This window comes from Argiope bruennichi, chromosome 1, assembly GCF_947563725.1.
Source record: "Argiope bruennichi chromosome 1, qqArgBrue1.1, whole genome shotgun sequence".
Taxonomy (NCBI): Eukaryota; Metazoa; Arthropoda; class Arachnida; order Araneae; family Araneidae; genus Argiope; species Argiope bruennichi.
The window spans coordinates 64,499,417-64,787,774 of record NC_079151.1 but is presented as its reverse complement, the minus strand read 5'-3'; the positions used below and the strand labels follow the sequence as shown (position 1 = coordinate 64,787,774).

At 28.3% G+C, this 288,358-nt stretch overlaps 5 protein-coding genes and 1 long non-coding RNA gene across 8 annotated transcripts; 2 read left to right on the top strand and 4 right to left on the bottom strand.

Moving 5' to 3' along the window:
• Nucleotides 1–50,358: 50,358 nt before the first annotated feature.
• Nucleotides 50,359–58,866, bottom strand: LOC129977509 (uncharacterized). The gene is made up of 3 exons (XR_008785217.1): nucleotides 58,733–58,866; nucleotides 54,672–54,899; nucleotides 50,359–52,129 (listed from the first exon to the last, which is right to left on the bottom strand). It is a non-coding gene; the product is annotated as an uncharacterized LOC129977509 (long non-coding RNA).
• Nucleotides 58,867–95,851: 36,985 nt separating this feature from the next.
• On the bottom strand, nucleotides 95,852–101,356 carry LOC129970804 (translocon-associated protein subunit gamma-like). Its single transcript, XM_056084490.1, has 5 exons — nucleotides 101,133–101,356; nucleotides 99,463–99,589; nucleotides 98,360–98,452; nucleotides 97,040–97,171; nucleotides 95,852–95,962 (listed from the first exon to the last, which is right to left on the bottom strand). Exons 1-5 carry the CDS (start codon nucleotides 101,257–101,259, stop codon nucleotides 95,896–95,898), a joined length of 546 nt encoding a protein of 181 aa, XP_055940465.1. The 5' UTR covers nucleotides 101,260–101,356; the 3' UTR covers nucleotides 95,852–95,895.
• Nucleotides 101,357–101,579: 223 nt separating this feature from the next.
• LOC129970778 (transmembrane protein 198-like) lies at nucleotides 101,580–113,241 on the top strand. Of its 2 annotated transcripts, XM_056084488.1 has the most exons (8): nucleotides 101,586–101,667; nucleotides 103,151–103,197; nucleotides 105,087–105,174; nucleotides 107,680–107,871; nucleotides 107,955–108,284; nucleotides 109,118–109,354; nucleotides 110,813–110,946; nucleotides 112,111–113,241. In XM_056084488.1, exons 4-8 carry the CDS (start codon nucleotides 107,700–107,702, stop codon nucleotides 112,246–112,248), a joined length of 1,011 nt encoding a protein of 336 aa, XP_055940463.1. In that variant the 5' UTR covers nucleotides 101,586–101,667; nucleotides 103,151–103,197; nucleotides 105,087–105,174; nucleotides 107,680–107,699; the 3' UTR covers nucleotides 112,249–113,241. The 2 variants fall into 2 exon arrangements, with proteins under 2 accessions (XP_055940464.1, XP_055940463.1); XM_056084489.1 differs by lacking the exon at nucleotides 103,151–103,197 and having other exon boundaries at nucleotides 101,580–101,667.
• A 10,183-nt stretch (nucleotides 113,242–123,424) lies between these two features.
• LOC129980868 (proteasome subunit beta type-1-like) lies at nucleotides 123,425–130,851 on the bottom strand. The gene is made up of 6 exons (XM_056091315.1): nucleotides 130,661–130,851; nucleotides 128,000–128,107; nucleotides 125,049–125,130; nucleotides 124,443–124,572; nucleotides 124,137–124,243; nucleotides 123,425–123,689 (listed from the first exon to the last, which is right to left on the bottom strand). The coding sequence occupies exons 1-6, from the start codon at nucleotides 130,750–130,752 to the stop codon at nucleotides 123,504–123,506; spliced, it is 705 nt and encodes a 234-aa protein (XP_055947290.1). The 5' UTR covers nucleotides 130,753–130,851; the 3' UTR covers nucleotides 123,425–123,503.
• A 230-nt stretch (nucleotides 130,852–131,081) lies between these two features.
• On the top strand, nucleotides 131,082–137,324 carry LOC129971046 (mitochondrial transcription rescue factor 1-like). The gene is made up of 4 exons (XM_056084514.1): nucleotides 131,082–131,356; nucleotides 133,183–133,328; nucleotides 136,114–136,186; nucleotides 137,022–137,324. Exons 1-4 carry the CDS (start codon nucleotides 131,120–131,122, stop codon nucleotides 137,226–137,228), a joined length of 663 nt encoding a protein of 220 aa, XP_055940489.1. The 5' UTR covers nucleotides 131,082–131,119; the 3' UTR covers nucleotides 137,229–137,324.
• A 1,163-nt stretch (nucleotides 137,325–138,487) lies between these two features.
• LOC129966050 (ankyrin repeat domain-containing protein 6-like) lies at nucleotides 138,488–266,280 on the bottom strand. Of its 2 annotated transcripts, none has more exons than XM_056080407.1 (12): nucleotides 265,926–266,280; nucleotides 199,447–199,576; nucleotides 169,409–169,579; nucleotides 160,013–160,111; nucleotides 153,546–153,647; nucleotides 152,020–152,118; nucleotides 150,119–150,217; nucleotides 148,123–148,224; nucleotides 144,479–144,577; nucleotides 142,591–142,794; nucleotides 140,907–141,092; nucleotides 138,488–139,686 (listed from the first exon to the last, which is right to left on the bottom strand). In XM_056080407.1, exons 3-12 carry the CDS (start codon nucleotides 169,508–169,510, stop codon nucleotides 138,532–138,534), a joined length of 2,247 nt encoding a protein of 748 aa, XP_055936382.1. In that variant the 5' UTR covers nucleotides 169,511–169,579; nucleotides 199,447–199,576; nucleotides 265,926–266,280; the 3' UTR covers nucleotides 138,488–138,531. The 2 variants fall into 2 exon arrangements, with proteins under 2 accessions (XP_055936382.1, XP_055936391.1); XM_056080416.1 differs by having other exon boundaries at nucleotides 148,123–148,221; nucleotides 265,926–266,279.
• Nucleotides 266,281–288,358: the final 22,078 nt, after the last annotated feature.

Here is a 288,358-nt window from a genome sequence, read left to right as displayed (position 1 = left end):
CAGATAATGATTTGAAACTACGAACCACGCAGACTGGGCTCCATTTCGAATATCTCACAAGTCAATTCTATTCAGAAGGTATCACAAATCACAAATTGACAACTCCGCCGTCCCCCCAAAGCACAAGGAAAAAAACTGTATGACGGGACCACCGTGACAGCAACTGTAGTTGAGTTCCAATGGCCATCATCGCCCGCGGTATTACTCTTCCCGAGGGAAATACTACTCGTCATCGATGAGAGGTAGACAACCCTTACCTTTTTCTGTACCCAACAAGAAGGCGAGAACAAACCACCATATCAGAAGGTTTTCATCTCATTTTTAGGTACCCCACCTCTGAGTGGGAGTGTCCAAAAGGATGTAAGCAATACCCCGACCAATCCAGAGGCCATGCTGGAGAATATCGGGTCGTCAGAGAGCGATCATTAACTAGCTTCACTACCATTAGTGCGATTTAAGGGGAACTGATAATCAACTTACATATACAACTTTCAACTACAAAATGGTATCATCCTGAAGAGTTTTGAAATTCATAATTGATTCCTGATTGCACGAATATATCCAATTTCAAGCGAAGAAAATTGTATTATATGATCAACAGAAAATTATAATATTATTAATATATTGGTGTTACAAATTTTGGGAGGATAACTAAATAATTAATACAGAAATAACAATAATAATATGAATAAAACAATAACGACAACTGTTTATTATGAAAAGTCTTAAAACGACTAATTTCGATATTTCTGATATTCGAAACAACAGCTCATTATTTATGAAAGAAAAGGTATAGACAATATAGTTTTTGTTGTAAATAGTATAATTTATATTAAATTTTCACTTAAAATGTCAAAAACTGTCACAGAACTTCTTCTAAGTGGCTAATTAAAAATAATTAGTCTATATTCTTCAAATATAATTCCACTAAAATTGGAGGGAAATGTTTCCTATCCTACAAGTTTTCACAGAAAAAAAATTAACCAAGAAGTTTTTGCTCTTCCATTTGACATCATTATCTCAGAATATATTATTCTAAAGCCATTATGGCCAGAGAGAGTAAGTGTTTTTCCATTCGGAAAAGCTAATAAAAGGACCCGGAAAAGGTAATTAGCTGTGTGAAAAACATCAAAATATAAATATATCTGCAACTCAAGCATGAAAATTAGGTCTGTAATCTCATAATATTCACCATGAATAAACTTAATTGTAATGCTGAAAAAATAAATACAATGAATAATTGTTTTTTGTGAAAGCTTAGTGGAAGAATTTTAGATTTAGATTTTTTCTACTTGATTCCCTTTCTTAAGCAAAAACAATTTTTTAACTAATTAGTATAAAAAATGTTTTAGTCTATTATTAAAAAATAGATATGCGCTAGTTATTTGATTGGTACATATTGGATAATTATGAAAAATATCCAAATATTTATCATAAATATTCAATAATTTTTAATGTTTAAAATTCGGATAAAAATGGAAATAATATTTGTAAAAGTATATATACTTAATAAAATAGCAGGATTATATTACCAGGATATAGACCAAGACCAGAATATTACCAGAATAAATCACCAAGTATACAAAATTATATTAATTTACATAAATAAAATTTTGGCCATGTAGTGTTTGCTAACATTGGAGATAAAACTCACAGACACTGATCTCAAATTTCAGAGATTTATAATTTTAATTAATATTTTTATTTTTTGACAATTTTAAAGACAAGATACTTCTAAAAATATATGAAATATGTAACAGACTAACTCTAACTTGAATATCTTTCTATATATTTCAAATAAATAGAACACTACATTACTACAAATCTTAAATATTTAACAGCCGTAAATTAATTTATCTAAATGAAATAGACAGACAGAATAACTTTTCTCCGAGATGTATTATCTATTTCCTTTTCATATTATGTTAAAGCTTAGTAAATAATTTAGAACAAGGGGTTCTAATCAGTTAGAGTACAATTATCAATGTTTAGTTTGCAAATAAATTGCATTGAATGAAAATATTTTATCACAAGGTTCTGTAATTCTGAATTTAAATACCAAAAGTCCTATAGCTGAAGAGCTTATATTCCAGACTTAATTTATTCGAGGAAATTAAGATACAAAATGGATATCATTCATCCAAATTTATACTGTGGAATTTAGCTTATTCTAATCTAAGAGGGCTGTAATAAAAATTTGACTGTCGAAAATTCAAATTAAAAAAAGTTTTCTAAAAATGAGCACAGTAATACAAAAGGACATTTTTTAAACTAAAAAGTTCTCAAAAGATTTATTCTTAATTTGTAGCGGATTTAATAGATTATATTTGTAATATATTTCGTTACTAATAAATAGTACATAATTTTAATAAATATAATGATAACAATCTAAATAAAAAAATTATTAAATTCAAAAACAATTTAAATAAATTAGTAATTTAAATAACTTTTTGAATAAATTATTTCTATAGTAAACCAGTAAAAATAGCAATGAATCTTGCGGTTAATATATTCAAGGTTTCTTAAAGAAATAAGAATTTTTTTATTATTTTTTCACATTTAACTGATTGAATAACGTTCAAAAGTAAAGATTTCAATTGAATCAAAAGAATAGTTGGTGAGAGACAAAGTATTTAATTAACGGAAATTATTGAATAATAATTTCTTGAAAATTTTAAATTTTGACCTCGAGTTTTCCAAAATAGATTATACACAATATTTAATCATTTTGTCAGTAAAAAATTTTAATGAATAGAGCAATATTCAAATTAACATTGATTTTGAATTAAAAATAGGGAAAATGAATTCTTTAGAAGCTAATTATAAAAATTTAAATTATCTTTATTTTTATTACAACTGTAAATTTACTGACGTCTTAAAAGTAATATACGAGTCATTTCTAAAAAAAGGGCACATTTGAGACAATTATCGGTATTTAAGACTGCACTGATTATTATACCAAAACTTCTGATAACTTCTAATTTTATGATTCAATTTGTCGTTTTCTACTCGTTTAAAAATATGTACATATCGTATAATAATATAATGTCATTGAAATTATTAGCCCTAAAATATCATTTCTGGGCTGGGCTAGAATCAAAAGATTCAAATTAATCCCAGAAGAGTCTCTCGCATAAATTTTATGGATGTCAAGTTGGATTAGCTAAAGTCCTTTGGTTTAAAGTCATTATAATTGTTCTAGATTATCATTGATACAATTATCCAAAAATAACTTTTATTCACCTTCAACTCTTACTTCTATTATAGTCAGAAAAAACTTTTCAGTATAGGAAAAAGTACTTTCGATCATTAAAAAAATATAACCACCCTTTATAAGTGTAGAGAATACATGTAGAAAAGCAATGCATTGGCAACACGATTCATTTGTATATGCCATCTTTTGGATGGTATTTCGAATCGTGATAAAAATTGATTAGTTGCGATAAGTATTATTTTCAAAATATTAGTTACTGGCAATAGATAGGTATCTACTAAATGTTACTATTTAAACAGTTGATCACCCCGACGACAAGTTTCAAGGAGATTACATCTGTCTAAATTAGATAATATCTATAATGTGAATGGACCACATGGAACCTTTTAATTTAATGACTGATTCCTGGTTTCCATTTGACTACGACTCATCATTGAAAGTTCAGTTCCTAATAACCTCGAGCACTTTCGAAACGGGAAGTTAATCGAATACATCGAATCGAAATAGACCTGTAATTAATCTTTTAACTCAGGCAAGATATAGCGTGGAGTACGGATTAAGAGATAAAATTCTCTGCTGCATTTAAGTATTTAGATTCGAATATCAAATGATCAAATAAAAATATTTGATCGACCAAATGCTTGGAAAGACCCGGCATTTCAGCCTTAGGTGAATGTTGGATTCATGTGAATATCTTTAGTTTCCCACTAATTATATTTAAAAATGAAGCAATCTGTATACTATATTCTGAACTGTACTTTCTCTATTCTTTTGCCTCTGTAAAAGTCAACTGCTTTTGACGAGTATAAAAGTAGAATTTATTCGGTAGAAGTAATAAGCAGGAGTAATGACAATTTGCAGTTTGAATTACAATTTAAGCAAATCTCAAACATATTCATAAATTTCAAAATGTTTAAAATATTTTGAGGCCAAGTCGGAATTAAAGGAATAAGTAAAAGATTATTAATAATTATTATCAAAAAAATCCGCATATAATATGAATTGTTTTTCTTAAATATATCGCTGTGTTGTATTATGTTTCTTTTCGGTCATATGCAAAAAAAAGTATGTTTAAGTAAATAAATAAATGTGATTATTGAAATAAAAAATAAAAGTCATTTCATTACAACATAATATCATATTACATATACTCTGCGTTTGACGAGTATACTCGTCATTGCTAAATTTTTGCGACACAATACAGATAAGGATTTTCTAAAGAAGTCGAAACAGATAAATGGTTAAATAGCAATTATTTCATGCTTATTTTGAACATTTAAACCAAAAATCCATTACCAATGTCATAAATCATCATTCTCTCTATTCCACGAATCCAGAATTCAACATTTCTGGATTCTACTGACACTGACTCGTAACAACAGTTTTTGCATTTAAATCACATTGCCTTCAAAATTTGCTTTTCAACAAAACTTTGTTGTTGTTTCTTATGGCACTTGCCATCGACAAACCCGCTGTTACGAAGACAGCGATTTTAAGCAGTTGGGGGAGCGTCTTTTGTTTTTCAGTAGAGCCAACTAGGGCCAAGAGTACGACTTTGCTACTCACGCATCACTCACTCGCTTGCACAACCCCTTTTTACAGGAGGGCATAATCACACATCTCACAGATAGAACAACCATGCCCAAACCGGGACTCGAACCCAGGAAGTCCAGATCACGGGGAAGACGCGTTACCCCTATGCCAGGACGCCGGCAACAAAACTTTTAATTGCTTTAATAAAAATACTTTTTCATAGTATTTACAATTTTATAAGACACATGAAATTTGCTAAATAATTTATTTCGAAGTTCAGGACATAAAAATTTTAAAAATTTACTATTATTAAATAATATCATAATACTTAAGATTTATAAAAAGATTTTAAATCTGGTTATTTAATTTCTTATTAAATTACTCTATCATTTAAATTATTGATTATTGATTAGTTTTTAGTTTGGAGTCCTTGTATGGCTGTTCAATCAATATGTTAATAATAAACATTAAAAATTTGTTCAATTTTATAAGTATAGATAATTTAATTTTTAAAGAAATAGCCTAATCATAATAAGTTAATAATTTCACAAAAATTAGGGACTAAATTAGAGATGATAAATATTTACCATGCAAAATAAAAAGACTATGAAATGTCAAATTACAATATAAAATAACCCTGCGTTTTATGACCTTTATTGAATCTGATAAAATGTCTAACGAAATTTTTGAATAATTGCGATTTTTTCCTTTTCAAATCCTTTATTCGGCTTATTAGAATACTTTTTTTCTTTGTTATGAAAAAAAGAAAGTAAGTACATGTAAAAACATGAGTTTACATTCAGTTTATTTTAGTGTGAATAACGCAATTGCATCTACCGCTAATCAATTTTAACAGTTTTACACCTTGATCTAAACTTTATTTCTTTAATTCTTAAACAATCTGTTTATAAGTTCTCGCCAAAAATTTCTCTATCAGAATTGAGGAACAATACTCATATATACAAATGCAGTGTGTATTTTATACATGTATCGAAATATTGAAAGATTTATCATTTATATTCCCTAAATACATAATTTGAAATTAATACCACCTGGCTTGATGATTTTAAAATTCCATACTTTGCGAAAACTGTTCCTTAACAAAAAAATGTAGCAATCTAAATTCCCTGCTTTCGCTATATTTTAATGACTAAAAGACAGGTTGTTCTAATGATCTCATCTTCATTTTTATCTTGAAATACTTTCCTTCCTTAATACCTTCGTGTGCTTCAACTGTACTTTCTTTCCGATTTCGCCACATTTTAAGCATTCCAATTTCCATTTTTTATATCTGGTTCCCAATCTAATCGTACCATTTCCTGCTCCATTACTTCGCTTTGATTTTATTGAGTCATGGCAGCTTTCATTAATTTCTTACAGCTCCTTTTCCGTTTTATTATTCATTCAAAATGATAACTCTTTACGAAGTATTTATTAATTTTAATGATATGTGTACATGCTTAGAGTCTTCATTAACAACAGCAGAGTTTTGTTTTTATGTAACAAATATACTAGTTTATGTTTTGTATTAGAATTTATTCAAAATGAATTAAACTTAAAAGGCCAGAGTTGATTTTGTGGGCTTTTCTGATGTAAGAGTCATAAGGTTGATTATGCTACACCAAACAATGAGTAAAGTCATATCAATGTAAGAAAAACATTGTATAAGCCTAAAATTGTGGAATTTATGAGCTTGGTAAAATGAATAATTTTCATGAGATTTCTTATCCATACTTTTTTCAATACTTTAAGACAGTGCTTAAGATTCTATTGCGCATTCTATTGCACAATCATGTCAAATTCAGTCTGGATTTGACAAATGCATGTGTATTTAAACTCCATTGCAATGAAGGAGATACTTCTTTTTACTTTCTTGTACGCACAATTTACAACGTAAAGACATTATAACTTTCAAAACATTTTACCCCAAGATTTTGTCAAATCTGCACGTTTTAGACTTTTACCAGACGAAAACAAACCTTTTGGGGAAATATATCTAAATATCTGTTACCTTTCCATAAGCATGTGGCCATACTAACTCAACAACACATTGAGCTAGTTAGGTGAAATGGTAATATGGTTTTAGCATTTGAATTATGAATTTTATCAAATTGTGTATTATATACGTTTAAAGAGTTTTCTCTCTGCTCATCTGTCTCTTCATATGTACCTACTCGAGAGTGATACTCAAAAACTCAACAAACTATATTATGGATTTCAGCATATGATTTTTACAATGTTAATGTATGTGTGAGACTAATTTCTGAATTAATCTATAAAATGATTGGTTGTTTTCCGCTTCATATATCATTGCGACAATACCCGAGGAGCTTTTCTTCTTCATTTTGACCATTTGCATTTTTTTCTTTACTTTTAATTTTGCTTTTATAAATTCACATACATATTTTTTTTATTTTCCATTCTTAATGGTCTTGCTTGTTTGCTAAGTTTCATTCTTTGAAGTGCGAATATTCCTTTATCGACAATTAACATAATATACTTTTGATTTATCAAAAGCGAAAGATGTTTTGATTGAAGATTTTCAATGCGAATGAAAATCTTCAATCAAGCCATAAAAAAACTATGTCAAAGAGTGTTATTAGCTCTGATTGTGGCTTGAAATATGGTATTAGAAGAATTTCGAATCATTGCCAGATTCCACTTATAAACCTGTCGTTATTTTTATTTCAAGTGCATTTTAAGTCCGTTGTTGCGTTTAGATGTTCAATTTGTACATCTCATCTTCTTGTTGGCGAGATATGAAAGTTCGAAATGTATTGCTTAATTACAACGAAACAATTTCAGCTTCTTATAAAATGATGGTATTAAATCACCACTCCGTTCTCTCTATTAATTATATAAAATCTCTCAATCACATCATCCAGTGAATAACGAAAATTATTTTCTGAATTGTTTCAAACATTTGAAGTTTCACATTAAACCAATACTAATACAAAAAAGGATTCAATATTCATCAATTTTATATATATTATTTAATATACAATATTGCAAATATTCTTTAATATCTTACAATAACTTACAATACATTTGTGCTACTGTGGATGTAAATAAGACATAATAAATAGCTCCTTCACTAATTGGATTGTTAAATTAACTAAAATAACATTCCCTACACTTCTAAAAATTTATGAATTCTCTGCTAACTCCAATAAATTCCAGATTTAAAAACATTCCAAATAACAGTATTTATTATTATTATATTTCACACTGTATTAATTTAAATTTAATGTGTTTACAAATTATACACTTCATACATATTCAAACTTGTTCAAACATGAAAGCATTTATACGTAAAATAAAATTTTGATGACACTCATGCCATAAAATATCTTACCTAAATGGATTTAAAAATTAAATGAGGCTTTCTTGCAAAGGAGCATTAGATCTAACTGACAATGGAGAAGAGAGAAATCAAGTCATTGTTTTAAAGACTAGGAAACACTGCTCTCATATATCTCAGTATCATTTATTATTTAGCAAGAACTCCCAGGCTTGAGAATTTTTTTTAACATTTTTATAAGAATATGCATTATCGTTTCATCCAAGGAGAATATATACCATTATTTCTTCCAATATCATGATACTCAGAAATTATTTGTTTATTCTGGATTTTTTAAACGCAAACTTGTTTTTCCCCTCAGTCAAATTTTAAGACAAAATGTCTTAAGCTTAGCTTCTCTTAGAAAGACTTATTTATGCAAAATCAATATTTGCATAAAATTTTATTTTTACCTTTGTTCTTGAAATTTTAGAGATAGTTTTAAAACTAATTAGACTTAATAATTTTTATGTGTGTTATTCTTAATATAAATCTTCTCACTTTAAATGTGCTATTGCTAGTTAAAAAGTAATATTTACATTTAATCATATAATCAATTAGAATTACAATTAACGACTATTTTGTCTTAATTATAGCACGTTTCGTGACATAACACAAAAAGAATTGTTTTAAATTAATTTGGAGAAAAATAATATTCTTTGAAATTTTAAATTAAAATCTTCTGAAATTGATCTGGAGTACAAAAAAAAGTTGATGGATTGCTAAAAGTTTGCAGCATAATAAATTATTACAAATTTGTTAAACTGAATTCCTGTACAATTAGTTTCCCGATCAAAAAAAATAGTTTTACATATATCTTGGGCGGATGTTGCATGGATGCCGGCTTTTGGAGAATGAATTTGGCCACAAAAATGAAGGAATATTCGAGAATTTTGGTCATAATTCCATTAGAATTTGAATTCCGGAGTTTGTTTCGGAATCCGATATCTTGTCATGGAAGCTATAAAAAGTTGAGAATAGTTATTTATTGGTTCAGTTGAGCTCAAGCAAGTAGTTGAGCGAAGTTTCTCCATCAAGCTTTCTCTAAATGCTGTGTGCTGTTTTGAGTAGGTTTCAACCTTGTTTCGTTTTTCGCATAGAATAAAGAATTGTTATCCTTTACTGAGATCGTGGCATTTTTCACCATACGCTCACCGGATGGATTTTCTGCAACAATATATTTTTACTCTTATTAAATAGCCTTAAAAAAATTTTACCCTTATGTATATTTTTTAACCCTTTACCCTTATAAAATGTTTTGGGGATTTTATTGTAACTATACCTTCTGTGCTGTTGCGGTTTTTTTTTATCTCCGAGGAAAGGGGGGGGGGATTCTGAATATATAAATTGTAATAGTTTGGGACATTTTGATGTAGGGAAGTCAGTGTATATCATACTCTTCTATTAATGTGCTTCATATCGTAAACTGTTTCTCTAGTATTTCCCACCAATGACATCTCAATGCAAAATCGAATGTGTGCAGAAGCTCTAAGAATAATTCGAAATTTTATTCTAAGGCGACGGTGATTTGATGGTAAGATCTCGATGCAGAACCAAAGGACTCCAGAACGGTAGACTTTCGCATTCATTCCATTGAAGATTAAATATTCTCTCTCTGGTATAATCTGGAAGTTTGGAGAAAGAATCACAGATTCAGGTATCTATCTTTCTTGACAAATGGAAACTTTTCAGATTTACAAGGTCAACCCAAATCGCGCTCCTAAACGAAACATCAATATAATTGATCTAATATAATAATACTTTCTGGCAGTGTCAAAAACAAAGAAATTATTATAACTATGTTATTGATGCTGGATAAAAAGGCACCCTAAATAATTAACACTGTAATTAAAAAGTAAATTCTAAATTCCCTAATGAAAATTAACAAGAGCAATAAAACACATTCTATTCATGTTGTCTTTTGTAGTAATTAATCTTTTTTTTTCCTTATTCAGTTCCAGAATTCTTTCAGGTCTGAAAATACCTTACTGATTAGTCTTTTACACTGATTCTTTTGTCCAAATAAATTCGTAGACAAAACTTGAATTGCAGAGACACGAGAACCCTATTCGATGGCAGAGGAGATTCCTAATGAGTAGCCGCATCGCACCTCCGCAGTCATCGAACCCCAGGTTACGATCGACGTTTTAAACAATGGTCTGAATTACAGTCCATTAAATGCAGTCCATCACCTGCAAGGATTTGCAATTACGCTGAGAGACGAATCGAAGGGAAATCGTTACGCCACTAGAATACCCTGTGATTTATGCCGCCGTTCTTTCAAATCTACCCATGGAAGTTGTTATATAAGAATAGAATTCTTTTCCGAGACAAAAAAATGTTAGTGCAGGTGATGGATTCAAAATGTTAATGTTATAGATGAAGTAGCTAATAATAAGAAGAAAATCAATTTAATTCAACCAATTCATTTTATAAATAGTCAAAATAATTGATAGTAAGAAATTTTCAGTAGTCCGAATTCCCAAAATACAGTACACTCCCGATTATCCGCGAAATTGGGTGGCGCGGCCACCGCGGATAACAAAAATCGCGGATAATCCGAAAAAAACTAAAAACGGGTATAGCAAGAGAAAACAGTCATTCCAACTTTGAAAAATCGTTTTATGTACAATAAAACGTAAAATAAACAGCAGGAAATGTTTAACTAAAGCTTAATATTTTACTATATCACTCAAAACTAACCTAAAATGCATTTTGTTAATGAAAACAGAAAAGTGCTTTGTATTTACGAGAGGCGTCAAGGATACAAGAAAAATTAATACATATGTACTGTTTTAATACTGTAATGTAATATGTAATTACAAAAGCATAACTGTAAAACTGCACCTTTTTGAAAAAATCAGTCAAAAAAAAAAAAAAAAACTTTATGCGCCAGGCGCGGATAATCGGGAGTCTACTGTATTTCAACAGAGTAAAATACTTTATCCAAATGCGTGATTTTATATATATTATGAATGTTTGAAATTTTTTCTAAATAATATTTATATATTTTCTCTGGGGCAACCTATTTTGTATATTGTCCAATTTTTTAACGAATTACTCTTATTTCTTCGTCACTTTGATTTGACGAAATAAACTGGTAATTCCGAAATGGATGTTTCCACCTATTGTCATTTTTAAACTACTCTGACTCAATAATCTCTTCTAGAGAAAACTAACGAAGAAACATAATACTTCTGAAAATAATAATTAAATTACAATTTAACCGAGAGCATTCAGACTTAAATTTCATTCATTAGAAAAATCAGAAAAAGTTAATAAGATTGAAAAAAAGATTTAAACATTAATTTCATCAATGTAATTTAATTTGACTTAAGCAATCGTATTAACCTTTAAAGAAATATTTTACATTATAAACGAATGGGTAAATACTCAAAATGAAGTCACTAAATTCACTTCTGAAAAAATTGGAGTCTCTTAGTGAGAAATCTAATTAGCGAATGATTTTCCTTAAGACGCGCGTTCGTTGTCATAAAACAATAAAATATAATGCTTAAAAATCAACATTATGTTATAAAATAATAAAATTCTAAACTTTAGCAATAAAATATAATCTAGGTTAATATTGATTTCAGAGGAGAGGAACTGTTTTATAAAGATTAAACAAGAATATTTTGCAAAATATTACGAACTGGATTGCGAAATAAAAAATTAGACTCAATAAATGTACTTCTTAAAAAGTTACTAACTCAAATAATGGAAAATATAATTATTTACGTTGTTTACATTTTATTCCTTCGGGAAGTATATTCCTATCTCTAAATGTCATGAAATTAATGATTGGAGCCTATTAAAGTGGATGCCAGAAAAAAAATTCCCGACTTTCTTGACACTTTTTTATGCCTAGTTTACCCATTGTCATCTATTGATCTTGTAAATTATTCAATTAATTAAGTTTTGAACTTTAATGACGTACTCGCATTTCAATTCACTCATATTGCCATTCGTCTCTTAATGGCTAATATAGGTGATAAGTGGTTTCCCAAACATTGTCGCATCTCTCTCTAATAAATGATTGGTCACCTATTACCCTACGCATAAAATTAAAGGGTCTAGGACAAGGCTGTGAACATTACAAGTGTTTAGATTTTTTTTTATTTCAAACTCCCCCTTTTGCTTTTTAGTATAAAAAATCGGTTATAATAATCAGTTGCTACTAATAAAGAAAACTAGTTCTTATGTATCAGTTGCATGGCATTAACGAACAGTAGCTACGAAATATCGATATTTATTGTGAATCTAACATGCGATCACCGGAAATTTTTTGGCGACTCATCACTGGTATGAGGTTAGCATACAATTACCCGAAAATCGAAGATGTATTTTGAAGGTTCTTTTTTTTTTTTCAACCATTGAAACCAAAATTTGACATAGAACTACAATTGAATTTAATAGATCATATTCCAAATTTCATGAGTTTGGGTCAATCCTTTTTTTAATTACTACTTTTACAAGCAATGCAAAAAGTAGACCTACAGACAGACGACTCTTTGACAAAATTAACTAAAACTTGGTAAGAATCTACATCTTAGGTGCTAAATTTCTGAACCAAATTCATTTATCTAAGTTGTTACGTCTTTGAATTTTGCATATACGCATGTAAAATTCAAAGAAAAAAAAAAGAAAGACGTAAGAGCGACAGGCGATCAACCCTCAGACGGATTTGATTTTAAATTTGATAACATTCTATATTTTAAATACTTAATATATATACTAAATTTTAGTAGTCTTTATGTTTTCTAGTTATCATGATCACTTGCAGCAGGACAGACAGGCTTTTTGTAAATGGATTTGGTTCAAAATTTTATAGAAATCTGCACAATGGAATGTTCATACACGAAATTTTATCCGTCTTTCTGAAAGCAATTCTGAGTTATTGGATTTTGAAATTCGTCAAATTTTGAGTTCCAATTTTTTGACAATCACAATACTTTCTCTTTGCATTCTTCACATAGGAGAAAATAAAAAAATGATTATATATCTTAATATTTATATTAGGGGAAAGAAACCTTCTATACTTATAAAATGTGATTTACTTAATAAATTAAGGGTATCTCAAGAGATTCAGCATATTTGGTTCCATATGAATCAACAAAACTTATATTACATAGCTCATATTTCACTTTTTTCATGAAATTATTTTTAGTGATCTCTTAATGGAAAATATTAAAGAAAAAACTTTTTTTATCACAAATAACAATATCAAAATATCGATGAAAAGATCAAATATCACACGTGCATTGAAAGTTGCCAAATCAATGGGCACTTTAATAAAATATTCAGGTCTCCCTCTTTAATATAAAGCAGAATATTAAAAATTTTCCACGGATTATACTTTGCTTTTCATGTGAAGCTATTAAAGCTGTAATATAACCATTCAATTCTCTGCAATTCTGAATAAAAGTTATATTCCCTTCTTCGTCTACTACTTTCAAGATGAGATGAGGCATAGAACAAAGTATTTAATATCGTGATCGAACTATTTTCTGACTCAAAGGAACTATTAATGTGAGAATAATTTTTAAAAAGTTAATTCTTAAAAACTATCAATGTCTCTAAAATTTTTGTGTTTTACATTTCACGCTTTTCAAAATTGAAGTTGAATTCGTGATGCCTTTTTTCAAATTTGTGCAAAGTAAAAAACAAACAACTCTTAATATTTTAAAGACGTATATTAGATTTTGTTTTAATTTATTTAAAATTGTCCATTTTAAGCTACTAGCTGATTCGCTAGAAATATTTGTTGTGTTTTGTTTCAGTTAAATATGAATAACTTGATGCTCATATTTTTCTCAACAAAACATTTTTTAAGAATCGAATTGAGACGTTTTTTAACGGACCATTGGAAATGTTCATCAAAACTTTAATAAAAAGGAATGGGCCGAGGTAATCTATTTCCAAATTCTATACAATCTTTCGTGATAATTTAATTTCACTTTCTGCTTCTCAGTTAGCAAAATATATCTGCTTTAGTTTTCAGAAATGAAAGAGAAACATGCATTCAAATATTTGATAAAAACAAAATCGCTTGAATTTCATGACAGTAATGAAATTTTAAAATTATACTTTTTTTTAAAAAAAAAATGACAAATTCAAAAGGAAAATTGCCGGACAACTGAATTTGTATCATTGAACGAAGGATTTTTTTTTTTAAATTTAAAGATTTGTTTTTACACAGTAATGTTTTTAAATGTAATCTCTAGCAAGCACCAAAATCTCGCCTAATTTTTATAAATTAAAATTCTAATTAAACCATTTAAAAATTCGCTCCTAAGTGCACATTTTTATCTTTTAATATATGTTTGTACCAAATTCAGTAGTTTTAATTGAAACCGTCTATCTTGCAGATTGTAACGCGCTCACATACATGTTCTCTTTTATTATTTGTAGACATTTGTATTGAAGATAATTCATTTATTAATAAATTAATAAAATATTATTTGACAATAAATATAAGCAGCGACTTTTTTTGTCAAAAGAGTTTTGTTCCAATATTGGTTTAGATCAGGCAATCTTACTTGATTGCACATCTTTTCAATAATCACTTAACATTGCTCACAAAGCAACGTCACTGCGCATGTCAGTTAATATCCAATTAGGTATCAATTTCTGTGACATCACATCCGTCTTATCATTGAAAATTCACCAAGGCACGAATTAAATGAATTAGCTCTATTCAGTTAAATATTAATTATAGTATTCATTGTTACAAGATTAAAAATGAGCAATTGCTATATCACAAAATAATTTCAACCGTCTTACTTAGCAAATTTGAAGAGATCTTTGATCACTGCATAGATACTTTATCTTTCCTATTCTTTTTTTATTACTCTCTATATGATGAATAGATATAATGGCAATGAGGAGAGAAACAAATCACTAAATTTACGATCGATAAAGAATAATAATATAAATCTCTTTTTCAAAGCAACCCAGGAACAAACCTTTATTTTTTTTAAATCCTCCACTCAATATTTTTTTAATCTCATTTACTTATTTTCTTCTTGTTCTTCGACTTATTTCCTTTAAGGTTAGTTCTTAATTCTTTATGTAGTAGAAAACTTGATTGAAAAATAGAATCCTTGTGGTAGATAACTTTTTATACCATATATTAATCCTACATATATTTTTGTCTTAGTGACAACCAATTTAATTGATTTGACAGCAAACCTTAGTCTGCGGGAGTGATTTGCTCGAAACTTTCTCGCCAAAAAGATGTTATCCCGAGAATACATTGCATAACATTGGTGTAAAATAGTTAGGAAATATTAAGCTTTGACGTAAATTTAGCATTTTTACTAAATCTTTTTTACTGAATCCATTTTTACTGAATCGTGTCATCCTTGGCGAATTTTTAGGGGGAGATTCATCCTTGCATGCAATTGATTATACCGAAAACTGAATTTGTGTTTTAAGTGTATTTTTCCCACACGATTAAAATAAAAATTTGACCCAAAACTACACTTTTAGTTACAAAATCCCATACCAAATTTTTAAGTGTTTAAATAATTCGTTTTTACGTGTTTCTAAAAGTACAGACTCTCAGACAAAAACCCCTTGTTTAGATTTGTCTCTAAATTCGATGGGTGTATAGACTATAGATGTTAATTCTTCGTACCGAATTTTATGCATCTAGCTCTGTTCGTTTTGTAGTAATGATGATAAATTATATTTGAACACCTGGAAAACACACTTCCGTTGAACGGAATTTCCTCAAAATCAGAGATAAATCTACAAATTTGGCATAAATATTGCATACTTAATTTCACCCATCTAGCTCAGAGCATTTTCGAGTTATCTTTGTTGCAGACAGACAGATGGGTATTTCCCAAAAATGCATTTCTCAAACTCAGGGAGATGTAAAACGTGGAGATTCGTCACAATCTCGAGTCCGAATTGTTTGACAATTACTATATTTCATAGAACTTTTGACAATTACTAATAATTACTATATTTACTTCTTTTTCTTTTCTATTCTGTACTACGTATATGAGAAAGTAAGAAAAGAGAATTCCTTGCTTATATATAACAACCTTTATAAAACAAGACAGTCATGAGTTTATCTTGAAGTGATGGTTCTTATCTCTTCATGTAGTTGCAAGCGTGATAGAAAATCAGCAGATAACCATGGACATAGCATACAGAGAAAGTTCTATGCTCTTAATGCCATAGAGGCCTCGGCGAAAATTTAAAATTTTTTGCCCACCATTATTTTAACATAATGAGTCAAGCAGACATTTAGCTTTACTTATATGTTATTCATTGTTCCTGATTTAATAGAGTCATTGATGAAAAACTGTTTGTCATTGTGGGATTTCTCAGCAAATATGAATACTAAAGTCAATGACTCAAATTTCAAAAATTTAATTCATAATAATTTTGCAATATTCTGAATAAATTTTAAGCAAATTCTCTTTGTCAGACCTCGGCTCTTCAAAAGTGTTATTGACAAGAATTCCAAAAAATTAAGAATTTAATAGAAGAAGATGAGTCAAGTGCAAAAATAATTTAAAATCTTCAATTTTTGATGATAAATCTGTATTTTCATTTAGTGATACCTGCGATTTTTTTCCAATCCAATGTTATTTTCTTTTCAATTATTGGAATTCCTTAAAAAAATTCCTTAACAAACTCCCACTGTTTAGGAAATATTCTCAGATAATAATTTTTTAGAAAATCTTGTTATTCTGTTGGATTCTATTAGACAAAAGAAATAATAGGAAAAAGTAAACACATTTTTCTTGATTTCATTTGATGTAAATAAATATCTCTTAAAAGTTTTGCTTCAACTAAAAAAATTTTAAATGGAAAAATTTAGACATGAATATCAGTTATAATTTATCACATATGCTCAGGATATTTTATTTCAAATGAATTTTAAAAAAATTTACACTATAGTAATTTATTTAAATAAATAAAATAAAGTTAAAAATTCATATAGAAAAAGAGATAAAATTAATTGAGATTAGACAATAAAACCATTTTTTTTTTCAATCTAGATTAAATATAACTTCTTAAGCATGTAAAAAAAAGGATTAGAAAAAATTTAATTTACTATGAAAAACCTTACCAACTATATACAGATTTTATGCCATCTAAAATATATTTCGTAATAATTCCAATGATGTACATTTATTTGTTATCCATGTCAATGCATACTCCAGCTTTTCATGTTTTGTTAGATAATAATGGTAGTCAAAGTATCCAAAAATAAGTAACAAATTGAAAAAGAATTTTGTTAAAAATATGTTTGTGATTACGAAATATTTTGAACCAGAAAAAAATATTGACAGTTTTCTATGGTTCATTGCTATAAAAATTACAAATAAAATAAATGTTTTAAATTAAATTAAATCAGTTGATTTCAAATATTAATCAGTTATTGGTTTTATACCTTATTTTTATAACTTAGAAATATACTGGAAAATACATCAAACAGAAATAAATTAAACAATTCGCCTTATGCACAAGAAAACAAAATCAGGCAATGATTTTTGTCTACATTAACTAATGCCATTAAAAATGCATAGTCATGCATGTTTTACCCTTCAAAAAAATTTTCAAAATGTTACTATATATCTTTCATGTACTGAAGTTTTAAAGCTTTCGATGATGGAAGTAAAACTATGAAAAATAAAGTTCAAAATAAAAGCATCAATCGAAACTCTTCAAAGATAATATATCTTTAAAACATCAAAAGATAACGTAAAACCATTTCAATCTAAGTTTGTAATATTGCTTACACTGCCTCAGGCTTGAATAATTTTACCCATAAATGATTGTGAAATACTCAATAGACTTATTTTACTCGAATAAAAGGTCTATGTTGAATTTTTGAAGTTAGAAGTGTTGGATTTTGGTATGTCTTGTGTTCAGTCCTTTACTGTCCAAATTGAATTTAAGACGTTAAATCTGACTTGGAAATGAACCGTAAGATTTACTGAGAAAAAAGAAAACCCCTTTCTTTAAAATTCTGAAATATCTGAAAACAAAAATCTTTGAAATAGAATATATAAGTAAGAAATGAATAAAATATAAAGTGAAGTTTGCTCTTGGCGGTTCTTTTATTTGCTCTTATAAATCTTGGTTCCCCCAAAAAATATTGTCTAAAGAAAACGTTTGAGGAAATCAGCTTTTGTTTTGAATTTGGCTTAGAAGTTCTGACGAATCCTTTACAGTTCAAAACTAAATTTTGAATTTTAAAATAGTAGCTTTCAAGAATGCATGATCAAAATCAGTCTACACATAAGAAAAATATTAACAAATATTTCAACTAAATGTAGCTTGTGGAAATTTTGCATTTGAATCTCAAAAATTCATATTGCTGTTGTTATTCATTCGCATCCATACTTTTGTTGATAAAATTAAATATTTGTTCAAAATAAAAAGTGCGTGCGTGTGTGTGTGTGATAAGAAAATTTATGATAAGGAAATTATGATTATTAACAACTTAATGAATTAATATAATTTTTTCTGAAAGATTTATACATTTTAAATTAGTAGAATGCAAATCTAATTATAACATGGTTTGTAGCGGCTAAAAGTTTCCATTAATATCTTGCTATCTTTGAAAAAAAAGACAAAATTTTTGGCAGTTTTAATAAAATATAACATTTATAAATTTATCTTCTTTTTTTTTTCTTTTTTTTTCCTTTTTTTTCATATGTAGACTTTTTATGATAAAAGAGTGCAATTTAACATTTCTGGATCAAAGGTTATGCCTAAATTCAAAATACCGATTTAAAGTGTAAAGGTGAGAAGTTACGTTCATAACTCGTTTTATTTTCCATCAATCAAGACCCTCGGGGGGCACCTCGAAATGAGGATGAGATGCTTCCTGCATGTGGATTGGATCTCGCCACCCTGGAGGGTACACTAATAGGTCGGGGATCTGACTCCTCCCATCGAGGACGGGACGTACTTCCTTCGGGGAAGGTTGTACCGTGGCCAGTGACGGCCCTTAGGACTCAACCACAGTTCCAGCCAATGTTGCTGTTGCGGGGGTCCGGTCATTCAGTTTTATGGTTTAAATCCGTGTGCCTTCGTGGCGGGTCGGAGAGTTAGATGGTTGACTTTCCATCAATCAATGCAACATTGAAAGAAGTCCGGTTCACGGATATACCTGAGGATTACACTTTTTTTTTACAAAATGTTAAGCAATAAGAAGTGAACCATAATAAACATTTATTCCTTACTGAAAAAAAAAAATTGAAAGGAAAATGATGGAAGTGCTTTTGTTTGGTCTTATTACTTCTTCTGAAACAGAACTGAGAAGATGCTAGACAAAATTAATAAAACCTTTTTTCAAGATTTTATATGAAATTTCTACGCATGTCATAGAAGTTTTATTTAACTTCAAATAGTTTATGATTTTACATAACTTTTAATAGTATATGAATAACAACCGGAATTTTATTCAAGTGCTTTACAATTATCATTTTACAATGATTTTTTATTTCTCTATTAATCATAATTTTTTTTAAAAAATTAAATAATTTCTGATTATTTAAAAATATGCTTAATTGATCATAAATTTCCTGCACTGCTTCCATATGTTAATAGTAACTAGAGATCTTATCAGAATGAAGACCCTGCATTGCAGATTTTATCTAAGGAACTTTTCTGAGATCAATCAGGCCCATTGGAAGTTTCATGAGAAAACAATTGCACCCTTTGGATTGTTTTTATGGCACAACGAAGGAAATCGAAAATTGGGAGAGCAAAGACCTATTGGATGAAGATAGATCACGCAATAAACCTGTCAAATCATTGGTCAGAATATTGAGGGTTCCGGTAATACGAAAGCAGCCAGAATCTAAACATACTATTCTATTTAATATATCACAATATATGGCATATTTACAGTGAGAAACAGCAAATTATATTCTAACTATAAACTAAATTAATTACTCACTTTCCTTCTACGAGTTTAATGCATTGCAATAAATTATGATTAAAAAAATTCTGGTTTAAGTAATAATTGTTTTACTTAATCTAGATTAATCTCCCTTTTGAATAACTCGAAAGATACTTTGGACAAACTTGGTTGCTTTGAGCGGTGGTCAGAAAAGCAGCATAGCATCCTTCTGTAGATTTTTGAACTCTACCAGTAGATGACGGATTTGACCTGGATTGAGAATTATACTAAGCCTATGACTCAAGTTTAATAAAACTGCTATAGAATATGATTAATGAAAAAATTTTGGTTTAAGCTTCTCTCATTTAGATTATTCTCCCGTTTTGAATAACTCGAAGGTTACTTTAAAAAGACTTAGTTGCTTTGAGCAAATAATGAGGATAGCACCGGAGTTAGCATTTCTTTTTGTAAATTTTTGAACTCCACCAGCAGATGATAGATTTGACCTGGATTGACAATTACATTAATTCTGTGGATAACAGTACCGTGATAGAATCGAATTTTAAATCACATCAATATCATACGTTGGTACCAGTTTGCAGCAATCCAGAACAAGGAGTGAAAAAGATTCGGAAATGAAAGAATGAATCTGCCGATTTGGGATTTTTAATCAATGAGAGTGACGGTTGGTCAGCTCAAAAATTAGAAGTACTTAAAAAAATATGTCAAATATATATATATATATATATATATATATATATATATATATATATATATATATATATATATATATATATATTTTAAAAGACATCTCAGCTTTTTTTTTTGAGAAAGAATTTATGTGACAGAATGCAATCAATATGATTCCTTTATGATTTATATATCTTTATTGAGTTTCAAGAGGCTATATACGCATGGATGATAGATATTGATCAGAGTATTTACAGATGAAGTAGGCTGAAATGGATCAAATTATCCTTACATCAAAAAATTGGATATCTTACAGAAAAATTCCTTTTTTTATAACAAACACGACATAATTCCACTTAATTCAACGATTGTATTACCAGATTCCAAGTTGGAATAAGATGGAAATCAAATTCTAAAGTGAAAACAAACAGGAAATGTTAAACTTACTAGGAGTGACCACATTGTTATATAAATATCTTATAATTTTATTAATAGAAAATTGTATGAATTTTTAAATAATGATTCAGATAAAAATATCAAAATCGTCTTCCTCGGTACACACAAACTTCCCTTCCATCTCTTCCCAGTTAGTTTGACAATGTTCATTCCAAAAATGAATATAAATTAAGATGAGCAACAAATGAACTGCAAAGTTCATCCTTTCTTATATAGGATAGATACTTAATAGTTGTTCCCTCCATATAAAAATGTTCTCTGGGAAACGTTTTAGAAATTGTCCATGTACATTTTTCGATGATTAGTCTCAAAAAAAGGAAATAAATATTCAATAAACCAGATGTTTCTCTATCGAAACAACAAAACGTGAAACCAAAACTCATAAACAGTCAATGAGAGAGATAGGAAAAAAGAAAACAAGAGGACAAAAATGAACTTGGATGTAAATGGAAAAAAAAAAAAAAAAAAAAAAAAAAAAAAGATAAACACACCAAGCCAGTTCTGCTCTGACTGCAGCTCCAGACTTCGAATCTCGAAAAGAGAAAGGATTGATTTTGGTCTCCAAATCAATCTGTTGTGTGCGTATCGAATTTTCATGAGCTCTCGAACAACGAGATACGACCTACATTACTTTTGCTTGTCAACTTTCATTTATTATATTATATTATATTATATTATATTATATATATATATAATCATCGAACTCTCAAAGTGTAAAAGTAAACGAATAAGATAAATGTGAAAATGCGTTCTTTAAAAATAATCTAAGGAATGCTGCAATTCTGCAGCCCTAATAGATGAGTCGTTACTCTCTTCAACATACATGACTTTGAGTTAATGGAATCAGCTGAAACTTATTTGATGCATCACCAAGAACTTTCAAATAATTGCATCAGCCTCAAGTTATTGATAAGCCTACAAACTGCTAGCAAATCTTGTTGGGATTCAATAAAAAGTATATGAATCATAAAAGAATGATGCAAGTTTTATTCATCATACATATGAATCCTATTGGAAAAAAATGCGACAAAGGCAATAAGATAATACCAAAGGCATTTGTGTGACGATCTACGAAATATACTCGATGAATATAACTCAGAGACGTAACTACCAAATTCTAGGAACCCACAATTGCTATGGAAGAGGATGATGAGAGGTATCATAATAAAATAAGCAATAAACACTATTATTATTGCTATCTAATGGCCTGTTTTGTTGCTAAATAACAAGATTGTTCAACCCTATTCAGTGGTGGATTTATGCATCTTGCGACCACAAGCTGTGCCCATTATGAGAACCTTCAGTTAATAAAAAAATCAATTTAGTTTTATATTTCAATCTATTCTTAATTTAAACATCATTTAACCTAAATCATTAATTGTTGATTTAGATATATTTTGGGGTAATTTTTTTTATTTCATTCACTTCGTAAAAATGAATGTTTTTATTTATTTACTATGACTCATGCCTGGCAACCATTTCATACAAAATATCCTTCAAGACAAAGTTCGGTGTTTATAAATGCTGTAATACTCAAGTAAACGCACAAAAACTTACTGAAATCTAATCAATTATACTTCAAAAAGTGCTATATAATTCATAACATTTTTATAATTAAATTTATATCTTTTGCAAAGTACAATTTTTTTGGCAATTAGAAAAATGAAGTTTTGATCGACCTGCGTGCGCTCCCTTCTCAGATTAGCAACCAATAAATCAGAAATCAGCCAAAGATCCTGTTACCATAGCTAGTGTCGAATGGCTCATTTTTAAAATTAAATTTAATAAATTTCTAAATTTTATGATAAAAGGAAATGTTTCCTTATCTAGTAATGTTATCCGTTGAGTACAGATTTATCCGAAGTTGGCTTCTATAAAAGTTATAAATAATATTCCTCCTAAAAGGGAAATTCGGATGGAATACAAAAATAATATAATATTGTAAATTTATGAAAGATAATAATAAAATTTTATTTTATATATCAATTAATAAAAATGTCTATTGAAAGTAGTGACAAAAATGTAAATAAATATTGAATTTTTTTCCAAATTGTTTTCTTTAAATTCATTACACACAATTTTGAATAAAGTCATTAATATTTCAAAAAACGAAATATTTTTAAATAGTGTTTTGATTGAGTAATTTTTAAAGAGCACTACTCAAGACACTTGCATTGATTGCACATATTATCTCACTGAACCAAAAATACGACTTAAATGCCTGTGATTTTGTTTCTGTAAGCATAGATTCAAATTCTAAAATTAGTTACAGTTGACAGGTTTCTAGAAATTATCCGTAACGTAAAAATATTCTATAAAATGTGCATTTCAATAATCACATCTAAACATTCTTACATGCATGATATTTTTTAGAAACATTTCGATACGTTCGAAATACTGAAGAACTTGATTCTTTTAAATAAGACCTTTCCTTATTGAATCCTGCTATTACTGCAGAGAACGTCCCTTTATATAAACAAATCAAATATATCCAACTGAAAAAATACTGTTTGCTTTGCAGATTGAATTTTAGATCTCTCGTTTTATATTCGCATTGCAGCCGTCTTTCAAAACATCTTGTTCCTCTCTCTTCAGTTAGAATAAATCTTAGTGCAATATTACATTCCGTTTTTCAAACCTATTACTATCGGGAGGACAAATCATTCACTTTCCTATGCACATTCACTCCTATTTATATTTGAACTCTGGAAAAATGTTACGTAATTTTAGGATATGTCCTTTAAGATAAAATATTTCAAAGGGATATTTTGCATAAAATATTGCACTTATTTGACGTTAAATGATTTATTACAAATTTCATTTTAAAAACTTAACATAATATATTCAATCCTATCAATGCATTAGATTAAAAAGCAAGGTTTTACTAAAAAAACTCCTTCCCCCCAAAAAAAATAAATCTTCAAGATTGGCCGTAAGTCCATAATACCAAATTTCATCTATTTAGCTAAAGGCGTTTTTGAATTACCTACACATAGATAGATGGAGGGTAGGCATGATACCACAAATCTGTTTTTTATACTCAATTAGATCTGAAATGAGGAGATACGTCAAAATCTCCAGTTCAAAAATTTTGATGGTTACATTATTTCTTCTATACTTCATATACGTGAAAATAATCTACCAACCATTCAGATTTTAGTTCATTAAAGCTCCCAACAGCCTTAGGGAATTTTTTCCATCTAAATTCAGGCATGTAATGAGTTACCACGGCAATGTAATGAGATTTAATTTACATACGGATTTCTAGGAATTTTTTTTTTATTATTATTTTTTTTTTGGTTCTTTTAAACATTTTAAATTGGAGTTGCAAAAAAAATCTTGAAAAGTTTTGTGGAATGCAAATTTTGTTTATTCAATTCCATCAATCACATCTGACAAAAAAAAAATTCCTTAATTCTTTTTTTACATTTTCACTACTACAAGGAGAACAATGCAAATAAATATCAGAATAAACATGCCAGTTCTTTTACATTCTTATGTTTTCAGGCTATATTTCGTAACATGATTTTTTTTCAAACATCTCAAATTATTAAATTTTGAGAAGCTTATTCGCGTAACCGAGAATGGCACATTATCTAATGAGGAGATGCGTTATTCTGTATGAAATATTTTATGAACAGAGCTTTGATTTCCTAACCAATTAACTAGATCGAAAATAACACAGCAATTGCTATTAAATACAGACTGTACTTTTATGTGAGTGAAATGCAAACTATATGTGCAAGTAAATTTAAAAATGCAGATGGGAGGGGGGACTACTATTATTGTATCACTGCAATTTCCAAGAAAAATCCAAAGAAGCACAGTTAACGAAGGACACAACTTCACTCAATATACCAGTTCCTGAAAGATGGATTTCTAATAACAACACGACCATCCTCGATGTTATTCAGAAATTCTGAAAACATGATACATCAGAAATTTTACTATATTCCACTGTGACAAGTGTCCATGAATGGATAAATCTAGCATGAAAGAACTGACACTATTACTGAAACTTTAATATTTCCTTTGATATACCCATTCTCGAATATAACTGCCTTGAAGACCAGATCTAGTGCTATATGAGGACATAATCAAAAGTCAGCTTCTTCTCATCCCCGTTTCAAATATGGACCTACTAAAGTAGGTTAACCATTATGTGTCTGTGAAATGCAGAATAACATTTTTACGAGTGAATGCAGGCATTCAACAGCTTGATACCTACAAAATCTTGATTATTCGTGCCTCACTTTTTAATATTATTTCAGCAAATGGTAACTTAGTTAATCATAAGTATTTAAATCATTTTTTATGAATATTTATACAAATAGATTTAACGAAGCAAATTAATTGTCATTAGTTAGTGCTTAACAGCAATATTTCATTTTATGATTACCTATTTACTTAAGGTCAGAAATACAATTTAAAAGCTGTAAAACATTTTTTTTATGAAAAGGGATGGCGAATGGGAAAAAAGACCTGCAGGTATTTTTAACGTATACACTTATAATGCATTCTATTTTAATTTTAAGAGCAAGGATTTGGACGCTTAGGTTAGGCAAAAAATTTTAAAATTCTAATCCTTTTTTCCAACAGTTCAGCCATGTTCAAAGATTTACTTCTTTTTTGCAACCTTCATGACAGAATTCTGCAAGCAATTGGGATTTCCCACCTGATCATCTTCAAGGTCATTGCCGTTGCTCTCAGTGATTGACGTGAAGGCGTGTTCCATGTTTACTTTGGGAAACTTGTGCATTCGTCAAACCGCCTCCTCTCATCGTGCCACCTTCGCAATGAAAACTAAGTAATGTTGGATTTCTTCCCGAGTTTTATTTAATTGAAATAGATGGTCTGGGTTCTAATTTAACATATAGATAGATTTACTTAAGATGAAATTTATTTTAGAATTTTCTAGTGTTAGAAATCAAACTTCACTTTAATTATAAACTATATATTTTTCATATAATTCAAAAACAGTCATTGATTTCTCACAATTTCATTCAAATGTAGTAAAACTTAGAGTTCAACCTCGTATATTATACGTTAAATACGCCATGCCAGTTTAATATAGAAATCTCCTGTACATCTTGTACGGAGATAAAAGCATGCGCTGTCTCAACATAGTGCAAGACGATGGAGTGTTAGATGTTAAACGACATGCTCAGTTGCGTTTGTCATGTGACTGCGTAGTCTTTGACATGACACCGTAACAAGAAATATGAAAGTTTGTGGAGATATTTAACTGAAAGCATCTAAATTTTTGGCATGAATAATGCTGACAATTTTTTTCACTGCACTCCTTTAGAATCTCAGCTTATTAGAATATAAAGTAAAATAATAAAATTTTTAAAATATCAACTAAAATATTTTTTAAAGATTCTAATTCTAGTTTAATTTTTAGAGAGATTCTAACCTCTTCTTCAAAATATCACAGCATGATAAAATTTTAATTTAGAAGTTTTAAGAACGAAATTTATTTCCTTTAAAACTAATTATTCTTTTTTTATTTCATTTTTTTTTAAATTTACTTTTAATTGTATATCAAGGATAACTTTCACAAAAAAAAATGACTTTAATACCGTCTGCATCCCGTATGCGTGTAAATGCTATTATTAAAGTAATAAAAAGTATTGTAAAATAAACTTAAAATAATTTTAAAATTTATTAAAATTAAAGAAAATTATGTATAAATAAATTTAAAATGATTGAAACTTTTATTTTGAACTTGCCACCTTTAGCGACCAGTTGACTCGCTGGGATTTATGGTCTCTAAAATCCTCAATTAAATAGTTTATGTAACTTGGTCTTAATGGCTACATCAAGAAAGATTTTTACGTTTCAAATTTTTATGTCATATAACTCATACTGTTATAGAAACCCGATGTCAAAAAATATGATAATATTTTCTAGTTTTGTATTGTAGTAAGCTTCAGATATTTGTTTAATTAACTCAAGTTTTTAAAAATCTCTCCGAAATGCATATTCTCATCCTTCAAATTATAAATGTGCCAAGTTTGGTATTTAGACCAAATAATCTGGCCAACATATACAAATTCATCATTATTATTATAAGTAGAGATGTGTGTGTGAAATATACAATAAATACTTTTATACAATAAAATGTTTCAAAATTATTTAAAGTAAAAAAAAAAAACTTAAAACATTAATTTTGTCAAAAAAATTTTAAATTTTGCGATGCATTTTATGTTAATAAGTGCTTACATGCCAAGAAATAACTGAGAGTGAGACGTAGTAGCTCTATGTTTAATGGTTTGCCTTGTAGAGAGCATTTTGAATGATTTTGTCATCATGCGTGCTGATTCACGTGTGCCATATTTTGCAATCAACAAGTATTATCATGTTAGCAATTTAATCAGAAGTTTATCCGAGTTATTAATTATATAAATTATCTGTAAAATTACAGAGATTAAATCTCTAAATTTATCCTTTCCCTCATGATCGGCTTGAAATGAATATCCGAGCCCATGATCAAGACGCCTTCAAGAACATGAGCTATAATACAATTTCTCAAGAATCTTATTCCTGATGTATGGTTATCATTACCAGTATTTTACATGAATTGACATTTATCTCCATATTGTGAATAATGAAATACATGGACATTTGTTTACTTTCAAGCAATAACTACAAATTAGCAATAATTCATTATTGCTAACTTGCAGTAATAAATTAACAATAATTTATTATTGTTAATTTTTAATAAGTAATTATAATTTTTCTATAAAGTAATCATTTGTATAAATAATTTATATTAGGCAATTCATATTGACAACAGAATTAATATTTCAAATTCTATATTTAAAAAAAAAGCAAAATTTTAAGTGATCTGTCATCCACGACAGAAGGCCATTAGTCTGAAGAATACTTCAAACGTAAAAGACTTCATTACTTTTAAAATGATAAATCTCAAAACTTTTTGGCAAATACAAAATTTATCCTAGACCTAAAGTTAATTGATATGGACAACATCATTGAAATAAAAAAAATAATAATAATAAAATATCCCAGTAGCCACACCATCAAATCACGTCACAGAAGAGTCATTTTACCATAATCGAATAAATAAAGAGGAAATCCCTCCGATATCGTTAGACACCCCCCAAGCTGCACTCAGCGCCACTGCTTCTATCCATTATATGTATCCTCTCTACCCCAAAATGAACTATTCATGATTCCAGTAAAAAGAAAAGAAGGTCCGATAACCTCCAACGGCTTCGACATACATTAATGAGATGGAACTGGCAGAAAGGTCGAAATGGCATTCCCTTCACATATAATGTGTAGTGGAATCACTGGAAGCAGAGAAAAAAATTCTCACTTCCCTACCAAGTTATTTTGGGTGTTCAATGTTTAAGTGCCTTCATAATGGTGTGGTAGATAACGCCTGATGGATGCCTAGGCGGTGTGTTCGATGCAGAATGTATTATGCAGATGTCCAGACCATCTGCTTATGTGTGTTTCGTTGGGTTTGCAAATGCATATTCCTATCATTTTTTTTTCTTTTTGTTTTCATCGAAGGGGGAAAAAATAGACATTCTAATCAGAATAAGTTGCGGTTCCGATGCTATTTGAGTCGCTTATCAAAATACGATTATCTGTACCATCTCTGATGGATTGTTTTTGGTAACATATTTTACTTAATATCGTTATTAACATTGACGGCATTCATTTAGTTCTGGATATCTCATAATTCATTAAGTTAAAACAATTCATTAGTGTTATGAAATGCGAGTCATTTAGCTATTAAAAATTTTATATTAATACTATATCTTATCATAAATGTCCAGACAATATTTATAGACTCGAGGGAATAAAGAGAAAATGACGTTTTAAGGACGAAACCACAACCAGGATTTTAAGAAACAACTTTGATTATTATAAATTTAATACCAATAATTACATTTTTTAGTTATACTATTACATAGTAATGAAAATAATTAAATTTAAAAATAATTTATTATATAAATGCCCTGTTTATACGGCTTATTTCTGTGGTAATGGGGGCTGATTGGCTGTAGTTTTTAAAAAATGAGATAAATAATATCTTTATTGCATTTTTTGAATACAAATTCTGCATTTCTTGTGTTATGCAAGTTACACTCATGCACGTAGGCGTTTAGTTAGTTAAAAAATAATTAATCGTCTTCTGACGAACTTATAGTGACTTTGACAGGCATTTAAGAACACTGTTAGAGTATGTTCTCTATTCTTCACCTTATTAAGACAGAATGTCTTGAATAATTTTATCGAATATTCATTTTATCCAATTAGAACGAAGTAAATCAATTTCATCAAAACGCAGAATTCTACATAAATAATAGGGAAGTATAGTTCAAGGTCATTACAAAATTTATACCAAAAGCAACTATTAAGTTCTTTATCTTATAGAAGAGGGATAATAGGCAATATTAGTTGGAAGAACCGAATTATAGTAAGTAATTGTGATCACAATATAATGGTTAATTCTATTCCAAATATAATCTATTATTTATTAGAAATTTATGATTTGCAATGAAGTAAATTAATTTTTTGTATAAAAATTAATTTTTAATAAAGTTTTTGCTTTCTCGTATGCGGAATGCAGCGAATGTATTGTTATCGTCAAAAAATTCGAACTTGACATTTTGACTACTCTATGAATTCGAAAAACACATTTTTTTAATATTATTTCTGTTCATCTTCCAGTCTGTGTAACAAGATAATGCAAAAACACCGAGCTAGACGGATGAAATTAAGTACATAGTCTTTAAGCTAAATTTTTAGATATGTATCAAGTTTCCATTCACAAATAGTATGTTTGTCCGATTGTCTGAATATAAGTAATCGGAAGAACTGCAAAACAAAGTGAGCTATTATAGACAAAATTTTGTACACAAATTTAACATCTAATAGATAGTTATTTATGAAATTTGGCACCAAATTTGTTTTGAGGTTGACTTTCTGTCGATCTGTACTTTCAAAAGCAAATATAATTAAAGAATGTTAAATATATGAAATTATTTAAATTAATATTTGAGCTAAATCTATCAAATTTTGCACATGATTTTATGACTAGAATTGTAGTCCGGCATCAAATTTTGGTTTTAATCAGTTGGAAATAATGCGTCTGAAACACAAATTCGACTTTCAGGTAAATGCCAAGAATAACTCGACAGGTTTTGTGAAAAATGCTAAAATAAGCCCAAAGATAATCAGTAACTGTTGTTCACCAATTCTAAACAAGGCATTCGCCGCCTTTACCCAGGGTAATTTTACTCTGGAAAAGGGGAATAGCGCCTGCATAAGAGAGTATGAGAAAGTTTGGGGGAGACTATTCCTGCGTTTTTAGTGCATTCTCTCAGAATTTCGCTGTTATTTATATCTAATGGCTCATGCAAATTTCTTTAAACCTAACTGGCCTGGAAAACAAACAGTGGAATTTGTAAAAATGCATTATGATATTTTCATATAAAAATAATTCTCATTATTAGAAATTGGTAAAGTTATTATAAAATTTTAGAAATTCATCGTTTAAAGGTAGATAGAACATGTACGAAAAAATTATAGGCAGGCTAATTTTTTTTTTTTTTTCATTTTTTTTTTCTGGTTTGTTGGTATATTTTCACGACAAATTTGATAAAAATTTGGATCTAAATCGTTCATATGTGTGATGAGAGAATTTATTAATAAATTGCTTCACTAAATATAAACATTGACATCTAAATGCTTGAGCCCCAGATTATTCAACTAGGAACAAAAAACGAAGCAATATATTTTAGACGGCAAAATATTCTACTTTAAAATCCTGCAGCCGAGTTTTTAGCAGTTTGTCAAAGTGATCATTCAATATGGAACTTAAGAGAGAACACAAAACTCCTCTTTTCAAGCGAATATACAACTTAGAAGTGCGAGAGCAAATTTTTTTTTTTTTTTTTTTTTTTTTTTTACCCCTCTCAAAAGTTTGCACCTCTTAAGACCACGATCAATAAGAATCGCAAATCTTTTCCAAAGACTGAGTTACAGGCTCTACAAATCAAGCCCCGGCCTGGTCCAATCATATATGTCCTACAACCCCTAAGGCGCTGCAAAGTTGAGTGCAATCTGCGGACATGACACACATCTTTCTTCCCTTCCCCTTCTTTGGGGTCGAGAAGAGGGGATTTTATCGTCTGGTGACATGTTTATTTTGCTTTACTGATGAAAGCAGGCTGGGATTGTTGATGGATGTAGTTATTTCACATCTGCGTTCTCTAAATTCGGATTCAGTCTTATATAGGACAAATTTTTAGATTTAAGAATGAAAATACGAAAGTGGTAAATGAAAATGCATCACTTCATTTTTTAAAAGAATGTTTAATAATGAATTTCGACTAATAGTATTTTCAAAAGGGAGATCATTTTAATCGATTTGAAACAAACACATGATTGCATTTAACTATTATATAAAATATAAAGATCAAATAAGATGCATTCTCATCTATTCGAAATGCATTCATACAGGATTCCCGTAGTGCTTTATACATATTCTCGAAATGCATTTATACAGTATGTTTCACTTTCTTGCTTTCATGAAGTTTGGATAGACAAATATCGTATCTAATGCTAAGGAACACTGCATTGCGATACAACTACATTAAAATTTGGGAAGTGAATAGTATTTTTGATGCTGTCTAATTGAACTATTCAGTTTTAGGCCTTTTACCGATAGAATTCTCCTGGCGCATTAATTTCATTGGAGCTTTTTAAGACCTACGTATAAATTTATGAATAGAGCCCTTTAAATTCGCAACTCCGTAGCCAGAAAAGTAACGTATCTTTAGTGAAGTGACTATACCGAATTTATTGAGACATTGGCGGCAAAATAAAGGGCTTTCGACAAAAAAGCTCAGTAAGAAAAATGCCACACAAATGTTATTTTACACAGTTATATCATAAAAGCCAAGGACGAGTTTTATGGAGTTATCTGCAAAATTGGCGGAAAAATTTGTGATTAAACTTATGAACTTCTTACAATTTAAAAAAGGAGTTTGTCATAAAATTGAAATATCCAATATATAGATACCTATGAAATTTGGAAAGAAATCGCTCAAAAGGTTGACTTTGTCGATCTAAACTTTCACAAGTACGTACAAACGATAACTCAAAAATGTTGAACATATAAAATTACTGACATTAATATACGAGTTAAATATAACAAATTGGGTTTGCGATTTTTGAACTACAATTGTAGTTTCGAGTCAAGTTTTGGTTTGACTGTTAGAAAAAGACTCATCCAAAAGAAATCCGATCTTGAAATACTATTAATCACATGCCAGTCATTAATCACCAAAATATTCTTCAAGGGTGACAAGAGATTCGGTAAAAATGCTAAACTCACTCGAATGTTACAGAAGGCATTCTTTGCCTCATTCAAGGTCCACAATTTTTTTGCGAGGATGTAGGCTAGCATCTCTATTCGAGTATGCGAGAAAGTTTTAGGGAAATTACTTACCCTGATTTCGTAAGGAGAAGTTACTTTAACTACCAAATTCTGAGTAAGTGGTATGTCAATCGCACATAAACTCTAGATGGAGAAATGCAAATTTCAATACTTGATAATCTTTATATTCTAAAAATCTTTTACAACTCTATTTGAGGTTTATCTTTATTTCTAAATTGTTTTTATTTCCGACAGAATATAAAGCCCTTGTAAATTAGAAAAATTCTCTAAATGATTTTAGAGATTATATGTTGAACAAATCAATGAATAAATGTGCACTTCTGAAAAAATTGCTATCTATTTCTATACAGATCCCAACTCCTGTAAGTCACATTTAGTAAAATGTCTAAAGAATTGCTTAAAACATTAAATTGTATTCAAAGAAAATAAAGCATTTCATAAGCGTTAAAAAAGCATAAAATGTATTAAACAAGAAATGCGTTAGCCTATTCGAAAGTTTTGAATACTATTATTTTAGAGACATCGAAGTTCGCTTCTAGAAAAAGCTATAGGTTAATTTTTGAATACATCAAGGCATCCATTAAAGTGGTATAGCATATAAAATAGCGACATTCAGTTTCAATAATCCGTCAGTTTTTATCGCCTTCGAATATTTAAAGAAAAAAAATGGGAGTATCTCAAAAACAAACTACAAAATTTAATAAAGCAGAAGGCATACAAAAATTTAGATTCAGAAAATTATAGATTTCATCCGTATGTTCATAAACAAAATCATGAAATATTTTTTAAACACTTTAGCAGTTTTCAAATTAGAAATGCGTGTATTTTCTAATAGTTTAAAAATTAGTTGTGGACCTTCATTAGAGTGGACAACATGTGTAAAGAGGCTCTATCATACAAACATTTTACTGGCAGGATGCACACTGTTGACGACTTTTAAAAACAAGCTTTCTATTAAATAATTCGATTTAGTTTCTATTTTTTTTCCACAGCTTTATTGTAATATAGAATTGGTGCAAAAAAAAATTAAACTCAAAATGTATTAATGAAATAGGAAATTTAATGTTTTACCGCATGGAATTCAAACACCTGCACCAGTTATTACGTTTTCTAAGAATTCTTGCATTACTGATTTTTCTCCGATTTATGAACTGTCACGCAAAGTACTTGAATTATAAGTAAACAGTTAATAAGTATCCATTAAGTGTATAAATTATATTACTTAATATGCTTACTACATCATGTAAATATGAATTTTAGATGAACTTTATTAAAGACTTTAAAAATATAATTTTCATAAGTCAAAATTTCAGTTTATATTCGGCAAACTTTCAAATTTGCGACTTACCGCAAGAGGAAAAAGTATAAGGAAAGTTTAAAGAGAAAAATAAAAAACATCGAGCAATATTTTAAAAATTCAAGATTCAATATTCATAAAGATTTTATTTCAGTTCTTATCTTTCTTTATTCAACTATGATAAAAATTAAGCTACTAAATAAGTTCCTTCAAATTATTTCATTCGTAACCCGCAACACTTAAACTACTTAAAAAAATTGTTAGAGTCATATCCCAACACCTTCGGAAATTAAGGTATCAAACTAGACATTCAAAGGAAAACTATACAACCCTTCAATCGAGTTCTTGAATTTGTGGAGCAATTTGTACAAATAAAACCGACTGATTCACTAACAGCTGAAAAAGCGATCTAGTTGTCATGTCTAGCTGATTTCTCTCAATCTTCTGACTTGCTATTCACATCAATTCTTTGCTTCAAATCAATACTTAAAATTGTAAACTAGCGTTTCTGCGCATTGGTTCTAAAGAGTAAATATGGGAATGGGCGAGTTCAATTCTATTCACAGATCAACTGTAACTGCATCCGATGGACGCAATTGACAGATTTAATTACTGCGTCGAAATTATTCGAAATGATGCATATATTCTTACCAAAGGGGATGGTAACAATTAAATTCACAGTTGCTTTAGATCTGAAAATCAATATAGAATGGAGATTCCGATAGCAAATTCAGAAGGTTTTGCTTTCGAAACTGACGAGCCTGTTATGGAATAACCTGTAAGTAAACTAATGCGAATGAATTTTGATTCGTTGATAGAAATTAACCCTTTCTAAGGCCGTGGGAAGTATGCTTCCCACCAAATTTATCAATCTTTGTATGAAATTATGTAGGTTGGCATAAGTTCTGACAAATTTTTTTAGTAAAACAGAAATTAAGATGTTTCAGTTCTTTATCTCACACAAAATGATGCGTCTTGATTTGTTACTTTATTATTAACCAAATTAATTCATTAATCAAATTAAATTTATCTAATAAGCTAAATGAATCCCTTTTCTTATTCTAATTTCAAGTCTGAAAATATTTTAATATAACTAGAAAAAAATGGCCCTTTAAAGGGTTAAAGTGCCAGTGTAACCAAGAAAAAAAGAATTTCTCAAGATCATTTATAAATAAAATATTTATTAAATCAAAAATTTAGTTGTGCATACAATACATAATTCATGTACATTAATGAATGGATAATTTACAATTTGAATGTTTTAATATGTAGTATAGGTGCACAGTATTCTGTTGCTTATAAATACAATACAACATGCAATATAAACAAAACTAGAGCCAAAATACGACACAAAGGGAAAAAATAGGCTCTTAACACAAGTATAAATTTTGCAGCCGTAGCGTAATAGAATATCGCAAAGTTAAGAATAACATCTTGGCAGTATAATAAAGAAATAGTAAAACAAATAAAAATTAGCTAGAAGCAAACTTAAGTTTTTATTTTCCTCCTACATGCGTTATCAGCAAATAATGCTACAATTCAAATTTCAATTTTATAAACACATTTATAAGCAAGACAGGTTTTTTTTTTTTTTTTTTGAAATTAAACGTATGCTTTGATGTTATTACTTTAATACAGAGAAGCTCGTATTGCTTTTGCAGTTTTTATTTTCAACACAGGAAGCACTGATAAGTCTTTCCAAAAATATCGAAAAAATTTTATACATCAAATTTAATACGAAATTAAATTTAACGTGGATTGATCCGCTTTAAGCAATACTGTTAGCGAGCAATTTTGAATAATTTAAATTTCATGAAATTCAGTAACATGGTGAAATCTAAACTTAGTTGAAAATGAACAGTTTTGAAAGACATGTCTTCGTAAATTACTATTTCAGTTGCATGGTGAATGCTTTTAAAGTTTTAGCTTCCATAATCATTGATTTGTTGACATTTAATCACAGAAACAAGTTAAAACGTTAAATAATTTTAATAAAAAATACGGGAAAATTCTTTTTTACAGGTAGTTGAATGCAAAATCAGTATGCATAATAATGCTATCAACAGCATAGAAGTTACATGATGAATTATTGAAAGATTTGTTCTTTCATAATAACTGAAGATAACAGTGTAGTGAGGATACGTAGCGCCCCCCCCCAGGCATGGAATTGTTTCGACTCTCATAATCTTTTAAAAGTGCCATAAAAACTCCAAGATTGTAGCTCAAGGCATCTATATCCCTTTGTCCTCCAGGATATTATACCACCAATTGGTAAACAAATAGATTAAAGTCAAACATTTAATTTTTTTATAAAACAGCATATGATCTCCAAATTTTCACAAAATCCCAATAATATCAAAAGAATTTTCTCTCGACATTTTTCATTTCATAAATGCATGAAAGATACTATAGTAGCTCAAATTTCAGTTTGATATTATACAGTGCTGGCCAATACCACAAGACTGGGTGATAGTTTCGCTGAAATAACTTTATATTCAATAGTTAAGATAAAAATTGAAGAGCAACTGGCAAAAATAAGCAAAAAAAAAATCCATCCGACTCTCAACCATCCATCAACCACAAAAATTCCATCAACTATCGAAATTAGAAAAGCAACTCTGAGAATAAGGAATTCAGACAACGCACAAATGCTTAGCAAAAGCGCAAATGGCGAGTTGGGTAAAGAAAAACTAAGCAACAAGCGTTCTAATTTGTAAAGCAAAGATTTTGGATGGTGCTAAGCAGCGATAAAATACATCAAGTTATCACTCTGTTAATGATTTGTACAACATGACATTCATTCAACGCCAAATAAATGCGATAACACTTGAAATTTCTTATAACAAGCAATCACAGGAGTATATTAATATTTAAATCAACGTTTTCTAAACTGAGGAAAACCTTTGCATCTCAAATCTTTTTCCAGAAAATTAGCGCCGAGATAACAAAAAATCTTGCTTTTCATATTATTGCTGATGCCATTCTTTACATCCAAGCATAAACTTATCCATTTCGCTTTTCCTTGCTTCACTTAGTTTTACTCCTTTCTACAAGATAATTTGCGATTCAGACAGAAGGCAAAATTCTCTTTAGTAAAATTTTAAACAAAGCTAAAAGTTCTGAAATGGGCAAAATCCTTGTTTTGTAAAATTAAAGCATCTGCAGCAGCAAGTACAAATATGAAAATAAAGCAGCAGCAAAAGTCTTAAGTAATATCCGTTTTGTGTGTTGTTTTAATGCCCCAGATTGATATATTCCACAGAACAGAATGGAACACATTTAAGATTAGGAAACGATAAGGAACATAACATTTCCTCGAGTACCTGCAACTCTTGCAAGAATACGGTCACAAATTGGATTCATCAGTCAAATATAAATGTCTAACAGTGGAAGGTATTAGAGACCTAGTTTAGAATGCAATAATTTCATTTACTTTTGCATGAATTATACTGCATGAAAAATCAAATTTGATAAAGTTAAAGTTGGAAACATTACATTTGTCCCAAATGATAGTATGCAGTGAAATGAAGACCAAATGAAGTGAAATGCCAAATTAAACATTTGTTTCTTTAAACACTGATCTTTATATTTTACTACACAAAATTTTACAGTAACTTTCAAATATTCACATAGAAATACGTTCATTTAATTCATAACAGAAGGGCTATGGTCACAATAGGTTTGAATGATCATTTACTACACTTTCTTCAACAAAAACTGAGCAACATTATAATGTAACTCGCATTTTACTCAAACATGCACTAATCAATGCTTCGTTCTACAATTTCATTCATTGAATCTAAAATTTCATAAATTAAATCCGATGGTACTTCCTAGAATCTAAAGCATAATACGAGATACGCAGAAGAAAATTATAACATCTGTAAATGGAATTAAGATTCCACTTTTATATTTAAGAAACGTTAATGTTAGAAGATTAAGCTTTTAAAATCTGCAATAACCTAAGGTTTTTAAAGTTAATTTTAGATAACCGAAAAGATACGAAAGAAATATTCATTTTAAAGCATGCAAGTGTATACTAAATGCAAGTAAAGCTTAGACCCTCATACGACCTACTCTATAACCGTTGGAATTAAAATGGAGTGGCATGAACATTTAAACACTCACCTCCCAAGAAGCAGATGGTTTTAGTTTTAAAATAGCCACATGATACTTAATCTTAAGTTCTTTTAGTTTTATTCGTAGATTTTAAAAATTTCAATCGCAGGGCATTATTCTAAATTAAGATTTGGATTTCAATAATGATTTTATTTCAAAACTACCATCTTGAAATTCGTTCATTTAGTTGCCGTTTTAATAATTCGATGAGCTGATCATGTTTGAATTGCGATTTTTTAATGGTGTTAAATAATCCTATTGTGGATAATGAATGGAAAGCGCCTTGTTCTTTCTCCCTTATTTCAATTAATGTTAAAATCCAATAAATTTAGGTTAATTCTGATCAAAAAAATTTAGATTCGTCGTTGAAATGAATTCGATTTTTCCATCCTTATTTAGAAAGTAAATAAAACTTTGCGCTATAAAAAAAAAATTACTACAAAAGATTAGCCTTCCACATCTTAGCTTTTAAAGAATCCTGAATTGTTCTCACTTTACAACAGGGGCTTCTTAAAATAACCAGATTACAACTTGCAAACTTTGCAATGTTAAAAGGTAAATTTACAGATTCGATTTTTATCCTTTCTCGTACAATAGAGTGTTTGGTATGCGCATCGAATTACCGATTTTTTAATTTTAAGCCTAAAATTGCAGGAAAATACTAGTTTAAAAATCAAAAGGTCACTTAGAAATGCTGGAATATCAAAGGAAAATTTTAATCATTTATAAAAATTAAAAGCTACTATTGATGCATTAAAAAAGACGCGTCTTCTAATTAAGTAAATTCGTACGCCAGAGGGATTTAAACCTAAAATAAATTCAGTTTTAAGGTTATGAGCTCATTTATAATATATGAAATTGTTACAACACGGGGGGGGGGGGATGAAGACAATTGTTATGAGTTTTATTTACCTTTAGTTTGACATTTTGGAAATGAATTTAAAGGTTGTTAAGGTTCACTCGTTTGCTTTCAAAGAATAAAAGCTTGGCTTTATAAATTCTCTGAAAAAGGTGCAAATATTATCTAACAATGTAAAATCTGACAATAATGTTTAAACCTATTTTCGCTCCATCAATCTTAATTTTGTATTGTGCCTTCACGTAAATTTAAATGTAAATAGGTAAGATTCTGTTTGTAGAAGATAAAAAAATATCGCGAAATCGACTTGGGAATATAAAAGCATTTGTAGCTAAAAACTTTAGCTTAAGGTTAATGTTAAAGACTTCTCACTCATTTTTCAGATTTCATTCATTAAAATTTGGGTGAAAAAAAAAGGAAATTTTATTAAAATAAAATAAGCGTCATCTTGAATCGATTTGCAATTGCATTTAATTACACAACTACCAGTTTTGAAATTACAACTTGCTCGTTATACATTAATTTCAAATTTATGTCTTGACATGGGAGTTTTATTACGACAGTAATTCCGTTAACGAATATTTTAAAGTTCGTATATTACGACGAAATACTGTTGCACTATTACAATTTGCTGGAAATATTCGCTTTAAAATAAGCATCAAAGCTCCATTTCAGCTTTCTTCAATAATTAGCGCGATTCCTTGAACTGAAATTCAAGTAATTCAATCGAATTAATATGTTAACTGCCCCACGAAAACAATTTACCGAGAAAAGTTAAGAGCTTGCGATAGATTTAACTGCACTATATTAAATTTATCACTATCCATTCTTTTGGTTTTGACCTCCAAATTCTTTACTGTGCAGCTTAAAGCCTTTTGATCATGGTGATCAGACATGATCAAAAATGGCTCGCAGCTTGCAACTCCTAAACATCAGATGACCGATTAGCTCGCCGGCCAAACTAATCAGTCGTCTTCTGTTCAAAAACATGGACCGATAAGAGATGCTGCTAACCTACTTCAGAAAGGAAATACTGCGAGATGCCTGATCAAGATGCATACGTTTGCAGACTTGTTGCTATCGACGTAGGAAACTAAAAGGAATTGCAATATGCGTTAAAAAGAGGCAATGAGAAAGCTACCAGAATACTGAAAATTAGTTTTAAATTATCTTCATGCTTAATGCTAATAATTTAAATAAATAAATTATGTCTATTGAAACATCCCTATCGTTAAAAACCGCCTAATATGCCTAACTTCTATTGAAGCCAAAATCCACTTTTCGACTGAAAAATGAGAGATGAGAAGTACCTATACCTATTGTAAACCAGCCCAAGCGAAATATTAAGATTTCATTAAGCAAAATTAACCAAGACAAGATACTTATGCTTGAGTATTCCTAGAAGCAGAAATAAAGATTTTATTCTTTCGAATTTTCTCCGTCGATTCAAATATTCACCTATCAGGTAGTTATAAAAGAATTTTATTTCGCTGCATCCTGTTCAATATTCGAGAAAGGAGGGGGGGGGGATAGTCACGGGTATATGCGAGACTAAAATAGACGGAAGAAAAGTTCGCTTCCTTCTTTTCCCACATTAATAAACGATGCTACTAAATCCTAGGGGGAAACCATTTTATCTATAACCTCAACATAATTGCACGTAATATTTCCAGATGAATCTATTGAGATTAACGCTTTAAAATATGCAAGTATACTCTTTAGTTTATTTTTGCCTACGACAAATGTATCTTATAACAAGAGCTCTCAATATGGGAGTACTTTACTCGGTTGTTAATGAAGAATTCACAAGATTCTAGATTTATATACATATGTATGCTTTACAAGTTATTAAACCTACAATGCTGCTCCTAACTGCAATCTTCCCGAAATCCTTCGCCCTACCCTTACCAGCCGGCTGGTGCCCCTCCCATTCCTAAATCAGATTCCTCTTTACCTAATCTACAGTTAGCGTACTTTCAAACCTTCAGCTACCTAAGATAATGGGGGGGGGGGATTAACAGTATTCCTTTGTTAAATTATTTTGAATTCACTTTACTGAAAATCAATTTTCACCGAAGTTAGATCAAGAATACTGCACAAAAAACTCAATTTCATTATATTGCGCAAGTTTCCTGAATTTCAAGAGTAAATTTCATACTTTCTGACAGATGAATTCTTAATATGTTCTCTATTATTATGAAAAGGAACCACACTTCAAACTTTTAAAGCTGATATATGCATATGAACCACTGATCTTGCGAAATTCTCCATTAACAACCAGTAAGCCAGCTACAAATATCTTTAGGATCTTAGTGGGAAGTCGTCTTAGTTTTCCGATAGAGGAGACTTTTGGTACAAATTATATTTAAAGAGCTAGGGACATTATATATCTTAATCTAATCATTCCTTAAAAATTATATCAAGATTTATTCATTAACAGACAGTTTAGAAATTTGTTTAAATTTTATTCATAAAATATGAGAATTTGATAATTTAAACTGTTAAGATAATTCATTTCTAGATTTCGCGATTCCTAATTGGTAAATAATCGCGTGATATTCTTTGAAATAATTACACCTACCAAAAAGAAATGTCCTTTATTTTAAAAAATACATTAATGTTTTTACGCTAAAACTAGAACTTTCACATTTGAATTCCAAGCTTAAGTTTTGTTCTTCCAAAATTTTTATCTAAGAATTTGAAAAATATTTAATGTGGTATGATGGGAAAACTAAACACTTTAAAAAATTTATTCACTTCGAGTTTTCCTTAAAAATGAAAAAATATTGCAAGCTCTAACGAGTGTTAGAAGAAACGGAATAGGATGTAAATATTTACAAATACTGACAAAAAAGGGATTATATGATGGCAATTGACAAATTTTTTTGTTTTCGTTGTTTCAAAATGCCTTCTCTTAAAGTCTTAGATTTGCACGCTTAAAGAACAGAATGCTATGTATTCTACAATAACTGACCAAAGCATTTTTGAATAAGGAATAAAAGCAATGTTTTGAAAATTAAAGGGCAAGAAATAATGGAAAATTACAAGATGGGAAACTCAATATAATATCTTCAAATTCTTTTTAAGTTGACCCATCTAAACTGAATAGTAGTGCAAAAAATTGGCCGATGGATGAACGTACTTGACTTTATTAAAGAATTATACCTTTTAACTGAATTTATCTATGCTTAATCAATTGCACGATTCCAACTAGAAACTAAAAATCAATTTTGGTATCTTCATAATCCAGCTTTCTTGTCTCATGATCGTAACTGCTTTTAAAGGACTTAATTCTACAAAATAATTCAATTCTCGATATGAATTAGAGTAATTTATTGCAAATTTCTACAAAGACTAACATTTTTTTATGGGTATAATAGGAATACTTCAGAAAAAAATTGAATACTATTAAGCCACTGATAGTTATGAAACTGGTAATATTGTTCAAAAATTTATAAAGTCTAGAGCCTAAGCAAAATTGCACTTAAGAAAGCTTTTGTTTATCCTACATAAATTAGTTTGTATATTTCAGCTGTTTCCTATACGAGATAATGATAAATCCGAATAAGATTTTGAACAAGTTTAATTACTGAACTAATGTAGCCGTTTTACAGGTAACCAATGTCGTTTTTAGCCACAGATGTAAAGGAAACTGAACCAGCATCAATTTTCGATGATATACGAAGAAGTTTTATAGACGTTACCGAACTATCAGGCGGTCGATTTCCTTCAGAATCGGCACTTACTTGATAGGAACATAACTTATATGGAACATTTAAATTAAGTTTTGCAATGCATCTATTTCTATCATATTGCAATTAAGAATTAATAACCTGCCTTTGAGATGTTTGATTTTTATAAATATTAAATGCAAATTTGATTCATTTATAGAAATTTAGCATTTTAAGATTTTTTACTCAGTGAATTAAAATCTACAATTAACGCAATAGATGTAAATACGATTTATATATTTCACCCAATAATCCTGTCTAATTTTTATCTATTTTATAGTTGAAAACATTAAAATTAAATGAAAATTTATCAAAGCAACATCTCAGAAGTAATGTGCATTTCTTAATGAAAAAGGGGGGACAACTTTCTAATTACGGAAGTTAGAGTTTTAGTGCACCAGTGTGTTCCTGGCCAGTATTGTCTCGGCACGCATGTAGAGCTTAGTATTAAATTACCTCAAAGCAAAATGAATTTAAAACTTTAAAATTCTTTTCTGTCGGAATAGCTCCTATTATGATGGTGATCAAGCATCACAATAGAAACATTCCGTCCAGAAATTTAGAAGACTACCGCTTGGCTTGCCGGCACAGTCTCTCGTTAGCCTTCTAATTGATAACCTAATGCGATGGATCCTTATCTGTTTAAGAAGTTATTCCGCGATTGCATTATTCAAGTTCTATTTTATACTTTAAAATTAAGATTTCCTAAGTAACAAATTGAGTTAAATTTAGGGCAATAAAAAATAAAAGAACTGCCAAGATTTTGCTAGTTAAATTCCTAATAAATCATTTCCCGATTTTTATTATTCGTGTATCGATAAAGTCGATTCTCAAATCTTTGCATGCTTAGAAATTTTCTAGAATTCATTAACTATCGCTTTATTTTAAATTTCTCCTTAATTTGCACTGAAAGTCTGAGAAATTGCTTTGAAATTCTTTTAGATCTGCTTAAAGGCCAAAGAACTGAAATAACTTTCAATCAATTGAAATATTAGTTAGCTATGCAGAAAACTACATGGCAACTAATTCGAGACAAAATTGTTAAAATTCCCCAGTGGTAACTCTGAATACGAACAGCTAATATTTAGTTCCATCAATTTCACTTGTAAAACAAAAGATTTAAAGTTGCCAGAAAGAGTAAAAAAAGCACTTCTAGATAAAGAAAACAGAACATCGAATGCACATTTTTTTTTCTGATGTAAACACTGGTCATTCGAAATATACTTTAAAAAATTATTTTCACGTATGTATATACATTGGTATAATACTTTGATGCTGGCTCATTATTTGGAATCTATCAGTCGATTTTGTATTGAAGTATAAGGAATAAAGACGAAATAATTTAAGCCTATTGTGAATTTTCTGCATAACAGTTAAAATTTCACACAATACGTTGCAGAAATTTAAATTATGTCACCGCTGCTGATACGACTTTCGAATTTAATGTTTGAAATTGGAGAAGTAAAACAGCATTTTATTTAATTTGGAATCTAGTTTTATTAACCTACAAATCATTTAAGGCGCGATGACTATTGTTATAGTAAAACTATCCCTTGCATTTAAACCTAAATTTCATTTGTGATGAACAAATTTGATAACTCCACAAAAGACTGAACTGAATTTATTCCCCTAAAAATGTAGAGAATGCATCATAACAATCAAAGTATATTTCTATGGATATGAAATAAATTTAACTTATCGCGGGATCTGGAAAGGGAAATCGAAGAGCCATTTAATATGCCATCTGACGCGCAATTTTTCGAGGGTCGAAACTTTACGTTAAACAATGGTTAGTTAGAATGCTGGAACTAGATATCCTTAAATGAAATTTTTGCTCTGAACTTGCGCAATGTCCGAAATTCTTGCACCAGCAAATGAACATTATTAGCAAAAATTGCTTTTGTCTGCTGCAGGTGAAAAATATGCAGGACTAGATAATAAAAATAGTCATTTTCAAAAAACAAATAAGTTTCAAGACGCTCAAACTAATAAAAGGTATTCACTTGTAAAATATTAGACTGTTATCGTATCTCGTTTAACTATTATCTATAAATTAGTTATTTAAAGCAACGCTCTGTCCTGTAATTATTCATCTTCAATGGCGCAGGGAATTACAATTGGAACTTTCGACATTTGCCGTTTTTTAACTGAACTAAATGGCTGACAAAATTTAAAGGTGGAAAATATGCAATTCCTCTATTCATGCTTCCCACTATGAAAATTTGGGACTAAGCTCTAGTTACTGAAGTAATGTATTTGTCAACCAGAAACAAGACTAGAAAGTTGAGGAAATTATGATCCATTAACATAAATTTATTAGGATCACAGATATTACCCATTAAGAATTACAGAAGCAAGCAGTTTAGGGAAATATTTCCAATAAATAGAAACGTTTAACAATATTAGCTCAAAGTATGGACTCAAACAATTTGATCATGCAGTTAACGAAATTTATTTAAACAAACAAAATGAAACACCTTGAACTAATACCTTGAACTAATACAATAGTTCCTGGATTCACTGTTGGCCAAAGTAGCTAATTAGATAAATCTTTTCTTGCTGAATACTGGTCCTTCGCCACTTAGTAACATATTTAAATAGCTTGCTGCCATGCAGTCTGTTTAATTGGATATAGTGCTTGTATTCTGTATATGAACTTGTGTATTAAAGAAATGTGTCCCAATTTCAGATTCATAGGCACAAATGTATTGATCTATAAGAATAAATTCCTAATATCCAAAAAACATCGTCTTTTCCCTTAACCGAAATTTTAACAATAGTAAGTTTTATACTTGGATACTTTTAGGGAAGAATAGTTTCAAAATATTTGCATTTCAGTGAATGTATAAATAAACTACCAATGGAAAGTGAAGCATTCAATCCAATTTGTTCTTGGTTTATCAAAGAAGCATTCTAAACGTGTGAGAAGTGTCTACAAGATATATCAAAAAGTTATTTCGTAGCAAGAATATTTCCAATTTTTATTACATATTGGAAAAGTAAAAGTAGTCCATTCTTGTGTTGGAGTTTTAATTATGATCAGAAGAAAATTTGTGAAATATCTGCAAAACTCAAATGTTTGTGGAGAGGACAAATTTCACAACAATGCTAGACAACTACTGAAAGCTTTCTACAGCGACATCAATCTGAAAATTTTTAAATATTCTAAAAGACAAGAATTTCTGTGTAAGTATCCCAAATAAAGTATTCAGAATATAGATTACTAGTAAACATCACCCAGTCTTAGCCAACAGCTCAAAATTCATTTACTTTTTCCATTCAACTTTGGAAAAATTGACTTGTCAAACTAAAGTTTATGGCATCATTTTAAATTTAATACAAGTTAAAGTAAAATGATCTTACAAATTCTTACAGAATTCCTTACATTCGATGTCAAATTTTTATAACTTCATTTGGAAAAATTATGCTGCGTTTACATTAAGATTATTCAGAGTAAAGACCGACAATAGTAAATTCAGCGGTTGCATTTTCAACAATTTCTTATTAATAGTAAATTCACAGATCAAATTGTATAATATATAAATTTGGTTCATTTCAACTAGAGAGCGTTTTTATACTCTAAAAATTAATCAGCTATACTCTAAGACAAACATAATTCAAAGAAAGTAAACACAGTACAATAAACATACAGTAAAAATTAAATACAGTAAACATTTTGTAATACGACCTTGGCTAGGTCGCATAAAATGTATGACCTTTCATATCTTATAAATGTACTTCATAGAACTTGTTTACCAACCATTTTTTTTATTTCAAGATGTTTAAGAAAAGAATTTTTTGTATTAAAATATTTTAACTTCCGAAAAATGATTACGCTACTACGTTAGACCAGCAAGTTAAATGTGCCAAGCCAGAAATTGACAAGAATCATGCTTATTTGTTATTTTAACCAAATACTGACTATTGCTGCTTTTTTTTTTTTTTTTTTTTTTTTGCGAGAGTAGACACCGAATTCTTGCAGAGAAAAGAAACCAAGGAACTCAAGATTTGCAAAACAAATATAGAATACTTGAAAACATCGATCAGGAAGACTTCGCCTTATAAACCTGTTAGGAAACTTAAAATGCCATTCCTCTCATCCTTGGAAGTTTGATCTTTTCTAATTAAGAATAGCATATCACATCCCAATAAAGTATAGAACCATGCAATAAAATTCACATTTTATGTGTTTATGGAAAGAAATTGACAGTCTCAAATATAAATCCACTCAATTTTATTGCACCAAACTTCCACACCAACCAACGGGAGGACGTTTGGTCCCTACGGATTTAATGTGCACCAGACCCTCTAACACGATTCATGGGGCAAGCGGGTGTTGGACCCGAGGCGGTCCGGTTCCAAAGCCGTGACCTTACCATGAGGCCACCGTGGCCAAATGCAATCAACATTTGGTTCAATCAAGATTCTGAATAAATCCTTTTGAACTTTATTCCAAAAGGGACGACATTTTTAGTTAAAATTGCAAACACTTGTTCGATCATATCCCAAACTCGGGAAAAGATCAAATATGTTACCAATATCAAGTAATCCTAGAATTTTCTTGGAACTACAGTACCATCAACTTTACCTAATTAGGCAAGATTTTCAAGGAAGTTTGGCAAATGAGAATCATCCCTTTAAATAGTTCGAATTCGAAGCAAAACAGCCATTACTCAATTATGCGTGATCAACAGCATCATACAAATTCAACATCGAAAGTACATTTTTTAATGTGCTGGAAGTATACGATTAGAAGCAACATTTTTAATTTAACCAGATTCAACTTTTAATTTCAAAACTTAAAAACCTAGTGTCGAAAACTTCATATTATACACGAAGAGTTGTCGGTGAAAGGCCACATAGCCGGTACACAGAAACTATTTTATCCTATTCTTTACAAAGCATACAAAATGAATTTCTCATGTATTCCTAGAATCATCTGCTTATTGACTGATGACTCGATCGTTCTAGAAAAGGAACCAATATCCTCACAGGAAACTGCAGCCATTCTTTTACACATTAAAATTTTTTTTAACCAAGTCCGAGTACAGAAATGTATTATTCTGAATACAGAAAATTACCAAGCCATCTTTTTTATGGTCCTTCTTATGCACTTCTCCCCTTAAATTCTTCGAACACAGGCGGCAAGCTAGACCTAATTGAAAATAGGTCTAGCTTGCCGCCTAGCAACGTTAAGCAACGTTTAGCTAAAGTTCCATCAACATATCCAATATATTTCAGAAATGTTTGGAGGTAAATTCGCAAATTCGAGGGAGGGATTCTAATAGGCTGATACTCGAATCTTTCCAAATTTCTCATCTTCAAACAAATCCTCAGACAAATTAGATGCTGCCCAAATTAAGAGATTTGCTGGTCCGAGAGATTGTTCAACTATCCTTGAAAAGTCGGGAAAAGTTATGGATTACTTTGCGCTTTAACCGAAACTCATTCCATTTTGAAATTCAAGTTGATAAATTAAAAATATTTAGTATCCTTGATATGATTTTAATCTTATATCTTACAAATAGTATGATTGTTTAGAAATAATTCCTCTCCAATATTGAATAAAATATGCACATTCTAAAAGAAAACCCAGTTTATATAAAACGATTTTATCATATAATTGGACAAATTCAAGCTCAAAAGTGCCATGCGCACAGATTTTTTAGTTTAAGTGAAAATAAAGAAATTATCTGAAGCTAATGACCGACTTCTCAACGAGATTCTCATACACAGCAGAAGCCCACAACATCAGGACTATCTGTTTATATATTGTTTACAAAGCATTTCAAATATGAAATAAAATCAATTTTCACATTTATCGATTTACACTTAAGTAATTTTCTGGTATAAAAGCCACTCTATAAACTCAATATTTTTAATAAAATGCGAGAATGCACGTGTGTGGATTACTGGACTCATTAACTTCAATAAACGGAGGTTAGTGTAATATCAATGAACAACCAAACAGATTGATCATATTAATGTACATTTTCGCAAATGGGCTCAACCAAAAAAACTGAAGGAATTTTCAATTCTAAATAGTCTAGATTCTATGATAAGAAAAGAATTATCAATACCAATATTGGAAGCTCTCGAATGTGAAAGAAATTTGAAATATGAAGTTCTGGGAAGCACACTTGCTCACAGTAATATCCAACAGGCAATGCTGTCTAAAGACATTTTAGAATTATTTTCATTAGTTTTACTAGAAATAAATCTTTGCCTTAGACGTAAGAATATTTTAAAGACTTTCCCAATATTTCGACACTTCACCTGCATTTAGTCCAAAATAGGAAGCTAAATGTTAAATATCTGTAGTTAGTGACCATTGTTATTTTATGTATCTTTCATGGGATGATTAAATTGCAAATTTGAACAAAATAAGGGTGAATTATTATACTGATGTGGATTAACACGATGCTTCACGCATATTAATACATTACTGAATAATAAAAATTGAGAAACTAGGCACACCCCTACCATGTTAATGTTATGTATGCGAGAGGTTCAAACGCATTTTCAGTTAATTAGGGGCTAACTTTATCAAAAATCGTCGTTCGCAGATACATCGCATGATACAATGGCCAATATCTACTAGGACGTTAAACGAAATTTAATATTTGTTATATTTTGAATGGTAATATCTAATCCGAATCTATGGAGTTGGATTTTCACAGCGAGACTTAAAGACATACGATTAGAGAATTTTAGCTCTACTTAAATATTTTGAAATGTTACCAAGACGTTAAATAACCGATTAAAAGAGAATGGTTACTTAAAAATTTGATTCAATATAGTTTTATATTAATGAAATATACATAAATTCCTAGATTTTTCCGGTGAATATATCAATGCAGCATATCAAATTCAAGTTTTGCACCTCCATCACGATTTTAATGTTCCCGGGGAAGATTGGATATTGAAAGAATAAAATAAGCTTCCATTTATCTGAATCATCCATTCCCATTTCTTCCAACTTTGGAGACATTTCCTACCCTCCCGCCAGCCGGCTGGACTCCCTACCAATAACCATCTTGGTTACCGTCTAGCTTTCCCATCGCTTTCATACATGCTCATGTAGATCATTTCATTTTTCATGCAATCGCTTACCATTCATTCACACACATCTTTCATTTTCACAAAGAAGCTTAGTTTCATACTTTCATATCCAACTCCAAAGCTTACTCCTTGATTAATCGCATTTCGTTCAACTGAATTAAATTAAGCACTTGATTAAAATTGAAATATTTAAGGATTACCGGTCAATGAATTTATGAAGAAAAACTAATTCTCTAGAAACATTAACTTGAATGTTGAACCTAATCATTTAGCAGATAAATATCCAATGCGACGAACCTCTCGAGACATTAGCTCGAAGCGTTGCTACTTATTTACTTGGGGACTGTAAGGCTACTTGCATTAACATTTGTGAAACATTTGCAGAACCTTATACAGAAAATTCACTTTCTTGCAATACATCCATCCTCAAGTTTTCTGCTTTTGCCAACCGACTTCCGAATGTACGAGAGAATCGCAAAATGGACGTCAGTTATTGCATCTATTAAGCATCTCTGTATTTAAGTTATAAAATATAAATTCATTTTCAAATTCCTGTCCTCTTATACTTTATTATAAGGATCGAAAGATTCAAAGTTTTGAACCAATGCATTGAATAAATCACTTTCCTTTATCCACATTCATTTTCCTTTATATTCACATCTGTTTATCCAGAATCTTATGACTATAGAATAACCACAACTTTATAGACTAACCCAATATAAACTAAACCCAGAAGGGGATACAGCGCCCTCGGGTGGAAAACCTTGAACCTCGAGGGGTGTAAATAAAGTTTTAACAGCCTATGGCATTAAAGAAATTCTCATAAATTTAGTCACAAATAATGCTTTCTTGAAAGATATCCGAATTTTAAAACACCTAACCACTTTCAATTGTGTTAAGACAATTCTGTAATCTTGCTTCACCATTTAAATTTGATTCAGTACGAGTGACACCATTCATAGTTTTCAAACGAGAAAATCGGATGTAAACGAGTTCCGTCTCTGAAATTAAAGCACGAATTCAAAACCTTCAAACAAGACCAAAATTTGCAAATGGGTTCTAAATTGAGAAATGCAAGTTCCAAAATGAAGAAATCACCCACCAATGGCTTGACCAATTGAACGAAATGGATTGTCTTTCAGTTCGAGTTAGGTATTGTATGTAAATGTACAAAATACAACAATGTTAAGACACAGACGGACAGATTCCAACTTAAAGGCGACTTCTTGATTGCTCCTCACGATTCTAAAACCCCAATAGAGCAAGAAATTCAAAACATTTTACTCAACCATTCTCTAGTTAATAAGAATGAACTAAGCACAGATGAGCCACAAAGATACTCAGGCAGAATCTTCAGCAAAGTAAAACACATCTGTAGGATTCTCTTACAAGTTCAATTCCAAGAAGCAACTATAAAAATGTTCAAATTTAGTCTTCGGCTGTTACAAAAATAGTGCAATGTCTCAACGGAAAGAAACATTCAAACTATACCGAAACTCTCCCTTAGTTTACATCATGGAATAAACAAGATATCTTTTCAATCGGTCACGGCCCATTCCCACATAATTCAATTGACTACTCAAACATTCAGGCCACTGACAGAAGTGGGCCATTCACTAGTTGTCCACTCACCATATCTTAAACTCATCCAGGACCTCTGACTTGTCTTGTGAAAAAGCATTATGCAAGGGAGAAATTTCCCTAAGAAAGCGAAGAACTGCTTTTTCCAAATAGAGAATGACTAGTCTCATTGATTTTATCAATCAAGTCTTTCTCCAAGTAAATTATATTAATTCCATGAACTCATTCTTTCTCACCATAAACTGTTTTGTAGAGCTGCAATATAATGTAATGAAGCTTTCATTTTTTTTAATAAATCTTTCCTCGTATATCGATTCAACTGGCAGGAAACCCTAGAAGCTCCAAGTTTGTGTGTATACTATAGTGAAAAGGAAGCGACTAAATACGAGAATATGCTGTGTGCTCTGGATGAACTGTCATATCCCACTAAGGAGCACGTAAGCTGAACGATTATTTTAAGGTATTATAGAAATCGAATCAAGCTTCTGAACAGCTGTCAACTATTATAGTTCAAACGCGTCTAACAAGTCACTTCAAAACCGGTGGAAGGAAATATTGCTCCAATTCGAGCTTCAAATATTCCAAGAGGTAGATTTTTAATGGTTATGCGCTATGATTAAATGGTTGGTAAACATCTTACAAGTTAGTGATTAAATTATATTTCATTAAATTCAGAATTGATATTGTAGTCCTCTTTCAATATTATATTTGATCAAATTCGTTGCAAAATTATACGAATCAAATTTCTTGCGAATATAGAAGCAAACCTGAAACTAGTGCTTGAAGCTCTTGATACAGTGGATGACTTTAATCTCCTGCCGCATATCAGACAGTTTAAGGACATTTAGGAATAGGATGTAGATTTTAACTCCAAATTGAGAGCAATGCATGGGACATTATCTGAAGAAGCTTCAATCCATGTATCCCTAAAAATAAATGTACCAGAAAATTAATGCTATCCAGATTCCTTTAATTCCATTAAATACGACTTGAGCACATGAAATGAAACTGCGTTAAGCACTTTTTCAAAAAAAATAAAACTTAGATTCAGAAAAATTAAATTCAACGAATGCCATTTCATAGACACCAGAAATTCAGTTATGAATTTTATTCATATCAAAGCACCGATAGATTATTCTGGTGAAAGTTCTTTCCGTAGGATACTTTAACTTCAAAGTGCAATAATTTTACTCAAGATTTAAAACTAAAGCTCCAACTCTAGTTCCTAACCTATTTTTATTCTTTAAAAGTATCAGTTAAAATATGATGTCATGAAACATCTTTTAAAATTGGAAGAATGTTATTTGTGTAATCAAAAAGGGGAAATGCTGATTTAATTAAACTTGCAAAACAGTACTAAACAATCAATTAAAACAGGTTTTATATTTAAGATGTTTTCACGTAGCAACTGCAAGGGGAAACTGTTCTATAAAATGTATTTATGAACAAAATTCAAGTTTCAAATCTTGAATCACTTTCCATTTCTTAATATAAAATTATTCGGAGGTCGTAAAAGTAATGTACAAAAGCGAAGATTAATTTCATATGTTATTTGTTTCAATCATCTAAAATCAAAGCAAAACAACTAATTTATCTTAAAACTAGCGAGTTTATATACAGAACTAAAGCAGAATTTCTTTTCGTGACGTGATTATCGAATTATCAGAATTTATAAACTTTCACTTATAATATAGCCGTTTCATTAAGTATTGGGTTGATAACCAAATCATTGCGGATTTTGTCAAGAGATGGTTTTAGCACATTGTTTTGCCAACGTATTCAAAGCGCCCAATTTATATTGTTTTATTGTTTGGATTTTAACCTTCAATTTAGCAAAAAAAATTTTATCTGAATTGTTTAGGTTCGTTTTATCCCAATTTAAAGATAAAAGTACAAGACGCGCATTTCAGACGCGTTTTATTGTATTTCCGAAAAAGCAAGAACCCATCGCAAGCACATAAGTTATGAGCCGTATATGGGAATGAAGACTTGAAAGAAATGCAGTGCCAAAACTGGTTTGCCAAATTTCGTTCCGGTGCTTTTTTCACTGAAAAATGAGCAACGATTTGGCCGAACAATTGAAGCTTATGCGGCCCATATCAAGCCTATTGTTGATTCATATTATCATAGCACAACACGCGAAATTGCAGAAAAGCTCGATGGATAGCGCACATGCATTAATATTAAAACATCTTGACTGAGTCAAGAAACTATGGATTCCTCGTAAGCTTAAGAAAATTTGATGCAACGCAATAGCATCTGTTATTCGCTTCTGAAACGACTAATTAATGGTGACGAAAGCTGGATAGTTTATAACGTAAATCAGAAAAGATCATAGATCGAAGATGCAACAGCCAGGATGATGTCAAAAGCTGAGATTCAAAAAAGATTATGCTGTCAGTTTGGTTTGATTTCAAAGGAATTTTGCCCTTTGAACTTTTACAAAGACCACCAAGCAATTAATTCAAACGTTACATCCAACACCTGAAACTGAGCGATGCAGTTCGAGAAAAGCGGGTAGAATTTGGTAAATCTTAAAGGTGTTTTCCAGTATTATAATGCAAAGTTCTACACAAAAATTATTGGAATTATGTTGGGATGTGTTGTCACATCTACCACATTGCTCTGATCTTGGGCCTTCAGATTAACATTTATTTCGTTCCGTGCAGAACTCCTTAAATGGTAAAATTTTTATCGACGCTCATGATGTAAAATCACATTTAATTTGGTTATTTCTTTGCAAAAATTGGAAATTGTGAACATGGAATTACGACACTACCTGAAAGGTGGCAAAAGGTCATCAACAAAGATGGACAATGCCTAACTGAATAAAGTTATATTTTTAAGCAAAAATTTTTGAATTTTTCTTCTCACTTAAAACCTACAATCACTTAGTTGCCAAATCAATAGCATAAGTGTTAAAAGTGGTTGAATTTTCATCATCTCGGTAAATGCTTAAATACTGCAAATTATTAAATACATCAGACAATACATTTTTGGTTTAATGGTAGGTCATACGCAACCTATCCAGTTTGTCTTCGAATGGAAATTTTATATATCGTAATTTAATGAATGATAAATCACCATTAGAAAACAAATTTAATAAAACGAAGCAAATGTGATACTTTATTTTGCAAGATTTTTGAAATAAATTGATATGGTTTCAGTTACATTCATAAATTCCTTTTAAACGTAATTCATTTCATTTGAGAAAAATAGCCGTTTGTGATGATATCCGCCATCGATAATTTAAATATTTGAGATTTTCAAACATGAAAAGTAACTTAGCATGTGCATCTTAATTCGATGGCCGAGTAAGATGGCTAGTTCTTGTAAATAAGAGAGGAAGATCGAGATCAGCTTCGGGACAAACGTTTGATCAGAAACGATTTCGCAGATCGTGTTTAAAATTGAATTAAAATCTAAACTTATGTAGAAATCTAAACGTAAACGAAAAATATTACTTACCACTAAACATTTGGGCAATGGAAATGTGTGATGATTAATGAACTTTCAGGCTATCCCATCTTAATTTGTAGCCAAGTTGGTACATATCCTATCGGTCTTGTAGTAGTCATTTTAATGCCGTCATTACCTTCGATAAATCGGCATTTTCTTGAGATATCGAGTGTCAATATTGGATTCAGCTGTGACTACATTGAATATTCAAGTTCCAGAATCAAGAAATATGAACACCTGGAAGAAAAATGACCTCTTTAATTTTATAAAAACACTGAAAGCAGTTCAAATTATCATTCAGTTTAAGAGTATAAAAAATTTCCCAATATGTGAAGTATTCATTACACATTTGGTGTCGGACCGAAACATTCAGGTAAAGGGATAGATTCACATACTTAAAATAACAGTTCATGTCTGCTAAATAATTTATACACGATTTGTGGCAGCATAATAATGAGAAAAAATGTAACTATTCTCATTAAAATCTACCATTCCAATTATGACTAAAATTGGATCGTCCGTCTGGTGTGATTTAACAAGAAACCATTGGGTAGAAAACAAGGATTTCATTGAGATTAAAGATGCTGATTGAATAATCAGGTTCTGTAGTATTTTCAAAGCACTACGAAGAAATTTAGGAAACATCTCGAATTTAATATCGAGTATTTAATTCAGTTAAGCTTATAGTAGAAGATGCGCGAGTTTATGTAAACAATTGAAATTCGAGAACTCTCGATAGTCATTAGTGAAGTATCATGTTCATTACGTTATAATAAAATTGCTTTTACGTATAATTAACGCATTCAATGCGAAGTTGAAAGAGAACCACTGGAAATACTAATTTGTAATTTCAATTCATAAAAAAACAGCAAATATTTTCAATTCTTAGGTACAGTTTTCCAAATAAAAATTCAAATGTTTGCATTTTGAAAAAATGAGTTTTAAAATTGGGTAAGAAAATTCAAACACGCGGACCCAAAACTGCCATCGGAAGGGTATTGCGCAAATTCCAAAATTCATTTTTACGTAATTATAAATACTAGGATATAACTTAACGTAATGAACACCGATTCCTTCAAGTAAAAGTCAGTTCTTATTTGCATAATCAAGTTCATCCATGCAACAAGTTTAATTCAGAGTTCACAATTCTGTTATAAAAATTGAATTTTGCATTAAGTAACCATTCGGCTTAAGACCATAAATTGACCCATTTGAAGTCACAGAACTTAGGTAAATTCAAATACAATATTAATTTTATTTACACCACGACCAAACAAAGTCGCATTTCTGACCCATCAAGGCACAGATTTATATTTTTTCTTTCATCACCAAAATTACCTTTTCATTTAGCCAAAATTAAAACAATGCATTGCAGAAATGTTAATAACGCTCGGTCGATTTTTCGAAGATTACTGCAGAAATTTCTATTCGATTGTCAAACTTTACCTGGTGCACCAATCCTTTACCAACTTTTTACCATACCATCCGATTCATATGCTGCCATAACCAGATCACTGATGAATATACTTTCCCTACACATGAAATTAATGTATTTAACTTACTGGTCTTTATTTTCATTCTAATATCCAGCTTAATTATGCTATTGATTACTTTTCAATAATTGCGAACATGAGCCGAGATAATGCAAGATGCAGACAAACACGTTCTACCACGAATCTCGCCTAATATTCGAACAATTTATATGAAATAATTAAATAATTATATAAATAATTGAAGAGGGAAAGGTCATCTAATTAAATGGTTGGTATAATTAAATAGGTTTAAACATAGGCGAGTCACACAGCAGTCAAATTCTAAAAAAGAGTGAAAGTAAATTTAAATATTTCAAACATCAAATATAGGAGATCTGACAGCGTTTCAAACTTCAAATTAATTTATTAACTATTCCTACATTCATCATTTAAACTTTATTAAGAGAATAAGTATTAAGAGAATATTAATATATAGAATAAGTATTAAGAGAATATTAATATATAGAATAAGTATTAAGAGAATATTAATATATAGAATAAGTATTAAGAGAATATTAATATATAGAATAAGTATTAAGAGAATATTAATATATAGAATAGTATTAAGAGAATATTAATATATAGAATAGTATTAAGAGAATATTAACTTCAAAATGTTTAGAAACAAAGCAAAATTTAGATATTTGATGACTAATTTTTTAAATGGTTTCCGATTTAACGAATTTTAAGACAAAAATTGAACAAAATTCTTATTGCAGCTACTATGAATTTTTGCAATTTCTTTCAAAATGGAGAGGATTGCACAAACCAAGTTTAAATAAAATTTGTCTTCGGACCAGCTTCCATGATTAAATAAATGCGTAGGTTCGAAGAAGAAAGCTTTCTTTGAAAAATCAAGCAATTCTAGCAAAAAGTATTTTACTGAATTTAAACATCGCTTCTAATAGGATAATTATATTTAAAGGTAAATTATTTTATAGTATAATACAATTCATATTAACAATATGCCAACTCGAATTCCGATAGCAATAGTTAAAACAAAATTAAAATACCGGTAAACAACTTTGAAGCAATCAATGTCAAGCATATTTTTAAAAGATTGTTGCATTATATGAAAATTCAAATTTACAGAATTTCAAATCCATGGGATAAGCAGATTCCGTTTCTCAGAATTAATTATAAAAACGTGCAAGTTAAATAGCTTCCAAAACAAAATTATAGGCAAGATCCTAAACAGTTTTTCCATTTCGTCTTTAGTGCTATAAAACATTGCTTATATCCCAATTTGAAAACATTGCTTATATCCCAATTTGAAAACATTGCTTATATCCCAATTTGAAAACATTGCTTATATCCCAATTTGAAAACATTGCTTATATCCCAATTTGAAAACATTGCTTATATCCCAATTTGAAAACATTGCTTATATCCCAATTTGAAAACATTGCTTATATCCCAATTTGAAAACATTGCTTATATCCCAATTTGAAAACATTGCTTATATCCCAATTTGAAAACATTGCTTATATCCCAATTTGAAAACATTGCTTATATCCCAATTTGAAAACATTGCTTATATCCCAATTTGAAAACATTGCTTATATCCCAATTTGAAAACATTGCTTATATCCCAATTTGAAAACATTGCTTATATCCCAATTTGAAAACATTGCTTATATCCCAATTTGAAAACATTGCTTATATCCCAATTTGAAAACATTGCTTATATCCCAATTTGAAAACATTGCTTATATCCCAATTTGAAAACATTGCTTATATCCCAATTTGAAAACATTGCTTATATCCCAATTTGAAAACATTGCTTATATCCCAATTTGAAAACATTGCTTATATCCCAATTTGAAAACATTGCTTATATCCCAATTTGAAAACATTGCTTATATCCCAATTTGAAAACATTGCTTATATCCCAATTTGAAAACATTGCTTATATCCCAATTTGAAAACATTGCTTATATCCCAATTTGAAAACATTGCTTATATCCCAATTTGAAAACATTGCTTATATCCCAATTTGAAAACATTGCTTATATCCCAATTTGAAAACATTGCTTATATCCCAATTTGAAAACATTGCTTATATCCCAATTTGAACTAGACATTTTTGGAAAATATTTGATGCTATAAAAAAAAAAAAAAAAAAAAAAAACTTTCGTAAGCTTTTTAAAATTGCTTTTCTTGTGTATCAAAAGTAGAAATTTTAACACTTTTACGTTCCAAAAATAAATAAAATTTAAGCTAAATTAGTCTCATTAAGTTCTATAAACAAGACCTCTCTGTTAAGCGTCATATGATGGCAATCTATATACTTCTCAAATAATAGCAGAAGATATTGTCTATTGTTTTGTTGCTTTAAAAATATTAAAATTTATTAGAAAGCAATATGCCAGGAACATTCAAATATTAAATACATTATATTTTGAATTAATATGTAATATTTCACGCAAACGCATTCAAGTTCAGAAAAAAGCCTTTCAGAAAAACAGTAAAATATTAATTCATAATGCATGACCAAAGCTATATTAATGATAAATCATAAAAGAATTTACAACTTACCTTATCAAATTCTAATTCACTACGCAAGTAGAAATAACTCAAATGAAGGGTTGTCTTTTGAAATTTCATTGTAACAAGCTATTAATTGCATACATTCCAGTTATTAAAACCCCATTTCGTTAAACGCCTTCTTGCTAGTTAACACCAAAAGATAACATCTACTTTTTACATCAAATTTATAAAATTGCCAGCGGTCAAAAGAATTATGCAAAAAAAAAATTAACACAACTTACATCATTTGCATATGAAATATATCTTCTTCATAATGCACGGATAAAAACTACGTTTTTCCAAAACAATACTAGTTGCCATTCAGTGTTGCTAGATGTTATTAATCAATTTCTTTTTAAATAATATTTTTTAAACATTTTTGTAATTTAAAGCTTTGCATAAATAAAAAATTATATTTTATTTCATCTTACTCGAAATCTATAAAACGATTTTCAGGTTTACTTGTTGAGCTCCAAATGTAGGGAACTTCAAGGCCAGTTGTCAGTGACGTGCTCATGGCAAAGTGATTCTGTACGTTGTCTAACAGACCAACACAACTCCGAATCCGAAATGCCCATTACATTATATTATATCACCTACATCCCCGTTTTTTAGATACAAAAAGCTTCCTTGCAGTTTGGATAAATGGAGATGAGTCTAATTTTTTAAAGAAAAAAATGCTAAGAGCTGCGACAAAATATAAATTAAATTTATGAGGCAAATATAACGCAAAACAAGTTACAAACAAATAAATGACAAAAAAGTAAAAAAGAAATTTGAAAATATTTGAATAACAAAATATTATTATATATAATAACCACACTTGGCTAATCCGCCCCGCCTAATTAATGGCATTCGAATTAAATTTGAATGACCGGACCGCCATGACAACATGGCGAGTACTAAAGTTTAATCCTAAAGGCCATTGCTTACCACGGTATAACCCTTCTGGAGGGAAGCACGTCCGATAATCTATAGGAGGTAGCCGACCCCCACCATTTCTGTATCCACCAGGGTGACGAGAGGCAACTACCATACATGAAGCTTATCCTCATTTCTAAGATACCACTCAGTGGGATATATCATATATAATAAACAAAACGGGACAATTTTGAATTGAAAGTTGGAGCCGACCGCGATGGCCTTGTGGTAAGATCTTGGATTCGGAACAGGAGAATTTCAGGTTCGAAACCCGATTCCATCGAAGAACCGTCGTGTAAGCGGGTTTAGTGCACATTAAATCCGTTGGGGTCAAACGTCCTGCAGTTGGTGTAGTGTGGAAGCCTGGAGAAGGCATGCCAGCTTAGGTATCGTCCTCGTCATCTGAGCGCGGCTTAAAATTACGAGGTCCGTACCAAATATAGCCCTAATGTTGCTTTAAAACGGAACGTTAATACAACTAAACTAAACTTGAATTGATAGTCGATTCAAAAGGATCCATACTAAATGACATTCCTCTACAATAATATTGATCTCATCACGCATGAAGCGCTTTGGTAATCAAAATAAGATCTTGTTCTAAATAATTTTTTTCTGGTTATGCTTTTAATCATTGTCATTTATTTTCTACGGTAGGAATTTGAAAATATCAGGAGACTGTTAGTGAACATCTTGTAGTATAATACATTAAATCAACTTTATTTATTTATTTACACAGGAGCAGTTATTTATATGCTTGAAGATTAAGCGAAACAGATATGAAAGAAAAATACTATTTCCTGGAGGGAGATAATTTCTTTTCTAACCCATCCTAAAAAAAAAACCTTTTAAAACTCTGGGCACTATTTCATTTATACTTTTGCCGGTTTCTCCATTATTCCACTTCCCTTGACTTATGTTTAAAATTACTGTCCTATAAAAGATTTCAAACAGAATAATGATTTAGGAAAAAGAAAAGAGATTGCTAGTTGGTCTGCAATCCAAAAACGCATGACAAAGTTTAATTTGTGTCGTTTAATGATAGTTTAACGTGGTTTATTCACGACTTTCGATTTCGAAGACTCTGAATTTTAGAGATAAAAAAAGTGGCATTATATATTTCACATGATATGAATTTAGCTTATACGATCATGTTTAAGATTATAAAAACAATCTGCTATAGTCCGACTCTAGTTGCAGAAGACTCATCTAAAGAGACAGGCATGCTATATGGATATTATTAATTTGTCCTCTGATTTCTGTTAATGTTTTTGGTAAAAAGAATTTCGCGATATGTAAAATAATCTGATATATAATCAGCATTTCATAGATTTTTCTGATTATATATCTGACCATAAAATTTGCTTTTTAAATCACCGTTAAACACTTGGGGAGATCTAAAGAATCCAGACAGTGTTTAGAGTCAAACTTTCTAGTTATGAAAAGGAAAATTACAATATTTTTTGCATTGAAACTGAACATTATTTAGAGTCAAAATTTCTAGTCATGAAAAGGAAAATGGTGATTTTTTTTTCATTGAAACTGTGATTAAAATCCATAGAAAATTTGAACCTTTAGGTCTTTATTTGCGCAAATCCTAAAATTTGCTGTTTATTCTTTATTTGATGTGGAAAGGAGGCTGTGTTGTAAATTTTTTCCAACTTTTCTGAAATACGCATGATATACGTTTTTCTCTCATGTTTACTTATTCCTCACTATCAGGGTGTCTTCAAAATTTTGGATGGACGGAAATTAAGGCTCGAAATAGCTTAGACTGTTGATGACTTAGGTTTGATTCATCTAATATGAAATAGTAAATGATCAAATTAAAAGAGTGATTTGAGATATGAGGCCCTAGATGAAAGAATGAAAAAATCCTTTTCTTTTGATGTAAGAAACTTAAGATCTCTAAATTATCAAATCTAAAAACTTAAGCTGTTCATATTACTCATTTGCCCCCAGATAATGGACAAGATTAATTAGAGAATCTCTAAGAGAACTAAAGCAGCTTTAAGCTTTAAACTAGCTTATATAAAGATTATCAATTTTTAAATAAAGAAATTAAAGTATTAATTCGAAACCCTGAATAAGAATTTGAAACACAATTTGTATTCATAAAAATATCTTTATGTCCAATGAAAAAAAAAATTATTTCCTCTAATACTAAAAATAATGATAAAAGCATTTGCATCTAAATATAGCTAAAAAATAATATGGAGGCAGAATTCTCGCCTTTATTATAAAGAATAAAATCTTTATACTTTCAATCTAATTCATTTTTAACACAATTTTTTTTCAGAAAAAACTACATATTCATTCTTAAAATTAAATTTTCTGCAGTCTGTCCACAAAAACTGCTTACTGTTTTCATACGCCTATCAAATAACAACTTGGTCTCTTTTCTAAAACGTTTTTAAATCTTTTTCCATTATACGATCTGGAAAGGTTTTTAAATTTTAACATAAAATTGTTCACAAAAAAATAACAGTCCCACTTTATACTTTTAACTATTAAAAAAAAACTTCACAAGAAAAGAGCGCGTGCAAGAATCCATTTAAAAAAATCTGCAAAAACGATAAAAATGGTTTTTAAGAAAAAGACAATTTCTAAACTTCACTTCTTTCGCCCTTGCATCCTGGGTGCGAATAAAAACCACCATTCGATGCAAACGTAAATTAACTAAATTAAACTGAAGTTCCAGCGGAAGAAAAAGAAAAATGGCAGGGAACTATTTTCCTCCTCGGAGGAAGACTAATATACGCGAGAGAATGAAAGCACTCAGACGTAGAGAAGAAAGAAGATAAGCATAAAAACAAACGGACTTATGCAAGCCGAAGTTCCTCAGAAAGGAGGAGGAGGATTGAAATGGAAATGCTGAGGATTAACGATCCAGAATCCTCCAATTTAAAATCCAAAGCACTGTCCTTACACTCTGTTCTTTCTTTCACTCTTTTTAAGTTATTTCTTCGATTAAAAGTAATTTTATCTGTGTTCTTTCTACCTTGGTATTATCCTAAGTGGCGTGTGTTCATTCGTAATGCGTGCTTGTTCGCTTAGTGGTAGTAGCTATCGAAAGAATTAGAAGTGATTGTTTTTAGTATTTAGAAGAGAAATGGAACAAGTCTTGTCCCATTTTTATTGAAGGGAATTAACATTTTATTAAGCTAGTTGAACATTTTGAAACAAATGTTTTCAATAGAAGATAAAGTGATGGCACATACCCAAATAGGCATAACATGTTCCAAAGCACTGCAACAATATCTTCATAAAATTGGACATCATTCTGAATATCGATCCACTTCGTCACAATATCGTACAATAGCTTTTTACTCAAAGTTTAAACTTCATTTTTAACAAATAAAAATAGCCAGTTTATCAAAATGAATATGAATTAATTGTATATTCAGATATTGTGAATTATGCCACGCATAACCATCGATAACAGAAGGAAGAAAAGTTCCAATAGACGCATCATGCTTTAAAAAAAGAATCGAAAGAAAAGATTCATTTAAAAAAAAGAAACAATTAATGATCCATTAACCGAAAGATAATGAAGACTTGAATAAAATAAAAAGTTGAATTTCAAAGTTTCAAAGTTGAAAAGTTGAATTGGACAATGACATGATCGTCCAGATTCTTAATATTTAAGCTGTTAGATGATTAATACGATGCGTATTTTTAAATCATCTTTTTATTTGATACAACTAAAAAATATGAATTCCATCGAAACAGTTTAATGCAAATTAAAAAGAATATATTTAACGAAATAAAAGCGGAAATGAGAATCTTAGTTCGAAGACAAAAGAACGCGATTAAATGCTTTAATAGATGGATTTACGGATGGTTTTTTTACTTATCCTAAAATTCCAAACATTATCTTTTCAATGATATCAAATTTTTTGCCCTAGCATTTTTCTTTCAATTTTCAATAAATTTTAAAAATATATTAAGTGTATTTTACAACAATATATTTCCTTGTTGAAATGAGCATCAAAACGTTATTATTGTTGCTACTAATATTTCATTTTGGATTTCTTTACATCGCTATGACCAAAATGAAAATTCGATGGAGAAATGTTGAAAGCGTTTCAGTATAATGCATGCTGTAATAAATTGTATTAATATTTTGTTGTGTTTAAAACTAAAGTTTAAGTTCAGAAATAAGAAATAGCGAAAAAAGTGACTTCATTTTAAAATACAGCTGCATTTTCCAATGATAAATATATAATTGGATGTATAAAGATATAGACAGAAAATCAATGAAATGCAAAGCACAATAAACAGAAAAATATAAGGTTTTCTGTGCATATATATATATGTATTTAACAAATATTAATCCCGACGAACCAGCTAGTCGCCAAAGGCGGCTAGTTAATAATATAAGTAAATGAATAGAAATTTTTAAAAAAACTTTTGTGTGATGGAAATGACGTGGATAAATTGCATTAATTAAAGTTGTTAATTGCATATTTTTGCTACTTTTTGAAGTTGAATGAATTTATGTCGTCATAAGTACACATCAGAATAACCAAGGAAAAAAAAGATATTCTTCCACTATAATTTTAGCGTTACATTTGAAATTGAATCTTTCAAAAAAAAAGCTTTGAGATCCGTTATTTTTATGTTTCGAATATTCTGATAATTGTTTTTCAGCGAATGAAATTTTAAAAATTAACACAGCATTTGATACCAAGTCATTGAAAATATAAAAATAAATAAATAAATACTGGTTGAAATATTTACTTTAAAAAAATTAATTGAACTCAAAACAACTATTAAAAAAATCGAAGGTATTACTTTGAACTTAAATGGAAACAATGATACTATTAATATACTGCATTAACTATGAACTCGGTATTAAGCTTGATTAAATGAAAGTATTCTGAATTTTTATAAAATTCGTATCTGTATAAGAGTTAAATGAGATTATATAATTGTAGGTTAGTTGTTTAGTTAATTATTTTAGACCTAATGCTGTAAATACATAGTTAAAAATATCCCTAGCTTTAGAAGTTACGAAAATGTCTTAAATAATTTATGTGCACTTAATATACACGCCATGAAAAAAATCTTATCTTATCCGGAAACATAAGTTACTTTATGCTTGAGAAGGGAGAATCTTATTCGTAAGATACAAAATTACTTGTTGCTTAAGGGTAAATTAATTTTTATTTATTTAAAAAATTAGCTAAGATAACAGCAACCTCTGTCAACAGGAGAAAAAATACTCTGTAATCTATATACTTATAATAAAGCTCAATGTGTGTGTGTGTGTGTGTGTGTGTGTGTGTGTGTGTGTGTGTGTGTGTGTGTGTGTGTGTGTGTGTGTGTGTGTGTGTGTGTGTGTGTGTGTTGGCGCTCTACAGGCCAGGTCATTTGACATACAGCTATCAAATTTGATACATGTATACCTTAGAGGTCGGGAATGTGCACCTGGGGTCCCTTTTTTTGAAATTTTAATTAATAATTAAAAACTAACTTTCCCGCCAAAAAAATCTTCCATTTTCCCCACCGCCAAATTTTCCGCCAAAATAATCTTCCATTTTCCCCACAGTTTTTTTTTCTCCCAACAGTAATGAGGCTAGGGTTAATATTTTTCGGCGGATTATTTCAAATGATTCTGTTTATTTTCTTAATGTTTTATGCATTTAAAATTAAACATTGTTAATTAATCCATGTTTCAGATTCATTCTGAAGTACTTTTGAATTAAAATAACACAGAATAAAGGAAATTAAAAATGTCTAATCTGCATAACGTTACCCCAACTGGCGTAGAAAAATTCACGTATTTGCGTTACCGGAGCTGGCGAAGAAAATTCACGCATGCGCATTGTTCTGGTTGTTGTCATGACAACCAACCACTATCAACGGATGATTTAAATTATTTTTAGGTTAGTTGCATGCTTTTGTAAGTAAATTGTATTTATGTTAGTTATATATTTTTTTGTATATGCTTATAGTTTTAAGTACATCGTTTTTTAAGTAGTTTTTTTAAACCTGTTTTAGACCGATTATTTTAAACGATTCATTTTATTTTCTTAGTGTTTGATGCATTTAAAATTAAACATTGTTAATCAATCGATCTGTTCATGATGTATCTGAGAAATTTTGTTGACAAATTCTTGAGATATTACATAAATTAAGAAAGACATTCTTTAGTGCCCATAAAGTTTAAACGCTCAGTGACTCTATTATCAGTAATCATATTATTAAAAAAAATGCTTTGTTTCAGTAAAAAATATTATTATATTTATTGCAGATTAATCATTTACACTTTAATTTAAAGCATAAATTCTACGAGGGGTAACAGAAAATTAGAGAAATACATATCACGTTATGACTGAAGGCCTTTATAATATTATGAGTGAATTATATGACTATCAAAATTTGAAGTTTTAAAATATTTTGCTGAAGAATCTATTAAAGTTGGATAAAATATTTAAAGTTACATAAAATATTTAATTATTAAAATTTTAAGGAACATTAAGATTGGCGAACCGGCTGGTTGCCAAAGGCGGCTAGTGGTTTAATGAAGCAAGGGAATAAGTTTGATTAAAATTTCAACAAATAGCAATACTGTTATAAATCATACATAATTTTTTAAAAAATGATGAAAATTTAGGGAAAGGGATTGCACAGCTAAATATATCATTGAAAATGTCTGTGTTTATATTTTAACTTGGTGTTAAAAATTTTGAATTTTAAAGTGATATATTTGATTATGAGGTAATATCTTCGGAAGTTATCACTAAATCTTTGAAATTTCGCTTCGTTTCGATTAACTGAAACTAATTCAAGTATCGGAAAATTGCTACAGATGCACATTCCCATCCTCTAAAGAATATTTCTCTCATAATTTGGTAACTTTAATTCTGATAATTTGGATTGTAATGTGACAACTCACAGACAGACAAAAGATACATTTCTGCTTTTATTATTAACAGATGCAGCTGTATAATGGACATTAAATATAGACGGGTCTTTCATTCAAAAACATTATAACAATATAATACAACAAAATTTCATAAATTTTAAATCGTTTCGGAAGACTTTCATGAAATTTTGCTATTCTTGTTTGGGAACTATTCGATTTATTAAGAGTTAAAGCCATTACAAAAATTTTGATGAGAAATTTTATGAGATATTATTGAGAAAATTGGGATACATTGAATACATAAAATCAGTATGAATTCTATTGGTCAGCTTCATTGATAAGCTTGCTGAGGGTCCTTGGAGCTGATACTTTTTTGGATGCCCCCTGTGAAATAAGGACATATAACGTATATTTTCGATTTATCATTACTTTTCCAAATATAGTTTCAAATGCTTTTACGTGACTTAACTATATTTTTGTTAATAATTACCTTTATAACTGCTATATTACTTAGCTTCTATAAATAGTTTAATTAATCTAATTGAATAATTTAAATATATTGACTAGCTACTGAGCCATGTTAGTTCAAAAATACTTTATGGCACTTGATAATTTTGTAATCTGGGATAATTTGTGCATTTAATTAGAAACACAGAAAACGGCATCACATCACTGCATTTATTTTCATTTTTTTGTACTAGTATCCCTTTCAGAAATAACATTCCATTGTAGGCAGAACTTGGTGGTGGTGAAAGGCAGCAATGATCTGATATACCCAAGCTCAAAACCAGAAACTACCGAATAACGCTAAATTCTCTTCAACTGATGTGGTGCGAAAGTTTAAAGAGTGAGATGCCAACTTAGATCATCCGACAGTTTCAAAATGAATAGATCCGTCTCAAATGATCCTGCATATGCTTCGAAAAAGAGTGTAAATAAAATTAAATTAAAATAATGAGCTATGATCACCAACGAGAGCGACAGCTGAGTGATCTTCCTCTTTTTCAATTACCATGCCACATTTGCTAAAATCAAGTTTGATTTTTGACGTAAATGCAATGTACATTAACCAGTTAACTGTTTCGACTTCTTTGGAAAATACGTATCTAAATTGTCATAAACATGTATATTATATAAATATAATGAATAATTAAACAATTATTATATAGATATAATAACTGTCATTGAATAAACTCGTCATAAGGCAAAATGCTGTACTTTTTCCATAACGAGCATACCCGTCACAAATTGCTAACTGGTTAAGTCCACAAACGCGGCGAATCTTTGATAAAATTAAGTTCCAAATCCGGAACATTCCGGTCCCAAAGTTGAAAATTTATCCGTTAAGTTATAAACACAGCACAAAGTAATATTCATTTAGAGTTATGTGGCGCGCGCGATTATGTTTATCACATAAATACGATGTCAAGAAAATTTAAACCTTTTATCCAAGTACATGTCAAGAAACCAAATTTTTACCTTCACAGAAAATAAAAGCCATCAAAGTGTTAAATTTCAAATTAAATTATTCGTGTTTTCCCCTTTCAAGAGGATAAAATATTGAATCCGCTATGTCTCCATATCGGAAACTTTAGAAGAGTCTCCAGAATCGAATATAAATACAGCAGTAAAAAGATGAATTGCGACAGACGCCAGAAATAAAGCAGCCAATCGCTTAAAGAGCTCTAAAAGGTTTTAAATCCCATAATAAAGTCTGCCAATTTATTCCCTCGAAAGGCTAATGAGATGCTGGAAGCGAGAAATCAAATCGACGGGCATAAGAGTTTTCGAAATTTTGAAAGGAGTTAAAACTGTGAAATTCTAGCATTTATGGCCTTAAAATAACCATTTTATATTCATAGTTCCATGGAACCGAAATCAATCGACACTTCGTTTTTACTTAATGTTTCTCACGTTGGAACTTTGAAATTTAAAGAGGTATTCAAATTCCTTCACTTTCAGTGATTGCAAATAAAATGTGCCATCGTTTCCCTTCATATTCACTTAATAATGTTTGAGCTCAAGATTTAGTTATAAATAACGATTTTATTTTACATTCAAAAGTGTCATTTTAAGAACTTATAACAGTTTGTTCAAAGGAAATAGATTTTAAGCCCGTTTAAGAGAAAGCCTTATCGTTAAAGAATTTGACCATAAGATTTAAGGAAATTCCAAGTTCTAGATCTCTTCGCATCTGATAATATCTGATGATTCTTTTGGTCAGTCTATGAATACGATACTTCAAAAATGCAATGATCTAACCGAAATTCCGCTAATGGTCTAAACAATAACATTACAGATTTTAATCAAATTTTGAAAAAATTCCTGGTGGAAATCTGTTAATCCGTCAATCCATCAGATTTCTTATAATTCTATATCGAAAGAACTAGATGAGATGAATTCATATCCCTAGATTTGTAAATTTGTATCAGGTTTTGAACCCAATGTGTCTAATGATTGAATAGCTGTCAACTTGTTAGCTCGTTTGTAATGAACATGCTAACTCAACAACAACAAACTGGGTGTATGAAATTTAGAATATGATTTTATTAGTAAAATTATATATTCGTGGCGAATTTCGCACTAAAACAGTTGAATAGTTGCCATTCTATAAATACGTGTGTACATAAACATAATAGCTTAAAAATAAAATCAATAATATAAATATAAACTGATGTGCAATGTGTGGTATTTACATAAACATTGTAGATCTATTAGACTTAAGTTCTTTATTATTATAGTTGCTGTGGTTGTTTACTGAATATCTTAGATATGATACTGCAAACTATTTTATTCACATTTGAGTCTCAGTCATTGATTCGCTTTTTTGGAAAGATTGAAAAAATAAAATTCTAAAATAATCTTCATGAGATAATTGAAACGGGTTCATATCGTCTAAATGTAAATTTCAAAAACTCTACAAATATTATAATGAAGGAACAAGTTTTTAGAATAACTGAAGAGGATGCAGCAAACCTGCTACTCCAACAGAAGAACCACTAGCTCGTAAAACATTAAAAAAAAATTTAATGCTTTTGAATACGCATGGTTTTAACTTCGAATGAGAAAGTATGAGTGGGTCTTAGTGAGTCTAATATATATGTGGAATATAAGTGGTATATATGAGTGGAATATAAAGGGATCTAAAACTATAATTCTTCAGCCTTCCTCTCTATATATTAAGAACATAGCAGTTATTTTTTAGAAACATAAGTTATTGTGTTTCACAGCCAAGAAAGCAGTAAAAGGTCTCTGAATAAATATTTTTAAATTTAAATATCTTAAATAGGATATTTTTTTATTATTTTTAAAAAAATTTTAATCTTCAATTTACGTATAAGTATCAATCATTGCATCTCAAATTTTATATTTTTAAATTGACTCTTTATAACAAAACTGTATACGTTTATCTGATCATTTTTAACATCAATATTTTAGTATGATAATCTTTATAAACTGGCGTACTATCTGCAAACATGATGAAATAAAAATCATTCAAAATGCTTTATAGGGCAAATCATTAAGCCTAAAGTTACCAACTTTGATCAACATATTTGGTTTACCAAATATGTAGTTAATTCTTGGATAATAGATTACTTACTAAGAAACAGTCTTTCAAGCTTTCTAATAAATTTTATTTTAATACGTTTTAAAGAATTTCTTTCTGTAGCTACGCAATGTTTTATCCACAACTTAAGTATCTTCTTTCAGTATTCTGTATCCCAAATCTGAAGCTGTAAATTTTTACATATTTTTTGACATGAATATGGAAGAAATTCATTCTTATATGCTCAATTTGTGCCTAGAGAACTTATCTTCAAACTCCATGTTCTGCAACTAAGAACCTTAAACATACTCAGTAAGTTTCTCAAAGGAAAAGTGAAGACCGCCGACAAAAGAGCATTTGCTGGAAACGCCCTTGGCCAATTCTTTTCAAAACAAACTACAAAAAACCGAAATATCTTTGATCCACCGTCACAATTTGAAAACAAGAGTCGCGATTTTTCAAAGGAAAAAAAATGGCAATGTTGAAATAATAATAATAAAGAAATGGTTTGGAAGGTAGATAAGCACACAAGTTGGGTTTCCTGGCACACCTGCTCATAGCAGTTCGGTATTTTTTTGTAGTGGAAAAAGGTTGATCGATTTTTGGGAAAGCAACCGGTACTTCATCCATCAACAGAATGAGAAAAGTTTTAGAAAGAAAGTAGATATTATTGGAGTATATATTAATCATATTGTTTAAGGAGCAATATTCAGCATTTAAAATTAATGAGCCGTATGCAAACAAAATGAGTGCTTTTCTTCTAGTTCTTAAAAATCAGGTAATTGTGAACAAGGTAATTAATTATAAATTAAATCACAGAAAATTTTTACTTTCAAGATTTCTTAAGTGCGTTTATAAATTTCTTTGAGGCTCGAACAATTATTTCGAACTTTGGTAATAAAAATGAACAAATAATTTTGAACCATGGTAGAGCATATGAAGCAGAGTTTTCATCTAATTCCCCACCGCAATATTATTAATTTAAAACATTTAATAATAAGTAAGCTTAGGATATATTATAATTTTTCACCGTTTAAATTAATTTCTCGGCATCAAAAAGTTACACTTATCAGGCTTTTGGAAAAGAATATTTTGAAAACATTCAACAATCCAGTAAATTTAATTGCAAATAACCCCACATTAAATGACATTCAAGGAAAATGATTTAGTTCAATAAATGATATCTTTTCAACTTTTACAATTTGAAAATTTTATCAAAAATCTATTAACACAGACGGTTCAAAAGAAGTTACTCAAAAGATTTTTACCACTTGCTACTTAAAAAAAAACACAATATCATGGTGAATATTTCATGCATATTCTCCTGGACCTGGCATGCCCAGCGGAAAGCATAAGTCACTCATAAGTTAAAGAAGTCATGTATGAACAAATGGCGAATCTCATACTCAGAACTTTCATGCCACATCATCACATGGTGTAAATTTGTACGATCAGGACCATAAACAGAAATTCTCCAGTGTCTAAGAAAAGACCCTACAGCCTGACTAGTGGCAAAAAATTATCTGGATTCTTTAAATCTTCTGACTCGTTCGTCTCTTTTTTGGTTGCAAAAAGACTTCACCTCTGCATTTTATACAAAACAATTTCAGTGCTGTAGAAGAGAAATGGAGAAGAATATGCAAATGAAATGTTAATCAACTGTAAAAAAAAATACTAATAAAAATAATTTAATGCAGCTATTTAGCAGACTGAGTTTAAATTAAAACTATTTCTTCATTATATCTGCATATTAAAAATTATGCCGAAATTGTGCTGGGAGACTTTAATCGAGGTGACAACTTGTCATTTAAAAATTCAAGTAAAACAACTTCATAACACTTACGTAATTTTAATAAATCTATGTCATTTTTTGTTAAGTGATTACAGTATTTTTTCATAAAGTAAAGGTAAAAATGACCATATTTTTTATTTAAATTAAAACTACTAATGGAATGGAAAGTTAAAATAATGGAATAAATTTTGCACACTAAAATGGCATAGATCAAAGTAATAATTCAGTCCCATTCCAAAATTTGTATTCCCCTTTTTCCAGTAATTCCGGGAAATAGAAAGAAACTTTTTAATAAATAACAGGTGGACAACTCGTCTTAATTCTCAGCCATTTTGAGTTTTTTCTTCTGAGCTTAACGTTTTCTTTAGCAATCATTTCACACGCACAAAATTCGATATAGATCTATATTTTTGGTTTAAAAACCGCATACTGAATTAAATCCTTCTATCTTATTCCTTTTTCAGCTATCGTGTTCACAAAATAATCGACAGTCTGATATAATTCTAAAAAAAATCAGAAAAAAAAATTTGGATTACAAAAAAAACTTTATTATTAATCCATTAATTATTAAATATTTAATTAGATTTTGAAAAGTTCTTAGTTGCAATGGGAGCTATAAATAACAGCATCGTTAACCGAGCATGCGAAGAAAAAAAAATTATTCAAACATGTGAACTCAAAGTTATTTCTTGAAATTTAAATATTAAGACAGTTACAGCGCCATCTATGTGTACTTGTTGAAATCATAATTTCTTCCAAAAATTTAGGTTTCTTTATTTCTAAATACTCCTTCTTAAAAGGTGAAAAATATTCCTATCTTTTCTTTTACTCAATTAAAAAAATCTAAAAAGGGTATATCCTTTCACGTCCTCTAACAATAACAAAACTTAGAATAAATTAAACGAAACACTGAACAATTCTACATGAATTTTGCATCAGTTTTAAAGTTTATATTTATGAAATTAAACTTGCAGGAATTTTCTTATGTGTGTGTATGAGGGAAAAAATAATATTAAAAATAATTTTAATGAGTTGTAACAACAAATAAATAAATATTATTGAAAGTCTGCATATTAGAAACACAATTTTAAAAAACCATATTTTAATCCCATTCGTTACTTTAATTTCTCAGCATTTACAGGATCACCCCGAAAAGAGGTTGGATCTGGTACAAAATTATTAAGTCTGAGCTTTTAATAATAAAAATAGTTTTTAAAGTACAACGCTATATTAATAGTTCTTGCAATGTATTTTACATGTTTTAATTGTAAGAAAATCATGCATTATCAATCATGATGATAAAAAAAAAAAACTTGCAGTTTCATCAATTAAGTAAAGCTGATATTATTTTTCCACTGAAATGTTCAATTTGTCTTTTGTGACTAGACTTGTCACACAAACAATAAATTTCTTTGTATCCGAACAAGGTTATTTTTGCAATTTATCTTTTAGTGGGAAAAAATCCTAAGAGAAGGAAATATCAGTTAAAAGAAAACAATAAATAAAACATGATTTCTTTGCTCTGTTCTTGATAACCAATAATTCTTTTTTGATGTCTAAATATAAATATTGTATTTCACCATATATTTTAGACAATTCGTTCACAGATATTTAATAATAAATTTTAATTCGATGTTCCGCTTTTGCATTGATTGAAATTCTCTAAAGGATGTCCCGAAATTAACACAAAAATTGAATTTGCCACCATTCGTGCGTTAAAGTGTTGGTAACCTATTTAAAAAAAAAAAACATTTGACAGCTGATAATGTAGGATTAGTAAAACTGGAACGTCACACGATAGAACGTGTTTTCATTTTTGAGCAATATTTCAAAAATAATGAAATGCTGGCGACCACAGTTCAAAAAATATAAGAATTGGCCCCCTAGATCGTGTGATTACTGGATTTCTTTTTATGGGGTTATTTGAAGTCAAAGATCAATGCCAACAAACCCTCAATCACTTGTGCATTGAATGAGGAAATTCAACGCTGCATCAACGGAATTCAGCCACATTTGGTTATGGAAAATTTCGATAAAAGAGTGCGTATGGGCCAGCAACGCCGTGAATGCCATTTGCCCTATATGTGTACTATATTATTCAATAAAAATATAACAATTTGAAGGGGAAAAAACTGTTTTTTTATTTATATATTTAATCCAAATCTTGCTTTAACACATTGTAGCATTAACACATCGTGTAGCGCTCCATTTTTATTAACCCTAAACTATCAGCTGTCGAATGGTTTTTTTAGTAGGGTTGCCAGCACTTTACTGCAAGAATGGTGGCAAATTCAAATCTTGCGTTAATTTTGGAACACCCGTTAAATATCTGTATCTCCCTATGAAAGCCCCTTTTCATTCTATAGAATTCCAAGATAAACGAAAGTGAAATCTTCGAATTTTTGCATTGTTTATTTATTATGCTTATAAAAAAATGTGTGTGCGTGGTGCCTAGGCAAATCTATCGCATTTAAAGCAACCATGAAATTTGAAACTTTGATTGTCTAAATTGTGACTTGATGCAACGCAAAACCTGAAATTTAAAATTTAATACAGAAATGTTTTTCTTTAATATTTTGCGTTGTTTGGGATGATTTTTCGCGTGCATTTGTCTCTAGTACAGTGTCTAATGATTGTAAAATAAATCAAAGAACATTCTAAAATTTTAATCAATTATCTCTTTAAAGAAATATTTTTTGCTTTTCCGATGTGTTAAGTTGAATTTTGAAAAAAATTGAAAATTCGTAACTTTTTAAACTAAAATTCTTCTGATGAAATTAAAAGTCTGAATCTGATGAGAGAAACTTTACGTCTTCACTAATTTGTAAATGAGTTCTATTAGGAAATCAAGTATCATTAAGTCTATTTTCATTTAATTTAAATTCTAATGGCATCGTTCGCAGGAAACTTTCTAATTTCATTGTTTCGTTCTTCTTTTTTTAGAGCGTTCATCATTTTCAGTTTTTTTCCAATTTTTATTGTCTGTAATTAGCCAAACTATTAGTAATTAGCCATTGTTTGGACAATTAGACATAAATGAACTGCATATGTCAAAAAGCTCATCAAAAATCAAATGAAATAGACAAAAAAAACAATAGAATCATTATCACGAAAAAATAAATGTATGAAATAAGCATTATTCCTTCTATTTCATTTTTATAGTTTCAACTAATGTTATTATGGTTTTGATTTCGCCGACATTCGTCATGTAACGAGTTAAGCCGTGACGCCCGAGATCTCTCGGAGGTCACGGTTAAGCCAGACGATTTCTACTAGTTCCTAATTTTTAAAATCTAAATTCTCCTTTAATTGAATTAATTAAAGGGTTACCTTAATATATGCAAAATATGCATACGCAATTGAATTTTACAGGAGAAAAAAAAAGGATATATCCTCACACCAAAGCTTAAAATGATGTATAACTAAGAGTTAGATGATAGATGCAGTTATGTTTCTAGAATAATCGTACCTTCAAACAAGTTAATTTCATTGAAACCATTTATGAAAAAAAAAAAAAACCTTTTTATCCTGAGAGCCTTGATGTAAGGTCTCGATTTCAGGACCTAAGAATTACCGAATCGAGATGAATGTAAGTTAAATCACACTGATATGGAGTGGGAAAATACAGAATGGAATGCTGACTCAAATGTCGTCCACGGTATCAAAACATGGCATTTTAAATTCAACTCCAGTGACGATTTAACACGTGTACTTCACATCACCCACAACTTGGCATATAGCCAAATCCAAAATACACTTAAAATCACTGTCTTTTATTAAGATTTTGTACACCATTATTGCATGCTGATGTTACTATTTGCTCCCGAAATTTGATTTAAACTTTAATCTCAAATTATTCAAAAAGTGTTCCCAGTAATCATTTTCAGCTCACAATTTATAGCGAGAAAAAATTTTATTTGATGCATGTAATTAATAAAAAAAATTTTATTTTATATATGACTAAAGTACAGTACACTCCCGATTATCCGCGGAATTGGGTGGCGCGGCCGCCGAGGATAACAAAAATCGCGGATAATCCGAAAAAAGCTAAAAATGGGTATAGCAAAAAAGAAAACAGTCATTCCAACTTTGAAAAATTGTTTTATGTACAATAAAACGTAAAATAAACAGCAGAAAATGTTATATCACTCAATATCACTCAAAACTAACCTAAAATGCATTTTGCTAATGAAAACAGAAAAGTGCTTTGTATTTACGAGGAGCGTCAAGGATACACAGTAAAATTAATACATATGTACTGTTTTAATACTGTTATGTATTATGTAATTACAAAAGCATAACTGTAAAACTGCACCTTTTTGAAAAAATCAGTCAAAAAAAAAAAACTTTGTGCGGCAGGCGCGGATAATCCGCACCGCGGATAACCCGCTCGCGGATAATCGGGAGTCTACTGTATAAGTTAAATTTTACATTAATTGAATGTAGAAGAAGCCAGTCTTAAAAATATTTTAACAAATTAAAAAACATTTTTATAATATAATCGATTAAAAAATATATGACATTTTTTTTAAAATATTTTATTATTGGCGTCAATATTCAACTATCTGGAAATAAAAGTTGACAAAAATTACACCACTGTTACATGTATATAAAAAGAAATATTCTGGTTTTAGTTAGAATACAGAAGCTCTACGATAACACAATCTTTCAATATCAGGTTTTCCACTTCTTTAACTTTAAATAAAAATACATGGTGCAATCTCCCGATTCATAAAATTTTTCCTAATATCACAAAATATATACAATAGAAAACATCTAGATCGGAATATCTTTCAAAAAAAGAGCCCTTTAGAAAACAACCGATCATTTAAGGAACTCTCGTATTCCTTAAACTACCTTCCAATCTTTGTCCGAATTCTCTTCAAACCTTATCTCGACTACTTCGGAACAAAAAAAGAGAGAAAAAAGTTACGGAATACTCGTATCAAACCATTCTACAGAATTCGAATGAATTCAAGGGTAACATTCTACTAGACAAGTCTACAACATGTTGCCAAAGTTCTAAACTGTTACTTCCACTCGAATAACTTCAACAAGAAGGGAGTTTTTAACAGAGTACTGTGATTGTCATTTCAAAAATCTATCTTAAGTGTTTCTTGTGTAGGCCTCGCACAAATGATGCGAAACGCTGGAAGACACTTCACTATCCTCGAATCCATTCCCCCCCCCCTTCCGCCCCGAGGGATTTCAGGAACAGCACTCTTGAGTTATATCTCTGCTGGTTTTACGATCCCCTGAGAACAACCCGGAGACCACACTACTTGATATCTTTTCCAGTCATGTATTCTTCCCGGTAATGTTCCAAATATAGGAGGGCGACACTAAAAACAAAATGGCTACTGCGAAGAGATGAAATCAGGCTCGTACCGCACGAGCATAAAAATGTGATTTAAATGCATAAATGCCATAAATTAATTTGATGTTCGGGAGTATATTTATTTAATTTTTTTTTTCGGTATTGACAATTTTTGTGGCTTATTTTTGAATGCTGAACTCAGAAAGAGTATAAAATTAGATTCGGTGATAAGTATCGGTGGGATTGCTTTCCTTTGTCAATCATCAAATATTATTAGAGCTAGTACTGCAAGCCATTCAAATAAGGGGCTCTCATTCTAGAACAAAACTTTTGTAAAAATTTTAAAGACATATGATAAGTGTAAGTGTGTTTGTTTTTGAAGTCTTGTAAATTTTCAAGGACTTCAAAAGTGTTAAAAGATTATAAAGTTAAAAACTCGAAATTCTACTCCGAAGTAACATGGCAGATTATTGTTTTAATTTTAATCCGTCCAGTTTTATTTTATCAGCAGTTATATTCTGTGAGAAATAATTTTTACTGTATATAATTTACAGAAAGAATGCTAACCTGTAATTATTATGTGAATAAAACTGAAAAAGCTATTATATTTCGAAGTTAATGTCCGAAGAAACCTTTTTTTTTTTTTTTTTCTTAAAATAGTTGTTACTGATAGTTTCAATTTTATTACCATATTTAAAAAATCATTGCAACAAATTGTGCTTGAAAAAGTTTGAAAAATTTATTGAACATAAAATTATAAGGAAATAATATGGATATCTCTGAAAAATCCTTTTTTTTTTTTTAAGTGGTATGAAAATGGTTCATGTGATAATTTAAACTGGCCATTTTCGTGTGAATTATCACACATACTCAGTCCCTACTGAAAAAATGCTCTAATTTATGATAAATTTCTAATTTACAAAAATTTAATAACATTTTTGAATACCCATTTCTTAGTGAGCATCTAGAAACAAAAATTAACTATGTGACAAATTTAATAAGTTCAACAGAATATTATATTCCGATTTGCACTAGAAGTCTATTATGGGAGTGAAAGTCTGTCCATCTCGACATTGGCATTGGCACTCAAACTGCCGAGCCTTTCTTTCAATTCTCTTAATAAATATAGAATTATTATTTCAATGTTATTTTTGTATACTTGCTAGCCACATCATGTTCAACATCATGCGCGCTTTTCTATCTCTAATTTTCATCTTTAACCCAACAGGATATTACGAAATTTGCTCAGTTTGATATGTACAACCACCTTCCTACGTTTAATCCATATTTGCTTTTTCACCTCGTATGTGATCAAGACACATTGGAACTAGAACAGAAAGCAAATACAGAAAATTCTGACTACTAGGATCGAAATAAAATCATTCCAAAACCTACATAAAGACTTAAAATCTAAGATATTAAATAACTCAAGTTCAATGAAGTCAAGAGAAATGATACTGTTTTATTTCCCATGTTAATCTAACTTACCTAAATAATGTAAAGTTGGCAAAAGTAGATGGAACGTATACGAGCTTAGCTATAAACTGAACTATGATTCTTGATTTTCTTCATAGGATTGGAATGAGATCTCGTATCAGACCTTCTCTAGCCCACGAAAGATCCATTTATCAAGAAAGAGCTTTCGTTTAAAGTTTAGACTTTAGGTCATAAAAAGGCAACATCGAGTTATATATCTTTGATAAAGGTTCTATAACAGGTTATTGATATATAGAAGAGGCATTGGCAATCAATGCACGGCTATTTAAGGTTGCTATTGACCGAGACAATAACATTCGCTTTCTTCAGATATTCCTGATATTAAAATACTTGACCTTATATAATATCATTTGAATTCATTGGCCAATTACCAATGAAATATGGTCCAACTGACGATGGATAGAATACTCTAAGCTACCAAGCTACAGCTTTAAAACAAGTGAAATCTTCATCTCGTATTTTTAAATGTACAAAAAAAATTATATTTTAAATTCAATATTTTCGGTTAATTTAAATTACATGATAATTTCGTACCGGCCATTGTTTGTTAGTAAAAAAATAATTCACTTCATCTAGATTAATTAATTAAATTTATTAATTCATCGTGCATTTGCATTTATATTTTTTTTTTTTTTGCATCTAATGTGAAATATGAGTGCAAATAATGGCATTATGATGATTATTTAATACAGATTACTTCAATGATACCATTTAACATCACCGGACTTGAAATGATTAGAAAATGATTTCGAACAAATTATAATTAATTATTTTTTGTTTTAAAATTATTAAATCTCAAAATTACTTATCATTCGTTGCACAATTTCATTCGAACATTTCATATCGCTCCTAAACCAGATATATCTCAAGCCAATTTTTTAACTGATTTTGATACCGACTTTTTATATCATCAACAATGTCTTGTCAACAATGTCAACAAACAATCTTTTTTCGAGAAGATTTATAAATAAGATTTCTCAAAGTATTTTGTGCAATGATGAAAGATGGGGATCTTTTTAAAATTATTTCCATTTAAATAGAAATCGAGTAATAATGCTAATTTGCAAGGCATTATTTTATCTTGCTTTCCCTCGGAGGATACCTCAAAAGTGCGAAGCTTCTAGCATAGTGGTTAGCTCTCACCGCCTTAATGAGTACATAAATGATGTGCGGTGGTTAACTCCTACCGATGACGGATCATGCTTCGTACGGGGGAGGTTGTATTGTAGCCGATGATGATCCTTTAGGACCATAACTCCCGCCAATGCTGTCGTGGTGATCCGGTCATTCAGATTTGTCCAAATACTTTCGAGCTGAACAGGGTGAAGTAGTCCATAATTGTTATCTGTCTTTGCTAAATATGCTTTTCTCTATATCTAATGTTTAAAAGCAATTATAACAAGCATATCAGATGTACGAATAAAAAATAAAAGTAAAAGCCAATGGCTGCTTTTCATATCGTTTTCAAGATGCTTTTGAGGAAATTTAAGTTTAACGTAATTCAATTTTATTACATCATTCTATAACACAGAGATTTTGCAAATTCTTAATCGCTCTCAATTTTTACTGTGAAGTTATAGTTTTATTTCTATAGTTATTTTCTAAATATGTTAAGAAATAAGCTTGATAAGATTCACGATGTAACTTATTTCTTAGATCTTTAATAATAAAAATATAAATTTATAATTAAAGCTTTAGTAAAGGTATAAATTTATAATATAGGTTAGTTCCAAGATTTAAAATGTACACGAATCAATTTTTTTTCTCTGAAGAGGATTTTATTATAAATCCTAAGCTGTATATAGTATTTATTGTAATAAATATCATTTTCTTGAAATACTTTTTTGACAACAAAATTTTGAATTCCCACATGAAATTTTTATCATTCTGCGTATTACTTTTTTTTTCGGGCAAGAATTTTTAAATCATACAGAATTTAACTAAATAATTGATTTCATTTAGTCGAATATCAAAGTAAAAATCTAGATAGCAAACGTATTGTACGAAATTTTTTTTCTTTAAAAAGTCTTGTATTAATCTTTAACACGACCTAACTATCCATAAATACTTAACTACAACCTGCTGTTCTAATGAAAGATTGATCAGCAGGTAGTACATAAAAATGGATTATATCTCCAGTTTTATAGATTTCGGATAAACCTGTTCTTTTTCAGATAAAGCTTGACACCTCGCCTGTACACCGACAAAAAGCGAGGATGGTACGGATCTTCGAACACACCCTATCTATTCTGTACTCAGCTACACATGTAATGGATATTTGTTTTGTGACAAAAGAGTTATTGATCGGATGTAAGACAGGGTGTGCATAGGAGCAATGTACTTTCGACATCGGAAAAGCGAAAGCAGATGTTGTGCTTTTTTTTTCACTTTTATTTTAAACAAACTTTATTCACTTTATCAATATGTCATCTTTATCGTATGTTTTAGAAAAGATTTCATTCGATTACTAATACCTATTTTATTTCTTATTATCTAGAGTAATACATTGTTAATCTACTCTTATTTAGATATTACAGTTGCTTTAAGTTATGAAAGATAGAATTCTTACTAAGAGGAAAATAGAAATTGGCGAAATTTTTTGATAAGTCATTTCAATCAGAAACTTGGAAATGATTCAATAGGTGTAATGTACGTTCATTTTGGCAACAAATACATATACAATATCTATGTGTAAATGTGCAAATGTACCAAAAGTCTCTGAAAGATTTTAAAATGAAATATAAAATCAATTAAATGCTCTTGAAAAATATGATTTATGTAAATGTAAATTATAATTAATTTTAAAAATTAAATTGATAATATGATTTGAATCCTTATTTTGACAGCAGACAATCTTATCCCACAAAGGCATCAATAATAAGCGTAAAATAATCATAGCTGTCCTACTTGTATGGTTTATTTCCATATGAGTATTTCTGGATATCCAGGTTAGTTGGTTGTTGGGCTTTTCTGGCGCAAGAGCCAATTCTGGCCATACTGCGACAAGTTTATAGCAGAATAACTAGAAGTGTGGTGAAAATATATGAAGTGATATAGTATAAAAGATCATTAAAATAATTTGCTATAGCTCATATGAAATAAAAAAAAAGTTTTAAAAATATTCATGTTAAAAACTAATTGAAGAGCCTTTTAGATAAGATTGAGAGCACATAATTTAAAATATTCTGTGACATGGGGAACATGCATATGAACACTGAAATAAAACCTGCCCATAAAATGCTAAAATATTGCATATAAAATCTTATAATATTAAAAAGTAATTCCCAGAATTTCCAGTTTAAACGAAAATAACATGAATTAGGCATTCGATTCAGTTTCTACACAATCAATGCTAGTGAATACGTGGATTGTTTTGAAATAACATTTAAAAGTGATTCGTGCCAAAATTCGTGCCAACTTTGAAATATGATGTGAATTGATTGTACAAGAAAAATGTTTAGTAATTATGTGTGACGAAATATTTTTTTAAAATTTGTTTACTGTTTTAAAGAATATTCTTCAAATAACTAGACAATATTTTTTTATTTGCATAAAAAAAATTTACACTACAAGGTTAGTGCAAACACATTATTAACTAATTAAAAACTTGAAATATTAGCATGGAAAAATTATTAACCAATCCAGTTAATAATTTTTCCATGCTAATATTTCATTTTTAAAAGTATCAAAAAATTTTGATATAGTTGCGGTATTCATAAATACATTCGCATACATATGCAATATATAATAATTAAATATTTGGAAAAGCAATATATAATCCCGTAATTAATATTCCCTATTTTAATCATAGATATTGGAGCCAAATATACATACCATTATTCAAATAAAGCATAATCAAGCGCAAAAAAACTGATTTAAAGTTTTCTTCTTTTTTATCTCCTACTTTAATTCAAAGTAATAAAACATATTGCTGCAAACCAAATCATACACCTAGATAGTTGAGATAAATTTTCGGATTTTCAAAGGCGAAAAAACAAAAATAATCACAGCAATTGCCATTTCTTAGAGGGAAAAAACAAGCGCAAACGATAAATTCATTAATAAAAATGCGTTAAAAGTGAACAAAATTTAATATAAGATTTAAGGAATTGAATTAATGCTCACATTAAATTTTGTAATGTTAATTAAAATCTATGTTCGTTTAGTATCCAAAGTAAACGCAAACGAATTTTAAACAAATGTAATGTTTTTATTCTGTTATGAAACTAAACAACAATGCATTAACAATTTCAATAGCATAAATAAAACAACTGCTTTTATTTTTATTTTTAAAACAGTAAGAAAAGTCTGATAAAAACTTAGAAAGCATTCCAAATATATTTAAAATCTAATACTTTCTGTAAAAATTATCTGAGAATAAATGTTAACCTAAAAGAAAGGAAGAAAAGCACAAGGAATGCTGGAACTTTACTATTTAGAGTTGTTCTATGCAATTATTTTTCAAAGATTTTGCCACCAACAGACATTTTTTAATTCCTTAATTATTTATTCTAAAAATTTTCGTGTGGAATGCAACATTAAATTATTTGGGCTTCACAGTAAAATATTTAACTTTGGGAACTATTTCATTATTATTTACTTCCTAGCTCTCATAATACATAATTTATAAAAATAATTTCCTGTAGTATTAAAAGAAGAATTTTAACTTTAAAAAATAATAATTTTAATTTCAGCTTTAAAGTTCAAGTCAGATAAATTTTTAAAACATTATATTCAACTTATTGTTTGGCTTTTGTGGTAGAATATCATATTTGCAATTACTATGCAATAGATAAAAATAGAAAATATTGTTATAGAAATTCCGTCTGGTGGATGTACGGAGAAAATCTCAATAAGCTTAATAACGAATTACAACGCTTTATTCAATACAAAAACACTCGAAATATAGGTAACAAAATGCAGACGAAGAGTACACAAAGCAGCATTCGCGGAAAGGCAACAACATACAAGCTTTTTAAACAATCAATGTTAAAAATCAGCAACTAAGTAATAAAATTATTATTAAATTTTATCAATTAATTATTATTATTAAATTATTAATAATTAATCATTTATTAATAAGATTAAGTTAAGTTCGAAGTGGGCTGAGAGAGCTCGCTGGAGATCAACGTTAAAAAAAAGCAGTCACTACCAAATGACTCGCTTGAGCTATGCTTCTCGGTATTTATAGCTCCAGTGACTGAGCATCTACTAAGACTGGCCGAAATTCTAACCTTAACAGAGATATTGACAATATTCTCGAATATTCGGGATCCTTCATTTTAGTTGCCAAGATCGGGGAAAAGGGTATTGGCCTGGCATTCATTCAGTATTCGTTAAAGTTGTCTGCAAAGTTCTTTTCTTTGCCATGAAACAAGCTGCTCAGGGAAACAAAATTACACATTCGTAACAATACATACCTGCAATTTTATTGATTTAAGTTGCTGAGTTGGCTATCCAAAGAAGCCTGTATGGATATGCAACGGAATAAAGACGGTGTGGAATTGAGACATCGGCTTTTTGCTTAGGAAAAATACTAATATCTTGAGAAGAAAAATTTTAACAAAAAAATTGCAAGTATTAAAAATATCTATAAAAGGAACTGTCTCACGATACAATGATATATATGTGAACACGATAATCCAAAAATGCGAAGAACTATATAAACAAAATTTAGAACATGAATTTATCATCAGAATTGTAGATTTGGATCAACTTTTAACTGAAATCTGCCAATGAGGAATGGGAAAGACCGTTTATTAGTCAGTACATTCATAAGTATGTGACCACATGTACTGCCTTGTAACTAAAATTGTGTCAAATTTCTAACTGATCGATAGAAAGAAGTTTTAAAATGGATATTCAGTTGTGGATGTTTTTGTCGTTATTGTAGCTGTGATTTTTCATATTGCGAAACACAAAACGATTCATATTACATTACTACAAGCAAAAATCGGGAGGAAGTACTCTCACATAAAATTTTCGAGGTTTAATACCATCTCCCTACACTATTCCTGCTATAAGCTCAGAAAATGCAAAAGAGGATAGAAGTAGGACAGAAAAGAAGGCGTTGATTGTCTAAATATTGAAAAATTCGAAAGGGGCATAGTCCTGTCAGTTTCCGGTGAATAAACGAATCAGAAATTTCTGTTGGCAAAAAGATGTCATTTTTCTACAGATATTAGATTTACACAGAACATGTCATAAAAGCAAAATGATACTTCCTGCAACACAAAAATCGATTGTTCGAAATAAGAACAATAAATTTTTTCGAAGCACTCGATCTGTCTTTCGGCAGGAATTACGTTCTACCGAGGGGTATTGTACGATACCATGGCATGATTAATAGAAATCTCGAACCAGTGGCTGGACAACGTAAGCTATGATTTTCTCCGAAATGAAACGCTGCAATTTTCTAAAGTGGACTCGTACCCTATACAGAGTATAATACATTTTCCTGATACTAAGTGCAATAGTATATAATTCTTTTTTCTTCCCCCTTCATTGATATTTCTTTTCCAAATGTCATATTTTCGTACAGCAACATTTTTTATTTTATTTAGGGAAATACTGATGTTATTCTAGGCTAATATTTTCATTCGATATTATTTATAGAATTACTAATAATGCCCAACATTTTTTTCATAAGACCGGATGAGAAAAAAGTATGGAAAATAAATTCAAAATAGAAAATATTGCTCTTCTCTATAAAACATGGATAGCAAAAAAGTTACAGGAATTTTAAAATTCAACTCGGACTTCAAAACCAGAGCGTTTAGTCCGGAATATTGGTGCGGGCCGCGGTGGCCTGGTAGTAAGGCCTCGACTGTAAAGTCCGGGTCGCTTCAGGCTCGAAACCCGCTTCCACCGAAGAACCGTCGTGTAGGTGGGACTGGTGCTTGTTAAATCCTTCGGGGCCAAATGTCCTTCCACTGGTGTGGTGTGGAAGTTTGGAGAGGGAGCGCCACTCAGGCGTCGTCCTCGTCATCTGACATCAGTTCAAAATTAAGAGATCCGTCCCAAATTGGCCCTAATGATGCTTTAAAACGGGATGTTAATCTAACAAACCAAACCAGAATATTGGTTGGGAGGAGAGGGGTGAAAGTCAACGAAAGGAAAATATTATATTAAATAATAAAATTTGAATAGACGAAATGGTTAATTATTAACAAAAATTAAAGGTGCTCATCTTAATTATTGAAAATTTAACTTTTAATCATTAATTAATATTTTAGCTTTTTCACTTTTTAAGAAAAGGATAAAAAAAGAGAAATTAATTTGGATTTTTTTGCAGTTATTTTGTTCTTATTTTTTATTCAGAAGAATTCATTCATAATTGAATGACCTAATTCTACATATGACATATTTTAGGAAGCAGAATTTTTCAAATTTAATTATCACGATTATTTTTCTTATTATTACATATTAATCGCGTTTGACAAACATGAGTTCACCAATAATTTCGGTTGCGTTTAAATGAAATTAAACGCTGAATTATTGAAAAAAGATGTATTTTCTCTCAGGAAAGTACACTTAATTTTGAAATTGAAATTGACATTAAAGCCCTTCATCTTAATACCTATATATCAATTCTATTTATTGTATTAATTGAAGCTTTTTTTATTATTATCACAGCCAATTGACACAGAACTAAACCATATAAACAGGGATTATTGTGATTGGCTGTCATGTTCATTACTATCCAGCTTGCACATAAGAGGACAACGTCAATCGAACCTTCTTAAAGGATTTAAGTCCCATAGCATAATACTCATTAAAAACATAACTATCTTGATCATCTGTCTTTTAATTGCACATTGTCATTCGTGATACTATAACTTCACTTTCATATTCCATTTGTAAACTAGCCAGATAATAAATAGATGTTTCTTTTCTCTGCTTATAATTTCAAACATATTTAAAATAAACATTAGAAAAACCTAAAATAAAACTAAGCCATTTAAAACAGCAGAAATGATAACGTGGTCTAACTATAAATAAAAACATCGAGATAATAAAATAAATCCATTGTATTCAAGAACATAGCATATTGTAAAAAAAAAATATCCTTAAGAATCTCGTGATTTCCAAAAGTTTCCCGCACTGTTACTAAATTTCAAACACATATAACACGTTTAGCTCGATCCGTAAGCGAGATGTGTCACTTCTCTGTCTTTTCATGAAGTATTAATTCCATGTAGCACTTAGTTCCTCTCCTCGCTCACAGACAGATTAAATTACCGCCGGGATGTGAAGTATCATCCCTTTCGACCACTCCATCACAGAACAGTTGACAACGAACCCAGAAGAGGTCTCGATACTGAATACGTTGTTTGTGATAGGCAGAAAACCAACGTGATGGGGAATGTTGAAAAATGTCATTAAAGAATTTTGCGAGGTGTTAAGATTATTATTTTTCCTACAGCTAAAATAACAGTTTGCTTTGGATTGCTGTCTTAAACGCCTACTCTCGCACTTCAAAGCCCTTTGTCAGGCGCTTGGTGGGATATTTTGATTCCATCGATGTTCTTATGGGTGTTTTTGGAGGAATTCAAGATTGTTTGTTTTCAGCAACTAATAAATTTTTATGACTGACACTTGAAATAAAACAGAAAGTGGTACGGAATAAAAATATGTTATTTGATCAAAAGAATGTGCTTTGTAAAATAAACCCATCATTCAGGAAAAAAAATGAATCAATATCTACTTTCTTCAAAGAAATTCCTAGTGTAAAAGAAAAATAAGATGTAACAAAGCCCATTTAATTCAACAAATATTTCTTAGCGCAGAAAATGGAATTTTAAAAACTAAATTAATAAAACTAAAAACGAATTTTAAAACTAATGAATTTAAAACTGCGTCTACAAAAAATCAATGATGGAGATCTTCACACACTGCGTATTCAGTATCGAGACCACTTCTCTATATAAAGCTAAATATTGCAAAATTTGTATTTAGTTCTATATAGCGAAAAAAAATTAGTATTAGCGTTATATATAGAAAAAAAAAGCATTGATATTAGCCTTATATAGAAAAGAAATCTAGAATATTTTTAAATATTTTTCATTTGAATGACTGGATCCAAAACTTAATAGAAATCTTAAATTTTTGTTTCAAAACCATCAGAGTCGATGAAGGGTAAATTACTCCAACTGTACCCACAATATAACGGGTTTGCCCTCCTCTCTTTAAGAGTCATCAGAAGCATAGCGGGAATAGATGATATCCAAACTATAAAGGGAAAACGAAGGGTATTTCTTCATCCCTTTGTCTTATTTAATATTAAAGGGGTGGAAAATAATCGTTTATCTCTGCTGCCATAAGCATACCGACCAGGAAGACAAGGGAGGAGAGATGTAGATGTTCTTAGCGCTACTCTTAAAAGTGCAATAGGCACAAAACATTAGTGCATTTATCCCAAATTTTAAAATAAAATATGACGAACCAATAAAATTATGCTCCAAGTGTCATTTGTCCTTACTAAGCCATTAGTGGCAATTGGCAATGGGGGGACAAATTCATATTTTGCCTTGTGTGTCATTTACTTTTGCTATGCCATAGGTCACATTGCTCCATGTCATCCAATTAGAGAAGACCATCTTTACTTAAATTTTATTTATAATACTTGTTATTCAGAGTAAATAACACAAACAAACTATTGATAATGAATTGAGAATTTTGGTCTCATGGATGAAATTTGATACACACACACACATATATAACGCTTACGTGGACGCAAAATCAGGCCGAATTTGTTAATCGCCGTTTGACAACACTTCGACCTCGCTCGGGAATATCAACACGCGGTTTGATAAGATTTCAAGCGAACGCTATTCTTGCATCGGTTTGAAAAATTTTTAAACAAAAAATAAACGTCAAAAATCGGACAAAATTTTTTACGATGAGTTTAAGTCGTGCCGTATCGATTTTAAAACGAAATCGTCGAAAAATAGAAGACAAGTCGAATGAAAATGCTCAAGAAGATCCAACCGAAATGAACGAGATAGGGTTAAACGTTTACGTGTACGGAGCGAAGTTTCCGAACTACAAAAACAAAATTGTGGGACTATATCAGGACTCTGTTCTTTTTGCCAGGCATGTTACTGGGGGAAAAAAGTAAATTCAAGTGGCAAATACACAAAATTTTGTCATAATAAAAAAAAAAATTGTTTTGGAACATCTGTTGAATCCACCGGAAATATTGAAAGACTTGCTGATCAGTGATTCAATCGAAGAAAGAAACTATCGGAAGCATATAAGAGAATATAATTCTGCTTTAGCTTTTGCTTTTTTTTTTATTTATTATTATTATTTGTTTCTTTGGTAGATGTATACAGTTATTTAAATTAAAGGTTATTTGTGTTTACAAAGAGCTTTGATTCCTCTATTCATCATTGCAAATCCCGTACTTTCTTTTCTAATTTTTTGATGTCATTATTCGATTTTTTTTCTCTAATTTAAAATTATAACTATCAAAATAAATTTATACAATGATTTTTAATAAATTTTTTTCCTAAAAAGTTCACATTTCTCTTTGCTAATCTGCAGCAAATAGTGCAAATATTCTAGGACGAGTTTTAGATCTTGGCTGATTTGGTAATGAGCCAAATAAGGTAACCAACAATCATGAACATTTTTGAAATAATTTAAATTCTAATAGCATTGTTTAAAGGACGAATTCTCATTTCATTGTTCTCTTTGAGTTTTTTTTAGCTCATTTTTATTTTCAATTACTGGTTTCGAAAGTAATGTTTCTCTATAAAATTTGTATACCGTTAAAATGTTTTTAAAAATCAAGACAAATTTAAGAGTTAACATCGATTCATATTTAGAAATTAAACAATCTTCTTCACCATTTTGTGGTATTTAATAAAGTCTTTTATGGAATAAATAATCAAAAATCGGGATTGAATAACCTATATTATTTCATTTTATAAATGCTAGGAATTTTTTTCCCTCCCGTTTTGCGAAAAAAAAATCATGTCTGGAATTCAAAATGGATGCACTACACTTAAGCTTATATAAGTACCCATCTTATGTAAGAAAAAGCTTTTAACGATAAGAAAATCTTCCCCATTTTAACTAAAGTTGAAAATAAAATTGAATTTAATCTTGGAAAACAGGATTATATATTTAAATTGCTCCACTTTCTTCTATAAATGCCTCTCACTAGCAATATTTATGTGATTTTATTTTTTATTAAAAAAGGTCTTTAAATTTTGATATTTGAGATATGAATAGTTACATTTGCTTGCACTTAACCTTATTTTTATTGAACAATTATTTTAAGGAATACAACAAATATATTTAAAAGGAAATCTCAGATAAAAATAAACATCTCTTTCTTTAAATCAACTACTTTGAGAAAAATAGAAATTGCCCAAATAGTAAGAAAGGGAATAAACATTTTACCATAAAACTTTTCAAAATTCAAAAAAAAAAAAAAAAGCATTGATTTCAAAATATTTATTTTACTTTCATAATGAAATCAAATATATAAATCTTAAGGGAATATTTGAAATGTAGTATATTGTTGTTTCTTATGGCATCTTACGAAGACAGCGATTTAAGCCGTTGGGGGAGCGTCTCTTGTTTTTATAGTAGCGCCAACTAGGGCTAAGAATACGACTTTGCTACTCACGCATTACTCATTCGTTTACACAACCCATTTTTACAGGAGGACACATTCACATATCTCACAGATAGAACAACGGAAGAACAACCATGCCCAAACCGGGACTCGAACCCAGGTCGCCTACATCACGAGGAAGACGCGCTATTCCTATGCCAGGACGCCGGCAATGTAATGTATTGTTTGATATAACAATTGTTGCTAATAATAATAAAGATAAACGTATGCATTAAGAATGTGTAATAAATAACCATTTGTATTAAAAGTATGTGTCTGTATGTTGCCTTACAGAGGCGGATTTTAACGATATGCTACAGGCGCTAAATTATTTTGAATCCATTGATTACATGAAAATAGCATGCATAAATCTGTTTGAGTTTTTAACTTTATCTTCATACTTATTTCATAATATTTTTTATTTAATTTGAAAGCAATCCTGTACAAATATTTACCGCATGAGTAGCGCATATTTACCTTCATGGAAAATTAATAGAAAGCATTAACCATCGTTTCACAAACAGCAATATTTTTAGAACTTATTTTATAAATATGGTTTTCCCAACATTTACAAAATCTTTTAAATAAACATCAAAATACCAAATTTTTTTTAAATAAGTTCTTATCAATTACATAAAATAACTTATCTACTTGATGTCTGTGGCAAAGAGCTGGTTCATCGCGTATATTGGTTGTATTTAATTCCAGTCAAATCGTTTAGATATAACTTCATGCCCATGTTACCATCAAGTTGTCAGACATTAAAACAGTGTTATTCTAATTGTCTTGCAAATGCTCTGTTATTATTCTGTAATATCCAAGTTATTTATCTTCTAAATTGAGCATGTAACTTTAATTTTTTGTTCATCTGAAAGTTTAAATTTTCGTAAATGTTTTTTAAATGACCAATTTTTTAAAAAATGCTCCTTTTTGTTCAATTCTCAATATTTGCTGACCATTTTTTTAAAGAATACTCCTAATGAACTTAATAGAAATAGACATCCGATTTGGAACATCTGTATAAATTTCAAAGGAAAAAAAATGTTAAATTTTGGAAAATATTTGATTTTTTCACTTTCGCTATTTTTTAAAATTTTTTCTTATCAATATTTTTAAAACTCATGCCTAATTTTATTATGTTGATATTTCTGACTTCACAAGTAGTTTTATTCAAATAGTTTGAATAAAATGCGTTTGACTTTTAGCATTTTATAGTAGACATGATTTCAGAAAAAGGAAACTGAGAAAAACGGGTTTAAAGATTCAACGGGTTCAAAGATTCTAAATCAGCTTATATTAAATCAATTATTTTTCTCAACAATACCAATACCAAACTATTTTAAACATGAAAGTAACGATTTTATAAGATTTTATTGGTCCCATAATTAATTATTGCCCAAGAATAATTTAGCTATAATTAGAAAAAATAATTGAAAGGCATTTTACATATAAAAAACTATATCGTGAAAAACAGTTGTTAATTTGGTCTAGTAGAAATTTAAATTTTTTCACACACATACATTTATTAATTTCAGTGTCACAATGAATTTGACAAACAAATTACAGTAAAATAGCGTTTTTTTAAATAACTAATAATTTAAATTTCAAAATTTTAATAACTTAATAATAATTAAAATTTTGAAGTTTTAATTATTATCCTTTTTAAAATAATCATTAAAATTTCAAAATTTATTTGGAAAATTCAAAAATTTATATGAAAATCTCAAAAAAAAATTTTAATTTTGAAATAAATAACTGTACATAATCAAATTTTTCAAATAAAGCTGTTTTCTATGAGAAATCTGATTTATACGCTCTACACTTCATATCATTCATAATAAAACAATGCGATTTTTTAACTCATGACAATTCCAAAACGTGTAGTAATTTTTTTTTAAAAAAAAGAAAAAACTGATTTTCCTTTTAAAAAGTGTTCAAATTTAATGGGCAAATACTGATACAGTAAGACTAGTGAAATTATCGAATAAACTAACATTGAGTAAACAGTTTTCAAGAATGTCCTTTACTTCAAAGTAAAAAATGTGGGGGCTTCTGAATTAAAATATAAAATAAAACAATGAAACAGAGCATGGCTCTTAATATCTAGTCTATCAAGATGATTTCTCATAAAATATTTGTCCAATCAATCTGAAATTTCCAGCAAATTTAGACCCATGTCCTGATATAATTTTAAATGCAAAATTCAAAAATCATCATTTTCATCGATTTTAGAATACCAAGTCCTCTTAAGGAAATAAAAACTAATTATTAAAATTATTAAGGAATAAAAATCATTATTAAAATTAAGGTTGTGTTGCTTTATTAAAAAATGCTATTGTTCATTCAGCAACATAATATGATGTGTACCATAATACAGTACTGACAAGAACTCTCAATAAGCCTTGTTCAGAGCATATTTTAGCGAGGTGTGAAACCAATTTATGACCAACAATGAATATGAAGATATATGTGTAATAATTAGGTACTGAAAATGTATACTAAAGAAATTTCAACAATACTGTTCAAATATTTCTGGATGACTTATAATTAGGAAGTTGAGCATTTAACTATCTCTATAGTGAATGTAAAAGCTAGTACAAAAATTCCAAAAATTGATGAAAACGTTAAGATTCTTTTATATTTTAATGATTTTCAAGCCATGTGCAAAAAATCCATTAGCTTTTTTTTTTTTCGAATTCACAACTTTTCTGTGATAGAGTGACTTTATTTAATGCCATCTTAATTTTTAGAACTAATAGAATAACAAAGGTGATAAGCTATTATATGTGTAACCACCTAAAATTAGTTCTTTTGCCATTTTTAGTACAAAATAATTAGTGAAAACAAATGTATTTTCATCTGGATGTTCTTAAAAGGGAATAAAATCCAACTGTTATGTTAGAGAAATAAAATAGAGCGTTTGTCCTTTTGATACACTAAAACTTATAAAACAGCATAAAAACTATTAAAAATAATTAAAATCCGAAGTGCATTTTAAGAAAATAAAATCATCAAGTACCCTATAAAGATTCTGCCAAAAATGCCATCCTGCAAAAGTTCCCTATATACAAGTTTCCCATAAGTAATAATACATTGTCTAGTGTTTATATATTTGTGCATGCAATTTTCTTATAACTTATCAGCAAAATGTAAAGCTAACTATAATATAAAAAAACAAGACAATTTCTACTAATTTTCACACATTATTTTTAATTATATTGGAATATCTGATATCCCCTTTCAAAATCAAGTCTATGGTGTCACAAACAAAATATGACCAAAGCAGCTGATATGCATAACTTCAATTTCAATAAATTCTTACAATCATTCCAAACAGTATTTTATCAATTTATTCCACTCATTTGTTTCCCAGTTTAAATAATAATGCATTAACTGAAAGAAAATTTCAATAACAAAAGTTAAGTTGGTCTATTTAGTTCATTAATACCTAACAATTTCAATTTATAAAATAATAAAACAAATTTTTCAAATTGTATCTTAAATATTTTATGGTATATAAAAGAAATCTGTAAATAAAATATGAAATATGCATCAACAGCAATCCACCAATATACATTTTTAAAGACTTCTTAATCACTCTGGGTGTCAAATTCCTTTAATCCATGGTATAACTACTATACGTATCGACTTTAATCCACGATGGCTTTTAGACAATTGCCTAATATATTACTAACAGAAATTAAGTTTCTTTTTATTTTAAAAAAAAGAGTCATTTTCAATTAGTAATACAATAATTGCTAGTAATTAATAATAAAACATTTCACCATATTGGGAAAACAATTCCAATAGGCATGATGTTTTTTTTTGTCAAAGAAATTTTTTTTAAGTAATATGTGAATTGCATCATTGTTCTTATGCATTAGAAGCTATATAGAAACACTTCAAATTTACACAGTTTTATTTTACATCATTTTAATTTTTTTTATAATCTAGATGTAGTACATTTTAATATTTTTCAACTTGAGATATTTTTTTTATGTGACTGATAATCTAGAAAGAAAATATTCACAAAAAATAATTGAAAAAAGTATCAAAAAATATAGAGATGAGCCACATTCATCTACTGGTAGATGTCCTTCTTTGATTTCTTCAAACCACTGTAAAACATTTTGCTAATTATATATTGCCTAATTCTACAAGAGTAAATGTAATCATAGTGTGTGCAAAACGAATAATTCAAAAGCTTTTAAAAAATGATAGATTTTTTTAGTGTCCCTATAATAGTGTTGCTTTATGTATGCTCTATTGTTTCAGGAAATATTGAATAGTAAAATATTTATTTCAATTTGTATAATTAACTCATTGTAAATGGAAATATACAATTTATATATGTCCTAAATCCATCTTACAATATTTTATCAAAATAATCAATAAATGAAAAGATATTTACTTTTATCATTTAGGTATAAAATTCTCATAGGAAAAAAAGTCCTCAATGTGAAATGAAGTTAACAAAAGTTAATTTTCCAGCAGTACATCAATGATTTACAGAAGTAAAAAGTAGATTTATTTTATGCTGCAATCAGCAATTCCTGTGGGTTAATGTATTTACCTTTTTCTGTATTATTATTGCATATAAATAAAGATTTGCTTCATTTGGGAAAAGTGTGTCTAAACAATTTAAACTATACAGTTAGTGGAGGATTCGTCTACTCACAATGCTATATTGTATAAAAAACAGTATGCCTTTTTAAATAGATTATGGTCTCAGGCTAAAATAACTGAATGGATAGATTATAAAAATTGTGAAGTGATTAAAAATATTTTTAATTCTAAAAATTGTTTATGATAAAAATCTTATAGAATATTTTTTTAACACTGAGGATAAAAAATTATTCTACGAAAGGATTTTTATAGTTCTTTCTTGATCAAATATAATTTTTATTTCATTTTGATATTAAATATTTTTTCATGATCCAATTATAGAAAAATAAAAAAAAAGGAAGGAATATAAATTCAGTTTAAAACATTTATTTATAATTTCATTCAAAGATTTCAAAAACCAAATTTTAAAAAAAAAATTGGAAAAATGTAAATTGAATGAAAACTTCTTAATTCTAATCCTGCAATTTAATATTTGCTTAAGTCAGTCTAAACTAAGAATATTTTCAATTGATGATCTTTTTTTAACTTTTGACAGATAGGTAGTTTGGGGTAGACAAAAAAATCTTTAAGGAAAATAACTAATTTTAAAATTCTCTTCTTTTTTCATGCTATCGCAATCAGTCTATTGTCTCATATAACATTAGCAGGATCTCTTTCTTACTCCTTAAGTCAGATAATGAAGTAAATATTACTTGCTAAATTCAATATTATATATATATATATAATCAGTTCCCTTTGAAAAAGTCTTAGAGCTAAGCAAAAAATATTTTCATGAAAGTATTCATAAAGATTATTTGCTTAATTATCCAAGGTAAATTTTAAGGAAACATTTTGAAAGAAAAAAATATTTATTTTGAATGAAATTTAAAATCAATTTGACCCAAATAAAGAGCATATGCAATTTAGAAAAATGAAGAATAACAAAGAGAAAAATGTAATGTTTTTATTAGAAATGTATTTTGTGGAAGGTCTTTAACTTGAGCTTGTTGAAAAGAGTGCCAATAGTCCTCCTGCTGCACCAACTGACGCTACATAATTACTTTAAAATGTTAAGAAATATATAAAATCTAATAAATAATAAACCATTAGACAAAATTTTATAAAAAAATATAATAATAAATATTATAATTACATACTTAGAATAAAAAAATAGTTTGCATTTAAAACACATCTTGCTTATAATCCACCTTTTAAAAACCTGTCATGATTATTCTCCTTTACTATTTCTAATTTTTTATTAGTATTTCATTTTAAAATCCAATATACAGAAACACCAATAATAAAAAAGTTTTTTTTTTTTTTAACATCTACATGAACAAGGATAGAGACAGTATATTTAAGAATTTGCTGAATATGATCAAATAGATACAAAGAAATCTCAAAATGTATAAGCATATTATTTAATACACCTAGGAAAAAGATTTTGAGCTGGAGATTAATATCCTAGCTAATATTATGCAAAAGTATTATTGACTCTTTGAAAATGCATTCAAATATCAAAAATATTTTAAAATTTTATGCTTTTAATACCTTACTATTTGATAAAACCTGCTGAAAGTAAAATTCTTTCTTTGATTCTACTCATTCCTCAATATTTAAAGTAGTCCTAATATAAAAAATTAGAACATAAAAAAATCAACTTTACATGGAGTAGACATTAAAAATTGAACTATATATGGGATTATTTCTAAATTGTCATTTTTAAAACATAAACTTCCAATTCAAAGAAAATATTTGTTCCACAAAATATGGAAGTTTAAAATAGAAAGAAAAAATATTAAGATTCACAAGCCATTCTAAGATGACTTTTACACTTAATATAAACTGAAAAACATGTAAGGTTATTTTAAATACACACAAATTTTTAAATTGAACTGTATACTGTTTAAATTGAAACTAAAATAAAAAATTAAAAAAAAACTGCAGCTGCATTGCACTTTAATTTAAAAGTTTTCTATAGATTATAAGAGTTTGCTTGTAACTATTTAAATCTATTTTGAAAATATATTACAAATCTAATTCTAATGTAATCTATATTCCAAAATGATTGATCAAATTTTTAATAACCATAACGCATAATGAAAAAATTTGCTGAAATTATAACAAAAAAGGATACATGCTGGGTCCAAATGAACGGAGACAATAAAATGACAAGATGATTATCAACATCAAGTATAGAGCATTGTTATAAAATATGGAGAATGTAGTGGCTTCATAATCTGCAACTTCATTCTTTTTCCACAAAATACTACAATCAAATGAAAATTCATAAGAGTAAATTATGAGAATTAAGAGTTACAGGCAAGGTTCAACATGCAGAGAAAAATATTTCATCATTAAAATGTTATTCTAATATATATAACTACATGTACAACGCATGTAAAATTAATTTTTGTATTTATTAAAATTAAAATATTTCTTAAGCATCTAAAAGTTTGCTATTTTCTCAAGAAAGGAAAGAAAAAAAAACTTTTTAAAAACAAATATCAAAATTGATCACATTTATTCAAGTATTTCTTAAACTTAAAATACTCATGTACTTATAGAAAAAATGGAATAGCTTATAGAAAAAATGGAATATATCAAGGAAGTTAAAAAAAAATGTTAAGAAAATCAGCAGTAAATAATTACTAATAATAGAAGCTAAAATTTAAAACTGCATAAAAAATTAATATAACTTTTTCAAAAGAAAATTATAAATATAATTAAATTTAAATAGGAAAAAATTATCAAATAAATCCATATTTAATATAATTTTAAACTCAGAGAATAAATTCTAAAAAGAATAAGATTTCAAGCAATTTTTTCTCTCTTAAAATCTTAAAGAGTTTTGTAAAAAAAAAAAAAAAAAAAAAGTTTTTGTTTGAATGAATGCAAATAAACAAATTACTGCTTTAAAAAAAAAAAAATCTGAATCAAATTTTAAAATATATGAGTAACATCTGAAATTGTATCCAGTAAAAGAAATCGTTACATTAAATATAACAGAACTTTAATCATTCTTTGTTTTCTTTTTCCTCCCTTAGTGAATTTTAAAAATAAAAAATAATGAATGGTAAAAACAAAATATTCATAATATTATTAATTTCTATAAACTGAATTTTCAGGTAGAATTTTAATTAAGGTGGGAAAATAAATTCATAATTGGTTTGAGAAAAATGTGAATTTAAAAAATCCTCTTAGATCTTTAACAGAACTAAACTAACTTTTCACAGTAAAAAGTAATTCTTAATGAGTATAAAAATCATTAATGCAAAGTCATAAGAATATTTTAGTGAACTGTTTGCAATTTTTAACTTAAAAAAGGCAAATTCAATTCATTAAAAAAGATAAAGATAGTTGTTCATAATAATAAAAAAAATTATTGATCTGAAATAAGACAAATGATATCTAAATACTTTCCATGTCTTAGAAACTGCCATAGCACTGAACTTACCGTTCATCTTTTTCCTTCTTAGACATCTTTTTGTCATCAGCTAGAGTTTTCATTACATCTCGAGAGACAGCTTCTTCCCGTTTAACAGCAATTCTATATAATAGAAAATTTTCGTACTATATTCTTTAAAAATAGAAAAATATTTTTACTACAACTTTAAAATAGATAGAAAAAGAGCAATGTTTGTTTATGTAGAGGAATGAATTTTTGAAAAAATTCAGGATTAGAACAATTTTAAATAGATTAAATAAATGAAAATTTTAGTAAAAAAATTATATTTTAACTAATTAGGTTATATCATGTGCAATGTTCACATAAATAATATGTACATGGAAATTATAAATATATGTTAAGATTATGTTTTTTTTGTTTTTTTTTACTGATTTAGATATGGTTTTAAAAATTTAAAGCTATATCGCATTTATATAACATGGGAATGAATTGATATTAAATTACTTTTGCAACATTAAGTCCTTTTTTGTTTATAGAAATTCATGAATAATTTTTATAAACAACCCTTTAATTTTTTTTTTTTTTTTTTTGTAATATATATTTAACCTCCCAACAATAAGTTTAAAGCTTAAATTTCTTTTAAATTCACAGAAAATTATGGCTTAAATTTATCTTCAGATATTTGATATTTTTCTTTTAAGTAATACTAAATTTGAAAGAAGAAAAAGTGTATATTTATTCTTTTAATTATTGAAAAATTTGTAAAAAGCCATTTTAAAATATGGCTTTTTACTATGGCTAATAATATCAAAAAATAAATAATACTATTGAATTCTTACCATTACCTTTGAGTAAATTTAAGCCAAAAGAATTTTCAAAATGAAACTTCTATAATATCAAAATCTGGCTAAAGGATAATATCTACAAGTTGAAATTTGTTTAGGAAGTTTGGAAACATATAGACTCCTTGTACAAAGAAAAAAAAAATGTTAGAATGTGTTCAATTTAGATATGGAAATGAGATGTAAACTGCGCCATAATACTAATGTGCTAACAACTGTGCAGGATACTAATGTGTTAAAAATCCTGATGTATATAGATTTTTATAATAAGTAACAAGCCTCACAGATCTTTATTATAACAATACTTACTTGTGTTTTAAGACAAACTTCACATTTTTGTACGCAAATGCAACGAGCCATGTGCTTATAAGTGTCATTACAGCAAACAAAATACCAGACTGGTAAGGGTCCATCTGATGAATTCTCCAGAATAACCCTGTAAAATATTTTTAATTAAACTTTTCACCACTATACATTTCTAACATACAAAATTATTATTTCCTGCATTATCAAATTATATATAACAAAAATTTGTTACAACACATAAAACCAAGATTTGACTATTTTAGATTCTTATACTCAAGTAATTTTATGTTTTTTCATTGTAGAAAAATACAGAATTTTTTTTTAAATTTCTCTTTCTTTTCAAATTTCTAAATTAGTTAAAATATTAATGTCAAATAACTAATTAATTAGTTTAAGAAATATTTATAATTGATCCAGGAACAATTTATTAGCTACAATATTTTTATTATTTCATGGAAAAAATGCTGGCAGAGTTCCAATAAGTTTTATTTAAATAAAATCAAAACAAATATTCACTTGTGATAGCATCTAATTGCCTAAAGAAAGGTTTGTATTTAATAATATTATACAGCAAAACTAAGTATTTATATAATAACTACATGCTATTAGTAAAATATAGTCAAATTTTTGTTATGAAAGAGCCTATAAAAGTGCAGTCCTTTGAAATTTATGTCATGAGCTTTGAAAACTTAGATTACTAAAATGTAGTTAATGTGTAAATATCAAAAGTTATAAAAGGCAACAAATTAAAAGAAAGAGAAGGGAATAACTATAAAAAGTAAATTTATATTCAAACAAATCCCCTACTTTAAATTTATTTCAGTCATTACACTTCATTCAAGTCACAGATACATGAAAAATATTACTGTGATACTTGCACACTATTTTAAAGCACATTGTCTTATGTTATACAGTGTATTACTTTTTTATTCTTGCAAAATATACAATAAACTTCAAATTTAAATTATACTAATATTTTTTAGAACTATACACAACTTTCAAAATTTTTATAATGAAGAATCTTTTAACCAATCACTGAATATATACTAAAATAGATTTTCATGCTATGGATTTTTCATATAAAAACTTTAAAACTTAAATAATGACCCTTCATATAAATCATTCCAAATTATCCATACATTACTCAGGAGACATTTAATCATGAATGAAAAGATAGAAATGTAAAGAAAATCAAATATTTGATTTGATTTATATCTATTAACTAAAAAGTCATCTTGCAAAGAAAGTGAATTTAAGCTTTGATATTTCAAAATAAAATTTAGTTTTAAAAAAAAAGGCAAAAAGCATGAATGAGAAGAGTAAGTCTATAATCAGGAATTCGAAATATCAAAAAATAACATCCCTCTAACTCGACTTCAATAATAGTTAAACTTTTACAGGATACATAGAGGAGTTACAGCGTGAAAAGTATCACACAGCAATTTAAAAGTAAGCATTTTTAAAAAATCACATCTGCATCATTCAAAATGTTTGCATCGCGCCTTATAACAAAATTCAATTTATTACAAAACTTTTAACATATAAATAATATTCAAAACAAATTTTATTAAAAATATATCCATGCGAAAAAAAAACTCAGATGAATATTTTGGATTTTAAATCGTCAGTTAATAAAATTGCATGTGCTTATCAATGCTAGGTTATGAACTTACAAAGTGGGATAGCTGAAACGATGAATGCATTTCCATAAAATAAAGCAGATGATTTAGTTGAAACATTTCTACTGAAATCTTGTAACAATAATTCTTCTTCTTTCGTTAATTTCTTTCCGGCAGGCATTTTGTAAGTATTAGAAACTTCACACAATCGGTTACAAAAATGTGACACGGATAAGTATATGATGCGGCAAGCGAACACGAAAGCAAACGACGAGTTTTAAGATATTGCCACATTTCATTTTCTAAATTTGTTCTTTTAATTGCTTTTGGTTTCATATTCTTATAAAAAAAACGATGTGTAGGAATTCGTGGAAAATTAAAAGTTTTGTTTCCATTATAAATTTAATTATTTTAAACATTGATTCTTTCATATCATTTCAATATTTTTCTATGCTATTAAATAACTAATAAGAAACCTATGTATTTCGTTAAATAGAATGGAAGCATTGATCTTCACAGATGTTTTCCCCAAATTGAGGAGGATGACTAGATTTGTTTTTAATAATCTTATATGCTGACCTGAATAATGGTACTTTTTAAATTATTTATTTTCTTTTGCATTCAATAAATTTTTAATTACAATTTGCATGCAACTTTTTTTTTCCTCACGGTGTTTTAGTGATATAGAATGGATATCTATTTAGCCTGTAAATTTGAATTCTTTGTTTAGAAAATGTAGAAAAATTAAAGCATTTGACAGTGAAATTAAGATTCATTGCTTCAAAAATATAATTTTGAAGCAATGCATCTTACAATCTCCGAAACATTTATTTTGTATACTGGATACTATAAATACTAATTATAAAATATATGAATAGGAAGCGTGTAACATTTTTCAAGTTATAGTTGTTGATTTCGATTACCGTACGTTTTTGAATGGAAATATTTATAATTAAAGTCGTTTACAAAAAAAATTGAATTAATAAAAGTAAATTTGATCTATGAATGAATATATGCTGCCTTGTGTGAAAACGTTTTATATTGCATTGTTTTCTCCAGCAACATCTCATTAATCCAAAAACTAGTATTGCTAATCAGTTATATTTTTCTACCAATATGTAGGTTGTTTAGAAATTCGAAGGCGTTTACAATTCATGCTTCCGTATCGATTTTTTTTAAATGCTTATTCATTCTAAATTAAAAAATATATATATCGCTTTTTTTTTTCTTCTTCTTCTTCTTTTCCTATTTTAATATTCTTAACTTGTATTGCAAATAGTGCTTTTTGCAAACTTTACTTTTAATTCATTCACCATTTTAGTTATTAAAATGGAGTTTTACTAGTTGCTGTGCAGATAACATTAGATGGGTAACAAAAAGTATATACACATGCTATTCCATTGTAATCTAATGTACTAAAATAATGATCTAAAGTATTACTAATTACTTTTTGATCAAAACAACAATATATGAAATCTCATTAATACAATATTTCATATGTGATTGTTTTGGAGCAAAAAATAATTCTTTATTTTTGTATATTTTAATTGCTTAGCAGGGACTTCAATTTTTATAACTTCTGTCTTATTGCTGATTAGATATTCTTATGAAGTATTAGCAGTTACTGATCTTATGATTATTTTTTTTTAATTCTTATTTCGGTTAGATGTTTACATCAGCAAAAATTATATTAATATGGTATGTTTTTCAATATAATAATGTTATTTTATTTATAAAATAATATTATATTGAATGATCTTAATAAAACAGAAAATTATTACTAATTAGAATCATTATTACCACTTTCTCCCCTTTTTAAGAAATATTTCATTTCCAAGCAAGTCATAATAATTAATTTTTAAAATTGCAATAAATTATTTTTTTAAATATGTATTTAGATAATCTATTTCTTATGTTAATAAAATCTTGGTCAGAGTAATTTTGGAAGCTGAAATGGAATATCTAGCATAATTAGGGAGATGAAAACTACAGATAACCATGATTTTTACTTTATTATTATTACTATTATTATTATTATTTTGGATTTTTTTTTATTATGAACTTTTGTGTAGATTGATAGAAGATCTTCATGTTGACACTTGAATTGTGATGAATACAGGTATAATTTTCTTCACATATATAATATTCCTTAGTGTAGTGATTAATTTTAATGGTTTAAATTTTGAATTAAAAATTATTGTAAGATATTTTATCAAAAATATACTACCTGAATAATCTTAGATTAATTTTTTATTGCATATTACTATTGTATCTGCAATTTTATCAAAATATACTATCTGAATGATCTTGGATTAATTTTTTATTGCATATTACTATTGTATCTGCAATATAAGCAATTGCAGAAGAAAAAAATTGCAACCAATAAACAGGCTGTCACGTATATTGCATATCTAATCCGTTGATTTATAAGGATAGAGATTTACCAGTCATTCGAAAAATATATATAATTTTAAAAATTTTACCTATTATGACTTGCTTGTAAATGAAATATTTCTTAAAAGAGGGAGGATGATAATTTTGATCTAAAATAATTGACAAACCCAATAAGTTATCTGATTTTAAAATCTTATCTGAATAATCAAAAAGTTAAATTACTACTTCCTTATTTATTCATAATTTGCAGAATATTTAAAATGTGACATATATAGTGTAAACTGATCTCTTAAAAGGAGCAGGAATGGATTGTTACATAGAATTTTATTCAAAATATATGGGTAATATTAAACAAATGAGTTGGATTAAAATATTTTTTGGGATTAGTTATCATAAAAACCAAATATAAAACATATATCTTTATTCAATAAAAATGAGATAGGTCTACAAAATTTCATATATGCCTTATATTTCAATGTTTCGGTATTAAAATTTCACTGAAAACATTTTTAAACGTGTTTTCTACCTGTGAACTAATTGATGAAAATTATGCTTAAATTTCTCTCATTTAAATAGCTTTAAACATTATCAAAAGTCTTGAAATCTCTCGTCCTCTCTCTCTCTCTCTATATATATATATATATATAAATGTAATGATAAGTAATTCTAAGTTCAATTTAATTAATTTCCAAGATTTTATCTTAATTTAACCCATAGTAACTTCATTCTAAAATATTCTCTTATTTCGTGATCCAATTCCACTTTCAGTTTAATTAATCCCTTTGTAAAAATAATGCACCATCAGTACTACGTATCAAATGAAAGTGATACTTTTGTCCTTGTCTAAGGTCACTAAAGCGGTGCGTGGCCGGAAATCCTATGTTATATAAGGCAAGTCATCATCTGTTCGTCCCTTTTTTCCCTTTTCTTACTTTTGTATGTGCTGCGCTCCGATTTCTTGTATGTAATCATGCCTGCCACTCGGAATAGAATAAAACGAAATTAAAAATACCAAGTCTCTTCACTGTTTCGAACCAACATTCTAATTCAATCAAAATGTTACATATATATATTAAAAAAAAAAAATTGCTACAAGAAATGGCTTCTTTATAAGAGAAAAATGTAACTTCCTACCTCATTTTATTGATTGTTTATTTTATAAAACTTATACAAAATAAAAATAGGGCCTGTGGAAATCAAAAATGCATTTTAGAATTTTGTAAAATCCTTGATAATTTATTTTTATTGTAACTTTTTATTTAATATGTTTAAAAAATGTTTAAAAAAAGTAAACACACACACACACACACATATATATATATATATATATATATATTAATAAAATTTTGTTGAAAATTTCTTAATTTAGTCTCATCTATAATTCATATTAAAGTCAGAAATTATGCTCCTTGACAAAATCTGGTTCTTTTCTATAAAACTTAACCAACTTGGGTATTAAAAGGGGGGGGGATACCTAATGATCTAAAGTTCTTTTATACTTTTGTGAAATTTTTTTTAAGAATATGTAATGATTTAAAAAATATTAATGTTTTAGTAATCTAACTTCAAATATATTTTTATTCTTAAAAGTAAAAAGAAATATTCCTCTTCCAGGCATAGAATTGATGATGGGAACAATAAGGTGCTGCAAAGTGAAGAATGGGGATATCATTTCGGGAAATTTTCACCATTCTTAAAAATTGTAAGTATCTTTGTCTATATGAATTATAAAACTGAATTTTCTTTCCGGTGTTTATTAGTAGAAGAATTTAATGTAATATTTTTTCCTTCAAATGCTAATAAATATAATCAAAATAAAAGAAAGAATTTGAAATTTTATGGCAAATTGATTGTTTATTTAAAAAGAAAATTGAGAATTAAAAACTTTTTTAAAAGTTTACAAGATGGTATCACAACCAGGATATCAGGGAAATTCCTAAAAATCGGGAGAAATTATATACGAGGATATTTCGCACCAAGTATGTGCGTGATCAGCAATTTCATGCTATCATTTTTCTATATCTGAAGCCATATATCATCAAAATGATCATAGCAACAATAACCAGGGGCAGCTTTTTTTTAGGAGTGTTGTAACTTTTTAAAATTGCATTGCAATAAGAAAAATGTTAAGCTGGTGATTGTTGCTAACAGCAATCCTAATGAAACTTTTCGAAAGATTGGTTCAAATAAATATTGATTTGACTTGCTCTCAATTCAGAAACTTGCATGATGTCATATTATAGTTAAAGATTATAATGTTACATTGTCATTGGCAACAGAAAAATAATTTCGATCAATTAAGATAGTCAGTGCAAAAATACGAATGAAAATTGCAAGAAGAATTGTTTATGACAGCAGTGAAGTAAATAATATAACAAGTTATTTTGAAGTGACAAAACTATGGATTTCAAATGTGAAGAATTCATAAGTCAAATATGAAGAACATAAAGAGAAGGAATTAAGTGAAAATTTGGGAAGAAAAAAAAGGGAGCAGAGTGTCAGCTCAAAGAATAAAAAGGAGAAAAAATGTAATTATTGGAGCAGCTCAAAAAAAAAAAAGTTTAAAAATTCAAGAAAAAATTTCAAATTTTGCAAAAAAAGAGTGAGAAAGAGAGAGAGAAAAGCTTTTGAAAGTGTTTAATTCTCTTAAATCAGAACTGTATATTTCAAATCAAATATATTTTATTAGTACTCTATTAATTGATCATTCAATTTCAAAATTAATATTTGTAATCTTTTGCATTTTAATTGTAATAGGCCAGCATTTGTTATTTTTTAATGATTTGTTATCTTTAAATTACTATCTTGCATGTAGCATTATGCGTAATAATAAAATGAATGAAAATGTTCTTTTTTATATTCTTTTTTTCATAAAATTTTGCTGTTAACTTATCAATGGCATGCAGTAAATATTAAAGTTTTGCTAATGGCATGTGAAATAATATGCAAGTTCCAAATGTAGTATTTTTCCCCCTTATTAATCAGATACATTATGTTAATAACACGAATTAGTCATGCCATAACCCATAACCATTATAAGTACTAGATTTCAAAATTAATGAACTTATCCTCAGTAGAGCTAATATTTTGTTGAACTAGTATAAAAATATTTATTTCAATTTTATATGGTTTCAATTTTTTGAATTCCAAATTAATGCTTTTTACCTTTTTGTGTATGAAGTGTTAAGAAAGTATTATAATGGATAATTGAAATCAAGATTTTGAAGAATTTCAATGTTCCAGACCTACCTGAGTTCAAGAAATACATTTTTGGCATGTTGGTTTGTCTGTCTGTCAACACAATAATTAAAAAAAAAATGCTTTGACCTAGATGGACGAAATCCGCTATACGTTTATACCAAATTTCTATTTCTGTAAGATTTTGGGTGATATTCATTCAAATGAAGTCTGGCTTTTCAACTGTCTGAATATAAGTTAACACAATAATTACAAAATTAAGAAAACTAGATTGATGAATTTTGGTACACAGATTTAACATCTAAAATCTTGGTGCTTTTCAGATTTGAAACCAAATCTTTGAAAATAGTGTCCTTTTACTTGCACTTAAGCATGATAAAAATGAAATGACTTGAATATATGAAATTCAGTATGTGACTTTGTGGCTACAATTCTAGTAATGTGTCAAATTTTGATTTCAGTTGGTAGCAGGAAACCAGTTCAAAAACATAAATGTGTTTTATGGGTTCTATTAACTGCATGCTGGGGGTTAATCACCAAGAATCACACTGTAGATTCTGAAAAACTGCTAAGTTCACACGAAAAATCTAAACTATTGCTCACCAATGCCATACAAAGCATTCATTTCCTTACTCGGAATGCACAATTTTATATGGGAGAATGAGAATGACTTCTTTATTAGAAAAGTCTTGAGAGATTACTCTTGCTGGTTTATTGTTTTAATATTGTTATACATATAGACGTTCTGATTAAAATGTTGTTTAAAAGTTTATAAATCTGCTTCAGTTCAATTTTCATCATAAAAATTGAAATTAATTATATTTATAAATTACTTAATTTCATACACAGATACATTAGCAATTGTAGACAACTATTCAAGAAAATAAAATTGTTATATAGAGATTCATGCATTTATAGTGACTGTTATACTTTTATAAAATAAATTAATTTAAAAGTGAATTCAGTATTATGAAAGCTGAGAAATTTATTGATATCTCTGTCTTGCTAGATTTCTGATATTCCTCAAGAATGTCTATGTGGGATGAATATCACTCCCATCCTGATGATGACTACTTTTATGAAAATAGTTCTGCACCTACAGAGGTTGATAGATGCCTATATTATGATTATAACTTTGATCTAAGTACTGCTGTCATATGTGGCATGTACTTGGCTTTTGGAGTTGTATATACACTTTATGGTGAGTGTGATTTTCAAAAGCATTAGCATTCAATCTTATGATTTTTTATAACTGTTTAAAGTGTGAATTATCTTTTTCCCCAGGCTACCGTTGTTTTAAGGCTGTGATGTTCCTCACAGGCTTCACATTTGGTACAATCATTGTGTATTTAATCTGCCAACAAGAAGATCTGTTGCCTGCAGCTGGTAATGCTGGTGTTGCTTTGGGTGCAGGTGTTCTGTTTGGTCTAATAACAATGCTTGTACAATATGTGGGCCTCTTTGTGACTGGTTTTCATACTGGGTTATTCCTTGGAGTTGCTGCAATACTCATTTCTTATGTGTGGTATATACCAAGTACCATCTGGATAGTTGTAGCAATTCTCATGGGATGTGGGCTTGCAGGTGCTGTTCTGACTTTGTTCTGGCAAAAAGGTAAGATTTTATTTTCGAAGAAAAACTGCATAATCTTAACTCTTAAAAAAGAAAAAGGCAAACAAAGCCTTTGCTCTAACAGCAAATCTTTGTTATCTTTGCATTTATGAAAAAGATAGGCAAAAAAATATATTTTGCATTACAAAAGTTATATTTATTCTTATTTAAAATGTATTGGTTACTATTAAATTATCTATTATGTAACATAATTTTAAATAAGTTAAAACAAGGAACGAAATGCGATTGTCCTTTTTTAAAAAACAATTTTAAACAATAGTATTTATGTATTGTTAATTTCTATTTTGACCATAAAACAAATTCTGACAAATATAATTAGCCTCTTATTAAAATAATTATTTGAAGAAAAAATACCATTAACAAAACATTAAAATGTTTATTTTTGTCTAAAAGTTACACTTTTCATAACCTATTAAATTAAAGTGCCATTTCTCATTATAATTATAGCTTGTTAGATTATATATGTATTTTACATTTAAAGTGTTTTTATTTTTCATTTCATATACATTTAACATATATCTTGTAATAAATATAAGTATGTGTGTCTATGTGTGTGTTGAATTTTTTAATAATTTCTTGTGTATTTTTCCCCCTGAGAAATAATCTAAATTTTGTTGCTTTAATGTTGTCTTTTGACAAAGCTGTTGCTGATAAAAGCTCTTAAAAATTTGAAATTTATGCAAATTCTAAGTTTACATTAGTAGTATTCAGAATATTTTCATATGAAATTGTTTCTGATTTACTAAATTGCATTATTGCCCTCATACATATAAGCAATGTATATATGTTTTAAAATAACTCTTTATTTCTTTCAGGTTTGACAATAATAGGAACTAGTATTTATGGAGGTGCCATTATTGCTGTGTGTGCAGATTATTTTATAGAGAAATATATAATGATACATTGGGTTTGGGACAGAATAAAACTATCTGCTACATCTTTACCAGTCTGTTGGTTTTCTTGGCTAATTCTGGGAGTTTGGCCTTTCATGATCCTTGTAGGCTCTCTCACCCAATGGAGAATTACTGGACTGGGTATTCATCATCAACAACGTAAGTTACTGTAGTTCTATAAAATTAATTTCTGAAGGATTCAATATAGATGTGATGCGTTAGCTAACACTTAAAGAAAATAGAAAACAATTTTGTACAATCTTTTAGTACTGTTACTCTTTAAATGTTGAAATAAGGAAGTGCATGAAAATTTTACTGATAATGTAATGATTTCTAAAAGTGATATGATGAATTTTCTTTCAGTTTATTTATCAGATATATAAATTTTAATTGTCTTATTTATTTCTGAATAAAATTCAAAAATTTAATAAAATAAAGCTTAAAGTGTACGTATTTTATTAATTGGAAATTCAAAAACTTATATAAATACTTTTTCCTCACTGTGATATACAATTGAAAATGTCCCTTCATGTAAGAGATACAAAATGTGTTTTCTAGATTTTTTTTTTTTTTTTAATAATTTTGTGTTACTTTTTTATAATATTTAAAAATATGGTACTTGAACTGCTATCTTTTTTTTAGCACATTTAAAGTATGCTAAATTGACAATCATTTAAAGTTAGAATATTGTATAATTAATTACCTTGTGGTGAATTGCATATAAGCCAGTAACAGCGCTTCTACCTGGACAGCTGTTTTGGTAAAATAGGATCGTTACTGGATTGCTAACCAAAAGGTCCCAGGTTCTATCCTCCGAGCATCTCTCACCTCTTCATTGGTGACCTCGGACGCTGAACCTTCAACCTTCATACAGCTGTTGTGGCATCATCTAGCCGCAATCAAAGTCGCCAGACTTACTTGGCGCAGCAAAGTCGTCAGACTCACGTGACGCAGCAACCCAAAAGTCGTCAGACACACTTGGCGCATCAGCACCCACACACGCTCGCCATAACGCTTGGCGCCTTCAAACTGGGTATGGCCCATTAAGACAACAGCTACTAATATCTTAATATATCACTATTCAACGCCATATCGTTCGTCTCCCCTTCGACTCACTGGAGGGAGAGTACTGTGGTGAATTGCATATAAGCCAGTAACAGCACTTCTACCTGGACAGCTGTTTTGGTAAAATCGGATCGTTACTGGACTGCTAACCAAAAGGTCCCAGATTCTATCCTCGTGCGTCTCATACCTACTCAACCTTCACTTTAAAATTGGCTCCAATACTTAAAAATAATGATGCATTAAATTTTAATATTAACACTGCTATAAAACCATGATTTCCACAAGGTTCATAGTTTTCAAGATTACATTGTTTTAATATTTGCTTATAAAAGGCAACTTTACATTGAATGTTTTTAGCTACTTTTAAACAATAATAAATAAGCTTTTTTTTTTTTTTCCTGTTATCAAATATGATAAAAATACTTAATTCTAAATAATTATTAAATTCTAATCTCATTTAGCAAGTGTAGTTATTTACAAGGGTAATTCTAAATAATTTAAAAAAATTCTTCTATGACAAAAAATTGCTTACAAAATAATTTTACTTGTTAGTGATTGCTCCAAGGCGAAGAACAAGGCAGCTTAATCTGCAAAGAATAAGGCAAGAATCTCGAGCCGAACAACGCCAAAAGAAATATCGATATTTATATCAAGTCCGCACAGCACACGGAGATGTCATATCTCAAGTATGTAAAAAAATAGTAGCTAATCTTGTAAATAATTACATATTAGCATAGACTTTCGACCTAACTTTTTTTTCTTAGTTTGAAAGAAATTAAAATTTTATTTCGATGATGCATTGTGAAGCTGCATGTATTTAGTTTTATAAATAAATTCAAAATTTGAAAGACATTCATACACAAAATATACATTATTAAAAGCAATTTGTCTTGACAGTTTACAAAAAGCATGAACCTTCAAACTAGAAATGGGCTTTAATGATGTATTTACAAAGGTAGTTTATAAAAATAAAAGTTTTTTTGTTTGTTTGTTTTTTCATTTGGAGATTTTTATCAATTATTGTAACTCTGGCAGTCTGAGAACTTATGTTCTGTTCCATGGTCATTGCGTTGCTTGTTCCATAATGACCTCCTTAGACAACTTGATCATTTTGCAGTCTGAAGAGAAAGTTATAAATGAAGTTTAATTGAAAGTCTTTAAGAATTAGTTTTGGTGAGTGACAAACTTTCAGTTGTACTATCTACAAATGTAAGAAATTTTTTTAAAAAAATTTGCTATTTTTTCTTTTATTAGATTAAATGTTGGGGTCTAATTAATGAGAAAGATTGTTATTATAGCACATAAAATTGTAAATTAAACTGGTTTGTAAGCTTTTTCTTAAATCATCTGCCTTTGGAGTTAGTAATCTGTACAAATAATTTGACTATTTTATTTTTTCTTATATTTCTATATTTTAAAAATAGGATCAAGATCTTTTAATTGTTACATTATGTATACTTATGTATATAATTTCTTGTTGCTAATATTAAAGAAAGATTTAATTTCTGTAAACTGTATGATTTTAAACTTTTTGTAGATGTTTAATATTTCTTATGTCTATTACAAAATGCCATAAAATGTTTTCAAATAATCATCATTATGCAAATGATATTTGCATTCCTTTCATGGAAATTTTTTAATTTGCTTATGATTTGAAAGAAAACAAAAGAAAGAAAAATTGTCCCTATAATTTTTTTAATTAATATTTCTGTATCTAAATGATTCTAGAAATCATTCTTCAAATTTATTTAGTGTGTGATATATAACTTTTAATGCATTAAAATTATTTTTAATTGTCTATATAAGATTTGTTTTATTCAATGTAATATTAATCATTGCTGTTTTTTCAGAGCTATGTTCAAGGCATGCAGAAGAAAGTATGCCCGCCTCCCGATGATAGCTTCACTACTCTTCATTCAGACTTGACTCATCTAACGGTTTTGAATCCTTCAGAAAGTATGGCAACATCTATAAGTCAACTACCTTAAACAGAACATTTTTCCTGTGTATTTGTCAACTGCCAATACTTAAAAAGCTCTAAGCACAGGGCACTCACATTGCATTTTCTATATCATAGTTGCCTCAAGCCATTTCCTTCTTTTGTTGTGATATTTCCTCCTCCTCCTCTCCTTCGATTTGTGAAACCAGTATCTCTTATGTTGAAAATGGTATAGTCATAACTGTGAGAACGTTAATGAAGTCCAAATGAGTTTGAAATATGATTGTGTAGAAGAGGCTAACCTGTTGCTCTATAAATAAGCAGTGTCACTTGTCCGGTGAGATATTGGTGCCTTGTTGTCAAATGAAATGCTTGTGTAGCATCATTTGGCTGTTATTCATGGTCCTTGTGAATGAAACTATAGATGTTGATCTTTTATGTTATTATCAGTCATACAAAATACTGCCATTTTATGTATTTTATAGTAAATGAATTTTATTGTCAAAAACATTCTTCTGTTTTTCAGTTTATCATAAGCTTTATCCTATTCTTATATTCCAGTCATCACTTCGGCGAGACTATCAATCATTGTAGAATGTTTTAAAGGCAGCTGTTTTTATTACTGTGTACGTGTTCAGTGGAAGATCAAGTTTTTATAATTTTACAATATAGCACACATTCCATCTATGATGAAATGTTTCCAATCCAAGTTTTTTAAAGCACAAAATAGTGCAAGAATTTGTTTGTTGAATTGTTAATTTTTCTGCACGTAATGCTAAACAGTATTTATATTTTATTTATTGATTGATTTTGTATATTTAGTAATGGGTGCAGTGGCAATATTATTTTATACAGCTCAAGTTTCCAATTTTCATTGTACATCCATTTCCAATTGTATATTATGGAAAAAATCTGCAAAGGTATTATTTAGTCAGTTATAGAGTTTGATTTCCTGTAGAACTTTTTATAATGCTGCTCAAGATTGTAAAAATTATAGTTTTCCTTTATGTTCAATGCCAAATAAAGCTCTATATGACTTGTATATGGTTTGTTTGTTTTTTAATTTGACTTTTGTAAATGCATTAAATATCATTTATTAATAATAGTATTCATTTACATTAATATATGAATTGATTTTTGATTAATGAAATTTGTTTTTAAAATAAATTTTATATAGAGATAGAATGTTAAAAGTGGGATGAGTAACAATATTTTTCAAAATTTTGCCATAGAAACATGATGAAATAGACTATTAATGAAGCTTATAAATGTGAAAATATTGAAAATATAATTTAATTATTTTTTCAGTTTTAAATTCTTAAATTTAAGAGCTTGTAATTTTTCTCGAAGTCTGTTTTTTTTATAAACTATATTTTGCAAAAAATTTAACATTTGAATTTTTTAAATACCCTAAAACTTTAAATAGAAACACTGATGATAATAACTTGCAAGTCAAAGATGCATATTAAAAATCAGTCAAAAATATGGAAGTGAGAATTCAGTATGTTGAAATAGAAATAATTTCTTGAATTATCGAAATTAATAGCAATTTTCCAGATTCCATATATATTTTTAAATTGTCTGTCAATATGCATTATATTCTATAAATAAGTTTAATGTATTTCACTTTTTCACTCATTTTTTTAGAATTATATATATATACTAAAAAAATTCTTTTATGCCTTAAACAAGCATACCCATAATTTTTTTTTAATTATAATTTCTAAAAATGATTATTTTTTTTATCCCCATTAATGTCTGTGATAAATACCATTCAACAATAGTGTATTTTGTAATCAGTAAAAAAATTATTTCTGTTTGTTCATAAAAATTAGTGATAACAATTATTTTAGCATAGCAGAAATAATTTTCTCTTTCAATTTTCTGCTGTGGGCCATGATGGCCTGGTTATAAGGTCTTGGCCTTGGGATTGAAGAGCTGCAGAGTCAAAACCTAATTCCACTAAAGATCTATTCTATATGTGGGGCTGATGCACATTAAATCTGATGTTGCCGAACATTGTACCATTGGTTTGGTACAGAAATTAGTAGAGAAAGTGTAAAATTTTGAGGTCAATCTCAAAATAGTGTTGTTTTCAAAGAAGATATTAATATAACCAAGCCAATACTCTGCATCGGTTCTTTTTCATTTTATGGTAAGCATTTGTAGAAGACAAATTATTAACATCAATTTACAATATTAGTTTTATTTTTTAAAGTTTGGCTTTACTGCCCTTATTGCTAATCTGTTTATTTTACTAGTTTAATTTATACTACCAATAAATAAAAAAGCTGTGCATTCTTATTTCATAATTAAGTAGCTTTATGTCATACCTTGACTAGTCTTTCTTATTAAAGTAATTTGGCATTTTAATTTTCTGAAATTATTTTAATAAAACAAAATTAAAACATTTAATAATGAAATTCTTATTTTATCTAATATATTCAGGATATTTTTGAGGTTATTTTCACATTATAAATTGTTTAGCGTGTGGACAATTGGCAACAAATATGCTTATTCTGGGGAAAAAAATGTACAAGTATATAAGCAAATACATATAGGTGTATACTATAATAATATAACATTTCATATGTTGATTGATTTGATTAACACATGGAATGTCAGCTATTATTACTGATTGCTTTTTCATAGTTTTATAATTTGTAAATACCTATGCATCATGAATATTACTAGATTATATTTTTATCAATCTTCCTTTATGATTCAATTTGGCAACCATTTTTGCATAATTTATTTCCCCAAACTGTTCTGAAATGAGTATCGTTCAGATTTTACTTTTTGATGGCAAATTATCTCTATATAAGACATTGAATAAATGTGAAATTGAAGCAGGTAAGTCAATTAAATTCTCTCTTTGGAGCGTTGATCGTGGGGTAAGCTTTCTAGCTGCACTTTGTGCTGTTGCAGTTGTTTAATAATCTTTTGCTGTTTGCATTGTGTATGTTTGATTTCTTCTTGAATACATTATGTATAATTCGGCTGTATTTTATGATTTATTGTAGGATTAAGCATTGTTATTGGACTTCTCACCATATATTCATTAGAGATTTTCTGTATTATTAGTATCAGAAGTGGGATTCTGCTGTAAATGATGTTGACGAAATCTCAAGCAAAGATGGCTAAGGGTAACCTGATGGTTTTGTTGATTGGTTTAAAAAAACTATTAAAGCTGGAAGGACAAAATGCTAAAAAAGATAAGAATTGGATAGGACAAAGTACTGAATAGAATGATGCAAGGACACGAAGAAATGAAGAATCAAAGCTAATAGAATTAAGGAACAGGACATATTATTAAATAGGTTAAGATAAGAGATCCAAAACCTCGTGATTTGTTTGTGATATTTTGAAAATTATTTTATTTTGTGCTTTTAATTATGAAGTCCGTGCGATCGAACTTATCAAAATCTAATATTATTTTAATTAATTTTATTAGCATTTATGATTAATTACCATTTACATGTTTGGTATTTTATAATTCTAAAAATGCTTAGTACTTTATCATTTTAAAAAATGGCCAACCTTGTAATTTAATTCTATTTAAATTTTGTTAAGAAAAGTTTTGTCATTTTTTTATCCGCGATATACTGAAACCAACTGTCTAGAAAGTGATCTACTGCTAAATGTTATAATAATTTCAATTTGTCAAAATTCGTTCTTAAAATTTATTTATATAAGGATTAAATTAATATCCATATGAAATATTTGGTTTTGAAAGTTTAAAGAGGGGAAAGAGGCCCTGAGGTTTGTACTATCCCATGGCTTCTGGAACGTTTAATCTATAATGGTAGAGGCACAGGAAGAATAGAAGATGCTCGAGGCATGAAAGGAAAGATTGCTGAAGATAGGGGCGAAGTTGAGAGGAAAATCAGCAATAGAGAAGAAATTTTGTGATCTTGAAGTCAAACCAATTTCCCAGCAAGTTCAGAATTCATGCATTCTAGACCAACTTTAAAACCCTTAACATTCAACAGACAAGATAATTTTCAAAATTCAATTTAACGTGCTTAACTTTTCAAAAGCAATTTGTGAAGACCAGTCAGCTTCTAGTCTCCACCAGAGGATTAACGGCGAAAATTTTAGTAAGAATTCCCACTAATTAGGGCTTAACAACTGTTAAAGTCCCGCTTCGGAGATAATCGTCTCATCCATTTAACTGAACTGAAGTCAAGACAGTAAACTCGAAGAGAAAGTCTTCAAATATTAGCTGCTGGTGTAAAGCGATTAATGTGTCTGGCCTATGTCCATTATCCTGCGGATTTTGGAGAAAGCTTGGCAGTTCGATATTTCGTCGACGTGCCTTCGCCAATTCAAAATTAGCTTTAGCATACAGTATGAAATATTTCTGAAGAAAATTGTTAATAAGTCATTCAGATACCGAAGATCATTAAGGACAGAAAATAATACATGTAAAGGTAAACAAAATAAATAAGAATACTTATTGAAAACTTTGAAAAATTATCGAATAGTCTAGCTGCTAAAAGGGAAAACTCCCCGAGACAAAAGTCAAACGTGACTTGTTGGAAATGCTGTAAAAAAGAGAATGTTGTTGTTGTTTCTGATGACACTTGTCATAGACAAACCTGCTGACTAAGTTAGTGAATGTAAGCCAAAATTTTTGCGTCTCTTGTTTTTCAGTAGCGCCATCTAGGGTCAAGAGTACGACTTAGCTACTCACGCGTCACAACCTTCTTACGGGGCGAATTTCATTCAAGCATTTCATTTATTCAACCGGATCGTAATTTAGACTTGAACCTGAGAACGCTTACTTTTGATGCCGTAGCCCCAGTGGTATTACGCTCAACATGGGGGACTTTGTGACCCCGACAGATTTATACGTGCGCCAGTCACCACCACACACGGAGAGTCTTCGGCTGACGGGTTCGAACTCACAACCCAAGGGATGCGAATTCAATGCCCTACCAACGAGGCTATCCCGGCCGGAAGGAGAATGTACAATCCAAATGATTAACTCCAATCAAGAAAAGAAACTGATTGTTCGTTTGTGGAGCGGAAGCTGACTTATCTCAGTAAAGCCCGAAAGAATGATTGAAAGTTTTCGCACTTGAAGAACGAATCCCATTTAGAAGGATTTGTTTGTAGTATACCATATTTTATATTGATGGATACAGGTACAAATGTAACTCTTTTAAGAAAAGACTTGGCTTAGAAATTAATGGAACAACTTATTTATACAATTCCTACCAATTCTTTAAAGATTACTATGGGAAAGCAGAGAGATACGGGAAACCGGATGCATCAATCGAATATGAATCTAGAAAATTTCAACACAGATATTACCACTCCATCTAATTTCAACTTGGATTTTTTTTTTAAGTTCTTTTTTATCGTAGACCTAGAGAAGAATGGGATGTGGACAAAGGAGAAAAAATTCCTGTGTATTTAGACAGTATACAGGTTGATTCAAATTAAAGTATTCCTGTTTGGAACGCCCTGGCAAGAGAACCAATCGATGTTAACGCCTTCATATTTGAAGGATATACATTTCAATAAAAAAAAATATAAAAAATTAGCTCAAAAATGTGGCGCAGCGATCAGTTTGAGGTAATGAAACATGACACCAACAATATGCCAAATAGCTCGCTGGATTCAAAAATTTCAGAAATATGATTTCGAAATTCAACATTGCAAAGGCACTGTGGCTGATTGGGATGCACGAGGATAGAACCTGGGATCTTGTGGTTCGCAGTCCAGTAACATGACCATGATACAAAAGCAATTGCTCCTGCAGCGTAGTTGTTAACTGGATTATAAGCTATTCACCACAGCACCTTACATGGGAATGCAGATACTGTTTCTCCAAAACCCTGTATTGAGAATTGCTTGAAAACCGAGGAAACATTCTGCAGGGAAATGGATATTAATTTTAGGAAATTTTTTAACAACGATAGCCGTGGATCTTGGTTTTCAATTGAAATTTAAAAAACACATATACAGTTGCAAGATCTAGATATTAGCCCAGTTATGGGGGAAATAAATTCGTCGGATCGACCATCTTAGCAAGAAATCGTACAAGTCCTGTTAGAAACGATATTGGGCACTTTGAAATTTCTTACATCTTAAAGATGATGTTTTAGGTGGAGAGTGACGATGGAATTCTATTAGCACAAGATATTGTACAATATCTCCATAATATTATCCGATATTCCGTATGCCGGCCAGTATCGTAGATATCGTAACAATGTTGCTGGATATTTTATACTGAAAGGGAAGCTCTCTTCGATGAAAACCAATCTTCCCAAAGAGCAAAATTCAAGAAGTTCTGCAATATCTTATGACAGCGCAAGTAAAGGGTATTTTGAAATCATGGAAACTTTCAAGTGAAATTCGAAAGCGATTTTACTGGGATCAACTTCGCTCGACATTGTGAAATAATACATAGAATTGCCAAGTTTGCAAAACCAAAAAGGACTAGTTAAATACCTTTCAATAATTTCGTCTACAGCACTAAAATTTGCATGCAGGCTTTGAAGAAATGATTTTAAATATTCTAGAATCTTCTTTGTAACTTGAAACGCAATCAGTATGTCCTAGTATTGATATACTATTTTATCAAGTGACAAAGTAGTTCTCATTCCCAATCTGGAAGTCTCAACGGTAGCGGAGGAATGTTCGAAGATGGATTTCGCATTATTGAATTCTTATGTATTACATTGGGATCAAGGCAAAAACTTTAATTCCTGAACTTCGCAAACTTTTGAAAGTTCTGAAAATTCGAAAGACAGCATTACATCTTATATCCGATAGCGTAGACAAGACATTTTTCAATTCATCCTTCTTGTTTAGAAGAAACAGATTAATTGGGATACACAATTGCCAATTCTTTTCTTCTGCATAAAAACTGTGCGGTACATAAAGGGAGTGGATACCATTAGGGGATATTTGGTCGAATGCTGCCATTGCACTATTATATTCTCTTTTGAACAACAGTGATGCCTTCCTCCCCGAATGAATGCATGAATGATTTAGAAGCACTTTTGGGAAGAGTACAAGAAAGAGCTAATTAAATCTATGCAGTGAAGAAACAGACCACTTTTGTGAGGAGGGCTATCAAGTTTAGATGTAATCCGAGGCGATGGAGAAATCTGTTTTGCAACAGAATTGGAAAGGGCCTTATACCATCGTTAAGGTATCCGACTAGGTTGTAAAAATGCTTCTTCCAGAAAAATGTGATTTTTTTTTTTTTTAATGATTTGAAAATAAAGTCCAAACTTTGTAGATTCTAAAACATACTATGTTTTTAATATATGTAAAATAGAACTATAGATACAGTAGTTTCAATAATGCACAGCAAGTAAAAATGAAACCGGAAACAGTGGTATTTTTAAATGAAAATGAATGTTTGATTTTATTTTTATCGTAAAATTCTCCAAAATAATATTTGATATGTTTATATTAACCCTTTAAAGGTTCATTTTTTTCTAGTCATATTATGTTTAAATATTTTTAGGCTTGAAATTAGAATAAGAAAAGAGATTCATTTAGCTTATTAGATAAATTTAATTTGATTAATTAATTAATTTGGTTAATTAATAATTAAGTAACAAATCAAGGCACATCATTTTGTGTAAGATAAAGAACTGAAGCATCTAAGTTTCTGTCTTTCTCAAAAAATTTATCAGAACTTATGCCAACTTACATAATTTCATACAAAGATAGATAAATTTGGTGGGAAGCATACTTCCCACGGCCCTAGAAAGGGTTTACTCCCAACCTACTCAGCCGTAGTTTGCTTATTTTTGGCATTTTTGTTAAAAAGGAGTGAAAACTACATTTGATTCCAACCTATTTGGATGAATTAATTTCAAATGCAATATATAAACGTGTTTTTTTTTTTCCTTCTTCTTCTTTTTTTTGGAAAATAGAAATGACTATTTTACTGTGATTGATTCACGGAAAACATGACATCTCAAAATCAATTCAATAAAATTTCATGAAATTTGATATGCATGTATCCACAACCGCGACAATATCGACAAAATTTAGAGATCACTCAACGTCAGGCAAAAGTTATTCACGTTAATGGACTAGTTTTATATCAGACTGAAAGTTGTAGCTTTCTTTAATGAAACTGCAGCCTTAGAACAGGGGGAAAATATTAAAAATATATAATATTATCCTTTTGCATTTATATATATATAAAAAAAGAGTTTTACACGTTTTTTTTTTTTTTTTTTTTTTTCAATGCATGCGAGGTCAATGCCTGACTTTAGCGTCAAAAATTCAGGTCCTAGAAATTGCAGGTATTTTGGCGACAGCTCTATTGGGATTTGAGATCAGAAGATTCGTTGTCCTGTCAAAGTCTGTATAAACGCGAGAAAATGAAAACGATATAGTTAAGTGATTTTTGAGACAGACTTCACACATGCGGTGAACTGGGCTATTGCGGTTTTTTAATAAAGATTTGCGGTTTCTTTTGTGTCGCTGATTTTTAAAAATGCTGCTTTGTGTACGTTTCGGCTGTGTTTTGCAATAAAAGTATCATTATATATTATTGAGCTTGATGAATTTCTCATTATACATTCGCCAAAGGAATTTTGTAACAATATTGATGCTAAACTAAAGTTGTGCATCCCCCCTGGGTGTTTATTGAGAAATTAATACAAAAATTAAGGAAAATTACCCCCCCCCCCAAAAAAAGGCGTTATACATAAAGGTTTAATAGTTTCTAAGTTATACTAATGTATAACTAAGTTCCTTAGTTATACATAAAGGTTTAATAGTTTCTAAACTAGAATGTTTGTTTTATAAAAATAGCTAGTTTTTATTAAAAAAATTATTTTAACTGTATATTTTTAAAATTTTAATATTTACAAAATGTTTTCAATTATAAAACATGTTTTTTTTGTGTGTGTGTGTGTGTGTGTTTTGGTTTCGACAGAAACATAAAAATGAAAAAAAAATTATCAATGTCAAAAATTAATCCAATTTTTATAAGAGTAATAGTAAAAATCTGAAATCCCTTCCAACATTTCATAAGATTAATAGATAACAAGTTAATTTGGATGGTATATCAATTTTGAATTTATCAACATTTATGCAGAAATACAGCATAACTTAAAAGTTTGTATTAAATTTTTGTCTTTGCAGCAGCAAATAAAATTCACCATTGCTGGGATGAGAATGTTAATTTCCTTCAGCACTAATGCACCATATTTAGCAATCCTGAACATTTTATTTGTAGCCTTATAAAGTCTTCTAAATTTGCTACCAACATCAGATTTGCAAAACTGCTATGAAATTGATGAAAGAACAATGCCATGTTTTAATTGAATTTTTTTAGATCAAAATTTTTAAACTAAAAAGAATTACAATATTTAGAAATGATCAACTACAAAAAATTACTTCTAATGTTCAATGAAGGGTTTTTTAGAACGTTACACATTTCAAAACTTTAATAAAAACATGATTTTTAACTTGTATGCAAAAATAAATAAAAGGTAATTCTACATTTTATAATTAATTCACATTAAATACATTTTTAAAATGTATCTTTTAAATCCAGCACAAGACAATATATTGTATTGTCTCAAAATTTACTTCAGTCATCAAGTGAAGAATGTTATTCAAAGAACTGCTTTACAAGTTAATTTAAAGCAAAGAAAGTATTTATTTTTATCGCGATGTTAACAACAGTAAAATCATGCGATACAACTATTCCACATAACAATAATATTGTTCTCAATTTCATAATAAAAAATTATGGTTTCAAACTGTGCCTTAATTTTTCAAGTAACCAAAATGAAAGAAAAACAAGTGCATTCATTCAAACAAATTTGATGCAATTCAAAAACTACTTAAAAAAAACTGTAACATGGTGCAAAAATAATTTTTGTATGATAATATGCTTTTATATTATGGAGGGAACGCATTAAAATTCTGTTTTCATTTTTTAAATTCAAATTTTGAAAAATATGTTCTTAGCGGGGCTCAAATTTCTAAGAAACAATTTCCTGCCAAATTCCATGTTTCTAACTTCATTGGTTTACAGTGCATGTTGCTGTCAGTCGAAGAAATCAAGCCTGGATAAAAATTTTAGTGAGGTAAAAATAAAAAATAAAACAAAAGGTTTAAATGTTACACAAAAAGAGAAATCCGTTTAAAAAAATGTAAGAATTTAAACCCTGGGAAATAAAAATTTTAAAAAGGTTTCTAATTTTCTTAAAAAAATTTAAGTACTAGATGCATCAGAAATCTTTTAGAAGAAATTAAATTTGGCAAAATTGCTCCAGCAAATCATTTTCAAATGAATGGATACATTAAATAAATAAATAAACTGTGAAAGAAATCATAATCATTGAAAACTTATGGCTTCAAAAGACATATTAATGAGAAAGAACATACTAGAGAGGTTTCACTGTTAAGTGTTGTTACAGCAGATTCTCTCATGTTCAATACATCCATTTGGCACATCAAATTAATCTTGCTTTATTCTTATTTTCTTTTGATCAGACTCATATGTATATCCTTTAACAAAGCATAAAAGGTTCAATGTACATTTATTAGATAAAACAGAAATAAATTCTTCAACATCTAAAACATTAAAAATTGAACTTCGAATCTTCTTCAAGTGGCAGTACATACTTCTTCATCTTCAAGTGCTTCTTCCCGATAACTGTTTTGTTATTTCAATAAACAAGAATACTTACTGTTGAAGAAAGAGAGAGCAAGGGGGGTAAATGTCATTAAGCATTATCTTAATTCATGTTGACATCTTCGAATCTATTTTACCCTGTATTCCTTTTACTAATCCCCTTTAGTTGGTTATCTTTCTTAATATTTCCAGTAACAAACTCTTATGACCACGCTTCCGATTTATCATATTCAATGTCTGGGTAAATAAAAACATGTTTTCCTTGCACTTCTTCAAAAAATTAAGCACTTTATGAGAACCCTTTTTAAAAATTAAGCATTTTCAAGATTCTTAAAAATGGTATAAAAATTTAAGAACTTTTTAATGATGCTACACATCTTGTATACATCTCTCATATGCATTGCCTTTATAAACCTCTTTTTCCATCAGCTTATTTTTACTCTGCTATTTCAGGGTGAATCTTTCAAGGGCCACCTGTCTATAAATATTTTTGTCCACATGATGTTCCTGTAGGTAATGATAACATCAAAACATGGTATGCGAAAAAAAAGTATGTACATACAAATTTTTAAAAAATGTAAAAACAATTAGCTTAAGAGCATTACAATTTTATTCTGAAAAAGATACATGTATTGGAAAAAGGACAATATTTATGTAAGAAAGCATACAGTTTAATCTTTTCGAAGAGAAAATGTATCTTGCTTGATGCCATCCTTAGTGATTATGTTCATCACAACACTATCACCAGTATATATATCTCTTTCTGCAGCTGAGGTGAAAACATCTTGCACTAAAGATATGGCTTTTTCCAAGGTCAAGGGTGGTGGGCGTTCCCCTTCCATGTTCTTAAAAGCAGCCTGAAAATAAGAATAATAACCTTAATTTCAAATAAAAAGAAACAAGACTTTTATTAAATATTTTTTTTATTTATTTATTTTTTATCTTAAAAAAGCCTTATAATCTATGGTCTTTTTCTTTTTTTGCTCCAAAATGATATATTATAAATTAATGAACTGCAATAACAAAATTATTAAATTGTGAAGCATAAAAGATAATAATTTAATCTTTCCATTATGATTTTTCATTTTTTAAATATTAAACTATTTAGCTGCTTTAAATAACTTATCTTTTATTATTTCACATCACATAAATACTTAACTTTTCTGATACATATATATATATATATATCAAAAGTGTAATAAAAATAAAGTCAATTACTGTATGTTCTAAAAAGTATCACCATACAAAAAATTCTGAAAGAAATTTTAAACAAATAAAAACAAAAAAATTCTGGTTAAACTAACTTGATTATCTAACAATGGCTGCAGTAAATGTTGGGAAGATCCAGCTGCTATATACTTTTCACATCCTTTACTGCCAATGGAATCATAACTGTAAACACGACCTTTACCTGAAAAAAATTTTTTCTTTTCAACAAATTTTTTTTAACTGCTTCAAATTGTTCAAAACAAATTTAAATAAAAGATATAACAAAAAGATTGAATCATAATTTTAATCCTATGGACTTTTTCATTACTAAAAATATTCTTAGTAAGTTATAATTTTCAAGAGCATTGAAAGACAATTTTTAGAAAATGAAATTCCCTTACCATCTTCATCCAAACCTGCAACCACATTAGATGCATAATATGGGAAAAATCTCTTATAATATAGCAATGCAGACAACAGTTGAGAAACTGCAGGAGTGCTCATCTCTTTATTATGTTCATGCCGATACATCTATAAAAAATTTATCAAAAAAAAAAAAAAAAAAAAAAAAAAAGGATTGCATAGTTATTAAAACATTTCACAACTTTTTGAATTTCAAATCTTTTAATTACAGCATTTTGATTTACAAATAAAGAAGTTTAGTATTCAAGTTAAAGTTAACCTTGTTAAATTCAGAAGTGACATCTGCATTTTATAAGTACTGTTAACAAAAATCACATTTTTGAAAAACTATTTTTTCTTAAAAAGAATTTCAATCTTTATAAAAACCATACTAAATTCATTAACATAGCTTACGAAATGATATACTTTAATATGCAAGATAAATATATTGAAATTTTAATATTTTTAATAGAAATTTATAGTTTTAGAAAGAGTTTGATTACCTTTTAGGAATTAAATTGATTGCTCATCATATCATATAATCCTTTAAAAAGTTTAAAAAGATGTAAGAGAAAAAAACTCATACAGAAATGAAATATTTTTACCTTCATTCTTGCTTCAAGAATCCTTGTTAGAGTAAGTACATCACACCAACAACCAGCAGAACCCAGAACAGTTTTATCCGATCTATTAAATTAATATTCAAAATGTAATATTTTATTATTCCCCAAAATTATTTCCTCAAAGGTTTTAAACATACAATTGGAAATTCTTTTATCAGCATGTAAAATATTTCAGTTCATACCTTTTAATATAAGAGTTATATAAAACAATAAAACATTTTTTAAAAAGGCTGCAGTGTATGCTTAAAAATTTATCAAACAATAATATTATTTGTTCATCAATACCATTTCCTTAACCATTTACAGATAGTAGCAATTTCTTAATAATAAGGCGACAAAGCTTATTTTTGTGTGTTACCACTTTTAGTACAAATATGTACTGGTGCGTGAAAAGGTGCACCTTGGAGAAATTTTTTCGTCATTAAAAACCAAGCAAAGCTTTTATTGTGACCTTTTAAAATATTATTACACAAATTTGAACTACCATATTTAAATTCGTTACCTTTGCAATATTCAGGGGTGTTTGTGGGACCCCAAAAAATCCCCTGAAACTTTTACGGACTTATTACCGGCATTTTGGAGTTTCGAGAGGGGGGGGGGAGAAATGAAAAATTACAATTATGAAGTATTGAATGACCTAATTATAAAAGTTCAATGAATTACTTTTTTTGCAAAATTAATAACCATAAATTTTCAAACATATAAACTACTACATTTTATGCAAATATTTTAAATTACCTGAATTAATTCTTTTTAAAAAAATTATCTAATTTCTGCTGCTTTTTTTTATTTTCTGATGTTTGTGGGCTTGTCTTTCTTTTGTGGTGAACTTCATAATTGCAGGAAGGTTGACTTTTATTTTCCTCATTTACAGTTGAAGAAATTTCCTCGAGAACTGCACATGCAGAGGTAGAAGCAGTTTGCTTTTCTGCTAATGTAGGTTTTTCAGAGACTTTTATAGGTGACTCATCTGAAATACATGTTTTTAAGTCCTCTTGATATGTTTTCCAACTTCTGTTCATATTCAGTAAGAGATCTTTGTGAATTGGATCAGTCATTGGATTTTTTGAGCCATATTTTTCACATGAGGTTTCTTTAGAAGCCATTAAATCATATTTAATAGTCTGCACTGCATCTAGGGAATCAATCTTAAGAGAGGTTCTATAGTCAGTGACAAGTGTATCCATTAAGTTGAATGCACTTTCCACTAATGGGCCATGGAAGCAGCTAAGGCAGGCTTTGACCAATTTAGCCAATGTAGGATACTTATAATCATTTGTGAAATCATCTTTTAAATTAAAAACTTTAGACCAATATTTATCAATTGTACACTTGACTTGATTTCCACTTTCATCAGATGTGTAGAGCATTTCTTTGGTGATATCAATATCACTCTGGTATAACCTTATTTCAGCTTCTACTTTTGACTTTTCATTATCACTAAAAATATGGGACATAAAAGATGATAATTTTTCAAAAGCTAATATTGTACTGGTTTTACCTCTTAGCTCTGGATCTAATGCTGTAAAACTAATTAGATATGAATTTTTAAGGGGTAATTTCTGTTTCATATGCTGAAATTTCTAAATGAAATTCTCTTGCGTACATAAATAAAAAAATATTTCAATAAGCGAAACGAAAAATTTACACGTGCATCAATAAATGAAACTAAAATTTAACACAGCGGAGAAAAAAAAGTTGCGAAGTGATCAATGACAAATAGCTAATACGGCGAAAAATCCCCCTTCTCTACTTATTGGCGCCACGCCAGGAGAGATAAGACCTTTGAACCCAGAGTCACGTTATCGCACATCTGGTCGAACGAAGTCTCCCCCTTTTTTTTCTGCCGCGCCTACTTGCCAAAAAGAATCCAGAAGAGAATGTCCGAGAACAGGGGGAATGAGTCATAACTCGCAATAAGGAAAGAACAAAACAGAAGTTTTTTCCCCTTTTTCACGCATTATCACTGCCTTTGGAGAAAGAAAGGAAAAGTTTTCACCACACACACTGACCTTGCGTTTTCTGCTTTCAAAGCAAACAAAATTACCTAGATCAAAATAAATAATTCATTATTATTCCTACTTCCTTTTGAACGACGATCCCCGGAAATTCCGGGGATCAAAGTTCAAAATCCCCGGAATTCCGGGGTTTCCCCGGAGCACAAACACCCCTGAATATTAATTGTATCATCTGATTCTTTTATTTAATTTAAAAATTTTTTTAGCATAATTTTCAACAATTCTTTTTATTTTTAGAATGAAACTCGAACCATCCTCATTAGCAATACAATAGCAATTCATTAGGAAAAAAATTTTAATATGTGCTTTTCTTTTATAATTTAAAAGCTAAGAAATGAATACTATGCTTTTTTTTTTTTTTTTTCCATATTCTTTGATGAAATGAATGATAAAAATGATTTGTGGAATTGGTGAATAAATTCACATAATAACATTATATAACAGAAGACATATGATAGCTGAATGATTTTGACTGTAATTTTCTATGAGCAATAGTAAAGAAAAGTTACGACATCAAACAATTAGATGTTAGATAATGCAGGCAATTATACAAATGTTATATCATGTAACCTATGAATATGCATAAGTTTATTAAATTAGCATGGTTTAAATATCTATTATAATTTGATATTTCAAAATATTTTGCTACAAAAACGATGAATATTAGGAATTTAGTTGAATACTTAATATATCAAATACTTAAATGAAATCCATAAATCACAATATTCCTGACAAACACTAAGGAGGCTAACAATCAATAAACTAAAATAATAATAAATTTATACTTTCATTAACTAATAAAAGTTTTCCCAGATATTATTCTAAACTATGTAGTAGAAGAATTTTGATTTCTAAATCAAAAATTTTCAAAACTCCTTAAATTTAGATAAAGAAAAATGAAGTAAAAAAACTTACAATTTGAATAATTTTGGTTGATTTCGTGAGTAAATGCTGTATCCAGTTGACAATCTTGTATCAGAGGCAATAATAGCAAAGTCTTCTCCACCAATTGCTACAATGCTTCTACAATAATAAAATTTACATCACATTAGCTGCTTTCATAAAAAGACAAGCTTTCACAAATAAAGTGATATAATGGTTAATAAACTAAAATTCCACATCATTATATAAGAATTACAAAAAGGAAAGGCAAAAACCTCAAAAATAATTTCAATCAAACTTCAAATAATTTTTAGGAGCCAGAGAAGTTTGTGAAAAAACTTCTCCGACTCCTGAAGGCAGTTTAAATCACAGTTGAACTGCATATGGGGATTTGTTTACAAATGGAAGGCTAAAATAGATTTGTTCATCTTTTCCCTTCCCTACAGGTAGTAGAAAATACACAGATGTTACTGACCAATACAGTTGTAGTTGAGTATTACCAACTGATATTTTACCTTAGGTGGTAAATAATGTGTGAAGGGAGAATATAACAGAATTCCACAATTCTTTTGTGTCTTGCTGAATGCCCACTAAAGAAGGGCCCCTTTTCAGTACAGAGATATGTTTTTAGACGATCTGTCTGGATCATGTTTCACGAAATGATATAAATTCTTCTTGAACAGAAGAATTTACGATATTAACGGAAATATCAAAAGTTGCCTTGCATTGAGAATACAAAAGAGCATAAATTTTCAAAACTCTAGTATGTTATTAATAAATTTAATAGATTGTCAGATTTCTCTTTTATTTTTAAAATCTGTGTCATTCAATAACCATCAATTATCCAAAAAATTATATATTCCTTCATAAAATATTTCATTTGATTTTACTTTTTGGTATAAAATTAGCCCAGCTAACAAAATGTATGATATATCCATTAATGTTCCAAATAATATTTGTATTGAATACAAAATTTTTAGCAAAATCAAAATGAAATTATTAAACTTAAATTTATGGGTGGTAGTGTTACTCTTCAACAATTTTCTCATTCAAATCAGTAGACAGTAGTTCAATTAGATATAAAAAATGTTTTTTTAAAATTATATCTTTGTTTTTTAAGAATATCTCTCATTTTGAAAGTTTACATTTATTCACATTCAGAAATTTTAGAAAATTAATTCCTAATTATAATCTTTTAAAGGTATCTTGCAAGTAAAAGTCATTCACCACTATCAAATACAAATAGCTGCCATTTCCTCCTTCCCAAAAATGACGATAACATGATTTTGCTGCACTCTTGTTTGCAAAAGAAATCAGCCAGCCAGTATAAAACTTAATCAGCTGGGCTGAGCTGATTTAGAGGTGAGAGAATTGATAAGTGATGAATATAAGCAAATAATGATATTAATCTTTTAGCTTGTGATCAGAAGAAAAAAAAAAGAAAAGAAAAAGGACGATAAGATCTACTTTGAAATATATTTTCAAAAATCCCTTGTTTTTCCAAGCAATTTTAAACATTCAGCATACAAAGACAAGCTAAATGACAGAAATATATATAAAAAAAAGTAAAGACTTACAGAATTCATTAGGTTACACTTACAAGAAAAGGAGAAAAATCTTATTGTGGCAATTAATGCCACATATTACATCACACAGAAAATGAGAATAATAATTTTTCCATCAAATTAGAATTTTCCATCAATATTCATTAGAAAATAATACAGTGAAAGCACTATTTTTAAGAAGTACAATCAATGTTACATTAGATGCTTCACTGCAATTGATAAATTGCTTTACTTTTATATGCACATCCGAGACTTATTCACAATTTATATTAATGCAATTCAACATCATTAAGAGATGAAAAGAGCAAACAACACAGCAAAAAGCAATTATTTTGAAGCTGAATTCATCATTTTATGAAGCAAATAGATATTAAAAGAACAATTCAAAATATATCTTAATTTTCTAAATTCATGGCTTTGAAATCTGCATTATTTTGGAAAAGTCAATATTAAATTATCTTCATCTCATGTTGGTTTCTTATAGGTGAATTTTCTAAGAAATGCAAAAGGATATTCTCTAAAGATAAAATTCTTTTAGTGTTAAGAATTCAAAGATTTTATTAGCTCTAATAAGAATAAAGAATATATGTAAAATAATGAAAATACTAAAAGAGCAATTTTTTTCTGATATTGAGAAATTTTATCGCTATTCTTTACCTCTTACACATGAAATATAGAAAGAAACAATTACAATTTATTCTCTTTTTAAAATTGAAAAAGTAAATTACTATTATGTACAAGGGGTAAAATTCAAAGAATTATTATAAATAAAGAAAGCACCCTAATATATAATAAATTGTTTACATAATCTAATATTTCATAAGGCTAATCTTAAAAAGTTATCGTTTAAATTAAAATAATAACTAGATTAAAATATTACCAATTGTAAGACTTAGCAACAAATCAATACGCACAGTCTCTTATTGTTTTAAGCACAATTGGAAAGAAAGCAATGGAATAATTTACAAATTAATAAATAATAAATTTACAATGTTTTATTCATTACCAAACATAACTTTTGGATTTAATCCTTACAATATAATAATAAAAAGTTATTAACAGATTTTAAAACATAAATAAGAACATTAATCGCATTTAACATTCAATAAACGATTAATCATTAGGTTACCCTTCATTGCTTTCATAAGGACTAAAACCAACTTGTTTCGGCTGTGAAAACATTTCTGTATGGTTTTGATGCAGATTCATAATTGCACTCATGTCAAAGCTTCTTTATTTTTAGAGAAATTGAAAACTTAGTTTAGCCGACAATTCCTCACAACATACAGCGAAACAAATAAATGAAATAGCTTGTCACCATATCAACGGTTCACAGTTAACTTTAAATTATGAAATTAGTATCTATTTCGACTTTTTTCTTTTTCTTTTTTAAAACGAATTATGGCTCGTATTCCCTTTTTAAATATAAATGATTAATTTTTAATGCTTTTATTTAAAAAATAAATGGGTATAAATGCTGTGCAGATAAATCAGAATTCCAATATCAGTATAAAACATCTCAACTCTTATCATATTTTTGAAGTTTTTATTTTCGGATTGCATTTTTTGAATTTTGAATCCGTAAAGTATGTTTGCGTCAGTTTTTAAAAGTTGCAGAAAAGTTAATTTCAGTATTTTGCTGAGACATCATTCTCGGTTATCATACTCATTTCTCTTACAAAAGCAACAATTAAAAACAAATTCAGAAGACTTTTTTCCAATTATCTCAAAATATTCCTTTTTGTCACCTTTATCATCAAACGCGCCATTAGAATTTCAAAGATATTATGCAAAAAAGAAAAAATCTTCTAAAAAACAATTAGAGGTATCTGATAAGTTCATATATTTAAATGTTGCATAGTTTACAAATTTTGTGACTGGACTTGCATTGAGTCTGAATTTTGATGATGTTTGAAAGTTTAACGTGGAAATTTTTTAACAAAAATATTGTAGTTTTTGTTCTTTCTTTATTTTGCAAAATGTAGCAGGACATTAAAATTTCCTTTATTGCATTTGTTTTGTGTTTTAAATCGTCTGTTCTAAATTGCTAAAAATAATGTACAGTACTTTTATTCATCATATTTTTTTATAAAAATATGATGGAAAATACTATATAATACCGGTTAGTAACTTTTTACTTGTTAATAATTCTTAGAAAATAAGCCATGAGAAATTTTCTGAGAAGTAATTTCTAAAAACTGCAACTATGTTTATGAACAAACAAATAATAATTCCAATGGTAATAATGATTTCCAGTTGGTATCATCTTAATAAAAATAAAAAAATCACTTTTTCAGATGATAAAATCTGAATATCACTAATAAAGTTGTGATTTTTAGATAAGATATAAACAGTAGCATCAGCAGAAGACCATGAGTTGCATCATCTGTAAAGTATCAATATGTAACTTTAAGTGCACGATTCCATAGAGAGTTGATTGTCAGAGAATTATTGTGGAACCTCTGATCAAGGATTGGAACAACAAATCTATTAGTTAATATTGAGTAAATGATGGCTTTATTTCTAGTAATAAGTGGTATTCATCCCCTTCCATTATATTATTTCCAGAAAGCTCACCTTTTCTGGCAGAAATGTAGTTCATGAATTAAAATGTTGGAGTATATGTAATATGTAAAACTCGTATCCTCATCAGTGTTAAGTCAAGATACAACATGTGAGGTATTTGCACACAGCCTAGGTCCACTAAGGTTCCATTATTATTGGGAAAAGAAACTTTAATAAAAGTAAAACCTTCATCAGAAGAAGTTTCTTGTGGCAAGAATTTTTTTTTCTAGAGATTGTAATTTTTAAAACAATAATATTGCAATTTTAAAAACAATAATAATAGCGTACCCATAAATAACCTTAAATTTAACTTTCAAATCTATTGATTATCTACTATTTTCAAGATCCATTGAGAAAATTATGTGATTATTGAAGGGATAATTCAACAGATAAAAGTACAGAGCTTCATTCCCCATTTTCATCTTCACCTAGTTAGCCTATTTAAAAATGAATATTAAATGAAAAAGGGCAATAAAAGATCTATAATTTTCATCATTTTTTACATTTAATAATTAATCCATCATTAAAATTTTCATCTGAATAATATTTTAGAAAATTATCTACATACTTTTTTAAAAAGTAACTTATTACAAAAAAAAAACAAAAAAAAGGAATATCCAATAAAATATATGTATATTTGTCAAGGGAGCAAGCATCCAAAATCAAAAGTCATAATAAAAATTAGTATAATATTTAAAAATATTTTTAATGATAATTTAAGATTCTAAATTTATAAAAATCTTTAATGAAATCAATTTTTCTTTATTATATTTTATACCAGAATCCTTAGATTTTACTATGGATAAGGTTTTAGCATTATTTTTAGATTTGGAGAATGTGGTGAAACAGTTTTAGATTAGTAAAATCAGCAAAAGTATTTTATTTAAAATTAATATTATCTATATAATCATTCCCATCATTCTTTATCAAATGAGACTTCTTTTATTGAATATTAGCCTTTCTTTTGTATAAAAAATAAATAAATATAATTTGAAAATTATATTATTGTATTCTTCTGTGTTCTTTTTTTTTTTTTTTTTTTTCTTTTGTGCATTAAGTATTTTTTTTTTTTTTAATTTTATATAGGAAGATGAAGAAAGTGAAGAAGAAGATGAAGATTTTGAAAGTATAGAGCCAGATGAAATTGGGGATACTTTTAATATTATGACAAAATCCCTTCCTTCTCTTCGAGTAGATTCTATTGTTAAAGCTGGTCTTGGAATAACAAAAAAGTATGTAAATTTTTATTAAATTTTGTCACAATTTTCCCTGTTTTATTTAATTTATTTAATTAATTTATAGTGTTAAAATATCTGCTATTAAAATTTTCCATTATTTACCTATGCCTTTCTATTACCTATCAGAAAATTAAATATTTGTTTTGTGATTATTGCTAGTATGGTTTATGATTATTACAAAAATATGTTGTAAAATAGAACTGAAATGTTTATATTAATCATAATCTATCTACAAAAAGAATGTATCCTAAAGTCTTCATTGATAGCACATAGCATATTTGTGTTGTTCTCAGTTCCATTCTGTGTATTAATTAACATTTAAGAAAGAATGATATTAATAGTACCTTGATGTACTTCTTCATTTTCCCAGATTACATGGTTGGCATAAACTGGGAATTTTAAAATCATCATTAAAAAAAAACAAGGAAAATGCAAAGAATTTTGAAAATTACCATAAAAATCAGAAAAATGAATTTTAGTTTCTTTGTTACTTTTTTTTTTTTATCTAAAAATGCTGATCTCTAAACATTGCAAAAATAAAAGATTGTATTCTTAATATCAAAAACTATGTAACCATGAAAACTCAACCCTTTTCTATTTGCTCCTCCTTTGTTTGTTTGTTTGTTTTCTGTGTAGATCAATCTAATTTCGATTTCAGAGACAGAATATGTACCTTCAACTGTTACCAATTACAAACATTTGGTACTTATAAACACTGGAAGTGAAAATGACACCTTGGAATGTTTTTTAAACTTTAATAGAATTGATTAAAATCCAAGTATTTGTATTAAGCAGTATTATATTATAATATAAGCTATCTCTGATGAGCAATTGATCTGCTAAGGTAATGATGGTTGAAAATTTCAAAAAATATTCTATTATCCTTTTTTAATAATTTTCTTGGCAAAATACTTATTAACTGCTACTTTGATAAATATATGACTCATACTATTTCAGAAATCTTTCACTGTCTTGTTAATTGTACTATACATCTTTCTAATTTTCTATCTATTTGTTTATGCATCCAGTTATATCACAAGAAAGAGCAACAATATCTAAAAAGTGATTCATTTTAGAAAAGTTTTCACCATTGCTTGAATCTGAAGAAGCCTTTATTGTATGTTCTGTAGAATATCAAAAATTGTATTTGTAATCTATATAATGCTATTCAGTCTAATCTATATAAGATGCATAAGCTGAATCTTATATAGATTCATGTGCATGCATGCATGCATGTTGGATAATGCTTCAGTCAGTGTTATGTTAACTGTCAGCTTATAAAATCAATGATTGCACTAAATAATTTCACTAAAGTACATACACAATCTTTTAATTATCTGAATAAATTATTAAGGATATTAAAATTGAGTACCAACATGCTGCGTTTTTTTTTAATCTTTACATACTTTTTTTAAAGCATAACCATAAATTATTTACCAAAGACTATTGTATATATATATATAAACATAATTTTTTTGTAGAGTTGTGGCCAAAGACAGAAATGACACTTTGAATTTTTAACTTCGTTTCATTTCCATCCTGGGAGGCACAAGCAGCACGGAAAACATGTCCGTTCGCAGTGTGGTACAAGATCAGAAGAAACATAAAAAAGAGGGAGAATCATTTTCCCAGTTCTTATATACTGCGATTTTGATAGGGATTTCTCTACATGCATTGACCCAGGCAAGGAGATCATAGGGATCTTTTAAAAGAATGTGCTAGGCTTGCCATTTTTTATCCCTTCACTCGGAGTGCGGGAATCGCTGACTAAAGCATTTTTACAGAGATTTCTGTTGCATTAATTAAATAGAAAAAGTGGAAAGGGATTAGGAAATAAGAGAATATTTTAGAATGACTTTGATATGGGCTTAATTAACTGAAAGTTAGAAAATTAATGGAGTTTAAATTAGGTTTTAAAATATTATTACATATAATATATATATTCATTTTGTTTTAAAGAATGACACCTTGTGAATTAATATTTCAGTTTTCCAATAGGATACAATTTGCAATAAAAATTGTTAATCATTAAATCATAATTTTTTAATTATTATCATTGTTTTCATTTTAAAAAAAAATATATGGTAATTCTTATCTAAAACATTTAAAATAAACACAATAAACCTTTTTTTTTATCACTAATCAGAGATAGTGTTTCATACACATTAAAAAAAAATTGTTTCAAAATTGCTTGTTGTTCAAACTGACAATTTCACATACATATGTAGAAAAGGAACAAAAAATAATTTACTGAGTTGATAATCCAAGAAGCATTACATTTTGATTTGTATTAATTAAATTAGAGCGATAAATACATATTATGAGGAGATATTAAGAAGATTGAAGGAAGCAGAAGTATTTCAGTTATTAATTTTTCCCTCAGAAATAATGGTTAAAAAAAATTTCAGTCACAAGGTGATGATACAAATTTTTGAATTTTCCTGTGAATAGTTTGAATACATTAGTTTAAATTGGATTCCAGTCTCTGTCCCTGTAAAGTTACAATATAATTTAAGAACTCATTATTTTCAGTAATCACTTTAATGAAAACAAGTTTATTTAAATTTCGTGTTACTTCCAATTAAGTTGCATTAATTTTGTTGATTTCTTCTATTTATAATATTCATATGGGGGAGTGGAGAGTTCCTATTGTTTTAGTTTTGTATATATTATTGTTTTAGTGCCATAGAAAAAGTATTTCCTATATTATCTTATCTAATATTTGAAATACATGGGAATTATAATAGTGCTTTTTGTTTACTTTTCTTTTTTCCTTTAGGAAAGTTGAAAAGGAATTTTATGCTAACAGAATAAGAATAAATGGGCAGAAAATTCTAAAGAAAGCCACAACAGTAAGCTTATTTTAATCATTTATTGTTATTATTATTAATGTTTTATTCAATAATAATAGCTGGAATTGTAGTTAATTAAAATGTAATAATCCAGAAATAATATTATGAATGCTTGTATACAATTTAATAGTTTTTAAGAAGTTTTTTTTTTTTCTTTCTTTCTTTTTAAAAGCAGTTAATGAAGAGCCAAAAATATCATTTTTTCAAAAATGCCTTATTTTTCTATCAGTTAATGGTATTGCATTATTTTTTCATAAAATTAAAATTATATATAGTATACTCTCAGTAATATGGCATATATTAGACTAAAAGACTGTTAAATTGAAAAATGTGCTATATTAGTGGAAATTCCTTAATAAATCTTGCATTTAAACACCGAAATCTATATGCTCAAAATATAATTAAAAATCTGAGGAACAGTGTATCATTTATGTTGCACAAATATTATCAGTATCTGCACATAGTGACTTGTCTTTTCTTTAATATTCCCCATTCACCCTATTGAAAATACCACATAATAAAAAGAGTTAGATTGGTGCTTGGCGGTGTAATATTTTTTAAAGTTTACTGTACATATTTACAATTAGATGCTTATTCAAGTAAAAATTAATGTAATTGGCCTTTTGTTTTTAATTACTATCATCATCTTTAGATTCTGTTTTAAAATAGTAACAAATATTGAATGTTGAGAACATTTAAACAGACAGGATTTATATACACTTAGAAAATAATTAAATGTGTTTGATTTCCAAAAGTTCCTGTTTCTTAAGTTATTCATTTTATCTTAAGTTATTATTTTCTGTCTAATTATTTTAAAATATATATTAATTTTTAGATTCACACTGAAGATGAAATAGATCTTGTTAAAGGCTATAGTCCTGAGAATCAAAAATTTCTTCTTGTCGATAGAATCGTAATTAAAGGTATTGGTAAAGTAACTCAAAATGGAAATTTTCCTGTGAAAATGCAAATTTTCAAAGAATTAACTATTGAGAATTATCCAGATGCTTGGTCAAAGATGGATGTTTTAGAGAGTGCTTGACACTGTTTTAAGAGAAACTGTATTGTTTTGTATGTCTCTGTGAGTTATTACTCTGTAGATGTATGATGAAAGTTTATGTACTGTATATAAATATATTGAATTAAAAGTATTTGTTTTCTTTTTTTCATATTATTCTATCACAAATTGTATAATTTTTTACAAGATTTTAAATGTTGATTATTCCTTAATAAACCGTTTTTTAAAAATATCTTTTGTAAATGAATTCATAAAATTGTAATATGAAAATTCAGACAAAGTTAGCTTGTAAAAATTATCTTGTAGATAAGTTTTTTACTTTCTTAAATTTTTACCAACACTGTTATTATTACTCTTTCAATAGCCTTCCAGCAAATAAAAGAAAAATCTCTCCCGTTGATCGAAAATATAATTTACATTTTGTTTAGTATTCAAGTAGATTGTGTCTGTTTGTAAACAAATATTTATATTCCATTAAATCAGTATTTTCAAAAAAAGTAAGATCAGAAAAAAAAATTGTTGTGGATAAAATAAGACAACAAACACTATGTTTATGATGTGCATAAAAGTAGTATGTGTGTATGATTTGTATAAAAATAGTATTGCAAAGAAAGAATAAAAAGGAAAATCAAAGCAATAAATGAAATTCTTGTAGGAAAAGGTCAATGTGAGGGATGATAACCAATGAATTTAGCATGTTTTCAAGAAATGCAAGAGAAGTAAACTTACTTTATATAACTTTTGCAGCAATTATTGTGATTTTATGTATCATAAATGGGAGGAAATGTGTTTTTGTGGTATGTAATGATATATTTTTAAAATTTTAGCCATATAATTTTTATGAAGCAATATATCTTATAATCATATATTTTATTCAGATGTTTTTCTTTTAATTTTTAATTTTAAAGAATTTTTTAGAATTATAAATAGAAAAAAAGAAATAGATGTGTTTCAATTTTTATGTGATTGTGACAAAATTAACTAATTCTGTCAGTTGGATTTAATTTTTTATGACAGACTGTTTGATGGGGAAAAATTATTAATTTATATATTTAAAAAATTATATAATTATGTTAAATTTGAAATGTATTCTACTCTAAATTTTATTTTAGCAAAAAATGTGCTTAATTTGTGTGATTAAATTAAATGTGATTTTAAAATAAGCAGCTTCACATTTATATTAAAAAATTTTCATGTAGAATATATAATATAAAAAAATGTTTTAACAAAATTGATATTAAACAAATATAATAGAATGAATTAAAGAAAAACAAAATAGCAAATAATGTAAAAAAAATAATTTATTTTTCTGTACAAAATGGTATTTTCAAACAAAACTAGATCCATCATTTTCTAACCCTGCAGGGAGCACAGGACTCCTTTCACTTGAATTCCCATTTTGATTGCTAGATAAAGAAACACCATCCCTTAATGTGGATTGTAAACCATTTGCAGGAGTCCTAATTTGGCTCTTGTGATCATTTTGTGAATTATCTGTGATATGAAGTCTATTTTGGTCATGATTATGATTTGTACAATATGTAGGTCGAGCTGTGACATAACTGCTTGGACTTTTTGCTGCATCTGGTGGAAATACAGGTTTATTATCCGGTAAAGCACCTGAAAATTTATTATATTGTGTGTTCTTCCATAAAACTCCACCTCCAACATTATTTGCATTCCATCGGTCTTGTGCGCTGCATTGTAGTTGCCTGTCCTCCACAACAGTTCCATAAGGAGATTTCACTGAATAGTTCACATTGCCATCTGGTGGTGATCTGATGTCATATTCATTTTTTTCTGTATAACAACTGGTCAAATCACCTTCACTTCTACTTTCGCTTTTCAATTCTGGATATCCTAAGCATCTCATCTTGGATGAAATGTTGGATATGTTAATGACTTTTGGCTTTGTTCCACACTGTGCAGGATTTAGATATGTCCTTTGATAATTGCTGTTATTTGTAAATCTTGAAACACCAGTAACAGTGCTGGACATAAGGGACACACTGTTATGGTTGCTGTTTGTTTCAGAGAGTAGATCTTCAGATTTGGACCTTAATAAAGGTTGGTTCCCGTTATGAATATGGTAGTTCATAGCACCATTTCCCAAAGGTGTCTCGCAATGTCCATTTGTTCTACTTCCATTTGGAGATTTTCCTAACATAGACTTCATTTCTGATTGTAGTTTCCGTAAGTTTGTTTCTTGTTGCTGCTCTAGTTCACGCCGTTCTCTGAAAAGCCTTCTGTCTATACGCTCTGCACATTCGCTTCGCTCCAATGCTAAGCTTTCTTTCATTTTTTGGTTTAAGCTAAATAGCTGATCATGAGTCCTTTGCTCAAGATGATTTATTTTCGCCTTCAGATCTTCATTTCTACTATCGATATGATCAAAAAGCTCTTTCTTATTGGCATCCAGTTTTTTCTCTACATGATTAAAAAATGGGGCACAATAGCACATGTATCCAAGCCCTCTCGGACCCTGCAAATTAAAAAAAAAGGGGGGATAAGCAATAGTGAGGAATAAAAAAAAAGGAATAATAATAAAGAGCAGTTCCCCAGAAACAATTTCTTCATACTTTCTGAATTTAGAAATGTAAATGATATGTAGATTGAGTAGTTTCTACAATATAAATGGCATGCTTCAATTCTTGTAATATATTAAAAAGATTTAATTATGAATGTAGAAACAAGATTATATAGACGTAATTATCAAATACTAAGCTTTTTTTTTCTTTCTAAATCGTCAGGTTTTATTCTCAGTAATTTTCTTGAAAATTTGTTTTTCCTAAGATTAGTTATGGTGATACTTCTTTAAATTTGATATGAGTGATCTTAAAAACTGGATGAAAAAGATATATTAATTCACTTTGATACACTCTTTAATATTCGAAATGGATTTCGTTATTTATTTATTTATTCTCAAAGAAGTACCATATAGAATTATGTGATGTCTTTTGTAATATTCATTGGAAGTGCATATTTCTCTAAATGCAATGCAAAATTCCATTGTAATTTCACATAAAGATAGTGAAATAATGTACTTCTGAACATTATTTGTCTAAAAAAAAATGTGAATACCCATTTGTTTTCCATTTCTTTTAGGGGTATATTTCCTCTAAAAATCATATATATTGTTCAATTTCAATAACATTTTATAGCTTCCATATATATATATATATATATATATATATATATATATATATATATATATATATATATATATATATATATATATATATATATATATATATATATTTGATGGAGCAAATTATCCCTGTTATGCTGTTACAAAATACAAAAGGAGGGAAGAATTATGGTTCAATCATAGTGTAATTTGGGAAAGGGGTGACATAGCTTATCTGGTGCTACAAAAACAAAACAGTTCTTTATTACTTCACATTATAATGGCAAATATGATGAAGGAGTCTGAAAATGATGTTATGGATATAGTTGATCCTTACTGTATCATTGAACTTGCATTATTTGAATGTATCAAACTAGAACTAGACAAATTTTTAAAAATGTTTTTTTATCATTTTTATGACACCACTGATGCAGAATAAAAATTTTTAAATTTACATTTATCTGTTGAAATTCTGAGATTATTAAACTATATGCATATTCAAACTTATAACTTATTTCACAAAGTGGAGCAGTTTTATTATTTTAAAACAAAATTAACTTCTAATTTTAAATTACCTTCTTAATATTTCCAGCCAGATCAGCATAATACTGTTCTCCTGATTTCAGAGGCTCTTGTGGGAGTGACTTCAGCTTAAGTGTTGGAAAGTAATTCATATCTGGATACATGTGACATCCATACGGACTAACATTACCTTTCTTTTCCTTGTCAGAAAAATGAACCTTGTGATGATGTTTCTTACTCTGGTAAAAATCACAAAGAAAATGTATAATTATAAAACAATGTTTTAAAAAAATATGCCAATACATTTTTTTAATATTTTTTACGGCGAACTAATTTTAATCTTTATTTATTATTTACTTATATTTTTTTAATTGCCGCCTTTTGGTGATAATCATATTCGCTCTCAATAATGACTTAGTTTTATTTCAATTGAATCTTCTATTCACAATTTGTATTCATGGTTCTCTTAGCAAAATACTTTTAACTACAATATACTTTTCAGTTGTATAAAATAATAGTCTTTCATTTGTTCATGAATAGTCTTGATGGCATCAGATCATATTGTGCAAGTGTCCCAACCATCTAATATCTGTCGGCTTCATTTTTTTTTTTTCCAATGCAAAATATGGATTTATTCGGACATTGAAATAATGCAACATATTAAGCTGCCAACGGCAAATTTAATTGGATTATATCGCTCATAAAAAGAATTATAAATTAACAGGCCGGCGTCCTGGCATAGGGGTAGCGCATCTTCCCTGTGATCTGGGCGTCCCGGATTGGGCATGGTTGTTCTATCTGTGAGATATGTGAATGTGCCCTCCTGTAAAAAGGGGTTGTGCAAGCGAATGAGTGATGCTGAGCAGTCAATTCGTACTCTTGGCTCAAATTGGCTCTACGATAAAAACAAGAGGCGCTCCCCCCTTAGGCTTAAATCGGCTGTCTTTGAACAGCGGGCTTGTCCGTGGCAAGTGCCATAAGAAACAACAACATAAATTAACAGACATCTCGTTCATTTATTTGGGTATAATTTCTGATATACTTAATACCTTATTTTTAAAAATTGATTCTGCATTACCTTGAATAATAACCACAGAATTTTCTTTTAAAAATTTAATAATTTTTCTGCATATCATAAATCTTTTAACGTAAATCTTAATAATTTGCTTACAGTCTTGATTTAATATAATAATTTGTGTTAAAAATGTTGAGAGACAAATATCAACAATGACATTTGGGCACGATTTTGTTCCATTGTCTTTTTGCTAAAAGCTGCTAAGAATCGTAACTATCCCCAGATTTTGAAACTTCAAAATTGGAAGCATCTGATTTTTGACAAAATTCAGGATGCTACTTTTGAATCAATTTCAGATTACTCAAGAATTAAATTCTCTTGTTCGCTTACAAAAACAAAAAAGGAAAATGCGGAAAGCTTTGTCTCTGGAATCTGTTCACATCATCTGCTAACTGTAAATGCATTCTAAATCAAAGCATTATTGATTTAAAATTAAATCTCTGATCCTGACATCTACGAAGCATCTGCTTCCTAAAAAATAATACGGATGTGATAAAATGAAAAATTATGTGATGTGTTTTCAGAAAATCATTGCCTGTAAGCCATGGGAAAGAAAAAAATTGTTGGTATGTGCAACCTATATGGCAGTTGGTGATGGCAATTAAAGAATTAAACAAAAATAATAGAAAAAAATGTTCATTAATAATTTTTTGGGTAAGTACTTTTTTGTGTTTATCTTTCTTATCCTTCTCGCCACTTTCTTGCGATGTGTGGCTGTCCTTTTCTCTTTTCTTAGATGATGACTTCGAAATCTTTTTAGTTTGCTGTTGTTCCACATGGATCAAAGTCACAGGAGGGTTATCCAATAATTTTACCAGTTCCGTGAATTCTTTTCTCTCTGCAATATCACGTGCCATTTCACCTTGCTGTAAAAGAAGGAAATTGAAAAATAGTTTTCATTATTCATTTATGTAAACGATGTTAATCTCATAATTGACAACATTTTTTCTAAATGAGAGATTTTTTTTTAATTTGAAAATAACAATTAGTAAAAGCTTATATTAAATGTTTTTGATTTTTCATTTCTTTCTGCTTTAACTATTTTCGGCTAAAATTATTATTGTTATGAAAAAAATGTTTTAAAAAAACAACTTAAAAATAATAATTAAAATTTTTGATTTTTTTACAGATTAATTTTTCTTAACTGATTTAAATTATTCGCTAATTAATCATTAGTACGTTGCCATCTAAGCCCTATAAAACCTCGTCAGTCCTTATCAAAAGAGGAAATGCAAACAAAAACCCATATTACTTTAGTTACTTCAAATGGTTATTGGTTAAGAAAGAGTTTTGAAATTGGAGTGAAAGTTTATAAGGATTCCTTCTATACTAACAACATAAAAATACATTATACAAAATGAAATTTATTTATAAGTAAAAATAAGCGAGTAAATTAATCATATGCTGCTTTCGTAATGAATCATTTCTGAAATTAATCGATTTTTTTTTATTTAAATCTTTGTACTTAAAAGCTGTATTGAGCGGAAGTTTGTTAGATTTTTTCATGTCTCTTTAAAAATCAAATTTTTAAATGTGTGACACTTTAACAAAAGGAAAGAAAATAATAGTTTTATTTCTTTTAAATGTTAACCAGAATTTTTCGAACATGGTAGATATTAATTCCCAGAAAACGTTTGCAAATTATTTACACTAATTTCTTGCTCTTTATGCAAATTTTTCTTTATTATATTCTCTGTGAAGCTGCAATAAAGGTGACATAATTTAAAGGAACAAGGAGAAAAGAGGGAAATTTGATTTTAATGTACCTGAGAATAAAGTTTCAAAAATATAATAATTTTTTTTGAGATGTTACTATTAAAGAAATTTTAAATGAAATCACAATAAAAGAAATCAATATTTTAACGACTTTTTTTCATTTACTATTATAATCATTATAAATTGATGTTAAATGTTTTAATTATTTCTTCGGATATATCTTGCAAACTTTTTAATTCAATAAGACAAATATTGTTTCTCTGTATGTGTGAAATAAATATCATTTCTTCATGTGTATGAAATGAATATTATTTCACAGAGCACTTTTGTTTTTCATGCATTTTTGAATCTTTGTCAATAAACTATTCCCAAATTGGAATGTTTCGGAGTAAAATACCCCACTTTTTACCAATACAAATAAATAAATACATCGATTAATAAAATTTTGCCTCTCAATATTTTTATTGCTACTCTTCATTTTTCAAGAATATAGCTTAGTATGTTGCATATTAGAAACAGTAATCAAGATATGAAAGCCTGTATTTTGATTTTTGTTATAGACACTGGCCATTGTCCCAATTGGGAATATTGACAAATTATTCTTAGTCAACATGAATGAATTGTACTGCTGGAGTTTATTAAATTTGAAGAACTGACATGAAATTATTCTGCATTTACTATTAATGGTAATTTTTAAGTTATTTCGTATTTGAATTTAATATAATATTAGACTTTTTTTGCTTAATATATTTGTTTACATTCTAAATTACACAATATTACTCATTATTTATTGCACTTACTATATATTACTTGCTTATTACACTTGTAACTTACATGATTTCTTATTTGTTGATCGCATCCTGCTTCCAAAAGAATACGTGTCAGCTTACTTCTTCCCATTGCAACAGAAACATGAAGAGCCGTATCTCCATTCTGAAATGAATTATCATTGTTACTTCCTGTAAAATAAATATCTACTCTAAAACATATTTAAGTTTTTCAAAATAAAATATAAGAAAAACAAATTTAAGGAAATTCACGTCTTTATGAATTTTTAACTTACGAATACAGGTTTCTGATATATACTTGGCAGTAAAATAATGATTTTAAAAGGGATTAATGTCAAATTGCATTTTCCCCCCACCAAATTACAATGTATGTTCTCTATTTCTGTGAAAGCGACGATGATCTGAGGTAGAACTTTCTTCAGTATACTACGAATCTAGATTACGAGTTCAGAACCTGAATCTACTAAAAATTCACCGAGTAAGGGAATCTAGTGAGTATTAAATCCGTCGGATTCAAACTTCCCATCACTGATCTAGGTTGGTTACACACACACGGTTTTTACCGTTAAGGAAAATTTACCGTCGCCATTGAAACTACAGTAGTGCATTGAAGTAAATTAGAGCTAACACATAAGACGGGAAAATAAACGCGCAGTCAATTTATTGTTGGCGGACGTTGTATAGACATCGACTGCCATTGGAGCCAGCGATAATTTTACCGTCGCAGTCCAACAACAGGCGCACATAACCAAATGCAAGCTTACACACATACAGCGGTTTTTTTTAACGTTTAGAGTTATTTTTTCACAGCAAATTTTACCTTCCTACGTAAAACATTTTTTTTTTTTTTAGCATCAACAGGTTTTTATCTATTATGAACATGAGTGAGCTAAATATGGATAATGAAATTTTAATTTCTTTAATCCAAGGAAGGCCTGTTTTATGGAATAAAACTCTCTATATATTTGAAGATAGAAACGCAACGGTTGACATGAAATTTGTCTAGCAATTTGTAACGATTTTGGTCAATTGGAAGAAAAAGAGAGAAAAGACTTATAGTAAATCCATACTTTCTCATATATACTTATTAGAAGAAAAAAAAATGGAGTCTTAAAAAAAAATCTAACTTTGAGAATCTAGAAATGACAGCAGTAACAATCTCTAGTTCCAAAGAATTTTTATTTATATTGCACTATTGTTTCTGGATTTAATCATGTATCCTTTTTATTTCTAAATCGGCTATTATCAAAAACTTTTTTTTTTTTTTGTAAAAATATAAACATTGGAAAAGTAGTAAGAATATTACGTTTTTCAAAAAAGTTTTATTATGTTTTTAACTTACTTCTAATACAACAAAAATATTTTACAAATAAATAAAAATCAGGCGAAGAAAAACATTTTTTCTTGGAATATTTGTTTTAAATAAGAAAGCGGTATATTTTACAACTATCTGTCGTTAACATCATAGCGATCAGAATATTTTTATATTTTAAATGTATTCTAGGAAATCATGCCTGCGTTTGAAACAAAATATCTACATAGAATGTTTCTTACATTGTTTGCTTTTAGACCTCCTTTTGTAATATTATCTCCTTGAATATCTTACAATCATATAATTGACATTGTGTCCTCAATACCGTAAATATGAAGAATAATATAAGCTTTAACAATATCATTAGCAAATTGTGGTAGAACATTAAAAGAACGATGGAATATTCCCCATTTATTTTTGAGGACACCCAAAGTGCATTTTATGCACTTTCTTGCTTGACAAATCGATAGTTGGAAATTCTCCATTTGACTGTCAAATGTATTCCAGCTTATGGACTTGGCAGATTTTTATGAAACCCAAATGCTGCATCACCAATAAAAATGTATGGAACTTCTGTATTTTCTGTGCCTAGCACTTTTCATTAGGTAGATCTTTTTGAAGTACTTTTTATTGATTTCCACAGTTGAGTCTACTTAAAAATCGACGAATCACAGTCTTTTTCATAGCAGCCAATATGCACAAAAATTAAACGGCATTTACTGTCGGCAATGACCATTAGAACAAATGGTAATATTAATTATATAATTAATATATTAATATTAATTATATATTTATGTGTCTAAGGCGTATACAAGGTTCTATTGATATTTGTATGTTTTTATGGAATTGTATCAATAAACACATCAAGGTTTATAACAACATTATTATTATGAGCCTTCAAAACTTAATAATAATAATGCATGAAAATAATCGTAAATAAAACATTTATTGAACTCAATGCCATTTAATACTCCAACTTATAGATTTAAAAAGTTATTTTATTATCTCAGTGTTATTGCTAGCATTTCTAGAAGCTGAATGCAATTCCTCTTTTGATTATTTTTGTGCTGAATGATACCTTTTTACCACCCATGTAATCCATCAAAGGAAGTCATCGACATTCTAAAGTAATTGAAGAATCTCTTGTTTCAAATCTTCCAATAACGTATAAAAAGCTCCAAATTCATCCGCTTTTTTTGATTAATTAGATGAATCCAAATAAATCGATTTTTTCCCCTCTTCAATTGACGATGGAATAACAATAAAGCTAGAATTTACTCTCTATTCATTTCAAATTACACTTAAGAAGTAAATAGTTTAAATAGAAAGGTTAAAGTAAATTTGTTTGTTGATGAAACTCTACCGACTGCGACGATAGCGTCGGAAATTTTACTGCAGTGTGCTTCTAATACGCTGTGTGTGTGTAACTAGCCATAAAGTTGGAGGGGGAAGTACTAACTCACTTGTTATTCAGCATCTAACTCATAACTAACAATTAACAATTTTGTCTTCAATGCGAAACCAACTAAATTAAAGCATTTATATATATATATATAGGAACCGAGTTTAGCAACTTTTTTATGGCGTTGGATCCAATTGAGACAAAGAAAAAGAGAAATTAAAAATAAAAAAAATCTTTGAATGTGTTCTAGATCTAGAAGAACATAATTCCATTCATTGTTAAAGGAAAATTCATGTTCCGACATCAGTTTCATGACAATTTAATTGCAAAAATTTTCAGAAAAGAAAAGCTATAGCAAAATTACTAAAGCTAAAGTGGCCAGATGGCATGGATTTAACGGGACCGTTGCGATTGTCAACTCTTCTTCCTGAAATAAAAAGGTGTCCTGAATTTTAATTAAATGTCCCATTTTTTACTTATTACCAAGGAGTTTATTTTTAAAAATGATAAAGCAGATTTATTTTTTCAAGAAATTAGTTTCTGGAAATTTCTTCATCGCAAGTTTAATTGTACATAGAATAAGGTCATATTAACATGATCGATATGTTGATGAGCATCCCCCTTCCCCCCAAAAAAAATCGTAACAGAAATCCTAAAATATATTTACATTTCTACTTTGTTTCTGTTTTTTTAATGAATTTTTTTACAGTTTATTATTTTATTGTTCTCTTATTTATATATACATTATATGGATTTTGCTCATAAAACATACGTGTCCGAGAGTATTTCGTTCTGAAGTCCAGAAAAATTTTATCACTTTACTTTGACTATTGTGAAAGTTAAAATAAATATGTTCGAGGAAAATGTTCTTTATGAACTTTACCATTTTGAAAACTGCGTTTCATGTAAATTCATAAAAATATATGCACGCTAAGAAACATTTTGTGAATGAAAAAGTAAATGAAAAAGTGCTTACTTTGTTTTTCTCGTTAACATTGCAGAAAGCGCTAATTAGAATTCTTAGCACCCCAGCATGGCCATATCTTGCTGCTGTGTGAAGTGGTGTATCACCATACTGCTGAAAAAAATTAATATATTTTGCATGTCGCCGCGATAATTAAAAAATAACATATTTTCATAACTAAAAACTCTCGTTTAAATTATCCAGAGGCAAAAAATAATAATAATGATAATAAGATTTAGGAAATAATAATTTTCCTTTCAGAATTTTGGAAATATGATGTATTTGATTTTAACCCTTATGTTCATTTTGTATAGTATACCATACATACAAAATATACATATAATATAAAAATAATAATAATAATAATACAATGATAATAATAATAATAATAATAATAAATAATAATAATAATAATAAATAATAATAATAATAAATAATAAATAATAATAATAATAAATAATAATAATAATAAACAAATAAAAAATAAAATATACAAAAAATACATATAAAAATATACTACCACTATAAAATATCTTGCCACGATAAGGGTTAATTAACAAAGGTGAACGAAAGACAGCAAAGTATTAAAAATTACACATTGAATAACTTGAAGTAAAAAGTATTGAATAATATCATGATGGAAATATTAGTAGCAATTTATATTTATATTTGTAGAATTCAAATCCTGCCCGATAGTTTTACTTTCATGTATGTATTTAATTTTTTACGTTTTACTTTTGTATACGAAATATGCACATAGAAGTTATTATAATATCCACAAAAATTTTGATAGTGATATTTTAATAAATTTCGAAGATTTATAATTCTATGAGTACAAAAATATATTTCTGTAATTATGTCTGCATGTTGTCTGCTCTTTTGTTTGCCAAGACAAAAAGATCTGAACTTCGGGCTGGCGCGAAATCAATTGGTCAATGCTCAGATAGGTAAGGTTTGGCTATTTCAATACTTCTTTAAAGACGGATGGAAAAAGAATAAACAATATATAAATTTATAATCAGCAATTAACTTTTTGCACTCGAAAAAGTAATTCGATGCATATTTATTCACTTAAGACAAGGACTTGTTCATCGCTCCAATATATATATAATTGTTTTAATTTATATTTTCCCGAATTATTTTCCACCATTTTATAGTTATTTTTAACAATTAAAATTAAAAAATAAGCAAATAAACTGTCATAATGATGCACCGTCTTGAATGAGTGTCAGTATCCGAATGCGAAGGGTTAAAAAAAGGAATCCATTTATTTTATTTGGCTTGAAAAACTTTTTTAACAAATCATATACTTCTTAGCATTAAAAAAAATCATCTGGTAGAAGAAAGTCAAAATCATGCTCAAAATATTATAAGACTCATCAAAATGAGTTGCAGAATAATGTTCTTTTATCAAAGTTGAGCATCAAAATTCAACCCTGTATTTGTCTGCTTACACTAACTTTTAAAAAAGATGAAATTCCTAAGTGTATGCTCCATCATGATTTTATGGGATACGAAAATATTTATTTCACTGAATTTACGGTTTTAAAATTATTTTTCACGACCTATGATAAATGATGATTAAAAGGCATGTACTTCTTTGAATTTTAAGGACACGGTCTCAAAGCTCAAAGCAATATAGAAGAGAGAGCTCAAGAAAGTTTCCGCATGCTCATATCTCCTATTTCATCCGATGAACTTCACTACTCATCCTTATTGCTTTATGTAAAACCTGATCTCATAAGCATGCAACTCAGTAACAATGATAATTAATCAAATTAAGGTGACAACTACCCAATTTCAGATATTAAGATAGGAAAAATATTATGCAAGGGAGTATCTTGCACCTCCTATATAAAATAAAAATTTTTTAATTAGTTGTCTACACATCGTCTGGGTTATTTATTTTAGTAATAGATTACCCATCGTCATTGAAATAGAAACCAATTAAGAAGATATGTCATCAATTCAAATGAAAAGTTTAACAGATCTTCTGAGAAATACTTACACTGTTCCTGACGTCCGGTTTACAAGCCGCCAAAAGTAAATTTCTGCAGCACTGATTGTGGCCATTTTGACAGGAAAGATGTAATGGCGTGAATCCACCCTGTAAAAGAATCATTAAAAATGATTTTCTATTTAAACATCTGATGATTCTTTATTTTAGAGTAAAAAATTTAAAACTAAAAAAACTGAAAGTTATTTTTAATAGGCGGGATTTTTTCTCAGATAAATCTTAATAACAAAAATCGTCTGCAAAATCCAAGCTATTTGAACTAGTGAATTATGTTTAAGAATTAACGATTTTAACTTAGAAGTATTAGTATAAATTTGCGATCTTTTATTTAAATAAATATTTGGAATTATTCTTTCTTCAGATAACAAATTTAAAAAAAAAATTTCTTTATTATTAACAGTCATATGTATTCTACTTTTAAATATTATGATTTCAGCATTTTTACAGCATTTTTAATTAACAGGAATATTTTTCTAGGAAAAGTACTTAAATATAACTTTCCGATAGTTTATTTTTAAATGCCTATTTTCCAATTAAAGAAAATTTTATACTATATACAGGTAGTTAAAAATCTGATCAACTAATTATTACAAATATAAAAATATTTTAAGTTAAGTATTTTTATGTATATTCCATCAAAAAATTCCAAACAAAAAAGCTGATGCATGGTAGTTACTGTCAAACTCTTTCTTTCTGTAAAATTTCGCCAACAAAGAAAAATGTTCGGATTTTTATTCTAAAATTTATTTACATGTGCCACAATTTTCAGAGCCTTTTCATTAATTTCTGAAGTCTTATTTATGCGAAGAAAGCAAAGTAAATCACGTTTAAAATTAACACTTTCTATGCACAAAATATAAACACGCCTGATATTTCAAGTTTTAAAAATGCAATTATATCATTATAGAAATCTTCAGAATTCTATTTCTTATACGAAAAATTTTAATTTTGTTATTAAGTTCAAAATTTTCATGTTTCCTATATTTCTGCACTAATCTCTATAGCATTAATCTCTATACAACTTCTTTAAGTTAAAAAAAATTCTTGAATGACATTGAAAAGATAGGATAGAAGATTTGGATTTTTAATGTATTAATCGATTTTAGCAATTTCATAATTATTCTTTTTCAGTTTTTCTGGGAGATTTACAAAATTATTCACTTTCTATAAGTAAATATATATATATATATATATATATATATATTAAAGAAAACAATAGGTAAAAAATTGTAAAAAAACATGAGCAAAAATTTGGTATGATTAAATTTAATTTCATAATTACAATGAATGACATGATAGCCATAATGGTTATTAAAAATAATAATAATAAGTATTACTATAAATAATAATTTGATTTCTACTTCAAACGATAACTAGCAATTTAATTTTATACAATTCTTGAATCAAAATTTAAAAATGTAAAGTTATTTGATTATTTTTGATAAAATCCAGAAACGGAAGGGGGGGGGAACCCCAATGTTACTAAATTCTTAAAATGATTTTAATAAAATTAAAATCAGAGTCAGTAAAATTTTATTCAATAATAAATAATGAATTAATATTAATAAATTTAATAAATAATAATTAATTAATTTAATAAATAATAATTAATTAATTTAATAAATAATAATTAATTAATTTAATAAATAATAATTAATTAATTTAATAAATAATAATTAATTAATTTAATAAATAATTATTAATAAATTTTATTTACTCTAAAACGGCCTAATTTATAATTATCGGTAAGTCTTAATATGCTTGATTTTTATTTATTAATATATTACATTCTTGTTAGCATAATGATTTTTATAAAATGTAGAACCATTTCAACTTCAATTCTAATCTTTATTTAAATTTGAATGAATTTTCATAAGGGAAATGCAACTTACATTATTTTTTATATAGAAGTTGGCTCTGTTTTTGCAAAGAATTTCTACAGTTCGACTGAAACCTTTCCAAGCTGCTTCGTGGAGAGCTGTATTGCCATGCTGAAAGGTAAAAATTTATACACGAATTATAAAACAGACTTTTCTTTTTTTTTTTTTTTTTTTCTGAAACGGAATAATTTTTCTAATGAAAAGAAAAGAAAGACCCCTTTTTGAATATTGTGATCAAAAAATATTACTACTTCGAAATCAGTTTAAAATCTTCTTTCAGAGTATTGAGATTTATAAGCATTTAAAATACAAATCAGAACAGAAGTTGTAATTAGAAACAACTCGAATTGTTCTTATGAGGAAAGCTATTAATTTATCAATACGTCCCGTTAAATAGCTTTATTTATTAACTGTCTAATCAACATTCTTGAAAAGAATTTCATTTTAGATATCAACCTATATTTTGCATCATGGAAAAACTTCATTTTTAGATTACTAACTGCTTAATAATAGGAACAATTAAGATGTAGAAAATGCTATTACTAAATAAATAGGTGAAATGGCCTATTAGCCTTCTCTGCTCTGTCGAATTAAACAATCACTGATTGTAATTTACAGTTTTTAAGCTAAGAAATGAAAGTTGGTCCTGTCGCTAATATTTCAGAAGGAAAAGAATAAATATTTTCTCTAGATTTCATAAAGAGCCGTTATTTGTTTATTTACTCAGAATAAATTTCTCATAATAGTATTACTTATCATTAATTTTTAATAAGTAAATATAAAAATTATAGAATGAGTAATCATACTTCACTTTTGCAAGGTAGAATGAGAGACGGATTTATACAATCTGTGAGTCTAGACAGTGCGACAAATATTTTGGTATTTATTAATTAACTTCGAAGGATTAGCGATCCGTTGGCGATAATTTCGTTGGTAAAAACAAACGGCCAAACAAACGTTCATGGAGTTACAATGCCAATTTGGTTTTGGTGATACATTTGGCAAGCTTTGCTCTTTGTCCATGAATTAATAAGTTCCAATATTTTTTACGTAATAGGGTAATAATATTTTCTTAATGAGCATGTTTCCAGTTTCTTACTTTAGCACAGCAGCCTAGGATGCTGGGTTAAAGAAAGGAACTGGAAAAACAAACTAAAGAAACAAACTGGGCTGCAGTTGCTGCAGCTTACTTTGTCTAGTTCGAAATCTACAGTTAGACATGATTGCATAGTTTCACTCATAAATCGATCGTATGACAAAAAAATAAACCATGAAAACAAAACATCTAAGATAACTTTAATCCCTTTCATGTGGGAGTTTTTAGAACAGGTTAAAAAGTTCACATCTACGTGTTTTTCACTAACAAGAAAAGAATGTATACACTATTTTGAAATCGAAATTTCTTTTTCCTTGTTTCTAGAAATCACTAAATTTCTTTATATATATATATATATATATATATATATAAAGGAAGGTAGGAAAAAAGGAGAGTCATTCGGATTGGGTAATGCATTTAGATATCAAAAGCGATTACTAACCAGTTCGTCCTGAGTATCGACATGGCATCCATTCTTAAGCAGGAGCTTCACAACTTCTTCATGACCTTCGGTGGCCGCCTGGTGCAGAGGACTGTAGCCAGCCTGAAAACAACAAGGCGATGGATTTCGTCACGCAATCTATACACATGCACGTCTGCCCTACAAATCAACGCAGACAGCTTTCGTTTCAAAATTAAGAGAATATTTCTTTTCCCCCTTTCGCACATATTACTTACTCTCGCTGCAAAAGAGAAAATGGCCGAAATACCAACACAGGGAATTTCACGCTATGATTATCCTTGGATAAATGGCTTACGAACATAACCTTTGCCAAAATGTTAAAAAAAATAATGACGATAATGTCAAGTGTATTGAAATGAGGATGCGCTGTTTGTTTGGATAAGCTACAAAGTCAAACAATTATTTTCTTCTTTGGATGCAGTTTGTTCAGATTTATTGCGTTGGTCAGAAAGGATTATGTTGTTGAAATGTTATTATTTCTCCATTGACACAAACAATGGTTGAAACATATAATTATTTTACATTAATGTATCTATGGTCATAAACAAAAGAAAAGAAAATTTCTGTATTTATGTTTTGTTTAGCTTTATTGCTTATGTTTGTTTTAGCTTTGTTTGTAATGAGGAATTATTCTTTTTTACCTTTTTTTCTCAAAATGTCTTTTGTAATGCAACTTTCAGAATCTCTTAAACGAAAGCATAAATTTAAGTTAATAATATTTATCAACATATAACAAAACTTTTCATCCAGCACAAAATGTATACTTTTCACGAACTTAATTTGTGTTATTTCAAGGATATTTTTTAGCTGCACTATTAAAAAGGTTTTTGTTGCTCTACTCTAAAAATCACCAATATTTTTCTTTAAAAAATTTCCACTCTAGAAATGTTTTAAGTTAAAAATAACTTTGGCAAAAAAAATTTAAAATGAAAAATTTAGATGACATGTTGTATTTGAAAAAAAAAAAAAAAAAGATATATATATATATATATATATATATATATATATATATATATATATATATATATATATATATATATATATATATATATATATATATATATATATATATATATATATATATATTCGGAATTAAAACGTAGAAAAATTCTTCACAAACAGTAAAAATAACAAACTATTACAGTTTAATAATGTGAAAGAAAGGAAAATATTTATTCACTCCTAGCTTTATGCCTTTCATTATTGCAAATACACATACAAAAAAAGTGTTTTCATTATAACTATAATCTTTTTCATCGATATTTTTTCTCGTGATTTTTCTTATGTTTAAAATTGTTTGTTTATGGTGTATTTTATTAATTTTAGATATTGTGAAATCTATTTTGTGTACATACATAAAAATATTTTTTATCCTGCATGTTTTATAATGTAAATATGTATTTAAGAACATCACTAGCACTAACTCACTAACTTATCTAAAGTTTAACCGAATAGGGAATAAAAAAATTTACAAACGTTCTATAATTCGCTTTAAATAATAAATAATCTATATATGAAAGTGAACCGTTATGCAGGGAAATCGTTCGAGCAGATGGTAAACGTAATTTTTTTCCCTAAATGGCCGGATGTTGGGAAAGAGCAGATGAAAAGCTGGCACGTGCATTGTTCATGTACATACGTTAAAATTTTGATAAATGAATATGAATGACGCCTAAATAGAAAGTACTCTCTCAAAAAGTATTCATGGATTTTTGCAGGGTGTTGATGATGCAGACTAGAATAAGTTTTACACAATTTAATAAAAGAATTTAGGAGTATACTATAGTAATTATTACATTTATCATAAATAATCCTTTAATTGTTTTGTTTTCTCTACGATTTAAGTAAATAATATGAATGAAGAATACGAAGTATTGAATGAAGTGAGCACCAACACACAAACACACACAGTCAACTTTCTAACTAGTTTAGACTAAGGAAATGTAATTTTTATGTTATTAGTAATTATTCAGTTTGCAACTATAAATTAATATTCGGTACATTAGGGATAACTCAAAGGCTTGATTGTCAGTTAAAATTTTATTTTCTAAATAAGAAATTTTGTGGGAAAAAAATCAATAAAAAATATTTTGAACTGCTTGTCTTTATATGGAAATATGAGTTGCTAACATTCAAACTTTGGAGACAACGTAAGATTTTATTATACCTGGTTATACCAGATTATTTTCCTATGTATAAATGATTAATTTTAAATAATTTAAGGTAAATAGATAATAAAAAAATTATTATTTCGAATAAAGTAAAGTAATTTAACAGCTAAACATTGTTTTTGAAGCTTCCACATCGACTCTTCAGAATTAAATGAATTCAACATAAAAAATTTTATATGCAGTCATGCTATCTGTACTGCGATAAGCGTGAGTGATGCGGTATTTCTGATTTTTAAAAAAATCGAGCATTACTCTCTACAAGGCCGATTACTGAATTTAAAGCCACCAAATTTTGGTAGGCAGGTAGTAGCTGCTCATGAGAAATAGTTTTTAAAATTTTAATTACATTTTTTTATTTCCATAAAATTACTTCTTTAATAGTAAAAAGAAATCTCAAAAATATTTTAAATACATTTTATAACAATATTTTTTACTGCTTTCTTTACTGAATTAATGCTCACGCTCTTTGCAACGATATTACATTATCGATGTTTTATAATTAAGAATAAAATTTAAAGAAAAAACAACAGTAGATGAATCAGTCCTGAATTATTCTCGTACTACGATATTCGAGGCTCCATAAAATCTTTAAGTACTTCATTTACAAGCTTTGCTTAGCTTTTATATTTGCAGCCATCTTCTTTATAAAAAAAAGTGGTATGTTAGCAGTTGAAACCCGTTCAAGAAATTGAAATATCACTGTCCACTTTCAGCTACTGTATGCTGCCTTTAATTTTCGCCATGGATCTTCCTAACTGTGCTACTGGTATCATTTTCTGGCACGAAAAAAAGAAATAAATGCTTAGAATGCACCACTTCCATATACGTTTTGCTGACAAAGACACAGTGTTCTGAAGCAGCCAAACGACAACTCCACCCAGGCTATTCTGCCATTAATTTTAGGTGGTTGGAGGGGAGATGGGCGGGTAAAAGACTGCTCACGTCTTCATAACGTGCTTTGACCTGCGTGAGCATTTTTCCTTCTAGCGCTATCAAACGATATTCTTCAACCTTTATCTTCAGTCAGAAGCGAACTCGCCACCATTTCTCATGGCCATATAAAGTGAGAATTAATCTCATCAGGACAAGCACTAAATCCTGCTAATGTTCTTTCTCTCTTATTTTTTCCCTCCTTGCATATTTGAGGGATTCTTTCTGTGTGTGGTTTTATTTTTTTAGCCAATAATAGCTTTTTAGAAGACGAAGATTCTAAGTTTTTATCTTATTCCATTCTTTGTTTGAAAAAAAAAATATTTCTACACTGCTGTGAGGAACTGTGTTTGTACTTCGTTCGTGCTTGTTACATGGTATTTTTATTTTTTCTTGGTTAGAAAGCTTTCGAAACAAATAATTCATTTTGTGACTAAAAATAACAAAACAGCTTACTTTCAGAAGGCATTTACTTGGAGCTTTATCATAACGAAATTATCTTTGACTAAAAGGAATAAATATTGCTTTTGTGAAACCTGATAACATTTGACGAAAACAACCTGGTTGAAAAATAGATTGTAGAAATTGTTTTCCTTAAAAATTTATAAAAATGCCAGCAAGTCAAACATTCCGCAAGCGATTTTAATAAAATCTTACATTAAATTTTCCTGGAAAATGAGAATTCGTTAAGTTAGGTTGGCAATATGAGATCATGAGCAAGAATGCATTGCCAGGTTTTAAATGATTTTGCCTTTAACTGTAATAAACTCACTTTTCTCTTATATATATATTCCTTTTGTCTTTCAATTTAATCAGAGTTCAAGTTCATGGATGTTCTAATCAAGCGAATAATATATTAATATATTGCGATCTCCAAGGGGCTTAGAACCTGCAAGTTTGTATACCTTGTTCTGTTCATGATTAGTTGGCGGAGAACCGTCAATAACGAGAGAGGAAAAATTATGCTATTAAAATTAAAATACCGATTTCCGTGATTTCAATTAATGACATTTGTATAAATCGTGAAAATCGCCTAGGGAACAAAATTCTAAGCGAATTAAAACGAAGAAGGAAAATGAAATATTAAAAAAACGGCATACGAATACACGGCAATATTGTAAATTCCAAATTTTCTGCATCATATCGATATTCAAATTAATAACAGAGCAGAATCTTCTTCCTTACAATAACTATGAAATATATATATATATATATATATATATATATATATATATATATATATTACGCCAAAGAATTGTTTTTGGCGATTTTTTTTTTCCTTACAGAATTATTCTGCCATATTCTGATGTCAATGGTTTGAATATTTGAACATCAAAGTGCGATTCCACCAACCAGCAACTTTGAATAGAAGTTTGGTTCAATAAGTTCAACTTAATGTGTTAATTGTGTTATATACGCTATCAAAGTTTTGGAGCAAAAAAAAAGGGATTCTTTCAACCAGACATTGGTCAGCATCAACAATTCGTTTCTTTTATCTATAATATAAGTTGCAAAGGAAATAAAGAATCTTTTTTTTTTTTTTTTTTTTTTTTTTTTTTTTTTTTTTTAACATTTTGTAGTTTTAAAAGATGATGAATGGGACAGCTTTCTCAAGAAGCCTTCTAAAGATATGTGGTCTGATTAGTATATCAAAAAATAAACTAGAAATTCCATTCGCAATTCTATATCTACAATCTTAACGTCTTAGTCGCTGAAGGCAAACCATTGCAATACCACTCATTTCTTAACGGATTATATCTTGAATCTATAGGCAATTTTATAACAGATCTTATTTTGTTTTCGGACAAAACATGATGTATGATTAAAAATTTGACTAAGACATATTTGTGCCCTCAAAAAGCTGACAACATAATTATTGAACTTTGAATGACCTTTTATGCAAAACTACAACTAATATTTCTATCCTAATACATCTTACCGTTTGTTTTTTTTTTAATTTACTCTGTGAATACTTCTCTTTACAAATTCCTATAATTTTAATTCTGGTATGATTTTCTAAAATGAATTGATAAAATTCAATCTTTTTTTCCTGTAACATCAACAAAAGGGAAATGATCCACAGTTCTATCTTTGCACTAATCGGCATTTAAATTTAGTGCACGTCAATTGGAAAATTGCTTCCATTAATTGATTTTGACAAGAGGTAGCTACTTGCCAAAGGCATCTCAGTTCTGCATATTATTTTGTTTCAGGATCAAAATAAATTGAGAATGTTGAAGTATGTGATAAAAACGCGTTGTATGGCGCTGGTAGAATCTCAATTGCAAATGATCATTCTGCTTTCGTCCTATCATTATCTCAAAAAATTGCTTGCAGTAATTCTCAGCAGAATTTTATACAAAGTTATTTATGGACGCACCCAATGATAATAGCAACAACTATTCATCAAAAATTTCCAAACAAAGCAGGTGTATTCTGTCTTGAGGGTGGACGTCGTTTTTCGATTGGGCTCCATTTTGATCAGCAAGTATTGAGAAAATAAAGTGATTAACAAGCTGTTAAAAATCATTTTCAGCCAAAAGATATCCCATTGAATGATCTGACGTAATGAAATTTGACCACGGAAGATTAACACTAGAGATCAGCAAATAAAAAAAAAGTTAATATCTGAATTTAATCATTAACAGCAAAAATACCTAAGACCTTACGCTTCTAAATTTCTTTATAAAAGGATGAGACGATTAATTAACAAGATGAATGATGCTTTATCTGTTGATTAATCTGCAAAAATGCCACCGGCAATTAATCCGTATTTCTCAGCCCCTCTTCAAACATGTTCTGATATGGGTGGCAAAAATCTTCTAGAAAAAGAAATCGCCTGAGCAAAGCAATTGCCTACGCTTTCACTTCGTTTGCATTAGAATTTTTTTCTTTTTTCGCAAGCAATTAATTTGGTACTAAGGAAAAAATATAGAGAAGCATTATAAATGGTCTATTGTATTTTAGTTTAAAGTGATGAATTAGTTCATTTGCTTCTGATAAAATAATTAAAAATAAAAGAGCTTAATGTAGAAAATCAGTTTTATCAAGCTTAAAACGATTTTACATTTCATTTAACAACTTTGAAAAAACGTAAGTTCTGCCAAACGATAATTTAACAGATAAATTCAAATTTAAAAATGTGAATGCAAAAAATAAAATGTAAAAATGAAAGCAAAAAAGAAGGAATTAGATAATAACTTTTTGCTTAGTTAAATTTCTTAATATTGAAATATAATTACTATTGCAATTAGTATTATTCTTGGCAACTACTATGATATTAAACTACATTGATATTATTATTTTTCTTTCCTGCTTCAAAAATATATATATATATATACTTACGGCATCTAACGCATTAATTTTGGCACCACCTTCTATTAAAGCTTTAACAACTGCTGCATGTCCGTTAGCTGAAGCTAAATGAAGAGCAGTTCTACCTTCCTGTAAAATAGAACATTATTTGGATTTCATTTAACAGTTCGACATAATATGACATACCAAATTTTATTTTATTTAGCCATTGGTGATTTTCATTAGAATTAACCAATTAAAAGTTTCATGGTCAATCATCTTACTAAAGAGTGAATTACCAATGTAATAATTAATATATGCATATTAATGCATGTATTAATATGCAATATGCATATTAATTTTTAAGATTCTTCTCTTAAAACAGAAATTGACCTATCCTTAAAAACTGAATCTCAAGCGAAGGGGGAAAGAATTCTTTACTGCAAAATTTTGTTTTAATTTTTAATACTCTTTATATCCCATGCTGAATGATAAGATTTTTTTTTTCTTTATTTAATTTCAAATACAAATCAAATAATCGAAATTAGCCTTTTTTTCGCTCTCATCTTATTACGGTTTGAGTTTCAGTTTAACAACTTTAAATACGTCATAGTACATAACATTCAATATTCAGTGGAATGCTGAAGCCTCTATCACTGTCTTCTAAGATTGATGCCGATAAAATTGCCTTAGTTCTTTTTAAGTTTCATTGAGTGTCTTCAGAGACCATGGACATTTATTCATCTAGATGCAGAAATTATGACTTCTTTCAAACCGTGATGATGGATAGTTTAGCTTATAGATTCCATAATCACTACCATCATGAGCCTTGTTGAGATATGCTTCAACAGCCATAGAATGGAGTTGCATCGAGGCTTTTATACTAACGATTTTTTCAATGAAGTAGCTTCCTAGAAAATCATTTTAACTTCCCAGAAAATCCAGTATTAGCTTCCAAATGCTCCATTCTCAAGATTATAGATTTTGACAGGGAATTGAATTTTGTTAAAGATCAATCATTTTAAATATAAACCGTTATTGGAATGGTGATCTGTTATTCAATAGTATTTCCCCCATATGAGGCATATAAAAATTATTTTACTGCACGCTTGCACTGAGACCAATGGCGGATTGCAGCTAGGCAGTTGCCTAGGGCAAATTCTCTGAGAGACCAGAGGCAGATCAATTAAAAAGATGTCACTCTAAGCACAAAAAAAAAAAAAAATACATAGTAAAAATACATAAAACAATACATACATATATGAAAAATACAATTCCTATGAATTATAAAATATTAATATAAAATTAATCCTTTGTCAAGTATAATTGGTCAGGTTTTTATCTTTTCCAATATGTAACTTAGTTATTACAATTTTTATAAGCATTAAGCGTCTGTTTAAATGATAATGAGCACAAGCACAGATAACACATAGTCATGAATCATCACTATCTCTACTAATAATAAAGAAAAATGCGTGCGTGTATGTGTCAGTGTTAGCGCCGCTCTACAGGTCAAATAATTTGACCTTGAACTATCAAACTTGATACATGATATACCAGAGGAGGCAGCGCTTGTTTTGAAATTTTAATTAATTAAAAATTGAGGGAATTTTTGATTTTCTTTCCTCCGGAGAGCATTTGAGAAATATTAAAGCACAAAAATAATTTTTGCATCATCTTTAAAATTAAAAAAAATATATCTTTTTAATAACACCAAATTTTTGTTGCATGATCGTTTTCTATTTTTAAACAATTTTTAAAAAATATTTTAAGTATACTTTACAACAATAAATTTATTGTTGAAATGAAACTGAATTCGATTCCATTATTGCTACTAATATCTCATCCTTTTTCCCCCCATTGTAGACGATATATGAAGATTTGACTTATTTTTCCGTATTCAATAGATTCCAGTATAAAATATGATTTCAATAAAAAATTTTGAAATCTTTTTTGTACTTAAATTAAGGTTTCAACTTCAGAATCAAGTAATTCGGACTGGACACTAGAAAACGTTACTGTAATAAAGCATATATTTATCTGCTCTAGTAATAACGTTAATTAAAATATGTGAAATAAGCTAGAAGTATTTAAAACTTTCTAGTTTTATCTTTTTATTTTTAGATTTGCATTGTTACTTTTATTTTGGGGATGCTTCATTGATTTGCATCGTTTGTGATTTGATACTGTTTACTTCTTTAGATACTATTTTCTCAAGAAAAAAAAATTGAAAATTTTATGTTATTTATAAGTTTAACTTCAATATTTAAATATTGGGTAAAAAATGCAAGTTAATTTCTAGTTTAAGAACTAAATAATATGTTTCTTATCTGCAAGATTTGAGCACATCATTTGATAATCTAAATTAGGTTTTTACTTTACACTTCGTCTTAGAGTTAAAAAATGTAATATATATATATACAGGGTGTCCCAAAAAAATGTATACACATTTTAGCAGCTGATAACTAAGTTATTTCTTCTTTCTTTACAGACTGAACCCACTGAACCGAGTGATGGCAGACAGACTTGAATTTGTAGAAAGGAAATTTATTCTAAAATGCTACTGGAAATATGAAAATGCAGTAGAAATGCAAAGACAATTTAAGAGGGAGTTTAACAAAGAACCACCTACACGAGTTACCATCACTCGAATTAGAGATAAGTTTGAAGCTGATGGAACTGTTCAGGACGTCCATAAACCTGCAACAGTTGTTCAATTGAGGGCAACCATTGAACATGAATGTACGAATATCCCAAGGGAATTGTTCCATCATGTGTGCTATTCCATCGCTTCGCGTTGTCAGCAGTGTCTTGAGCAGAACGGACATCAGTTTGAGAACATGCGATAACAAGACAATAGAATGATATTTGTAGAATCTTTTACATGTTGAAAATTATAATAAACCCCAAATTTACAATTATTTAAAGTGTGTATACATTTTTTTGGGACACCCTGTATATATATATATATATATATATATATATATATATATATATATATATATATATATATATATATATAAATTTTAAAATAATTTTTGCATTTTAACTGATACATTTTCTTTCATAAGTATTAATTAATAACTACTCTATACAAACTTAAAAATATAAATATTTTTCCAAAAATTCATTCTGCAAGCAATTACATGGCTTAAGAATGCTATAACGTATCAACACAAAATTAATATTAGTAAAACGTTTTAACATACGCAACTGATAAAGAAAAATGCAGTAAAAATATAGAAAAAATATATAACATCGTTCATTTAACGATGAAGGATCGTTAAGAATTTTATGCCAATTTCAGACTCTACATGCCTTCCGATAACTATTGGTGCAATCTTTTCTTAATTTGCTATTAAGTAATTTTTTGTTTGTTTTGCAGTAACATTTAGAAGTAACGTATTCTTTTCCCACATGATATATTCAAAAATGTACAAGTAGGTCAAAATGAACTTCCAATTATCGCTTCTCAGTCACAAAAAATGCCGTTAATGTTTGGCATCCAAAGGTATAAATTTCTCCTAACAGCAGCAGTCCAATTTGATGCATGTAGTCGAATAACTCACCGCATTTGCTAATCAAATGCACTCCACGGGACTTCACAGCTTGCTTCTTCACCTTACAGATTATGATATCCCACAACATACTAGAAGAATTTCAAAAAATAAAGAAGGCAGGTGTGTTTCGCTGCTGACCTCTTTGACCAATTTTAACTTTGACAAAACGTTTTTGATCTTTACTTGTTTGCAAGGAAGACCTTATGTTAATCCTATTTTATTTTATTTTTTAAAAGGCTAAGAGCTATATTTCCTGTTTAGTCAAGAGATTCAAAATTTTATTCAATGTTGATACAAAAATATTTTGTTACAAAAGGTATCGAAATTATCGTGTATGGTAGTTGGATTTTTATGGTAAATGCTCTTGAACAGATGATACTCTATGTAAAACAATGAGCTTGAGAATTCGTATACCTAAAAAGGATTAGCTTATCTTATCAAACCTGTTTCTAAAATTATACTCATTAAATGTTTAGATCATATATTTTTATGCCTTTTTTTTCTTATGTTGCATTCTTTGTTTAACAAAATATATTTTAAATCCTCAAATTTGAAAGATATTTGCTTTATCATCTCACTATATATCCTTTTAAAATCATAGATATACTTAAAAAAAGATACTCTGATAATAAGAATGATAACAATGCCATGATACATTTTTTTCAATATAAAAGATTATATGAGAAAAATATAGTTCGTTTCGTTATTTCACTTCGATACAAATTCTTGAATCTAAATTTTATCAAATCTTTTTCTATAACTACAAGTATCAAAATCTCTAGCCTAAATTGAAAGTACTTTATTTTCTAAGTAAAATTCGAAAATTCATTTTTTCGATCTTCGATTCAGTGAGACTGCTATATTTAATAATTTTTAAAAAGTTTTTAAAAACTTCCCCAACGTAAGAAGAAGAAATATTTTAGTGAACCTAATAAGCCAGTTTTTTTTTTCCAGCATAGTTGTCTCATTTGAGCTTGAATAAAAAAATAAACTCAAAAGTCATTGCAGTAGTATCATTCCAACAAAAAATAATAAGAAAGCTGTCATAATGTGAACTTGGATATGACGACATTTGGATGATGCATTCATCTTATTTTTCCTATACGATAACGTATTAGTAACTTCTTCACAGCATTAGTAACTTCTAAATAAAGGATTAGTAAAAAAAAAAAAATTATTATTATTAAATATAGAATCAATTCTTGAAAATTTTAAAAAAGTATGAATATTTTTTCTTTTTTTTAAAAGAAAAGTTAAACTTCCGTGGGAATCACATATAAAAAACATATACTACATTTTTCTAGGTGAATTTTATTATGTCATTAGCCATTGCATCCGCAACATAAATAAAGTCAATGATTTTTTTAATGTGCTAACCGCGATCTTTAGCAAAAAAGAAAAGAAAAAAAAAACCCCACTAATACCGGAAAATCAAAATTAATATATTTGAAAAATCTTCAATGATCGAATAAAAATGCTGTAGATGGCACTTATTAAAAATTATTTTTAGGAGAAAATGTTTTGACAGAAAATATTAATTTGTGATTAAGATAGGCTTGTTCTATTAGTAGAATATTCCAACATTTCAAAGAGAATATTATCAATATCATTTTCTTGGTTGCAGGAATGTAGTAAAGGTTGTCATCGTGTCCAAATTTATTTACTAGGGGTTAGAGTAGTAGCCATCCAGGCAATTATATTTGTTGTTATTACTTCCACATTTTTATTTATAAGCCGTAGAATAAGGAATAAAATGGAAGGAATATCTTTTGAATGTTTTGGTACTTGCTATTTTGATAATTTTTTTAATATTTTGAAGCGGGGTTTTCTTGTAATATATGATAAATCTTCAACTACAATCTTTTTAAAGTACGAGTTCAACTTCTTGATCGTTTTTGTGAGAGGATCTGCCTTTTCATTTCTAGAAATATTAAATGTCCTATACTCCAAATTAATACAATCTTTTGGCTTATTTTTGCTTCTTTTTTTTATGCTATTCTGCGAATTATTCTCAATGATTTGAAAGATAAACTTTTCAAAATTTGAAGGACAGAGAAACTGCCAAAGTAAGTTTCTTTTTTGGTACTGAGAAGTCATCATGGGCTTGACAAATCGCTGATGATTCGGCCTTAAGAATGAAATTAATAGGATGGATTCAATAAACAATAAAACGTAACGCCATAATAACATAACTTTGGAGTTTTAGGGAATGATTCCGCGCATATAAACAAACATACATTTTAAAAATATTTTTAATTTGGTTGTTACTTTATTTTTGAATAGATTCTATTAAATAAATCTGTTTTTTAGCAAACGTTGCGTCTTTTTATTGAATCGACAGCCGTAATACAATTAAACAAATTGCAACAATTTTAGGGATAATTTTTAAAATAAGCGTCGGAAGGGTACTACATAGCGAATTCAACTCAAACTCGTCTAAAAAAAGCTCCATAAAAGAGCAAAAGCTAAAATGTCTGAAGAAAAATGACTTTAACACTGGCGAAAGCGTGCAAACTATAGATGTAATTATACAGTAAAATAGGTTTAATATTTCAACGGAAAGAAAAGATACTGTCATAAAATATATTTAAATTAATCTTTTAAAAATTGATTAAAATTTGAGAAACAACAATTTAAAAATAAAACTTTTATGTCCCTGAAAAGCGGATATTTTAAATTTAATGACGGTCTGAAAAATCATTTTTGGACAATGATTTGTTCAGAAGTTATGGCCGAAAAACGTTAAAGCTTTCAATCCCTATTTCTCCCTCCCCCCTTAAAGAGTCGCAGAAGTTTTTTTAATTTCACTGGAAATACTTCTAAGGCCTAAGTAACATGTGTACCAAATTTCGCTCGAATCCGTTAAGAGCTGTATTAGGTACAAACATACAAGCGTTATTCAGTTTTATATATAAAAATAAAGAAATGGACAGAATAAAAATATTATAACTGAGTAAAATAAAGGTATCTACTTTTTTTGTGTTATTGTTGTTCTTCAAATTCTGCACCTCTTTTCTTTTTATTACTGGCGTAGTAAAGCAACCTGAATTAATTTTGTGATTCAAATAACTGATTTTTTTTTTTTTATGATACGAAAATCGATACTTTTATATTCATATACCTTTCAGACTAACGAACTTGTTTAAGTACTTCTTAGATGGTTATTAATTATAAAAAAGAACGTTTATTTCAATTTTTAAAACAGCAGCTTATTAACAAAAATATGAAATTCTGAGATTAATAAGACTTCTAAAAAAGACAAAGTTACCTTGTTGAGCTCTGAAATTAAAAACAAAAAAGGTTAAAATAGTTCTTAAGCAGGAGAATTTCAGATTCAGAAAAAGAAAAAAGAATTTTCGTCTTATTACACTGAATAACACATCACCTGTGATTTTTTTTGTATATTAACGTAGCTACACTAAAAAAAAAATGTTTTGGTGGAACTCAACACGAACAAGAAAAGTGACTAGTTTGTAGTAACGCTATAAAAAGAATGCCAAACGATCTTTAAAAGCGTTCATTAAACACTCCATGAATAACACAGAAGTCGTTTGGAACGGCTGTAAACAGTGGTCTGGGGAAAGGAAAATTACTATTTTTTCAAGCAAAACTAGTATTCCGAGTTCCATAAGCTGTGGGTTGATAGCTAGGTCGGGTAAGAAAAAGGTCAAACGCACCTAAGAAAGGCAACACAAAAGGTTGATGAGTTTGAGAAGTCAAAACTTCGAGAAAGTTGGTTTATTATGTCTCATTGTGTTGGAAATACACTGCTCTCGGGAGATGAACAGAACGAAATCTGTTATTCTTAATTTCTAAGCCAAAATATTTATTTCTAAAACAATGGAAGAATATTTGTCTTCTTGCTGACAAAATAACTACACGAAAATTATTTTTTAACCGAAGAAGTGTAATTAATATTGTCCAATACTAATCTCTACTTATAATAAAGACAAAATTGTGTATATTGACATTCCACATGTCAGGATATTTGAATCAGAGTTACTAAACCTGGCACATATATACCTTGGAGGACGAGAAAGTGCACTTCGGAGCGATTTTTTTTTAAAATTTTAATTAGAATTTGAATTACCTAAAAATTTTACTAAAAATTAATTATTTGTTTAATTAAAGATTAAACACAATTTTGGCGCTTTGTCACAATAACTTCCAAAAATGTGGCACAAAAATGGTTTTTACATCTAAAAATTTCAAAAATTATCTTTTAAAAGATATTAATTTAGTAGTCGTGTAAATGTTTACTAAATTTTGGCACTTTAAAAAATTTTTTTTTAAAAGAACCTAATTTTCTAAAACAAAGATTATGATGTTGCCCTGAAATTCAAACGGTTTTCATTGTTTTATCAAATATTTAATCACGTGATTTTTTCCCCATTGTTGAAAGTTAAAGATTAAGGATTGCGTCTAAAATCTGTGAGATTTATAAGATTAATAAAAGAGTGAGGTTACAATACCGCGGAATTTAAAAGATACATGAAACGGATATTTTCATTTTTAATAGCACTATAGTGTTATGGAACTGATTTCCATTAGAAAGCTCATTTACACAAAATACAGAATTTAAGTAAGACAATTAAAATAAAGTCGCTTTAATATCTGCCAATTTGGCGTAGTCATATATATAAATGCTTTATCTTAAATTTCATAAAATTGATGTTCAGCTAAACCAACTGACAAGTTAAAAATATATGAGGCATCCCGAAATTTGATGAAAATATTCTTCAAATAAGAACATCCTTTTTTTTTTCCTTCAAATCTATTATGCATGTTAATAAGGCATCCATCTTGAAATTCGAAATCAACACTATCAACTTTATTTCCCATCTCTTAAATATTTTTTTAAAAAATTACCAGAGAAAAAGTTCGGTTTTGAAAAACATTAAACAAGCTTAATTTTTCAAAAAATTACCTTTGAATAATGTTTTTTCGCAATCTTTATTTGACAAAGAGTGTAATCACCTAATATGATTTATCTAAATAAATCAGTAGCGGAGAAAAAATAGTAAAAGCAATAGCGAAAGCAATTCTAGGACAATCCAGCTGAAATTTAGAAAATCTGATAACATTTGTTAAATAGATCGACTCTCAATTAATTTATGAGTAGAAGATGTTTAAGTACTTACTTTTGGTATAAATAATAAAATCATATTTCTTGAAATTCAACCCGAGACTCTGGGTATTTGGAGGAGAAGAGGCGTCAAATTGAAATAAAACAAACAGAGGAAAAACTACTACAATCGATTCGGAATATTCTTTATTTTGAAATTTAACAGCAATTCTTTCTAATCAGAATATCTTTAATTTACATGACAGGAAGAGATAATGGGAAAAAATCTTTGTTACTTTTTTTTTTATTATTATTTTTCTCATTATACTCCTATTCAGATAAATCATATTAGAAGATCACATTCTTAAACAAATAAAGATTTAGCAAAAAACTTAATTTTTTTGAAAAATTAAGTTTTTTTAATGTTTTTCAAAACTGAGTTTTTTTTTATTAATAAATAAATTTCAAACAAACAAACAAACAAAAAACGAAACATATTAAATATGGCACTAAAGAGTGGGGGCACGTGATCTTTTTTTCCCACGGCTAAGATATCTGGCCAATTTACAGGTCTAAAAAAGTTGGGAATTTAATATTAATTTTTTATCTAACTTTTTTTTTTAAATAGAAGTTATTTACTAATAAGGAGTGATTAATTTAGCAAACCGGGAAAACATTCGAAAGAGTTCGTTTTCACCGTCTTTTTACATGAGTAAGACTTCAGTAATATTGATGAGTAAATGTTAATCTTAATCGGGGATACCCAAATAACAAGTGGGTATAAAGTCTTAAGCACTTTCGCAAACATTGTTATCCACTCACCAAATCTGGATCCGCTTTGACTCCGGCCTTGAGAAGTGCCCGCACTTGGTCCAAGTTCCCCGTTGCCGCGGCCTGCCGCAGCTGCTCGACAGGGGAGGACATGTCCCCCCTCTTCCACTCTTCTACATACGACACAAGCTGCCAACACCAGACGATTTATTTCTCATAGAGCTAAAAAGAAAACAAAGCAAACGATTATATCTCAATATCTTCGGCTTCAAACTCCTTATTTACATAAAATGAAATTCACAAAAAGATCGATTAAAATTTCATATTAATTTTGGAATATTTTTAAAGTTTTATGTCGAATTTTTTAAAGTGTATAAAATTTAAAATAAATTTAATAGGATGCATCATTTTTAGCGGAATTGAATACTAAATCTGTAAATGAAAAAATAATAAATAAATAAAAAAAATATTTATAGCAAGTAAATGTATATTTAAAATTCCATTCGTAATGTTTTTAATTTTTATTATTTTTTAAAGGGGATTTATTTCATTTTTAATGCAACGAAATATAAATAATTGAAACAGAAAATGTCTCGTCTGGGTCTCGGAACTCATAAGATTCCATACAACAAGTAATTAAATTCCTATTCTCTATATAATAACATTTCTTTATATTGATTTCCTGATTATGCCTTGAATGCAACTTGCAATTATCTCTAAAATTATATACAAATGTGGTGGAACAAAGGTCATTCTTTAAAAAAAGCAAATTTAAATCGAAATTTTTTTTAAATCTTTATTTCTGTTTCTGTAAATATGTAAAATCAAAAAATTTTTTCCCGGGTCTTTATTAATTTTTAGTGAAATTTTTCAAAAACTATATGCTACTTAGGAAAAAAAAAATGTAGAAAATTTTGAAAATCATATGAATAAACAATAAAAAGATTTCTATAAGTAGAAATATCTGTTTAAAGTTATATATCAAACATGCAAACGACTAACATTCTAAATAATCGGATGATTATATTAAAAATAATCATCAAATTTCTGGAATATGGCTTCTTAAAATGTTTTTAGAAATTATCCTTTTTTACATTGAAAAAGATAAACAAGTGTTAAAACGGGGCATTATTTATTTACGGATAGAAACAGAGTTCAACTAATAATTATCAAGCAGATCTTAATAATAATTCGAATCAAAAAATTTTTATATTTGTTTTTGTGTACTCTGTTTAAAAAAATTTTTAAAAAAAGAAAAGATGTGAAAGTATAACGACAGCAACCCGTTCCATGCGAGCCCACCTGAAGTGGTGTCTTACAATTTAAAAAGCTTTTGATACCATTTAAAAACAATACGTGATAAAATTATTTAAATCATCAAACGTTATTAAAAATGCATGATGCAGTCTCAGAAAGATATTTCAACAACTTGTTTTGATCAAATCTTAGAGAATGAAGTTTAAATCTTTTTTCAAACAATAAAATAAAATAATTTTTCATAAGCAACGTAATTTCCATTCGGTTATTAATTTAAAGCTGACTGTGACCAAACATCCCACAAATAATCGAATAAATTTAAACAGAAAAAAGAAAGAGAAAGAGAGGATAATGTAAAAAGAAGACAAACATACTCCGTCATAAGAAATACAACAGAACTGAAAATGCTCTTCAGCTGTCTTGATGATACGATATTTATTTTGAATGTCCATTTTCAATTTGCATTTTATTTCTAGAATTTAACCGCAATATTATCTCTTACATAATTTATAAGGTAAAGTATTGCTTACAAGACTTCAAATCGTATTACGATTTGAATAAAAATTGCACCATTAGTATTCTATGCTCTACTGAAAATTTCAAAGGTTCAAAAAAAAAATCTTACTGCTTCTTCTTGTAACTATTCAACTTGATTCTCAAAAACAGATGCTCACATTTATTTCTAAAACTGGGTTTAAAATTAACATCGAGACATTCGTTATTTTTATCCGAGGAATCATCAACGCCTTTTAATTCATTATGGATATAAAGTTTAAAATCACGTACTCACACAGACTTGATTTTTACAGAATGATAGCGTCTCTATAGCAGCAGCAGTCTGGTGCAAGTCTGGAGAGTTGTAGCGATACTCTGTTCTTCGCGTGTGGTGAAAATCTTACCTACTCTTACCAGGGGTGTATGCAAAAGGCGTAACCCTTTCGTACTATTTGTCATCTTTGAATAGAGGTTTGGCGACCTTTGACAGAAATGGTCTTTTCAAAGCGATTTGAAAGGCTTATGCATGATAAAAGATTTACCATGACAATTTTGACTGCATGACATCGATACTGCTAGATAAATTGACTTTTAAGTATATACTTTTATTTCTATTGTTAAAATGGAATATTGGAAATTTTTCTTCAACATAATTTATTAAAGACTAGCTGCCTTTGGCGACCAGCCGGTTCGCCAATCTTAATGTTCGTTTAAATTTTAATAATCAAATATTTTACGCAATTCCTACTTTAATAGATTCTTCATCAAAATATTTTAAAACTTCACATTTTGATAGTCATATAATTCACTTGTGGCGATCCTGCTTCCATCAAAATGACTGTATTCGAAAAACTATTTTCCTAACTGCGCACCGGAAGTACGAAGCAGTTATCTACGATCAAGCGCGCGAGCTGTGCGAATTAAAAAGATAAATTTCCGGTCTTTCAAAAAAATCTGTTGTCTGTCGATGTGTTAGCGTTAAAAATTAAAAGATGTTTATTTTTTACATAAAAAAAAGTCGTCGCTCATTCTTTATGTGTGGATGTAACTTAACTATCCCAATTTGCAACCTTCTCCACTAAAACATCCCACACACTCATAATATTATAAAGGCCTTCAGTCATAAAGTAATATGTATCTCTCTCATTTTCTGTTAGCTCCCGTAGAATTTATGCTTTATATTAAAGTGGAAAGAATTAATCTGCAACTAATATAATAACATTTTTTTACTAAAACAAAGCATTTTTTTATAAGATTACTGATAACAGAGTCACTGACCGTTTAAACTTTATGGGCACTAAAGAATATCTTTCTTAATTTATGTTATATCTCAAGAATTTGTCAACAAAATTTTCTCAGATTCATCATGAACAGATCGATTCATTAACAATGTTTAATTTTAAATGCATCAAACATTAACAAAATAAACTAAATCGTTTGAAATAATCGGCCGAAAAATGTTAACCCTAGCCTCATTAGAGTGGGGGGGGAACTGAAGCCTTTGGTGGTGGGGAAAATTGAAGATATTTTTTGGTGGGAAAATTAGTTTTTAATTAATAATTAAAATTCTAATTAAAAATTCAAAAAAGGGACCCCAGGTGCACATTCCCGACCTCTAAGGTATACCAAATTTGGTAGCTGTAGATCAAACGGTCTGGCCTGTAGAGCGCCATCACACACACACACACACACACACATTGGGCTTTATATAAGTATAGATAATAAAAAGAATTATGTTCCTCTCTAAGTATATTATTGACATTCGTATTGAGTTATATTTTTATTTAAAAAATTCCCTGTATTTTATTTTGCTAATGCGCATTCTTAAGAACCAGATAATCTCATAAAATTGAAATTTTTATTTTTATTTTCTCCTGGTATATAGAAGGTACAGTAAGGTATTTTGACGAATCTCCACGTTTTTGACCTCCCTCGAAAAACACATATTGGAAAATGACCGTCCATCTGTCTGTCTGTGACAAAGATAACTCAAAAATGCTTTGAGCTGGACAGATGAAAATTGGTATACGGTCTTTACACCATACTTGTAGAATTCGATCAAAATCCATTCAGAGGAAATCTGTTCTGTCTGGCTATTCGAATATATATTAACATGATAACTATAAAACAAAAAGTGTAAGATAGATAAAATTTGACGCACATATTGTAAACATCTGTCAAATTCTGAACCAAATCCGATGAGGCAATGACTGTATATCGATCTGCATTTAAACGCCATAAACGCTATAATTCAAAAACGCAGTGAGTTAAATAGATTAAATTTGGTTACGGGATTTTGTGACTACAATTGTAACGTTTTAACAAATTTTTGTTGCAATCGCTTGGGAAAAGCGAGTCTAAAATACAAATTCTATTTTTTTTATACTATTAAAGTATCCATGGTTTAAATGCCAAATAACTCTCTAAGAATGACACGATAAATTCAGGGAAAATGCTAAATTCAAACCAAAAGTACATGCCAATGTAAAGCGTTCTCTGGCATGAAAAGTTTATTAAAGAATATGTGAGAAAGTTTGGGAGAATCCACTCTAACTGCTTATTATCAGAAATGGTTTTAAATTTTTATTACTTCGTGCAAAAAAAAATAAGAATCCATAAAAGGAAATACCCGTAAGAATGTTACCTCCTTACGGGTAACATTCACAGATAGATGCACCAACAGACAGGGATAACTCCAAAAATTCTTTTTAGGGCTCAGAGTGGTTTCGCATTAAAAATTATTAAAATTTCGATGTTGAATTTTTTTTCAATTACAATTGCATTATTTATAACAAAACAAAATCCAACTTACTCTGCAATTGGTATTTTTTATAAATTTCTTTAATATTCTGCTAAGAATCAAATGACAATATTTTGAAATAAATATTTTGAATCTATTTTACGAGGATTTCTACGCCTCTCACCTTAAAGGAACTAACTCTTTCGCTCAGAAAGTAGCGAATTCTTACAAAGAATGCTTTGAACTATGCCTTTGCTCCCCCACTCCACCCCAAGGAAGAGAAGAAAGTGTCCAGAACATGGATAATAATACACTGCCAAAAGGAAACACAAAGAGGGGGATAGTGGGGAGCTACGATGTAGGTATGTCTGGGTATAAGGGTGGCAGAAACTCGAATACATGTCGACAGCGCTTGCAGCATATGGAAGATTTCAAAGCATGAAAATTGTTGATAAATTCATAACTGTGGATATGTTGCTACTAATCATCTCCAAGAAAATTGTAAAATATACTGATAACTGATAGCCGCATCAAAATATCAGCAGAGAAATAAAATTTTAAGCACTCCGAATCATGAAAACTTATTTGATACAATGAAATTTAAAAAAAACGATGATAATCATGTTTAAAACAGAAAAACATCAAAGCATGGATAGTTCATAAGCGTTAAAAGCATCTTCTTTGAGTTCCATATTTGTGCATGTTTTATTGATAGGAAATAAACAAGCAATTTTATTGCACAGAGTAATACCAAATAGAGGATTTTCATTTCCATCAAAATCGACCAAATAATTCAATTCATTGCAATCAGTATCATAAAATATTAAGATGAATATATTCCTATTAATATTAAGAAGTCAATGAATATTTTCGACAAGATTATCTCTTTCAAAATACAAGCGATTACCTGTACTTATTACGTTGATATTTATGAAAAACGCTTGAGAAACAAAGGAAAGATAAGAGGGTATAAGTAATAAATCACCGGAAAATGGTTATAACACTCTAAATTACGCAAAAAAAAAAAAAAATCTTTCTTTTTATGTTACTAAAATTATAAATATTCCCTACATCCGTAAAGTAAGAAACCTACGCAGGCTTAGCTCCCATGTGGGTGGGCTCAATCAGATAGTACATTTTTAACAATATACGCTAAATTTGTCCGACAGGATTCTAACATAAAATATTAAATTTGAAAACTACGCGTTTTGTGCCTTTAGCTAAATATACAATACATTTTTTTTATAGAATTTTCCCTCTTCTAATTTCTAATGATTTTGTAGCCGATATACGAAATAGATCAAAATTGTTATATATAAAGTCATCGTGCCGCTAATCGAATACTGGTGAATGATTTGACACATAGTGATGTTTATGCAAAATAATCTGATAGTTTTGTTTTCACTGCTTAGCAATGTAGCATCATTCCACCTCATGCAACACATAAAATTCCAGAATTAAGGATTTTGGAATTTCATACGAGATCGTTGTATCACGGTCTTGTAAAGAAATGTGAAATAATCCATCTGCTATTCTACGAAATAATAACGATAAAAATATGTGTGTGTATTTGTTGGGGCTTTCCAGACCAGACTTTTCATCTACAGCTACCAAATTTGGCATTTGTATATATCTTGGAGGGCAGGAATGTGCACATCGGAGCAATTTTTTAAAATTTTTAATTAGAATTTTAATTAATTAAAAATTAAGCTAAATTTTGAAGCTTTTCTGCGATTACTTCCGAAAATATTATTGCACAATAATGAGTTTTATACTGTATGTAGATGTATATAAAAAAATTAGGAAATTCCATAGCATAACCAAAAAGACAATATAAGACTTTTGAAATAGTGCGAGTTATATTTCTATTAAAATTTTTTTTTAATATTTTGCTGAGGAAACATTTGATATTTTTAGCAACCATTAATTATTGTGAACAAACTGATCATCAAAGATGGCTAGTATATAATATAGATTTTTCTCTGTAGTATTTACTGAAGTTCAAAATAACTGTTAACGAATAAAATATGCCATAATTGTCAAAGAAGAAAGTTTCAAGAAAAATTAGGAAGAGGTGCCACAGAAACATTGCAAAGATGTTACAGAGAACACGTAGTGGTGAATAAAAACATACCTTGATGAAAATTGTTAAACTTTCTGCCCTTGCTTTAATTAGTATGTCAAGCTTGTAGTTTAAATTAAGAAAATCTTAATTATTAAAAAAATAATTCTCAAAAATTTATGTGTATATTTTTTTCAAGCTAATGCCAGTTGTAAAAATCAGGCTTTTAAATAACACTTTTCAAACAGTCATTTTTAATTTAATATTATCAAGAAAAGATTGTCCCATAATAATGACAGCAGTTTTTTTAAATTTTTATTTTGTCTGTTTATATATTTTTATTTCCCACACCGACCTAGCTTACTCAGAGGCGTAAAGCTGACGTGTCAGTGCAGCAGAATTATTTATATCTTATAATAATGTTGTATATATATTTTTTAAACCCCCCTCTTTCCCTTTAAAAAATACATATAACAAACTGAATCAAGAATACGCAATTTTGTTCAATATTGCAATATTTGTTGGTGCAAAAATGATATATTTAGCATTTTTTATAGTATAAATAAAAATATATTTGGTGCAAAATTTCAAGAAGAAATATATATATATATATATATATATATATATATATATATATATATATATATATATTCTGCAAATACGGACAGCTTCGTTCTGCTTTACTTTTCATCTATCCCTTCGTTTAAGAGAAGGAAATATTATAAAGAAAAATTGTTCAATATAATTAAAAATACTAGTTAATCAAAAAAAATATTCGAAAAGCATTGTCTGTATGGGCAGATCGAGATAGGTCCTTGATGAAACTAAAAATGAAAGAAAAATATCATAGCAATACAAATAGCCTTGAGGAAACAAATCCCGCTTCAGATTTACAAATGTAAATTAGCGAAAACACTTTGGAAGCATATGATATTTGTTTGGTACAGTTTAGGATTTCTTAAATTATAAAGCATCTTAGAACAATAAAAGCAACTTTGGAACTTTCGCAAAATATTTTTTCTTTTAGGTTCTTAAAGTATATAAAATAATTATTTTGGCTTAAAAACAATATTTATCATTTATCATTAATATTATAATTATATCTGAGTTCTCTATATTATATTTTCTCTTATATTTTTTATATGATACTCGGAGGCTTTGTTACTCGCTCGTTTTTTTCACTCCCCAACTCCGTTGCCCGATACTGTACGCGATGTTAGCAAGTTTTTAAACTCCATTGGCCATTCGTTCAATGCTGGAAACTTAATCTTTCTATGATGAAAACATCATTTTCTAACTGGCCAAATTCAGATTCAAAATTCAAAGCCCCGCATTGAGAACATTATTTCTTTATATCTCCAATATCTAAATATTGAATCAATTTTCCATTTTTTGCCGGCAACTTAACAGCTTTACGATCAGCTGTTCTTTTCAAATTACCAAATCCTCGCTCGGCCTTTCTTCGCATTTTTTCTTCATTTGATATCGCTGGACGCACCATTGCTATTTAAAAGAAGGGGGAAAATGCAGTGTTAACACGTGTATTGCTTAGATCAGGCGGTTGCTAATCAAGAGACAAAAAATTTCCATTACTCGAAAACGACAAACAAACCGGAAGGTTATTGATTAGTGTTGCCACAAATGTTGTGTCTAAAAGTAGAATGAACAAATGTTTTAAAGTCATTTGCTGTTGATTTGGTGTAATTTAAAACTTTTCTTTTCTTTTTTTTTTTTTGTCACTATTTCACTGTCAAGTATAATATAAATATTTATTATGATATAATAAAAATTTTCATTAAATATTTCAAACAATACTGGTAAAACGAACCTCAAATGTCATGAGTCAGATGATTCGCTATCTGCCAATCACAACGAATAAAACGTTGTTTACGTCATAATAAAACAACATTTTAACGAATAAACGTCAACGTTTACATAATTTTTTTTTATTTAATAGATATTCTTTTCATATATTTCATCATTTAAAAACCTACCATAGCCGGTCAAATGACTGATTATGAGCTTTTGCATCGAAAATGCTCATGTCATCTTATCATTTTTACACGTTTGACTTTATGACTTTTTCTAAGAATTATGAGCAGTTAATATTCTATTGTTTTTTATTTGTATTTTGCTTATTTTGAGAAATTCTTGTCGTATACCGTTATCTACCTCAACCGGTCATAATTTATTGCTTTATAAGGTTATCAGATCAGAAATTATGACGTAATGCGCATCCAACGTATTCAGTTAGTTGCACACGGATTTAACTGGTATAAATGCCTGGATTTTGTACAAGCAAACGGCAGACTAAAATATCTAGAGACAAGATTTTTTACTCCCGTTAGCAGTAGAACTTGCCGCCGATTTTCGAAAAGCCCGTGAACAACCAAAAGAAAGAACAAATACAAAACTATCAATGCCTAAATCTATTACAGATTCTTATCAATGTAAGACATGTCAAATAGGAGGATATTGTAACGAAAATAAAACCATCAAAATTTGTTTTAAATGTGAAAAATATGTTTGCGGAAAATGTAGAATGGTAACAACCTGTATATGAAAAAAATGCGATAAACCATGAATTAAAAATTCTTATTCTTTGTGTTTCTAATACATAGAAATTGATAATATACAATTTTGTTCAATTATAATGAAGTTAATTTGTTTATTTCCTTTCTAACATTCATATTTCATACATTCAATCAGGAAACATAAAGTCTGGTCATTTGACCTGCTACGGCAGAAATAGATACGTATTAAGTGCTGGTATGTTTAGTGTTAATATTAAGAATAGTACCATTAAATATCTGTGGAAAGCAAATTACTTGAAAATTCTGAACAAAGTGAAAAGATCTATTTCGGAAATTCTGAAGAAAGTGGTCAGTTTGACCAGGTGACCGCCTCACCTTCATTTCTTTATTTTCTTTTTCACACTATATTGTTGCCAGCCAGTGATTTATTGGTGCCTCACCGCATCTCGAAAAGTCATTTATCACCTTTTCAGATAAACGAATAACTTCTGTCAAACTTCCCCCAAAGTGGGCTTCACTTACTGCCAGATAATAATGTTCATTTGTTTGGAACCTTTCCTTGGCTACCCCCAGGTGGGTCAGAATGCCAAGGTGAGGTGACCTGAGGCATCAGGTGACCGCAAGAATTGTTGGAAATGTCACAGATACCGGCAATTACTGAACTTGCTTCTTGTGGGGCTTATAACAGAGAAAAAAAAGACGAACATCAAGTAAATAGAAAAGTTACTAACGTTATTTTTCTTTTCTACAGTAAACAAATATTTGTATTCCAAAAGTATTTAAAGGCATTTTATTTTAAGTAATGGAAATCATTGGTTTTTCTCCTACCAGTGATCCGCCCCTTTTAGGATTACTTTTAACCAGTATCGTAAATTTTATATCAAATTACTAAAACTGCTTGTCGACAAAAGTCAACAGAATTCTGAATCAATTGGATTCTAATGCTTTCACAGATAATATACGTAATATCTAGTAATCAAGTAAGAGTCGATACCCAAATTGTGCCTTAAAGACACTTCATGCTAAAAAAATTAAATCATGCGATTCCTATGTGAATGTTAAATTTCTTAATGTACTATGCGATTTGCTATACTTATTATCATTATTGAAATGGAAAATTTGGGATTTTTAGCAGCAAAGCCTGTTGTTCCCTAATGCCAGATAGTCAGAGTTAATTAATATCAGAAAACTTCAGTGAAGGAAGAAAAATTTGAAGAAAGCGTTTATAAAATTAGTTTTTTGAATCAGAATTTTAAGAAGAAATTTCTTGGTGATTGTTTTGAGGTACTTATACATGAATGATTAAAAATTCCACATAAATAAAGAGTCTATTTTTGTCTGTCTTGTTTGTTAATTTTAATAATAATAAAAGATCTTTTATTTTTACTGTGCATTACATACTTAGTTTTGATTATTACCATTAAGAAGTAATCTTATCATAAAATCTTGCAAATTTGCTTTTCAATGTTTAATTTCATTGAACCTCGTATAACTCTTATCAGACTTATTCGAGTAATGAGATATCCACCTCAAGTCAACAAGTTTAATTCATCTTCTTTTCTTTTTTTAAAGGATTATTTTTATGAAAATACTAAAATTCACTGAAAAAATTGTAGAAGATAGTATAATTCTCATTTCAGATGGAACAAGAAAAATTCTGAAAAACAAACTAAAATGTTAAACGAAGTTTTTGTCATTCAAAATATAAATTAAATTATTTCAACAACTTTCTTTACTCGACTCAAATATTAAAAGTTATCAGACAGATGATAATATCTATGCAGTTTTATGAGTTATGAATATATACTTTTATATCTTTAAATAACATTTAAATATTTTATATAATCTTTTTTTTTATTTATCATTTAATATTTTTAAAGAACAGTTACTTTATTCAAAAATTTTAGAATTAAAAGATACAACAACTTTAAACGAATGCCAAAAATTCATTTGTTTATATTTAAGTAAAACATTCATTAAATTCAATTTCTTTGATAGATTATTTTGGCATGGCAAAAACAGCTTTAGTCAATCAAACAACACGTGTTCTGGAAAATTATTACCCCTGATATGAAATGATTCAAAGCATGATGGATTTTAATGAATAAGAAAGTAATCAAGATCAGGAAGCCTTTAGTACCATGCTGATTGGCTCCAACCCACCGAGAGGGCGCAGTGCTTTCTTCAAAGGTGTGAAGTAATAACAGTACATTCGGACTTCAAAAGTTTCTCGCAAATCATTTCCTGCCACACAGAAAGGTGTGCAAAACCAGACGCCTACCCATTTCACGGCCGACTGCCTTTCATGCCCTTTCCATTTACAAGACACTCGTGCCCTTTACATTCGGAAGACGCACACCTTTTGTTCTTTTCTGCTGTCTACAACCATCCGACTCGAGCAACTGTGTTTATTTTCTAGCTCCTATAATGCGTTCACTTCCGTAAAGGGAGGTGGGGTCGGGGGGGGGGTGTAGAGAACATTTCAAAACAATGCGCTGTGGAATCGTGAAGGCTGTTATTGATGGGCAGGTATTTGCTTGTGATTACCGAGGCGAAAATATCATGTAAATTGACGTTGTAATAAGCTGACACTTATGGATGGTAATCTTATTAGTTTACGTTTTGTAAGCAATTATCATTAAAGGAAAGAATGGTCCGGGGGATAATCGATGATCGGAATGCATTGACTAATTTTTTTTCTTCATTCCTCATTAACAAGTTTGGCACGTCTGAGCTGTTAGATTTCCATTCCATTTAAGCCAAGTTAATGATGAAAAATGTAATCAGAAGAACCATGGAATTATCTATAAGTTAACCATCGGTATAACTTATAGATAATTCCATGTATAATTTTCACTATACGTAGAATTAAGTACATTTACTTATGATTGGTTTCATAAGCCACTTGAAATACATTTTCCAATTTCACATCACTGTAAAAGAAGAAATTATATAGCCTGAAATTATGTATTAAATATGAAAAAGAGATGAAAATGTAAAGTTGGGGAAAATTTCGTATGTGAAAAATCACAGAAAGTTGTATAGATCACTATTATAAACATACAACTCATGTTCCATTAGAATTTTTTTTTTTTAAAGAAAGGACGAAAGGAAGATAATAATCTATTGAAATCTGAAAAATAACTTGTTGAAGACATACAGCTCAGTTATATTAACGTCTTGTTTCAAAGTAACGCTAGGATTGTTTAGGAAAGGACCTCGTGATTTTGAACCGTTTTCGGGTAATGAGGGCGACACGTGAGCTGGCACCTCCTCTCCAAATTTTTGTATTACATCAATGGGAAGATGTTTGGCCCTGCTTATACAACGGTTCTTCGGAGAAATCGGGCCCCGAGCCTGAAATCCTGTTGTTCTGAAGCCAACACCTTACCACCAGGCCACCACGCCCCTGAAGATGCACAGACACACAAATTAATGAAATTTGCTGACAAGTTTTCTTTAAAATTGTTCTCCTCAGAAAAGTAATCAGATCATTAAATTTTTTTGTCTCCCTCTTTGTGCAGCACCTTAAGACCATTTGAAAAGTAAAATTATCTTCACATATGTAATATGGACGTAATTATGTAATTGAAAGCCTATTGCCACTTTAAGAATAACGAGTAATTTATTGCACATTGTATGAAAAGTTTATTTTGTCATTCTATGTTGAACTGGCTCCAGTCCATTGCAGAATAGAATATATATGTGTATAAACTTATTTTAGTTGTTGAGTGGCCGAATAGAGGAAACTTTTGTAATTTTAACTCTGATTTATTTCAAGACGTAAAATTTAAATACAAACAATAGGTGGTAAAAAAATACGTCAGTCTACATCGCAACACAAGAACAGGAGAGACCAAAATTTTTCCTTTTGGCGATTTTACTATGATATTTTGATAGGGATTTCTTTGACACGTGTAGTCTTATGCAAGGAAAATTTAAATATCTTTAAAAGAATGTTGTAAACATTAGGGATTTTTATACCTTCAGTCAGAGTGTGAGAACCTGCTGCAGTCAAGAGTATTACAGAGAGCGTGTAGAATTAATTAAATAAAAAAAATGGAATTTAATCAGGAAATAAGAGAACATTTAAGAATGAAGTTAACATGGTCTAATTAAAAATAAAAATTAGGAAATTACCTAAGACTCAATATAGATTTTAAAATATCGTTACACACTCATATGTGTGTGTGTGTGTGTGGTTTATTGATTTATTTTATTTTATTATTATTGTTGTTGTTATATTTGATCGATCTGGTAAGTGGCATCAAAAATGATTATCGTTTCAGACCAAGATGGAAAAAGATTTTATCGTCAAAAGACCCTTCAGAAAAATTTTATTCTCAAGTTATTAAATTAAAATTAAAAACAACTCCATAAACACACTTAACAATAAAATTATTGCTTTTTACTAAACGGCAAACTAATTTTACAATTTTTAAATAAAATATAAAACGAAACGAAATTTTATTGTTTCAAGGCAGATCGATGTATTCGACCGAAAATTAATCTGTGACTTTGCTTATTCGTGGCAACATCATCAGTGTTCCTACAGCAGTGCCATAGATAAGATTTTCGATTTAGTTTTATAAGATCTAACGTACTTTTATAGCTGACAAATAAACATTCATCTCGTGAATCACTTCTAATCTTTTCTTGGCTGGTTACTCTACTATCATGAGTAAAAAGAGTATGACAAAACTACGCAACGAAATTTGAGAACCAGTTCCTGAGGTATGCTTAAAATTTGCATTTGATGCAATTGAGTCGATTCAGATATGCAGTTTGAGATAACTTCAAAACATCGACATGTTGTTTTTCCACGATTTAATACTGCAATTTTTGCTATCATGAAACAGTGTTGAAAGAATAATTTTAAAATAAAATTAATGTTTTCATCGCAAATTCACACTGGAAATCGCCTAGATAATTTTCTTGTATACATTCTTTGCGTAGGACAGTTATTTCAGTGGCCTTCAGAATGAATGAATTTATTCATAGTTTCACCCACTGCTATAAATTTGCACTGATCTTGCGTATAAATTACCTAAAATTAGAATTATATTTCTTAAATGCAATGATAAATGCCTGCAAAAGATTCTGGAAGAATCTGCAAATGCATGATAAAGCTGCTTTTAGCATTACACATAATTTCTTTATTCGGTAGCCGTCATTGGCGACCAGTTAATTCGCCCGAAATGATGACGTAATATATCGAATGTGCCTTTTGTACGTTATTTTGTTTTTATAACTTTCTAAGTAAAATATTTAAAAAGTTTTTGACAGCCATTAAAGGCGTACTATTGAAGGAGCCCTCCACAGTTATATTCATTGACTTATCCTTTATTTTAATAGAGATTTTTGTGACAAAATAATTTAAAAATTAATATAATACTGTTCACCGTCTTATTAAAAAATTTCAATTTTACCTCCAATTTTGTAAAAGCTGATTTAAAAAACTATAAACAACATAATTAGTTGTTGGCACTAATTTAGTGAGAGATGAAAATTCGGTTTCATTATAGTTTCAGAAAAAATTTCTTCTAAAAATGTTTTTGTTTTTATATATATAGAGAAAAAATTGTCAAAAATTAATTTTAGATTTAAGAATCATTTATTTCTTACTATACATACTGTAATCGATAGTTAAAAAAAAAAAAAAAAAAAAAAAAAAAGACAGAAGGCTTCGTTTTGGATTCTTCACTTGATGTCTTCTTTTCAAGATAAAAATATTCATACAAAAGTAACATTTTTAAATGCTTTCTTCTCTTACCACTTCTAATCATATCAGATCATAAGTTTAGTATGAATGAAGCGTAGTGGTTAGGGAGAGGTAAAGGAAGTATGAAAAATGAATATATATCTCTGTCCCAATCTTACAGAATCGTTACAGAAACAAAACGAAAGGCAAACTATTGAAATTTGAAGCTTAAAAATATTTTGCTGGAGAAGCTATTAAAAAAGCAAGGTACATAAATATTTAATAGAAAATTTTAGAGTTCATTACTCCTGGCGAATCAGCTGGTCGCCAAAGTCGGTAAGTGTTTTATAAAATTTAATTATAATTGAGGAGGATTTTACTACTTCTGATTTCACTTTTTATTTGACTGTTTTAAAATTTTTCCAGTATCAAGCTCATAAAATATTTGTCCCAAAATTGACATTGATTAACTTTATTACAGAATACTAATGATGTATTATTTTGTTTTGTAAATAATAATTTTAATTTATTTTTAACTTATTTCTCTTTTTATGTGCAGGCATGTGTGTTCAATTTGTGTTATGTTTTACTCAAATTGTGTTGTAACTCATAAATAAAGAATTTTTTCGGGTTTTATGAAATACATATTTTGATACTTAAGCAAAACATTTTTGAAAAAAGTTTTTATAATTATCAACCATTTAAATCCTTGTACCCTCCGATGCAAATTATTAGGATTTGTTTAGTTATATTAACGTCCCGTTTAAAGCAACACTAGGGCTATTTTGGGACGGACCTCGTCATTTTGAGCCGCGGTCAGATGACGAGGACGACACCTGAACTGGCACCCCCCTCTCTGCACCGCATCAAGCCAGCGGGAAGACGTTTGGTCATGACGGATTTAACGTGCACCAGACCCCCTTACACGACGATTTTTCGGTGGAATCGGGTCGCGAACCTGAAACCCTCCGCTTCCGAAGCTGAGACCTTACCACCAAGCCACCGCGGACCCGCACGCTATTAGGAAGAGACTGAAAGAAAATGCATTTTATTGCCTTGATTTAAGTACTGAATACACTTACAGATTTCCTAAAATCATTCATTCTGTCTTATTATTTCTGCTTTAAATTATAAATATGAATTATACCATGTTTCTTCTCGCTCGAACTATATCAAGCCTAATTACACAGCGGACGTAATCAAGTTGTGCTGTAAAATTAGCATAGTTGAAATCCAAAGATTTGTATGCTATTGTTCCAAACTCTACGAACAGTAAAATATAGCCTCGACACAATGTACTTTTAACAAATATCATCTCAACAGATGAATTTTAAGCAAATTTTATTCGAACATTCTAGAAATTCAACATAAATAGAACACCAAAAAAACATTTTCTGGGTGCGAAAATGGTTTTCGTGTGGAGTACTAAATTTTAAATTCATATCATTTGCATATATTTACATGCCTTCTTTTTTTCGAATAAAAGCAGGTTCATAAAGTTCTAGGGAATCTTATATCTATTTACGTTAATGTCAGGAATATAGAACATAAAATTGGAATGAGAAGTCTGATATTTAAATCGTTATCGACACGGCAGTATCTTCCACCTCTTTGTGTCGGCAGTATTTTAACTAATCTAATTCTGAAGTTTATCTTCGAGTCATATATTTTTCCTCTGGCATTACAACAAAAATAGAATAGACAGTTTTCTTTTTCTTTTGGCGCTATTTTTTGTTTTTCTTTTAACATTTTTAATTAAGTTTAAAGTTTTAAATGGTGGCCTGGTGGTAAGGTCTCGGCTTGTGAGTCGTAGGGTTTCAGGTTCGAGACCCGATTCCACCGAAGAACCGTCGTGTAAGGGGGTCTGTTGCACGTTAAATCCGTCATTCCAAACGTCCTCCCGCTGGTGTGGCGTGGAGAGGGGGGTGCCAGCTCAGGTGTCGTCCTCGTCATCTGACCACGGTTCAAAATTACGAGGTCCGTCCCAAAATAGCTCTAATATTGCTTTACAACGAGACGTTAAAATAACTAAACTAAAGTAAGTTTTAAATGTTTTAAATATTTTTAATTTTCTTATACGTAGTATAGAGAAAGTTTAGTGATCGTCAAAGAATTCGAATTCGAGATTTTGACGAATCTCCACGTTTTAGACCTCCTTGAGTTAAAAAAAAACAACAACACATTTTTGGAAAATGTCTGTCTGTAAGATCGATAACTCAAAAACGATTTGAGCTACACGGTTGAAATTCGGTATACGGTTTTTACACCAAATCTGCAGATTTATATCAAATTTTGAGTAAAATCTGTTCTGAGGAAGTCTGTCTGTCTGGCTGTTCGAATATAAATTAACACGATAACTACAAAACGAAGAGAGCTAAATAGATAAAATTCGATGCACAGAACATCTAGACATCTATCAAATTCAGAGCCAAATCCATCAAGAGATTGACTGTCTATCGGTCTGCATTTTTAGAAACATGTAAAAGCGATAACACAAAAAAGCAATGACTTAAACTTATAAATTTGGTGACTTTTGTGACAGTTTTGTATCAATTTTTATGTTTCAATCGATCGAGAAACACATGTCTAAAACAAAAATTCAATTTTTGGATATTATGAACGCCTGCCAAGGATTAATCGCCAAATAACTCGCCAAGTATTCAGCAAAAATACTAAATTCACGCCAAAAGTTAATATTGCTTTACTATTGCACCCTAGTACCATGTGAGGCATTTTCTGAGATGAAAAATCTGTTAGAGCATCATTTTCGGAAGATCACTCCCGCTGTTTTAATTATTGTTTAAATTGAGTGGGAAATAAGTACAATAGAACGAAATGATTATTTGTTTCTAATTTCACATTTCTTTTTATTAGAGTTAATAAACATAAATATTTTGGAATTTTTTTCTAAAATTTTAAATTATTGATTGAATTAAGAGAAAAGCATTAATAATTGAAATCCATTATTATTTGTAAACAATTGTTTTAAATATTTATCAAATGGCATTAATGATAGAAAAATATAACAAGATATTTTTGCGTATAATATTTTCCAATGGATTGATTATTGATGTAAAATTCAACTTCAAAGTAATAGTTAAACGTGAACAACTAGAATATTTTACGGTATATTATACTTAAAATAATATATCTTGAACATGAAATCAATCATTTTCGTTTAATCTAAAGGAATTTTTCAGAAATAAACACTGGATATTTATCAGCAATTAAATTTTCAATGGCACTATAATATCACGGGATTCGTATCCATTAGAAGGTTCATTTAGATAATAAATAAAACAGGTGTAAGGTTATTGAAATCACATGGCCTTAATATTTATCACAGTTCAATAATAAATACTTTACTGAGGGAATCAATAAATCAAATTTGGGACAAGATATTTAGTTGCAATATTAAATATAGTTATTAAATAAATTTATAACTATCCAAAAGTGGCTAGCAGGGTGGATTTAACTGCCTCACTTGTAATGATACTTTAACCCTTTATAGTGCCATTTTTTTCTAGTCATATTATGTTAAAATATTTTTAGGCTTGAAATTAGAATAAGAAAAGGGATTCATTTAGCTTATTAGATAAATTTAATTTAATTAATTAGGTTAATTAATAATTAAGTAACAAATCAAGACACATCATTTTGTGTAAGATAAAGAACTGAAACCTCTAAGTTTCTGTCTTTCTAAAAAAATTTGTCAGAACTGATGCCAACCTATATAAATTCATACAAAGATTGATAAGTTTGGTGGGAAGCATACTTCCCACGGTCCTAGAAAGGGTTAAAACATATGAGTAAAATTCTCCCCATTGTAATTAGAACTTCCTTAGATTATAATGAAGGAATCATGGGATGCGAATCTTTTAGAAGGTTCATTTACACAATAAATAAAACAGGTGTAAGAATACTGAAATAACATGGCCTTAATATTTATCACACTTAAATAATAATATTGTTTCAAGAAATCAAGGAAGAATTCAAGGAATCAAGAAATCAAATTCTGGACAAGAGGTTTAATTGAAATATTATATACAATTATTAAATAAATTAATAACTAGTCAAAAGTGCCTAGTCAGTTGTAGATTTACCTGTCTCATTTGTAATGATACTTTAAAATGTATGGGTAAAATTCTCCCCATTGTAATTAGAATTTCCTTAGATTATAATGAAGTAAGGGGACTTAAATTCTAATGATTTAGTGGCACTATATTTGTACCAATTCAAGGGAAAAAATTGTCGATACAACATCTGTATCAGCAGTAATGAAAATGTTAAAAATCAATCTGATTATTATTCCCAGAATTAAAGATATCTTCACTAAATCTTAGCTATTCTACCTGATTGGATTGCGTACCCTGAGACACAAGATTTTGTTTGTTTGTTTGATGCTTATTTAATTTTTTCTGTCTAATATTTCAGTCAAGGATCCACTGAGAATTCAAAATGATTGCGCGCCACGGCTCACAAATTCTAAACGAGTCCTTCGAAAAACGGCGACGACCTTGAGTAAAAAACGCACAAGCAGAACGAGTCATGGTCCAGATAGCGAGTTCTACAAGAATTAACTTTCCACCTTTTCTCTTTTATCGATAAGTCAATCTGCTTAGACAGTTCAATATGTTAATTCTGTGTGTTGTCTTTATTTTGAAATAGAGCTGTAAATTTCGATTTCGAAATGATATCGCTGGAAACTTCAGTATGCAGTAATGTGTGATTACCACTGAAAACTTAATTTGCAAATTTGCATAAATCTTAATCTCGATATTTGTATAATTTTAGAATTAAAAAGCGAAGTTGTCAAGAAGGTAGGGTTTATTTTTGGGAATCTTGTACGGAAACTAATTTAATGCCAGATAAAAATTAATACTCAGATTTTTTTTTTTTATTAGGAGTAATGCTTGTACCTTATTTCCATGTGGCGATTCTTTGCCAATTATTTTCGGTGTTCAAATGCATTTATTAATAATAAAAAAAAAGTGTTTGATGAAGAAAAAAACCCAAATTTTTCAGCTTGGATAATTGAGCTAATTTTATTTCCTTTAAAACTCGTTTCTTATCTGTATTATTTTACAATAAAGTCTGTTTTCTTTTGAAAGGAGGTACTTAAGAAAGCATAAGGAAGGGAGGGGGAAAAAAAAGCTCAGATTGTCTTCAGAAATCTTAACGAATTACTTCTAGAATAATTGTCTCATTAAACTAATGCCTTCTTTATAATTAAATTTTAATAGGTTTCTTCAAAATAGTTAACTTTTCAAAGATATTAAAATAATAAATTAATAAGATTTATAAATTCATATTCAATAAATAATAAATTATTTATTTATTTTTATTTTATTTATTTATTGCTTTTCACAGTTACAAATAAATAAAGGAATTATTTAGGATTTACATTTCACAAGATTGAATGATACATTTTATGAATCATTCCATTTTTGTTTTGTTTAATCTGAGTCAGATCATTATTTTTTCTTTACAAATTGGAAAATAAAACTTAACAATAATGAAACTACGGAATGATTAAAATTCACCAGTATAAATAGGCTGCACCTTCCTGATAAATGTAACTCACTGACTAACAATTTTTCCCCTTAATTTTTTTGGATATAGGCAGATGCAAAATTTCATAATAATCTTTTTTACGTTGAAATCCTCAACGATGAGAATTTTTTGTTTTCGATATTTCTTGAAAATAATTCAAACTTTATTTCTTTCTAAGTAAATCTTATTTTAAAATTTTTCTTCAAAGATTTACTATTGCCAAATAGTTGCCATTCATTACTCAGACTTATAAAGCATCGTTTAAACAAAGGAGTTAAAGCTTATATATGATATGCATACACTGCAGTATCTTCAACTATCATTAACGTATAGGATTGATATCGAATATCATTTTCAACCAAAAAATCAATTCTTTGTTCAAAACGAGATGTGGTAAATTGTAAAGATGTTTTATGACACTGTATGATAATCAAAACTGCACAGAAACGTAAAAACTCATGAGTCTAGTGATGCTGTGGGAACAACTATTGAATGTTACTTCCAGGCAAAAGAATAAATTCTAAGTTTCATATATCTAAATTCATAGGTCGAGTTATAATCGATTCTAATATTATTAAGTCACTATATCCTTTTTTAATGGACTCAAAATAAATACAGTGAAATAGAGCCCCTTATATAAAGAAATTAAGAAAAAAAGAGAGAGAAATGTGGGCCAATATGACATATTTTCATAATTGTAATCCAAAATCTAAATATATTTCTTTTATTTATGGTTATTAAATTACCTGCTATGTTACTGATAAATAGCCTATGAAGAAAGATATCCATTGTTGTTATTTGCTAACGGGTAATTCGTAACACAGCAAGCAAATTAATCACCAAATACATGACTACATTACAGTTATAAATAAGGAATCTTCGAAATGCCCTGAGACAGTAAGTTTCGCTGGAAAAATCTTTTAAAATATGATTATTACAGAACAAATAATGGAAATAAGAGCTTTAATTTGAAATTCAAAGTTGCCTTTTTAAAAAATTATTTTTGATGCTCGTCGTTTCAGATACTGGGTCAGATATATTACGGAATTTATTGCAAGTACTGAATTAATTGTATAACAGTTTTTAATAAAGTATAAATGAAAGTGATTGTGGCTATATATCTAATATACATATGACTCATATCTCCTCAGAAACAACTGAGCCGATTTCAGTCTTCGCACACATTCTTTAAGGAAAAATACCGTCAATTAAGGAAAAAAAAGTAACGTAAACCTTTCAAAATGCAAGAGTTAATTAGATATTTAGTTAATTAAAAAAATTATCTAAAATTTTGCCATTTTTCTACAGTAACTTCAGAACAAAACTGTTTTACATTAAATATTTTAATATCATCCTAAAATTAAAAATTTTACACTTTCATTGATACAAATTTCTTTTCAGCGCAATTTTTTCTTCAACTGTTATTAATTCTTTTAAAATTTAACGTAAAGGATTTTGAAATACAATAACAATAAAATTCTTATTTATTCTATCACTATTTTTTTAATTTTTCGTTCAATCGTTTGGAATTTTTTTATTGGTTTAAGCTAATTAATTAATGGTACCAAAAAGAAATGAAGGAAAGGACTGTTATACCCTTCATTTTCCAGCGACTGCAAGTGACTAACCCCCAAGGGCGGTCAAACGAGTGGTGTGATGTAGTAAAAAGGCTGTGCGTATCATAATAATTTATACAAAATTAGTTTTTATATTAAAAATATTATAAATGAATGTATTTAAATTCCGATCAAAACTAGATATATCTAGTATTACATAAAGATATTCAGATCACTTTTAAAACTTATCCAGCAACTATGCAGATTTATTACGCAGTCTGTAAGGAGAAACACGGAATTGCATACAGATATCATGCTTAATATATTTTTTAAGTGATGAATTTTTGTTTATGATTTTAATAAGTAGATTTTATACATTTTACACTTTTTTACAAAAAAATACTAACTTCATGATTATATGCATACTTTTCTCTCAAACTAATAAATTGATATAGATTTTTATGAAAAAATAACATACTAATAATACAATTAATTACTTCAGGCAAGAAATAATTGCATGGTAGTAAAACGCATTATGAGCATGAAAGTCAGTTTGTTTCATTTTCTTGCAAATATTTATTTAAAGTTTTTAATAACCGATTACCTTTTTCTAAAGTCCAATACTATTAATTAATTTTTTAGAAACTTTATATCATAGTTATTAATTAAAAATGAAAATACATCCTTTGAAATATAACTAATAAAAAAGCCATTTGTGCTTCAAAAACCTAAGGCCAATTTTTTTTCTTCAAATTATTATTCAATTCTACCAGTTGTATATTGAATGCAATTAAAACAGAATAAGCAAATAAAACGTTCCTAATTCATTGACTAGCCAACAAGGATGTGTTTGTTCTTCTTTGATTTAACATATTTGCATTCATCCAGAATGAAAAAAGAGGAAGCTGAACTTCAACTGGTTCTGATCCAGTTTCTGAGTCGTACCATAAACTTGGAATTCAAATAACCCCAATGAATTAGGCGTATCAACATGCTTGCCCCTGTATGTTTTGGCAAGTGTCAAACTGAATCGATTTCTTTCACGGATAATTTCTGGATGGCTTTAAATATTTTCTGCCAGCCTGAATAGGCACTCTATGGTGTATCAGATGGGGTCAATGGTTGGAAACGCATAACAACTTCGTTTTCTTGACCCACCATCCGTGACAAAGTAACAACTTCTGAAACTTCCTTTCACTTTTCCTCACGGATCTACGGGTGCGTAAATCACTAACTGCAATGTACCGCCCTTCAATGCTTAGGGTTATATAGCTTTGAAGAATATCTTAAATGTATTAACATTTAAAAGACATTTGTTTGCAGTTTTTGATTTGAAATTTAAATAAAATTAAATTCATGTTTTAATCTTACTTAGCCCGAAAAAATCATTTTTTTTCTTTTTTGTAAATAACGAATGGCATTGTTAAAGATAATTTAGTAAGTCATATAAAGTGGTGGCCAAAATTGTGGACACTTTTGGTAATCGTTACGTTTTCTAACTTTTAATGCTTATAGAAAATGTTACATTTCGCAAAATGCAAAATCTTGCATATTATTTTAAAGAGAATTTAATGTTGATTTCAATACAAAAAGCAAAATTCAAATATTTGCAAAACAAAAAAAGTTATTTTTACTTTAATCTGAATAACAAACAAATTGATGAAGTAGATTTTAATTTCTAACTTTCCTGAAAAATCATTGTTTTTGTTCTCGGAACCAATCAACTATTAATAACAGCTAGCCGAAGCTGATATCATGTTTAAAGTTGAAACAAGTCATTATTGTGCTTTTTTCTGTAGAAGGAGGACTGTTTTTTTATGTAATCAAATTGAAAGTTAGAAATTTTGTTAAACTTTTTAATATAGAGTTGGAATTTTTGTAAATATTTCTCATATTTAGTCAAGAAGCAATGACATAAAATAAAAGAATAGATTGGATACCTAGAAAGAGAACTAAGATTATGTTACATGAATGTGTCTTTCGTATGTTGAAATTGCAAGATAGGTGGATGGTTCAGTGACTGCATTTTGGAGTTTGAAAAAATTTTTTACGATATCAGGAGACAAATTCAATAAAAAACAAAGTAGGAAATGGTTGAAAAAGGTGCATCACATCTGTGGATGACAGAAGAATAAAAAGACTATGTCTCCAATACAGAAAAATGTCATCAACGGCCATCAGACGTCAATTGAATGCTGCTGGCTTTTCTGGCATTTCTAGAACAAAAATATCGAAGGCAAAATGCAGTTTCTAGGCAAAAATATCGAAAAAGTGCTTTAATACAAAGAGTATTGAACTGTTATTATGGCCAGAAAACAGTCCTGACCTCAAAATTATTGAGAATTTAATGGCACCGTTTGAAAACTCTTATACATATGAAACGTTCATCAAATAAAAGAGAGTTAATTGAGGTTATAATTGTTTTCTGGCATCATGCAATAACGAAGGAAGAACTCTCGTCAGCTCAATGAAGCATCAGTCTGAAACTGTAATAAAAAGTAAAGGTACCCTTCTAAGTACTGATAACTCACTGCAGTCATCAGCATCTAATGTATCTCGATAATTATTGCCACTCAACTTTTTTGTATAGGAAATATTTGAATTTTGCTTTTTGTATTGAAATCAGCATTAAATTCTCTTTAAAATGATATGTAAGAGTTTACATTTTTTGAAATGTTACATTTTCTATAAGTATACAATACAATAAGTAACAAAAATTTTCAAAAGTGTCCACAATTTTGGCCACCACTGCACAGTCCAGATTTAATTCATAAAACAGAAATATTTGGATACGTTTGGTGATATTTATTGATTCGAAAGCCATAACTGGCCATACTTCTCCTCATATATGATTAAAATAGTAATCATAAGTAAAATCTCAATTCTTTAGCATTTTCATAAATATAATTTCACACCTCCAAAACAGAATTATCAAAAAGAAATACGATCGTTATAAGATAATTGACAAACAAATACTAAACAAAGTAGTACAAAATAGTTAAAAATTAATGCAGCTTTTACTCAAACAAATTGCCCTCATTTTAAAAATAAATGATTTAATTATCGGGTTAATAAATAGCTAAAAACTGCAACGAAAATTATCCATCTAACTTGACACTTTTCAATTTTTTTTTTCATTACACTTTTTTTTTTATAAAGCAAATTCAACCTTTTGCAATATTTAGCTTTTTTATTATTATTTTTCCAATGTGATTTTTCTTTTTCAAGTTCTATAGATTTTTAGTTTTACAAATCTTTTTTTGTGTTAATCCGAATTGATTTTATTCAGTTTTCAATGAGAAAATTTAGATAAGCTTTTAACAAGATGGAATCGAACTAATCTGGGTTATGAAATAGTATTTATTATTATAAAATCTGGATTAATTTTTGGATTATCCATAATTTTTCTGTAAGTGCCTATCAAAAATTATTTAAGGATTTGGTAATGTGATTTTTTTATTTCATATTCCAAGAGAAAGTTTTTTAATAAATTAGATATTAAAACCAAAATAAATTAAATCTATACTAATTATTAAATCAAAATTAATCCAGGTTATTAATAACTTTTCTCTCCGTAAATATTTTTATAAGCATTCTTTTTTATTCTTTAACTTATTTAATTTTAAACTAAATAGCAGAAAGATAAAAATTTGAGCGAACAGTTCTTACAAGAGAAATAAGTATATTATGAGTGTTTGTTTACGTCACAATTAATTATTTGTATAATGCTGACAGAAAATCTTCAGGCACAATTTGTATTTTCCCATAAGATATAAAACATGTAATCAAAATTAATCCAGGTTATTAATAACTTTTCTCTCCGTAAATATTTTTATAAGCATTCTTCTTTATTCTTTAACTTATTTAATTTTAAACTAAACAGCAGAAAGATAAAAACTTGAGCAAACAGTTCTTACAAGAGAAATAAGTATATTATGAGTGTTTGTTTACATCACAATTCCTTATTTGTATAATGCTGACAGAAAATCTTCAGACACAATTTGTATTTTCCCATAAGATATAAAACATGTAATCAAAATTAATCCAGGTTATTAATAACTTTTCTCTCCGTAAATATTTTTATAAGCATTCTTCTCTATTCTTTGACTTATTTCATTTTAAACTAAATAGCAGAAAGATAAAAATTTGAGCGAACAGTTCTTACAAGAAAAATAAGTATATTTTGAGTGTTTGTTTACGTCACAATCCCTTATTTGCATAATGCTGACAGAAAATCTTCAGGCACAATTTGTATTTTCCTATAAGATATAAAACATGTAATAATTGTGCTTTAATATTCCTCGTCTTTATTTGATATCTATTAGTATTATGCAATTTTTGTTCGCAACTTATCAAATTTTGTCACATAGAGAAGATTATAGGAGTAAGTGATCCTTATTTCTCTTTTGATCACTTCAATACAGCCATTTTTTTTCTTTCACTCGATATAGTAAAGTTTGATTATAGTGGAAAGCAGCTTTGAAACGAAATGGCAATCCCGCAAACATGCAATCAGACAAACGTATTATTTCCATCACATCTCCAGACACTTTTATTTTAATTGAAATTATAACAGCAAGCTAACGAGCAGATTTTTTTCACCTACGAATGTACTTAATTCCGTCAGATGGAATATAACCTTATTATTATAACACGATAAAGTGGCCCCAATCACTGTGATCAATATCAAATAACCTTTTCATTTCTATAAGCGGATTTCTTTCATTTAAATTGCAAATGGAGGCATTCAACATTTGACATATTTCATTGGCTTAACTGAAGTCCAGCCCGGTGAGTTATTGGAGAGAACCAGATATGAAGAAAAAGAAGAACATTTATTGAGCCTACGATTAAATGCCCAACCCTTAACACGTGTGGTAAATATTTAGTTTAGAATTAGAGCTTAAAATTGACGTCAAAATAATGTGTTCCTCGACAGCCAATGCGATAAGCAACAGCGATGACCACATGTAAAAATTGGAACAAAAATGTTGATTTATACGGAAGAATAAAGATAAGGGTTTATCTTTTTGTGAATGATTTGTAAACGCCCATTTGTCTGTTGGAGAATTACGGGTGCGGCAGACGTACCGAGCCATTTAGAAATGGAATAGCACAATAAAACTTCCAAAATAAACGGATGTATTTTCTCATAAAATATTCTTTATTTGCCATTTTGTGTAGCTGAATGATACGTCCTCCAGTTCTTTACATCCATATTTAGATTGTATATGCGTGTCCTCCACCATTTCATTCTTATTCAAATTTTTATTCCACTGCCAAAAATTATTTAATATATATTTGTAGTTAAGTTCAGTAAATTTTTTTTATTTTAAATATCTTCGAAAAGAAGTCATAAAAAGAATTTAAAAAAAATTTGAAAGAATATTTGCGATTATACCTTTATAAGACACCTTTTATTGCATTAAGACACCTTCTATTATTAAGACATTATTATTTTATAAGATACCTTATACTTTTTATTGCAACTATACCTTTATATGTGTGTAATATTAAAGTTTAACACGAAACAATTTAGGATTGAAAATATTCGCTCTTTTTTGTAAAACGAAAAATAATATTGAGAGGAGTTGGCAATAACTCGGTACAAAATAACTTTATTGATATAATGTTCATTTATTGAAGAAACCATAAAATTTACCTACTTGGTAATAAAGTAGTCACACGAATTCGTCAGTAAATATCATATGAACTCAAATTTTACAAACTTTCCATCAATCCAGAAGTCTGAATATTGCTAAAAACTTGTTAAATTACTGATAAGATATTTTATATGCAGAAAGATTTAATTCGTCCTAAATCGGTAATAATCATTAATAAATAAAGTAATTATTATTCATTAATAATTAATATAATAATAATATAATATAATAATAATCGGTAATATAATAAATTATAATATTCATTAATAAATTATACCCTCTTTTTTGTTAAATTTCTACCAATCCTACCCGCCACCCCGAAATAAACGAAAAATAAATGAAATTTGATATACTTTTTATATTTGACGACAATGAAATAAATTTGAACTTTCACCATTGTAGAAAACAAAAATAAATTAAAAGGATTTTAATAATTTGTGGTTAAAATAAGAAAATAAATTGTGAATTTTTTTTTTTTTTGAGTAAACTACTTTATCACACAAGTTCAAAAGCAATTTTTAAATTGAAAAATATTGACTATAACACTTTACAAATTTCCTGGAAAAAGAATATATATCTTTCTATACTTTGTATATTATCATTATCATTTTCATTTCCAGAACATATATAAAAATGCACTATTTGTAGGTTGACTATTCGCATAGTAAGTTAAACTAAAAATGTAAAAAGAGAAAGAAAAGAACGTGTAACAAAAAAACATTCGCTTGTCTCACGTCTCAAGTAATGTCAGGTGTGTAATTTGGATTCTCAAATGCGCAATTTGCAGCGGCTTTTAATTAAATTCGTCGAAGGAAAGTGGCGGGCACTCAAAATTGAACGTAACCAAACGAAACACGAAAGAAACATCAAAGAAAAGCTTTCGATCATTTGGATAATGAGTAACCACCCAGCAATTTTTCTTCACAGGTCAGTCGGGAGAGAAAAAATGAAGCATGGGAAAATCGCATTTGTTTTCTGCAAAACTCTTTAGTTTCATTTCGTTTGACAGAAACTATTTTATATTTCTCTGACTGTAACTGATTCAGCTACTGTTTATTTGACAATTCAATGATAAAAAAAAAAAAAAAATGTAGATTTATTTCTGAACAATAAAGAGTTTGTCGAGCTCTTAAATATAATGAACAGATCAAATTACCAAATATTATTAAAGTATTTTAATACAGTATTCAATGTTATAAGAGCAATGCATGAAAACGGGCTTTAACAATTTAAAAGAATTTAATAGACAACCAATTATACAATACATTACACTTACAACTACACAACAACAATTCTACATTTAGCCAATATTTAAATTTACAGTTTAACATAATTAATTCTCGAGGTCGGTAGGTTTACATACTCACAGTCTTTCATTGGCGAAGATGTTGGCGCTTAGTTGGCGTACTGGCATTATTAGAGAGTGTTACAATGTTAAAAATTACTTTTGAATGAATGAATCATATTTTTTAATGTTTCCATCTCTAGTTTTCCATTTATTTACTATTCTACTCATTTTAGTATAATATCTCGAAATTTTAATGAATTATAAACAAACACAATATTGAATTTTAATAAAAGTTTCGGTATTTTTAAATGAATGGGTACAAAAAAAATTTGCATGCCAATATTTGAGATTAGTCGCAAGCAGATATATGTAGAAAGTAAGTCTACTCTTATAAGACAGTGTGTAAATTTAAGGACATTAATCAAGCTAGTCTATGATATTAAAATGCGCTCCATGGAGAGGGTTTTCAAGAGATTGACATGAATTTTATCTACATTTTTAAAGATGATAAATACAGCCGGAAAAGCCTTGACATACAATAATAAGAAGAATATTACAGAAAACGTTAACTTAAGTTTAAATTAAGATTCAATATCATCAACTAATAAAAAATGGTAATTAAAAATTAGAACCTCTAGTCCAAAATATCGTAGCCTGATATTTTAGGTTTGATTCGTCCACCTTTATATTGTTTTAAAATTTTTACTTTTGATTATGGCACATAAAAGCTGTTATAAGTAAATGGTTTGCACGCAAAAATTGTATTTAATAATACCATAGCAATACTCGTAAGTATAATTTTGATAAATTAAACAATGATATTTTTGCTGTAAATGCATTTAATTTTTTTTAATTTATTAAAATTAGAGAAGAAATTGCATGCTAATAAAACTAAAATCAACGAAAAACTTAAAAAAAAATGGCGTAAAGTAGTTTTTATGTCTAACTGTTATTAAAACGTTGAAAAAAAAATCATTCTTTGTGAACTTTTACTTAATTTGCTGATTCTGAAATCAATGGTTTACCTCTTGAATGTCCTGAACATTTTTCTTTTCTTTTTTCTTTTCTCCTTATACATATCACACCATGTATGTTATATAATACAATTTATAGATACAATTTATATAATACAATTTATAGTAAACCAACATTTATTTCGTAAAAATTAAAAGACGACAAAAGGCTACAGAATACTTCCAACATTTTATTCTAACAGAAACTTTAAATGCTTTGTACTTACCTATTCAACATTTCTGTAAAATTTCTTGAATCCCTCCATGTAAATATTTGAAAAGTCTATATTCTTTGCAATCAGATTGGCACATATTCTTACAAGAATCTTCTCATTCTAGATATATTTCAGAATAAAACTGAAAAAAAAAGAAGAAAATCAAATTAAAATTGTAAAATAATTAACAAATGTTGCTGCCACAAAGTATTTATTTAAAAGCACAAAAAATTGATATTGTTTTACTAATAATTAATAAATAATATAACTATGAATAAATCAAATAATAAAATAAATTCAAATGTTTATACAGGGACAGCAAAACTGATTTATAAAGAAAATTCATTAATTTAGATTAAAAAATTTATTTTTATTTTTACTTTATTTACGCATTAATGTCAAAGCAGTTTACCAGTATGAGAAAATTATGAACTCCGTTTAAATGCATTTATGCAATATCGATTTGTAATATTTTGTTCTTCCGACCACTGAATTAAAGAACTGTTATGCAATTTTTATTTTTTTAAAAGATTACTAATAATTTTTCTAATTATTAAGAATAATTTCTTTTTACGAATAATTTTCCTACAATTTTCTTTCCTGTTGATTCTATATATTTTCAAAGAAAGATACATTATTTAATGAAGCAGGAATTTTTATATATTATATTTCTCCTTCTAAATACTACATTCAAATTTTATTTAAATAATTTTTTATCGTCATTTGAGCAATTCAACATTTTTTTAATGTTTATTTATTAAAAAAATTATCAAATAATTTTCAAACAAATTAATAACTGCCATAATGTCATTGATATCAAGTAATATTGTTAAAAAAATAACTTTAGAAGTTTGCAATCTTTAAAGCTATTGAAATGGTGAAAAATACTCATTAAGATTCTGCAAAGACTAATTGTACCTCGCTTTAGTAATTCCGATCCTTGCATATTAAAGCTACAAAAATACATCCTACAGGATACACGCAACATCAAAGATTTTTCTCATTAGCTTATTTCACAATCTTAATAGAGCTTTTTATGAAAAATTTCTCAAATGGAATAATAGTATTTGCAAGTCAGTAAGTCCATTACGAAAACATTACTATCGTCATTCTTTTTAAGCTGAAAAAATACATACATTATTCTTTCATTCCATTTCATTTCGAAGCTTATAAAAAGAATCTAAAGGAAATGTATCTGTTTCTATCTAATTATTATTCTTTCTCTTAAACAACGCAAGCAAATGCCCGTCCTAGTTTCTAGAAGGAAAAACATGTTCCTCATGACGAAAAAAGTAGACATTAATTCTGGTAATTATTACTCAGGGCTAACGGTTCGTGTTTCTTTGGAAACTTTCTGCCGACTCACTTTGAGCAATCAAAGACTAATTTCATGGAAATCGCTTTGAGTTATTAGCTTTTATATGTATATATACATATACTAATGGTCGGGCATAGAAACTTTATAAAAATGATTTACTTGTAATCTATTGAATAAATGGATGAATCAAAAACGAGATAAATGTATTTTTCTATATTCAGTGTGTAACTGCCACTAACACTTTTTGGTTTCGAAACTTAATAGTTCCGAGATCGAGAAAAAGAATAGCAAGGTAGTTACTAAGAAGATGATGAGAATCTTCTTCTTCTCTCGATTTTTTTTATACGTTTACGGGAAGTTTCTTGTGTTTATCTTCGAAGAATGGATAAGAGAATAAAGTTTGAATTTGAAATCTTTCTTTTGACTAATAGGGTCTAAATTTTTTTAAAGATCGACATTTTTCGTACCCACTCTATCTACCAGACTTTTATCTTGTTAAGGCTAAAATTTTTCTTTCTCGTACACGTAGTAAATTTTGAGCAAAATCTGTTCATAGGAAGTCCGTCTGTCCGTTGGTTGGAATTATCATCTCCAATGTCAAGTAGAAATAATTTTTTTAAAAAATCGCTTCTCGAATATTTTGGCATTGCATTGTTTTATTCATTTAACAAAAAGTAAAATTATTGCTCACAAAATCTTTTCCCACATCAATAAAATGTTATGAAATTTTTAAGTTTTAATCATAGAATTTTGTGCTTAAAATTTCTTTACGTTTCTTGTTTTATCAGCTTCTCAGATAATTTAATAAGCTTTGCTTAAAAAATTAGAAATAACCAAAGAATGAAAGTGATAAATAATTCAAAAAAGCTAAGCTCTGGGACTAGGGTTTACAATTTATCTTAAAAATAGTCTTCGGTTTAAAAAAAATCTTAGGATAGGACAATCCCCAAGATATTTGATTTCAAGATTAAAAAAAAAGTTTAAACTTTTATTTCTAAAGTCTTTTGCATCGGTTTGTCTTATGGCAAAATATTTTTAAAGGCTTATAAAAAATGATTTAATTTATGTACATGCGAACATACACACACAAAAAAAAAGACGGAAGTGTCCTTAAAAGAAGGGAATTCGAGAAAATTCCTTAATAGTTAAAACATAAAATTATGATATAAAAATGGTGACTTCAATTCATGTTACATTCAAAAAGATGGATATGATAATCACTTTTAAACTTTTTTTTTCTATATACGTAATGGTTCCATAATTTAAAAGTAATGAATCAAATTTGAAATATAATTAATTGATACCGTTTAAAATGTTTAAAAGACTTTGTAATCGTGTTTAAAACTCGTTTATCTTTTTTTTAAAATAAACTTAGCTCTAATACAAAACATTTATAAATTAGTTGGGCGATTTCATAGCTAAAAATTTGCGAAATATTGCTTGAAAGATTTCGTTACATATGAGCAGAATTGTATCCTATGTTCACGGTGAGAAAATCTTAATTTTTTTCGTGTTTATGCTTTAGCGAGATCCAATTCGGGGTTATTCATCTTCCGTTCTGTATTCTCGTAACGATGAAGACGTATAACAGTGATATTAAAGATAAATGTTATAGGTGGTTTCATAAAAACTATTGCCGCTATACAAGTGCAACAGAATTTCTGTCTAGAATACAAAATACAAAAGAGAGAGAGAGTATCCTGAAAAGAAAATCAATTTTCACTCACTAATTGGATAGACAAGAAAATTCTCACATGCTATTTGTAAAAACTGATAATTTTTACAAATTGGTGTATTCAATGGGATATTATCAGAATACCGAAGGACAATCGCATCGAGCATTTAACCTTTTTGTTTTTCATCATCTTATGTCTTTCTTATTCAGCAGCATAACTACATGTGATAAACCATATTTTTTGTCCAATTAATTTTTTCTCAACCAGGGCCGCATTATCAAATAGGCAAGGTCTTTTCGATAAACCTTATTTGGATAGTCCCAGGGCGTTGAAATTCTTTTTTTTTGTGGTATTTTAATGTATTTTACGTTTTTGCTTTCATTTAACTTACAAAGACCATGTACTGAAATTTTTTCACGTTATAATAAAGAAGCGTTTAAATCTTAGAATATTATTTGAGCAGCATTACATGAGTAACATATAATTATCTTTTTCATGATTTGTATTGTGCTGTTTCATAATTATATGTTCCTTTTCATGTTTCATTAAAAAAATATCTGATTTCGTTTCTTTAAATAACATTTAGATGCGTTAAAAGAATCTTTTTTTTTATTATTTAATTTAAAATACTTTTTTTAAGCAAGATACTTAAATCAATTCTCTTGAAAGCGCAATTAAATGTTTTTTTAAATATACTTTATTTTAAAAAATAAGATTTCGTTTTTTAAACAATATTTTGATGAATTAACAGAATCCCTTTTTTTTATTATTTAGTTTAAAATACTTTTTTTTTTTTAACGAGATACTTAAATCAACTCTCTTCAAGCCACAATTATTTCTTTTTTCAATCGCAGAAATTGGTCGCTTAAAACTGATTATGTAAAAAGCAAATAAAAATCAATAATAAAAAAAAAACTAGTTTTGAACCCGAAAAAGGTGAACAAAACTCGATGGCCATCCATTACTTTAAGAGCCTCTAAAGGAATTAATCTGACACAGTATTCACCCTGTTTAATCTTAGCAAATAATAAAAAAGAATACGTGCGTGTGCCTATATGTGTGTTTGCCTATTGCTGGACAGATCATTGATCTTGGACTTTCTAAAATCGGAGCAAGTATATTTTGAGGTAAAAACATGCGTTTAGGGTTTTAAAAATGTTTTAATTAGAATTTTACTAAATCGAAAATTAAACAGAATTTTGCCATTTTCCCCTTGATAACATCCTAGAATATTGCATGAAAATGATTTTTACCCCAATTTAAATTTTTTAAGAAATAGTTTTTTTTTAATTATGCTAATTTAGAAGAGCAACGTTTCCGTCTAATTAATAAAAAATTATGTAATATTTTAACAATGCATTTTATTGTTGTAAAATTAATTATTAATGTACCTCTAACAGTTGCGTTCATAAAAATACTGCTGCGTTTTACTCTCTTTAAAAATTATATTTATAACTTTCCAAATAATTATACCAAACAGTTTTCGTTAATATGTATAAAACAACAACAATTAAAAAAAAGAAAGCTTTCAAAATATAATTTGTAAAAGTTCTATTCAAACTTGTACTACTATATTATATTTTCAAAGAATTGCCTCTCTTAGTGGAAAACATCCATTTGTGATAATAACTTCTTTAAAAAAAAAAACATTGCAACTCACACTGGAGGTAATTACATTTGCTTCAAGCTACTTTTTTTCCCTTTGCCCTTTCCTTTCAGATAGCTTAAGCCGAAATGATAACAACTTCTTAATGTTCTCTTTTGTCTGTCAAATGTGTTCGGTGATTAAAATCTTCTGTCCAAAGTGTTAGTGTTTTAATCAAGGGGTAAGCCTTTTCCCTTCCATTCAGGGAGGAAAACGACTTAGAAAAAAGCGCGGCAATACGCGTTCATTCAACAATTTCAGAGTTCTAATTGGAGAGCGCTTTTCTTGGCCGTACCTTCAGGGCATATCGAACGCGATGTGTGTTCCTTCGGATTCTTTGAAAAGAACCTCTCTCCTTTATCTTTAAAATTTAAGTACTGTATTCATAGGTGTGTGTGTTTTTTTCTCCCTTCTTCTTCTTCTTCTTCTCCCCCCCCCCCTCCATGTCTCTTTTTTGTCTAACAAATACCGACAAAAAAAAAAAAAAAAAAAGATATTCAAATCAGTTTTTAAGCACCGTTTAAAATCAGTATTTATCATACGTGCATTCCTATAATTCACTTTTCTGACGATAATTCCTGTTATTATATAGTATTTAAATCACTTGAAAATATAACGTTAAAAAATTGATGAGAATTTTTTTTTTGAAATAAGATTCATTTTCATACCCTCTGATAAAATAGGTGTTATAAAGATTTTCAATGACAGTTATTTAACCATATTAGAGATTATATATGGTTCTTTACATATCATCAATATTTATAGTTCAACATTTTTTTGCTCATTAAAATACTTTTTAAAATTCTTCACACACTATCAGATCGTCCTACAATGTAATAATAATGCTACAAATATCCGTGTCACAAAATGTCTCTTATTTAAAAACTATTTAAAAAGGTAGATTTTGATGTTAACAAAAGTTAATGTTAACTTTTCTCATAAGATACATTTTGTACAAAAAAAAGTAACATTAAAAACGAAATTGATTGAATTTTGTGCATAAATAAATCTAACCTGATTTATGTAAAGTAGTTAACGCATATTTATTTGAATAATATAAATATTCTTCAGAAACTGACTATTAATGGCAAGAATTTTCATAGATTATATAAACCGCACCAATATAACCTAAAAGCGTAATAATATTTCAAATTTTCATGTGCATTACATTTTTACGACAAAAGTCACATGGCGATAGGCATATCCATCAAAGGAATTGCTAATTTAACATTTATGAATGGATTCTGAAGCCTCACAAGGTGCCTGCCCACATTTCCGCCAGCAGATTTTTCCTGTAAGAACCGATAAGAAAGTGCACGGTTTATGCAAGAGATATTTAATTACGCTCGATCTATCATCCCAGTATGTTGACGGTAATTGTAATGCGTCTATGTTCATCATGTTAATCAATATTTATTTGATACAACCGACCACCTATCTTTAATCAAAAAATACAAATATCAAAAAATACTTAGGTTATTAATATAGAGCTAAATTGCTTCTCAAACACCAAATTCAAGATTTCAGGCGGCCTATTTCAATGATTTTTTTAAAAGATTAGATTAGAGGGGGAAAAAAGTATGATGTAAATATGTATTTCAAATTTTTACAAGATAAACTTATAGCTAATCTTTTAGAGAAAATGAACGATCACTATTTTTTTTTAAATTCTCATGCATGATGTTTTTTGTTGATCAGAATAGGTCTTCTATTTCGAAGAAACTCAGTTTGAATTATTTTATTCTGAGTCAAAAAATAGAAATAATACATTAACAATTGAATCAAATTATTCTTCGGCTCCAAATAGGGGCAAATAATGTAGTATCGTACGATCTACAGTGTGCATTATGTAAATGTTTTTTCTTGGAAGGAATTCTAGCGTTAACGAGATAATTTGATTATAAAAATCATAAAAGAAAGCAACGCATTTCAACTATAACTTGGAAAATAAATATTCAAATGATACACCAGCTTTTAGAAACAAAAGCGGATAACTAGAAATGTTAACAAATGACTTTTAGAAAAAGCAAAAAAATTGATGAAAAATCGACTCAAAATATTTCAGTTTCGACGACCGTACATTAATTTTAAGTCTAGCCGTATCGTTATGACTTCCCTATGGAAATTAAATTATAAAAATTTACCTTTGCATTATCTTAAGTCCCAAAAAATTATCTTTTTATGGATATCAATTTCATTTCTACACAATTTCCTCCTAAAAAGAAATAATATTTTTAATTCTTTTTGATACATTATCTGAAAAAATGTTTTTAAATGCGATGAAGGAATTCAAACTATGCATCAAAACATTCAATCGGGTGTTTGTAGCAATAATTATCTCAGTAGTAGGATTTTCACTTCCGCTTTTATTTCGTAATATATATATATATATATATATATATATATATATATATATATATGTAATATTATTTGTTGTGAAGCATGATGCAGTTTGAAGACAATGAAGATACTTTTAATTTTGTGACATCGTTTTATTTCATTTTGAAGAAGCAAGCATATGTACAATCGATGAGCACACAGAACGACACAGAGAGGAATGCGGAAAAGCTCTTGGACATTTTATCCCTGGTCTTATATAACCTATGATTTTGATAGGGAAAATATTTCTTTACAGTGCTAATGTATTATGAGATTTCGATAGGGATTTTCGTTATACGGGTGGACAAGGTAGGGGAAACACAGGGAGATTTTAAAAAAGAATTTGCTTGATCAGCGGTATGTTATCTCTTTACGCGTAGTGTGGGAAAGTTAGATTTTACCTGATTCAACAATTTAACAAAGCTTCTCTTGAATTAATTAAGTAGAGACAGTGGAATTGGATCACGAAATAAGAGAATATTTTAGAATGAAGTTGTTATGGGCTAAATTAAGATAAAATCTTGAAAATTAATTAAATTGAAATTAGAGTTAAAATATCATTACATATATATATATATATATATATATATATATATATATATATATATATATATATATAAGCAATCAAAAATATAAGCATTATGTAATTAAAACCTATTATTGAAACGATCTAAAATTAAAATTATTTCAGAATCGAAACTAAAAAATTATTTCTGAATCAAACTAAAAACTAAAAAAAGAACAGAAAAGCATCATTGTACTTAGAGAGCGCAAATGTAGCTACTACTAAATCGCAGATGAATATAGACTAATTAGTAAGAATAACCAAGTTAATAGGAAAAAAAGTATCAAAATTAAACCAAATAAAATAAGAATCCGGCCAATATATATATATGCTGATTGAATTCCTGTTTTTCAGTCGTATCAAATAATAAATTAATCATTTAACAACCTAAAAAGTCGATAAACTGGATGAACGAATTGGTAACCAAAAGCGGCTAGTTCAGATTTAAGATTACAACAAAATGAATTTTTAAAAAAAGACAACAATCAGAGTATTTCTTTACCTGCTCATTTCTATGTACTCCATGCAAGAATTATGTAAGCATCCACATTTCAAGCGCTTCCTTTTAAAACTGCCTGCATTTTTATAAAAGAAATGACGATTTCAGCTGCAAGTTCTACTTGTTTCTTTACAGCTTTCACGAGCCAATTCCAAATGAAGCAGCTGCCGCTTGTAGTTCATTGCTATCACGTACCGAAGCAGTTAACCGTCGTAGACAAGCAAGAATGCGTAAAGCTCACAATAATAAAGGATCTTCAGTTCAATTTCTCACCATCACTCATTGAACCGCAAAATCCAGAATTCGAAGACTATATTTAGGCTCGTGTTCGTCTTTGCGCCATTGTTCCAAAAAGTACAAGCAAACAATAGTTTCTAAGTATAACGCTGGTGTTTTATGCAGTAGAAAACGCTCGAGAAGACAGAGCTTGTTCCGATTGATATTCTTATTGACTCCTTGAACTCTGAGCTCTTCGCATCGTGATCTGTATGCTGATATCGATTTCAGGTAATGAACTGTATTTTGCAATAAAAAAAAGAAACAAGATTTGCTCATAAAAATGTGTGAGAGAAATCTGGATTATTAGACTTGAATCATTTTTGGCCGAAGTTGTAAAATATTTAATAATTTATCAAATTCTACAGTGCAATTTGACAAAAACAATTACAAAAACATTTTTATATTCAATTCTTTTTAATTCAAGCAAATAATCATGCTAATTTTTGTACTAATCTTTGCTCGTTTATATGTATATGTTTCATATGATTCTTCCATAAATGAATTACCTTCATTCAATTAAATGAATTACCTTCATTATATAAATGAATTACCTTAAAATTACAAAACCTTGCTTTAAATCAGACTTTCCCTAAATTATAAGATCAGATCCAAATTGGTGTTTTTACAAATTTCGTAATTTTTATTTCTTTTAGATTCTTCACTTTTTGAGCGCAAATATTGTCCAGATAATATCCAGAGGATTTCAATAAAAAATTGTTTAATCATTTGTTTAAATTGATATTTCTTTATCACTCATTAATGCATCAAGTTATTATTATTATTAGTTTTGTGACTTGCTAAAATTTCTTGAATGAAAATCTATCCAGCGTGCTTTTTCATCCGGAGAAGGGTCACTAGTGTGAAATTGATATAATGATATAATTAAACAATAATTTCTTTTGATTTTGATAGATATATCTATTGCGATGATTACAAATAACTTTTTACAAAATTTTGGCAAATAGTGGTATTGATATTTTTTATTTTGGTAAAATATAATGCTTTGATAATCTTTTTTTATTTAAAAATGAAAATTAAAAAAAACTGCAAAATGCTAATTTGATAAAAATTAATTTCATTACCTTCTTTTTTTGAGAGAGAGAGAGAATTTTCTTTAATCAGATTTTCTTCTTTAATTTTAAAAAAGTAAGAGATATTTATTGAAAGAAATCAACATTTTATATTCAGAGCATCTCTCTCTTGAGAATATCTCTGAAGCCACATGTTCTGTGCAACTTGAATGGTGAAAATTATTATATCTATGTTATTGATATACTAAAATAATTATTTCATTATGTCAATACCACATTAAAAAAACTAATTACTGCATTATATCAATACCACACCAGCTTTTAGTTATTTATCCATGTTATTGATTAAGTTATTAATCCGTTATTGATATTAAGTCCATGCAATTTTGTATATTATTGAAATATGTGTTTGCATCATCTATCTGTTTATATAACACTGATACATGTGGTGACAACATCCACATGTGTTATGTATAGTCGTACATATCTGTTTGCGCTATCTGCTTCCGATATTTCATGCAATTGCATCCAATACATTATATCGTTAGATTTAATATAATTACGAATACATGATTGTATCATAAGTTTCCTACGATTACATGTAATTCTTTTCTGTGTTGGTTGTCTCAATGTAGTCATAAAAATATACACATTTCATCAAATAATCTGAACAAGTTGAAGAACAACTTCATCGAAATATTCTCGAATTTTTAAGAACTATTTACTTTATCCATTTTATATAAATATCGTTGTTTTTCAAGTTTTTAAACATTTTTTTTTATTTTAGCCATCGATTTTTCTAGTATTTAAAGCTTTCCTCTTTTTATAAACGCTTCTTTTAAAAAATTTTTTCTCAATCTTTTATTCTGGTGGAAGCAATTTTCCTTGTTATTTAATCGTATGGGAATGTATTCATGCCATGTGTCTTGGCGTATCATAGCCAATTCTGGTTCTTGAGCCATAAAAATCAAAAATCCAAACCAATCCAATCATAAAATAACCCTAATTCTTGTCATTAACAATCAAGAAAATTCAAAAAAAATATAATCTCGTATTTATAGTTCGAGGGCAGTCAAGTTGATTTTTATAAAATCAGCTTAGCAGACCTTGTATGGATTTCAACTTTAAACCAAACGAATTTGAACAATGGAACTAGATAACAAGTGAGGAAAGAGGAAAAATTTCATTGTGATTTGTTTAGCTTTATTGAGTGGGCCAACATTTCAATCTTCTTCGCACATTTCTATTCCTTTTTCTAAATTAAATTATTTCTTAACAGCTGGTGTTTCTTGCAGACCTGAAGTCAAAAACCATTTGCATTCTTTTCTTCTTCTCTCACAATTTTCTTTTTGTATGATATATTTATTGCATTTTCGAAAGATTCCCAAAGAATAAGGCTGTTATTATAGATCTTCAGATGTTATGAGTATCAATCAAACATCGACAAATGATTTAATGATGGCCCCTTTGCCATCCCATTTCTTTCAATTAACCACGTGCGCTTTTGTACTTTTTCTATTCAAACCCACTCACGGACGGTGAGAAAAGCGTTTTAATTTCAAAGCGACGCTCAAGCTTACTTTTTCTTGACGCTGAAAGAAGATTAATTGATCTAACAAAGAAAGTAATAATACTCTCGAAATAAATGTTGCTAGCAGAAATATTTTGTTAACTGTTCAAGAGCTTATTACTTCTCTTGTAATCTAATGTAATTACAAGATAGCACGTAGGATTATTTTAAGACATCATTCTTGAAAAGCCTTTCAAAAACAATCTCAGCTAATGCGTCTACTGAATATTTGTACAAGTTTATAGTTTTGTTATAGTTTCCACCTCGTCTTTTTGAGAGATAAGTGCAGCAAAATGTTTAAGTACAGCTAGAAGCATCGCTAAAAAAACCATTTTCAAATGTCCATGACGCCGCTGTCATGTAGCACATTTTGCCAACACATCAATCAATATGTCGCTGATATTTCGAAATTTTTTTTTAAAATAAAAGGATTCAGATATCTGATTAAAAGGGTATTTTGAGTTCATAACTGCATTACAATCGAGAATTATTTGGCATAACAAAACAGTAATTTTCAAAACTTTATACAAATAACAAATATAAAAAAATAAGGACATAATTGTATAATTGCTTATCTCTTATATTGTATAATTAAAAAACAATCATGTAGTTTTAATAATAACCAAAAAATAAAACGGAAAATATTAAATTGATATTAATTATTATTTACTTAATTAAATATGTATGAAAATGGTATGTATTAATTTAAATTATAATAAAATATTTAGTGACTACTGAAATTTCAAGTCATGCAAACCACTTAGCTCTAACGTAGATGCTCTCTAACATGTTCTGCCAACAAATTATTATCGTAAATCCAGAATTGTTTTCTTTATTATCTAATAAATTAAAATCTTCCTTTTTCGGAATTCACCGAAGTCCATACAATGCTTAAATAGAGTTTAGATTCCATGTAATTTTTGAGTTATAACATATGAATGACCCCATTTAATCTTAAAATTTCATATATGCAATAATTCGATGTAAATACGATGCACGAGCATAATGATTCAGGAATTAATTTAATACATAATTAATACTAAGTTACAAATAGTTTAGCTTTTTCGAAAAAGTAAAATCTTTTCTATGAAAAAAAAATATAGAATGAATGCTTTTAACAGGAGATGCAACTTTTAATTTTCAAATTTGGAAATAATTGCCAGATATCTCAGAGGCACGTATTTCAAATATTTTCACAAATTGTTTGATTTTTTTTATCTTTACTCACATTTTTATTCAAAAGAAGCTGGGCGAAAAATTAATGATCAATCATAGACACATCAAGAGGATTTTTTTCCCCTTTATGATAAAAAAAAATGGCATAAAAAACCATCTGTTAAGTCATTAAGGTACCGAAAAGATACTAATAACAGCGTAATTGTCCCCTTATCTGATTATTTTCCGCATTTTACAAGCTTCAAATTTCAGCATTTAAAATGAATGAATATTAATGTTCGACGTGTTGAGTTTCGTGTTTCAAAAAAAATGCACACACATAAAAAAAATCCTTCATCCTTTCATGGGTATGTCAAACTTCGATCTTCAAATGATCGTTTAGGCTCTAAATTGAGAAGCAAGCATCTAAGAACAAGGTCAGTTTCAGACTAGACTGTCAGACGACTGCAACGTGGGCGAAGTTTTCGAAGATATAACATTAAAAAAATTAATAATCTCTCAGATAAAAATGACCTAGTTTCTTTTTAATATACAGCTAAGGAATGATGCATGATCTTAAACATAAATGGTTGGAGGTGAGATGGCCAAAATAAATCATTTTTTTCAGCCGTGGTACGGTACTCGTTGATGGTATTAAAAATGTATATGAAATATTCCAAAAATCTACTCTTTAAAAATTGTAGCTTTTTGGCGAATTAATTGCAAAGCTGCCGACGCTGCGATTTATTCCAGTGCCCCAAGGAAAACGAAAATAATTTCAACGGACCAAAAGTAAAGTAATGATAGTAATTTTATTCCAAAGCAATCTCATTACTTCATAGTAAATTGATTTAAAATTAATTATTTGAAATAATAACGTCATCCAGCAAAAAGTTTTTAGTTTTTAAATAGCGGTGTAAAATTCACAGACTTGAACTATTACATATTAGTTATGGTGAATTAAATGTCAGATAATTATTACAACAAAATATTTACCGCATCGTGCAAAAGTTTCAAAGCATTTATTACTTCCTTAACCAGCTTAATCTGGGTCGTATGAACTTTTTGATTACAATTTTGAACTTGGAACTTTGGACTATTGAATATAATTTCTGGAAGGTTATTTGACATAACCGAGATGCAAAACACTTTCTAGGAAAGTAAGACTTCACGCGATTCTTAGAATAACCACAAAAACCTTGAGGGGGGAATAAAATAAAGGGAAGAGCATTAACCGCAACTAATTTGTCACCTTTAAGGATCAAAACAAAAGTTTTGATTGCCTTTTCATTATCAGAAATATAATAAAAAAATTATTAAGAATTGCAAATTCTTGTTTTCAGATCCGTATGTCTATGAGAGCATGGATTAATTGAACGTAATAAGAGCATGTGTAATAAAAACATGGATGAATTGCGCCATATAAAAATTGACTTTAATGTAATGTGAAGCGTAGCAAACAAAATGCAATTCTCCATAAGGCATAGGACTTTTGGATACAGAATATTACTTCTTGGATAATAATATTCATTAAGAAAACGTTTTTCAAGATTTTAATCAGATTTGTAATTAATTAAAAATTACTTGAAATTGTAATGTGTTTATTCAATAATTTTGGAGTATATTATTCCATAAAAACTGTCTTTTTACATCAATTTAAAATTCAAAACTTAATTCCAGTGATACCAGTTTTATCTCCTTGCATTTTGTTTCTTTATTTCAATCAATTTTTCAATATTAATTTTAAGCAAAATTCGCAACAATGCTTTTTATAGATGTGGTAAAATTCTAACTAAATTTTTTTTCGTTAATGTTACAGAATAAAGCTCCAATCACCCGAACCCTAATTATCCAAATTACTTTTTTTCGGGGGGGAGGAGAGATAAAGTTACGAGCAAACCAAATCTTCCTAGATAAAAACGATTAAAGATAGCAAACGATATGTTTAAATAGCGATATTTTAATACAATATACGTGAAATGCAAGCAACATTATTTACGTAGTTATTATATTAATAATAAAATTATGAAATTAATAATCTATATGTTATAATTTTCGTATTTTTAATGAATGAACTATTTCTTTCAATTATACTTTTACTTGAACATCTGATTATCTTGATCGATTTGATCCAGATTATTTCTGCTAATTGGAATTTAAGTGCTTCTTTTGAACTTTAACGTCGAAGCAGAGCTGATACTTCCCTTCTAATTAAGACGTTGATATTTTTAATTCTCGATAAATAATGTGACATATTCTCTATAAATAATGTGATGTAAAAATCGTTTCGCAGTGAATACAACGGCTAATACAACTAAGCCTAAAACATTATCATACTCAGACGTTTCGGATTAGAAGTTGGAAATCTAATGAGATTTAATAATTATAATAACTTAATTAAAATAATTATTTCTTAAAGCAGCAAAATGAGATTTCTGACAGGATCTGTGCAGAATTCGCGGTATTATTACCCGAGAGAGTTTTAACTCATGGAAACAATAAAATGATTAAATTACCAAAATTAACTGAAAAAGTGGGATTCAAAAGCTGAAATTAAAAAGAATCTATGTGGGAAAAAAAGAGATCAAATCAAAAAAAAAAAAAAAAGTGGCGGGGGGAGTCAAATGAAAAAAGCCAGTCAGAAAAAAAAATAGCCGCATGCATGACCGAAATGTTGACAAGAATTATACTTAGGAATCAATACCAAGTATTTTATTTTCATTTAAATATATTCCACTAAACAGTTTGGGATTTCGATATTACATCAAATTCCCATTATTCATAGAACTTTTCTCAAAACCCGAGAATAGGAAATTATGTCTGATTTTTTCATAATTTATTATCTATTGCATTCAAAATAATTCTCGTTTCATTCTCAATAATTTTACGAAAAAGAAACTTGATCTGGGCGGTTCCAGTGATTACAACAGCAAAAGGCAAACCCAGTGGTCTCACAGTTAACCATCATCTAAGACAACGCTAATAATCCTTCTTTCCAACCCGGGAGCCAAGGTGAAAGAGGTCAACATTTCCTTTTCGATACAAGTAAGCTTTCATTTTGTACCCGGAACAAAGGTCTCAATACAAAATTCGAAAAGATCTCGCACCCTTGCCAGGCGAGCATGACTCCCTTATCATACTGGATCAAAATAAATAATGAGTAGCAGGATGGCAACAACTGAACACCTGATGTACGCGGTGCTTCAATCAGAGAGCTCTATTGCACAGGTAAATGCATACCTTGAACACTTGATTGGAGAAATGAAGTCGCATTTTCTTTATCTTCTTTTCCAGTTCTGGTTTTTCTTGTTCTCTGAGATTGCTATTAATGATTTATTAATGCGGCGACCTTTACACTACATAAAATAGTTGGAACTACGATGGCAACGTTGGTGGGGTCTGTAGCCCGAGGAATCAATTCCTTCTATATAGATCTCTTGGATATTTTGTTATCCTGGTAGCACTGTGGCGTTAAATGAGGGAGCATATTTAAGTGCACAATTTTCCCGTCAACTTGATGGACAACTTGTAAACTGTTGGGGTAATTCTGCATTTTTTTTCCATGTGAAGAGGGCTGACTGATAGTTAAGAATGGAAATGAACGCTTTCCTTTTACTGGCCTCGATAAATGCGCTCTTAAAATTGTTTTGATGTGATGTAAGTTGTATTGAAGTGAAGGTTAAAACATTGTTATTTTGTTCTGCCAGTAAATGAAAGCTATTCATGTATACGAAATTTTCGAAGTGCTGTGAAAGCAAATGCTTCACTTTCTGGAGCATCTGCATATAGGGAGCAACTCATACAAAGAGTTCCAGCCATAGACATTTAAGGTTGTACTACAAAGAATGTTCTTGTGCTAGTTGACCAAGGATGTGTTTGGTCAGCACGAGAACTATAGGTTAAATACTAGCATGACCAGGAGAACTTCTTGGTTAAATGCTAACATGACCACATAGGAATCTATCTATCTATCTATCTATCTAGGACCACACCTATCGAATATCCCGAAAGATTGATATAAGGACCAAAGATTAATAATTTTTTAACAAGTAGAATTCAGGCAAGGAATTTACCACTGAGAAGAGCATTGTCACGTTCAAATAAATATTTTCGATTCTTTAAAACAAAAAATAAAGGAAAATGTTCCGAGGTTTTAAAGATTTTATTTCAAAGATTTTTTTTTTTCAAATTATCATCGGCTGTAAAAGGATAAATTTCTAAAAAAGAGAGAGAGATAGAAGAAAAGTAACTTTTTAGAGGGAAGAATGGCAACATTCTTTCATAATAAAAAGTAAATGTATAATTAAAATTGAGTTAGTTTGAAAACAATGGTAAAACATGCGTTTCTGACAAGATTTCAAGCGAAATCTTTTATTCAACAATTAAAATTCAGCTTGAAATTTATTATAAATTAATAATTAACCCTTTGACTACCAACGGACATATACATCCCAATAACCTATTAAAATCAGCTTAAATAGTTACAAGCAAAAGAAGTTTTTTATTGGTGGTAGTCGTGGGGAAGGGTGTATTTGGTCATCATGTCCTAGCCACGAAGGTTTAAAAACACTTGAAAAAAAATCGAATAGATGTGTCTAATACAGAAGCTTTTACCTTCATTTTCTGCGCGATTGAAGAGAAAAAGATTTTAAAAAATTGGTAGTCGGAGGGTTAAGTTGGCAATTAATAATTAAGTTGGTTTGTAAATTTTTTTTTTTCATTTGAAAATTAAAGATACCTAGATCTTTTCTTTCCCTTCTTTTTAATGCAATTGCGAAACCGAACATCAGCAGAATTATTAATAGAGGGATAAATTGAGGCTAGTTTGTACACCCTAGAAAGCAATAAAATTTTATTAGAGTAACACAGTCCTGGGGGAAAATATTTCTTTACAGCGTACTTAAAAAACTCGGACGTTTATAATTACTGACAAGCGGAGAATTTAATGAAAATTCTTAAGATGATTAAAACTGTTCACGTCTTGAAAGTAAGTTTTCGCTTTCCACTGTAGCATAACTTATTGAGATGACATGTTCTTTCAGCATTGTCTCTCATCGTGATCGAGCTGTGATTCCTGGTTTGAATCTTCCGAGAAGCTGCATAGCTGTGCGTCGAAACTTGTTCAAAGGTGCTTAGCATGCCGAACGCACCCACGTTCTTCGTGCTTGAATGAACAACAGATAAAAAGACCGGAAAAATTTATTTTGATCCTCTTCAAAACTAAGGAACCTTCACAAGGAAAGAAAAACCTACCAAATGATCAACATTCATGGTATTCGTTTTCATCAGAGAACGTTTGAAAGAATTCGCATTTACCTTGGAAAACAATCCAAGGAAATTTTTTTACAAATATTTAAATAGGTTATTGTTTATTATTATTATATGAATTGTAAAAGAAATATAGAAATTCAAATATTCATTGCAAAAATTGCTATGTTTATCGGTTTATAATATGATTGATCGCCCATTTCATTGGCTTAGAATACAATTTGTTTTGTAGGAATCCTTTATTTATTATTATATTTGGTATAATAGATATGAAAAATTAAAAAAAATTATATTTTCTTCAATCGATGAATATGAAAATTATTGGAAAATATAGTTTCATCTGATAAAAATTGTGCTTGATTTCTTTTTCTTTAAGTCTTAAAATATGTCAATCTTTTTCTCGTTGGCAGAAGTAGCTTTAAAATTATAAATGCATTATACCTTTATCTTTAAAAACATATGTTAAATTGCAGTCTTTCACTTCTAAGTTTGAAGTTGAATTGAAATTTAGTAATATGTCCTGTACTACATACATACTATAAATTTTACTACTATAATATATTTTTTTAATTAATTTAATAAAAAATGCACAATATTATACTTACAATGTACATGCGTAGGAATACAATATGATGCTTGCTCTCAAAAAAATAATTATATCAAATATCACATAATTGTCAATTTTGAAGAATTACCTTTTTTTCCCCTAAACAATTTTTATTATAATTAAAAACAAAAGAGGGAAAAATAACCCATTTGTACAAGATCTCGAAATAAGCCTTTCTATTTTCAATTTTTAATTTTAATTTTTTTTTTTTTTTTTTTTGAAATTTTAACTGCAGCATATACACAAGGAGAAAAAGCATTGTTAAAATTCAAGATAAAACGATTATAGAAATTCAGGAAAAAGAAAATACAGAGAAGGGAAAGATGCTATACGAAAAAAATAATCTTCACATAGACTATAAGCAAAAGCAAAATATTCGATATTTAACATCTTATTACAATAAAAGTTACAATTAAACTAAATGAAATTATGGTTAAAATGTATACAAGAATAAGAAGAAAAGTTATTTATTTTTACATTTTTTTTTTCGCGGAAGTGAAATGTATTTAAACCATTTTTCAAACAAACAGATTTGGTAAATAAAATAGAAGAAATAATTTACAAATACACTAACGAATTATTGCCAATGCCATCATTAAGTGATAATTATCATTTCCTTTCAGTTTACAAACATCTCGACTTCTTTTAACATTAGCAACTTTCAAGAATATTGTATTTGCCTCCCGGATAAATGAACAAAGGAAAATTTCACTTCCTTGTTGTTAGTAAATTTCAATAGCAATAATTGTGAAATTTATTTCAGAGCAGTTTTTTCACCCTGGCCGATACTTGAGATTAATGATATCGTAATAAATAGTCTCACGATTATTCGATATTTCATTTATTTTTATAGGGATTCGAATACATGGCATGTTATTTCCCCATTACTAAATAAATCATAATATTTCCAATCTCTCTTATTGTTTGCATTAGATTTTGAAACTTTTGTATTAATTTCAAAATCATACAGATTTTCCAATTGGTAAAAAAATTATGCTGCAAACCATTTTATGCGTATATAATATATATCGACTCGTTTTATAGACTGAAAAATAGTTATGAACTTTTTTGTAAGTTAATTTAAAATATGTTAAATATGAAATGCTCTATTTTCTATTACTGAACATTGCAATAACTTTATTAATTGCTGCTCATGAAAATACAAAGGTCATGAAGTTACTGTTACATTATATGTTAAATATGAAAAAAAAATAATAAAAGTTACTATTATATATTAAATATGAAAGTTACTATTATAATATATGTTAAATTTGAAATGAAATAATGATGAAAGTTACCATTATATATATGTTAATTACAAAAATTTTTAAATATGAAATGCTCTGTTTTCTTGCACTGAACATTGCAATAACTTTATTAATTCTCACTCAAAAGAATACAAAGATCATGGAATTAATACTCTTGATGAACGCTAATTTTTATTTAGAATGGTTTTCAAGTATTCTTGTTAAATATAATAAGATCATCCAAGCAATTTTTTTAATCAATTGCACTTCGATTAAAAACTAATAAATAAGTGAGAAAAGAGGGAAGTGCTGAAAAGGGAGTATATATGGTTTTTTATTCAATAATTTTAAAAAAATTAATGTATAAAAAATGAAAATAAAAAACACCACCATAATTCAATTAATTTATATATCTTTATATATTTTCTGATATCTTTCTAATATCTATCAAATCTATCTAATAATCTTTCTTATATCTATATAATTTCTTATTTATTTTATATCTTAATATAATTTTATTCATAATAATAATATATAATTTTTTTTTGTATATTTAAAAAATAAGCTCAAAAATTTTTATCAATTCAAAGGAACTTTTTAAACTAAATAATTCCAATACTAATGAAAAAATATTGCACCAAATATTCAGCTCCTACTTAAATATCTCCCTATAGCAAAATTTTGTTAGTCTTTTAAACATATTCTTTTATATTCCTATTTTAAAACTGAAAATAAAGCCTTTAAAAGTTTATGCAATGGAAATGCCTGGATTACTACACTACCAACTTTAAAAAATAAAAGAAAAACCTAAATAGGAAAATGATTGACAGAACAATATAGCTGCACTCCAACATGAGATTATCTCGAAAAATCTTTGATAAAGGGCAAGAACTAAAGGATTATATTTATCACGGAAAATATTTCACAAAGCATAAAAACCGATATTTCACGATCTATGCTATTATTATGCCTTCCACTTCTTTATTCCTAAAACGTGAAAACATTTCACAGTAACTATCTGAAATGACCGATCTGCTAGTTTGAAATTGCATGGCGGTACCAGCATTCTGAGATTCCCTCCTTTCATTTAGGAACAAAAAGTTGTCATTTTAAAGATATAAAGATTTCAAGTTGTCTTTATTGCCATCTATTCTTTTATTTTGCAGTACATGCAAATTCATTCTCAAAGATATTACAATTATTTCTATCAAACGATTTTAATTATATTGGTTTTATTTACATAAAGAATATTTTTTTATTCAATAGCTAAAAAGAGAAATTAGAGTTTAAATTATTTGCATTAAAAATTAATTTCCGAATTTTTGACGACAAATAAACTTTTGAATGATAAAAAAAATCATTAGAACTGCGTTTTAAATTAAAAATTCAGAATAAATTATTACAGTTTTTCATGAAAGAAATGCATTCCTTTTCATAAAAATTTCAAGGGAAAATGTATAAAAAAAGAGAAAGAAGGAGTGAAATTTTAATGATATTATATAAATATTCGTAGATAAATGAGTTGAACAGAGCAGACTCATAAATTCATAAAGTCTTTTTTTTTTTTTTTTAACTTCTACATTTTTTTTAAAAAAATCTTTACATCTTTTTCCTTACGTTTGAACATAATGTGTATGATCCGTTTTTTATTCAGAAAACCAATTATCAAACCTTTTTGTTTACATTAGCAAACATTAATTGAAAAGATTTCAATTTTTTTTGTTACCCTTTTGAATTTTATTTAATTAAATACGATTGATATACGGTATTTTGGAATGAAATTATTGTCAAATTTTTTTGCTAATGAAAAAGTAACTGTTTAGTTAATTGTAACAAAATTTTCATTGAAATGTTCTTAAACTTCAGTCTTTGCGAACAAAATTAGAAGCCCTTTTAGCATTGCTTTAACTGTTTCAACAAATATTTATTATTTCATAACAAGATACAAACATAATTAAATAAAAAAGAAACTGTTGTAATAGTTAAGGTTAAAAAAATGTCTTATTTTTAAAATTTTGTAATTTTTTTAAAAAAAATTAAGTATTTTTCTAATTATTTGAAGTAATAAGTAACTATTTTGTAATTTTTTTAAAAAAAATTAAGTGTTTTTCTAATTATTTGAAGTAATAAGTAATTTTTAAAGAATGATACAAAATTAATATAAACGTTATATGTGGAAACTTAAATGTGTGTATTTGAACCAAGAAGTTTAACTTCCATCCTTGATTAGAAGAAGTTAATCAAGTTTTGAATAATTTCTTAAATAATTTTTTTTTAAATTCTGTTTTCTAATCAAATCTTGAATACCATCATATTGTTTACTGTTGCAATATAGTTCATGCGATTAAAAATTAATCGTATAAATTAAAATGGTTTATTTAATTATTAAATTAGATTTAATGATTAATAATTTATTTAATTAAATAATTAATAGACAAATTATTTAATGAATTGGCACGACATTTTCACTAAAACCTCTTTTATACTTCATAATATTTGTGAATCAAATTTAAAAAAAATATTTTTAATAGTTTGGATTTCTACTCCATACAAAATATTTTGGCCTCGCAGTTTTATTTATACAGATTGATAGGAAAGAAAAATAAATCCTTCAGAATTTAACTGATATAGCTAATTCTTTTAGCAATATATATTTATAATAACAAAAATATATGTTTCCAGATTTTTATTCAATAAACAACTCGTTTTAAATGGAGTAACCACTGAATGGCAGTAACCATGTCATAGACAATGACATTTTCATTTCATAATAGTTTTCATCGGAAGATATGGTGCAAACTGTATGGCATAAATAATATCATAAATTTCGACTACAAATCAAAATCCACTTTCTAAGCCAAGAACTCATGAATGGCAACAGATTTATAAGATTGCAGATTACGTGATAAAGTCTGTTGGAAATTTCTAATCAATTGTGTTCTAATAGCACATTGAAAAAAAATAACCTTTGATACTTTATTGACTACAAAAAAAAAAAAAAAAAAAAAACTTGCAAGTATGACTGACATCTTAAAATTTTAAAACCCTTTTAAAGCCAATGATATTTTTTGGAAACTGTATATTGTTAGTTTAAGTTCCATCGTTAGATTTAAACTGTGAGAGTTTAATCTAACGATGAGGAGATTACAACAAAGAGGAATGATAGAAAATCATTTGTGTAAGAGCGTCGATTTTCACTTTTTTTTTCTTTCTCTTTCATACCTCGTTATGTGATTTGTACACATTTCTCTTCTCCTCCCTCCTCTTTTTCCTTTCCTATCCCTGACAGCAGACATTCCATTATGGGCAGTAATCCAGTCCATTAGGTGCTGATAATGGGCTAAGTTACTGCTCATTTTTTTTCAGATGAGATTTCAGCCCATTATACCATCTGAGTTCAGAACCACAAAGTGAATAGATATTACTTACACTGTGCATTAAGACATCCACTTACACAACGATGGCTTTCCTATTCCTCCCCCCACCTCCAGGAAAAAGGCGTCGTAGAAGTAAGTGATAAATGCGAGTCGCCTGTCATCACTCTTTGTCCAACAAACCTGTCGACCTTGTTTAAATTTGTTGGAAAACTCAAGTTAAGGTTTCTGTAACCGATTATGCTCACTGACAAATTTTCTTACAACAATAGGATTCAAATCTGACTTTTGAAAGTTGATCTATTTTTCACATTTCATTTCTTTAGTTTTCTTTCTATTTTTATGTATTTTTCAAAAAAAAAAAAAAAAAAAATCAGAATTTAAGATTCTGATTTTTTAAAGTAGTTTTTTCAGTTTAGTTTTCTTTCTATTTTTACGTATTTTTCAAGGAAAAAAAATCAGAATTTTAGATTCTGATTATTCAGAAAGTCTGATTTTTTTAATATAAAAATAATCTGATTATTCAGATTATTTTCTATATTTAAAAGACTAGCATGAAGTAAAATTGGGTTTTGATTCCAAATGAAAAGAAAATTTTTAATACCTGAAATTAGAACAGCTATCATAAATTTTATAAAATTCCAATTGTAAAACATGTTACACTACACGAGGTTATTATAAGCATATGGCACAGAATAAACAAACTTTTAGATATCATTCTCTTACTTTCTTAATTTTAATAATCCTCACAAAGAAATTTGTATGAAGGGTGGTATATAATAGATTCCGGTTTATGTATTTAGATTAAAAATATTTAAATTCCAATAAATTGGAAAAGGGAAGGGACGTTTGCAGGCTCTGAACAAGTCAGATTTTCAAAATCAAATTGGTACAAAACTTTAATCGAACCTAGGATCTCAAAGAAGAGTATTTAAATTATGAAAAAGTTTATCAAATATATCATTTCTAATTTTTTTTCCTTAAAATTATTATTTAAATGCTAAATATTATTCATTTTTAACTTTTTTACATGAAGGAAGGCATCGTATATACCTGAGCTAATTGTCAAAAAGTAGAGAAATCATAATAAATAAATTTTTAAAAAACAACGAAAGAAGTAGCAAAGAATTTGTGTTATACGTGACGTCGTTATCATTTATTTAAAATTGTAACGATTAAATCAGATATTTCTGCAACATTTCGTGCTAAAAATTAATTATGGTACATTATTTGTATAACAAGCCTGAATATAAATAATTGTTATTTACTCTACATGTTAATATGGCTATTTAGAAAACATGCCATTCGCCTTACTTCCTGTTATTTCTCTAACGAAGACAGCCGAGAGATAATAAACGCCGTTTGTCGCCTTTGTAACTTATTTCTCTTCCAAAACATGTTTCAGAGCACGATAATAAACAAAATTCCAGATACGTTTTCCTTCTATTATATTGCTGTTAAAATTTAGATAAAACCACAAATATGCATCTATAAAAAATCTATTTTTAAAATTTCCTTGATGAATCGTAGGCATATTTTTTAAAAGATGTCTAGGATCATTTTTTTTCCAACATGATTTTTCAGATTCGGAAAATATTAACCCTTCATAGTTCTCTGATATATATTCTTACCATCTGCAAAAGATATTTTTTATGAGGGCTCAAAAAGATATTTTAAAATGATAAATAGGATAATCAAATGCTTAAGATTCGATTGAGCTATCTTAATAGCTCAGAAATGTATTATGTCTATGGTTAAATAATATTTAAATTCAAAAGTAGTAAATATACTTACCACTGCCCGTTCACGATGTAAGGGTTTTTGTAGCAATATTAAGTCCTAACGTTTGTGATTAAATTTTAACACCTAAAAAGTTATCGGAATTGAAACACTAATGTGTTGTGTTCCTTATGTCTAAGATATTCTTATACTTAATTATCATTACTTGTTATTGAATTTATTTAATTTAAATTTAACATTCATTTTTAAAAATGCACAAAAACTCTTGATGCAGTTAGAATTTCTTAAATTTCAGAATCTTCCTGTTAAGGATTTTATGCATATTTCGATTCCCTTTTTGATGTATTGATTAACTGTGTACTGTAGCTTAAGTCCTTTTAATTTATTTGTTAAAGAAAAACCTGACTATGATATTATTAATAAAATTGCAGCTGATTTGCAATAGTTTTATTTTTATGCAATGTAACCAGCCAGCTTAGCAAATGCAAAATGAGTTTCAAATTTTAATGTAAAACATTACCGAATTTGCATTCCGAGAAATTCCATGATTTCTAATTAAAAAAAAAAATGTATAAAGTTGTTTTAAATTACCCAAAATTGAGTGGTAAGTATATTTAGCAATGAACATTTGATAATATTTTTTGCCCTTAATGTTCAGTGGTAAGTATGCTTACCACTTTCCGTTTCTTCTGAACGATTTCTGGTAAGTATATTTCATAAATTAAATGGCAAATCAACGAACTTTTGATGTTTTAATATTTACTTCATCAATTTATCATGATATAACCCTAAAAAATTTTATTGGTCAATGTCCCGGAATTATGCCCTATAAAAGGTTAAATACTTTTTTTTAATGTTCGTCTTAAAAGTTTAAAATGCGAGTTGTTGAAATCCTTTTTGCACTTTATGTAAATATATTTGTTATTCGAGAGTGTTTAACTACATGACATTGAAAAATATTTTTAGCAATTGGAATATCATCTTAATCAATAAGCAAAACGTCTACCGTTTAACTAACCCTTATTGACAACTTATTTCTGGTGCCTACAGTAAAAAATAATTTTATTATGCCACTTGAATTCAGAATCATAAAATAAGAGAACGGGCACTGTTTATTTTGTCCATTAAACTCTCTGTCTGGAAAGCATCCTTTTCTACAGTGTTTAATGTTCATCGTTATTGTTTAAAATGTGAGACGTTGGAGATTCTTTTTGAGCTTTCTGAAAGTGTATTTGTTTTTCGTGAGCATTCAGCTACCTGATATTGAAAAATATTTTCAACAATTGGAATATCGTCTTACTCAATTAGCAAAAGGTCTACCGTTTTACCAACTCCTTATTGACAACTTATTTTTGACATTTAACCAACTCCTTATTGACAGCTTATTTCTGCTGCCTACCATAAATAATTAACTTCATTATGTCACCTGAACTCAGAATCATAAAGTAAAAGAACGGACGCTGTTTACTTTGTCCGTTAAACTATGTGCCTGGAAAGCATTCCTTTAGATAGTATTACCCCCTCCTTTTTTTTCTTTTCCTTTTCTTTTTTCTTCCTAAGAAGGCCATCCAAATGATAAATGAACGTCGTTCGTCGTGTCTCCTACCTATGACAAAACACACTGTCCATTTCCGAGTATGTTGATGGACGAAGCTCAACAAACACTTTCCTCCGATTGTGTAGCTATCACAATTTACTTGCAATGGTAGGGATTAAAATCTAAATCGTGGATTGCAGGACTTTACGAGGAAAACAAGACAGGGGGAGGGGAGTGAGAGTTAAAAAGCACAGACGTCGGTCTGAGACAGGGTGGGGAGATTTTTCTGCAGCAGTGGTGAAACAGGTAAGTCCGACGGCTCTGTGGACAAGGCCATGCGCTGCCAGACTGGATAATAGCTGTGTGGTAGTGGTTATTCTGGACGTTATTAATGAATCCGTTTCTCAGATTAGGCCTGCAGGTGTTTTCTGGACCAATTTCGAGCACAACAAGAAGAGAACGGAATGAAACTGATGGGAGTCTGATGAACGACCCTCGCATTTAACATCTTGTGCAAGAAAAGTGTTTCTTCTGGTCTTGTGGAAATGTGCGATTGAATTTTAGTTAGATTTTTCCCCTTTTTTTTATAGATTTAATTCTTTTCGGGTTTTTTTTTTTTTTTTTTTTTTTTTTTTTGCTGTGCCTGGAGTGTTAAAACGGGCTTTTCTTCTTGATCAATTCACGCTTTTCAACAAAGCAGTTCGGGAAATTGCACATGATTTAGCATTGATGAAACTGCTAAATGAAAAAAAAAAAAAAAAAAAAAAAAAAAATGTACTCTGTAATAAAATAAGACGAAGATTGATTCTTAAAATTCAAAAACAAAAAGATTCGTCGCTTTTAAACTTTTTTATTATAAAATGCTTTTAAAATAGAAAGATTTTTATTATTTTTCATTATGTTAAGGCAGTGCTGATTATTTAGAAAAGCGAAGAAGGATAGAGATGGATTTGAATTTGGTTTAAAAAAGTGATTTTCGTCAAAAAGTAAACATTTTAGTCAGAAAAAAAAACGAATTATGATTATGAAATGTAACTCAATAATATTGAGTGTGCCAAGGTGTTACTTCTGCTTTATTATAATTTTTAAAGATAAATAAATTAGATAAAATGTAGATATGTGGATTTTACGATTTGAGCTTGTGCAAAGATAGAGTTATATATAATCATTAGATGTTTTTATATAATGAAAGATCTGAATTTTTCAATGAATAAGTTTTGCATTTTATAATACGAAAAATAAAAATGCACAAAAACACTAATAATATAAAAAGTTGTTTTTTTTTTTAATTTATAGAAAATGCATTTATGTTGTTCATAAGGCTAATTGTATGTGATAGTTGAATATTTTAACTAATAAATAATTTTAAAATCTCAATTTTTTTATGCTTATTATTTTGTAAATAAAAATTTGAATTGAAAGACGTTTTTTTAACTGAAAACTGAATTATGCAAAATATATTACTGAAATATGCAAAAATTTAAAACGAAAGTTTCGTAGAGTAAAGAAACTTCTCCATTCCAACAAAATTTAACAAAAAGCAAAAATAAGAAGCGTTTCGATTATGATATTGTATGTCCTCTACGAGATTTAAAATCTAAAAAACCGAAATTTGTTTCAATCTTCGGCAAAAATGGAACTAGAAACAAATCTTCTAAATGGGAATTCATATGCGAACGAAAAGTAATCCCCCCCCTTTTTTTTTTGGTAATGGAGTAAATGTTTTCAAACTTCTGTTTTGGTTCTATTATTGATGATTCTTTTAACACTGAAAAAGAATTACCGAAGCATTGCAAGTAAAGGAGATTCTGATTGGCGGAAGGGCGTTATCAAGTAAGTCATTCTTTCTTACAATATGATTGGATTATATCAATCTTCCACTAAAATCGACCTCTTGAAAAGGAAGAAAGGATGTTTACATCTTCTCGCTGAACTTGCTCTATTTTATATATGTCGGAGGTTTCCAACAGTGAAATCAATCAGCAACTAAAAACGAGCACTGTTTTCCACTGGAATTACTAAATCGATAATATAAATTCGATTTCTACCCTAAAATTTCTTTTTGTATTTTTTAATTTGTTTGGGATTTTAAAAAAAGAAATTACAGATTAGTTTCCACAGACAAAACTCGACTTCTTTTACAGGAAGAGTAATTCAGATGTACTAAATAATTTGAGAAGTGCGTTGTAGACAGTTCAATTTTGAAACTATAGTATTAAAAAAAAGTGTGTCTAGTTCTTTTTTTATACGAATAATAACTAAATAGATTAATTTAAATTTTTCGAACAGCATAACATAGATATTACATAGTGCTTGACAAGCGAGTCTTATTTTTAAAGTGGACACCGCTTATTGTGATCACGGTTAATGTTATTCACCTTATATCATTAAAATCCTCTGGTTCTGCTCAGATGTATTCAAATGTACACACACACACACATTCCTTTAATTTGATCATTAAATTCGTTAAACGTAGGTGATTTCAAAGTTATGGAGTGGAGAAATAAATTATTCTCGATTTGCACCCAGCATTAACAATTGCAATGTATGAAATTTTTTTCTTTACTTCTAAAGAAATATCTGGGAGCCATTTTTTCCATGAAATTTACATTCCCTTGTCTAGACTAAAGCGGTATGGATTAATTTTAAATGAGCAGCAGGCCAACAGATATGGCTTAAAATCTATTGAACGCTCATAAACCCTTGCGAGTATATTACGAAAGTGATATGAAAAAAGAACTGATTGGAATATTAAAAATAAAATTGAATACTTCTAAAGAAATATCTGGGGAACATTTTTTTCATGAAATTTACATTCCCTTGTCTAGACTAGAGCGGTATGGGTTAATTTTAAATGAGCAGCAGGCCAACAGATATGGCGTAAAATCTATTGAATGCTCATAAACCCCTGCGAGTATATTACGAAAGTGATATGAAAAAAGAACTGATTGGAATATTAAAAATAAAATTGAATACTTCTAAAGAAATATCTGGGGAACATTTTTTTCATGAAATTTACATTCCCTTGTCTAGACTAAAGTGGTATGGGTTAATTTTAAATGAGTAGCAGGCCAACAGATATGGTTTAAAATCTATTGAATGCTCATAAACCCCTGCGAGTATATTACGAAAGTGATATGTAAAAAGAACTGATTGGAATATTAAAAATAAAATTGAAATTTTTTACACGTTTGAAAGTTTACTTTAAATAAGTTACACAATGCAACTGAAAATTTCGCAGCATCGTCTATGTAAAACTTTGAAAAGTTGTGGATTTTTTATGAGAAAGGCAATGCAATAAACGTAGGTGATTTCAAAGAGAATGAATGTGTTGAAGAAGACCCTTCAACAGACGCTGAAAGAAGGCGAACATTTGTTATATTGAAGTGAGCCATACAGCATCATTTGACAACTTTTTTTTAAAAAAAGACAATGCAAGTAGGATTTTTTGAAGAATAATTATCGATAAGCAATAATTAATAAAATTTTCAAATTGTCCTTTTTCAAATAAATCATAGATTCTACTAAGGTAAGTGGGGTTTTTTTCCTGCTTTCATCTTAATGTAATAAAAATTTATTTGCTTTTACGCAGCTGGATTAACATAACCAAAATTTAGAGGTCCAGAAGTAATTATATTAAAAGACAATTACTTATTATTAAACATTTTTGCCAAGAAACTTTATTTTCAGGCAATATATATACATATATATGTATAAACTTTATGATATGCTTCGAAAACATTTCGCAGTCTACAAATCGGATTCGTAAATGATAAATATTTTTAAAGTTTAAAGCTCTGTTTTAAATAGCATCGTAAATTTTTTTCGTTATTTAGAGATACAAGCGATACAATACAATGTTAGAACAATGGTCAACAACATCTTTTAACAACATCGTTTTTAAAAGAAAGAATGACGATGGCAAAGAAATCAAAACTGTTGATCTGCTTACATAGATAGTATCGGAAATGTATTATCTAGGTCAATGATATTTAAACTACATACATATCTTATTTTGTTGAGAAGAAAACAAGAGTGAAGGCAAGCTTAATGATGTGAGAAGCTGTTTAATTTTCTTTTTACTTGTAAAAGGTTTTTAATATTTGTTTTGAATATTGACGATGAATTCTTTTACTTTCTATTAACAATAAAAATGTCGACAAAACGTTATTATATATATATATATATATAAAAGTTTTTTTCGGGTCACGAGGAATCATTATTAGACTTATGTCTGTATGTCCTCACAGAAAAAATCCCTTTATTTGAATCCCTGCCTGAGGGTGACCCTTGAAAAAGTCTTCAGGCCGAATTCTTTTTTTAATATTTTTTTAATAATTTTTTTGGTTTAATTTTTATTTGATTTTTGTTTTTCCTATTAACTTGATTCTAATACTTTTGTGTATATATATATATATATATATATATATATATATATATATATATATATATATATATATATATATATATATATATATATATATATATATATATATATATATATATATATATATATTTAAACACTTGTTTTAAGATGGTTTATAAGATAGCCGAACAAAACAATAGTAATTAATAATATCACAAAATAAATATCACTGAACATTATCATCAAGTGAGTAATAAATAATTAATAACTAGTAAAGAAATTATATTTTGCCTGTGCGTTAATACGACATTAATAAATATAATCATTTTAAAAGATGGAACATTTTCCCCAATTAAATTTCTATTTTTAGAGTTTTTCCTTGACATTCGTTTGATTTGTTTTCATTTCTTTATTTGCATTGAATATTTGGAAATATTATTTGCAACTGAAATAATTATTTTGAAACAGGTTAATATAACCACTTCTGGGAATATCTGGCTGAAAGTAAGGCACTTCACCTATTTTAACCCTATATATTTTTTTTATATATATATTCTTACAGAATTTTACAATGCGTTTTGGTAGGGGTTCTTCGCTTGAATTTTTAGTTCATACTTCATTCATATTCTTTTTTAATATTCGGCATATATATGCCATCTAGATGTAAAAATAAATATTGCAAAAATAAGTGGACAAATGGATTTTATAATTAAACCTGGTTAAAATGTGATAGAATCGAGAATTACTTGCATATCGCAAAAGTTTTACTTTCCAATTATTACTTTCTAGAAAACGCGGTTATTTGTAAAATATATGAAATGCAATATTTTTTCAGTCGTGACCTGGACGTGATTTGTTCATGCAACATTTCTTCTCAAATTATAAAATTGAACAAGATTTTTGTTATCTCTTTTCCATGAAATTCTCATCGCTTACAAAAAAAATTCGGAATACCATTAATAAAACCTTAAATTTTATCGACTAATTGATTTGCTATGCTTTACATATAAGAGCAAGACCATAGAAAGCAATATAAAAAAACTATAAAAATTTCTAAATAAAAAAAAACGAAGACAATTAAACATAGAGTGTTAGAAATAAGATAACGGAAACTGAATTCCTCATTCATTTTACTAATTCAGATTGAAAAATATATATTAGCACATTTTATAATTTTACGTGAATATTCAACGGCGTTCTGCTTAATGACGCTAAATAATTTTATCAAAGATTTTCCTTGCATTTAAACAACCATTCATGAAAAAAAGAGGGACATGCCATTAAGAGAATGTTACTTAATACTAAATTGGGAAGCAATTACTTTAGAGGAAAAGATACTTCTATGTCAACAGGAGATTATCCCTCATGGCATTGAAGGATAGAGTTAATTATAATATTGAAAATTATACTAAATTGCTGCAGATGATGCAAGACGATGAATTGCCATTCAGCGTTAAATGTTTTGCGTCTAAGAGATCCATTTTTTTGTGATTTCTAATGATCACCAAAAACACTATCACAAAAAAAAATCGAATAATGGTTTATCGTCAAAAAAGAAAAATCATTGAATTCTAGAATAATTAGTTTCCATCTTTTGCAGACGATAAACAAGTGGAAAGTACAATATATTAACGTTGATAAAAGTTTATACCACCTGTACCAATATAGATACATAAAAAATTTTAAATACTTAAAAAATGCCTACTCAACAGCGTACACGCAAAATATAAGAATATTTTGAAAATGATTTATAAGTCAATTTTGACTTATCCTATCTAGCAATACTTTTTATTTTTTAAACTATGTTCGTAATTAAAGTTTTCTGTAGTTTTACAACACTATTAAAAACAATGCTGCTATAAAATTTACGTTTTATACGTTAGTAAAAGACTTATATTCGTGTTATCTATGCATAATATGATTTTATTTAAAAAATAAGATATTTTCTATTATTTTTATTCGTTTTGAGAAACTACAACTGTTTATCTTAATAAAACGAAACAAAATAAGAACATGTGGAATAAGAACAGTAAGAACAGTAAATATTAATAAACATTCTTACTAAGATGAAAAACAAAAGCTACAATAATTATCTTATTTTTTTAAGTAGGATTTAACTGCATGTATCGTTTATAATACATTCATTATATTAGTAAAAACATAATTCTTTTATAGAATTGATAAACATGGCGAATCATAAACTTTAAAAAATTGTTGTTGCATCAAAAAAAAAAAAAAAATCGCAAACAGAATCAATTGAACCGAAAAGTTCAGCCGTATACTCAAAGGAATTGGGACGTTGTTAATAATCCATTATATTATGATTTCCGTTTTTCAATCGATTCATTGTTTGCATTCCATTATTATAACTGTTTTATTCATCAAGATAATGAAAAAAGGTCAAGGGCGCTAAAATCAATTCTAAAATGTTAGTCTGAATACACAACAGTTTTGAGGTCAAATGAATCAACTAAAAAATTGCTTTGAAACAATAGGATGTTTTGATATTGTCCCTTGATTTTCAGTTGCAATACTCTCGTGAATTTTTTTAACGAACCTTGTCCCTTTCTTTTTTTTTTTTTTTTTTTTTTTTTTTTTTTTGTGTGTGTGTGTGTGTGTGTGTGTATGTGTAGAAAGTTGAGACTACGTTTTTCGTTTTGCTAAAGTAAGTAAAGATTTTTAAATGAATTGTTTGATTATTATTTCGTTGAAGTAAAATAAAAAGAACCATTAAAAGAATCGCCATTTTAAACTTCGTTTTAAGATTGCTTTTTATTTCTTTTCGGTCGGTGAACTATATCATTCTGGCATTTTTAATAAGATATATTAACATTAATTTGCTAACTTTCCCATAACAATAATGATTCACAAATAAAAGAAGATTCACCATCTCTGGAACTAATTGACTGTGAAACTACTAGTTCAGTCAACTTTTAAGAATCGTGAGAATTACTGGAGAATACATTTTAATTTTAATCCAATAAAAATCGCTTAACAACCTCTATTTTCTCATCGCTTATAAATATTCGCAATAAGGAATTCAAAAATAAAAGCTTAAGTGGAAAGACATGTACTACAACTAAGCGTTAAGACGTCCTTGATATTCCCTTCACAGTGGTTACCCTTTTAGCGACAACTATTACACAAAGGATGGGTGGTTTCTTCATATCAAACATTAATTATTAAAGTCAATCCTATTCGACAAGTGTATTTCGTTTTGTAGATCAGTCATCTGTTGACAGTTTGAGTGGCATCTAATTAATAAAGAAAAAAAATTTTGAGCACTTACATCAGGTGCATTGTTTCTCCACATTTCAGCACGAAATATTGTTCAACTTTGAATAGCAACAGTTATGATTAGCTGTCCTTAATTTATTAAAATTCGGATACATCAAAAGTAATTACTAAATGTTTCCTGTTAAAAAATATAGCAGAAAATATATTTCTACAAATTCATTTCAATGAAAAAAAGGAATAAAGAAAAGGAATAAAAGAAAAAAAGAGCAAAAAAAGAAAAAGAAACGAAAAGTCAAAATATTTTCAATGGAAATGTAGAAAAAAATGTATCTAATACATAAAAAATTAAGTAATTGGCTAATTGATTTACATCATGAAAACTCATGAACCATGTGGCCATCAAGCCTGAAATTTGGCAAGTACCTCTTAAATAATAGATGTTTTCATTTAGAAAAGATTTTTTAAATTTCATTCCCAAAGGAAAAAAATATCTCGCTGGAATCTGAATAACCACAAGAATAACTTTGAACATTCTATGAATTAATATAAAATTAGAGATAGCGGATTGTAATTTTGAATTATAATTATTCTACTAAAACTGTTTACCAATTCGAAACCATCAGTTGGTACATACGGAGAAACCTTTTCATTTCAAGAAGCTGCTATTTCAAATCTAAGCGTTTCAATTTCCGACGAAGGTTTCCAATAAACATTTATAAAACTCCGAAGCAGCATTTATAAAGTTATGGATCTGAGAGTACTTCTCCTATGCTTAGTAACATTGTCTGAACCTCCTCTGATAGTTTATCCATTCGCCATTACGAAGAAAAAATTATAAATATAGTTTACTAGGAATTCTCTAAAAATTGCTTACATTTAATGAGAATTGCTTTCAACTGCACTGTCTAAAAATGTTAAAAATAAATGAACGAGTTTATTTTCATTATTATAGTTTACTGGGCATGCGAAGCTACGACGAGAAATGAAATGGCCAGCCACAATGAGTTCGTTTTATTGTGTAATATTGAGTCTAAAATAATAGCTTTCTCGTAATTGGATTAAATTTGATTTAATTAACAATGCCAGACAATTATTTCTAAGTCAATGATTTATAAACTTCCATGAAATATTTACGAACTCTAATGTTTAGTATATTTTTTCAGAGGAATTTATTTTCTGAAATTGTGTGAGTGCATTACTGCGGCATTAGAAATAATTGAAATAAATAAATTTAGCGGTGGCTATTCGAAAAAAAAAATGATGGAATCTCCATGTGGATATGACATAACATCAAACATGAAGTGTCCATTAGAAAAAATTGATGTGTTTATCATATTGCATTTAAGACCAAATATTATAAGGGTGATCTTCACATTTACAAGCAAAGGACATTAATTTATATTTTTTATAAGAGTTATTTAGTATTTATCATTTACAAAATTACAAAAAGTTTCACAATTTAAAGCAAAAAAAAAAAAAAAAAAAAAAAGAAAGTCAATACCCCTCCCCCCCCCAAAAAAAATGCCAATAATATTTAAGATATTTACACAAACTGGTTTTTACTGGTTAATTTCCTTAATTTCCATATGTTTAAAAACCATGAAAGTAAATGTTTATTTCTGATTTAATGCCATAACTCTTACTGCATCCGTATGAAATGTTTCTAGTCAAATTAAAATAATCCTGATTATAGAAAAGTATTGAAAGTCTCTATCTGCATATGTAAAAACCAAATATTTCTTTTGCTCATATCCTTTTCGTCCTTCAATTTCTCGCTTTCTTCTTTACATTTTTGAAAAAAATCTTCTGAGTTAAAAATATTGAATGAATTCATTATTAATTCTCATTAAAAAATGAAATTTTGTGCCTTTTTTAATTACCAATTATAATTATAACTATGTAAAAGAGTTTTAAAGTAATATCAATGCAATCTATAACTTCAAATTCTAAACTGAGTGGCATAAGTACGCATTTTATTGCAGACGATAATTTCTAAACTTATTATTTATTGCAAATAGTTATTCTAAAAACAGGTTTTGTTTTAAGCAGATAAAAATGTAACTGCAAACGATAATTTCTTCTTTAAATACAAGAAATTCTAAGGATACAAAATAATTCATAAAATAGATAATAGAAAATATGTAAAAATATGAAGAAAAAAAAATCAAAAGATTTATCTTTTTTCAAACTCATTCCTGTCTTTATAAAGGAAAACAAAACAAAAAATTCTGCATTCATAATATGATCCAAAGATTTAAATTAAAACTAAAATCATAAATTTTAAATATCATTGATTTCATATAGTTTAAAATTTCGGTAATGATACTCTCATCTTTCATTCATTCTGCTTTATACAAAATTGCGTACTATCTTTCTCGTAAAGCATTACTTCCGCTATTTTGTCTTGAGTACCACTTTAAAGCGACGCACCCATGGGAGGGATGGGTTTGGAATCCTGCTCATTCCAAAGACTAAATTAATTTCTTTTAGTTATCTCAAAACAGGTTATACTCCAACACAGTTACCGCTGACTGAAAAATCGACGAGTCGGTCACATGTATGAACAGAATGAATGAATGGAATATCTAAACATCATCTGTAAGCATTTCGCGTTAATAAAGTGATAATCTACTTGTAAAAAGAATTTTAAACGAAGCATTCGTTGCATCCTATATAGTAGCAATTTGTTATAATGTTGATTAATTGTGTTGGGAACTTCGAAATTCCATCTCTTTCCTTACTTTTGATTTCTTTACATTACATTGTAAAAAGGCACAAAATGCCATAAAAAACATCACTAAAACAATTACGACAAGTAACAATGAATCTGAAATCTGCCAGGAGATTTTATGCAACATTTTAAAAGCGTTCCTTAAGTTACGAATATTTTCTTTCTTTCAAAAACAAAAATATCGCATAATCTTGACATCTACACATTTTACATTTAAATGCCCCATTTTTCCATTTTTTTTCTTTAATTGCTCCAATAAAATTTATTAGTTTAAAATTCATTTTATGTTTACATATTTGCTCACATTGATAGTAGATATGTGTCTGTAAATTAAAAATCAATAAAATTTGAAATTGCTTTATTTCAAAAAGCATTTAACAAAATTTTAGAACAATAGAAATTTTTAAGAATTAAGCAAAATAGTAAATGTTTGAGTCGTTTCTTTACCATATTAAACGAATTATTTAAAATTTTATTTTAAAAAAGTTACATCACAAAAGTACAGAATTCATATATTTTGAATCCATAATTTTTTGGCATGAAATTTATCATTTGTTTCTGAAATATATCAGAATTTTCTTGGAAAAAAATAATTAATTAAACTGCCTCTTGAAATCTACATTTCAGATCATAAAATGAATTAAATGCAGAACTACATTTAATTCACATCTTTCTTCTTTTCATTTTAGGTTTTCTCCCTTCTTCACCGTATCTGATTCTTGAAAAAAAAATAACAAAGATATACTTGAATTTATTTGCTGTTATAATTCATTAAAGTTTATACTATAGGAACAGATTCGTACAAACAAAATGTCTTTTTTCATTTTTTTTTTTTTTTGTCTTTCTTTATTGTATCCTATTCTTGATAATGATAATAGCAAAGATATATTTGAATCTATTCTCTATAATAATTCATTAAGATTTGTACTATACAAACGGAATGTCTGCTTTCTGTTTTCACCCTTTTTCCCTATATCTGATTCTTGGAATAAAATAATAATGGCGAAGGTGTATTTAAATTCATTCGCGGTTATAATTCATTAAAATTTCTACTACTATAATAACACGCTCATATGAAACTAGTTAAAATACTTCTCAGCAATTAAATATTTAAAACACTGGAATTTGTATTGATTTTTAAGATTGCTTCAAGACTAACTGCTGGCAGTTTCTAATTTTTTTTTTAATATCTGCCATCCATATTTTAATTTTGAATTTTCTTTTCCCCAGGGCTTTAAAGTCCTTAAAATTTAAATTGATAGTAGAAGCTCTTATGTTCAGATAACAATCCCTTTTAAAATGCTCGAGAGAAGTTTTTAAGTAGCTTAGTTACATTGTTATCTAATACGAGGAAGATCAGTATGATCAGATCTTTCTTGCATTGCATCTTCAAGAACCGATCTTTAATAACACTCCACGGCATCGACCAAGTCTGAAGAGCCACGGGGGCACGGCTCCCGATCACAGAGAATTGGCTATTATGTTTCTCAATTAGTTGTCTGATTTATGCGTTGCAATAAACACACTCTAATGAAAGAGAGACACCCCTTCCGAAAACAAATGCTCCTACTTCAGCGACGAGACAGAACAGAATTTGTTGCAAAAACCGCTGGCTGTTAGGCAGCTGGCGGTGGTTGTTGACCTTGAGAACGGAAAAGGAACGACTTTTCCAAGTGGGATTTTTTGTGGATCGCGAGCTCTCTTTCCTTCCTGCAGGTAAACCGGCAGGGAATTTTGGCTGCGGCCCCCCTCTGGGTTGCCACCCTAGGTCGATCTCAACAGCAAGAGTGATGTATTAAGAGGGTCACGCCCCGTCTTGGAACAACAAATGGAACACGTTTCCATTCTGGAGGGGAAGGGACGTTCTTACAGCTTCTTTCAAGGGTTCTTTGTTATATTTTTTAATGGGGACATTTCGAATTGATTCTGAAGAAATGAGAACACAGGCGAAACCATCAATCTTCCCGTTTCCTTGAATGGTCGTGTGTTCGAATGAATGCAAATGTCACTGGAGTTTTCTTTTTCTTTTTTAAAGAATTAAACAAAACAATTTTTTCTTTCTGCATTCTGTATGTAGTAAGAAATTAAAAATTAAAAATGAGTTGTTGATGTTGCTTAGTTAAATCAAATACTCGGTCACAGAATCGATAAATGATTATAGACTTTTCATATTTTGAAATGCTTCTCTAAAATAATACGCAGCATTTCAAACAATGCGCAAAAATGAAAATAACGACGAATATATAAAATCTGTGTTGTATGAATTTTTGATTGAAATGTAATTGAACCTTCTATACCAAAAATTAAAAAAAAATTAAGCATCGGCTTTTTAACGTTGTATTATTTTAATTTCTGTATCTACGTAGATCTATGTAAATGGGTAAAATTAATATTTTCTATTTCCTACGCTTATCTAAAAACTTAAAAACAATATAAAAAAGCCAGCGTTTCCAATGAAATAGAGCTGAAGATTGTTTAGGAACTTTAGTAATAGTTTTAGCAACACATCCCAAGAGACGAATTTATTATCGCAAAATTTTATTTTTGTTGTTATTTATCACAAATTTTTGCAAATATGCATACAACAATCAATATACTTCTTTCTGAAAGAAAGGCTAAATCATTCTTAGCAACCTGTCAATTTTTCAAAGGAAAAATATAAGGTAAGTAAATACATACATTGCATATCTTCAGGCGACCGGTTTGGAATATATATAACTTGCGAAAGCGATTGAAATCCGTTTCAGATCGGTTTACATATTGCTTGAATGTTAGTAAATAAAATCTTTAATTTTAATTAGAGTTTCTAAATAGTATTATAATAGTTTTAATGACATTCTGCTAGTTGGCATTTGTGCGAATCTGTCATTCACCAAGTGATCTAGTTAGGCGTTAACTAATCATTTATAGTTAACTTTTGCGTCACCGAATTCGCACTAAAGTGCAAAATCATTCCCAAACAATACCATTACACAACACAATAACATGAGACTCCATATCATTTTCAGAGAACACAATTAATGTATAAGTCTAACAAGCTTCGGACTTCTTTTTTCAAAGATATTGACTATGATCATTTTCGAAAAATATTAATTTCTTATTACATTTCATTTTATTAAAAATTCATCCGCATATAAGAACAATTTAAAAAAAAATTGAAAAAATTAAAATTGAAGTCTGCTATCGCAAATTTCAAGTTATCATTTGAGAATATTATTATTTTTTAATTCATTGTTTATCTTAATTTAAGTCATTAACCAGCTTAAACCGATTTGAAAGAATCACGTGACTATCAGATTACGCATATATCGATATTTAGAAAAATGAAAGTGCGAATGTCTAATTCTGAAATTTTTTTCAATTAAAATTATTCAAATAGGTTTTTTTTGTTTGTTTTATTCTTCTGATCAATTGATAACCCTCATTTCTTGATTTTATTTTATTTAGTTTTTCGTTAATGCCTGCATTTGAGAAATGCGGAAGATTTCTTTGGCAATGCGATTATGAGAGTATTTTATTTATTTATTTATTTTGTGTAGAATGAAACTTAACTTCATACAGAGACTATAAACCGCATGAAGGAGGAAAAAAATCGCATAAAAAAAGGAGTGACAAAATGATAAAAGAAATTTCAAAGCTGTTAAAACGAAAATATTGGTGCCAATATAATTACAGCGAACGCAAAGAAAGCGGGCTATGCGAAATTTCATTCATGTTTGAAAGATTAAAAAAATAAATAAATAAAAATAAAAATAAAAAAAATGCACATACTCAAATTAACTATGAAACCCACAGAAAGTGTTCTTTTATTAATGAACAATAGGGTTACATTTTCAATATGCTGATTTTACTTAGTGTATAAAATTTTGTATCAATAACTTATTTTATTTAATTATTTTGCCGAATTTATTTCATTATGCCTTCTACAGTCTACATATGAAATTTTGCTTCACCTATTTATTAGTTTTAGTTGCAAACAAACCAGGAAAATTATTTTATGACCACCTATATTTTCCGATAAAAAAGAAATCACAGATTTAAAATTTAAAGAATTTCTGCTACTTAAATTGCAGGATTGTGAGGATGTTCCATTGCTTATTCACTATATTTTAAATAACTTATTGACTAATTTATATATCTGGTGTTGTTGCTCGTGTTTAAAATACTTCCATGTCCAATATTTCAAAGTAAAAACTTTTTTACAAAATATTATAATACACAAAATAAATTTCTGTCCGAAATATCTTTTTAACTTGAAAGGAGCTTATCAATTAAATTAGACGATTTATAAAAATCATCGATGGCTAATTTACTCTTTCCTGACTAAAAAGACACGATTTTAAATTTTTGTCTCATTCTTTTACCGATTATTTAAACGATATCCGTTTGTTAATTTACTTTTAGTACAACATGACCCTTAAAGGACTTTGCGCAACAAATCAAAAACAATTTTTAAAAGAATAAATAAATCAAATAATTAACACAAAATAAATAAACAAATTTTTTAAAACAAAATTTTGAAAAATGACAAATATTTGTTCAAAAAATACGTTATTCCTATCAGTGTAAGAAAAAACAGTATATTGAATATTCAAAACAAGAAATTACGTTATCATACCTAGCTTATTAAAGAAAATATTTCTTTAGGAAAAATAAACCAATGCAAAAGATTTGGACACGTTTCATCTTTTCTGAATGTCTGAAAATGCCAAGGTAAAGTAGGTTATGCAAACGATGAAATGTGCATTGACACCCATTAAAATTGCAGGATGGGGTAAAGAATTCTAATAAACGACCGGGAATACCCATAGTCACAAACGTTGGCTGCTCGTGGAAAAATAGGTAACACCCTTTCGCACATCAGGGAAGGGCGTAGGAGAGCTCTAGCCTTGACTTTACAGTGTCTTCTTTTTCGAAGATTACTAGAAAGATGACTAGGAAATGTACAAAATTAGAATAATAGTCTGAAAAACATCTAAAACGAAGTTGTTGCTGAGTTGGAATACATTGTATATGTTATTTGTAAAATGAATTGTAAAAGAAAAGTAACTCCATTTTTAATTAATATCCTAACTTTTGAATGAATTAATAGGCAATTAATTCAAATTTGCTTTATTTCGATTGCCAAATATTTCGTATTTAAATAATGTAGCATGTATATTCAGATTTGTTTAAGGTATATACAGAAAAATTTAAAAAGTAAGATATTTAATGTAAATTGCTGTTTTGCATATTTCACACGTAGAAAATTATTATAAAATTTTTGTTGACAAATAAATGCAATCTTGAGGTTAAAATAAGCATCTTACAATTCCATTAATATTGCATGTTTAGATTTTATTTTAACTAAGTCTATAAAACAGTTTTCTTAAAATGCCATTGTCAGAAAATGCATTGTTAAGAAACTAGAATTTGAATGAATTGCTTCTTTTAAAAAATAAATATCATTTTCGTTTATTTAACTTATTGTAAATTTTACATGTTTTGATTAGTTTAATACAAACATCATTTGACCAAACAATATATAGATTACAAAAAAAAGTAGAATTTCAGCCACATTGTGTATAATTACTAAATTACTTCCTGAAATCAAAATGTTTACAAACAGATTTTTTTTCCTTCATGCTTTCATGCATGTCACTTATTACATATTATGTTTATTCTAAATTTTATCAACAAGATTTTATCAACTTATCGATCAGTTACTCATTCCAAACAAAAGTTTTAAATAGGCTCAATTAAATCACATTCTTGTGAGTGTTATGTGTACAGGTAAACAAGATAAATCAGTCGTTTCCAATTTAAAAAAAAGAACTTGTTTATCTTTTTTGTAGGAAGGAATGAAAGCTGTGCATGAAAGCCCAAATAGAAATGTTTCACTTGATAGCATTCCTTTATAAATCATTCTTTGACAATGGCCGAAAGTTTCCTTTCATTCCCTGCTTATGAAGGCGAGATATCGCTACATTAGCAAGGGAAAAAAAATGCAATGATCCGTATCTTTCTCTTTCTAGAGAAAGTTCGTTTTTCAAGGATGACGCGCGCAGTACAATGCCAAACTAATCAAAGTTTCTTGTAAAACATAAATCTTTCTTCGTTACTCTGTTTTAGAGTTCTGTAAATATTTCTGTATATTGAACTCGATTTCTTAAATGTTATTTTTCTTTAGTAAACTTCTGGCACAATTTGATGGATGAAATCGCAATTATTTCGATATAAAGAAAATCCCTTTCATATTCTGTAACATTTTTAAAAAAATATTTCTCCCATCAAATTTAAACATAGACTTTATCCCGATTATTATTTGCAATATCCCAATTATATCATAAGGGAAAATTTCAGTTTCCATTTTCAGGATAATAAAACATTGTGCAACGTTGCAAAGCATTGAGTGGTATTTGAAATATCATGAATTTTTTATACTATCAATACAACGTCAATAAATGACATAATTATATAGTTTCAGATAATAGCACAGGTATTTAGTATTTATATATTAAATTATAATCAATTTTTAACAAATATATTTAAAGAAATTAAAATATTGACATGAGAAATTTCCAAAAATAGTATAGTAATTTCCCTAATTGCATTCGATAATTTAAATAAAAGCATATATATGTTACTATGCTAACTATTTTACTTTTCAGGGGTATTTGGTTTGATAAATAAACAGAGAAGTAATATTATGAGTTTGTTTTAGGAGATATTAAGAATTCTCGAAAGAAATAATGTGAAAGATGTTAAATTAAGAAGGCAGTATATTTTAAAAATTCTTTTTAAAACAGAATTTTTATTCATTGAATTTTATTTAATACTCTTTATGTATGAAATACTTTAACATGTTAATTTGATATATGAATGCAGTTCATACAAACAGTAATGGATTAAGATTATTATGGACTTTTCTTCAATATTCATTTATCTTCTGTTACATTTCAATTTTTAGTAAATACTTATCTACTGATAAAAAAAAATTAATTTGTGAATGTTGAAGCTTTATAGGTCAGATCATTTGACTTACAACTATCAAAATTGACACATATATACTTTAGAGGGAGGAATGTGCACTTCGGAACAATGCATCTGAAATTTTAATTTGAACTTTAAATAAAAATTATACAAAATTTTGCATTCTTTCAGATAACTTCCGAAAATATTATTGCATCAAAATAAATTTTTTTCAGAATTTAATAACTTGTCCTTATAATGATGCCAATTTAATAGGCGGGCAAATTTTTCTAGGAATTTTGGCAACTTTTTAAAAATAAATTTTTTTTATTTATCTTCCAACAATAGATTACATTGTTGCCAATAAATCAAACTGTTTTCGTTGTTTCATTAGATATTTAATCACGTGATTTTCTTTCATTATTGTAGGCTAAAGAGGAAGGATTCTGTTTAATCTCTGTGCAGTTCACAAAACGAATAAAAATGTGAAGCTACAATACTGCAAAAGTAAGAAGACAAATGAATTGATCATTTAGGTTTTTCATAGCACTTTGATATCATAAAATTGGTCCCGAATAAAAAGGTTCGTATACACATTGAACATAACATGAGAAAAACAATTAAAATAATATGACTTTAATGTGTGACAATTTGATAGAATCATGGACGTGAAGTTATATCTTAACGATTTTACTGAAATTAAATAAACCCAATAACTCCAACAGACTAACAGGTTGCTATCGACAACTGGTTTTGAAAAACATTATTCCATATAATTTTAATCATTTCAGTCATTAATTATAAATAATAACTGCTTTTTATTTAAAAATTAATTTACTTGACCTTTTTTTTCATTAAAATACTATGAAATCCGTAATTTTAAATTTATACCTGGAATCCACATATACGTAAATTTAAATAAGTATTATCAGGAGATTTCAAACATTTGTATCATGGAAAAAAAACGTAATTGCTATTTTCTTAATAAAATTACCTTCTTTATTAGAGCTGAATAAATACGTATTGTTTTCTTCCCATCCATGATGAAACACAAACAGAATTAACTCAACACTAAATATGAAAATGCGTTAAAAATAAGAACTGATGTATTTAATATTAAATATGCAAATGAATGAAATCAAAGTATTGTTTATTTGTTTTGTTTTTTTCAAAGGACCTTAATTTATAATAAATTATTTCATAAACTTTTTTTAAATAATTTTTTGGAGGTGAAAACATTAAAAAAAATTAATGATTTGAACCTTTTTGAAATTTCCAAATTATCTCATATTTTGACAAAGCTGCAGGGCTAGATTACTTCTATAGATCAATGATTAATGATAAGTTAAAATGCATTTTCATATATTCAGAGTAGAGTATATGATAAAGAATATTAAAAATAATTTGAATAGAAAAAAAAAGCTAAGAATGAAACCCAAATTCAATCATTGTCATATAATCACTTTTGAAATTCTACCATTTTTGAATAATTTATCCTGCTAATAACACAGAATTTTGTTAAAACATCGCATGTTTTTAAATGACCTCTAAAATAAATTATCGTTTACAATAAGTTTAATCTAAAGCTAAGAATGAAACCCAAATGCAATCATTGTCATATAATCACTTTTGAAATTCTACCATTTTTGAATAATTTATCCTGCTAATAACACAGAATTTTGTTAAAACATCGCATGTTTTTAAATGACCTCTAAAATAAATTATCGTTTACAATAAGTTTAATCTATATTTCAAGAGTCATTATGTAATAAATATTATTTCAACATCAACTTTCGGTATCAATTGTCTTCGAACTCATAAATATCAGTCTTGATAAATTGATATTTAGATAGGATACATAGATATGCCTTGATTGACACTAGAACTGATTATGAAATGTGTAATAATCATCATTACTTCTAGATTCAGTATGATAACATTCTGGTATGAAAGTTCGATTCGGAATAACGAATACAGAAGTTGATCAAAAGATATTTTATGGCTATAAGTTTAATTGCAAATTATTAAAAAAAGATACCCTAATTAAAAATAGACACATAATCATAAATTAAAAGCATATATTATTTTAAAAATGAAGTAATCATTTGAGACAAATCATTAATATCTTAAGACAAATTGTTATTCATTTGATCCTTTTATCGTTTTTAAAGATGTAATTCTTACAGGCAAAAAATAGTTTGAAATAAAATTCTTTCAGGCAATTGTTTACATAGATTTTAGCATTTTTGCATAGATTAAACGGTCTAAATATAAGCGAGGAAAATTACATTATTGATCAGTCAATAGTCATATCAGTGCGATTTAACCATTCATAAAAATTTTAACCCACAGATATTATTTTTAATTGAGAACAAAGTTTTACATTAATTAAGTCTGACTTAAGCCAAGAAATTTTTAACAAGGTTTAGAAATTTTATTTAATCAAACTTTTAAATCTTCAACAATACATTTTCTACAATTTCATTTGATAGTTAAGAAACAAAAATGCATTTGAAGCTTTTCTTTCAGTATAAGTAATAAAAATATATAATTGTATTATTTAATCAAAATATTAATTTTATATCAATTTTCTTTTATTATTTAGTTATTTCAACAATATTAATTTTTCAGGGCTCAATTTTTTTTTCTTTTAATTACAAAAAAACATAGGAATCCTTTATTTTTAGAAATGCTTCTTAATTTCGTCTCCTAACTTTTTAATTTTTGATGAAATAGAAAAAAATTAAGCTACTAAATGATTGGATATAAAATTTTGTCATTAAATATCTCTAAAAGAATAAAATTAAAAATACAAAAGTCCAATGATCCCTATCAATTTAGTATCAATCGTTTTCAAAGTCATAAAAATATCTGCACACAAATTTATAGCATCTCCACAATAAATTTTAGGCAAGCTTTTATTGTGCTTAAGTTGTAAAATTGCTTTCATGGCTTTTACACCTGCAATTTTAATTACTTCTTCACTTTTACGGCAGTAACTAACGCATGTCATGAAACTGCAAAATCCCCCCCCCCCTTTTTTTTGCTTCTTCTTTTCCTGCTCTTCTTCCCTGTATTATCGGATTAATTATCTTTTCGATATGCAGTTTAATCCCAGTTATAAAGCTCGTAAATCTTGACTGAGGAAATTACGGTGCATTCTGTTTGACATAAAGATAATCTGTTTCCTTTTCTTTCATTATTAGAATGAGAAGAGTTGAAAGACATGAATATATTTTAGCGACACAGCTACAAAGGATTCTTATTAGATTTCATAAGGAACTAATAAAATTAGGACTAGGAAGGACATTTACCGCAGAATTTATTCTTTGCAAATCATTCGGTAATGTAATTATAAGCGTCTACTAATTTTATTTACATTTGTTGATAATATATCGCATCAACTTCTTCTTTGATTAAAAGATTATTTTGAAATAGGTTTGTTCTGATTCATTTTTAAATAATTGTTTCAGCATTGCAGTAATTCAGTCTTGGAATGATGTGAACTATAATATTAAGAGCTATTTAAGAATTCATTCATTTATTTATGAAACGAAATGACTTTTTTTTTAATTGATAGAAATAGAATTTCACACACACAAAAATAATAAAACTATATCCTCCAATATTTTGACCATTCTAATAAAACGACATGTAAAATTCTCATCCTTACATACAGAATTATCTTTTTAAATGGGAAATAATTTGAACAGATAATTTAACTTATGAAAATAAATGTATATTTCTCATAAGTTGAATTATATTTATATTTTGAATATAAATAAAACCTTATGGATTTTTCTTGATTGAAATAAAAAAACACTGAAATATTTGTTAACTCGTGAAATAAAAATCTAAATTCACAGCTTATTTTTGAAATTTCCTATTTCACCAAACAAATTAATTTATCTTCTTTTCCTGTTATTTAAATATCATACATTTTTCAACTTCAAACGCGAAACATCTCAGCCTTGCAAAATCTTATTCTTTTCGAATTATTAAAATAGGCTAACTACTAAATAAACAACTTACAAATAAAAAAGAAAAAACTTTATTAAGTTATTCTGATCTGACGTCAGAATTCTATTGTTATTGTTATTATTTACTAAGAATAATGAGCATAATTTTACATTCGAATGTTGAAATTACTTTCTGGTAATTGAAAGAAAAAGAAGAACCAAAATGGCTGATCTCTAATTAAAAATAAAATCTTACTTTAAAAGAAACTCTAGTTTTAAAGAATTCAATTAAAAGGGCATTTGTTCTCGAGTTTTAAAATCCCGCATCCTGCTGCTTTCAGCTTAAAGACGCATATAAAATTAGGTGATCAATCGTCGTATAGGCGGAGCTTGCCAAGCCTTCCTACTTAAAACAGTTGGTCACCGCTCATGCAATTCTGGAAGAACAGCTACCGATTCACACCCACAACCAATTTTACGTAGTACAAGACAGAATCTTAATTAGGCGTTATCACTTTCATTCAATGCTAAAGGTTTTTCCTAAGAGGTACTTTAAAAATCGTAATAAATTGAAATTCAAACGCCTCCATGGTCTTTCGTTTATAAAAGTTATGGCTTAGATACACCGTTAAGAAATACTTTTTACTCAAATGTAGATTATCACTGTAATTTACAAATCGAAGCCAGTCTGAAATGTGAACAATAATTTCGCAAACACCTTTTAGAAATTATAATTGAGAACTTTTCAATTTAAAAAAAAAAGTCCATCCACAATATAAGCAATTCATATATCACTGTAAAACACGAGTGCTTTTTTAAAATCCTTTCTTCATTCATGATTTTAAGATAAGTAAATGAGTAGCTGTGAAATGAAATAGAAAGTATTGAATTTGATTCCTTCTAAAAATAAATAAAGATTTCCTGCATGGCGAATGTTTTTTTTTTTTTTGTTGTTTTTTTGTTCTGAAAAGAATAAACAGCGATTTTTTTTTTAATAAATTTAATATTTCTTTCTTTCTTTTTTCTTTTTCTGTTCTTACAAAAATAATGAAATCAAATTTTAGGATCATATGTTAAAGAAGCCATATTTTAAAGAGATTATGCAAGTGATGCAGAAAACATTCTTTGATTGTAAGCGGAAGAAAAAAAAAAGGAGGGGAAGGACTACTTTTTCTTTTGCGAAAAAGTAAACAAATATTTTCTTTTATATGTAATAAAATGTCTTTATTATAAAATCTGATATTTTTATAAAAATAGTCTCTCATCAAGAATAATTTTGGGGTATAAAGAATAATAAAATGCAATAGACAACAATATTTACTTTTCTTCGGAAGTTTTCAAATATTTTCTAAAAACTTATCAAAGAATTTAAAAGAAAAACTAAGATTTCATTTACTAAAGCATTTTATAAAAACTATTATGATATGTATTAAGTCAAATAATTCCACTCTGTTTTCCTTTTAAAATTTGTTTTATCCATTATTTAATACATTTATTTCGTCTTTGAAATGTTCACATTCTCTAACTAGGAAGTAAATTGCTTGAGAATAAATAATGGCATCCATTGTCCGTATTTAAACGAAAACAACAGCGTTTCGATTACATAAAGCACTGAAGATAGATCCAAAAATCTATTATTTGATCACATTATTTTAATTTTTATAAAATTGAAAAAAATGTGCAAAAATGGACTTAAAGAATGAACAAAAACGATATCAATTCAAACTGAATTTATTTCAGTAATGATTAGAGCTATATATTTTAAAATGTTGAAGGAAAAAAAAGGGGAGGAGGTCGATTTTGTATCTCATGAAATCTTAGTTTAATTTTTTCAAATATTTTTTTCTTTTCTTAAACTTTTATGATTTATTTTTAAATCTTTTCGCCAAATATCGGAATGAAAGTTATGCATTGGAATTTCTTCAATATATCCGGAATATGGCGTATTTTGTGCTTAGCTTTATTGAATGCAAAAGAGGAACAGAAATGCATTTTGAAATAGTACTTCTTTGCTTTGATTGATTGCATCAAAAATTTGACAAATATTTGCAATTTTGGTGTAGATATCACAAATCCAAATTTATCCAATTTCATTGAGTTTTTGAATTATCATGTTCAGCTCACATACATATGGATAGGCAAATAGATTAACCTTCAAAGGAATTTTCCAAATTTAGGCACAAAGTTAAAATGTTGATGTAAAGATAGCATATCTGATTGCATCGTTCTAGTCTGCAGAGGTTTTTAAGTTCGTTCTGTCACATTTTCATGAATAGACAAAATGATTAAACAATCGATTCTTCAACAGATTTGGCCTAAAATTTGACGCAATCGACAATTTTAGAGATAAAATAATATGGTGCATTTTATCCATCACATTTTTGTAGTATTTATACATAGTTATATGTATATACAGATAAATCTCCCACTGATAGATACAATCTAAAATTTGCTAGAAATATGCGATGTTTCTAACTGAATTTCAATCTTTTAGTTAATATCATTTTTTAGTTATATCGATTTTGCAGACAGATAAATTTAATTTTAAGTTATTAGAGAAATTTAGGGAAATCTGAAATATGCAGATTAATCAGATTTTCGAAGTTGGGCATCTATAATTAGTATATCATAAAGAAAAGTAAAAATAATGGCGGTATTAAAATAACATTAATACCGAGAAATTCTTGGCAATCGATAGTAAATGTGTTTCACTCTTGCATATTTGTTTTCAGTGAATAAATAAAACGTTCTTATAAAAATTCGTGGAATTGATAAACACACACTTCTCTTTACCGGAACTAATTGGCGCAGTATCTGCACAAAATAGCGCTGGCCAAGTGGAATAAATTACGGCAATTTAGTAAGCAACAAGATAAGCCTTTTTTTTTATTATTATTTTTAAAACATTCATACCACAATTCCAGAACCCGGATCAGAAAATAGATGCTCCTTTAGTTTAAAGACCTCCTATGAAATTACAGCAGATGTTCTTGTCGAACAGATCTTTTTTTCTGTCATTTCCTTGATATGACAGAACAATGCCAAGGGAAGAATTCCACCCAAAGTTTACGAAATTGTGGGTCGTTCAGTCTGCAATGTTTTCTGAAAGATGATTTCAAAAAATTCATGGTCCGATGATTTGAAGAGTTCATGTTTTCATGGAAAAATTCTACCAAAATATAAAACTCTATTGTTGGAAGAATTTCGCAGCATAAGGAGGGGAAAAAATCGAGCAAAACGAAATTCTTTTGCAAAATCTTAGAGATTACGATTTTCTTTTTCATGTCTGTCACCCCCTAGTTTATTGTTTTTATAATCAAAAGACTTACTAACCTGGGTTTTATTTTACAATATTTCATTGGATTAGTAATTATAATTGCCCAATTTTCCACATGAAATTAAAAATCGCAAAATCACTCACTAAGCAATTTAAATCGTACGAAAAGAGTAAAATAACTGAAGATGTTGTAGTAAAATAATAATATAGTTAAAATAAAGAAAAATAAATATTAAGTAGTGGAAATTACCGAACGAAAGAATACAGAATAGAATGGTATTATAAATCCAAAAAAGAAAAAAAAAAGTGAAAAAATAAAAATGAGGAAATTAATAGAAATTGTTTTTAAAAAGATCAAAAAGAAAAGAATGAAAAGAAAATGACATATAGATAGATGATTTAAGGAAAATAAAACAGTGATAAATATTGAATAAATTTTGATTTTTTTCCATATAATTATTTAATTTATTCTCACTAAATCCGAAACTGCCCAAAAAACTAAGAAAGTAGCTTTCTTCCCCTCTAAAAGAGGAATAAAGTGCTTCGAAACATAAAAAAAATTGAAAGCATCTCAAATTCTATTGTTGTATATATTTTTGATTTTGAATTTCCTATAAAATATGTAGTGTTATAAAAATATGGCTAAACTATTTGGAAACGGTATTGATATTAAAATATATATACATATGAGGTTATAATACTTTCTTATAAACATTGTTATTTCTCACAGCATGCATAATGTTTATACCTGGATAAAAGTAAAAGATTTTCATTTTTTTAAAGGAACAAATTAGTATTTTAAACCAAAAATACTAATATATTCTTGCAAGAATTGAAATAATGATAGAAAAGGGCTTCATTAAGTTTTAAAAACATTTTAAACATTAATTAAAGCAATTACAATCGTTGTTAATGAAAAAACAGACATACATAAAAGAAAGAGAGAAAAGAAAATTACTGAATTAATTGTAGATTTTCATTACTGAAAATGGAAATTTCAGTAATGAATATTTTCAGTTTCTAAATCAGAATCTCTTGTGGAAATTGCGAAGCTGCTTAAAATTCTATGCTAGAACATCCATGAGCTTTTATCACTTTTCCTAAATAAGTGATTAATCTATTACTTTCAAAAATATTTTTGTTTTATTATCTACATTATTTTGCACCTAATGGCTACATTTTAAAAATCTGTTAAATTTTTACTCAGTCAAATTTATTTATTATAAATGCCCAAAAGATTGGCTATGACGCCATTAGATCTCTAGCCTTCCAATATTTCTGAACTTTACAGTATTCATTCAAATGATTCTAATCTCTTTTTTCCGACTGAAATCAACTTTGTTTGAAATGTACTAAATGCAACTCAGTATATAAACTATATGTTTGCTATAACATTACAATCGAACTTTATCCTTATGTTGCGGCCAAAAAATGATAAAATTATTCAACAATGTTTTCAAATCTAATAATCAATTCATTGATGAAAATTTTCTTTGACATTTATGAATTGATTGCTTTATCAACAAAACCTCTAATTTTACTTTACTACAACCTCCCTATAAAAGGTAAACAGTTCAATTACCAGGTACTTATATGGTAATTTTATCTGTTCATAAATTCCAAGCCTCTACAGCCACAATTAAAACAGCAGAAAAGAGATACAAATATTTTCTTTCTTATTCTATAGCAGCCAATTAAGCTTTTGTTTCCCGTCGGGACAAGTTTGTGGGTGTATGAGCTATACGTTAAGCCACCCACTAATAACAACTTCCTTATTCTACTTTCTCACGAAGTGGTGGAATACAATAAAGCGCTTTTGAGTCCTACCAGCACCAAAAGTCATGCAAATATCTTGTGAAGACACTTTACGTAAAAACTCGTTGCACTCTTTTGCTCTAAATCGTGATCTTTCTGCTGAAGAGATACAGAGGATAATAAATGCATTTGATGATTAATTGTTTGATGTTTGATAAACAATAAGCAAACTACGCCCACGAATCTAAAGTTCATTATAAAAGATGGCCGCTTTCTTAAAAGTTAGGACTGTCAGTTAGTTCAAATGTATTCGGTAGGATTTTCATACATTAAATTTCTTTTCCAAAATAAATAAAATTTGTGCATGAAACCAGTATAATAACATGAAAAACAAAGATAAACAGCATGAAAATCTTTTTCAGATAAAATCATCTATATATATATATATATATTCATTTAATTCGCTAACATATGAATCACAGAAATCGATCTAGTTACTTATTGTTGAATGTCAGTAGTCGAACGTGAACAAACCATTCTACGATCATTGTAGACTTCTTCATTGGATACTTTTATAGCTACTCTTATTTCAAAGCTTAGCTAAAATAATTAATGCAGAAGGAAATTATTATTAAAAATGTTAAGGGAAGGTTCGCCGTGTCTCCGAAACCTCCACTCAGTCAAAGGACAGAAATGTAACTAAAATCAAGATTTTGGTACCAAACAGAAAGTTTAATACAGCGTAAAATTAGACATAACCGTCTTCAGATATGTAATTGCTCTGACTTGAATCGATAAAGCATGAAATCCGTTATTTTATACATTATGATAAGTTATTTCACGAAATAACTAGAAATTCTACGAAATAACTGAATTATATACTTTAACAGTAACATACTCAGGCAATAATTGTAATAGACTAATTCCATTTAATTCATATTTTTCCGTCTTATTAAGTAACAAGACAGAATTCTAATAAAGGATTTCACTATTAATAGTTTAAACAGCCAGAAAAATCAATATTCTGAGCGAACAAGTTAGCCGCCAAAGGCAGATAGTTATTAATATTTCTCTTATTACAACCACATTAAAATTATTATTTAAATTACTAAATTACTCTTATTATAGTCACTTATCTATACATACTTTGGATTAAAAATACCTAGATTGTTGACATAAAGGATTTATGTTTATAAAAATCACAAAGATTTCTTTATATGTACCTGAATCAAATAATGCATAATTAATTAAATATTCAAAGATTTAAATAACACGATTCTAGCAAACGATTAATAGAAATATCATTCTGAAAAATCTTTATCCCATACTTCATACTAATGCAGTTTCCTATTGTAATCAATAATTAAGACTGTAAAAGAGGAACTTATTAATAGCTATATAGGTTGAATTAATATATTGAATTGCATGTGTAATTCATTACATTCAGTTCATGCTTGGATAAAAAAGATAAAGATTTGTGCAACTTATTAGCATTGAATTTTTATATGAAATAACTATTTTTCTCTCTTCTTTCCTTATTTTAAAGAAATTTACTAAACTACTTACAAAACTTTTAAATTCTTCAACATTTAGATTTGGAAATAAGTATACTACTAAATTAAAATGCTTTCCTACTGTCATTTTTTAACTGATGAATATAATCCTACTATAAAGTAGCATAACATAAATAAAAAGAAGTATATGCAAAAATGTGATACCTTAAAAATTCCGTTCATAAAAATTTAGTCGTCAGTAAAGACGGTATTTTTTTAGGTATCAATGTTCACTCTTGGCTATCAAATTCTTCAATGGCTGTCAGCTTTAGTGGAATTTTTGAAGATGGATTCAGTCCACTCGTGTTTCCATTGTTAGCGTAATAGGATACAAGCATAAGTCAGTTATTATCAGTACATCAGTGAAAAGTAAAAACCGAAGCTTTCACCGGAAAGAGATCTAATACTAAATCATGTAAAAATCTGGGAAACAATAACTCCCTTTTAATGGCCTCTTCGTCTAGTTTGCATCAATAGAAGGTGAAATGTGACCTCGAAAGATAAGATTACAGCACAGTTTCCTATTGAAAGTTTCCACACTATTAACACATTATTTAAAGGAAGAAAAAAAAATAGTAAGCCCGCACGCGACCAAAATAATGGTAGTGATAATAAAAGCACAAAAACGAAAAAACAATATAAGTGCTGCAATTTCAGATATTATTTTCTTCAATTTGTTAGCCGTAATGTGGAAATAATTAAAAAGATAATATTTCATGAAACTTTTAATGACAGTAAAACAAAATAATCGTTGTTTTAGAGTGATATTTGTTGCCTATTCGATTAAGAAGTTGAAAATTTTCATTACTTTGGTAATTGTGACACTGCTTTTCAATTTTTCGATCTCTCAGGCCCTTAACTGTTCATAATAGATATAAAAGCAATATAATATTTCATACTCTTATTCATATAGATTATTAAGGATCTTATTGTAAAATTTCTGATACAAAGCTTTCTTTAAATGACGTCGTTTCTATATTGTTAACTGTAATTATCTCGATAAGAATAGATTCAGAGCACCGATAAAAAAATGCGCAGTTCATTCCCAAATCGACCCATGCATAGTTTCAAAATGGAAAGTAAATCTAACTAAAATGTATGTTAAAAATGTATTTGTTATTTGAATACCAAGATGAGAGTAAAATTAGCTTGTAATTGTTTGTAATAAATTACTGCAATAAATATTGTTACATTATTTATTATTTGGCATCAGGAATTGGATGAAACGCCATTGGATTCAATTCTAAGAGATGTCGAATAACGGCAAAGTCAAAATCAATAATATTATTAATTTTCTTGAAGTGGATGATATTGATATTTATCTTATTCTTCTTGAATAGTCTTGGCAGAAATATGTTCCTTATACAATAATATGCATTTCAATACTTTCAACATGTAACATTAACTTTCTTTTAAAATAATTATTTAAAAAAAGTTTAAAATATTGGGTTATAGAGATGGTATTTTTGAGTAAAGCAATTATAAAAAACTGAATCATATGGATTCATCTTTATTCAATATCGTCAATAATATCTATATCATGTGTACTGTATTTTCTATTTTTTCTATACTAAAGTGATGGCATTTTGGAATATTTCAGTTAAGCCAAACATGTTCTTTGGCGACAGTTAAAATTTACAAAGAAAAGTCCATTTGGTATAAGAAATGATTAAATCTTGAAAATTTGTTGTTTAAAATCATAGAGTACTGAATATTTTATTTTTATTATTTCATGCGTATTCTTTTAAATATTTGGAGGCAATGGCTTAGCGACCGGACACTAAGGCGCTATAGATATCACTAATGCCAGCCTTTGGAAACGCCACGAAAATGAAACATTAATGCATTTATATAACTTTTTAATATAAAATATCATGAGAAGGCAAAAAAAATGAGTAATTTCGTTATAATATAGCTTGGTGGAGAATTTTGATTTATAAAAAATTTTCCTCTCGACAATACTATTGCATAGGCAAGTTTATTTCACTTTTCATTAATAAGGCTTGTCTAAATTATGAACTTTATAAAAACATTATTGGTCTGATAATAATAATTGCATATTTTTATATATTTTTTGCATCATAAAATACTTAATTATATATTTTAGCACATATTTATCACATAGTTTTTATATGTTTTTGATTAGTTTGTCTTTCATCATGTGTGTAAAGATGAAATTTTATAATCGATTTTCCACTCACTTTTTAGCATATTAGAGCTCTGAAATTAGTACATTTCTGATAACAGTATAAAATTTAAATATTTTCAAAATTTAATTTCAAAAAACCGATTAATATTAATTTCATGAAAATGGTGTTTTCTTGTCAAGAGTTCAGGGAAAAGCTCATTTTTAAGAATATTTAATATTTAAAATAACGAATCGGGAAATGCATTAAAGATTAAAAAATAGTAAATGATTAAAATACGAAAAACTATTGACTAAGAATTTAAAAAAAAATTCTCTTCAATTTTTTATGCATGCGAAGAGAATAGGTTCGAAAAAATAAGACAATTTATTTGAAATTTTTTTTCCAAATGATTTTTAATCCAGTGTTTGTAGCATGATGTTCAAATTAACTAAAAAGCAATTTCTTTTACTAAAAATTATTTAAACTAATTTTAAGAGTTTAGTGAAGTATATAAATCCCATAACTCGCTAAATGATTAAAAAAAGGTGCTTGAAGTTTTCCCAATAAAAATTATTTTTAAAACTGCTTTCGTTTTAGTATTACTGAATTTATTACTGTAAAATTTTTTTTTCTAACAAAACGTGGAAAATAACGTAAAACTTCCTTTGATAAACTTCAATCTCTATTTTTTTTTTCGAACAGTAAAGCTATAATCATTTGGACAAGGATTGTAACTTAACTTTACAATGGATCCCGGTGAATATACGCCAGGAATTCAAATTCATTTCAATTCAGAAGTTCAAAGGTGAAAAAGATAAGGATTTCTGTCACAAATAAATTAATACGCCCCATAGATCTAAAATATTTAACTTTTTATAATGATTGGTGGTTGCAGCAAACGAATTCGTGTTTTTGACACTAAGTCAGAAAAATAACTGTTGGGAAACGTGATGTCTGCCACCAATTCTAAATTTATGTGCGCATTAAATCATCCAACCGGTGCATTAACATTTGCCACACGCATTTCAAATGTTTTTATGCACATTATAGATGCTCTTTTGAACAACCCTATAAATTCAAAACCACGTCTCTTCATAGAAAATTTGCTGGAAATATATTCTGCCATATTAAAATAGATGAGCGGGTAACGCTATTTGTCGACATAAAATATTTATGCAAAATTTGCAATGAATATACAAAAAAGATTTAAAAAATATGTGAATTGAATCTTGCTTCTTTTTCTATCGACGACTAATTTCATTGCGAGATTTCTATGATATCAGATTGTTAAGAAAAGTTTTAGAATATCTTTATAATCCTCTTATTCTTGTAATTCTGTAAGTTACAGACACAGAAGGGAAATTCATTTATTTTTTATTACATAACAATTTGAAATATCTATCAAAAAATTAACAGAACATGTTAACAAAACGAATTAAAAAACTTTTGCCAAAGTATTTCTCTCTAATTCATCTATTTTATTTTACTGTTTCTGAAAAACGCTACATCGTCCTATAAAACCTGCAAAGGAATTTAAAAACTAATCAAAGAAATGTGTAAATGAAATTTCACAGTTTTTTAAGCAGATAATCAAATTTAATTTTAAAAAGAAAATAAGTTGATGAAAATTTTATTCAAAATATTAATTTTATATTGTTATCATACGAGAATGGACTTAACAATAGAAATATGAATAAAGAAACTAATAAATGATATCATTAAATGAAAAATATATGACATTTTTTTTAAAAAATGAAATCGCATAGGATTCTTTTAAAACATTTTCAATTTATAAAATCTAATGATTAGAAAGCATATTCAAAGGATCAACCTAGCAATACGAGTGAGAAATTTCTTATATAAATAATTATAGATTACTCATAGAACCAATTTAAACTCTTTAACGAAAAAACCATTTTAATAAACAAGCAGCTTCAAAAAAGAGAAGAAAAAAACTTCCAGCAGAATTTAAAAGCAAAATTCAATTTTAAACCAGCTTAAATTATTTAGAACAAAATTAAGAACAAGACAAGAAAATTACTGTCCACTTTGAGAAAGCATGAATTTTACTTGACTAGTTTGAACGATTCCGATAAATATATAATAGAAAATTAATTAATTTGTCTCCCATAATATTATTCAAAATCTTTTACAGCTATATAATAAGATGGAATCTGCAGTAGCAAATAAGTGATTTAAAATGGATAAAACGACGGCAAAAGATTTTTAAAAAATCAAAATTAAAATTATATGCCGAAAAATAAGTTCATTTTAATAATAGTTCATTCTAATGAGAAAAAAAAAATCAACCCAGTCAATTTTTTCAATCCTATTCAAAAGATATTATGCTACTAACAACATTATTTAATTAAAAAAAAGTGTTATAAAACGTGAAATTTATCAGCCCAATATATTTATTTATTTATTATAAATGCAGATGGATTTTCAAGAAAAGAGTTTATAGAGATTTTATTAATTTAGAATAGTTGTAAATATATTTTGATAAGTTTATGCTCACATTATCTGTATTTTTAAAAGCATTTTTTCAGACGTTAAAAAATAAATATTTCCATTTTCCTAAAATATTCAACGCTTTCACGAAGTCCAAATTTTCTTACTGAAAGAGAAGGATGTCCTTCTGTGTGAATTTTTAAAATAAGGAATTTTGTTCTGAGTGGCGGATGTTAGGTAATTTGTGTCCCTAGGAGTACTCACTGTGAGGTCTCTCTTTTAGTAAGTTAGTCGCTTCAGTTTCCTATTTCAACACATTTTTAACTTAACATGATGTTAATAATTTCTTTTATATATATATATATATATATATATATATATATATTGCTCTCATAAAAAAGAATAACATGTTTTTATACCTGTTGACTGCTTAATAACCACTTTCATACACATTATTTTTTAAGCAGATTCATTTAAAAATACTGTAATGTAATAAAGCAGATAATATAATGAAGCAGATAAGAATCTGCTAGACAAAATGCCATTATCATTCTGATATTCCATACTATATAGAATTTATATTATATATTATTTATTTATTTTTGTAAACTCATTGATTCGACATCAAGGTTCATATTTTTTTTTAAATCTAACTTATTATTTTTATAAATTTGTTTCTCTTCTTCATTTCAGAGGCCCGATGTCAAAAACCCTCCATTATCAGAAGTGCATGACATATTTCTTAATTTTTTTAATTCTTTATCTGCTCAAAGGCAAATAGAAAAACAAAGCTCAAAGCATGAAATTGCTTTCCAATATTATTAATAACATAAATAAAAGCAAAAGTAGTGAACTCGATGTCTAAAAATCCAAGTTTTATTACTTTCAGCAAGGTAATGAATACTCACCATTGCTACTGAAAATTAAGATGTATAAACATGGGGTGTAGTCATAAAAAGCAATCTGAATTGCTGGACTATTACACGATCAATTTAGTTGATGGCAAAATTTTGAAGGAAGCTCAGCGACTTTTTTCGTTATTCTTTATCTAATTTATATGATTGTAATACGATATAATTGCTTTCGTATCTCTTTTGAAAGTTAATCGAAATTGATTATATAGAGGAAAGTGCTTGTCGCATATTAGGATGTCTTGGGAGATCCTGCAGTCTTAGACTGATGAAAAAACTGGACCACGCTTTAATGATTCTTAGTAAAGCTAATTTAATTAATTTATTTATTTCAAAGATATTAAAAAGATGATAAAATAATTAGCGCATTATTAATAAATCAAACAACTTTCGTTACATTAAAAACTTGCAATACTTGCAATGTTAAGCGATAAAAATACCTGCAATATTTTTGAAGACGAATTTGCATTAAAAAGATGTGAAACCCCATTTTGAGATTTTGTTCCCTTTAGCCAATGATAAACAAATGTGAAAAAATAATATGAAGGATTCTCTTTTGAAGCAAGCTTCGAGAAGACTACAAAACATTTATAAAACTTACTAACGAGGGTTATTTACGGTAAACTTAATTTTATAAAAAGAATTACTTCAGTTTTTAAGCAATATTATGTGCTACTGAAAATTAAGATACGAGTTAAGATGTATTCGCATACTCGTTCATTTATGAAAAATGTAAAAGTGAAATTCTAGAAAATTTATAAGTTTTACAAACAAAACTAATTTCATAAATATTTTCTTTTTTTATGAAAAAAAAATATTTTTAAATAATAATATAAAAGATTTATGATTGTTTATAGTAAAAATGGCACCAAGATAAAAGATCGTTTGCATTATTGAAATACTTGTATTAAATGCTTGTAAAAATATTTAGAATTTACTAGAATAATAATAATAATTAATGTTGTAATACAACTTTAATTTCTCGTATGCGGGATTTTCGAAAATGCATTTTAATCTCAAAAGATTTAAAAAGTGTTAAATTCGTTTGATTATTTGTTTAATAAAAATTGCTATCGGCGAAAAACATTAGTAAATCTATTTTAAAGTATTACATTAAACATTAGTAAAGTTTTTTAAAAAAGCCCAATGGAAACGAGAGTACAACTTTATGTTTTTTTATACAAGACTTTCAAGAATACCAATTTAAATTAAAAATCAACTACAAACAATCAACTTTATGGAAATGTATTAAATTCACTCACTTGTTTATTTATTTTACGGAATTTACATATGTTATCACAGAAAAGTATTAGTAAATCGATTCAAGTTTCTCAAACACGAATCCTAAGAAATGCGAAAATAAAATTCAGATTTAAGAGTCATTTCTCATGTCTTTTACCACACTAGTACAAGTAATATCTGCTTAAAATATTTTTTGCAAACGTTTTTGATGACATTCACTCCTTTTCTAATTAAAAATTTAATATTGCCGGTGTTGATATTTCTCTGGCCTGATATTACTTCTAGATTATTGCTTATTCTTATTTTGCTTATGGCTGGTAAGCAAAGCTTTTGTAATTTCCAGAACGTGATATTCTGGTTGGTGAGAAAGGAGTGAAAACAGGATGCTGGAGGTATTGCTCAAGCTGATACGAATAATGGACAGAAAGTTCAGAGAAGGTAACGCAAACAAACTGAATGAAAGGCTGAAGAATAAGAGAAGTTCCGCCATTTAAACCTCTGATGATATGGTTGGTGGAGAAATAGAACTAGTTCTGTCTTTTAAAACGTTTAAGATATTTCACACCTCTCATCTGACAGCACATCTGTGCAATATTTTGATTTTGCGGATCTTTAGTTTTATTCTGCTTCGAGGAACAAAACTCTAATTGAAGCAAAATAACAAAGAAATAGATTCATTGCCCCTTTTTCCTAAACCAATAAATTGCTATTATCACTATTTGTTTTAAAATTTCATGAAATGAACCTTATTATTTTTATCGTATGAAATATCCAAAACTTATAGAACAAAAATTGATTTCCTTTTTAAATATTAAAGCAAAATCTCTCTTCTAAAGGAGATTTAATATTACTTTAGCCAAATGGAAATTCTGATAAGCCGACTTCATACAACAGTAAATGCACTGTTCTGTCTTTTATTTGAAAAAAAAAGAAAATTTGATAAAAATCTGCAAAAAAAATTTTTAGAACTTAAAACGAAATTCGGTCAATTATACTTACTCCAAGAATGAAAATCTGATTTGATTGAAAAAATGGTTAATTATTTGTGTTTGTTTATCACGTTCAAAATATAGATAAATATGAATATTCATTAAATTTATGAATTTTTAAAATTGGTCTTATATGCAGTAAAAGCTCCTCTCTGCCATCGTTATGTTTTAGTAGCAATAGTTATTATTAGAAGATCGTAACCATATCTAGAAAATCTAATTAAATGCATAGCAATAGGCTTGGTTTCTTTTATGAGGGGAATGAGGATAGTTCATACCCTAAACAGAAAATTATTCGTTTGTAGTTAGTACCTTCAATATTTTATTTTTATTTTTCTGGAGAATACTGAATAATAAATAAAAATGACATTAAAAATTTTGTTAGAGCCAAAATAATTCATGAAGTCTCATAATGAGTGATCTCAATAAAATAATATAACAAAACGTATCCTTTCATTTAAAATATTGAAATAAAAAAGTGATTACATTATATTACCCCCCCCACACACACACACACACGAGAGGATTTTTAAGGCAAAATAGTGATAAATAATTCGATACTGAGTCGAACTTTGAATTCAAAGTTTCATTTAACGTAGCTAGAAACTGACGTGAATAAAAAGGAACAGAAATTAGCTAGAGGCCGGATTCCAGACCTACAAACCGCTTACCTCCAACCGCGTTTTTGTCAGCACCTTTCTCTTTGCACCTGCCTCTTATAAATCGACAACGAGGGAATTCGAATTCACGGATTTTGTTTATATTATTCTTTGCTTTTGCAGCAAGTTTTGTTTTATTTGAATATTTTTGAAACCGAGTATTTTTGTTGAATATATTACTGAGCTTTTGATAATGTCGGAAGATTTTAAATTTTAGTATTTGTAAAAAGACAACCATGCAAATTTCTTACAGCGCATAGTTATTACAACAGTTTATCTTCTCTCATTTAAAGAATGGAATCTTTTTTATATATATATAATCTTAAAGAACGCGTTGTAAGTTTTTATTTTTATTTTTTCATTCTTAGATCTAATATTTTAAGCCTTGAAAAAGAAAAAGAAAAAAAAAAGGAGTTCTGAAAGCATCAGAACAGTTTTTATCAGAAGTATTAAAGATCATATTATATTTTTTCATAATAATGGTTGACCGAAAAATAAAATAACTTTGAGCATTAAGAAAAGAGAGAAAGGCTTCATACTTATTTTAAACTATTATGTGTTTTTAAAGATCTAGATGCCTTTTGTTTCCGCAAATTGTTCTGATGTTTTCAATTGATTTATTTTCAGTAAACTTCTAGAATTTTTTTTGCTTTGTAATTTTTCAGTTTGAAAATAAAGCAAACATTGTATAAACTCACAGAAACATTTAAATATTTATATAAATTTTAGTATAGTGTTAAATAATAGCATACATTTGAAGTACGCTTGTAAATATTTATCGTGAAATGCTTATGAATTCAAATTAAATTAGAATAAAGTATTAAAAATTCATCCAAATTATCAGTAAATTGATTTTCAGTATTCTTGCTCCTTATACGCAGAGGATATTTTTTGTTGCCAACAAAGTAATTTCAAAAAATTATTTTTTTAAAAATTGCATATTCTCAGCATTTTTTTAAACTTTTGTTTCATTTGGTTCTTGTCAAACAGCTTCGGGAGATCCTTTAGGTTGCTCTGTAGTTTTCTCAATATTGCCCCCAAAAGTTTGATCTTGTTTCAAAAACAACAATGCTTATAACTGTCCCTAATCGTGATTTCAAAGATGATTTCTTTTTTAAATTGTATTATTATTCTGAAGAAATTCGAATTTTTGCTTTTGATAAGGAGATAAACGAGTGAATTGATTGAAAACTGAAGCAATACCAAATAAATGCCAAATTTAGTCAAAAATCTATGTATTATTAATTGTTTTTTATTTATATCTTCAATAAAGTGGTATGCGGTCAATAACTATTTAATTTGATTTTCAATAAAAAAAAAAAAAAATTTTTTTTTGGATGTTTTGCAGCACAGCATGAAGTAATTCGTCAAATGTGTTTCTGTAATCGATGAATAATTCAGTCTAGATCTTCCATAAATTATTTGAGCATTAGTTTTTTTCTCTATATATAAACTGTCTTAAGGAAAACTAATTTTACTATTTCATACCGGCATTATATTTTAATTCAATGTTTTTTTTTAAAGTTTTGTTTAATTTCAAATTAAGGCATGGATTAATAAAATTTGAAGTTGTGAATGAGTAAAAGTTTTACATATTGCCAAGAAATATTTAATAATTAGTCGCTATATTTAAACTAACTAAAAATAACTAAGAATTAAACAAACAAAGAAATTGTGTGGCAATCACAAGAAGGATCACCACAAAAAGCTGCGATTTCTTCGAATTTTATCGCATATATAATGTGCTTTTATATTATTAACCGCATGCCTATGGCGAACAGTAGGGAGCAATTAATCGATGGCATGCGTACATCAAACAACACAAAGTGCATTTGAGACCCCTTTCTTCTGGCGGCTAGAAAACAAAATTTGGCACAGAATTAAAACTGTAGACTCAAAATCACATTAAAAAAATTCCTGTATTTAAGTCATTGAGTTTTCACGTTTACATATTTGTGAAAATATAGACGGACAGATGGCCATCCCTTTGGTCATCCCGGATTTGATTCCAAATATGAAACACATCTGCACTTTAGATGATAAGTACTGTAAGCCAAATCTATCTATATAGCTTTCTTCGTTTTATCGTGTTAACTTATATCTGAACAACTGGCAGTTAAGAATTTCTGAAGCAGATTGTCACTGATGATATTTCAAGGATGATTTCAAGAAATTAATTTGTAATAAAAACTGACGAAATCGGTATATTAATTGCAACTATCGAGGTTTTACCCAACACAGAAAATGTGCAGTAAAGTGTTTTTTTTTTTTTTTTTTTTTTTTTTTTTTGTTATCAATGCAGGACACGCGACCATCGATAGCGTACTTTGATGTGTGTGCGCGCGCGTGTGTGTGTGGGGGGGGGGGGGTTTATGACATAAGGGAGGCTTAAAACAAAAATCGGACAGTGGTTGGGACTTGGGATCTGGTTCTTTTGATTTTAATGATTATTTTAAATATATAGAATTAAAAACTATTTTATATAAAAAATAAATAGCAATTAAAACAATAAATAAGCATTGTAAAATCGAATAAAAATTTTAAGAAATCAAATAAATATCTAAAAGAAATGCAGGAAACGGGCAAATTTGTTTTTTCTAACTGCTTATAAGTTTTGATTCCAAATAATAATTTTGCTTAACCCAAAAATATATGAATAGCAATATGTGCTAATAATTAAATTTAGTATTCTTTATACATATTCGCAAAATATGACAAGAAAATATATGATTTTCGAACATTTTATTATAGGTTACAAATTTCTTGCCCACTATAATTAATATTATGTCATTTCTTTCTTTAGAAAAATGAACAGCCTATATCTGAAATTTAAATCAAAAGGAACAGGTACGGATCACTCAATGCGCAAGAGAATCACTTTCAATGCATATCAATCACCTTCGATAACTTTGAATATACTTAAGATCTCTAATTAAAGCTTTCTAATGAGTTTGAAAGCTGTATTATACAAGACATCTTCTATGACTCGGACTTTTTCAACAAAGTAAAATTCTCTAGTACTTTCGTGTAGGTATGTCATAAAAAGCATTTACTTATTTTTATCATGGCTTTCTTAATGTGACTTGGTTCCCTATTCTCTGAACGTCTATATATATGTGTTTAGTGTCCTTCTCTTCGTAAAGAAAATGGTACCTACTTTGAATCATTTTATAATATAAGTTAGAAATTATTAAATATGTGAAAAGGTACTGCTATAAAGGTGTTTGCAGGTTGGACTCATAAAGCAGGTTGCAGGTTGGACTTGCTTTATATAAAATGCGCCACAATTGTGATATCAACTATGGTTACTTAAAATTTTCCGCAAAAAGATTTAGCATTCAAAAATTTCTAAAGCACCAATATAAGAATAACATTTATTTTCCCTGAATGTAACGTATAAAAACAAATTTTCTTAAAATATTAAAAGGACTAATACATTTTAAAATCTCCCCGAAAAAAATAATAACATATCAAATAGAAAAGTAATGAATAAAAATAATGCAATTAAGGTAGGTGGCTGTGTTTAAAAAAAATATCGGGTAAAAATATCGATTTTTTTTTTAATTCCGTGTTTTTTATTTCTAAATATTTTTCTTTATAAAATCCTTCGAACTTTGTTTCTGCGTTCATTCGTTGTAAAGCTACATTGATTTTTAATAGTTTACTTTTTAATGCCATTGAATATACAGTTTTTAATGCGTTTTATTGTTTTTTCTAGATTTTCGTAGAGTCCTTTTACAAAGCTCTTTTAAATAAAAATATAATGTACATTTTTACTAAAATTTGGATTATAAATTTCTAAATTTTGTGTAATATTTTCTTACATAATTCTTGATTTACAGAATAAGTAACTATTTATTAAAAAATATTTTACACTTTTTTTAATGCTTTAAATTGTGAGAAAAAAATGAAAATTTCAGGTTATTTATCAGTTAAATCCCAGTATTTAATTGGATAAACATGCAGCTTATTTTTTTAGTTCAGGAGCTAAGTAATATATTTCTTCAGCTTTCTACAAGAATTTGAAAAATTTATTGATGGATTCAGAAATATCTGTCAAATATTTTTAATTTGTCCAAATTTAGAAAAAAAAATATTTAAAGCTAGAAAAACAACCCAGATACTTTGACGAAATCGAAGACTTCTTTAGCTTCTTCGAATGCGAATTTAGAAAACAAATTTATAGCTCAACGTAATGCTTCATCTTCTGTTCTTAACTCAATTATAAAGATTCGACAGGCGTTTTAATCCACTTTAAATAAAAATAGTTCATATCATTTCAACATCACTTTTTTTAGTATTGTAAAATCGTAAAATATTTTGTTAAATATTCCATCCGTAATATTTCTTTGTTTTTATAAAATCTAATGCAAAAATTTCATCAAACTCACCAGGCTATTTTAACTCCTTATATCCATTAGAAATTGATCCAGATACGAGGAATCTAAACACAGAATCCAATCTTCATCCGGAACGGTAGTACTATCCAAAATATTTCGTAATCCACATATAGTAAGTGTTTATGGCAAAAAAAATATGTATAAAAATTTGTACTGACTATCAACAAATATTAAATGGAAAAAATCCCCATTTATAGATATTTTTTTTTTTTAAAAAAAGGAAGCTCTCCAGCAGGATTTTACTAAAATAAAAAAAAATTGTACTCAGATCAGAAGAAACCCGACACGATCCTGTTGGGACAACAAAAAACACGTATCTGTAACGCGGTCCGCCGATCCAGGTAGTTCGCAAACGCCTTGTCTCTTTTCCCCCATAAACAGGTTTCCGGCCTTTTTTGGGTTGCCTGCATGTCGCCAATACCTGTTGTGTTTTCTCGCCAAGTGATTCACATTTCTTCTAAATTTTTTTTTTCACTAAAGCAAAGAATAAGAGTAATTCTAAGAAATGCTATCAAAGTTTCCACAGAAAAGAATTTGAATAGATATTCAGGACGAAATATACATAATGCATGAGGATGACTTTCGTCTCGGTTGTCTTTTTAAGCCTTAAATCGTTCAAAATTTCACTTTGATGAAGTATTAGAAACCAAATTTCTTTTACTTTATTTTATTTCAATCACTATAAAATTAGATAGAAACTTATACAAATGAAAACTTTGAATTTCTATTTATTCTTTAAATTTTTTGTTACTATGTTGTTTGCTGCAATGTTAAAAAGCAAGTCAAGAATTTAAAAAAATCAAGAAATTCCAAAAGAATTTACTCAGAAAATTCTAAAGTTCGTTTGGAATATATTTCAATGGAATTCTTGACGGTTATGCTATTCTCTTTTTGTATATTTTGCATTCTTTTGTATATTGTACGGAAAGAAATTTTTTGAATTCAGAAAATTTTTCACTATGACGATATTCAAGAGATGAATTTGAAAGGAAGAATTGTTTGGTTATTTCGTTTGAGTAAGATAAAATATGTTGCATTTCAGATCAAAAAGAATTGTAATTTAGCTTTAAATACCAGAAAATCTCAGTTTTTTATTTTGAAGCTGTTTAATTATAGTTGTATATTTTCCACAACGTTATTCGTATAAGAGAGTTGAAAAATTAATTCAAAATTCCATCATTATTGTTTTGCTTACTTAAATTTAATTTCCTTTTTATAGCTATAGATGAAAAATTCAATTTTTCTATTTTATCTACTAACTTTTCAATAGAATGATCATAAAATTTAAGTCAAGTAAAATCGAATAAAATTTGCAATTAACGAATATTATGATCATTAAAAATAATATGCGCAACAATTACAGTCTCATGGAAATCAAATTTACTTTCTGGTATATTTTCATAAGCTCATTTAGAGTTTCTAGAAACAAATCTGGTAGAAGTAGTATACTGTTTTTACCGTTACTTGAGCACTATATATACAAATATCAGACTTTTTAAGATTCTTGGAATGAACACATTTCGGGATATATTACTTCAGTAGACGATAGTAGATAGATTTCTTCACTAGTATTTTTTCTTCTTCATTTCACTTTTTACTCGTTTATTGAATATGGATGGATGAAAATAATTTATTCACAGAATAAATATTTAATGAGAATATAGTAGATCAAGTACTGGACGCATCCTACGATAATGATGGAACAACATTATTATAAGACCTACACATATTGAAACCTCCTTTTAAGCTGTCAATCTGTGACAGTTCTTTAAAATCTAAGATAACGACAATGATTTACCAGAAATGATTGAAACAAAAGTAAACATTTATCAAAACTTTTCTTTAAAGTAAAGTATTAGCAATAAATATTCTTTTTATTCTTTTTGTGCTAAAATTTACAAATTTGTAGAATAAACAGAGTTAAAACAGTAAATAAATTTAGTAATATTAAATTAAAATTTCAATACAATTTCTACTTGGATTTCCTTTTATATATTCTTATTCTATTTTCACGAGTTAGTAATAATTTAAATCCATATCTAATAATAAAAAGGAATGTATTCCACTCATAACGGTTTCTCAAAATTGCAAAAAAAGTTTTAATTATGAAAACTTTGGTAAAATAAGAAAAATAAGCATACAAACATAATCTTAAAAAATGTTTAACTTCGTAATTTAAATTAAGATAAATTTTAAATAAATTTTATTTTAAAAATCAGAAAATAACTGGGAATTTATTATGCGTTTTTTAAAAAAAATCTGATCTTTTTTAAAAGAATGCATATTTTCTTAAGATGCTGTGTCAAAAATAAAGATAGAATATGAAATCATTTTTTCAGTGCTGATGGAATTTAAAATATATTTAATTTTTCAAATGTAATAGTAGAAATGATCTTCCCGGGAACGAAAAATGACATTTCAATGAATTCATAATTTCGAAATTTTAACAGAAAACGTCATTTAGAAACAAAGATATTCTTAAGGATTTGGAGATTTAGATTTTAGAGCATGAATTATTGTTTTATTTTCACTTGTATATATTCACAATTATACGAATATTAATAATTTAAACAATGGAACATTCATTTCTTTGGTATTTTTTAATTAAAAAACTGTATAATTAAAAATCCCAAGAATGCTATTTGGTTTCCTCGACTATAACATTAAGTTTTATATCTATCTAAATTATTGTAAGGTTTGACATATTATAAATTTTGTAAGTAATATGGCTGAAGAAATTCGAGTGGCAAAAAATAAAGGAGAGAGACACTGAGATATTCCAAATGGAAAGAATACTGTTCAGAAATGTTTTCTACTTCAGATAGAAAGATAAGCATCGATCTTTCGCATTTCAGAGTTTAAATATTCATTAAATAACTCTTACTTTTATGTTATCAACACTCGGAAAATGCTCTAACTGGTTAACAACTATAGCATACGTTTCGCACTGGCAAAATAGGCTAAATAAGTAAGTATATATATGGCTGAAATTAGTGTGTCATCATATAGATAGTCCCAAAATATTTCGTGACCTCGCTATGATTCGGTTTGAAACAAATATTTTCAAAATAGTTTTAAGAAGTATGCAATTAAGAAGTTTATGGAATTCTTGTAAATTTATTACTTTTTTTTAATTCCATCAATATGCCAATATACAAAACACGTCTCATAAAAATATTTTAATACCTACAGGAAGGGAAAAAAAGCACACTAATTTAAAACATTTTGCATTGTCAATGCTCAAAATAAAATTAATTAAAAAAATTACAACCATTCGATTTCAAATTGATACAAATTTAAATAAAAATCGAATGTAATATTGTCTGTCTAAAAAAATGAATTTTAGAATATTTGTTTTTTGTGAAAATACTTTCTCGAATCCTCTCCTGAACTTACCAAAATATTGTTTTGGACAATGACAGATAAAGCAAATGAAATGAGCACACATCTCAAACGCTAGTATCTGAATTCTGCCTAGTTTCGTTCAGAACAAAATTCCTATGAAAATATTTGTTTTTAGAGGAATCGGAAATATTTTTAGGAATATCTACGTGTAATAAGGAAGTTAAGAGGAAAAAATAGAAACAATCAGCAGGAATTTCGATCTTCAGACAGGAAGAGGTTTGTTGATTCTTTGTTAATAATCCAAATTTTATTTTAACATGGTATTATTTACTAATACTGTTAGGAATTTTAAAAAGCTTTTGAAATATTTCGTTTTTAAATAAACTAAACTCTTTCTCTTTTCTAAAATAATAGCATACTTTTAAATTGATCTACTGTTGGTCAAAGCAAAATTCAATCGACGGAAAAATTTGCAAAAATCTCAGATATTGTTTTTTAAAAAAGAAATATTTTAATAATTATATATATTCAATAATTCAACAATAGAAATATTTCTGTTTATAAACATATAATCAATAGCTTTAAATAAAAATTATTATTGTTAATGATTAAATATATATTAGGAAGTATTTCCGAAATTCTGTAGCTTCAAAGTCAGAAGTAAACTCATGCACGGAATAGTCTCGTAGTAAATGATGGAAATATAAACAAATTCCAGATTGAAAACATTAAATCATGTTGAAACAAAGCTCTATCAATCCGAAAATAAATTTGTAGTTTGAATTTTGATCATGGAACTACAGCGTGGACAAACATCTTTCAGCGAAAGAGAGCTGATTGTTCATCATATTAAGTTTGGCGAATCATTTCGCGAAATCGGAAAAATAGTAAACAGATAGCACTATCCACTCATTTCACAATTCACAGCACTATCCACCTTTGGTGACCAGCTTGATCAAATAGATTATTGAAATTTTAAACAGTAAAAAGAAATAATACATTTTGACAGCATAAATGTATTCTATATACTTTTTAAACAGTAAAAGCATATGAAATACTTTAAAAAACAATTCAATGTGTTATTTAATATGATTAAAAGACATGAATGTATTTGATTCAGCCTACTACAAAGCTTTGGATGCAAACTGAAAATTGTATATACGACGAAATAAAAACCGAAGCGAAAACCCTACTTCGGCAGTAATGTCCAAAGAAAGCAATTTTTTAACATTAATTCTAACAATGGCAAAAGTTGATTATTTTGATGGAAAATTTTGAATTTCATTATAACATTATTTCAGATTGAAATCACAGTAATTTTTTTTAAAAATGAACCCAAAGAAAAAAATTACGGAAATGAAATCGATACTATTAAAGTGATAATTTTTGAATTTTAAGATGAGGTAAAAAAGATAAATGTGGTAATGTAATGTAAAAAGCGATAATGTAAATTTTAAGATAATGCAATGCTTTTGTGAGATAATGATTTCGGAAGATATGAACATCAGTTTCTAGAAACAAGTCACAGCAATTATCCATCTGGCGACGGTTATTAGCTTATTTTCGCATTCGATTAAACTTTGTTTGCTGCTTATTTCTAACATCTTTTATATATTCCATCCTCTGACTGATTGGAGTTTCTAAGACCACAGACGAGAATTTCTAATAATATTTTACAGCTCCCCTGATTAGTTAAGCGAAGTGTTAAATTAAGTGAAATTGTAAAAAAGTTCAAAGAAGCAACATGAAATATTTCCACTACGCTTTGTTTACATTTGACTGTTGCCCTTCGATAAAAAGTAATAAGACCGATTTCTGTGCCACTTACGTTAGCGTTTTATATAGAGAGATTTTTAACAGATATAAACACTACAAATTGTTGGTTGAAGAATAAATTGAAGCGAATGAAAAATTTGCTTGAATGGAGCAAATGAAAAATTTTTAATTTTCATAATGAGCTTGAATTATTCGAAAAGTTAAACAAACTTACTTCCAAAAAATACTTCCAAATTAGCTCTGGAAGCAAAAACATTATTAAATAAAAGTGCTCGCCTAGAAATCATGCAAATCATTTGAAGAAAAAACAATTTTCGCAGTAAGGCTATGAGAAACAAGTTTTAAATAAGTAAACAAAATCGAATAAATTTTGTAAATCGAATTAGTTTTCTAGGGGTATAAAAAAGAGACGTTATCTTTTGGAAGAATGTACTTTTTGCCGACGAGTCAAAATTCACTTTGTTTTCATCGAATGGAAAGGTAAAAGTGCGGCAAAACTCTGATAAAGAACAAAATCCAGAAAATACAAGAAAAACTGTTATGCATGGATGAGGAATGGTAATGGTATGAGTATGTATGGCGCAGCAGGTGCCGGTCGATTGGTGTTTATAGAATCTACGATGGGTCAGTATACTTATATTAGTATCTTAAAAGATCATTTAAAACCTAGTGCTCAATAATTTGAGATACCGATACCATTCATTTTTCAGTTCTATCAGGATAATGACTCAAAACTTTCTGTTCTCCGTATCTACTTGGAACTACTGTACAACTGCCCTAAAGTCATTAAACCTCTCCGTATCATCAGACTTGAATGACATAGAAACTGTATGGCATCAGTTAGAAATTTTTGTAAGAAAACATATCACCAATAAAAATAGCGCTATATGAAGAATTAAACAAAATCAGGAAAAATTATTATGAAACTCGTTCGATCTAAACCAACACATTTGGAACACAAAACTGGAAATAAAGCTGAGCGACACAAAGTACTAAAATGAAACGTACCATGTTCTATTTTTTATAAAACTGCGAATTTTACACAATGTATGAGTTTTATTTCGATCTTCTTTTCCCCGATAGCCATCAAAATAATGCGCTTTTGGAAACAGTATCAATCTAAAAATTATTTTTATATAAAATAAATATTAAGTGTTTTACTTATTATTTACGGAAAAAACACTCATTTTTTTTATCGCGTTTGTCTCAAACTGGATGAAAAAAAAATCGCTTCGAATCATTATAACTTCGATTTTTTTTTATTGCTCTGTTCGACTGTAAAATTCAAGTTCAGATGCTTTAAAATCGATATGGGAATAAAATAAATTCAGCCTTCCCGTATTTCATTTTAAATGAAAAATTAGATGTAATATATAATCCCGATATCATAAAAATAATAGTAAAATGACTTACGTGATTAAAATTTTAGAAGCATATCATGCAATTATTGTAAGCCGGCTTTGCAAGAATAACATCTACATTATCATTATTATCATAATTCTAAACTCAAACGCAAGAAAACATAGTAATATAAAAACAAACGATTTTTTTATACAACGAAAACAATAATTAGAAATGTTTCCAAGCATAATAAAACAAAAAATGAAATATATATTTATAACTTTTAGTGATTATTTTTATTAAGCAATTGAATGTTTAATGAACGATTTTTTTTACTTTTTCTTTTCTAAGCATTGAAATGAATAGTAGTTGTTGATATGATCAATGGAAAATATTTACACTCTAAGTTAAATTTATCAAATGACACTACGCCCTTTTTAAAACAATAAAAACGTATTATAATAGGGAACCTGTTGTTCTTACTGTCGTGAAATGTAAATATTTTTTAGCATATTTTAACTTTTTGGTCGAACAACAGAAAAATAAATGAACAAGAGCTTTATCGTTTTTGCAAAATAAAAACAGAATACAATAATTGTCTCTATAAAAAAAAATCTTTACTGACTAGAACAAACAAATCTGGTTTCATGTTTTCATAGAAACAAGAATAAAATTTTTATAAGGTTGGTTTGAACAATTCGGAACATTCATATTTATAACGATATCATTTTTATCATGTTAATGAATATGCTGAATACGTCTGTAATTGAAAGCCAACTGAAATATTCAAATGTAATAAGTTCATTTATTTCAGTAAACGAATTTCTTATAATTTTTCATATTAATCTGTAATTTTTATTATAAAAGAGTTCTTTAATTTGCAATACAATTATTTTCTATAGCTATTATATAGAGCTTAATGTTTAATCTATGATGTGCAAAGCAAGTATAGAAAGACAAAATACTACTGAAATAATATCAATTTTTGTTCGTACTTTTATTGAGCAGGCACAACAGAATCCATAAGAAAATATAAGAATTTTTGAATTCTTTATTATAAACTAGCTAATTTAAGCCACCAGCAGGTTCACTGGGAATATAGGCTATGCTTTATCTCAATTAAAATCCTTATGCGAAATCTCCAACAAAGTATTTTAAGCATCAAATTGTGATATAGATAAAAGTTGTGTTATTTCTATGTTAAACCTATTCTATTCATTGAGTACATAAATCTAACGCATAAACCTAATTTTATTAAAAATGTAACTGTCTGTTTCAATTACTTTCTAATTTTAGTATACTTTAGCACCACTTTTTTATTTCGTGTATAAACATTCTCAAACTCGTACTCCAATTTGCACATTTCCACTCTTCAAGTTATATTTATACCAACTTTTGTAGCTCTAATATAAGCGGTTTTACCTTCAGAGCTCCAGCACAGACATACATTCACACATATTCTTCTGAATTTTTAGAAAAGACCACAAAACATCGAAACTATCAATAAAAAAATGAATCATTATGAAATTCAATTAAAAGCAAATATTTCCTGAACCAAAACCATTCAAAGAGACTAAAACATAGATATGAGTATGAAAATGAAGTTTCAGCTGAAGTGTATAGAACCTTAACCAAATCCGTCGTAGAATTATATACAGAAAAAAAAAGGAATAATTCATATTTAATAGGCTGCTTTTCTATTTAAAGAAATCTTTTCATTTAAAAATTGTTTGAGACAAAAGAATGGAAAAAATATCATGATAGTAATTACTGACATTATTTTTACTAAGAAATCAAAACAATCCTGTATATAAGCTTTCTGTCTCCGTTGGCATTGGCATTCAAATTCTTATGGTAATTGCACGAAAATTATATTTTATATTTAAAAATACCTTTAGCGAAAATTGTTCATAACCAATTTTGTTTCCATTAGTTCATAACCATTATTTTGCATCCTATTTCGAACTCCTTTCCAAAACAAACAGAAAGAACAAAAAGATATTTTTTGTGAACAAAAAAAAAAAAAAAAGAGGAAGCGAGAAAGTTGTAAACAGAAAACTTATTCTGTAGTAGACAGAAAACTTATTCTAACATTCTTAGTATTGTAGACAGAAAACTTATTCTGGCATTTTTCATAATCATTATTTTTTTGGTTATATTTTCACTTGCAATTAAAATCGATCATGTTTTTGTACAGATGGAACAGCAAACACATTCTGTGAATGTACTCAGGAACGAGGCTTCGCTAAGGATGATGGAGAAGATTTGTGAAGTCTGGAGAGATATTTGTGAGGAAATTCAGAGATGGCTAGGATGATGAATCTGTGTCTTGCCTTGTTTGGAGTCTTGCTTTAATTGTTTCTTTATTTACGTAATTATTCTGGCGCAGCTTTTTGTTGTTGATTTTTATGTAAGATTATAACTATTAAAAACTTTGTACGTTTCTGCTCATATTCTTGATTTACCTTCTAGTGGTAGTTGTTTGTGTGTGTGTGTGTGTTTATCATTCTAGATCTGCTTTGTATTTTCACCTTATATATGTGTCATTAATTTATTTTTCATTTTAAATAATGGGATAGATATATGATTTTAGATATAGGTACATTGTTTCATATTGCTGTACAGTATACTATGTCTTCCATTCTTTGGACATTGTAATTTTATGCTGATGTGTGCTATTGCTTTCTCTATATACTTTTCAACTTAATCTATTGAACCCAGAATTGGTTTGTTTAACTATTTAATCTAAATATTTTAATTTAGTCAAATGAACTATAATGTATACCCTTATTTATCGCCCGTATTCTGGCGAGATTGTAAGTTTTTCAATTAATAAATAATGGTTCTCTCCCCGGCGACCTTCAAGGTCTTATACCTTTTCGGGTGGGCGGGTCGTCGTGGGGTAGACCAAGACCATCCTATGAATATTAGCATATTTTCTTCTGCAATAATTTTGATTTATATTATCGAAGCCATTCATTTAAAATTTATAAATTTCTAATTATTTTCTTGATTTTATTACTTTATAAATTCTTAATATACTTTTGGGTATATCCCTCCCCCCCCCCAAAATGACTGCTATCTATCCATTTTTCCCATATCGCAATAGATAGTTTTACAATTCTATGATGTGATAGCATTAATTAAACATGCATAAATAAATGTTGCATAAAAAGTATGCATAAATAAATAAATTCTCGCCATTTCTTAGGTTCGTCTAGCAATGTTTGAAAATTATTTTCATGTGCATGGACATGATATTTTAAAAAAATAATTTATTTCGTATTATTACTACCTTTTGCCACTCTTCAAGTACAATTACCGTTTTTTAAAAACTGTATATGGGAATCTACATCGAAACATTACATCCAAAAATATGTATTTTCCATTGTTTTTACAGTAAATGCTTACCATTTTGTACATTAAGAACTCATAATTCAATTTATTTTAGAAGAGTGGGCTATCGCACTGAAGCTATCAAAATATAACCAAAAAGAATAGATAATACGAGGGAGAGTCAAAAAGTAAAGGGACATTTAAGAATGCGTTTATTGTAATGATAGAAAACTGAAACATACATAATTTTTTTTACATAACCACACTGTACTTCGACGCACTTTTCCCAACGTTTCACAAGTTTTTTTTTATTCCTTCGGAAAAAAAAAAGTTTTTCGGTTATATTTGTAAACAATTTTGTATCGCATCAAGATTTCTTCATCGATTGCAAATCTTCTTCCCCTTAGCGCTTTCTCCAATGGCCCATATGAAAATCGCCTGAAGCTAAATCTGGACTGTATGCCGAGTGTTCCAGCTCTAAGAATCCTGTCTCCTTTATTGTTTAAGGTTAGTGGGCAGAATGTGGCCGAGCGTTATCTTGCTAAGGATGACCCCTTTTCACAGTTTTCCACGACGCTTGGATCTAATTGAAGATTTCAGTTTAGTTCACAATACATCACAACAGATCTCACTGTTCACAGTTTCGCCTCTTGGGATGAAATGAACGGCTACTACACCTTCCATGTCTCGGAATAGTGTTATGGCTAATGGTTGACATTCAAATTTTTTAACTTCTGATGATGATGGGTGTTGCATTCGAGGAAATATTTCAGCAGGTTTCATACTTTTCCAAAACAAAAAGCGAATCACTGTCCTCGTTTCCTCCTTGGTGCAGATAGACAATAGAGCTGCCATATTTAACAGTCTGCTACATTCCCACGAATAATGCGGGAATAAGAGTAACATGTTGCATAGAAGTGTTGCTGACTGCACTGACTCACCGTTGGATACTAGCAGTGTTCCTAAACCCTGGAAAGAGAAATTGCAAAAGTCCCTTTCCTTTTAGATTTTCCCTCATACGAACATTTACTTTAAAAAATACATCGAAATTAACAGCAACATAAAGGGATAGGTAATTATGATAACAGGCAACGATAAGTCGAAATTGACATTTGTAAATTAACATTACTACATGTACTAAGGTTTGGCAATTCCTTCAAACTAGACAAAGATAATAAACGCTTTTATTTATATTACTCTATTTGACTTTGGAAGGGTGTCATCTGATATGTCTGCCATAGCATTTAATCACAAATTAGAATTAACAGTTTCTTCTTTGAGCTATAAACACTTTGCTTCGAATCGGTAAACTAATTCAGCATAACATTTTAAATGTAGCGACATTCAAGATCTGACCAGATGGACAAAATGCTTATCATAATACGGAGAAACATGTCACCGATAGAAACATAACCCATAGTTTTCCAGAAGTGGGACAATTCTCACGAACAATTGACATATTTTACCTACAGATCATGAGGTAGTAATCATTTCTTGCCTGTCTTGTTCCGAATTTGGCCTGAAGCACGGGTTATTTCGAGCTTTCGAATATTTAATATTTGATGAACGTAGCAATAATTCTATCATCCAATATAAGATATACATTTAAAAAAGTATTTACAAACTGAAAAAAATACTGAATAAATATTTTATACGAATTTCTTGATATATATAGAAAAATACATACATTTAGAATTGATTGAATTTTAATTATATATCCATATATCTCATAAATAAAATAATAATGTTTAATTTTGTTTAATTACTACATTATGGGAAAATAACTGTATATTTCATAAAAAAAGCATTCGTATATTTTTTATTATACCAAAATAATTATTGCACAACAAAAATATAAATGTCAATCGCTGTAGAAATATATCCTCTGAAGATGCACGAAATATTTTTTTCATCTAAGAGGTTGATTACAAGTTTATATTTACATTTGTTCAGTTTTTTTTTGTTTTTTTTTTCAATTACCAACATATGGCTTCCAAAGCACATCCGAATTCTCCAGATAAAAATAATTCAAATGCATTTAAAATTTGTAATTTTGATTAAATAGTTGATGATTAATAGTTTGATTAATAGTTATAAACAATCATAAATTTAAATTCATACGTTAAATAATAGTTCTGAGTTTTTCCAACATATTTTGTGATTCTTACTATAGTTCTTAATTTATAATAAAATGTTCAATAAACAAAGTAAAAGTTTTGTATTTTGAAATCATGAAAAGATATTTTATAATTTTAATTAGTTATTAAATTTACAAGTTAAAAATTTTGAAGCCAAGACCTAATCATCGCTCTTCCAGAATTTATTCGTTTCCATTCAAAATTTTCTTTAAAATATGTAACAATAACCAAACGTTTTCAGAACCGCATGATTTTTTTTGAAGGGGGAGGGGGCATCTTAAGTTCATTAAAGAATTTTCTGGTTGAAATAAAATAGCTCTAAAATGAAACAGCAAACAAAGTTTTTCTTTCAACACATTTTGCTGAAAATTGCTTTAATTTTTTTTTTATTTTTAAAAGACCCCTTTTTTAAAAGATCTTTTATCTTTTAAAATAATTTTTTAAATAAATGCAGAAGTGAGGGGGAAAAGCGATAAATATCTACTTCGTTTATATATCAAGAGAAGCTTTGTTTGTGACAAATGGAAACCGCTTAAGATGTAAAAATGATATGCGAGATCTTTAAAGAATGAGAAAAGCACGGAAGCAAAATTCTGTATAAAGCATGAATTTATATAATTTTTCATGCTATAATAAAGAAAAAATACAAAAGAAACTCCTTCTTATGGATAATGCTGTGTCAATGGATTTTTGCAAAACAGCTTTAAAAATGTTTCAGCAAATCAATAGTTTTTATTTAACAGTTTTTCTGATAAAAAGTGATTAAATATAAAAAAAAAAAAATATTCTTAAAGATTGTTTAAAGTATCGTTTGGCGGAAATTTAAACATGTACTCAACGGCATTTTGCTATTATAAAGGAATATTTCATAAAATAAACATTTCATTTTTCAGTCGCTCCAAAAACTTTTTAATTTAATCCTGCTTTATTAATAAAAAACACTTACTCGGAATTTTTTTAGTATTTTAAGCAATATGCCTCAAAAATAGCATTTAAATATTATTAATAAAAAACTTACTCAGAATTTTTTATTATTTTAAATAAATACATCAGAGATAATATTTAAATATTATTTATTATTCCTTTTTTTTGTAATTAAATATGCAAATATAAGTATTCATTTCGAATATTTAGTTATGTTCATTCCTACTGCCTAACTGCCACTAAACTTTGAAAAAAAACAATAATCTTTCTTATGGCAAAGTTACTGTATTTAGGACTTAATTGAAAATTTGTATTAAGGAAAACATTTAGAAAGTGATCTATTTGCTACAGTTACATATATTAGAACAGCTCTTAGATGATTTTTGTTATTTGATCAAATTTGCCTAACAGTTTATATCTGGGCATTTCTCATTACACGGAATCATTTAAATATGAAATATTGGGAATTGTAATTGCAAAATTTGAAAATTATGCGAATATAAATATGTAGGTGGCTTTTTATGTGAATTCAGTTTTTTTTATTTTTAAAGAGAATATATTTCCAATCAAATGGCAATTACTTTTTTTTCTTGAATTTAACTTAAATAGATCACGAACAATAAAAAAATCCCCAAATACTTTTTTTTGACGGATTATAAAAATCTCCATATACTTTTTTTTTTTGGCGGATTATAAATATCCCTATATAATTTTTTTGGCGGATATGTTGACGATTAGAATACAAATGCTTTTAAATAAATAATTATTTAAAACAAGTACGTATATTACAAATTAATTTCAATAACACACCCTGTACGACAAAAGTTAAATTGTAAAAATCTTTCTATTACAGTAATATTATTAATTCTAAATACAAACAAAAATCTTATTGAAACAAATTAAACAAAATTAAACTGACAAAAAAAATTCTTTTGTATATATCAAAGCTCCAATTCGCGATCAAGATTATTAGTAATTGATTTATCCAAGTCGAAAGAGAAAGTTTGTTTCACAATGAAAAAGAAATCCGAAGTAGAATTTTCTTTAATAAATGAATAAATCTGATAATATTGATATAATTCTTTAAAAAATAAAAAAATGAATAAAAATATTTTTTTTCTAATTTATTACTCTCAAATAAAAGTTTAACCAAAATATTTTTTGAACTTATTATGATACCAGAAGTGATTAAATTTTATTTTAAAGGGAAATGCCTAAAATATCTTTATTTAGCTTCAAAATGTCATTTTGTTTACATCTTAAATTCTTTTAGAGATATTTTCTAACCTAAGGTTTTCACCGATCTCTTCCACAAAAAGTAATGGGTTTTTAATAATATGTTTTCTGAGTAATATATCCTGTTACCATTCTACTAATGGTCCTCTATAAACAGTTTATATGATAAGGTAAACTATTTCAAATGAAGTCCGAACATTAATTATAATGGTGGCTAATAATTAGGTGAACGCCCTTGGGTTGCTGTTGATGTGTCCTTTACCAGACCGTTTTAGTAAGTTTCGAGACATTTCTCTTATTTGCTTTGAGTTGTTATTATTCTAAACAAATAAGGACATTAAACTTAAAATGCAAGCTTAAAACCTGCATAATGAAAGTTGAAATAGGAGCTAAATTTTTGACTATTCAAAGAGAAAATAATTAAAGTTTAGTATTCCGAGTATGTAATAAATTATTTACTTTGAACATTCGGGAATATTATTGTTGCAATTCATAATGTGCCCTTTTTAATTTTTTTCATAGAAAATTGCTTTTTACAAATTTTGTTTGTGCTTATGCATTAACTAAAATTATTTGCTTTTCACAAAGCGGAACACCTTTTTATATACATTCATTAGCATGTCATAATAGATATATTTATAAATTAAATGCTGTCTTCAATAAAAATGCCAATTATTTGCTCGCCAAAACCAATCATTCGAAAACGCAATAGCTCTTTTGAAGGTTTGTTTTGGCTATAGTTTGCATTATTATTATTATGTTTTCCGTACTTTTGCTTCTCTTGCGGATAATATAAATAACTATAAAGCTTATTCATCTTCATGGTTTTTTCATTTATTTTCCAAAGTGCAAATCATCAAGTTGGAATTTTTTAGAAATATTTCTGATAGATAAAGGAAGATTGAACAGAAAACACCGTCATTTCTTGTATCAACAAAAATAAATAAATAAATAATTTTTTTAAGATAAGAATATTTTTATCAGTTGCTGTAATTGTAACCCGCCACTAACCAATAAATATTCTTTATTCATTCTTCAGAAAAAACTTTTTTACATCAATACCTTGAATGACTTTATAAGAATTTTAAAGGCAATCATCATGAATCTTGTTCAAAAACTAAGCTTTTAAAAGCATTCAGAAACGCATTTGTTATACATTATAGCATTCAAAATAACATTAATTGGGGAAAATCAAGATACTTCTGATTGTAAATTGATATGAAATCTAATAAATATATTAGATACTCAAATAAAAGAAAATATTTATGCTATTAATTTGTGAGTCACATCATTAGAATTCGAGAAATATTTCTTAAAACAATAAAATAAATGAACATCATATTATTTATGTAACACTGTTCCGAATTATGTTTCTATAAGAAAAAGACAGATATTCAATTAAGTTTGAAATCAAACATCTAATGAATAAATGAATAAAATAAATAAAGATGTAAATTCTTAATGAATAAAAAAATATAAAAAATCTCAAATAAAGATGTTACAAAATAAATTTATCAACCAAAAAATGCAAAATGAAATATATTTAATTATTTTTAAGAATGAGGAAATAATAAATTTCAAATAACGATGCTACAAAATAAATTTATCAATGAAGAAAATGCTAAATGAAATATATTTCATTATTCTTAAGAAATAAAAAAAAAATCTCAAGTAATGGTGCTACAAAATAAATTTTCAATGAAAAAAATGAAAAATATTTTATTCTTAAAAAATAAAAAATAATAAATGATACAGTTACATTACAAAAAGACAGCTACAAGATAAATTTATCAACCAAAAAAATACAAAATGCAATATTATCCCAGTTTTTTTATTCTCACTTTAACATTTTCCTGCTACAGCAGTTTATTGGCAGTTTACAGCAGTTTTTAATGATCTCTTCAAATTCAGTTTATATGGTAATTAATCTAAATATTAAGTAGCTATTTAGTCTTTTCCCGGTTTACTTCACGAGTCTTTCAGTGCCTTGAAAAGGGTATAAGCTGAATAACCGTATATTTGCTTTTAAACCTTGAAAATTTACTTTATTAACATATTAAATCCTAGTCTTCATATATTAAAATAATTTACACACGATACCTAATATAAAACATTTTTTGAAGCTGCAGTCATATAGACCAAAAAATATTCATCTTGTTTTACATTAAAAAAACGATCGTATCATCTGTAGAATACAAATCTTATTTCAAGACGGCGAAAAAAGACAGATTTTCTACTAAGAGTCAAACCTAAATCAAGAAACAAAAGTCGTAAAACTGACGCATCGTTTCTACGTAGATATTAAGTTTTTTAACACTTTTCGAAAATTGTATTAAAGACGCAACAACTAAAATTAATGTTTCTATCCAATATACAAAGAGTTCCCTTTATTGCATTTTTTTCAGAGTCGGAAAAAAAATTCTGTTAGAGATATTCCATATCAATATCTAGTAATTTAACTCCCAATCTTGTTCTCTAATATATAACAGGTGTCTTCCAAACTAGATCATAAATTACACTCACAGTCAGATTTCCGATTTAGATGTAAAGATTAAAATGAGTCGCCAGTATCTTGAATTCCTATGAAGAGATTTCTGCCTATTTTTTCATGATCTAGAACTTTATCAAAAGAAGAAATGTTCGTTTTCATACAGCTGTAACGAAACTGAACAATTATTAAACAAGTTTTTATTTTTATAAAATTTTATTATACTAATTTTGCAATGTCTTTCAGTTTTAAAAATTACCAGAAGTGGATTTTCGAATTAGTTAGAAGAGATAGCTGTCTAGGTCTACTAGACAGAATGGAGGAGGCCCATACAAGTTAATTAAAAATTGTCTTTTGATAAATTATCATATATGCAAATGTGTAAGAGATACAAATCTTAGACTTAAAAATATAAATATTTATTACGACTAAAATATATGTTTATATTAAATAAATTATATTTTATTAAATAAATTAAAATATAAATAATTACATTGTAAAAATATATTGAAATATTAATTATTTATTAATTGTTCATGCTATTTTTTTTCAGTTCATATGTCCTGCAAAGTAATAATTTTTAATACTGCATTTGTTTGAAAATTATTATTTGTTTATGATCTTTCGTAATAATCAAATGCTTATATTTGGAAACAAGGAAATCATTAAGTAATAATTATGGTTAATCTTTCAATAATTTTCTTGCTTTATTTTTAAATACGTCATCTTAAAATAAATAAATCACAACATTCACTAAATTATTAAAATAAAAATAATTAATTAAAATAAGCGATTATGTTGATTAATTTGAAAATGTGTTGAAGCTTGAAACTAAATTGATCATTAATTAAAAGAGAGGCCTCATGATGCGCATTGCCTGGGAACGCAAAATGTCTAAATGTACCAGTGACACTTATTGACTTCGGTAAGTCTATTGTGCAAATGATTAAATACCAAAAATACAATGAGCATTTAAACATAAAGGATAGAGTTCGTTTGTGAGTTCATGATTTGCATTTTTCTTGACAAGTCACGAAATGCTGGTGAGTAATTCGTCATCCATTGTCACATTTACTATCGGTGCTCATTATATTCTGCAACAGCCACAATATACATTTGAATTCTGAATTGAATATCATGATACGTACTTTATGGAATGTATGGTACAGTTATCACAAGTACCAATCAACGTCAATGGTCCTGCAATGATGATCATACTCTATTTCTTTCAGGTAGTTCTATAGAAAAAAAAATCGAATGAAGAAACGTTCGGTGAACATGGAGACCATTCTAAGCTACTAGCACAGCTGCTCTTTTCTTGATCGAAATTGTAAGTATATATTTGGTTGCCGATCTATAGTGCACATGTTTATCTTAGCTGACGTTCTTCAGTCCATTTAATAATCCGATAGCGAAAGGGAAACTAAATTGCTTAGTGACTATTAGTTAATCTTTTTGAAGTTACAGTGCCAAAATATTTTCTTTTAAAAATAGTCTTGGAAATCGAGTACACAAATATGAGTATTCTATTCTTAAAATTCACATGCGCAGAATGTCCTATTGCACGAAATAGATGCTACTATACAATTTTGTTTCTTTCTTTCAACTTTCAAAATTCTTTCTTAACTTTTCGCTGTCTCATACTTTTTTTTATACCTAATGTCTGACTTTGGAACTAAGAGACGCTGCAAATAGTCTTATGTAAGATTTAAGAATTGTACATATGGTTTTATTATATGACCATAGCTACGCAGTTAAAGTGATTGAAAAAGATTTAAAAACTCATTGTAATTCTATGTCAAATTTAGAAATATAATTTTTTCTTTCTTAGAATTAATTAGGAAATATTCAATCTCTTTTCGTAGGTTATAAAATAATTTTCAGAACAGCATATTAAAGAGAAATAAAAAGCGAATTATAAACAGCAGTACACTTTTTTCGTCTTTAATTGCGGTTTGATGGCAAAATGGCCATCAGAGGTTCATCAGCGCCATTTTTTCTATGACGATAAAATAAGCATAAATCATTAAATAATTTTTTTAACTCGATTCAGTTTATCATACTGTTTTTTTAACTAATTTAAATGAATAGAAAATAAATGGAATAAAAAAACGAGAGAGCATTTTCTTTCCTTGTAGGTTGGGTTTAATGAACTAAATTGAATTTTAAAAAAGAAAATAACAAAAGCTAGTTTCGAAATACAAATACATTCGAGTAAGGCTAATAAGGAACATAACAGTTTTTAATTATCTTTTCTGGCAATCCTTTTTAATTCTCATCAAATGAAACATTAAAAGTTATTTTAAACTGGTTTAGAGTAGTACTGAACTCTTCAAGTTTCATGTTTTAGATTCATATTGCCGGCCATAAGATTTAGTTTTCAAAGAAAATGACAACATTCTTAGCAGACTTGAAAAAAAATATGTTGAAGCAACGAATATTTTACAGCGAAATTTTTCTCCATTGTCGAAATCTAAGGAAAAAGGATTCAGTTTAATCAGTTAGTGTGTAATTTAAATGAGAAACAAGAAAGTGAAGTTGCAGTACATTGAAAATTAGTAGATAGATTATTCACCGAAAATTACGTTTTTCTTAGCACTATGCTATCATGGGACTTGATTCTATTAGGACCGTTTATATAGGGTGGTGGTAGTTTTATGAACAGAATATATATAAGATTTTTATAAACAGATGACTTTGAAATTTATCACAATTTGTTGAAAATGACTTTGAAGTTTACCACACTTATTTTGCATGTGTGTAATTCTGAACATTAAATTATGCATAAGAAATAATTATTAGAAATAACACAAACAATATTCCCCCGCGAACCAGTTGGTCACCAAAGGTAGCTATTGTTTAAATAAAAGAAACATTTAATTATTTCTCACGAATGCATTAATGCACAAATTATGCTTTTCAAAATAAAATTATTTTATAAAAGTCATTAATCTATGTCATATAATTTAATTTGTGTATGCCTATAAAGAGAGGATTTGTCCAACATCACCAAAGGAGGGCGTATTTTAATATATTCGCGAATATGATTGCATTTAATTTGAAATTCATTCCATATAATGGTAAACTGTCTGTCTATTTTTGTAACCCATGAAACCGATTATTGTCAACGAACTTATTAATTTTCGGAATAATTTACTCATTCACAAGTTATTTCTAGAATTTTTACAAAGGAAACAATTATTTCCAATGTAATTAAGAAATTATTATTTCTAATGTAAATTAGAAGTAATTGTTTTTTTTTATAAAATGATTTTCATAATTATTTTTTTAAATTATATGTTGATGATTCTTCTGTTTTATTAAAAATCATATGAAAACCGAGCTAGAAAATGATAAAATGTGCATATTTGTGCCATAAACGTAAATTTATATCAAACTTAATATTGATCCGTCTAATTGGAAGAGGTCGAAAATGAATGTTCTATTCTCAACATCGCATTGTTCTTGTCGGCGAAATACAAAGCATGCCATATTGTATACGCATATGAAAGGAACAAAGAATAAACAAACTCACTGATTTTTGCATAATACTCAATTTAACCTTTTTTGCATTTTAATCCGTCAATTTTGTCGCCTGTGTTCAAATTTTATGTATACACATATGCCAAGTACTACTTATTTTAAACTGTAACTGTTTCCAATGATCTCAGGAATTGGTGCTCAATAATCATTGAAGATATGATTATTATCAAATACCGATTTTTAACTTAATTATAATAATTTGAAAATAATGCTTTTATTCAAAAGAGACTACAATTAGTGATATAGTACGTGCTTCATTAAAAGAAAATGATGCATCCGTTTCGTTCATTTCAGCATTTTGTGTTTTAATGGTCGAGTTTTATTTGTTCGTTTAGCATTCTAATTGCTATATTATTTATATTTATTTTAATAAACTCATTTTCCGATGAATTTTAAGTTGTAAAAACTAAATGCGGCCATTTCGTCAAACATCAACTATCAGTTCTTTGTGACATTTTTTAACACCAATGCTCCAGTTAAGATTAATCTATTTTAACTAGAAGAAGAAGTACTAAATTATTTCTAATTAAAAAAAACTTTAATATTAATTCATATTAAATACTGATGCATTATTTTTAATTTTGATAAATTTATTTCAATTCTAAAATGAGAAATTAAAAAATATATATAATAAAAATGTAATATAAATAAAATAAAATATAATAAAATGTAATAAAAATATTTCCAATGTAAGATCGAAAACATGTTTTCGTTTTAAAAATAACCAATTAATATTTCAAAATACTATTCCTAAATATCTTGCATTATTTAATGGCTGGTACTTTCGAACAAATATTCTTAACTTAAAATAAAAACTTTTCTTTTTCAAGGCTAACGTCTTGAAAAAAAGATATAATTTCAAAAATTTGGTCAATTAAAAATCGAAAACGGCAACATTGGTTGTTTATTTAGAGAAATAGAAAACGTTATTCCATATATTTCAACATTCTCACAATACCTCGATAAATAGCCAAATCTGGCAACCAAGTTTCTAAGACGTACTCCAATGTATTAGGATCAGAATAGCCGATGGGCGCGTGTCTCTTAGATTGCAATTGAGAAAAAAAATCAACTCGCTAAGAGGGCATAAAAAGTAGATTTTCGCCTTTTCCAATAATAGACTAGAATTCATTTTTTCTGTTATAATCCCCCCCCCCCCTCCAACGAATTGGGGTATCTCCAAATTGTTTTGGATCTGATTCGCATTGCCTTACGTCAAGATTGACAAGTTGTCAATCAATCATCACGAAAATAAATTCCCTTTCTCTCTCTCTCTCTCTCTCTTTTTTTTTTTTCGTTTATAAACTTATTTCCGGTTTTTACAACTCATCATAGGAATAATATAGTGATTTTCTAATAGAGAAAAAATTATTTCCAGAAAGAAATAGACAATTGTTAAAAGGGTCTGGAAATCTAATCAGATGAAACAGAAATATAGCATCTTATAGAATTCTTAGTAAAATAACTGTCATTCATTTCTTCCGCATTCCGAACCTTTGAAATATAACATTTGTAGTTGTTCTGTTCGCTTTTCCCAAAACAAAATGAAAGAATTCTCATTAAAAAGTAAATTTCAGCATGAAATATTTCTTCCGAATCACTGTTTCCTTATCTAACTTCTGATCAGAAGTCGTTATTGTTACTATACTTTGACGAACTTGTAATTATCTGTATTAGATACATGCATCAATGATGATTCATTATTGTCATTTAAAACAATGAGAAGAATAAAATTAAAGAATTTCTTACTACATTTCTTAATTATAATATAAGAGAGGGGGGAGGACCGAAGATGACTTTTTGGAATTTCCAAATATCATTAAGGTGAAATTGAAATTTTTCCAGGATATGAAACATTATTTTTCTATTAATTATTCAACTAAACGTTGATTTTTTTTAGCTTATTTCTTTTAACTTACTACATATTCATATGTGATGACGCTAACTGGGTCCAGTTTAAATTCTTTGTTGCACTTGATGTTAATTTCAGACTATGAAATGAAAATTAGTTTTAAAAAAAAAGAAGGAGATTAAAAAACTGAATCAAAAATTAATATGTATCATTTTTCTTCTCTTTTAATTCCATCAAGAGGTTGGCATCTGTTTTGAAATAGCTTCCTAAGTTGTATCTTCTTGTAACAACATGCCGAATTTAACAATTTTATGTCGCATTTTTCTCTTGGCATGAAGCCAAATATTAAAAAAAACATTTCGAAGCAAGTTAAATGCTAAAATTTGTATTTGTTTTGGCTCTATATTTTATTGTAATACAACGTACATCCAAAGTATATTGTTGA

What these genes read in the sequence shown, in the direction of transcription:
- LOC129970804 (XM_056084490.1), bottom strand. Translation starts at nt 101,259, where the DNA reads ATGCCTGCCGGAAAGAAATTAACGAAAGAAGAAGAATTATTGTTACAA. An exon ending in CGTTTCAGCTATCCCACTTT is followed by an intron (nt 99,590 to 101,132) that starts GTAAGTTCATAA and finishes AATATTTTACAG; the next exon opens with GGTTATTCTGGAGAATTCAT. An exon ending in AAGAAGGAAAAAGATGAACG is followed by an intron (nt 97,172 to 98,359) that starts GTAAGTTCAGTG and finishes ATTTGATTGTAG; the next exon opens with TATTTTGTGGAAAAAGAATG.
- LOC129970778 (XM_056084489.1), top strand. Translation starts at nt 107,700, where the DNA reads ATGTCTATGTGGGATGAATATCACTCCCATCCTGATGATGACTACTTT. An exon ending in GACTTTGTTCTGGCAAAAAG is followed by an intron (nt 108,285 to 109,117) that starts GTAAGATTTTAT and finishes TATTTCTTTCAG; the next exon opens with GTTTGACAATAATAGGAACT. An exon ending in GGGTATTCATCATCAACAAC is followed by an intron (nt 109,355 to 110,812) that starts GTAAGTTACTGT and finishes TTTACTTGTTAG; the next exon opens with TGATTGCTCCAAGGCGAAGA.
- LOC129980868 (XM_056091315.1), bottom strand. Translation starts at nt 130,752, where the DNA reads ATGAGTGCAATTATGAATCTGCATCAAAACCATACAGAAATGTTTTCA. An exon ending in CCTTATGAAAGCAATGAAGG is followed by an intron (nt 128,108 to 130,660) that starts GTAACCTAATGA and finishes TTATTATTGTAG; the next exon opens with AAGCATTGTAGCAATTGGTG. An exon ending in CAACCAAAATTATTCAAATT is followed by an intron (nt 125,131 to 127,999) that starts GTAAGTTTTTTT and finishes TTAATTTAATAG; the next exon opens with ATCGGATAAAACTGTTCTGG.
- LOC129971046 (XM_056084514.1), top strand. Translation starts at nt 131,120, where the DNA reads ATGTTTGCGTCAGTTTTTAAAAGTTGCAGAAAAGTTAATTTCAGTATT. An exon ending in CTTCTAAAAAACAATTAGAG is followed by an intron (nt 131,357 to 133,182) that starts GTATCTGATAAG and finishes AATTTTATATAG; the next exon opens with GAAGATGAAGAAAGTGAAGA. An exon ending in GGTCTTGGAATAACAAAAAA is followed by an intron (nt 133,329 to 136,113) that starts GTATGTAAATTT and finishes TTTTTCCTTTAG; the next exon opens with GAAAGTTGAAAAGGAATTTT.
- LOC129966050 (XM_056080407.1), bottom strand. Translation starts at nt 169,510, where the DNA reads ATGTCCTCCCCTGTCGAGCAGCTGCGGCAGGCCGCGGCAACGGGGAAC. An exon ending in ATCAACAAATAAGAAATCAT is followed by an intron (nt 142,795 to 144,478) that starts GTAAGTTACAAG and finishes CTTCTTTTACAG; the next exon opens with CAAGGTGAAATGGCACGTGA. An exon ending in AGAAAGATAAACACAAAAAA is followed by an intron (nt 141,093 to 142,590) that starts GTACTTACCCAA and finishes GATTTTTACCAG; the next exon opens with AGTAAGAAACATCATCACAA.